This window comes from Leptidea sinapis, chromosome 17 (assembly GCF_905404315.1).
Source record: "Leptidea sinapis chromosome 17, ilLepSina1.1, whole genome shotgun sequence".
Lineage (NCBI taxonomy): Eukaryota > Metazoa > Arthropoda > Insecta > Lepidoptera > Pieridae > Leptidea > Leptidea sinapis.
This window is the reverse complement of record NC_066281.1, coordinates 8,747,233-9,010,803: the sequence shown is the minus strand read 5'-3', so window position 1 is coordinate 9,010,803 and position 263,571 is coordinate 8,747,233. Positions and strand designations below refer to the sequence as shown.

The following is a 263,571-nucleotide window of genomic DNA, read 5'->3' as shown; positions in this document are numbered from 1 at the left end:
CATTTTTAAAATCAACATTTATAGTAATATGTAAAGTGACGAAACAGAAACAATCAAACGTGAAATACACAATTTCTTAAATAAAAAAATAAGAATTTTTTACTACAGTAGATGCAATCCACGCACAATGTTTATAAATTTAAAGGGATTATGTGAGCCTTTTATAAGCAAGGACCAGCCATCACATTCCTCAACCATTAATACAACCTCAAGCAATAAAAATTCACACAATCCAGATTCTAAGTTACAAATATCCTTACAACACGAATTTTATTCTAAGCAACAAACAGTCATACAATCCAAACTCTATATTGCAAAGAAACTCTATTAAAAAAAGATGTCGTGAGAGAGTAAATAAGTCTTACAATAATTAGTATTAATACTAATTAATTGAAATGAAAAAAAATCAAACGAATTATACTATAACAGGGTTTTACGTTTTCGAATACCAGTGGGAGGCTCCTTTGCACAGGATGCCGGCTAGATTATGGGTACAACAACGGCGCCTTTTTCTGCCGTGAAGCAGTAATGTGTAAACATTTCTGTGTTCCGGTCTGAAGTGCGCCGTAACTAGTGAACTGGGCAAATGACTTGATATCTTATGTCTCAAGGTGACGAGCGTAATTGTAGTGCCGCTCAGGATTTTGGGTTTTTCAATAATCTTGAGCGGCACTGCATTGTAATGGGCAGGGTGTATCAATTACCATCAGCTGAAAGTCCTGCTCTCGTCCCTTATTTTCATAAAAAAAAAGGTGTGACATGGTCTATAGACTGTCTGTTCTGCCTCCATACGTGTTCAAAGAAAGCGAGTAGATATGCGGGATTGCACTATGGAAGATAAACGCTGTTTAATTTTTAGTGCCTGGAGATCGAAACGTTTGAGTGAAATTCAGTCCACGATACACGAAGCATTCTTCTTCAGCACCATATTTCCAGAGCGTCTATCTCCTTCTTTTCTACCTCTTGAAATGTGCATGTTTCAGCGTCTTACAAAAAATGGATAAGATTAGAATTTGTGGCTTTTGTGATGTTTCTTACTCTCGATATTTTGCTCATTGTGTCCATTAAAGTCCACCTATCTTGACTTGGAATAAAATGGTCATTTTATAAAATCATGGTTATTGACACGCCCCGCCCATTACAATGCAGTGCCGCTCAGGGCTCTTGAAGAACCCAAAATTCTGATTGGCATTACAATTGCGCTCGTCACCTTGAGATATAAGATATTAAGCCTCATTTGCCCAGTAATTTAGCTACGGTACCCTTTAGACCGAAACACAATAATAAAACACGAAATGTTTACACATTACTGCTTCACGTCAGAAATACGCGCCGTTGTGGTACCCATAACCTGACCGGCCTGGGTGTGCAAATGAGCCTCCCACTGGTGGTGGTATTGTTAATACACGAAGCATCCTTCTACAGCATACAAATGTATGGGTAAGATTGGCGTTCGCATGAACCTGGTCTTTGTAGCTGTCATGATTTTATTTCTCCATATTTTGCTCACTTTGCCCACATAAGCCCACCTATCTTGACTTTGCCAAGATGACAATGCAATTTTAAAACAAAATGCCTCTCCATAAAATTACTTAAAAGCTTTACGAAGTGGAAAAATAATTGATATACTGATTATAAATGATACACGAATCTATCTCCTTCTTTTCAACCTCAAAATGTTAAGACTGAATGGTAAGAAGTCTCCGTGTCCCTTCCATACTCGTAAAAGTATTTAAAAGCATTACAAAGAGGAAAAATAATTGATTTTGCAGCTTACTTCACCTCAACAACCTTACAATTATTGTTGAGGTTGTCATTGAATATTAAATTGCATAATTGAGTTCCACGTCAGCATAATTATGTGTGATAATATAACCAGCGCTGGTCTATCGGGGCCCCAGGTCTGCACCTGCATATCCTTGATAAACATCTGCACGTTTATAAAGGATTGCTAAATAAAAATAAAACAGAAAAATAGAACCAAAAATTACATAGAATTTCGTGACGTCATTTAATCTTAAGAAAAGTAATATTAATAACTAATAAACAGTGTGTATCTTAATAACATTTAATTTAAAATGTAGAAACAATGAAGTTGTAGCGTTTTTTTAGGGAGAGTTCCCTAAAAAATTTAATACAAAGTTACATACACCTTATGTATGAAATCTTTTAAAATGGTAGGCCGGAGCCTTTCGGTAAATATGAATCATATTTACTATATACGCAGTAATTTTGTCAAATTTTAATTTTCTTTTAAATTATTGAATCTATCAAATGTTCGGAAAAAGTTGAGCTCGTGAGAAGAACATACAAGAACCTCAACGGCCACTCTTTTGTCACGATGATTCGTGAACATGATGGTCGTGATTACTGTCACAATTAGTAATTGCATCCAACAAATACAATTCATTCATTAACTATAACAGGTCTGGCACCACAAGCAGCAGTGTCTACGTAATATTTCTGCTCTTTGCTAAAGTGGTTGCATTTAAGAAAGCCACACTATGCAGTTGCACATGTGCAGTTGTCTCACCACATTCCACCACGTGAGTTTCTTGCCTGTTTGCCTCCTCTTATATAAATAAACAAACTGACAAATGTTATATTGCCATATAAAAAAATAGATAAGGACCGATTCTCAGACCTACCAATATCAATAATAAAATTTTAAATCTCATAAGAATCGATCAAGTTGTTTCACAGGTGGATGACAACTAATATTGTGACACGAGAATTTTATAATATACTAGCGGACCCGACAGATGTTGTCCTGTGCAGACGTTTTAAATTTGAAAAAACGTTAGGAGGAGCTCACTAACATACATACAAATGCAGGAGATTTAAATATGTACAGAATTGAGAATCTAAGCCATCCTCGAATCCACTTGAACGCACACAAAAAAAAAACTTTCAAATCGGTCCAGCCGTTTAGGAGGAGTTCACTGTCAACACACGTACAGAAGAATTATATTACATATAAAGATTGTATAGATAATTTTTTTTTTAAATCATGTTTTTCATCCTCTTCTGTGTTTGTACTGTGTAGGTAACGTACATATAATATGTAAAAATATAATATATGTACATGTGTTTATTATATAGGTATTTATCTTTATAAATAAAATCTAAGCCTTTAGGTTATCTGGAAGAGCTATAGGTTAGCTCATTATGCTACTATAACTCTTATTTACTTTAAAATTGAAACATAATTTTTAGTTCAATAAATAATTTACACCTTTATTCGCTCATTTCAAACTGCTGCTGCGAAAAAGGTTTGATTAACAGTTGAAGCGAGTGTTACATTTGCATGCCAATTTCAATGAGTTTAGAAATAAACCACTTGAAAAATACAGGATTCTCATTTAGACCTATAGAAAAATGACATGAAAATTAGATTTACTTAAAAAATATTATATTTAAATTACCGAGCAATTATTTTATATGAATACAAGTAGATGACTTTTTTTGATTGATTAGTAGACGAACTAAAACTTAATTCCTTTTAATTCAGTAGCGCAGTAAAAGGTGCGACTCAAACCGGTTGGGTTGTTTCATTCAGTTGTTACAGCGTTCGCTAGATGGCAGTAGTGACCCGCGTCTAACAGCTACTATCAATATTAAGGCTGGGTTGCACTTACTAACTCTAGCAATAACAAACAAATTAATGTTCAGGTAACGCAAAAAAAATGAGTTGCACCATTTGACAATTTTTAGATGACGTCATAACTTCAACTGTTTACCCTGCCCGTCCGATCTTCGCCGGTTAAAGCTATTGTTAATTTTGAATAGCTTAAGGGCGACCTGTCAAAAGTTTCAAATAAATATTCGGTATTGACTTGATATTTCACTTTTTAACGTAAACTTTAGCGGCCTTACAAATAAAATGCGCATAAAACTATACCTGAGAATAAGCCCAGAATATGTTTACAAATAGACATTTTGCATAAGATTGGCTTACCTATAAGGTTTCCCGCCTTTATTTGCAAGGCTGCTTGACATTCGGAAAACTTCAGATTTATCAGTGTATTGACAGTTTTGTAAGCGATATAGTCAACATTTCGCATATTATTCTTGGTTCATTCTCAGTTATAACTTTATACCAAGTTTATTTGTAAGGCCGTAACTATTCCAAGGAATATGATGGTACATTCCGTAGTCTTTTTTTTATGGAATAGAAGGACAAACGAGCTTACGGGTCACCTGGTGTTAAATGATCACTCTCTTGCAACACCAGAGGAATCACAGGAGCGTTGCCGGCCTTTAAGGAAGGTGTACGCGCTTTTTTTGAAGGTACCCATGTCGTATCGTCCCGGAAACACCCCACAAGGAAGCTAATTCCACAGCTTTTAGTACGAGAAAGAAAGCTCCTTGAAAACCGCACTGTGGAGGACCGCCACACATCCAGATGGTGGGGATGATATCCTAATTTGTGGCGTTTCGTGCGAATTCAGCGGCAGGAATCAGGTTAAACAGCTCTCCGGAACACTCCCCGTGATAAATGCGGTTGAAGCCATTGCCAATTTAGCAGTGCGATTAAACACTGAAATTAGCTTTAAATTTTTAATAATCGGACACATAATATTGTGTATGTATATATTGTTTTAAAAATATCGTTGCCTCAATCCCAAGTTTTAGGACCTGCAGAACATTTTTGTTCCTATTATGAGCAAATTGATTCCAATAAAGGTTTTGCAGTAGTTTCTTGTTTTTGCCGTCCAAACAGTTCAGAATGTTCATCAGCTGTTGGTGCCCTACATCAATGCCTTTGCAAAGTTAAAGAAATATATTTATGTCACTTTTCAGTCAGTGCCCAGTCTCAAACACCTTGATATACAGACATTTACCAAGTTAAGCATTTCTACATACACCCTATCCAGTCCAGCAGCTTTGCCATTCATCATGTAGTCTATATAGTCTTTACTACCTCATATTTTAATATGGAAGGCCCATCTTAAGTCTCTTCAGTACTGTCCCTTTGCAAGATGGGTTATTATCATCACTGTACAAAATCAATGTGAATCCTTGCCAAGTTCTGAATTGTTCCACTTTATCAATTACAAACCTATTGTTCTGATCCACCAGCTTACTAAAAACTTAATTCCTGTTTGTTTATGAAAACTCTTTTACCTTTTTGTGCAATTTAATGTGATCGTGTTTTCTTTTCCTTTTTTTTAGTATCTATTCATCCATGCTTTTTGTAATCTGCGCTTTTATTTGGGTATTCAGTTCTGTATCTTTAATCAGATCTACGTTCTTGCACTGCCTTCTTGTTCATCAAGTCCAATGCTACTTATCATATCCATTATTACCTTTTACTCCTTTTCTTGTAGTCCAAGTCCACCATTGTTATTTTAACTATAAGTTTCTTGCCTAGAAACCAAGTCTCCTCGTAGTTCCCTGGTCCTGAATTCCGTCATCAAAAGCACTACACTTTTGGTTTCGTTATGGGAGAAAAACATAAATCCGATAAAACAACATAATTATCGCGGATTGATCTGCAACCAAATACCAACTACAACCCGTTTTGAGAAATCCGGCAACAGCAGTTAAAACACAATCACAAATTTAATAACTACAAAGTGATAAAATGAATTCAATTAACAGAATTTCCATTGATTTATACATCGGACAAAGCGTGACAGATTGCGAAATTGTAACAAATTAGAGAGACACGACCCGCAATTATGCAAAACGACTATAAAGTTATCTCTAGGAAAACAACGCGTCACCCCACAGAAACTATTCAATTAAAATGAAACACTGCTGAGGCGACATTCGAGTCACATAGAGGAAGGGTCGAATACTCCATCGAATTAGTATTTAGTTCGGCGCGTGGCAGCATTACTGGGACAAATTTCGTGTCCCGAGGGCAAGCTACTAGAGGGATGCAACGCTAATCTAATCTGGATTGTAGCTAATAAATGTTGTAGCGACCGACACGGCTTGCACAAATTTATTGCTTGTAAAACTGTTTCCAATCGTAGAAATTGTTCGGATGACGCCGTACTTTCGATGTGGTTTGATTGAATTTGCCATCTGACTGACTTTCTCATTTCTATGTGACGACTTTACCGGGTGAATTATTGCTTTCTAAAGCTTCATATGCGAAAACAGTCGCCGTTAAGTTAAGATTTATAATTATTGCTTCGATAATTTGCTTCGTATTGGTATTTTGTAGTACGTATAGCATCTAATTAATACCTATCTCAGAATACTTTTTACGAAATCTTTTTATTTGTGGGTCCTTTTCATTGTGGATATCGGTGTGAATATCGTTAGCACCACAAAGCCATAATGTCTTCAACCTATACATTAAAATATTTAATAAAAAAAAAACATGCCCAGAACAGATAATAAAACTCCTGATGAGCTTGTTGGTATCTGATTCAGTTATATTGAAAATTTATTCAGTTCAGTGTTGGTAGGTACATTCTGAAGTACGTAGGCTTAAAATAGTTAATACCTTTGCCAAAGCGGCCATATCTCTCATAATTTCATAAATCTTTGAGATTGAAGACTTTTACTTTGTTGCTCTAAATATTTGAAGTTGGATGTTCATTATGTTTCTAATAAAATAAACTGGCAAATCGATAATATGTACGCTGACGCTACATTGGATGGTTTTGGATTATCGGACTCGTATCTGGTTGTGATCCTGACGTCGGTAGCTCCTGGGAAGGGTCCCGTAATGCCTTGTTATTGGCCACTCCGCTCATAATCCCCATTTAAGTACGGATCCTGGGTCGGAGGACGTGTTCTGAATCTTTATGGCTCGCTTTTTCCGTTTGTGAACATTTGCACTCTTTACTTGTAATGTCGTTTCATCAATGTGCTGAGTTTGTGTAGTATTTTGTATTATATTATATAATTAGATCTTTTATACGTCTAACGGCCGTTCCGTATATTCAGTCTCTCTTACTTGAGATAAAAATCGTAACTATCGTTGACTTTTCTATCCCAATAAACTTATCGACGGTAACTCACCTTACCCGTACACGCTGTCTGTCAATGGGACGACGCATAGCTTACAAGCTATAGAAGTTTGTATGGGAATTGCAATTCACACGTCCCAATATAAGGCGACAAGAATGACTTATCGGGTATATTGGGACAGCTTCAGATTATTGACAGCTAATTACTGACAGTAGAAGGTAGTAATTTTTCTCTATCTGTAGATAGTATATCGGGAACGGCCGTTAGACAGTTGTGAAAACGTCGAAAAATAATGAGCCTAGAACTTAACTCTTTTTGGAGCAATTCACGCACTAACAATAAAAGTATTATTCCGATCGGTTCAGTAGTTCTCGCATTATAACCGAAGAAAAAATCACCTCTCCATTTTTTAGTATAGATTAAAAAAAGCTTATTTCAGATTAGGCATGTTAGTGGAATAAAAATCTTATAGCTCTATTAATAAATCCTAATATTTAGAGACAAGTTTGTTGTCAGTAGGTTGCCATATATGAATGAAAAAAAAATTTATCAAAGAATCATATCACTCTGCTATAGTTTTCAGAATGAGCTGGGTTCAGGCCTTACTCTGCAGGGCAGCAACTCAGATTTATGTCAGATGATGGCAGGGTAACCATCGGATGTGCAGTTATGTCTCACAAAATTTTGACCATCCCATGCAGCTATAGGGAAATCTGAAAATAGCGAATCGGGTATTATACTCAAATCAAAATTTTCAAAATGTTGACATTTTTTTAAATCTAAATATAATACTAAATAAATCGATGAAAGAACTAATTCAATCGATTAAAAAACAAAAGATTTATAAGGATTTCAATTTCTGATTAGAGAGATATAATATGACGTTACATCTTAGTATTTAAGCTATCGTAACTCATACAAATTATTGTTTTGCGAGATATAGAAAAAAGTAGATCATGTGGTTAAATGCATGTAATTATGTAGTTTTTTGTTGGATTTCAATATTGTTTCAGTGTATATAATTATTTTCAACTTAGTTTATATAATAAAATATTTAAAAAATCGACTCAAACACCCAACTCATGCAAAATATAATGTATTTTCTTCAAAACGCGTGCGATATAAGCGCTAAAAAACGACATAACAGTTTAACGGCACATAAGCCAGTGTCGCGATGGTTTTTATGCTTCAGTAGATACTAAACGTGCGAATAAAATTTTATTACGAAGTACGACGTGTCTAGGTACGCAGCGTGCGAGGGGGCCTATGGGGGGTGAAGGGGGGGTAAGTTGGCGCTAATGTCACCGTGAGCACATATCTCCACATTTCTGGAAAACTGCAAACGTAACGGGGCTATAAATTCAGCTTTATCACCGCAAAATACAAGAACTCTTACAACGCCATCTAGTGGAACGAATCGACAACTCAGTTACAAGAAATTATTTATATAATAAGTAAATAGTAGTAGGAGACTTCATGTTTAGTTACTAATTAAGTTAGTTGCTTTTAATAAAAAAAGGTAGGAATTTTATGTAAATTTTGATGTTTACACATATATTCAAATGATTTGAGTTTTCTTTAGTGTTAATTCCGCCAATATTTGTCTTTAAACAATTCGGCACGTGTTTCGCCTCTACACGAGGCATCCTCAGGACATTTTGAGCCAGAAACCGCTCTTTTATTAGGGAATAAACTTATTAAATTACTTCAATAAGTTTACACATTTATTATTTTATCATAACAAACTGGCGTGATATTTTCATAATTAAAAATCAAAAAAGCTTACGTTTTTGCTGTTATAATTATTTCATAAATAATATTTGTATAAATGATAAAAGTTCTACTAACCTTACACAGCTAAAACATTATTTGATTTGCTACAGAAGAAATTGTATCTGGAAACAGACTTTAGCGAGTATCAAAATCGCATATTTAGTTTGTGTTATAAAAATTCTATGTCTGACATTACATTTGTCTGCTTCATATCGAAATCGTTCGATAATATTTGCATTCAGTAACGTAAATGGTCTGACTTTTCCCATTTTTCCTCAATGATTGCCTCCACCAAACCACCCCCTGTTGCGGTGCAAAGTTGAGGGCATTAGCGTGTTATCACAGTAAAGACAGTACCCACCTGAGCCTTCACCATACACCTACATTGTCTACCAATCCTCTAAGCTTAGTGCTATTTCCATCTCCATTGCTAGGCAGAATCTCGCCATTTTGAGTAGCGCGGTAAAGAAACGTCGATGTAGTGAGAACATTAAGGGGCTACAGTGTTATCTATGTAGATTATATCTTTACGTGTTGAGATGTGGATGTAGGAAGCGTGAACGTGTTTTGGAAATTGTGTTCAGCTGCTTTCTGTGTTTTAGTTAATGCGATGGAAATTCGCAGATTTCTGGAAATTTATTTCAAATACCTACTAGTAGGTACTACTACTAAATTAGCACAATTTAAAAATAGAATAAACAAGAGAATTACTGCTACATGATCTAAAATGAAGCTTATAAATTCTGTAGTAATATTCTTTTTTTAATGTTCGTTTTTTAGTAATCGTAAGTTAATTAAACTGTCCTTGTCACATTAGAAACTTTAAATCTTAGCGAGGAATTTCTAGAGAACAATTTTTTTTTTGCATAATATACTATAAGCCACTTATGTACCTAGATTTTAGATAATTGTTCTAATTTTTTTTCTCCAAATAAATATTAAAAAAAAAAATACTATATATATATATACAACTAATTAAATAAATATATTTTACGTACCGTTGATGCTACTATTGAACTCAAAAAAGAATGATGAATGAAGTGGTTAATTAAAATTATAATAATAAGTACATAGTAGATCGAAATTGAAACAAAATTAAAATAATTAAAAAGTAGAGACAATTTTGCTTGCATTACAAAATTATCTTATCATGAAATTAAGTTTTTAGTTCGTTTAGATTAATAAGGCAAATAAATGACAACCTGATTAAATATTGAACTCAAGAAAAGTAGAAGCTAGCGGATTCACGGAACGTACGAGCTAAAAACTCCTTGGTAGCAATGAAAAAAAAATTAGAGAATTTCAGGATGCAATGTAACGCTTACATTGTAAATGTCACTTTTGACATTTACATAATGTTTTATTAGGCAAATGATATGTGATAAAATGGAGGTCTAAACTACATAAAAAAATTTTTGCCCGTAAGCCTAACGAGTGTTTTTCCTGATTTAAAAATTGATTTAAATATTCTTCTTTTATTGTATTCTGGTCTGAGCTGCTTGTTTTTAATCTTATTTTTTCATTTATGTCGATTTACTGCGTTATTTGGCTAGATGTATTGAAGTTATTTGACTCTTGAAGACATTTGAAATTGGAAAACGATATGGACACAATATTAGTAACATTTCTAATCGAATCAATGAAACCGCAGTTGCGAGTGAAACTAGTCGTGGGTGTGAAGTCCCAGAGCGGAGAGAGACCATCGACAGGTTATTGATACAAATAGCCGACCCTCCCCCCCCACCTCGTGGCCCTAGCCCTCCCGGCACACCCGCCCCGATAACACCAATAAAACCTGATTGATATTGTGTAAGTGCGCCAGGAAAATGTGGGAATGCGATTGATGTTACAGCCAAATTCGATTGGAGGAAAATTGAAAAGAATCACGTGCAGACTAAAACGAGCCCTATTTTTAATAACAGAGATACATATTTCGTGTAGCGGTCCGTAATTATGTACTGTTTCTATTTTGGTGCGCGTGAAACTGATAGTGGCTGTAGGCGTCAATTGTGTTGTCTAATGGCGGTGTACACGTGCCACTTAGCTACTACAGTTTGTTGATAAACTAATATCAGATATCGTGGTTGAAGGTTCGCTTTCAATATTGGCCTTAATAATTATTTGCTTTTAAGGCATAGCGTGACAAATACAACATCAAATATTGTATCTATAATCTGTGACGTATTTGCAATCTACAACTACAACAATGTATCGAATCCAACAATTGGTTATTTGACTCATTTTTTTAAAAATATGAATTAAGGTATTATTTTAGTTTACTTCAACTGTTATGTTTATAAGTCGTTAGCCACATCCAGTCCTTTTTATTCCGGATAAATATAAAATATGTTGATGTTCTTTTGTTGATAATTTTTTATCTACCTTCATTTTTTGTAATTGTTCACTTTGTTTGTTTTGCATGCTTATTCATAGAAACCTAAGGTAATATTATATTGTATATTTATGTAAAATTCTCATGTAAGTGATTTTAAGTTAAATCTTATGAGAATAAATGTCTTTAAACCGAATCGAAGATAAGAATGATGAGATAAAATTTGCTTGCGTTTCTTAAAAAGCCTCTGATTTTAAGTAACGCAACCAATTTTTAATCTAAGCCTTCCAGGTTCATCTCAATACAATCACATTTTTTTTTCTAAAATTACTTTAGCGGGAAAATATGGAAATTCAGTGACAAAAACACGTCCAGAGGAATATAAGCTATATTTAACAAATAAAACCTTAATTCCAGAAAACAGCCCTTTAATTCCTTCAGTGTTTTGATGAGGAAGACAGGCTTTGGCCTTCTATTTAATATAAAAAAACTTAGTTAACATTAAATTTCTATAAAAAAAATTGTGGGAAATACTGTAAGCGTATAACATAAATTATTCTGTCCAAATTTGAACAATGATAATAGATAATATATGCTCTAATATATCATAGACATTGACAGAACACGTCGAAAAAATACAGCGACAAACTGTTAACATCTATTTTCAGCAACACACGCACACAAAAATAAAAAGACGTAGCTGTTATGCATACTTACCCAGTGGGAGGCTCCTTTGCACAGGATTCCGGCTAGATTATGGTTACCACAACGGCGCCTATTTCTGCTGTGAAGCAGTTATGTGTAAGCATTACTGTGTTTCGGTCTGAAGGGCGCCGTAGCTAGTGAGATTACTAGAAAAATGAGGCTTAACATCTTATGTCTCAAGATGACGAGCGCAATTGTAGTGCCGCTCATAATTTTTTGGTTTTTTCCAGAATCCTGAGCGGCACTGCATTGTAATGAACAGGGCGTATCAATTACCATCAGCTGAACGTCCAGCCCGTCTTGACCCTTATTGTCATAAAAAGAAGCAAGTAATAAGCCTTTCCTGTTATCAAGAGGCTACATCTAGACGTATGTAAATCATCTAAGAACAGAAACATCAAAGTGGTTTAAATGTGACAATATGTAGTTAAATGTTAATTAATGGAATTTTAAGATGTTAAAACTAAATGCCATTAGGTTAATTTAAACTATGTGATGCAAATAATAATACATTGAAACCATTTTCAAACCGGTAGCGTCTGTCGTTATTTACGAGATACGTCAAATTTGACAAGACGTCATGACTCGCCGCCATTCTGAAATTTTTGACATTGTGTGGGTGGGCATGGCGTCAATTAACAAGTGATTGGTGGTACCGCAACATTCGAATTTCGAATCCTCGTCGTAACTGTATATCTACTGCTATTAGACACTATTAAACAATATTTTATTTATATTTTATTTATAGCGCGATTTTTGCTCATATGAAATTAAAAAAAATGTTTTTTTTATCATTACAATAAAAGATGCTTTAATATGCATGACGATAAGAAATCCCCGCCTATATCTACACTTCTGGAACACCGAGGAATACAACATACAGGAATAACCAATGTACTTAGTAGGTATTTTTCAAGTGGGTGGAAGTCATATACATACTCATTGCAACCTGTTTGGAACAGCTATTTACATTATCAAATATCAGGGGTGTTAAAGTGTAAAATTGCCGATTTGTACTGAAAAATTTATATTCGTTTTTTTTTATAATTTAACATATTTACTTATGAAAATTTATTTAAGTATTACGGAAATCCACAATTATGCGCCAAAATCTGGCACGAGACATCAAGTCCTGAGGCTGCCTCGTGTAGAGGCGAAACACGTGTCGAATTGTTTAAAGACAAATACTGGCGGAATTAACACTAAAGAAAACTCAAATCATTTGTATATCTACTTAAAATAATTTCCATTATTATCTATACATTGCTACCATCTAATAGGAAGGTCATTTATGCCATTGCGATACAACTGTGGTGATATTCGACACACTGTTTGAAAAGATTTTATACTGCCTCCTGAGAAGAAAAATTGGTAGTCCAGTCTAGTGGTAGTTGGTTTGGCGAATACGAAGGGTGACGAATGATTTCTAATTGCAATTGCTGTAGAGTTAAAACGGTTTCTCGTGCTGTATGAGGTCTCGTGTTATCATGGAGTAATAATGGTGAAGATCGATTCTTGAGTCGGGGCTGTTTCAGTGCCAGTTTTGCTATTATTGTTCGGAGTTTGGCACAGTAGACATTTGCCGTTATTGTTTGACCAGATCGGAGAAAGCTGTAGTGAATAACACCATGCTGAGACCAACAAACAGTTACCATTGTCATTTTATTCGTAAGCTTTGCTTTAGGATACTGTTGCGTCGTGTGACCTGAGGTCATCCATTGCATTTTTGGCATACGGTTACCCTGAAGTCCGGTTTACATCGCATGTCACAATTCGACCAAATAATTCTTCATTTCTGTATCGATTCAACAAGGCAACACGCGTTTCTTACTGCAGTTTATGAGGCACCCATACTTTAAATACTTTTTTTATTGATTTGACGCAAATGAATCACTATTATTGGTAAGGTAATGTTAAACCATGCTGCTAATTCCTGGGTAGTTTGGCTCGGATCGGCTTCCACCATCTCTTTCAATTCATTGCTTTTCACCTGTATCCCACGTGGTTCGTTCTTCTAATCAAAGTTTCCATCCAGCGTTTAAACGCTTTTGTGACTAAACCAAAATCAAAATCTAAAAAATTCTTGTCTAAGGCTAGGGTTACTATGGATGCGAGTTCTGACGAAAATTTGTTCTGACGAGTACGTCCGACGTACGACGTCGTGCATGTTCTGACGCGTTCGTCGTTGCCAGTGTAAACACTGTCATTGGATACCAGGCATTTGTTTCTCCTGACGAATCCGTCAGAACTCGTCAGAACAATTTTTCGTCAGAACTCGCATCCATAGTAACCCTAGCCTAAGCTGAATGAAAAAACAACTGAAAGTTGATAATCGAACGTTGCTCATTTTTTTTTAAAGAAGAACTGCATAGGTAACATGTGAAAAAAGTTCCACTCAAAAATCTCAAACCATGAAGGTTAATGTCAATTCAATGTCCTACCTATTACAATAAAATGGTGATTTCATGCTTTAACCCCCTATTATCATGTAGATGGTATGAAATACACTTATTTTGGAGTCTCTATAAAAATTACTTTCGTTGAAATAAATACCCATAAAATAATACTAGATCTAAGTATTAAAATAGTTAATGTTCCAATGATTGAACATTTCTGTTAACATTATACAAGTTAACATTAGGGAGAGCGCTATGCATTTGAAACCAATAAAAATAATCAAAGACTATAACAATAACATGTCAATTCCGTGTAATGGTTATATTATTCCCCGCGCCATGTCCGATGGAGTTACTTACACAGAACAGTAAGTGAGATAAGTGAATAATTGTGCTTAGTAAGCGCTCAGAGAGTAAGGGATATTTATTGGATTCTGATCAGTCGCGCTTTTACGACGCTCCTGAGGGTTCGCGGGTGTGAACGGCCACCCCATTGTGGGAAAGTGTGTATTAAATATTTATGACTTGCCGAATATTACGAATGTTCGCGTGTGTTTTTATTGGGCAATATCGATTATTTTTACGTGTTACCGTTTCATTGCTGATTAGGTTAGGTGGTGTTCTTATCGTTTAGTGCAAACGAAGCGCCGGTCGTGTAAATAATTCCCAGAATAGACAATTACAATTGGCGTATTATTAGGTTCATTTCATGACAAGGTTGTAACGGTCGCAAATATATCCGAATATCTTGGCTAACTTTAATTATGTTTTATTGTACTAAGTGTTATTTTATTTTATCTACACCCATGCTTTAAATCCTCTATTAAAGATTCTAAAACAGTTAGCTTACTGCTAACATTAAAAAAGGCAGTCCTAGTAACAATTACATCATCCAAACAAGTGTTGTAATGTTGTACTGAATTTCATTACAACACTCGTTTGGATGATGTAATGGTTATTAGAACATTGGGTGTTGTAATGTTGGCAATGTAGATAAATAATTAGTTATTAATTAATGTGATACTATTATCACATTCGTGTTTTAATACCCCTTATTACACAACAGTTTCAGAAATAACTATTTCAAACGATTACCTGTATTACAGTTTACCTACGCCTTAATTATTATTAGGATACATTTTATAATTATCTTAGATCATTAATATGTCTAGATAGACTATTACAGCTATGACAAAACTGAGTGTAGAACTAACCTCTACGTTGAGCAATTCAGGCACACTAACACAAAGTGTCATACAAATCGCGAGTGTAAGACGTTGGAAGCTTGTGACGCGCACTAAACTAATATTCCTGGCTTATTATTATCGGTTATCTAACAGCAAGAGATTCTATCTAGACGTATAAATTATCTATGATATTTAGTTTTCCTAACGTAAATCATATCAATACCTCAATTCTAATTGTGTAACAAGACTGAAATTCGGAAAGGTCGAGATAAGTATGAGAAATTGTTCCAAAAACGATAACCTACCATTACCACAGAGAACCAAGTCGGTAATTGAATGCAGTTATAATAATAATAATAATCTTTATTTAATTAAGAAAACAACCATTACCACAGCTTCTCTATACAATTAACTAAACACAATATACCTAATTATTATTCAAAGTTAACTTTCATTATTATAGGCAACTCACCGCCGTTTTCAATAACGTATCTCTAGTTCCGGATACATTGCTGTCACCGTTTAATAACAAGTACTTATCTATCCATAGTTATCTCCAATATAGTTATACGGCCGTTCCCAATATTCAGTCTATCGCTTACTTGAGATAAAAATGGTAACTATTTTTTCTGCCCCAATGAACTTATCAACGATAACTCACCTTATCCGTACACGCTGTCTGTCAATGGGACGGCGTATAGTAAGCTATACGTCGTCCCAAAGCCAGCGATAGAAGTTTTTATGGAAATTTCAATTCACGCGTCCCAATATAAGCCGATAAGAATGACTTATGTGGTATATCGGGACAGCTTCAGATTATTGACAGCTAACACAGCTTCTACTGACAGTAGTAGTAGTAATTTATCTCTATCTGTAGATAGTATATTGGGAACGGCCGTTAGTCCAATGCTTTACTTCGATAGGTTATTGAATTGTAAGTAAGCGTAAAAGGATAGATTTGTCTACCTCTAGTAAGTAAAACTAAGAATAGATAGGTTATTGAAAACGGCTGTTAGTGGCTGTCATTAAACTGATTAGCCCTATCCTTTCGTACTTGTAAATACTGTATCACGAAAGGATAGTATTCCTCGTCCTTAGATCAGCGATACTTTAAGTTAACAGTTAAGTTGTTACTTCCAATATTACTTTATAAGTCCACAGACGAGTTAAAAAAGAAGGTCTCCGCGTCGTGATATTAGCAAGTGAACCAACGTTATGCTAGTGTGTGTGCGGTTATGGGGGATACTAGTTACACAATTTTTTCTCCCTTAAATAATCATATATGGCCACAAATACTTATATAGTATCGTTTCACTTTATCACAACGCACGACGGCATTTTTAAAATATTTTATTGAGATGCAAACTGATCTGTCACAGACGATGACAATTCTCATAATGGCCGCCTATCGGCCTGTAGTAGTGTAAGTGGTCTATGTATTTACACGTTAATCAGCTTGTTTTGGTGCTACACTGTTATGTAAGGTGACACGGAGTCCTTATTTTTTTACTAGTCCCTGCATAAGCCTGGAATATTTTCGTTTCATACCGTAACAATTCAAGTAAAAATCATTAGATGAGCCAAGTCAGTAAAAATGTTCAAAGCGGTCGCAAAAGAACATGAGAGAGATTTAATATTAATAAAAAAAAATCATTTATAAGTATTAAGCCCGATCGTATTTTGATAAACATTAAAGGACGCGTCACATTTTATCGCGTAGAAATCCACGGGGCGGTTCCTTGAGGGCTTAGCGTGATGGATTGGACCAAATCGAGGCTTTCGGGATCGAACAATGGTGGACCTTACGTGGAGATGTTGCTGATATGTAGCCGTAAACTTGCAGCATCATTGTCATCATCTTGATAAAGAATGGCTATTGAAATTGCCATGGTGTGTGATATCACTGACATGACATATGTCATGGACAAATTTCTTGAAAAAAATACATGCTTGGCCACGGCTGTTTGAGTTTTTTTTTACGCAACAATATGGTTGAGGTCTACATGTGCAGTACGTTGGGTGCTGGGTGATATAAGCTCCAAAATTTAGTTTAGTAAGTGCTTATATTCAAAATTCAAATTCGAATATTTTTATTACAAATAGAATATGAAATCACTTAAGGCGAAGAGTAAGCAGAAAACACGCAAACATGGTGTTTTTAGACAAGTATTGTGGCGAAAGTATATCATTTGGAGCTATGAACAGTACTTAATCCTGTTACACATATCCTTAAGTTTTATTTGTAGGTTGCTAATGCTTGCTGTTGGTTATAGCTAACACTGCCGAGCCTTTTTGAACTACCACTTTTCTTTGAAGTTAAACAAGTTTTTTGGCATGGCGTGACGCATTTTTTTGGTACTTCTCTCAGAATCAGTTATTCTTATAGCTTGTACTTTTTTGTGTAGGTTCATTTATTCAGATTAGTAGTGAATAATTTCCACCCAAGAATTTTGAAAATGTTGGCTTTGTTACATAGATGGCGGGCCGGCAGCCGTGAACTCATATCGCTCAAGGTCGCTGACATTTAGTGTCGCCTTAATGAAAGTCAAAAACTACCGGCCTTTCGAAAAATTATGCCTCAGACTTGAGAAGAACGGGCTCACGAAAATTAGCGGGGTTATTTTTTTTATTACAAATGTCGTTACTATGTAATATCGCTAAAATGTATTATTTAATAGCTATGATATAATATAGATACACATTCTTTCTTGTTATTTGTTTGAGTTCAAATGACAGGCTTCGTTACACTCACTGAATTGTCATATTTTGTGGCGAAGTCATGGGGCGGGTCATTGCATTCCTTAAATATAGCCGAGGGAGGCGTTGGTTGGTCCACTGATGAAGCAAGTTTCAAAATTGCAGAAAGCTACAAGGCCAAAGCATAGGCGGCAACATGGGGTGGTTCGATCTCTTTACTAAAATCTGAGATCGATTTATCAGAGAATCGATTATTAAAGTCATAAGATCGATTTCTAATAACGATGCGCAGTTTTGAATCGATCTAGTGAATCGATATTTCGCCCTTGAAAATCACTATTCGATTATTTTGTTTTGGCAAAAACCCAAAAAAATATTTAGTATGAGTAATGTTACGGTGTAAATTACTTAAAAACTCGCTAGATGGCTGTATTTATTCCGTCGACTCCATTTAGTAAAAATAGAGACGTTTATGTAGTATACTGTACAGGCAAGAAGAATAAAACTCTATGTATGACGAATTTCACTCAATACCCATAATGAATAAAGAGTATGGTGGGAATATCTGTTCCTTGTATGCGACTTTTTTGATAGCCGGCAACATTACAAGTGCTGAGAAGAACCGCTTGGATCCGAAAAAACAGGACAAATTCTTATTTTTCAAAAGTTTAGAAATGAGACATTGGGAAATTTATCTTTTTCATGAAATAAGTAAATACATTTTGACAACAAATGACTGATGAAATTAATGTAATGATAATGATGAATAACTTCGTTCATACCTTGTGACTTTGATTTGCTAATAAAAAATATAAATTATTGTTATTAACGAATGCACTCTCCCTGAACTAAAAACAAACTGATTTATTATGGTATTGTCGCGTTGCAACGCTTCGACGTATATGACGAGAGTTGTCAAACGTCATATCGTGCAGCAACGTACATGACGAGAGTTGTCAAACTTCAAGACATTGATAATTTCAACATCTCCGTCAGCAATACTCGTAGCTTTGGCATAAAAGTGTTTTGTTTCAGACGCTGTAGACCCGGGTTCGATACACCTAACAGTGTATGGAATTTTTTGGGTTTTGTAAAGTTAATGGAATTTCTAGTAAGTTCAGGATCAAATCGAACAGAAAAAAAAGGGATGGAAAATGTGTAAGCAGGATAAAAATAGTTAAAAGAATTTTCTAGTATAATTTAAATTTAAAGATGGAATGGGAGAATCATTTTGAAAATGGAACAGATCTGAGGGTATATAAGCCGTACTAAGCGTGGCCTACGGCAGTTCTAGTTCTGACTCGAAAGTGTAAAGAAGAAGAAGAAGAAGAAGAAAAGAAGAAATAGTGAAAAGTGGAAGTGTTCCAAGAAAAAGAAGATAGAAGAGACTAAGTGTTTGGTGCGGTGTGACGCGTTGAAGGTACCGCCGCCCACAAGAGGAACAGCGGCAGACCGGCAAGTGCAAGTTCAGAAAAAAAGTGAACGCAAATCAAGACTCGTTCCTATAAGCGGAGTATTATTTCCAATCCCTGACCCACCCCCGTGTCAGTATGTACCTTTCTTTTTCTTCTTCATAAAATGGATTTATATGAACATTATAAATGCGAACTTCGACAAAAAAATCGATTTTGATGAAATCAGTCTTTTAGACCTTTATTTTTTTATGAATCAATTCATCAGCTTACGATTCGAATCGATTTAAAAATCGATCATTTTTGGAGAGAATCGCCATCCCTACCTAGGAACCATATTAAATTATTAAGACTTTCCTGAGACATTGTAACTATATCTCTGGTCTAAGTCCAACATAATATGGGTCCTATATTTAGTAACACGTCTTTACTTACGGTTTATGGATGTGGGTACCTACTGACTAGTTTTGGACCATTCGGAGGTTATCTCACCCTGATAAAGACAACCAAATGGTCCAAAACTAGTCGGTACCCACACCCATAAACCATGAGTAAAGCCGTATTAGTAAATATAGGACCTCCTCTATGAATGTCACCAACTTTACTTGGCTTGACTTGGACGCCAAACCAAGAGGCACAGTCGTTCCAGCTTAACTTACCGGAATTAAAAGGCATAAAAGGCATTTATTTTTCTCAAAATTGATTCCTTTAGAATTCTTTTTGATGTCATTTCTAATAACTACTAGATACTACTACCGCTTCGGAAACAAATGGCGCTCTGAGAGAGAAGAAGCGGCGCAAGAAACTCTCCCCGCATTGTTTTTTTGCGCTCTTTTCAATAAAAATATACAATATTGTACAGTCATTTCTATCGCTATAAAATAATCACAATCTAGTCCCATTAAAACTAAATATCGTTATTCTATAACATTTTAAATAATAATATAAATTTACCAGTGGGAGGCTCCTTTGCACAGGATTCCGGCTAGATTATGGGTACCACAAACGCACCCATTTCTGCCGTGAAGCAGTAATGTGTAAGCATTATTGTGTTTCGGTCTGAAGGGCGCCGTAGCTAGTGAAATTACTGGGCAAATGATACTTAACATCTTATATCTCAAAGCGAAATTGTAGTACTGCGCAGTTTTTGGGTTTTTCAAGAATCCTGAGCGGCACTGAATTGTAATAGACAGGGCGTATTAATTACCATCAGCTGGACGTCCTGCTCTTCTCGTCCCTTACTGTCATAAAAAAAACCAACAAAAAACAAGTTTAGTGTTTTTGAACTAAGAAACAAAAATAAGAAAAAACATAACATAATTAGAACCTCTTTATTTCGCATTTACTATCAACTGAAAAAGTTTATGGTAGAATAGTTCTAATGATCGTTTTAAAGATAATATTTTATATTTAAAAGCAGCAATTAATTTGTAATTATTGGATTATAATACCAACGAGCAGTTGTGAATATTTGATGCATGACGGCGGTCTTCGCCAATAATACTTCTAATATTATTGGCGAAGACCGGAAGTAGCAATTAACTAGTCACTTTGTATCATAAAGCTTATAAATTAAAAATTCACACTTATTAGCTAAAGAGCTTCGTACAAAGCTATATAATTATAAGCAGTTTATAACTCGTGTACTGACATTCTTTTGACGTTTAAATACAGTAATATGACGTGTAAAAACTTCGGCCATATTGTGAATTTCTGAATTCTCATTTATAATGCCACATTTATGTTTATGTCACCCAATGTTTTTGTAATGAAAATAAGGGACAGGACGCGCTGCACGTTCAGCTGATGGTAATTGATACGCCCTGCCCATTAGAATGCAGTGCCGCTCAGGATTAATGAAAAACCCCAATAATTGTGAATGGCACTAAAACTGCGCCCGTCACCTTGAGACATAAGATGTTAAGTTTCATTTGCCCAGTAATTTCACTAGCTACGGCGCCCTTCAGGTTTAACTAACTGGTTTTCAATGTTAAATCCTTCAATATTCACACACTTTGAATTCTTTAGAACTTTTTTTGACGAATATTTGCGAATTACATTATGTTGAATAACGCTAACACCACCAACCAACCCATTAAAACCGGCTTTCTATATATTCCTCCTACTGGTAAAATCCTCTATAAAACTTATCTCAATAGCTACGAAAAATTCGTATTTTTAGTAAGTAAGTATATCTTTATTTGGAACAAACACTACTTACAAATACAGGTAAACATTTACATAATACTAGTGGACCCAACAGACGTTGTCCTGTACACATGTTTTAAATTTGAAAAATCGGTCCAGCCGTTAGGAGCAGTTCACTAACATACACATGAGCAGGAGAATTATATTATATGGGTGGAATTGAGAATTTAAACCAATCTCAAATTCACTGAAACAAACAAAAAAGTCATCAAAATCAGTCCAGCCGCTTAGGAGGTAGTTTAATTGTGAATCTAAACCATTTTCGTATCCACCTGAAGACACACACCAATCTCAAATTCACTAGAACACACAAAAATATCATCAAAATCGGTCCAGCCGTTTAGGAGGAGTTCAGTGACATACACACGCACACAAGAATTATATATATAAAGATAATGACAAATAATGTGAAAAATTTATTTAACTAATTACGAATATAATATACATGCCTAATCTAATTAAAACTTATATACATCAAGAAATCAAATAAAAAAAAAACTAAAGTAAGGCTTATTCTAGATCAAAATAATAAGCTGGTGTCTATTTACTAATCTTGCCTAAATTATACAAATTTTACTATTACTTCCCTTTTTTTATGAATATAAGGAACAAGACGAGCAGCTGATGGTAATTGATAAGCCCTGCCCATTACAATGTAGTACCGCTGAGGATTATTGAAAAACCCAAAAATTCTGAGCGGCACTACAATTGCGCTCGTCACCTTCAGACATATTACGATGTAAAGTCTCATTTGCCCAGTAATTTCACTAGCTACGGCGCCCTTCACACAGTAATGTTTACACATTACTGCTACACGACAGAAAGAGCCTACAAAAATATTCCGAATATTGTATAAATGTAACAAAATGGGTCGTAAAGTATGAATAATGTGAAATATTTGGTGGAACAATGTAAGTGTGGCATGGCTGAGTGAGTACATACGGCAATCGGCACTTCACATTATTAATATGATACAAAGTAGCTATATGTTAAGCGATAATAACAAAGCTAATTTTAATAATGCGTCACGCTTCGTGTGACTAACGACTTAATAAACATTTCGTTACTATTCTTTGTTGTATACCGGCGAGCAAGAAAAAAAATCTACATCTGAAAATTTTAATGGGTACCAATTTTAGAACTTGAGAAATCAGTACATTATCTAGAAAGAAAGAAAGATTTTTTTTTAAACGCATAAACTTATGTAGTTTTGTACAAATACAAAAGATATCACATAAAAATAAAAATAAACTTAAGTTTGATAACCAGGCAAAAAAACAAAAAGACTGAAACATTCCTATTATATGCGATTCAAAAAATGGTTCCAACTCAACATGTTCGCTGGTTTGAAAACCAACGCTGGTCTTCCGTTGGGCCGTTTTGTGACGTCACGAAAAATATTTTGACAAAATAAAAGCAAAACTTTTTAATGGTAGGAAACTAAATCTGATATAATTAACGATAGATAGAAAGTTCTGCTTGTATACTCAATAGATAATTTGGTCTCTAAGGCATATAGTATGACCCCCTTATTCATAATAGTCTGCTAACTTAAAGCATTGCTAATTCTCACTCTGTCTTCTTCTATTGACCTAAGTCAGAATGAGAAAAAACGCTCCTTAGCGGCTGTTTAAAGTTAGCGGATCATTATGAATAAGGGGGTTAATCTATACTACATTATGCTCAGACTTTACTCAAGAAAAACTTAACTGAGTGTAAGCTTTGCATTATTTTTGATTTGGTTTTTATAGCTATTTTACAGCTAAAATTATGCTGAACTAGCTTAAAAGCTAAGCCCAGTGAAAGGGCTAAGTTCGCGTTTTATTATACTTAGCTAAGTTTAACGTAAGTAAAGTTATATACCAATGGGAGGCTCCTTTGCAGAGAATGCCGGCTAGATTATGGGTACCATAACGGCGACTTTTTCTGCCGTGATGCAGTAATGTGTAAATTATACTATGTTTTGGTCTGAAGGGCGCCGTAGCTAGTGAAATTACTGGGCAAACGAGACTTAACATCTTACGTCTTAAGGTGAGGAGCGCAATTGTTGTGCCTCTCAGAATTGTTGGGGTTTTCAAGAATCCTGAGTGGCACTGCATTGTAATGGGCAGGGCGTATAAATTAGCATCAGCTGAAAGTGCTGCTCGTCTCGTCCCTTATTTTCCTTAAAAAAATATATATAAATACCATCACTACCAATCTAACTTCTTCTTTCCACTTATATGCTGATGATCTTCAAATTTATAGATACTCCACGTTATCTGATTTACAATCTACAGTTCATAGTCGTAATAAGGATCTCACTACCATATGCGAGTGGTGTAAAAATTATGGTCTAATGATAAATCCAGGAAAAACGCAGGCAATTATCATTGGCAGGCAACATCTGATCTTTAAAATTGTCTGGGATGTACTGCTTAGACCTCGCTTAAGTGATGTTTTAATTCCATTTAATAGTAATGTAAAAAATCAAGGCTTATATATAGATTCAATTTATCTTGGCAGAGTCAACTGAATGAAATAATTAAAAAAAAAATCTCCTCATATGGATATAGTGATTAGGTCGCTAGTAATTAAGTTATATTTTGTTAATGTGGTGTCGGAAAAGTGCAATAAATTCAAATAAAATCAGAAGTTTGAGCAAAGTCTAACGACCGTTCCCAATATACTATCTACAGATAGAGATAAATTACTACGTTCTACTGTCAGTAATTAGTGAGCGATGTAACCAAACGTGTTGCGAAGTTGAAATGGGAGTGGGCTGGCCATGTTACCCGCAAGCATGGCTCGTGGTACAAGGCAATGATAGAAATGAGACCGTGGGGTGAGAAACTCCCGAGGAGAAGACCGCAGATGCGTTGGTACGACGATATCAAAAGACTGGCGGGAACAAAGTGGTTGGAAACTACTGCTCAAGACCGGAAAACATGGCATAAACTGAAGGAGGCCTACACCTTAGTGGTTGAGAACGGCTAAATAAGAAGAAGAAGACTGTCCCAATATACCCGTTAAGTCATTCTTATCGCCTTATACTGGGACGCGTAAATTGCAATTTCATACAAACTTCTATCGCTGGTAAGCTAAACGTCCTCTCATTGAGAGACAGCGTGTACGGATATGATGAGTTACCGTCGATAAGTTTATTGGGATAAAGAAGTCAATGATAGTTACGATTTTCTCTCAGTAGGCCACAACCGGTGATAGATAGGTGCCGTAAGTAGACACGTTCTATAGATCTCACCCAAAGTCTCTATGTATGTAAGACTATTTCTTATGGTCGGAGATTTACATTACATTTACCGACTGCGGTTTTTCCAGATACGACTCAGGGACCTTCAAGAAAAAAGCATACTCTCACCTTAAAGGCCGGCAACGCATTTCTTGACACACCTGATGTTGCGGATATCCATGGGCGGTTGCCTCACCTCTCCCCGTCCCGTGAGCCTCTTGCCCGTTTGCCCACTCTTATATAAAAAATAATAACTACCCTAATTAACGATATAAAATCGAATAGGAAGTTATATAGAAACTAGAAGGACATAGAGCGTACGGGTCACCCGATGTGAAGTGATCACCGCCGCCCACATTCTCTTGCAACACCAGAGGAATTACAGGAGTTACCTGGAAGAGATCGCTAAGGTCGCTCAATTGTGCTTTCATAACTCTCATATGATGTCCAAATGTTGTTTTTTTAAGTGTTAATTCCGCCAATATTTGTCTTGAAATAGAGTTTGTCTCGTTAGACTGTGAAAGCTGCGAATACGTCGAAAAATTGAGGTTGACAGTTAACTTCTATTTTCAGCAATGCACGTACACTAACACAAAGTGACAGACAAAACGCGATTTTAAGACGTAGCTTGTCATGCACACTAAAGTAATAACCCTGGCCTGTTTGATCGGTTTTACAGGAGAAAGAGGCTTTATCTATTTGTACAAATTATCTTAGACACATAAGACAGATACTAATAACTAGATGTGTGGCGGTCCTCCACAGTTCGGTTTTCAAGGAGCTTTCTTCCACGTACTACAAAGCTGTGGAATGAACTTCCTTGTGTGGTGTTTCCGGGACGATACGATATCTTCAAAAAAAGCGCGTACACCTTCCTTAATGGCCGCAAACGCTGCTGTGATTCCTCTGGTATTGCAAGAGAATGATCACTTAACACCGAGTGACCCGTACGATCAATCGTCCTGCTTTTCCATAAAAAAAAATATAAGGAAATACGTAAATGTATAGATGTTAAAAAAGAAAAATTCTAAATAAAAGTATTGCGCAATTTCGGAACGTAATTCAACACACAATCTAACAACTTGTTTCCGTTACCTCGAACGCAGTAAAGCTGTAAAATTAATATGCTTATTTTCATTGCGGTTTAAAAACTCGGCACTTGCCTTGCGAGAAAGCCGCGATATAATCGACAGTAAAAGTGAATGACTTTATATCGCTTATATTAACACAGCTTGGATTAAACTTTTAATAATTCAAACCGCAATATTAACAAGCCTATGATTTTTTGCCTTGTCCAATTCTAAGTGTTTTCCTGGTTTAGAAACTTGTTGAATTGTTTTTGACAACTTAGCGTGTGAAGGCTTTTGGGTGTATGTTGAGAGTACCGTATTAGTGATTTTCATTACTATAACACTAGAAAATTTATTGAATTAAGCGTTACTTTGCGGAAATCCATAATTAGAGAGAGTTCGAGTTCGAGACTCTGAAGTCTCGTGCCAGATTTTGGCGGGACAACACGTCCTGAGGATGCCTCGTGTAGAGGCGAAACACGTGTCGAATTGTTTTAAAAACAAATATTGGCGGAATCAACACTAAAGAAAACTTAAATAATTTGTATATAACACTAGAAATAAGGGATTGCTTGTAACTAATTCTAGTGGGCTTCATAAGATACATAATAGCATTATGTAATGATATATTTTAAGTAAACAGGATTAAAATATATATATATTTATATAAAATCTCATTAGGTAACTCTTTTGTTTAAATCTAAAGTAATTTTGTAAATAACTTAGTTTTAAGACACCTAATTTTATATTTCTTTCCTCTTTTTGTATGTACAAATTACTTTAATTAATGTTAAACTTCGTTGTTCATCATGTAAGATACTAGTAACTATAAAATTAACCTGTGGATAACGGTGTGGGTTCTCACTAAAATTAATTTTATATCTACTATACTTTGAAATTGTAAAACGTATTGTGTGAACTGTCCCTGTCCCTAAGAAAAAAAAATAGCTTTAATGGTAAATGTATAGACTTTTATAATAAAGTCCCAGTCACTGTTCAGGCATTATCTATAAATAAATTTAAATGTTTTATAAAAAATGGCTCTGTCGTAAATCCTATTACTCCACTGCTGAATATCTAAGTGATCGGACAGCCTGGGACTAGATTATGATTATTTTATAGCGATAGAAATGACTGTACAATATTGTATACTTTTATTGAAAAGAGGGCAAAAAAAGAATGCTGGGAGAGTTTCTTGCGCCGCTTCTTCTGTCTAAGAGCGCCATTTGTTTCCGAAGCGGTACAAGTATCTAGTATATTAGAAAAGACATCAAAAAGAATTCTAAAGGAATCAATTTTGAGAATATAAATGCCTCTTATGCCATTTAAAATGAAATTTTTTGTTAATCGAGTATGACATAACGATAAATATATGTATGATAACGAATTACGACATAGCAATCAAAGCCCAATAAATCGACATAATATCCATTTTGAAGGTATACTGAAAACTATATATGATTAAGTACTTTTTGAAGTACTCTGGCATTAACAAAATCAAAAATTAAAAAAAAAAGGAAAACAGAGATACACAGAGAATGATGATACATGTGGCACGTCAACGTCACACATTGTTCAAGACATGGTCGAGTACGCCCTCTTGGGCGTAGTATTAGTTGCCGCACTTTGCGACTACTCCTGTGGTATCTAGTTAGAGCGCAGCGGAGATCAATACTTAGTATATAATAATAAGATGTTGAGGGTCAGATTATTAACACATGTCAAAATAACCATAATTTAACGTTGTTATTGAAGATTAAAGAATATTAGGAAGTCAAAAAATTTCTGAAAACATTATAAATTATTAATTTAATAATAAAATAGTAATTAATACACTTGGAGAATTCCAAAAACTATTTCTTAACACTTTGAAACAGTATTTATTAAAATCCATTAAATTTTTAACATTTAAAAAAAAAATTAAATTTATTTTATCTGATGTAAATTACCAGTACTTCCGTCAGAAACTCTACAATGGTCTAGGTCGGCACTTCAATGGTAACAGCATTTACGTTGAATATTATTAAAAGTAAGATAAAATATAATATTTCTTATACACTACAAAACTTGTGCGGTGTTTCCGGGACGATACGACATGAGTACCTTCAAAATATTAGGATTAAGAGATCCAACTCACCTTCTGATGCCATACTAAAGAACAGCGCTTCATCAAAATAACGCAAATGTTATGTGTATTAGGGTCTTTAACCACCTTCCAAAGAATATTAGAGAGATGCCTAAAACATTAATGCATAAAAAATTAAAATTATGGCTAATAGATAAATGCTTTTATAGTTTAAAAGAATTCTTTAGCCAAAAATAATAGTATTCAAATGTAATTTTTGAGAGGTACCTACAAACTAATGTTTATTTTATATTATCTCATTGAATTAAAGCTATGTAATGTGTATTAGTGACGTATAAATATAAAAATTCCAATATTGACAATCAAATATTTGTATACCGATATATTGGCGAATTGTGCTGTACACCAATTAATTGTTAACAACTATGTTACCACGATTCATACAAATAAATCATTTCATTTCATTTCAAAAAAGCGCGTGATTCCTCTGGTGTTGCAAGAGAATATGGCCGGTGGTGATCACTTAACACCTGGTGACCCGTACGCTCATTTGACTTCCAATTCTATAAGAAAAATATCTCCACCAATATTTTATTACATTAATACATTAATATTAATTTAGTTGCTATAACGTGAAGTAGTTTAATATTATTTAACAATAACTTTAACAATAACTTTTATCTAAACATAACATATTGTTTAGATTTACAAGAGCGACATCTCAAGTCAATTTCCTAATATGCAAATATTGGGGTTGAGCAGGTTATCAACTGTAAATTAGATCCTGTAGATGAAGCCACAACCTGAGAGTTGAACAAAGCAAACAGAATTTTATACCGAGGCGGTACTCAAACGGTTAGCTCAGTTGGTTAGAGCACCGGCACGGAACGCCGGAGGTCGTGGGTTCGAATCCCGAATCGTTCATAAAATTTTATTTGTGTATTAATCCTAGAAGTGAGGGTTATCACTTTAATAATATAACATATTGTTAATAACATTAGATTTAGATTTACATAATGTCAGATTATATTACTCTGAAATACTAAATATGTCATTTTATCTAGTGCTTAAATTAATAATGAATTTTGCTGCTAATTATTACTTACAGTAGAGCTTCAACAGTTCGTTGAAATAGAGGCCCCGCCCAAGATCTTATCTTAACAATATCCATTAGCAAGAATCGTACCCAAATAATATTTGCCTCATCACCCGGCTAAGGAAATGTCTGTCATTGTGAATTTTTAAATAGAATAAAATAGAAATATCAATGTAATATAACGCCACACATAATTATATTAATAGAAAAAACATCTTTAAATACAAAATTAAATGAGAAAAAAAATTGTTGAAAAATATGGCTATATTATTGAAAATAATTAGAAAATGTTGCGTGCGTGGTTCATTGTGAAAAGGAGCTGGCTCAGTATTTCGTTCATTTCATTTCATATATTCACTATCACTACATAAAAACAAAGCCTACCGCCGCGTCTGTGTGTCTGTCTGTTCGCGATAAACGCAAAAACTACTGCACCGAATTCCATAATGTTTTCACCAATGGATAGTGTGGTTTTCGAGGAAGGTTTTAGTATATAATTTGCAAAGTTTTTATGTTCTTTTTTGTATACAGTAACGATATTTGTGGGAGGTGTCGGAAAAAACTAAGCCATCTAGGAGCTTTCAACGAAAACGCTACGTAAACCGTTTGAGTTATAACAATATAATGAATGGTGGAATTGGTAATCTTTTATAGGCCTACAGAAAAGTCCGAGATGGCATATTATATAATAATATAATAATATTGATACACTTTTTACACAAATTATCTGGCCCCAAATTAGGCATAGCCTGTGTTATGGGTTGCAAGACAACGATATATTCAATACAATATAATTACTTCAACGTACATAAATATATATATAAACATACATAAATACATATAAACATCCATGACTCGGCAACAAACATCCATATTCATCATATAAATGCTTGCACCTACCGGGATTCGAACCCGGGACCTCTAACTTAGTAGGTTGAACCGCTAACCACTCGGCTATACAGGCATATGTCTATCTCTTAGGGGATAACACACTATATCCACCTTAATACCTACTTTAAAAAAAATCTAAAGCAGTAATGTAAAAGCTGTTCTCACAAATACGATATGAATCCTGATAATTTTAAATAAATTTGATACTGAGTGAGTCTTTCATGCCGTAATTGTTTTGCCTACTACAAACAAGGAACGGTAGGTAGTTGAAGGGTGTTATAATTCGGAAAAACGAATGTTTCATTTTTAACTAATAAAATAAGATTACACATTGCCAATGGCTTTAGACTACATTATTTCCAAGTACCTAACCTCATCATCATCCCCACCATCTGGATATGTGGCGGTCCTCCACAGTGCGCTTTTCAAGGAGCTTTCTTCCTCGTACCACAAAGCTGTGGAATGAGCTTCCCTGTGAGGTGTTTCCAGGACAATACGACATGGGTACCTTCAAAAAAAGCGCGTTATTATTTAAAGGCCTTCAACGCTCCTGTATTTCCTCTGGTGTTGCAAGAGAATGTGGGCGGCGGTGATCACTTAACATCAGGTGATTACGCTCGTTTGTCCTCCTTTTCTATACAAAAAAAATACCGACATAATTGTTTTTCTTTTATAGATGTATCTGTCTGGTCAGCTAGTTAATTATAAATACAAACATTGCTTCTCGATATATAAATTCTACATAATGACATCAAAAAGAATTGTACAGGAATCAATTTTGAGAAAATAAATGCCTTTTATATATTTGTACTTGCCTTGACGACCCATATAGCCCAGTTATTAGATATCCTGCCCATTGAGCTAGAGGTCCCAGGTTCGAATCCAGGTAGATACTAACATTTATATGATGAATATGGATGTTTGTAGTTGAGTCATGAATGTTTATATGTATCTATGTATGTTTAAGTAAGTATATTGTATTAAATATATTGTTATCTTGTACCCATAGTACAGGCTGTGCCTAGTTTGGGGAAAGATAATTTATGTCAAAGTGTGTCAATATTATTATTATTCAACATCATTATTATCAGCCGGAAGACGTCCACTGCTGGACAAAGGCCTCCCCCAAAGATTTCCACGACCATCGGTCCTGCGCTGCACTCATCCAAGGTATTCCGGCGATATAGCACATTCACCTGTATAGCCGAGTGGTTAGCGATCCTACCTACTAAGCTAGAGGTCGCGGGTTCGAATTCCGGTAGGTGCAAGCATTTATATGATGAATATGGATGTTTGTTTCCGAGTCATGGATGTTTAAATGTATTTATGTATGTTTATATGAATGAATATGAATTAATGTATGTTTAAGTAAGTATATTGTTTTAAATATATCGTTGTCTTGTAACCCATAACACAGGCTATATATTTTTTTTTATGGAATAGGAGGACAAACGAGCGTACGGGTCACCTGGTGTTAAGTGATCACCGCCGCCCACATTCTCTTGCAACACCAGAGGAATCACAAGAGCGTTGCCGGCTTTTAAGGAAGGTGTACGCGCTTTTTTTGAATCGTATTATATACCCAGGCTATATATGCTTAACTTGGGACAAGATAATTTGTGTAAAAAGTGTGTCAATATTATTATTATTTTTATCCTGTGAGGGGTCTACCAACACTACGTCTTCCGGTACGTGGTCGCCATTCGAGGACTTTACTGCCCCAACGGCCATCTGTCCGTCGCACTATGTATCCTGTCCACTGCCACTTCATTATTATTAAACTATTACTTATACTTCACATATTATTATTATACACAGTTATAATTATGATTTGATAATTAAAATGTTATTTTTGGTTCAAAAATTTACAGAAATCTTATAACTAATAACAATATGGACATTACAGAACCAAAATAGTGTCTAGTCAGCATTATGTTGGAAATTTTACTTTTCAACGATTCCCAATTATCATTTCATCTTATTCTCTACATTTATAATATACAACAGATTTATAAAAAAAAATAATATTACGTATTCGTAATATTGATTTTTTTATACACAGTATAAATAAAAAAATAGAGTTTTCATTTCGGCATTGGTTCACGACAATTCCGCCGGTGGTTAGGGCGACAGACTGAGGAAATTTCGCACGATGCGTGCCGTTATCAAAATAGCTATCTTTTGTATCTGACCATTAATTGTCATAAAAAAAGTTATTTAGTGCAAGTCAAATGAAGTACCTACAAAAGTAACTTAAATAAATAAAGTTAATAAAGTCTAACAAAATTTAATTATTACTCTCTTACTTACTATAGGCTTAAGACTTAATATAGGCTAAAGAGGATGTAAATACTACGTAATAAGAGGCGGGATTGCCTAAGTAAAAATTGAAATTTAGATTAGTATGAAACGTGCAGTGATTTGACATAAGTTTGAAAAAGTAATTACAAAATATTATGGCGACGAAGTATAATCCGGATAAATTTGAAAGCGAACAGTTGCTTAGAACGTAGTTGATTTCAGCTATTTCCGTTTTTACTTGATTATAGCCGTCCTCTGTCAATCTATCAATGACTGCACGTTTCATGAATGAATAGTTACTCCAAGTTTAAAATTACTTCTAGTGGTCATGAAAATCTATAGTGACAAAGGTAAGATAAAGACATTCGGCCTTAAAAATAAACTTGGTATAAAGTTATAACTGATAAACAAAGAATATGCAAAATGTTTACAATATCGTTGACAACACTGTCAATACAATGATAATTCTGAAGTATTCCGAATGACAAGCTGCCTTGCAAATAAACGCGGGAAACTTTATACGTCCGAACAAACCATTCGTAAGCAAAATGTCTATTTGTAAACCTTTTACATATTCTTGGTTTATTTTTGGTTATAACTTTATGCCAATTTAAGTTTTAAACTTGGAATAACTTAACTTCGAGTTATAAATAAACACAGTTAATGTATATTGGATTGTTTAGAGATTGACGATTCAAAGCTGGTCTTGTGATCTTACTGAATAAAGATATTCTGAAGATGAAACGGAATAATTTGCGTGTTGCAGTCGTTCGGTACGATTATAGCTCGCCTGTGGGACCTAGGGTTGCTAACTTTTATTAGAAGAAATAGAGTATATTATCTGATTTCAAAAGGTTGTAAATAAAGAGTACGGACTTCCAAAAAGAGTATTAATTATTTCATATTTAAAAAATATAAATTTTTTTGTAATTTTTGCAGCATATAAATTTTTTTTATGGTTTTTAAAAGAATTGTGTTAAAAAGATTTAGTATTTTTTTTAATTAAAATATGGGACGAGATGAGCAGGACGTTCAGATGATGGTATGTGATACGCCCTGCCCATTACAATGCAGTGCCACTCAGGATTCTTGAAAAGCCCTAAAATTCTTAGTGGCACTACAATTGCGCTCGTCACCTTGAGACATAAGATGTTAAATCTCATTTGCCCAGTAATTTCTCTAGCTACGGCACCCTTCAGACCAAAACACAGTAATGTTTACACATTACTGCTTCACGGCAGAAATAGACGCAGTTGTGGTGCCCATAATCTAGCCGGCATCCTGTGCAAAGGAGCCTCCCAGTAGTATATATACTCTATTAGTGCTATAGATTAAAAAGTATGCCTACAATGATATATAGCACAATACACTTTTATAGAGTACGGTTGGCAACCCTAGCGGTAGCCTCCGTCAAAAGATCTCTTGTTAGAATGTTATTCAGAGAATGTGAAACCACGTATCATTGCGTCATGCCCTAATGCATTCTTTATCGAACACTCAGTTATGGGTCTGTTTCTTGGAATATCGGATTTTGTTAAAAAAGGTTTAATTGAGTGCAAAAATATATTTTTGAAGCTTCATTTTCACACTTGCATATCTTCGATCGTATTATGTAGATTTTTTACTATGCTGACTATTTTAAGAAGGCATTATGTTGAGTTTTTAAGATAATAATCTTAGGCAAGAACGAGTAAAAAAATAAGGACCCCGTGTCACCTTACATAACATTGAGGCACCAAAACAAGCCGGTAAACGTGTAAATACATATACCCACGCATACACTTACACTAATACAAGCCGATCAGCCACCATTATGAGATTTGCCATTGTCTGTGACAGATCTGTTTGCGTCGCAATAAAATATTTTAAAGTTGCCGTCGTGAGTTGTAAAAAAGTGTAAAAACAATACTATAAAAGTATTTGTGGGTATATGATTATTAAAGGAAGAAAAAATTGTGTAACTGGTATACCCCGTAACCGCACACACACTAGCATAAAGGTGCTTCACTTGCTAATATCACGGCGCGGAGTCCTTCTTTTTGTTACTAGGTTGTTTTTAAGAATATCAAACAAAAATATTGTTTTATTGAAGACTAAACTAATTTCAGAATAAAAAGTGTGCGTTTAGGGACTCCCTATAGAAGTGATAACTTAAACTAATTTAAGTCGAAATATTTAATAATGAAATCGTTTAACTTGAAAAACCTTAGGTTATAACTTTAATTTTATGTACGATAATGTATGGAAAGGTTATTAATTATAAAAAAAAATTGCGTGTGTACAAAGTACACATGTCAGAAGTGAAACCTGCATTGTGCATGAACCTCTAAACTGCATATGTAGTCCTGGTACATGTTGCTAGGATGACACATGATTTCAACAGCTATGAAAGACATTACTAACACCGCTACCATATTTATGTCCTCCTGGTGTCTATGCAGTTACAAGTCGTGCGTATGACATAAGAATATTTTTAGGTATACCTACTCGCGTCATACATAAAAATAGTATGCATATTTCTGTCTCATTCTTTGCCGGCTTCATCGTACATAGTTTTGCATTAGTGTCTCTTACCTGTGTTTTTTTCCGTTGCATCCGGTTTGAAATCACAACGATTCTAAAGAAGTTTCACTTCAAAAATATTTTATTGATTATATAATTTATTTTATTCTTAGTTGCAATTATTTTTAGAATTTTGTGTATAGTACATTATTAGAATTATTTAAACCTATAAAAGTAACAAATGGCTTTTGGTGGCAAATTTCTGAAAACTTTCAAGTATTAAATAATACAAAAGTAGTAAATAAACAAATACACTTGCGTTCTCACAAATAAAATTGGCATAAAGTTATAACTAAGCATAAACCAAGACTATGTAAAATGTTTACAAATAGACATTTTGCTTACGAATGGTTTGTTCGGACGTATAACGTTTCCCGCGTTTATTTGCAAGGCAGCTTGTCATTTGGGAAACCTCAGAATTATCATTGTATTGACAGTGTTGTCAACGATATTGTAATCTTAATATATATAAATCTCGTGTCACAATGTTTGTCCTCAATGGACTCCTAAACTAATGAACGGATTTTAATGGTGATTACTTCATGGAGTGCAGTTTGGTCCAACTTGAGAGATAGGGTAGTTTTTATTTCGATTTGGGACCCATAAATATTTTTATTTTCAATATTTGTTTTGAATGGACATATTTTCTATGAGAGAATTTAGTGACGCACGGTTTGACAGTTCCGCTGTGAAACAATTTCATTCTAACAGGGAGCATATTTACGAAATAATTTTTGATGTTTTGAAATATAAAACAGTTGTTTTTTTAATATCTACAGAACAACGTCTGTCGGGGCAGCTAGTCATTTTGTATTTTCTTTGTTTATCATCAGTTATAACTTTATACCAAGTTGATTTGTAAGGCCGTTGGAGTTTTTCAAAAAATATTACAGAATTATTGAAATTATTTTAAAAAATAAAATTGAAAGCCATTATTAAATTGTAGCGGTTAAAAATTGTTTCAATTGATTATTTTCTGACGGAAGTAATGTCGCAAACGTCAGAAAATTTCTGAAAACTTTTATTTATTATAGAATTAGTAATAAATACACTTGTAGACTTCCAAAAATTATTATTAAGCAATTAAAAAAAAATAACTATTATAAAGCTACAATAAACTATTATAAATTATAACGGTTAAAAATTGTATCAATTTATTATTTTCGGACGAATGTATCGCGTTACGTAACGAAGTGGCATGGCCGTAACATAAGAAGATATCACTTCAAAAATGTAACTAAAACATAAAACTCTTTGTTCTTGCCGCTGCATGTGGACGGCGGTGCCCTGCACTAAAATATGGTCGAGGGAAGCGATGGCTGGTCCATGCGTCATGCTCGTGAACGGGCTTAACTTGTGGTGGCTGGATGATCCTGTTACAAGTAGGTTTGCGTCATGTTTCTATTTGATTATTTTATAATGAAAGTTATTATATATATTACATTTAATAAAATGCCTTTATTTGTTTACGGTATTTGTGGATGTAATCTTGTATTTCTTAATAATTAATTTACTTTTTTTTTACTTAGCTACTCTTGTAAGCTATTTAGTATTTGACGTTTAAGTATTTTTGTTTCATCAAAGTGTTTATATTACTTATTATGCGTAACTTTTAAACATTTCTAAAAAAAATATATCATTCAGCAACCATAAGTAGCGCAAGTTCACATGACCATTGGACCAGCTATCGCTTCCCTCGGTCTTTCGGGCTTAAACCTCGTTGCGAGAGACTGAATGTATGTTTTTTCTTTTCATTTGGTAATTCACTAAAGAAAACTATACTTATGCTTTTTGAAACATTATCTGTATGATATTACGATAAAACCTTTTTATTTTAATATAAGAAAAATCTTGTGACGTTGTTTTTCCGCGATGAGCTCTTTAACTAATGTATCGATTTTAATAAATTTTTGCACAGTGTGTGCAGTTTGATCCAACTTGAGAGATACGATAGTTTTTATTTCGATTCGTAGCCTTTATATTTTTTAATATCATATTTTATATCAGTATGAATGATTCAATGAGATTGACGCACAGCAAGAGTATCTAAATACTATGTAATAAGGCAGGACTGCCTAAGTACAGATAGAAATTTAGTTTAATACGAAACGTGCAGTGAGATTTGATTTAATAGTTTGAAATAGTAATTACAATATGGCGACGAAGTATAATCCGGCTAAGTTTGAAAGCGAACAGTTGCTTGAAACGTAGTGGATTTCGGCTATCCCCGTTTTTTACAAGATTATTGCTGTCACCTGTCAATCTATCAATGACTGCATGTTTCATACAATAGAGTGAATCGCTTTTTTCTTAGAGAGTTTCGCTAGACTGACGCACAGTTTGAGAGTGTTGGTGTGTCTGTATTTCATTACATGAACAGGGAAAAACATTAAACTTCTTTAAATTTCGTAATTATCAAAAAATGTTTAAATTTCGATGCGGAACTGGAACCCGCGGCCTCTCGCGTTCCGTGCGAGCCCTCTTTCCACAGAACCAACAGTTCGAGTGACGTATAATCATTCATAATTTTTTTTTCAAATTTAATATGTTGAAGTAATACCAGATCACTTAAAAATAATAAATTGTTTAAATTTTGTACATCTATATAATTTTGGCATTAGCTAGTTAAATTTATTAAAATCAATAAAAAACAGTTTAAAAAAATAGCTCATATTAGTAGTTATATTTTGTTAATCATATGAAATATACAACCAAGGCTCCTCAGATAAATCGTTAGCTTCATCATAATGCATAATGCCATTGCACTTCCTTCCTCCAGATAGCATTGGCGATATCATCTGAAGGTGCAACCTCACGTCTAATATCTAGGATTTATGTGTTGCATAGGTGCGCGGGCGTCGTGACTGGATCCGGGGGGGTTGGGAGGGGGGAGGGCCTGTCGGTGAGAACAAAGAACGGGTTCAAACAGACCGCGGCGTCTGCTAATAAGCAATAAACAAGAGGGCGTGGCCGGGAGGGCGCACCTGAGGGATCACACCGCGATCTGATGAAGAACGCGCGCTGGTTATGTAAAAATAAATGTATTCTCGATATCATTGTGGTGCGGTACTGATGCGGAGATATTTCTGTGCAGATATACTTACACATACAGGTATCTTATTATCTTTTATAAAAGGCGTATTAGCATAAAAGCAGAATTAGCGCACTGCGCAGTTGATGTGCGATCACTGCGTAGTATGTGTGGGGTGAGACTGATTGATGGAATTACGAATGCGGTAATACAAGCGCGCTGTGGTCTGAACGCATATGTTGTGACAAGGACTGACAAAGTAATGCTGAAGTGGATTGGACACGTGGAGCGAATGAGTGAAGAAATAATGACGAATATGTAAGGCAAGTGTGTGTGGGCAAGTCGGTTGCGGGAGGCCTCGTAGAACATTCGTCGACCAAATTGGGGACGTTTTGAGAAAACGAAAGGTACGGAACACCCGCAACCGGCGAGCATGCATGAAATGAGTAATGAATGTAGAGGAAGCGCGTGATGTTTGTAAGGATAGAAGCAAGTGGCATTGTATTGTCTCTGCCTACCCCGACGGGAACAAGGCGTGAGTTATCTCTGAGAGCGCTTTCGCACTGCGTCCGTTTCGAATCCAATCCGTACCCGTGAAAACACGGTTCGGAGTAGTCGTAGAACTATTTCTATGGTATTTTACGAACTACATCCAGCTTCCGTCAACAGATTTCTTTCCGTCCACAGTAGAAATTGTTCTAAAAGTACTTCGGACCATGTTTTACTGATACGGATCGGACTCTGATCGGAAGTAGTGCGAAAGCGCTCTAGGTTGCATCATATTAGCTGTTATAGTTAAGGTTTATGTCAAATTTAACGTTAACAGTAGCGCTGCCTTTAACATAGGATTGAATGTGTTCCACCAACGTAATCAAATTCAAATATTTTTATTCAAAATAGGATGTGACATCACTTATTTAAAGTCAAAAACTACCACCCATTCTAAAACGAATACCTCAGACCTGAGAAGAATTTTTTTTTCATCAAAAAAATATGATTATTCCTTGGCATAGTTAAAGTTAAGAAGTGAAATATCAAGCCAATATCGAATATTTATTTGAAAGTTTTGATAAGTGGCTATTTAACAATAGCTTTAACATTTTTAATAGTATGAATTATTCTATGAGATTTACGCACAGCTTGACAGTGTTGCTGTGTCATTATTTCATTACATGAACAGGGAAAAACTAAAATAAATATTGTAATGATTAAACTTCTATAAATTTCGTTACGAAATTTTGTATAAATTAAATTCGAAGACAAAACTTATGAACGATGCGCGACTCGAATCCGCGACCTCTCGCGTTCCATGCGAGTGCTCTTCGTAAAGTTCATAAATCTTGATATGTCCTGGGGATTAAGCCACAACCTGAGAGTTGAACACATATCAAGATTTATGAACGGTTGGCACAGTGGAAGAGCGCTCACACGGAACTCTGAGGTCTTAGGTCCGCATCATTAATAAATTTTGTTTTCAAATTAATTTGTGTAATTAATCCCAGAAGTGAGGATTATCACTTTAAAAAAATAACAGATTGCAAAGAATTCTTGTTACAACGGATTTAACAGTTAATACATTAACAGATAAAAGTTTTTTGAAATCACATGGTCACAGTCGAGTTGTGTGTTCAGCGAGCCGTGAGTTAGCTTTCATTACAATTAAAAGGCCATTAAACGAACACACGAGAACCTTATAGATATCCGAATTGTAAACGGAAACTATAAAGTAAAGGTTATGTGCAATTTTTACTAAACGAATATCTATTAAGATTATAGACCGTTACAAAATATATAATACTTTCTGTCTATAATGTTTTATGGTTTCTAAATTATTATTGTCCATAATTTTATTCTTGTTAATATTAGATACTAGCTGACCCGGCAAACGTTGTTTTGCCATATAAATTATTTTTAGAGTTAGACCGTTTCTTGGACATTGCTTTATTTTTCTAAAATAAACGTAGCCTAAGTTACTCCTTATTACATCAGCTACCTGCCAATAAAAATCGCCGGATTAGCCGGAACAAACAGACAGACAGACAGACAATTGTAAAAAATGTTATTTTGGTGTATGTACCCTATATATATATATTCATAATATACATTTAGTAAACAACGGTTATTTCAATATTACAAACAGACACTCCAATTTTATTTAAATGTATTGATAATTCACATAATATTTTTATAAATTATAGCCTATATGTTATTCTGGTGTATTGTAAAGTTTCATCAAAATCCATTCAGTAGTTTTTGCGTTAAAGAAGTTCAAACATACATCCAGACACACAAACTTTTACATTACATTACATACGAATTCCACCTTAGCACGACACGCCACAAGTTAGGATATCATCCTCACCATCTGGATGTGTGGCGGTCCTTCACAGTCTGGTTAACAAGGAGCTTTCTTCCTCGTACTACAAAACTGTGGAATGAACTTCCATGATTGGTATTTCCGGGACGATACGACTTGGGTTTCTTCAAAAAAAGCTCGTACACTTTCCTTAAAGGCCGGCAACGCTACTGTGATTCCTCTGGTGTTGCAAGAGAATGTGGGCGGCGGTGATCATTTAAAACCTAGTGACCCTTACGCTCATTTGTCCTTCTTTTCCTTAAAAAAATGTTGATATAATACGGTACAGGATTAATTTGAATAATAAGTTGCGAGAATGAAGTGGCAGTGGGCAGAGCACATAGTTCGAAGGACAGATAGAAGTCGTTGGGGCAGAAAAGTCTTCGAATGGTGAAAACAAGATGGACCGATGATCTGGACAAGCCTGTGAGCTGGTAGCAATTACAAAAAAGATAACTAAATTATTAAATTTTATATTATTATATTTATGTATATTATTTTATACTTTATTTATTTAATGTATAATTCATATAATATAAAACCATAACTTCCCTATTTTATATTTGATGAAGAATCATCAAAAACGAAAAAAAGAGGAAACAAAAGTTTATGTGTCATCTGTTAACAGTATAATCAACTAATTCGTTGTAATGTTAAATAATTTATTTACTGTAATAAAGGGTAATTTAAGAATAATTTCGTTAATAAATATTTATTAAGTAAATACCACCATCTTATCATGTAACTTAAAAGTTTTAGAAGTATTCGAATGGGTAAATCTTGTCCTATTGAAAATATTAAAAATAAATAAACATATTTTTCAGCCAAGACTCAAGTTTGCGTGTATACCACTAAAAAACCCCATTTGTCGTAACACCGCTCTTCGACAACACTTCCCTTAAAGCCTCGCCTAGTATCGGAATACTGGGTCTCGAAATCTCGAGCGATTACCAATTCCGTGGCCATCTGGAAGGCAAAGCCAAATTGGCTTCGAAGAAACTGGGCGTCATTAATAGAGCACGGCAATACTTCAAGCCGGCCCACATTCTAGCGCTCTACAAAGCGCAGGTCCGGCCACGCATGGAGTATTGCTGTCATCTCTGGTCTGGCGCACCCCAGTATCAAGCACCCGATCCATTTGACCGCGTGCAACGCAGAGCAGCTCGAATTATCAGGGACCCAGTGCACTGTGAACGGCTGGATCACTTGGCGCTTCATAGAGACATCGCTTCATTTTGTGTTGCATTTATCAGGGGAGTGTTCCGATGAGCTGTTTTACCTGATTCTGCCGCCGAATTCCACCTTCGCATGACACGCCACAAGTTAGGATATCATCCCCACTATCTGGATGTGTGGCGGTCCTCCACAGTGCGGTTTTCTAGGAGCTTTCTTCCTCGTACTACAAAGCTGTGGAATGAGCTTCCTTGTGCGATGTTTCCGGGACGATATGACATGGGTACCTTAAAAAATGCGCGTACACCTTTAAGGCCGGCAACGCTCCTATGATTCCTCTGGTGTTACAAGAGAATGTGGGCGGCGGTGATCACTTAACACCAGGTGACCCGTACGCTCGTTTGTCCTCCTATTCCATAAAAAAAACATTCCGTTTAATTACTGTGCTTAGTACAGCGTCGCTGGTGCTCAGCCTAGTTCGACTTTCGAGTGCCTCTCATCCGGGAGGTGTTGCTTCGATTCCCGTCAGCCAATATATCTGTTAGACAACCTTAGACAAGCTTCGACTCGTGTTTTAATATAAGTAATGTTTAGACAATCTTTAGATATTGTTTAACGCTAAACAACAGAAAGTCACATATTTGTAATAGAACTTTTTTAAGACAAATGTTAAACACATGTTTAACTTTTTTGTAATCAAACAGTCCATATCCTAATGGGCTAATTCCAAATATGTCTGACTGTTTACGTCCTGTCAATCAAAAACGTTTACAGTAACAATATATTACTTCATCATCATCATCATCATCAGCCGGAAGACGTCCACTGCTGGACAAAGGCCTCCCCCGAAGATTTCCACGACGATCGGTCCTGCGCTGCCCTTATCCAAAGTATTCCAGCGATCTTGACCAGATCGTCGGTCCATCTAGTGGGGGGGCTATCAACACTGCGTTTCCAGTACGTGGTCGCCATTCGAGGACTTTACTGCCCTAACGGTTACTGTCCGTCGAACTATGAGCCCTGCCCACTGCCTCTTCAGTTTCGTATATTACTTACCTTGCTGTATTTCCGTTAGATATTAACTTGTTTAAGAAAAATAGCGATAGTCATAAGTTTTATACTTGGAATAAAGATAAGCTCGCTGTTACCACTACTAGGCTCCATAAAGTTAATAAATAATTTAAAGGGCAATGTATACACTTTTATAATAAACTCCCAAGTGATATGCTTAAACTGTCAGTTATCAAATTTGCAAATTCAATTAAATGAAAACTTTATAAAAAAGCTTAGTATAAAAGAACGGATTTATTAAAACCTAAAAATTTTAGATATAAAATAAAACAAAACTTTATAATTCTCTAGAGTAATATATTATTTTTGCAAACTACATTATTAATTTATAATAATAATATAATAATAAGAAGCTTTTATTATAATAAGAAACCAAAAAATTGCCGATTTAAAATGAATAAAGATATTTTGACTTTGACTTTGAGATATTCTTCTAGGTATAGTAGTAAATTGTAAGGCTGAGATCTATAGAACGTACTGAGACTTTGCTGAGACTTTACTTACGTAAATCTTTGCTGAGGGTAAGCTTAGCATCATCTTTGATTTCACAAATTAAATTTGAAAACAAGAATGAACGATGCGGGACTCAAACCCGCGACCTCTTGCGATCCGTGCGAGCGCTCTTCCACGGAGATAGCCGATCGATTGACGTCACGTTTATAAATCTTGATAGGTCTTGTTCAATTCTTAGGTTGTGGCTACATCTACAGGATCTACTTTACAGCTGATAACCTGCTCAACCCCATAATTTGCATATTGGGAAATCGACTTGAGATGTCGCGCTTTCAAATCTAAACAATTTGTTATTTTCTTCTCACTTCTGGGATTAATTACGAATGATGCGAGACTCACATCTGCAACCTCTCGCATTCTGTGCGAACACTCTTCCACTGAGCCAGCTGAGAGATGAACAATACATATCTAGTATAATTTATTAATCCCTGAACCCTCACAGTTATCACTTTCATAAAATAACATTCGTTTTTATAGTCATTTGACAGCTGAAATAATATTGAGTTTAAGCTAAGGCAGCATTTTTGCATTGAAAAATCTAATTTGCGTTAACACACAGCTATTTTTTAAGTAAGTAAAGTCTGAGATAAGTCTAAATACGCTCTGTAGATCTCAACGTTAGTTTGTGTTAAATCAGAAACACGGGAAAGGCGTTGATTCAACATCTCATGTTAGGTGGTGAGCAGTTATCGTGTCTAGCGCGGATACCAGCGGTCATTTGCGAGCGTCTTGTGGACTGTATCCATCCTCGCAGACCTCACCAGTCATCACAATACCTGTAATTACGACATCAAATCCCACTAGCATCTCTGGCTTATAATCAACATAATATATATACAAGCTAACACTTTCGTAGGACTATATTTAAGTGTGTATTTTTTACAATTAATACGGCCTTACATTGGTATTAAGTTTTTATGCAAATTATATTTATATTTAAGCAATAATATTTTACCATTGGGAGGCTCGTTTGCACATGATGCCGGCTAGATCATGGGTACCACAACAGATTGAACATTGAAAATCAGTTAATACAACATAAACGTAAAATGTGGCATTATAAATGAGAACTCAGAAATTTACAATATGGCCTAAGTATTTACACGTCATATTACGGTATATAAACCACAGCATTTTACCAGTGGGAGGCTCCTTTGTACAGGATACCGGCTAGATTATGTGTACCACAACGGCGCCTATTTCTGCCGTGAAGCAGTAATGTGTAAACATTACTGTGTTTTGGTCTGATGGGCGCCGTAGCTAGTGAAATTACTGGGCAAATGAGACTTAACATCTTATGTCTCAAAGTGACGAGTGCAATTGTATTGTCACTCAGAATTTTTGGGTTTTTCAGGAATTCTGAGCGGCACTGCATTGTAATGGACAGGGCGTATCCTAATGGATATGGTAATCCATCAGCTCCTGTATCCTGCTCGTCTCGTCGCGTATTTTAATAAAAAAAAGATGCAGAATGTTTACAAATTGACATTTTGTTTATGATTGGTTTATTTGGAGGTATAACGTTTCCCGTTCCCGTTTTTTGCAAGACTGCTTGACATTCGGAAAACTTTCGTTGACAGTGTTGTCAGCGATATAATCAACATTTTCCATTTTCTTGGTTTATTCTCAGGTATTCCTTTATACCAAGTATACCTGTAAGGCGAATAATGTTGAATTTACCTACTTTAACATAATATTTAATTAAAATAAATCTAACAAAAATGTCAGTTACATAATTTCATTCATTAAAATTATGCTTATAATAGAAATTATTATCTACTTTTATTTTGGTGTCCTTCTTGTGTAAGATATTTTTTCTAACTCGTCGTTTCGTCTTAAAACGATAATACACATTTTTTGGCACTAATACACTACCGGGTGTCAGAGATAAAGAAATCGCTTATCCTGAATATCCTGGTAAGAAAAATGGGAAAGATTATATAAATTACTAGCTGACCCGGCAAACGTTGTTTTGCCATATAAAGTATAATTCACGCGATAGTTTTATAAGTAATAAAATATTGCCTATATTATAGCCTGTACATCATTTTGTTGTCAATAGTTTTTGCAGCGCACGCAAAAATAGGTTTTCGATTTTACACCTTGTGTTACAAAATAGCAATTTTATTACGGATCCCTAATTTTGAAAAAAAAAACATAGCTTATAGCCTTCCTTGATAAATGGACTACCCAACACTGAAAGAATCATTCAAATCGGACCAGTAGTACCAGAGATTAGCGCGTTCAAACAAACAAACAAACACTGCAGCTTTATAATATTAGTATAGATTAAAATGACACCATACCTTGCCGAGTGTGCAAAATTTCAAATTTATCCGAGATTTTGGAGGGGTCCGTTACATACAAACATACATACATATAGGTACAAGTTTTAGAATAAAATAAAAAAAGAAAAAGGATTGTGTGGTTTTATGAAACCACGGAAAAAGAGAAACTTTTTTTCACATTATAGACATTTAACAAAAATTTTTGGAATGATATTTCATTAAGGGTATAAAAATCGCTTTATCAATCTTAATTTTACACTTGGAAAATTGGAATGATAATGGGGAAATAATAAAAACAAACAAAATAGCATGGATCACTGCCACAAATGAGTAATAGTCTGTACACTACACGGTCAGCTGCTGCGAACTATAGGCGTCACTCGACCGTCACGCGACAGGCAACACACAGGCGAAAAAGTTTGAGACGATGTAATAAAAGTTTCACTTTGATAATTTGTCTGTAATTGTATTAAAATAATTTAACGATATTTAATAACAGGTTATTTTATTTAATCATACGCTATAATAATATTTTTTTTGGTTGTATTTAATACCTTCTTTATTACAATACTGTGAAGTAGCAGTACTACCGTGTCTAACGTAATATGGTTACCAAACGTGGTCATTAAAGGAAGAGGACGAAAAGAAAATTTCTATATGTCAGTGAAAAATGGAAAGGAGTATTCTTGGGTTAAGGTTAACCGATTAAATTAGTAATGGAAAAATAAGAAGAAAAACAAAAATAGTAGATGCACAGAAATGAATAAGGCTCCTAAAATGGCACTGAGCAGGATATATTTGTAGGATGGACAATAATAGATGGACGAAGCGCTTAACAGAGTGGGTACCACGAGAGGAAAAAAGGAGAAAAGGGAGACCACGTAAGAGATGGAGAGACATCTTCATCAACAGATGTGGATCCCATTGGATGCGGACGGCACGAGAAAGAGATGTTTGGAAGGATTTAGGAGAGGCCTACACTACAGAAGCGACTACTACTTTTAAATACTAATAAAATTAAACTGGTATAATAACATTAAATTAAGGCTATTTTTATTTTATTTATTTATTTATTATTACAATATTGTTCTTTCTACAAGTAAAAAAGCACGAGGATAATCTTTGTAAGGATTTTTCTTTTATTTTGCCAAAGAAGAATAACTTCTTACGTGCACTTTTGTTTTGTATTACCAGTGGGAAGCTCCTTTGCACAGGATGCCGACTAGATTATGGGTGCTATGGCGCCAATTTCTGCCGTGAAGCAGTAATGTGTTAGCGTTATTGTGTTTCAGTCTGAAGGGCGCCGTAGCTAGTGAAATTACTGGGCGAATGAGACTTAACATATTATGTCTCAAGGTGACGAGATTTTGGGTTATTCATGAATCCTGACTGGCACTGCATTGTAATGGGCAGGGCGTATGAATTGCCATCAGCTGAACGTCCTGCTCGTCTCGTCCCTTATTTTCATAAAAGAAAGTAAACAAACTGTTGTGTATCCAAGCCACTACAAAATAAATAATTCGTATTGTACTAAAATCTTTTTCGCAGACATTGACAGACCACCTATCCACAAAGAGGTCTTGTGACGGAGTAATGCGTCGTTTCCCGTGCTAGACGCGACGATTAGCCTTCTCTATTTACTTGTCTATCGCACAGAGCTGACATGGCAGCTGACACCGGACGTGCCTGACAGACGAACACCGTTACAATTGCAACACTGACTTAGAAAAACGTTAGCCACGAAACAGCTTGACCGCGCTAATTCCAGTAAAGTACAGTCGAAGCCAGATTACATTCAAAGATATTTGGACATAGCTATGCAGAAAGGACTCAAACCACGCTTTGGTCAAAATAGAGTTAAGTATAAACAATTTGTTATGTTTTTAAAGTGATAATCCTCACTTCTAGGATTAATACACAATTAAATTTGAAAAACAAAATTTTTATGACCGTTGCTGGACTCAAACCCACGACCTCTGGCGTTCCGTGCCAGTGCTCTAACCAACTGAGCTAACCGTTCGAGTGACGTATCGTCATAAAATCTTGTATGCTTTGTCGAACTCTCAGGTTGTGGCTTCATCTACAGGATCTACTTTACAGTTGATAACCTGCTCAATCCCAATATTTGCATATCAGGAAATTGATTTGAGATGTTGCTCTTGTAAATCTAAACAATTTGTTATGTTTTCAAAGTGATAACCATCACTTCTAGGATTAATACACAAATAAAATTTTAAAAACAAAATTTTATGACCGTTGCGGGACTCGAACCCACGACCTCTGGCGTTCCGTGCCAGTGCTTTAACCAACTGAGCTCCTTACGTCTTTCGAACGGTTATTTATTTGTGTAGAGTTAAATATGCCATCGTACTCCTGAAGATCGCATTTGTCATGCAGTGAAAACCCTATTTTTAAAATGTAGACGGAATCTGTTTTTTTAGATATTCATACTATGGAAGGTTATTTAGAGCTGAAACTTCAAATGCCTATAACTAAAAAGTGCCTTTATGTGGTTTGAGTCCTTTCTGCTTAACTGCGTCCATTTATTTTACATGTAGAACTAAATTACAACTTGCGAATGTCGTTGTGTAACAAAAAAAACCTTAGATGATTTATGCGTCTAGATAGAGTCTCTTGCTATTAGACAACCGATAAAAATATTGCAAGGAATATTAGTTTAGTGTGCGTGACAAGCTACGTCTTACACTCGCGATTTGTATGACACTTTGTGTTAGTATGCGTGAATTGTTCAAAATAGAGGTTAGTTCTAAACTCAAGTTTTTTCGACGTTTTCACAGCTGTCATAGTCTATCTAGACCTATAAATGATCTAACATCGAAACTAACATCTAATGAGTTAACCTATGGCAGTTCATTACTGAATTTCTCCCAAAACAATTTGTAATTCGACACATTTCATTAAATATTTTTTAAGGCGAATTTTGTCCTCATATACGAGTCTTAATGAATTCCAAAATTATTGAATTTATAATTAGTTATAAGCATATTAAAGTATGATCCTATGGGGATCAAACTCTTGCGGAGAGAAAGAACTTTAAAAACCATAAAAAAATCATTGCTCTAAAATCTTTTCTTCTAAAAAAATAAATGACAAATGATTTCCCGCCAATTTTTGTTTTTTTTTTATTACTAAGAAGGTTGCAACGTTTCAAAAAATATAACATTCGAAATTCAAATAGTTCCGATTAGCTACAAGTGCAAAACTTTTAGTGTGCCAAATGTAGGAATAAATTTATAAGACCTCCATATAAAAAAAAGAAATTGGAGATTGTTGTAGTTAATTAGATTATAAGCATTTTTTTAAATGGTAAATAAAGAAACTAGAAATAATTTATTTGGGCTCTTGAACATTTTCAAGAACTTTTGATTTATTACAGCTCGCACATAATAATTGGTTCAGAGGCAAAATGACTGATTTAGAAACGGTATGCTTTGCTCTGGAATTTGTGTAGCTTTTTTTAATAAATAATAGCAGGACAGAATTATTTATCAAGTACGACGACAAATAAAGGTTACATGTTTAATTGGCAATTTTTTAAGAAATACAATATTTGGACACGACTGTACCGCACTTAACTGATTTCCTATTCCTACGGCACTTGATTGAAAATCAGTACTTATAGTAAAACGCCTCGATTTAGCACTGCTGCCAAATTCTACTAGCTTTGTTGTGAAAGAAAGTTTTTGAAGCGCCATTGAGCATTAACTGTCTTAGGATGGGTATAAAATGATAAACTCGCGTCAGGCCACCTGACATGATCAAAAATTCGTAAGACTGTCGTTGAAATTATGGATGTAGGTATTTTATCTGACAGGTAAAATTTTTCGTGTGAAATAATTGCAATAGTTCAGAAGTGTTATTTTTTTATATAATAATATAAGTTGTCATTTATGTGTACGATAGCGCAATAAATAAATATTGTATTTAACCACATAAATCCTAGCACTATAATAGTGATAAATAAAGCAATTCACGCTAAACTATTCCCTCCCTATTCCAAAATATTCAAAAATGAACAACATTAATGTTCAAGTTTTCACTTCTGCCGGCACTCCCGGAGTGCAACCCGGACAGTTCTGCACTAAGTGGGACTCCAAATAAGTCCTTATGTTTATAATGATACAACTAACTTGTAAACATAATATACTTAGCGTAATCGAGATTTTCATGTGTTTGTTGCAAGAATTTGTTATGCAAATAAATTTGGAAATATTTGTCATAAGAGCCAACACATTTAATAGTATACCAGTATTATTAATTTACTAGCTGACCCGACAGACGTTGTTCTGTGTATAATAAATAAATAATAATATGAAAAAAAAAAAACCCACTTTTTATTTTCACTTCTTTCGCCCGTTTTACTCAGGTCTGAGGCATTTTTTCGAATGTGTTAGTTTTTTACTTACAATAAGTGGTATTAAGATGTACAGGACATGTCCTATTTTGAGCAAAAATTGAATAAAATACTTTTATGAAAAAAAAAGCTCACTTTTTATTTTCATTTCTTTCGCCTGTTTTTCTCAGGTCTGAGACATTTTTTTTCTAATGGGTGTTGGTTTTTTACTTACAATAAGTGGTATTAAGATGTCCAGGACATGTCCTATTTTGAGCAAAAATTGAATAAAATACTTTTATGAAAAAAAAAGCTCACTTTTTATTTTCATTTCTTTCGCCCGTTTTTCTCAAGTCTGAGAGAAGTCTTTTCGAATGGCTGGTAGTTTTTTACTTACAATATGAGATATTATGATAACAATATAGTATATGTCCTATTTTGATTAAATTATTTGAATTTGAATATAATTCCTCCAAACATTAAAAATATAGTATCAAGGTAGGAATGTTTCTCATAAGAAATATTGTGTAGATACAATCTAAAGGTCGCGACCCACTAAGTATCGAACTTAGGACCGCATATCGCATTGAATCACTGATAATCTCCAACGAACATGAACAATACCTCATAACCTCTAATAAATGAATGCAATTAATGCTATCCTAGGATAGTATGCCAGCTGCTATTGGTAAGTAACTCAAGTGAAGCGATCGTGAATTCCGACAATTGGGGCGATTTCATCGAACGTCAAATCTATTTCCTTTTAGAAATTCTGATTAATTTTTAATATTTTGAAGTAAACTTTCTTTAGGCACGAGTTGCGGGTAACTCAGTTTTTTTCTGACGGAAGTAACGCTCAGTACAAAAGTCAATTGAAAGAATTTTTTAAGCCGTTATAATTTAATGGTTTAAAAAAAATTTCAAATTACTACGTAATATTTTAAAAAATCTCCAAGTTTATTCTAATTATTATTATATTTACTCTATTTATTCTAATTATTATATTTATTCTAATTACTATTATCTATTGTTTATTTATTTATACTATTGCAATAAATAATATATAAGTTTTCAGAAATTTATACAGCCATATTTGTTAATATTTAATAACAACGTCATATTTATATGCCCTAATTATAATATAACCTTCAATTTCTTATTATCAATTATTTTATGAATGAGTGAAAATTTTAAAATGTGCGAATAGACAATAAACTGAATTATAAATAGAATATATAATGAAAATAATTATAAGTCAAATAAAATGGCGGAATCCCAGGAACATTTTACTCTTTCATCAATAAATAAGAATAAAAGAGAAAATCAAGACCTGACCTGTAAAAAGTGTAAGTGTTTATATTCTGATGAATAATAATATCAAATATAACATTATATCATTCTTTGTAAAATATATAAAATCTCACTTGATAAAATAATATTAATTATGTTATTATAAAGGCATTTTTTTATTTTAGGTAGAGAAAATACCAACTTTGCTCAAAAGATGAAGTTATATCGTCAGCTTTTCCCAGAAAAAAAATTGCATAAAATCTAACAATGCTCCTAGCTCTTCAGTAATACGTGAGTGCTTAGTTAGTAACATGGCTTTATTTAATGTAAATTCAATTTAATATATAAATGCATCTGTTAATTATTCCTAAAGTTAATTAATATTAAGTTTTACTTCAATCGCGCGTAAAGATTACATACACACACTTTTTTCTTCTTCTTTGATTATGGGTACCACAAACAACGGCGCCTGTTTCTGCCGTGAAGCAGTAATGTGTAAACATTACTGTGTTTCGATCTGAAGGGCGCTGTAGCGAGTGAAATTACTGGGCAAATGAGACGAAATTCTTGTCTCATCCCTTATTTATAATATAATATTATAACTTAAAAATAATATTATATAATATGTTATATCTCTCCGTATATTATATGTATACCAGTTACAATCATACTAGTAAAGTTCATTAAAGTAATGAAAGTAAATATAAACACGTCTCGAAGTACAATGCACCACTGACTCGCACGGGACATTAAATTACCGGGATCTTTCCTCGGACTAGTGTTTCCGTCGAAAACTAATCAACGAGAACCATTATGAGATCACAGCTGGTCTTAACGTCCACTAATAACTCTTGGCACACCTCGAGCTCATGAGGTATTAGCTCCGACAACACCACAATAGTCCATAATTATGAAATGTGTTGTGATCCCAAAAGGATAGCAATTTTTCTCTGGCCCCGAACAATGCTGGCTAGTAATGAAAGGAGTCAATCAGTGTATGTCTGGTGCATAAGCTTCGGTTAATTTATGCGCTTTGCAGACGTCCCTGTGTTTGTAGTAAACTGTATTTTTAAATAAACCTACAGCGATTTACGGATTTTATTGTCTCTCTTTTGAATTGGGCAGAAATCCATAATTATCCAAATGAAGCGAGTTTTCTTAAGTACCTCCGCTACGATTTGTCTTCAATCAATTCGACACGTGTTTCGCCTCTACACGAGGCATCCTCACGAGATGTTGATTCGCCAAATTCTGACACGAGACTGTCTTGAATTGACACTCAATAAAACTCACAATATTTGGTTTTGTTGTCGCTAAACAGCAAATTGCACAGTTATTTAGCTAGAGGTCCCGGGTTCGAATACGCAGGTGCATTCATTTATATGATGAATATGGAAGTTTTTTTTCCGAGTCATGGATGTTTATATGTTTTTATGTATGTTAAAGTAAGTATATTGTATTAAAGACATCTTTGGGGCAAAAGCCCAATTTATAAAGCCAAAATTATTGGCCAAAAGGTTTGGGGCAAGATAATTTTTGTAAGAGTGTGTCAATATTATATTTATTTATTTTTGGATGCATAAAAATTTTGAGAATTCTAAAATAATGGGTAAATTGAATTTATATTTGAAGTTCATCGAAATAATTTATAATGTTAAAATAATTTAAAGAAATAAACATCTTAACTGTTGCTTCGAAATGTATTCTTGATAATGTTATATATGTGCATAGGCACATAAGTGAATTTAAACAAGTTAAAAAAGTTAAACTTATAATGCCTACTACTCGGCTAAGTCGAGATAGCAAGTGTTTTGTGGGGCGATGTATATGCTTTTACAACAAGATCCCAGAAAATGTTCAAAACAAATATATTACGAAATTCAAAGGAATTGTTAAAAACGTTTGTGTGGTGAAGGTTACTATAACATAAATGACTTTCTTAATGATACCACAGATTGGCAATGGAGCGACCGCCCTCAAGCTATTACATGATAAGTTTTATTGAACGGTATTACATTGTTATAATATTTTTAATGAAAACAAAGAAGCCCACTGAGTTTCATGGGCCCGTTCTTCTCAGGTGTGAGGTATACCTTTTCGAATGGGTGGTACTTTTATACTTTCGTTATGTGATATCATATCCTATTTTGAATAAAATATTTAAATTTGAATAGTAAAGTTTTATTTCTATGCAAACATATTACATTACTTTATATGATTTATATTAAGCATTTATATGATGAATATGGATGTTTGTTTCCAAGTCATGGATGTTTAAATATATTTATGTATGTTTAAGTAAGTATATTGTATTAAATATATCATTGTCTTGTAACCCATAACACAGGCTATATATATGCTTAACTTGGGGCTGATAATTTGTGTAAAAAGTGTGTCAATATTATATTATATATATTATATTGTGTCAATATTATATTACTTACAATAAAATTATTTATATCTTAATCTACGAGTATTTTTAGTAAAAGCCTCGTTCAAAGAATTCCATTCAGTTCTGTTTATTGCTGTCTCTTACCAAATTAGTCCCGAATGAAAACGTAATCTCCTTTTTTTATAATTTGGTTTAAAGCTAGCACGTAGTCTCATAAATTTTTAACTCTTTTGAATCCATCACATAGGAGGCCAAAATTGCATTTACAATGCAGTTGTTAAACATAGCGTACATTCAGAGGCTTTAACTATGATTCAAAAATTAACCCTCTTATTCATAATAGTCTGCTAACTTAAAGCATTGATAATTCTCACTCTGTCTTCTTCTATTGACCTAAGTCAGAATGAGAAAAAACACTCCTAAGCGGCTGTTTACAGTTCTTTTACGAGTTCGATCATAACCTTTAGAGTTTAGAATATTTTTGTCATCATTTTTTTTAATCATTTATTTCAGATACAAAATGACATAGCGAAATATTATTCTGAAAAATGGCAAAACAGTTTGTCGGCAGTAATTCTCGTGTTTCGCATGTTATCAAACCAATGATATGTTCTTTTGTGTGACAATATAATAGTCCCTACAAATATTTAGTCCTTAGTATATTTATTATGGACATTGTGCTAAGTACAACTTTCGCAATAAGTTCTTTACCTGATTTTTTGTTTTACAATTCGACAATTGTGACTTTAACATCATCATCAGTAGGCAAAGGCCTCCCCCAAAGATTTCCGCGACGATCGGTTCTGCGCTGCCCTCATCCAACGTATTCCAGCGATCTTGACCAGATCGTCAGTCCATCTTTTGGGGGCCTACCAACACTGCGTCTTCCGGTACGTGGTCGCAATTCGAGGACTTTACTGCCCCACCAGCCATCTGTCCGGCGCAATTAACAGCGGTCTTTTTTAAAACTTCGTTACAACATAATATGTTATATCGTAAAGTAAAATGTATAATTAAATACCCCCATAGGACGGTCGTTCGACTCCCAATCTGTGGTATCGTTAAGAAAATCATTTATGTTATAGTAAAATTTACCACACAAACGTCTTTTAACAGTTCTTTTGAATTTGGTAATACTTTTTTTGTACATTTTTTGCGATCGTGTTGTAAAAGCATAAAAATCGCCCAATAAAAGGCTTACTAACTCAACTTAACCGAGTAGTAGGCATAACAAGTTGTTGTTTATTCCTCGTGTTAACATTATGATTGTCGCAGTTTCTAGCAAATTTCTCAAGAATATATTAAGATGCAATATTTTTTTTTTCTCTTAATGATTCCTTAAGACCTAGGTTGTAAATAGCGCGAATAACCTTCTTCTGCAGCACAAAGATTGTATTAATATCAGCTGCACTGCCCCATCGTTAATTTTTGATTTAACCCAAAATTCTAAGCGGCATTACAATTACGCTCATCAGTAACAGAACAACAACAGTAACAGAATAATGCACATTACTGCTTCACCGCAAAATCCTTAACCAGTGGGAGGCTCCTCTGCACAGGATGCCAGCTAGGTTATGGGTACCACAACGGCGCTTTTTTCTGTCGCGAAAGTGAAATTACTGGGCAATTGAGACTTAACATCTTATGTCTCAAGGTGACGAGCGCAATTATAGTGCCGCTCAGAATTTTTGGGGTTTTTCATGAATCCTGAGCGGCACTGTAATAGGCAGGAACATCCTGCTGATCTTGTCCTTATTGTCGTAAAAAAAAACGTCACTCTAGAACCCACCTACAATTTATCGAGTGCAATAAAGCCTACCAAAGAGGTTGTGCGAAGTAAGAGATCTCCGTTCTTCTGTTTCTAGATAAAAAATAAAACAACAGAACTACTTTAAATTTTCTTATTTATTAACACTTAGGGATGTACCCTGATATGTTTGCTACCACGCGATTTGCCCTTAAACAAAAACAAAACATAATACAAAATAAAATAGAATTGTTTTTAATTTTAGTTTTCAGAAGTAATTGTGGTTCGGACCTAACATAAATTGACATTTCTTGGAAAGATCTAAATATAACGTTTCGTAAACCGTTATATTATAATTAACTATTCGTTTAGTATTTACATAATAAATTAATGTTGTAACATATTTTTAATCATAAAATATTGTATGTGCTTACAGTTTACATCTTTATTTAATCATACAGTTTATTCAATATTTTGCATATTTTTAACTTTGTCATAAAACTATGTTTAAGTACATTTTAATTGTTAATACAGGATGTTTTACAAATCATACGGGTTTTTAAACTTTTCGTTATCAACAATAACGATTTGACCAACAATACTAATAACATAGACAATACCAAAGAAAACGCAACCAAAAAGTATCCGAGCCTTGTTGCATACAATTAGTATAGTTATTAAATTGGTAACGTAAAATGATCCACTCTATTTTAGGCTCTATATCTTGTGAGCTAAAGTGCAATGTCGCACGCACGCTCGTGGTATTGGCGGGATATTACTACTCATGAATCAATATGTCATAACAAGGCTAACTAACTTTTGCCACTCCACGACTTGTGGAACACATTTTTATCTCGGACACTTTTTGTGCGTGATGGGGGGGATTGGGGGGGAGTCGATTCTATTGTATTGTACGTCAATAAATGTATATTACTTCTGTATAGTATAACCTGTTATTTTTAGATAATTACATATTATCTCATCGAAGTTGTTATCGGTAAGTAAAACAAACGATGGTTAAAAAATATAGTTTTAGAAATACATTTTCTTGCAAAATATATGTTAGTGTTGAATAAAATATGTTAAAAGCTTAGATTAAGGATTGGTCTCCTGAACTAGATAACGCAAGTGGGCGTACTCGAGCCAGTCTCGAACAATGTGTGACGTTGACGTACCACATTATATGTTAAGCTTTGCTGATAATTGAAACTAAAAAGTTGCTTAGTAAAACTTTGTAAAAATAATATTTCAAAAAATAAGAAAGACACTGGGATCACATATCATCAGTAAGTATTTATATTTTATTAATTTCAATGTAAAATAACACGAAGTGTATGTTTCAAAATTTGAAAGATGCCATTGAGTGTCAAGATGCCACGCACTATTATTCTTAAATAATACGGTGACTAGTTGGAGCGCAGCGGAGACCAATCCTTAATCTAATGTTAGAAGTTAGAAAATTATCTCTCATGTCATTCGTCGAAGTTTTATATAAAATATTCATAGGACACGAGCTAAACCGCGACAACGGACTAAAGTTAATTTATTAAATTATCCAATAGATTTTCTACGAGGCCCTCTATTATCTATTTACAATACTTAGTCTAAAAATAATTTAATCACTTACTATACATAGGTACAATGATTATAAATATTATAATTTAATATTATAATACACACTTATAAACTAGCGTCATATTTATCACTGGTGTTTGATACTAATAAAATATACATTTTAAATAATAAAATAATATAAAATAGTTCTATTCACAAAACATTTTCAAAATTATTCACGATGTGAGAACTTCCTAATAAATATTCATGTTATTTTCATAGTTTAACACAATTATTAACTTTACAATTTGTATGAAAGAGAATCTACTTAATACAGAATACATTTACTATTTATAAGAATCTATGTGCTATCTATTATTCTGGAATAAATACTCTTGGAATGTTATATTTAAAGTCATAAATATTTGGTTTGACAAAAATGAAGTGGTGTTTTTTTCTATTAATTTTATTTTATAGTAACATTGGGTGAAACTAAAACTTTCACAAAAGTCAGTTTAGTCCAAAATGCGTTTTAATCTCCATGGTTTCAGTCCGACTTAGAGCGATTTCACACGCTTCGAGCGTTTTTCATGTGTTCAATGTCTTTAATGAAATCTCTTACTATTCTGCCCATAACAACGTCACACGTAAAGCAATTCTTACAAATCTTTGGTTAATCATTTTCAGTGACTTAAATACTGTCATTTGTGTATATTAGGAGATTTTAGAAGCAAATTTTCATGACGTATCAACGTATCACACATCAAATATAAACGCAATATGGAGATACCGGGTAGGAACATTCTTATATTAACATTTTATCGTAAATCTAAATCATCTAGATGTATACGACGTCGTAATCTCGTCTGACAAGTCTATTTTGTTATAAAACAAGGGTGAGTTCACATGGGATGTCGTTGTGAGGGGCTGTGATCGGGGCGCGAGGATTGCGCTGAGGGGGGTGGATATGGGCAGTATCGCAGTGGTGTCGGAGGTTTCTGGAGCCACAGGTCTGGTGGTAGCCCCAAGGGTTGAGGCCACGCTGAGGGCCAGGCTCGTCCTCCGAGGGCTAGCAGTTGCAATGCTGGCGGAGTTCTCGCCCAGGCCGCTCGTTTCTCCGCCTCTTCTTCTCCTGTCGTAGTCCCTCCGGCGTAAAGTCGTAATGGTGAGCGTAGAAGTTGCTGTTCCATCAGCATCAGTTCCATTGGATCCCTGGAAACAAGAGAGAGTGATTTAAATCAAACCATCCTTTTTAAAAAGTAAGAAAAATGGGATCAACGCAGGACTAAATTTATTTGCTTGCTTTGCCTATGATACGTTTGAATATTAAAAAGGCATATACGCTTTTACATTTATTAAACCATAAGACATAAGCTCAACTAAAAAACATGGTCATTAAAAGGCATAAAAGGCATTTATTTTCTCAAAATTGATTCCTTTAGAATTCTTTTTGATGTCATTTCTTATAACCACTAGATACTACTACCGCTTCGGAAACAAATGGCGCTCTGAGAGAGAAGAAGCGGCGCAAGAAACTCTCCCAGCATTCTTTTTTTGCACTCTTTTCAATAAAAATATACAATATTGTACAGTCATTTCTATCGCTATAAAATAATCACAATCTAGTCCCAGGCTGTGCGATCATTTAGATATTCAGCAGTGGAGTAATAGGATTTACGACAGAGCCATTTTTCTATAAAACATTTAAATTTATTTATAGATAATGCCTGAACAGTGGCTGGGACTTTATTATAGAAGTGTATACATTTACCCTTAAAGCTATTATGTATCTTATTATTAATATTCTTAAACACTTTAAAATAGCCATTTTTACCTCGCTCTTTTAGCATTATATACTAAATCAACTATGTAAATACTCTTAAAAGGAGAAAATAATTGACGTTATCCTTATACGAACAACAGAACCGTGGCCACCCAGAGGTCGTTGACCATTATTCAATATTTTTTAATATCAAAGATGAGATTACATATTTATTGCATTTCTCTCAAAATCATTCCATCTGTTCACATAATATTAGCCAGATAAAACAATATAAAAAATAATGAATCCTGCTCTGAAAGCCATGTAGTCCGGTCAATTTAGACATCCGAAGATACATAAAGTCCCAACAAGCTGAAAATCAGTGAAATTGTTCAAAACATAATTATAAACAATGTTTAGAAGTTCCCCATCATTCCCGTGTATGGAAAATTTTTTATTCGAGGTCTAAGGTCATAAAATGAGTTTTTCGCGATTTTCAGCAAAACGGTAAGTTCTATCATAAAAGTACCTCGGACAAAATTGTAGATCACAAAATTATCTATAAAAATGTATCAATACTTTTTTTCTTACAAGCCACCGTTTCTCAGATATAACGATTCAAAAAGTTATAAAAGTTGTTATCGTCATAATATGCACACGTTTCCACGCCACTTATGAGGTAGTGTACTTAGCGCGTTTTCTTTGACCTTGAATAAAAAAAAATCCATACACGGGTATGATGGGGAACATTTAAACATTGTTTATAATTGTTTTAAACAATTTCACTGATTTTCAGCTTGTTGGGACTTTATGTAACTTCACTCTCATTTTTTGGTCTAAATTGACCGGACTAATGTTAACTGACAAACAGAATCTTCAATTTTTTTGATATAGTTAATAATATATTGATAATTTTATTTTACTTTTAGCATATTAAACAACTCCTTATAAAATGTTTAGTGAGTAAAGCATAATAAAATATAATGTGAATATTAATATTCAGTAAATTTATTGAAAGTTTATCACTGATTCGGAAAAATGGAAATTCGGAAGACCGGGCCCACACATAACGAATTCGGCAAAGTGAATAAAGGGGATCAATCGATTCAAATTCAAATATTTTTATTTCAAATAGGATATTATGAAATCGCTTTTCATTGTCAAAAACTACCACCCATTCAGAAACGAATAGAACGGAAAGAAGAGCGGGCCCAAGAAGCTCAGCGGACTTTTTCTTTTTTTGAATTGGTAGTTCTAACTTATTTATAAAAACCCAGCGCGACATTTTAAGACGTAACTTATTTTCAATAGTGTTAAATTATAAATAAATAAATATTCACAGAAATAATGGAAAATTTATTGAAGTAGGCGTTACTTTGCGGAAATCCATAATTATACAAATGATTTAAGATTTCTTTAGTGTTAATTCCGCCAATATTTATTTTTAAATAATTCGACTCGTGTTTCGCCTCTACACCTCGTCTCGTGCCAGATTTTGGCGAGAAAACATGTCCTGAGGATGCCTCGTGTAGAGGCGAAACACGTGTCGAATTGCTTAAAAACAAATATTGGCGGAATTAACACTAAAGACAACTTAAATCATTTGTATAGAAATAATGGAGGAAATGGAAGTAAGTTGGAAAGCATTAGCGAATTAAGAGTAAATTTATAACTAGATAAATTCCCCGAAGGAGTTATATCGCAACAGTGCTGTGTCCGTTAGCTTTCAGCAGCCCGTAGACCATAAAACAGTTTCTTCGAATATGGCGCGCGGGCGGTCACCGACGGCCACATGTTTTCGCAACTCATAAAACTATATTACGTTAAATCGTTAAGTAGTATCATGTACCTTCTAATAAATTCCAAAATTCTGAGAATACATTCTGTAATTCTGCTACCGTGAATATAGTTGCAAGCCGTACTCTAAAATTAAGTATTATACTTTATAATATGTTCTAATATGGTATTCATCTCTCTCTTTTCTTCTCACTCTCCTTTTACTGTAAAACTATATTACATCTAATCGTTAAGCACCTAGTATATGTACCTTCAAATAAATTCCAAAATTCTGAGAATACATTCAGTAATTCTGCTACCGTGAATATGCTAACGATAGGGTTGTCGAAAGGATTGAGGATTTAGGCATTACACAAATAAAATTTAAAAATAAAATTTTATGAACGATGCGGGACTCGAACCCATGAGTAGATTTGCAAGAGCAACTTCTCAAGTCAATTTCCTGATATGTAAATATTGGGGTTGAACAGATTATCAACTGTAAAGTAGATCCTGTAGATGAAGCCACAACCTGAGTGTTGAACAAAGCATACAAGATTTTATGACGATACTTTACTTGTGCGGCTGGCTCAGTTGGAAGAGCGCTCACACGGAACCCGAGAGGTTCTAGGTTCGAGTCCGTTCATAAATTTTGTTTACAAATTTTATTTGTGTAATTAATCCCAGAAGTGAGTCACTTTAAAAAATAACCAATTATTGTTTATGTTATTTTGTGAAACAAAATAGTTTCTTTTATGAAATTATGCCACACAATTTATTTTAATCATTATTCCTAAAATAAGTAAGTTGTTGAAGATATAAGCATTCCGTACAGTGAATGGTTTAGCCGAAGTAAGTTTACGAGAGCATCGAGTTGCTAAGTTAACGAAGCATTGGATAGTCTCGACAGCCAAGTGCGGAGACCGTCGCAACCGGTAACGGTTTATGGCTGGTCGGTTTATCGGTTCTTGGACGCAGACCGCCGCGGCCGCCTCACATTTCACACTAACTGCGCTATTTTCGCAGCTCTACGAACCGTTATTGGTACCAATGAGGTACAAATGATACAATTGGAACTATTATTTGATGTCGATATTATGTAGTAGTTACAACTTTTACCTGTACTTCGCTAAAACGATATAGTCAACTCTCCCAGCATTCTTTTATTGCACTCTTTTCAATAAAAATATACAATATTGTACAGTCATTTCTATCGCTATAAAATAATCACAATCTAGTCCCAGGCTGTCCGATCATTTAGATATTCAGCGATGGAGTAATAGGATTTACGACAAAGCCATTTTTTTATAAAACATTTAAATTTTTTTACCCTTAAAGCTATTATGTATCTTATGAAGCCTACTAGAATTAGTTACAAGCAATCCCTTATTTCTAGTGTTATAATAATGAAAATCACTATTAAGAACTATTACTTAGTGAAAGTCGAATAAACTTTATACAATTAGACTTAAACTGAGCCATTTTGAATCATCGCTATAAATATTTCTTATAAATTACTGACTCTACCATATGTTCGGAAAAAGTAGAGCTCGTGAGAAGAACATACAAGATACTCAACGGCCACTCTATTCAATCAAATAGATTATTTTACAATGGCTGTAATATACATAACAAATTTAGAATTTTACGTCTCAATAAAAATAGAGAACTATTAAAAAATACTCATTAGATTTTTCATCTCGATCATAATATTTTCTTATCTATCTATCTATATATATAAAAATTAATTACTGTTTGTTAGTCTCGCTAAAACTCGTGAACGGCTGGACCGATTTGGCTAATTTTGGTCTTGAATTATTTGTGGAAGTCCAGGGATGGTTTAAAAGGTGAATAAATAGGAAAATGCTGCTAAATTAAATAAAAACAACATTTTTTTTTCCTTTCATGTGTCCATACATAATTTCTATGAGAGAATTTATTGACGCACGGTTTGACAGTTCTGCTGTGAAACAATTTCATTACGACAGCAGGGCGTATATTTTACGAAGTAATTTTTGATATTATGATATATTATTGACAAATTCATATAAAAACATTATTTTATTAATTATATACAGAACATTGTCGGTCGGGTCAGCTAGTTTTAAATAATTTCATTTGAATAAATAACTATTAGTTGTCCAAATCTTGATATCAGCCAATAAAGTATGTAATACTCAACGCATAGATCATTTATACGTCTAGATAGACGGTGACAAGTGTTAAGGCGACACTAAATGCCGGCGACCTTGAGCGATATAAGTTCAAGGCTCCTATGTAACAAAGCCAATATTTTCAAAATTCTTGCGTCGAAAATTTAACATTTTCACAGGCGCAAACAGTTTAATTGCTTACAATCCTCATTATTGATTACTAATCTTAATAAATGTACCAACACAAAAAACTAAAAGCTATAAGAACAACTTTTATGAGAGCAGTATACTAAACAAATGCATCATGCCGAAAAAAAACTTGTTTAACTGCAAACAAAACTGGTAATTCATAATAGCTCTGAAGTGTTAAGTTTAACTAACAGCAAGCATTAGCAACCTACAAATTAGACTCAAGGGTATGTGTAACATGATAAAATAGTGTTCATAGCTCCAAATGCTACATATTCACCACAAAACTTGTCTGAAAACACCGTGTTTGCGTGTTTTCTGCTTAGTCTTCGCCTTAAAACGTCAAAAATTGTGGTTGATAGTTAATCTCTATTTTGAACAATGCACGAACAGTAACACAAAGTGTCATACAAATCGCGAGTGTAAGACGTAGCTAGTCACGCACACTAAAGTAATCAACCTGGCCTGTTTTCATATGTTGTGAAGTAGCAAGAGGCTCTATTTAGACGTATTATTTAATGAAAATAAGGGACGAGACGAGCAGGACGTTCAGCTGATGGTAATTGATACCCTGCCCATAACAATGCAGCACCGCTCAAGATTATTGTAATACCCAAAAATTCTGACTTGAAAACAGATTGAAATTTGAAAAACAACACAAAATTTTATGAACGATGCGGGACTCGAACCCACGACCTCCGGTGTTCCGTGCCGGTGCTCTAACCAACTGAGGCAACCGTTCGATTACCGTCTCGTTATAAAATTCTGTTTGCTTTGTTCAACTCTCAGGTTGTGGCTTCATCTACACGATCTACTTTACAGTTGATAACCTGCTCAACCCCAATATTTGTATATTAGGAAATTGACTTGAGATGTCGCTCTTGTAAATCTATGTTATGTTTTTAAAGTAATAACGTGACAATTTTATTTGTGTATTAATCCTAGAAGTGAGGGTTATCAATATAAAAACATAACATATTGTTTAAAATCACTCAAATCACATTTGTTTGATAAACGACGATATTACAAGATGGACCGTTAAAATGGCGTGTCGGTGCAGGTTTCAAGGAGATGGAACGCGGTATGAAATCGGCGTGACGTCACGAAGACCCGTGACGAATATAATCTATCACCGACGAGCCGGAGGCGCCTCGACCGTCCATAATAACAGGCCCTTTGCCTTTTTTACTATGATAAAAAGAAATAGATGCTGTCGTAGGATCTGAACACTGTAAGTTATTGTTCACGCGTTATAATACGATCTCAATAATTGATTTATTAATATTCAGTAGTGTTTAAGCGAAACTAATGTATAAATTGTTTTTAAAACGATTCATCACTTTAATGAATATTATCTACGGGTACTGCTGTTTAAAACTGTAGGCTCCGTCTATATTTACAATAAATTACGAGTGCTCATAGCCAATGACGTTCAATACATACATAAGGACATAATATCATTCTCGCAGTCTGATAGCGGAACGGCAAATGTATGATTAAGGCGGCACTAAATGCCGGCGACCTTGAGCGATATGAGTTCACGGCTCCTATGTAAGAAAGCCAATATTTTAAAAATTCTTGTGTCGAAAATGTAACATTTTAACAGGCGCAAACAGTTTAATTGCTTACAATCCTCATTATTGATTACTAAACTACACAAAAAACTAAAAGCTATAAAAACAACTTCTATGAGAGCAGTATACTAAACAAATGCATCATGCCGAAAAAAAACTTGTTTAACTGCAAACAAAACTGGTAATTCATAATAGCTCTGAAGTGTTAAGTTTAACTAACAGTAAGCATTAGCAACCTACAAATTAGACTCAAGGGTATGTGTAACATGATAAAATAGTGTTCATAGCTCCAAATGCTACATATTCACCACAAAACTTGAAAACACCGTGTTTGCGTGTTTTCTGTCTACCCTTCACCTTAAAGACACTGTAAGCACACTTCTACTTAGTCGTGTTTCAACTGTCACTGTTCGAGTCAAAACCGAACTGAAGAAATGTTTTACATTGCTGCTTATTGACCAAGAATTTTTAAACAACTGGAGTAAACGCGATAATGTATAGATGTAGCAGTCTTCTAGTAATTCGTGGCATTTCGGATAGACCATCATTGCTCATTGCATATATTATATTACCTAGCCCATCCCGCCCGCTTCGCTGCGCAAATTTTAAAAGGAAATAAATTATTAATGAAGGAACGTTGTATTTCTAAAAATAAGTAGCTATAAACCATCTAGGCATGGTTTAGGCGTGATTGAGCCTCAAACAAATACCATTTTCATTTATATATATAGAGATATTACAAGTACTACTTGTATAGTGGTAATACCATATATTTAAAATAGCTGTGCCCCGCGGTTTCACCCGCGTTTTTCTCGTTTCCGTGGAAATACCGAGATAAAATATTGCCTATATTATAGCCTGTACATCATTTTGTTCTATTGTCAATAGTTTTTGCAGCGCACGCAAAAATAGGTTTTCGATTTTACACCTTGTGTTACAGAATAGCAATTTTATTACGGATCCCTAATTTTGAAAAAAAAAAACATAGTTATAGCCTTCCTCGATAAATGGACTACCCAACAATGAAGGAATCATTCAAATCGGACCAGTAGTACCAGAGATTAGCGCGTTCAAACAAACAAACACTGCAGCTTTATAATATTAGTATAGATAAGAACGTAAAGTGTAACCCCCTTATTCATAATAGTCTGTTAACTTAAAGCATTGCCAATTCTCACTCTGTCTTCTTCTATTGACCTAAGTCAGAATGAGAAAAAGCACTCCTAAGCGGCTGTTTAAAGTTAGCGGACCATTATGGATAAGGGGGTAAGTGCCTTAGGTAGGGTTAAGGTATATTTGTCTGTGGACGAACAATCCTTGATCAATTCTAGACGAGAATCGTACCTAACTCAGATTGCCACTTAAACTGTAATGCTGACAAAGTTATGAGATAGGTATGTATGTATTAACGTTTGAATTTTATATTTCGGGTTATCAGAGCGTTGATGATATATTTATGATGATACCAGCATCACTGACTTTGGGTATTTATACCAACTCGCCGACAAATTACAGGGCGGCGACTCTTAGAAGTGAAGGGGCGAATCGAATGAAGTTATCGATACATCGAAGTGTGATACGATTTTATGATTTGCAACAATCGATAGTGTAAATTGAACGTTAGTCGATTGTTATCTAACTTTTCAGTTTTTTTTAAATTAAAGGTATACTGTTTTCTTGTTCTCTGTTTTTAATGTTCATAGTGTTATAATGACGTTCAAAGGATCAAAACGGAATGTAATATGCTTTACGGAATTGAATACTAAAATTTTATTACCTATATATTTTATCTGCAGTCATTTTTAAAAAGATCATTTCAAGATTATGTTGTGTGTTTATGTAGAGCCTATGAATTATTTGCCATTGCATTAAATAATGAATTGTTGTATCTATAATAATTTATAAACATAGCTATAACAAATATAGAGGACTATCCTCGGAGTTTCCTCCGAGTTCGAATCAGAAATAAGGAAATCCGTAGGAGAAGCAAAGTTACCGTCATAGCCCAAATGATTGCGAATCATAAGTGGCAATTGGCGCGGTTCATAGCTCGAAGGGCAGATGGCCGTATGGGCAGTAAAGTCCTCGAATGGCGATCACACACTGGAAGACGCAGTGTTGGTAGGAACCCATAAGATGGACTGATGATCTGGTCAAAATCGCCGGAATACGAAGGATCAGGGCAGCGCAGGAGCGATCGTCGTGCAGATCTTTGGGGAAGGCCTTTGTCCAGGTGTGGACGTCTTCCGGCTGAGATGATGATGATAAATAAAGCCAACCAATGGACCAGAATCAAACAAATTTCAGTATAATTGTACAAGTTGTTATAGAATAATTTCTTTCTAATTGTAGGACCGATCATCGTCGTGAATGATGAAATATATTTGTACCTCAATAAATAAAGCTGAGAAAAGCATAATAATGGGCAGTATAATTTTGAAATTAAAACACGGTAACCCTAAAATACAAGCAAACAAAAACGTTGATGCTGTCATATGAAATGAGAGAAACGAATTAAGAGCAGTGGCAATCTACGAAGAGATAGCATCGAAGTGCGTTCAAGTGAATTATATGTTAAGTTACTGCCACTTACATCGCACAGTAGCTGCGGACATTGATCTCAGAGTATGAACATTCATTATTCTACTTTCTAAGGCACAGGAGCGACTAGGTGAGACTTAACAACTGCTCTTAATATTACTTGATTATTGGCTACGCTGGTTTATAATGCTTTAATTCATTACCAGCTTTTATTGGCGATTTAATATGCGTCGACGCTTAAGTTATTAAGGAATTATATGTCAGAAAATGTATTAGTTACAATGTTTCTCATGAACTATACAAATATAATACAGTGCAAAAATCATTATGTACAAAAGGATTTAAAATAAGGCTTACAGTGGACCCTACACTACAGCAAATTGTATCGCGGGCTTGATAAACTTTATAAACAAACACGATTGCATCTTTGGTGGCACGAGTGGATTTCAAACATTAAAATTACAAATGTATTAGAGAAATAAATATAAATAAATAATTGAAACTGATAAGAGTTATATTTTAATATTAAAGAGTTATAGATCACTTTTATGAAACTTAAAAGTGTCGTTTTGTGTGTTGTTGTGTTTGTGAATTTACTTTATATTATTATTATTATTGTTGAGATATGATGGATTCAGCACTTTTATAATATGTAGCTTACAAGACGGATGTTATTTTGTTTTAAACGGAAAAGATGGGGGAACGAGATAAATTCAACAGAAGGAACCACCTGGATTAGATAAACCAGGAACCGAAAATATTAATGAAGCCTTTGCCAGAGGGCAAACAGACGAAGTTATCGTGATCGTTATTAAAGTATCATGTAATTTGTCTAAATAAAGAGCTTAAAAGTTAAACTGAAGTAAGTGAACCCCACGCTGAGGTAAAAGAAACAAAAACAATCGGAGCTCAAGCAATCGGTAGCGAGCCAAGAATGTGGTAATTGCGTTGATAGCATCTCGAACACGCCGTCAATCAGTCGAGTGGTGAAGTATCAACGCGGCGGCCGAACTGTGCTGTATCAATTAATACAAATCGGTAGCCGGGTACTGACGTGCACTGAGATTAGATTATTAAAAGGTCCACTAACCCCACTGATTACTATCTGCTTGTACGATGCGTGAACGCCCTCGATATTCGATATTCTTCTACACGTAGTTTTTTTTATCGGATGAAGAGAAAATCTGTGGTAAGTTCTCAACACATTTGTGGAGAACATTGAAGTTCTTTGATTGCTTGTATCAATCTCCAAGGACTACTTGTGTCCGAGAAATCAGAAGGCAAGAGACGATAAGATTATACGCCAGATATTACTTTATATGAGAGCAACCTTCTAAAATTTTTGTAGGCTATGGATTTTGGCCTCCTAAAGGAAATAGGACTCTGGGAGTGGATCTGGACTCATTCCAGAGATGCGCTATTGAAAAGACGTTCAATTATACATGCACATTTTCTATTTACACCTCCTAGAGGAGATTAAGTCATAATCATCTTGTGTAAAGAATCAGACACACTGCAACATGTTTTTATATAAAAAAAGGGACAAGAAGAGCAAAACCTTCACATAGTGGTAAGTGATGAGGAATGATAATGAAATTTGACTGTACTTAGTACAGGATCTGGCGCATTCTTCTACCGCAAGTGCAAACACTGCTTGTGATTCAGCTTAAATAACACGACACAAGGTTTACTCTCTTGCTGACGATGGCAATTGAGATGTCGATCAGAATTTTGGGATATTTCAAGAATCCTTATTGGCACTACATTGTAATGGGTAGGGCGTGTAACTTACCACCAGGTTGACTCGCTTTAGCACCTCTCGTTATTGGTTACCATTTAAAATTACACTAAATATTCCACAGTTTATGAAAACTTGAAATTTACTAAGATTACAATTTCTGCTTGTGTTGGTTGCGGTAAATCAGTTTGCCCCAAATATTACGGTGAACTAAAATCATGCTATACTGTATAAAAATATTGCAAAACATTTATGCCCCGTACGTACCAGAGGAACCGGTCAGCCGTGTATTGCCCCGACGATGGGCAGTTAATAGAAACGCGCTTTAATTTGTCGTTTAGGGCATAATGAGCAGTGTGCCCTGTGATTACGGGCACCGCCGCCGCGGGCCGCCGTTGACGTGTTGCTCGATTTCTTTACATAACTACGAGTTCTCGAACATATTTATCGAAAGTAACATTTATACTGTCGTTTTTTTTGTAATAAATCATACGCTTCAGAACACCACTTTAACGGGTAATTTTAACACTGGGATTTTAATATCAAATTGTATTTAGGGTTCCATCTGAAATCGAATTTTTTCGAGTTTTTACTTCGATTATAGCTCTGTCACCCACGTCCGTATTTTCATTCTAGGACCCTCCAAAGATTTTTAACGCTATATATATATATTTGTAACTTTTTGACTTAACTTATTTGAATGTGTTTTTGTCCCGCATGGTATCCGATTTACTTGAAAATTTGCATCTTTCTCAAGAACCGATGACAATACAATATTTTCACACAAGTGAAGATTTTTTGGGTTTATGGGGCAGTGTGTATCAATTACGAAACGATGAACGTTCTACTCGTTTCGTTCCTTATTTTCATAAAAAAACGTACAATCTAAAAAGAACTCGATGCGTTTGATTATAAGTGCTTACTACTAGTAAGTTTTAAGGCGATTAACCTGAAATAAGGGGATGAATTTATTGCTTATTTTATTAGTACTAAATTGTTTCCTAAATGTCTTAAGGCATTCTCTTGGCAAGTGTCGTAAAAATAATTTTTGGTCTCACCACGCGTGTACAGAATTTAAGTTGTAGTTGAACGATCGAGTTTTCATAGTATGGTATGAAGGCATGGGAACGCCTGGTTTGGTCTGCCTCCGGCCAATTCTCGCTCTCACACCGGTGTCGGTCACCGGTACTGGTTGCCGATTGCCGGACGATACAACTTAACATAATTAGTCGAAATCGAAACATGAAACATACAGCAATTATATTTATAATATCTTAGTATCGGGGAAAGTGTAGGAAAATATTGATCTGGGCCATCGATCCTATACCGCAGTAGATTATTGATACCTAAATATTCGCATTGCAAACAATTTAGTCAAACAACTAAGGTGAGCGGGTGGGGGTTCTGAACGCTCATTGGTCAGCTTATAATCACAACATATCGCAAGCAGTCGCAATTGGCTACTTTAGATTTTAATGTGGTTTTCAAAGCGTTAGCCCTTTATTAACAAAAATTTAGGTCTATGAAGTACATAGTATGAGAAAAATATATTTTTTAACGTAAATCGTATTTCGTGTATTATTTTCTATGCATCAAAAATACCTAAAATTATTTCATGTTGACACGATGCTATGTTGACCTCCTGAAGACTGTTCAAAATAGTAATTACCGTAAGCGGTCTGATCGTATTTTGTTTTATAACAAGCAGCTATTTTTATAATTGGTCTTGAACGGTTTTAGGAGCTCGAGGACTGTTGCAATTTATGACGCATCGCCAATTCACTCTCAAATTAGAATAAAAATGAATGGAGACGAATTATAATAAAAATAAAATATCATTAATTTTGATAACTTCCATCGCTCCGATAAATTAAAAAGTTTAGAATAAATTGCAATACACTCTTTGCCAGTGTATTAAATAATCAAATTATATAATTTCAGTAGCTTACACATTATTATTATTGTAATAGTAATATGTTTATTAAGTGATGGGAAATACACAGAACTTTTGTTCTTAAATTATATTTTTTTATTTATTACTCTTTTTGACACTATATAAACAAAATACAACTTAAAAACAAACATACTAATATCATATGATATTACTGATCTCTTCTAGGCAACCTTACTATGACATTGTAAAAATGGGTGTTTTCATTTGTTCAAAGTAAAAGTTTGGTTGTAAAACTAGCTCTGTCTATTATCTATTACTTTTGTAAAGCTAAACGAATCTGTTAATAAATTTGTTAAAAAAACCCTGAGGTAATATGAAAATTGAAGTGTACCCTAGGAAGCATGGTTTAACTAAATGGTTATGCACTATACGCTTACAATAATATATTTGCGTATAGACGAACGTGCGAGAGAAGAACGTCTCTAACGAAGATATAGCTAGATAGAAAAATAATGAGAATCTATTGATACTGTAACCTATTTTTATTAACTAGTCGTAAGCAGTCAGCCACACTTAGCGCTAAAGTATATTGAATATGAAAACACTACCGCATTTATCACGGGTAGTGCTCAGAGGAGCTGTTCGGGTTGATACCAGCGGCTGAATTTCACCAACGGACATTACGTGCAAAGTACCATCCGCATCACGTTGACGTCTGGCATTCCATAACCGCGCGTTTTGCTAGAAATTTCTTGCCTCACATAGCCACTTTGTGGAATCAATTGCCAGCTGCGGTTTTCACGAACAGAGACCTTCAAGAAAAGAGCATACCACCTTAAAGGCCGGCAGCGCTTGACCTGATGTCCATGGGCGGTTGCCTCACCTCTCCCCATCCCATGAGCCTCTTGCCCGTTTGCCCCCTCTTATATAAAAAAAACTATGTAACGCACAAATCAAAATTGGTCACACATTATCGGCCTGTCATAGTATGCATAATATGATCGAAGTCGTAGCATAAGATAGTTAAACGGACTCTTTAGAACATTAAATAAAACTTGTTATACTTCTTAAAACTTTAAACAAAAATTTAGTTTTATGAAGTACATAAAATTAGATTTTTTTTAACTAGATATAAATATGTACGTACTAAATAAAACATCGAAGCAATATTTTTAAATTAACAGTATTCTTTTATGTTCAAAAAAAATCTGAATGTGACTCCATTTTAATTTTTTAATGTCGAGCTAATTCCATACTGGATAATAATTTTGGAATATAATTTATGCCATTGTATTGAAAATTTAGTTTTTAGACACAAAAACAAAAACTATCTAATTGACCATACAACTGCGTTCGATTGCTTAGTGCCGCCCGCTATGTGAAACGAAATTGTATTTTGTCTTGCCATATGAATCCTCTTAATAAATAAATATCACATCGCATCTATTTCGTTCGATATAGATGATGCGATGCAAATTGCGAGATAGCCGACCGGCGCGGCGTTTAGCATCGTATCTGCCGCAATCAACGAAGCCACTTTTAATCTCTGTGATGTCGATATTTCGCCCGTCGCTCGCCGCCCGCCGCTCAAATTGCAGGGCAACCAACCTAATGCCTTTCAACTGTTGCTAATAACCTGCCAATTTATCAAAACCGCCTCGGGCGCACCGATCCGGAGATGTTTTGATGTTACTTTGACTGACAATGTATAAAAGGTGCCAATTACTCAGCATACCAGCTATTAATGCCGAAAGGTTTAATTGTGAAGGAGTTTTAAGAATAAAGATTTATTTTAAACTAGCTGACCCGACAGACGCTGTCAATAGAAAAATAAATGAATGATTCAATAATATTTAGTATTAAAATGAAATAGATTAATATCGTATCTATATTGTATTGAGATTTTAGTGAAGTATTAAAATGGAAATAGTATGTTATCCTTAAGAGATAGACATATGCCAACCGGGACTTTTTTGTAGCACTATATAAGATACACTATTCTACAATACATTACTTTGTTATATCTCAAAGGGTTTCGACAGTGGTTTCATTGAAAGCTCCCCAGATGGTTTATTTTTTTCCGACACCTCCAACAAATATCATAATTGTTCCAAAAATGTACGAAAAACGTAACAAAATCATATATTTAAACCTTTCTCGGGAATCACGCTATCCATTGATGAAAACAGCATGAAAATCGGTGCAGTAGTTTTTGAGTTTATCGCGAACAGACAGACAGACAGGCGCGGCGGAGTATTTTGTTTTATAATATAATTTAAATTTAAATTAGTTTTATTTAAGCTACTAAATTAATGAACAATATGTTTTTAAATAAATCAATGATAACTTTCGAAATAGTTGTTTAAATAATATTTGTTCATTTTTAAATATATAGTTGTTATTCAGATTACTGTTATGGTTTGTCAATCGGCTTCAGTAAGGTTCAGTGACAACAACACGACCAATGTGATCTATTGTAAAAGCCATTGTTAACTATAGCTCACTGCTAAGATTGATTCTTTTCATGAATCTTATTATCTTTTACAGTGAGCTGACGTATTTCAAGTAGTTGAAGAATTTGACTTACCAAAGAGATGCCACGTTTACGCATTAAAGGACCACATTCAGAGAGAATATGTAACGGGGTTTCATCTGCACTATTACAGAATTTACTCACTCTGCTATCTTTCATACCTTAGCTTGAGAGGTGTTTGCTTAAGCTTTCTATTTTATTCAGATTGATGTAATTGCTAATACATTTCGCATCATCTAATTCACTTTTCATCGTGTTATCTTGTATTTATTTTAAATTTTGTACATGCTTACAAAATGATAATTTTATTATCATTCACTGTTAAGTCTCTAATTTTACGAACTAGTAGTTTTTGTTAACTTAGGCTAATATTGTATATACTATCCATATCCTAGAATAGTTCAGAATTATCAAATAAATTAACCGTTTTAATTTTAGTTACAAGCAAATTTTGTCCTGGTTGTCTGCTATGTTCAAAATCCGTTATTCGTGAACCAAAGACGATAATTCCTTGACAAGTTGAACTAATAAGTTTTGAAATCTTACCTGTCAAAATCAGTCAATCTTGATGAATCCCTAAAACCTTTAGCGAACGGGTTGGAGTCAATCTTCAGTTTTGTGATGAGCTGGTTCTGGTAGGCTGTGACGGCAGTAAATACTGTCTCAGGGAAGACGAAGGTGCGGTGCTGTTCTCGAGAGAGGTCCGTGATGGGGCCGCTACCCTCGCGAATCTTCACCAAGTGGATACGTGGCTGATACCGATGCATTGAGTTAAGCACGATCTGTGGAAAGACAAGAAATATTCAATATCTTTGCCTAATTATGCAACGTTCTTCTCTGTTCTGAGGCATTAATGTCAGAATGGGTGGTGGTGGTTTGTTTGTTACGCTTTTACGCCGGAGCTACTGAACCGATTATTATGAAATTTGGTACAGCGATAAACTCGTGCGTGGGAAAGGACATAGGCTATATTGTATCCCGGAAAAATCCATGGTTTTCGCATGATTTATGAAAAACAGAAATACACGTCGATAACTTATAACAATAATTAATTACTTATTCGATCGATATGAACGATTAAAATCGTTTCATTACAAACCCAAGTAAATTTTGTAGGTATGTTTTGCGTACATATTTATCGGGATAGGATTAACTTCAAACCTACAATTTATTAGCAAGTGTTACTATAAGAATTATGGCTTCATTCAATATATACCAAAAAACCACGAAATCGAGACTACTTGAAACGGGGTAGAGAAAGAGTCAGAAAGGCCACATAATAAATTTCTAGATACAAAATAATATATATCGATTACTGTTATACAAGGATTCACGGAGCACGTGTTTTTAGAAATATAGAAACTTAAGCTTCCTTGATAAAGAAGATTTGCTTTAGTATAGAAGATTGTATAGACGACCGATATAGCCGAATGGTTACTGACCCTGACTACTAAGCTAGAGGTCCCGGGTTCGAATCCCGGTAGGTGCAATCATTTATATGATGAATATGGATGTTTGTTTCCGAGTCATGGATGTTTATAAGTATTTATATATGTTTATGTAAGTATATTGTATTAAATATGTAATTGTCTTGTACCCATAGTACAGGCTATGCCTAGTTTGGGGCAAGATAATTTGTGTAAGAGTGTGTCAATTTTATTATTATATAGAAGATACTACATGGTTCTTGACTGGTTTTGTCCCCATATGAAAGCCTCTTTACGAACTGACGTAGCTTCATAACGTATACCAAGTGTATTTTAAATATATTACGTTATTGCCACTCCCCTATATAAAAATATATTTCTATTCTTTTCTTGTTAAAGTTAGTTGCTAAAAAAAATCGGTTTCTGAACTCACAATCAGGTGCACGCAAGTCTGCCCGGCTTCGCTGTAAAACCATTCAGGGCTATCAGCATAGAGGAAGTTTTTAGTCGGTAGGGGGTGTTTACACCCAAGCCCGACATATGGGCCCCGTTTTGGGGGTCTTCAATACGTAAATGTAATTTACTCCTCTCGAAAAAAAAAACGCAAGTGTGCTAAAAATATTTCGATTATTATTTAGATCCTATCCTTTACTTAGTCAGTAAGCCTTTTGTTCAGAGAAGTATACAGCGAAGTGCTTTTACAACAGGATCCCGAAAAATTTACGAAATACTTGCATTGCGAAATTTAAAAGAATGAAATAAATTACTTTCTTAATGACAGCAACGTGGGAATCAAGCGACAGGATTTTCAACAAACAATGCAATGTCCAAGAAACTGTCTAACTCTAAAAATAATTTACATGGTAAAACAACGTTTGCCGGGTCAGCTAATCTATACATCTATACATATAAATAAAATTGGAGTGTCTTTTTGTAATATTGAAATAAAAGTTTTTTACTGCATGTATATGAATACATCAAAATAATATTTTTTATAATTTTGTCTGTCTGTTTATTCTGGCTGATCTCTGAAATGGCTGGACTTATTTTGACGGGACTTTTATTGGCAGGTAGCTGATGTAATAAGGAGTAACTTAGGCTACGTTTATTTTAGAAAAATTCTTTTATGTTAGAAAAATAAAGTTATGTTGCAATGTCAAAGAGAAAGTTTAACTCTAAAAATAATTTACATGGCATAACAACGTTTGCCGGGTCAGCTAGTTTACATACAAACCTGCTACTCGTATCTACATCTAGATGACTTAAACCATAGGTTTACAAATTGCAATATACCTACCAGCGTAGAGAAAAACAAAGCGAAAAAAGAACATCCTAACGGAGATACGGCAATATAGAAAAGATAAGCGAATTAATTCTTACTGTAACCAATTTTCATTGTCAGCCACGTTTGAGATTTGTTCCTCAGTATTTATTACGGTAAGTTAAGGTAAGGTTAGAATTAGGAATTACACTTAGATTAAGAATTGGTCTCCACTGCGCTCCAACTATTAGATGCTTGTGTCCCGAAACTCAATGGCATCTTTCAAATTTTGTAACATACGCTTCGTGTTATTTTAAATTGAAAATTGAGTAAAGTCTAAGTTACGCTGTTTAAACTTCAGCCTCAGTCTCATTATCTCAAGTTTCTCTCCAGTGGGAGGCTTCTTTGCACAGGATGCTGGCTACATTATGGGTACCACAACGGCGCCTGTTTCTGTCCTGAAGCAGTAATGCGTAAACATTGTTGTGTTTCGGTCTGAAAGGCACCGTAGCTAGTGAAATTACTCGGCAAATGAGACTTAACATCTTATGTCTCAAAGAAACTAGCGCAATTGAAGTACCACTCAGAATTTATGGGTTTTTCAAGAATCCTGAGCGGCACTACATTGTAATGGGCAGGGCGTATCAATTACCATCTCGTTCCTTATTGTCATAATAAAAAACGAAATACACCATCGTAACGAATAATTAAATAAATTTGAAACTTCCAAATTGGTTGAGTCGAAAATGTGTATAAATTAATTAACGACGGTTAATTATCTCATCAGAGGCAATAAGTCGGAGTAATTTGCCGACACGAGGTCTATCTCGCCGTCAAATCGCCACCGAACATAGCCGGCTCTAGTGGCCGACAAATTAATTACGTACAATGTAACTTGATGAGAAATCGCCGACACTATCATTATATTAGATAACGCACGCGGTTTTAATTAACTAATTAACAAGAAAGTTGCATTTGACTTACACATTGGCCCTTAAGGCCCTTCTGTAACTATTGCGTGAAATGTTTTAGCAACTCATTCTTAATTAACATAATTACGACTTGGTAAAAGTAGTTAAGAACTGCTAATGTAAAATTAAATCATTATTTTTTGATATTTAAGAGTTTTTAAACAAAGATTGAAAATAATTATTATAACTATGTGTACATAATGTACAAAACAAATGTGTAAAGAAATTTAAATGAATTGTTAAAAAACATTTTTTTTATGAGACCACAGACTGGGAGTGGAGCGATCACTCTCAGGCTTTTTAACTATACATTTTTTTGTACTACATATATTGTAATCCATATTTTTTTATAAAAAAGCCCATTGAGTTTCTTGCATCCGTTCCTCTCATATCTGAGGCACACTATTTCAAATCTGTAGTAGTTTTTGACGTTCAATAATTGATTTTAAATCATATTTTGAATAAATATATTTGAATATGAATATGGTGGTTTTTAATATCATTAAAGTTTTATCGCATTTTGTATATAATGTTCTATATTGCTAGTAGTAAGTTTGTGTAAGGAAACACTCAACTATTAAGTATTAGAATAAGTATAAAATGATGGATTTATTTATGAAGAGGAAGATTTTTTGTATGGAAAAGGGCGCCAAACGAGCCTACGGTGCTAAGTGATCACCGCCGCCCACATTATTTTGCAACACGTGAGGAATCACAGGAGCTTTGCTGGCCTTTAAGGTATGGGTACGCGCCACACATCCAGATGGTGAAATCACATATGTGTGGCGTTCTTACACAATGCGGTTTTCAAAGAATTTTCACGTACAATCAAACTATTGAATGATCTTCCTTGTGCGGTGTTTCCAGGACGATACGACATGGGCTCCTGCAATCCCTTTCAGGTCAGGTGACCCGTACGACAGTTAATTCAGACGGATTAACTGGCGTACCTACAGTTTGATTGTACGTGAAAGTTCCTTGAAAACCGCACTGTGAAGGAACACCTTAACATTTTAAGACTCAAGGTGACAAGGACAGTTGTAGTGCCACTCAGAATTTTTGGGGTTTTTCAATAACCCTGAGCTGCACTGCATTTTAATGGGCAGAGCGTATCAATTACCATCAGCTGAACGTCCTGCTCGTCTCGTCCCTTATTGTCATAAAAAAAAGTGAAAAACCATCATCGTACAGTTAGTAATATGACCAATACAAGCGAACTGTTACTCCTACTAATTAGTAGGGTCGATAACATCAATATTGTTATTTATAATGATTGCGGTCTCTATTTTGAGTTAGCATTTACCTCACGCTCTCATAATTAAGCCATAATTGTAATAATGCTACTTAGACGTGTAAGGTTTCGATAGCCGTTGGGATCGTATACAACCATAAAATACAATGTAACTATGGTATACACAGTCTGACGTCATTTAATTACTCCATTTGCATATTATGTGTTGTAGTTTACTATGTGCGTAATATCATCGTCTGTATTGTTTTAAGGCGAAGAGTAAGCAGAAAACACGCAAACAAGGTGTTTTTAGATAAGTTTTTTGGTGAAAATATAGCATTTCGAGCTATGAACACTACTGAATCCTGTTACACATATCCTTAAGTCTTATTTGTAGGTTGCTAATGCTTGCTGTTGGTTATAGTTAACACTCCAGAGCCTTTTTGAACTACCACTTTTCCTTGCAAAGAACTTTTAGTACAACTCTCAGAAAAGTTATTCTTATAGCTTGTACTTTTTTTTGTAGGTATATTTATTCAGATTAGTAATGAATAACGAGGATCGTAAGCATATAAACTGTTTTCCACGCAAGAATTTTGAAAATATTGTCTTTGTTACATAGATGGAGGGCCGGAAGCCATGAACTCATATCGCTCAAGGTCGCTGGCATTTAGCGTCGCCTTAAATTTTAATACTTATACTCAGAATAGGATTTTCGCTTATTAAAATTCAGAATTTAACAGCGATTTGAAATCTGCTTCAGAATTTAGATTCTTAATCTTAAAGTAAATCTACCGCATAGAAAATGAAATACTGTAGGCCTTAAATGTTTTATGCGTGTTTAGAGATGAATTAGAAATCTCCTGTATGAGTCACAGCTTTGATGATAAGTCCGAGAAAAGTAAAAGTCTTTGCCGGCTGTAAAAATGATATATTGATAAAAAGATAAAATAAACTGATAGATTCTAAAATGATATGTTTATGAGTTAGCACGGCCTGATTGATTGCCGATGACGAACTGACTGTCTAAATGACCTAAGTTAATGCATGTGGCGTAAAAGTGCTGAAATAATAAATGTACGTGCGTTGGCCCGTACACCTCCATTTATTTGTATTTAGGTGCTTTATATTAACTACAGACTAAGGAACTAACTTGGTGGTCCATTGTAAGACAGAAATTTCGTTAAATGATCCCTCATTACTATAAGGTTAAGAACCACAGATTTAGAAATAGACTAGCACAGATTTGGAGCTAGACTTTTTTTGCTGATAATTGAATTAGAATTAAATTTGTTTGATGCAACTTAAATTTATTTTTCTAACTTAAAAGATTTTTTCTAAAATAAACGTAGCCTAAGTTACTCCTTATTACATCAGCTACCTGCCAATAAAAGTCCCGTAAAATCGGTTCAGCCATTTCAGAGCCGTAACAAACAAACAGACAGACAGAAAAAAATAGTAAATAATGTTATTTTGGTATATGTACTGTATTCATATACATGTAGTAAAAAACTGTTATTTCAATATTACAAACAGACACTCCAATTTTATTTATATATGTATAGATGTACAGATTAGCTGACCCGGCAAACGTTGTTTTGCCATGTAAATTATTTTTAAAATTAGACCGATTCTTGGACGTTGCAACATTACTTTATTTTTCTAAAATAAATGATTTTTTCTAAATAAATGTAGCCTTAGTTACTTCTTATTACATCAGCTACCTGCCAATAAAACTCCCGTCAAATCGGTCCAGCCATTTCAGAGATCAGCCGGAACAAACAGACAGACAGACAGACAAAAATTATAAAAAATATTATTTTGATGTATTCATATACATGCAGTAAACAACTGTTATTTAAATATTACAAACAGACACTCCAATTTTATTTATATGTATAGATGTATAGATTAGACCTAAATTTGCCAAATCGGTCCAGCCGTTCTCGAGTTTTAGCGAGACTAACGAACAGCAATTCATTTTTATATATATAGATAGATAATTCAAAGTCGTGGTGTTCGGTGAAGTCAAAGATTCATAGGCGTGGTTCAAGTCATTAGTGGGCCTCTAATATTCACACCTGCGTTAATGAATACCCTCCCGGGAAAAAGCCATCCCAATACCGCGCTCATGTAATTACCGCGTTCAGATATGATGATAACAATTAATTACACTTTATCTATTAACTAACATGGGCCACGGATTTCATTACGTTGTTTCGACTTTTTATTTATACGTTTAGTAAATATTACGTGTGTTTTAAATTGTTTACCATAATTTACTAACAATCTAACAGCCAGCTAGATTATGGGTACTAAAACGGCGCCTATTTCTGCCGTGAAGCAGTAATGTGTTAATATTACTGTTTTTCGGTCCGAATGGCGTCATTACTGGGCAAATGAGACTTAACATCTTAAGGTCACGAGCGCAATTGTAGTGCCACTCAGATTTTTTTAAATTAAAATTATAATAATATAATATTTACACACGTATTACACAAATTATCTTGCCCCAAATTTGGCATATATCATATAGCCTGTAATATGGGTTACAACGATATATTTAATACAATACAACTTACACACATAAAAACATACGTATAAACTTTCATCATATAAATGCTTGCACCTACCGGGATTCGAACCCAGGACTTCTGCGTCCCTTATTTTCATAAAAGAAAGCTTAATACAAAATTAAGAGGATGTAAATACTATGGAATGAGAAGCGGGACTGCCTAAGTATAAATTTAAATTTAGTTCAGTATGAATCGTGCGGTGATTTGACATAAGCTTGTAATATTAGTAATTACAGAATGGCAATTGGCGGCGAAGTATAATCCGGCTAAGTTGGAAAGCGAACAGTTGCTTAAAACGTTGTGGATTTCGGCTAACTCCGTTTTTTTACAAGATTGTAGCCGTCATCTGTCAATCTATCAATGACTGCACGTTTCAGACAATAGAGTGAATCGCTTTTTTTTTGTTAGAGTTTCGCTAGGCTGTACAAAATAGGCTGCAATTTCACTGAGGTATCTAAGCATGCTGTTTTTTTTACAAGAAATATGAGTTTAAAATATAATATCTATGACGACCCCTATAGCCCCAGTGGGTAGTGACCCTGCCCACTGAAGTCCAGGGTTCGAATCCCGGTAGGTGCAAACATTACTATGAAAATGAAATGAAATGAAATGAAATGAAATGAAATGAAATGAAATGAAATGAAATGAAATGAAATGAAATGAAATGAAATGAAATGAAATGAAATGAAATGAAATGAAATGAAATGAAATGAAATGAAATGAAATGAAATGAAATGAAATGAAATGAAATGAAATGAAATGAAATGAAATGAAATGAAATGAAATGAAATGAAATGAAATGAAATGAAATGAAATGAAATGAAATGAAATGAAATGAAATGAAATGAAATGAAATGAAATGAAATGAAATGAAATGAAATGAAATGAAATGAAATGAAATGAAATGAAATGAAATGAAATGAAATGAAATGAAATGAAATGAAATGAAATGAAATGAAATGAAATGAAATGAAATGAAATGAAATGAAATGAAATGAAATGAAATGAAATGAAATGAAATGAAATGAAATGAAATGAAATGAAATGAAATGAAATGAAATGAAATGAAATGAAATGAAATGAAATGAAATGAAATGAAATGAAATGAAATGAAATGAAATGAAATGAAATGAAATGAAATGAAATGAAATGAAATGAAATGAAATGAAATGAAATGAAATGAAATGAAATGAAATGAAATGAAATGAAATGAAATGAAATGAAATGAAATGAAATGAAATGAAATGAAATGAAATGAAATGAAATGAAATGAAATGAAATGAAATGAAATGAAATGAAATGAAATGAAATGAAATGAAATGAAATGAAATGAAATGAAATGAAATGAAATGAAATGAAATGAAATGAAATGAAATGAAATGAAATGAAATGAAATGAAATGAAATGAAATGAAATGAAATGAAATGAAATGAAATGAAATGAAATGAAATGAAATGAAATGAAATGAAATGAAATGAAATGAAATGAAATGAAATGAAATGAAATGAAATGAAATGAAATGAAATGAAATGAAAATGAATTTATTTCGGAAGAAAAACTGACACATTCACACAAAAAAGTTAAAGAGAACAAAATATATGCCTAATCTAATACTTAACTTACTTAATACAAAAGAAACAAAAACAAAACTTAATGTGGCAGTGGTCTTCCAAAACTGGAGTCCACTCAGTTATAGTTGTGTCCATACACTATGAGCACAACACTGATTTTCAGTGACCCCATTGTGTGAAGTTTGAAAGAAACTAATGTTAATGATTTTTGTATCCGAATCATGAATGTCTATAATTATATTGTTTGTATGTTTAAGCATAATATATATCGCATTATGTAGGTATATCGTTGTCTTGCCCCGTTACCCGTAGTAGAAGCAAATTTCGCATTTGTGTGGGGCAAGATAAATATTGTGTCAATCTAATATCTAGATTAGGTTAACTGCTTAGTTGCTGATAAGACTTATATTAAAAATATATGTGAGTACCTACTCAATAAGTAAGTACTCAGAAGCAATTAAGAAAAAAAATTATTATTAACATTAACTTATCCATAAATTAAATATAAAAACAATTTTGTGTCAGTTTATCGGGTGGCTTAAATATCCGACTACCAATCAACGGGTTGTAAATACTTTTTTTTAATGAAAATAAGGGACGGGACTAGTAGGACGTTCAGTTGATGGTATTTGATAAGCCCTGTCCATAACAATGCAGTGCCGCTCAGGATTCATGAAAACAACAAAAAAATTTGAGCGGCAAAACAACAGCGCTCGTCACCTCAAGACAAGATGTTAAGTCTATCTTTACGCCCTTCAGACCGAAACACAGTAATGCTTACACATTACTGCTTCACGGTAGAAATAGGCGCCGTTTTGGTACCCATAATCTAGCCGGCATCCTGTGCAAAGGAGCCTAAAATAAAAAATGTCTAAAATAAACAGATTAAAAAGTGTACAAGAAAAATAATCGACTACAGCGCCCCCTAAACCGGATCTAGTCAAACAACACCATCTAGCGAGCCACATAAGCAAACACAAACCTTCATAAAATCAACCAACAGATAATAACTTCTCCCTTTTGTAATGATATGTTTGCATAAACGGCCATTAAAGTTAATTTTATTCTTCAATAGCACATAAATAAAACAAGAAAAGACAACAAAACAAATATTGTAAATATTACGTGACGACCGGAGACCAGACACCTACTTAATTAACTCTCAGCTTACCATTCGCCGTTTATTTATTACCGACAATGATAATTTACACCAGTTGTATTTTTATTTGTGTACTTCGATTGCGAATTAACTTGAAGTTATATTGTCACCATGGCAACGTGTTTCTGTCAGGTCTTTATTTTTTTTAATTTGTTTTACGGCAGTTTTCAATAACCTATCTATCCTTAGTTTAACTTACTAGACGTAGTCAAATCTATTCTTTTTACGCTTACTTACATTTCAATAACCTATTGACAGATAGCATTGGACTATATTGGACATAACGTGACATAACTATGGATAGATAAGATCTTGTCATTAAACGGTGACAGCAATGTATCCGTAAGTTAAACTAAGGGTAGATAGGTTATTTGAATGCGGCCGTTAATCAGCTATACCGAGGTATTTTGTATAAGGTACCAAGGAACTTTGTTGGTAATATTTTGAGGGCGAATCCAGATTTAACGAATGACGTCGAGAGAAGGCTAAGATATGAAAGAGAAAGAGTATGTTGTGAGGCGAGTGAAAGAAAGGAGATAGCTTTCATTTGTTCACTGTGTCTGGGCATGGCTTAAAAAGTTCGAATACTGAAGGTTAGGGTAGGATAGGAGAGAAAAACTACCACCCATTCGTAAAAGTATGCCTCAGACCTGAGAAGAACGGGCGCAAGAAACTCAGCGGACTTCTTTTTTTTTCGATAAAAATATGGTTAAAATGTAATATAGTACAATAAAACTTTCTATTTAATAGCTTGAGGGCGGTCGCTTCATTTCCATTCTGTGGTATCATTAAAAACTTAAAACATTTATGTTACAGTAACATTTATCACACAAACGTTTTTAAGCAATTCTTTTGAATTTCGTAATACATTTGAACATTACCATTTTGTCTGTTCCTGATCTTAACAAAATGGTTATGTTTAACAATTAGTTTCTAGAAAATTCACTTATGATGTGCCTATGTACAAACTTACATAACACTATCAAGAATATATTGAGAAGAACATAGCACGTGCAACCGGACATCCCTAACGGCCGTTCCCAATATACTATCTGCAGATAGAGAAATTACTACCTACTTCTACTGTCAGTAATTACCCGCCAATAATCTGAAGCTGTCCCAATATATCCGGTAAGTCATTCTTATCGCCTTATACTGGGACGCGTGAATTGCAATTTCTACGAGTATACAAACTCCTATCGCTGGTAAGCTATACGTCGTCCCATTGACAGACTGAGTGTACGGATAAATTGAGTTTCGGTAGAAAAGTTTATTGGGACAGAAAATTCAACGAAAGTTATGATTTTTATCTCAAGTAAGAGATAGACTGAATATTGGAATAATCAATCAAACTTACATTATATCATCATATAGACAAACAAACCATGCGATTTATGGAATAAGAAACAATACATTTGGATGTTTTGGAGACAAAGAGGCAAAAAGACACTTAGAGAACTCTATTAGGCACTAAATTTGTTACATTTTTAAGAGTTCCAACAAAAATATAGTTCTATGAAGTACATAAAATGCATTTTTTTTTTTTTCAAAACAAGATAATTTTTTATACTGCTTTTTTATAATACAGTATTTTTTTATGGTAACAAAAAAATCTGATTGCGACTCTATCTAAATTTCTTATATCGAGCTCATAACTATTTTGGAATAATATTTACGTAATTTTATAAGGAATTATATTTTTAATTAATTAATTTAAAAAAAAAAAAAACAAAATTTAATAATTTTTAAACAAAAAAAACTATAAAATCCTCCAAAAACTGCGCTCGAAAGCTCAGTGCCGTGCGCTATATGAAACGAAATTGAATTTTTGTTTTATCATAAGAATCCTCTTAATTAATTAGTAATAATAATAATATTGACACACTCTTACTTAAATTATTTTGTCCCAAACTAGGCAAAGCCTGTAACTATGGGTAAAAGTCAACGATATATTTAATACAATATACTTACTTAAACATACATAAATACAAATAAACATCCATGACTCGGAAACAAACATTCATATTCATCATATAAATGATTGCACCAACCGGGATTCAAACCCGGGACCTCTAGCTCAGTAGGCAGGGTCACTAACCACTGATCTATAGGGATCGTCATAATAATTAGCTAATTATAATACCAACTCGGTTCCTTAATATTACCGTGTCTTGGTAGGTACTTGTACACAGCCGATGACACGTATCGACTGAAACGCACGTAAACCTCACCCTTCGTTAACAAGCGTGCGATATTAATCTTTAATATCTCTGAGTTAAGATTATTTATCGCGTGGTGGCGAAGTAGTATGAGTGGTATTTGCGGTGGAGGGCGTTGGGAGGGGTTTGGGGAGGGGCAATATGGCGGCCGGAGGGGGACAGTGTGCTCCCGACCGTTGTATGAAGCGCACGTCTTATGAATGTAATTATGTTACTAGCAGCTCGGTATTATGGCCGTTTTGACCTCACCATATAATGTTACAATTACGTGAATGACAAAAGCGTGTGGTTGCTTACGGCCTTTCCCAATATTCAGTCAATCTCCGGTTGTGGCCTACCTGAGATAAAAATCATAACTATCGTTGACTTTGCTGTCCCAGTAAACTTATCCACGGTAACCTCATCTTATCCGTACATGCTCTCCGTCAATGGGAGGACGTATACTTTACCAGCGATAGAAGTTTGTATGGAAATTGCAATTGACTCGTCCCAATATAAGGCGATAAGAATGACTTACCGGGTATATGACAGCTTCAGATTATGGACAGCTATTTACTGACAATAGAAGGTAGTAATTTATCTCTATCTATAGATAGTATATTGGGAACGGCCGTTAGTGAAACACAAAGAGAAATACATACTGTCACAATAACATAATAAGTAAAGTTGTTTATCTACACCCATGCTATAAATCCTCCATTCAAGATTCTGAAACAGTTAGCTTATTGCCAACATTAAAACACCCAATGTTCTAATAACCATTACATCACCCAAAAGAGTGTTGTAATGTTGTACTTAATTTCATAACAACAGTCCTATTTTTTTTTCATTCCCTTCATGCTCAAAGAGTTTTAACAGACAGCCACATTCTTATTGCTCGATGCAAGGCATCTGTATGAATTTCAAAAAAAGAACATTTTGGTTTACGCGCTTTCCACACCACTAGATCGTCGCGCGCCGTAAAAAAAAGTATTTCATTCGAATTCCCGCCATTTTTCTTCGATGTTTTTATTGTGTTGTTTACAAAAAATGAGCGATTTATTTCCAAAGAACATAATATTCAAATGAATTTTAATTATTGCACTATACAAAATGTAAATGACTACTAAAATAAATAATTCTTTCATTAATACTTAGTTTATTTGTATATAATCAATAATGGATGATATTAGGTTACTACTAGGACTGGCTGTTTTAATGTTAACAGTAAGCTAACTGTTTCAGAATCTTTTAGAGGATTCATATTCTGGGTGTAGATAAAGTCTTGTATGCAACTATTGATAATTAGGTATTAAAACACTCATGTGATACTATTATCATTACTAGTTTCATAAATAACTATTACAACTTTTGACCCGTATTGCAAGTGTTTCTAAATACCCAAGTGCTGAATAAATAATATGACTGCTTCATATCGCTAAACAGCCACATATACTGAGTTGAGCGTCCGTAGGGATTTTTTTCTAGCAGCATATGTGGTGAAGTTGTTGCGCGGGAAAGAGCACAACCCAGGAGTTCTGTGCTGCTTGAGTCTTCGTGCGCCGGACCGGTACGTGTGGAGGCGTCTCCATCCGCCACTACTATCCATTCCGATGACGAGAACAAATATGTTGGCAAAGTCGCGTTTAACTAGAGCCCTTCGCCATATAAATGAACTCCACAACAAAGTGGACATTTTTGAGTGTACGTGGAGTGAACTCGCAAGGGTATTGTTATATGTAGTATGTTATGGTAAATAGTAGTATGTTTAAGTTTTTTCTATTTTCTGGTGTGATATATTATTTGTAATGTAATGGTTGATCGTATGTTTTAGTTTGATTTGTTTGTTGTTTGCTATTCTTGTCTGTGTGTTACTGTCGCATTAGGTAATACCTGTAATGATAGTTGCTATGTGTGTGATAAATAAATAAATAAAATAAATAAATATTTAGGTATCTTATTCACCAGCAACAATGGACCTTAAATGATTCATAGGGAACACGATATTTTTTTTTTTATATAAAAGTCCGTCAAGTTAGAAGCTAACTCCTTATGTTTTATTTTTCTTAATTTTTTTAACTAAGCATACATCCCTTATTAATAAAGAATTACAGAAAGAGTCCTTGTAATATAAGCAATATGTTATGTTTTTAAAGTGATAACCCTCACTTCTAGGATTAAAACACAAATAAAATTTAAAAAACAAAATTTTATGAACGATGCGGGAAACATAAAATTATTTTTTTCAAATTTTATTTGTGTATTAATCGTAGAAGTGGGGGTTATCGCTTTAAAAACATAACATATTGTTTAGATTTACAAGAGCGACATCTCAAGTCAATTTTCTAATATGTAAATATTGAGGTTGAGCAGGTTATCAACTGTAAAGTAGATCCTGTAGATGAAGCCACAACCTGTGAGTTGAACAAAGCAAACAGAATTCTATAGCGAGGCGGTACTGGAACGGTTAGCTCAGTTGGTAAGAGCACCGGCACGGAACGCCGGAGGTCGTGGGTTCGATTCCCGCATCGTTCATAAAACTTTGTTTTTCAAATTTTCTCAATGCTTATATGACCATCTTGAGCTTATATGAATTATATTATATGTATAGATATGGCATAGTACCATTTTATAATAAAGATAAATACTTTACAAATGAGCGGCAAAGCCTCGTGCTGTTCAGAAAGCTTCAACGCTTGGCAGTGACTGTTCAAAATACTGTACATCGTGTGTGTAAGCCTTGTCGATATTTCGATTAGCACGCGAGACCTCGGATTACGTCGGATTGTCGCCTCGCGTCGCCTCTGCCCGATAAATTGGCTCATTTGTAAATGTTTGTCTCTGCAAACCTGCCAGATACCTACCGCACACTTTACTACCTCTTTATCAACTTATTTGTGTCGGAAAAGGATAATCTCTTTACTTCGATAGGGTTATACAAATTTGTGAACGATGCGGAACTCGAACTTGCGAACTCTCGCGTTCCGTCCGAATGCTCAGTCAATAGTTCGAGTACGCATGGGTCGTAAATCTTGGTATATCTAATGAATCTCTCAGATTGTGGCTTTATCTATGAGCGAGGTAAACTTAGACTGTGTACAAATACTGATGCTTATAGATCATGAACATTCGAAAATCGGCTCAATTTTTAAATAAATATAAATTTTAAATAGTATAAAACAAAGTCGCTTTCTCTGTCCCTATATCCCTATGTATGCTTAAATCTGAAGCTACGCAACAGATTTTGATGCGGTTCTTTTAATAGATAGAGTGATTGAAGAGGAAGGTTTATATGTATAATAATATCCATTGAATAATGGATAAATACTGTTAATTTTGAGGTTTTTAATGTGATGTCGTAAATAATTAAATTTTTTCCGCTTACATTGCAAACGAAGTCTGAACCCTACGAGATTTAAAAAAATAATGTACTAAGTATTGTACACATTGAAAAGGTCTACAGAAAACCCGCTATGGTATAGGTCTATCTCTTACGGATATCCCACAATAACATTTTTTGTCATTTACTTTTTACGACATATAGTGGCTAATTTTCGAAGCGATTTTAACCAATACAGCATTAATTCTAATTCAAATATTTTTATTCAAAATAGGATTCAAAATCACTTATTGAACGTCAAAAAATACCACCCATTCAAAAGAGACTGCCTCAGACCTGAGAAGAATGGGCGCAAGAAACTCAGCGGGCTTTTTTTAAATATAAAAATATGGATTACAATGTGATAAAGTACAATAAATATTTATTATTAAAGAGCCTGATGGTGTTTGCTTTATTCCCAGTCCGTAGTGTCATTAAGAAAAACGTTTATGCTATAGTAACCTTTCCCACATAAACGTTTTTTAGCAATTCTTTTAAATTTCGTAACACATTTAGAGGGTTTAATATTTAATATAGATCTATATGGTCCTTCACAGAGTATGATTTAAATGAATATTTTCGAAGATATTACAGATTTAATAGTACCTACTTTGAATTTAGCAGCGATCAGACGCATTCTGGACCGACTTTTCAAATTTAACTCGAGTGTACAGAACAACGTCTGTCGGGTCCGCTAGTTTAGAATAATCTGTAAATCATGTTTGTTTTTAATTATAGGTAATAATTGAATCAAGTCGAAATTCAAAATTCTATCTCGACAATAACCTACAAAATTTCGAAAGCTTTATAGAAATTTTTTTTTTAAATCAGTCCAGAAATGGCCGAGAAACAATTTAACACAGAAATCAATTGGAGTCACCCGGTGGGAGCTCCACTCAGCTTCGATTCGCTTCACTCAATTATCCAAGAAATTCGTCACATAAATGTCAACCTACCAGCATTCGAATTCTACCTTCACCTTTCCTTCAGCTCATTTCTAGTTCTTATCATGACAACTACTAAAAGAAATGGAATCGATTCGTTAAACTGTGCGTTATATATACCACGGAATACAAATGCCCATAAAGTGGTCGTATTTTTATCAAACTGTCAGTTAAAGTGTAATATTAATGGATTCATATATGCAAACACTGCGCATATGCAGACACTTCATAACACGTCAACAGAACGCGAGAGCGTAGGCGACGAGGCGACGAGAGTCGGATCAACTAATGTGTTTATTATTAATAATTTCATGTGATATTTATTTAAAATAGCCAATAATATGATGCAGTCTACTACACAGCTGAGCGGTCTAATGTTGTAATTAACAGCGGGTGATCTAAGGCGCTGCACAGACGGTCGACAATTGCGACAGGTTTGTACGCTGCGACAAAATACATTATTTGTTCTGTTCTTAATCACAGAAAGTACAGTGTTGGTTGTATAAATAATATTTGACGCACTTTCAAATTAACTGTCGAGATATTATTCAGACAGTGATACTTAAATATACTTAAAATGAGTTACATGACATTATAACTAATAAATACCAAACAGTATACTAGGACTTATTGAGCACAAATTTAAGAAAAATATTAAAGATTCTTTGGCAAAGAAGACTTACTATAGTAAAGAAGATAATGATGCATGGTTTATGACTGGTTCTTCGCAGGCCACATAAAATTATACATTAACTAGCTAACCCGACAGACGTTGTTCTGTACATAATAAATAAAATCATGTTTTTTATGAATATGTCAATAATATTTCATAACATCAAGAATTATTTCGTAAAATATGCTCCCTGTTGTTAAAATGAAATTGTTTCACAGCCGAGAACAAATATCAAGTTGTACTAGTACATTCGAAGGCATCGGATAACGAAAACCTGAAGTTGATGGGAGATGGGCTTAGTGACCACGTCTCACACCCATACGTATGGGTGTTAGGTCTCTATAGTGCATAAAATAATAATAAGAATAAAACATTCATAAATATAATATGTATAAGCGTCCCGTACTCGGACAGAAGTACGTATCATACAAACGTTTGCACCTACCGAGATTCGAACCTGGGACCTCAATCTCAGTAGAGAGGGTCACTAACTAACGGGGCTATATGGTGGGTCTATATGAATGTTTAATTATTCTTCTCTCTCAAAGTGTGTGAAAATTTCGTGACATAATTAGACACAGCTGATGTTCAAATAAAATTTGAAAAACAAAATTTTATGAACGATGCGGGATTCGGGATGAGAGTTGATCAAAGCAAACAGAATTTTATAACGAGGCGGTACTAGAACGGTTAGATCAGATGGTTAGAGCACCGGCACGGAACGCCGGAGGTCGTGGGTTCGAATCCCGCATCGTTCATACAATTTTGTTTTTCAAATTTTATTTGTGTATTAATCCTAGAAGTGAGGGTTATCACTTTAAAAACATAACATATTGTTTACAGCTGATGTTAATAGAAAGCGAAGGAAAAGGATTATCTGGTATAATTAATTTGATTTGATTTTGGTGCCAAAAATAGGGAGTTTATTTATTACAATGATTAGGTTAAGTAAAACCAGAAGACTATGCTAAGGGAAATACTAATAAAAGTATAGGACAAATAGTTAGTACTTGGCACGTCTCGGCTCTACAACGAGGCCAAGTCAACAGAAATCTTATACCATGATATACGACGTATTAAAATATCTTTAATCTTGTCCTTATATACAGCACCTATACATTCATTAGTGTTCATCGATTTTATTCGATGTTTATTTAACAAGTGTTTTACATTGCTGCTTATTGACCAAGAATTTTTTAAACTACTATAGTAAATGTGGCAATGCATGGTGATTGAAATATGGTGTAATTTGTGGCATGTTCCATACTTTGGCATTGTTTTTATATGACTTGATTTGTCTATATGTTTAGAACGTCATTGAATAGATGCCCTTAAATCTGTATAATCAAGGCATTTATTAAAAATAGTCATATTTAACATGTAAATAATATAGGATGATGGAAATAATATTTATCGAATTGATTTTTAATGTCAAGGTGCTTATCGTATGCTTATTTGAATAGACGTTAGACGGTTCATTTATTGAAAAATATTGTATTAATTATCATTATTCTATGACTTAATTGAACAGTATGTATTTTAATATTTTTTCAAATAACTATTTACAAATATGAATACAAATGATTTAAGTTTTCTTTAGTGTTAATTCCGCCAATATTTGTTTTTAAACAATTCGACACGTGTATCGCCTCTACACGAGGCATCCTCAGGACGTGTTGTCTCGCCAAAATCTGGCACGAGACTCAAGATCTTGAGTCTATAATTATGGATTTTCGCAAAGTAACGCCTACTTCAATATTTTTTTACAAATATGAAGTAAAATGTGATATGTAGAATAAATGCAGTAATGTATTCAAAGAAATGTGTGATATATCTTTTTTTATTGAAGAGGAGGACAGCATCGCATCGTTCATAAGATTTTATTTTCAAATTTTATTTATGTATTAATCCTAGCAGTAAGGGTTATAACTTTAAAAACATAACAAATTGTTTCTTTTCATAGTCATTTGACAGATGATATTATTCTGAGGTTTTTTTTATGGAATAGGAGGACAAACTAGCGTACGGGTCACCTGTTGCTAAGTGATCACCGCCGCCCACAATCCCTTGCAACACCAGAGAAATCACAGGAGCGTTGCCGGCCTTTAAGGAATGACTACGCGCTTTTTTTGAAGGTACCCATGGCGTATCGTCCCGGAAACACCGCAGAAGGAAGTTCATTCCACAGCTTTGTAGTACGTGGAAGAAAGCTCCTTGAAAACCACACTGTGGAGGACCGCCACACATCCAGATGGTGGGGATGATATCCTAACTTAAGCTAAGACAGACCAATGCAAAAGTCAAGTTCGAGTTTTATCACAATCAGCTAAGTTTTACGTAAAGTCTAAGGCTCTATAGATCTCAGCATAATTATTGATCCAAAACCCGCTATTTTGCTTGCGATCTCATATCATTACATTATTTGATTAATACTGTCCTCCTTATCAGTGACATAATGTCATAACCTCGCTCGGAAGCCATAACTCTGCTAAATGTGCTGCCCGAGTATTTGCAGAGACTATTTGCAGAGACTATTTGCATACAATACCGAGCTCAAAAACCGCATTCCTAGCTATTTCTGCCGTGATGCAGTAATGTTTAAACATTACTGTGTTTCGGTCTGAAGGGCGCCGTAGCTAATTACTGGGCAAATGAGACTTAACATCTTATGCATCATTTTACATTTTACATATTATATTGTAATTGAAATGATCTGTAAATCTTGATATAAAAGAGTGGCAATGAGTTTCTTGCTACTTCTTCTCATTAGCTCAACCCTTTACGAAGTAGCGGTAGATTCAATAAGATTTTTTTTTGACATTCATAAGTGTCATTTTCGTGACCTACTTGAATAAACTGATTTTGATTTGATTTGATATGTCATATGGTGACGAACACAATTGTAGTGCCGCTCAGAATTTTTGGGCTTTTCAAGAATTCTGAGCGGCACTGCATTGTAATAATAATAATAAAAATAATAAATGTCTATTTCAGACACACATCCATATTGCATAATTTTACAAAATCACAATTACAATCAGTCAAAATTATTAAGAATTTCAATTATTTATGAATATTAAGATTTTAATTTGAAATTAAATTAAGAAAAAAAAACATTCGATACCTACAGCTATTTATGGTAGTTACTATAATGCATGCACATAGAACCAATATTTTTTTTTATGAAAATAGCGGACAAGACGAGCAGGACGTTTAGCTGTTGGTAATTGATACGTCCTGCCCATTACAATGCAGTGCCGCTCAGGATTCTTGAAACCCTAAAAATTCTGAGCGGCACTACAACTGCGCTCGTCACCTTGAGACAAGATAATAAGTCTCCTTTGCCCAGTAATTTCACTAGCTACGGCGCCCTTCAGACCGCAACACAGTAATGCTTACAGATTACTGCTTCACGGCAGAAATAGGCGCCGTTGTGGTACCCATAATCTAGCCGGCATCCTGTGCAAAGGCGCCTCTCACTGATATAATATTTAAGAATAGGATTGTTTAAGTATTCAGACAAAGTAGAAATAATTTTGTTGCTAGAGGAGCGTATACTCGACCAAAAGGATGCTATCATTAATTTAATAATTGCGAAGAAATCATTAATGCCATCCGCGTCGTCTGCAAACATGCTGGTCGCGCTCAGTACCTAGGTAATCTCATTAGGGTGCGATATGCATCATTCAAATTCAAATTCAAATATTTGTATTCAAAATAGGATTTAAAATCACTTATCGGACGTCAAAAACTACCACCCATTCAAAAAAGACTGCCTCAGACCTGAGAAGAATGGGCGCAAGAAACTCAGCGGGCTTTTTTTTTAATATAAAATATGGATTACAATGTGATATCCTACAATAAACATTTATAATTAAAGAGCCTGAGGGTGTTTGCTTTATTCCCAATTCGTGGTGTCATTAAGAAAATCGTTTATGCTATAATAACCTTTAACACACAAACGTTTTTTAACAATTCTTTCAAATTTCGTAACACATTTGTTTTGTACATTTTCTGGGATCATATTGTAGAAGCATATACATCGCCCAACAAAAGAATTACTAACTAATTTTAAACTTAAATTTTAAACTTTTTTAACTTTTATTTTAAACTTATTAACTAACTTCAGCTGAAAGTCCTGCTCGTCTCATTCCGTTTTCATAAAAAAAATATCGAGAGCTAAAATAAAATCTAACGCAAGTACTATATATAAATATTGATTGAGTGTGATAAGTCGTTTGCAATAAACAAGATAGGACAATACGCCATAACATCGTCCAACATTCAATGCGGGCAATCGGCGAGGTAATTACCTCGGCTCGTAAAAATACATACGCGATTTCTGAAGCGGTTGTGTTTGCTTAGGAACAAATTCTATTGGCGGTAATTACCAGGTCGGAGTGATTTGTGACCGAGCTGTTAGTTGCGAACTTAAAAGACAATGATTTTCCTCTTGACCTTCATAAAGTAGTGGGTTTATTGAACGTAGCAAGCCGAATAGGTGACTACAGATTGCATCGTAAACAAATGCACCTACGTCTTATAAACAAACAAACAAATATTGTGTAAAGAACACAATATTTGTTTTTCAATTTTAAACTAGCTGTTCCCGCCCGCTTCGCTGGACGAATTTTAAAAGGAAATAAATAAATGAAGGAATGATGAAATTGTAGTAAATCTAGGATAAATTTCGCATCGAATGGTGGTAGTTTCATGTCGATACGATCAGTGGTGTAGGCGTGAAAGAGCCTCAAACAAAGACCATTTTCAAATTCCCGCCCGCTTCGTAGGGCGAATTTTCATTATGCATATATAGAGAAAGAATTTGAGGTCAGCATATACTGTTTCCGGGATGATACGACACGTGTGTCTTGTGTTATTAATTCTTCATAAAGGCCGGCCACGCTCCTGTGATTACTCTAGTGTTTGAAGAGAATATGGGCGGAGGTGATCACTTAACACCAATTGACCCTTACGCTGTTTGTCCTGCTCTTCATTAAAAAAAAAGGATTACATGCTAATGTTTCCTATATTTTTTTCCCAAACGCTCTACATGACGTGTAACTTCAGAAAAATTTAAAAATCCTACTTAAGCTAACTCATGGCAATAAAATGCTTTCAAATCTGTATCTCTATAACTTAGGTATTGCTTAAGATTACAGAAACTTGCGCTAAGTGTACAGTTTTAGCAATGTCATAAAACAGAATGGACACAAATAAGTATACTCCACTCAGTCTATATCGCCTAGAATTTTAGCTTGATGCATATTATGCGTTATTAGACACCACTCTATGGTGAATCATTGCTATAGTCTTGTTCCTCAAATATTATATTACTTACTTATTACTCATCAATGTTACGACCAAGTAACTCGTTAATTCTTTAAGTACTCATAATTTGATGTTAGCGAGTGCTTACATCATAAGTCATTTTGTATTGCTTTTACAAGGCATGAGTCAAACTAAATACTTCAAGGAAAATAAAAGGTATTAAGCAAAAACCATAACCTTTAGGAAGTGGAAGTGGGTGGGCCATATTTTTCGTAGGTCCGATGGAAGATGGGGTAAAAAGTTGTTGGAGTGGAGACCACGAAAGGGGTTCAGGAATGTTGGGAGACAGCCAGCAAGATGGACGGACGACTTGATGCGAGCGGCTGGGAAGGACTGGATGCGGAAAACTCTGGACTGCACAAAATGGTTTAAAATGGAAGACACCCTTACTCAGCATTGGGTAGATTAAGGTTGAAAAAGAAGAAGAAGATATATTTCTGTATAATATAACCTTCCGAAAGCAGTGCCCCAGGGTACTAGATGTTTCAGATATACCAAACGCCCTACTACCTCACCAAGTTTTTACCCTTATTTTGTTTATAAGATAGTTTAATTTGCATGGTCTTATAGCTTGTTTCAATAGCTTTCTGATACATTCTTTCAAATCATCCTAATTATAACCAATCTATTAATACACGTAAAACACTACGCATTGGCAGAACGCTGATGACCCCAAAATCACGCCGATCTGAGGCGTACCGCGTGAAGGGATTTTATCGAAACAGAAACTACCAAAACGATTTAACTACCAGAATTCCATAAAAAGGACCGTAATTGGAGTTTAAAGTTAGAGAACATTAAGAGTCAGACAAAATTCAAAACCGCACACAAGATGTGTCAAAAGCTAAAGTGAATATGGTCTGGACACAACCTGAGGAAAATAATCAGAAATGAACAAATACCGGTACAGAATGGTATCCAAGAGACGAAGATTAGAAGGTGGGAGGACGGTCTTAAAAGGATAGCAGGACCAGACTGAATGAGAGTAGCTGGAGACCGAATGAAGTGGAAGACTTTGTCGAACGACAAATTACTAGTTACGGTAATTTAAGTTTTATTTATAAAAATAATTAAGTTAGTAGTAATAATAAAGTACTTATTAGTTTATTTTTTACCTTTTATAAATATTATTTCTCTTACTTCTGGAATTGTGAATTAAACACTTCTTAAGGGCATTAAATGAAGAATATTATATTTTTTTTAATTTCAAACAATAATTTAGTTCTGTTATGTACGTTATATGAATGCGTAAAAATGCTTGACCAATTTTGATTATTCAATATGTGCCTAAAATTTATATATTGATTTATTTATGTTATTATTATTATGCATAACCCGGACATTCCCACATATATGTATTTCAAAACGTGTCCGTCGAACTATGTGCCCTGCCCACTGCCACTTCAGTTTCGCAAACAAAGTAACCGACATAGCCGAAATATTTTTTTATTTAATTTAAATAAATTCAAAGACGCGGACTTATGATTAAAAAACAATAAAACTTAAAGGTAGCACTTAATTAAGTTTGTTAATAGCCCGAAGTACTTATAATTGATTTATTTGTTATAGTTCAGGTTGAAATAATTAAACAGCTTTGATTCTTTGCACCTGTTGATTAGTTGGTTATGATTTATGGAGGCTCGCATGGCCCTACCGCCTGCTCACTTATAACATGTCATCTATATCATTTTATAACTCTGAATTATGACAGACAGACGGAATATATAATCAAACTTTTGACTTTCATTTATATTAAGTGACCTATTTTGAACACGCAAGTATGTTTAAAGTAATAGGTCTTATAATTTGTGATAAATATATGGATTTTATTGCAATGTTAAATAGCAGATAAGACAAAATTGGACTATATCAGCGTGGATATAAAATCGACTATGTTTTTCAAAATGAGTTGTGGAAAGTAAAAGAATGTTCTAACAAGAGGAGAGTTTAGCCCAATATTAATTCTTCAGGAGGAGAGGGGGTTCTATGGAAAATGTTAACATCGGTTATCTATGGATTTTGAATGAAACTGAAAGAGATATTTCATTTTGTAAACATATGTAGGTACTTCAATTTAACGCAACACTTTAAAGTAAACATAAAATTTCGGACATATAGAATGATTTCATTGGTATGTTACGGCTAAATATATATTAACTTTTTTATATAAGTGGGGGCAAAGGGCAAGAACCTCGCGTAATAGTTAGTGTTGAGACAACCGCCCTTGGACATCCGAAACAACAGGCGTCAAGAGATGCGTTGCCAGCCTTTAAGGTGCCGTGTTCTTAAGTAGGTCGCCCTTAATCGTATTGGTTCGGGAATACAGCAGCCGATAATTGATTCCACAAAGTTTAAACATCTCCAGTTCGAGGCTCCTTTGCACAGGATGCCGGCTAGATTATGGGTACCAGAACGGCGCCGTATTTCTGCCGTGAAGCAGTAATGTAAGCATTACTGTATTTCGGCCTGAAAGGCGCTGTAGCTAGTGAAATTACTGGGCAAATGAGACGTAACATCTTATGTCTCAAGGTGTTGTAGTGCCGCTCAGAATTTTTAGAGTGTTTCAAGAATCCTGAGCGGCACTGCATTGTAATGGGCAGGGCGTATCCATTACCATCAGCTGAACGTCCTGCTCGTCTGATAAAAAAGTGTCTGTGCGAGGCAAGAAACTTCTTGCAAAACGCGCGATTGTAGAATGCCAGATGTCAACATAATGGGGGTGGAATTTAGCATTTTGACGTGATATCCGGTTATTGAATTTCGCTGCTAATATCAACCCAAACAACTCCACTGAATACTCCCCTTAATAAATGCGGTAGAAGATGTAGAGAGAACCCACATCTCTACACAACGCCAAAGAATCAAGCCGATCTATAAACTAAAGTTTATCTTCGACGAGATGAGAATGTTAGTTTTTTCAATCAATATTTAAAACCATAAACCTAATATAACTTACTTAATTATTTATTAATAGTTGTACGTTTACAAAATCAAATCTTTTGTCAAAATAATTTACAGTAATCTTTAAAACAATACTTGAACTTAAACTTATTTATGTATTTTAATAAAGGTACTATCGAATTTAATCTGGTTCTCAAAGATTTAAATACAACTAACTTCTCTCAAATTTATTTCCACATCTATATTTCTCCAATTTAATAAATACTTATATAAATATGTTGCAGAAATTTTAATGTTTGCATACTTCCTATCTTTTACATTTAAGAGTTAAAAAGTTATAAAATACATTAATTTTCTCAAAATTTATTGACACTGAATCATAGACTTGATAATGGCGCTCTGAGAGAGAAAAAGCGGCGCAAGAAACTCTCCCAGCATTTTTTTTCTCCGCTCGTTTTAATAAAATATACGACATTGTACTGTCATTGCTATTGCTTTAGAATAATCATAATCTAGTCCCAGGCTGTTCGATCACTTAGATATTAATCTGTGGAGTAGTAGGACATTTATAAAACATTTAATTTTATTTATAATTAATGCCTGAACAGAACTGAATGCTGGGACATTGTTATAAAAGTGTACACATACATTTACCCTTAAAGCTATTATGTATCTTATGAAGCCTACCAGAATTAGTTACAAGCAATCCCTTATTTCTAGTGTTATAATAATGAAAGGTGACGATATTTGTGATCGTATATAAATCGCCTTAAATCTGTATTGATAAGATATTATGTTTAATAACAAACGTTAAAAGCAAGCGATGATTTACAGTCAAATAAAGTAGTTTGGTTGCTGCTAAGAACACTTAATTGATGTAGGGATATCGACTGTTGCCCAGCGGGGTTCCACCTCACGCCATAATGTTATAATTTATAAAACACATTTTATGTTTGCATACAGAAATCACCTGTCTCCGCTTTCGTACACTTTGTATCTGTGGAAGTTAATGACGTGAAAATATAAACAGTGTATATTACTGCAGCTTACGTCATTAGTTTTAGCTCACATTTAAGTTTTTGACGGTATTTTTAAATTATTGTTATTATGATAGAAGGTTTACGAGTCCTTGGAGGATTGAGCTGATATTTATAAACCACCTATATCACTAGTGTTAGGCTCCTTTGCACAGAATGCCGGCTAGATTATGGGTACCACAACGGCGCCTATTTTTGCCGTGAAGCAGTAATGTGTAAGCATTACTGTAGGTCTGAAGGGCACCGTAGCTAGTGAAATTACTGGGCGAATGAGACTAAACATATTATGTCTCAAGGTGACAAGCGCAGTTGTAGTGCTGCTCAGAATTTTAGGAGTTTTTCAAGAATCCTGAGCGGCACTGCATTGTAATGAGCAGGGCGCATCAATTACCATCAGGTGAACGTCCTGCTCGTCTCGTCCCTTATTTTCATTAAAAAAAATCTAAACCTAAACCTATTCTGTCTTATTAAGGCTGGGAACCGAACCAACGGCCTTGAGTAGGCTCGGTCTAGGCCTCGGTTACTTCTCTCGCACAAGATCGCCATAGTTTTAATTCAGAATTAGAAGCGTTTTTGATTTATTACAAACATAATACCATTTTCTTTACAAATAGTATTGGTGAACAGTTAATAATTTCTCATACAATTTTTATCTAGATTGAACCATTAGCATGGCTCCAACTGTAAGAGTTAGGGGGTACTTTGCTGATTTTTTTTTCGCAATGTCTATTAAAGATAGGAATGTAAAGAAAAAATTTTTTTTTTCTCATACTCTGTAGACATATAATATTTTTTTGTAAAAATAAAAGCTTTATACAAACCGTTAAGAAATAGTTTTAACTATGCGCTTTTTTGGTGATATTTCGGGATAGTGTTCTCAATAAACGCGATATAAAGTTACTCCAAGATTAAAATTACTTATGCCTGTCATGTAATAAATTTGGAATAACTTTACTTCGTGTTTATTAACAACACAGCTTTGGATTAGTATCTACAGATTTACTCCTTTTGCGAGGAATAAATATGTAACTGTTCTCATATGTACAGATTTCGTTTTCTATTAACTATATCTAATATGGTTTGATGAGAAGGGAAGGCGGTTGTTTCCGCGAATAGACTTTTTAACCCATTTCGTGCACGGTTTGCATAAATATGCTCAGCTCCTACCAGATACTCATAACCTTTCTAAATCCACAGAATGCTTGGAGCGAGTGTTGCCCACACACACACACACACACACAAAACAACACACGCACAAATACCTACCACGTCTTATTATAAATCTTGTAAATCCATTATTAGATGTTAGTTCTACAATAGTATTATTATAACCTAACTTAAGTTATGTGGATTTTGTGATGCATTAAATAAATAAATAAGCTAATTTTATGACCAGGCAACTTTAAAATAAACGGCTTTACAAGTAGCTGTTTTTCATGCGTTCATTTGCCTCTTAGTGGAAAAAAAAAAATATAAATATAACAGAGAGAAAACGCGGTTTGATAATAGAACCACCCACCTTCGCAAGACACGCCAAGTTAGGATATCATCCTCACCATCTGGATGTGTGGCGGTCCTCCACAGTGCGGTTTTCAAGGAGCTTTCTTCCACTTACTACAAAGCTATGGAATGAGCTTCCTTTTGCGATGTTTCCGGGACGATACGACATGGGTACCTTCAAAAAAAGTGCTTACACCTTCCTTTAAGGGCCGTCAACGCTCCTGTGATTCCTCTGGTTTTGCAAGAGATTGTGGGCGGCGGTGATCACTTAACAACAGGTGACGTACGCTCGTTTGTCCTCCTATTCCATAAAAAAAAAATAGAAAAGACGAATTTGAAATTATGATGACGCATGTTGTACTTTTTATGCCGGTCGGAATCATAATTAGCTACCACGAAATAATTGAAAAACGTGAATTACGCAACAAAATAAAAAAGGCTCTCATAAATCATTAAAAACATGTCATTAATCCGTCATTAACTGATACGCGTCTACAGTGCCATAAACCAACAAATTAACATAAAATCATTAATAATTATGAAGCCTTACTATGACTATTCGTCGAGTAGCAGGAAAATTAATTAAATTTAAATATTCATACAGAATATAAGTGGCAGCATTTGAGGTTATATTACCATTATGTTTTCATAATACTCGTTTATACAATAATATGTTTGATTAAAATTGTGGATTTCAATTTATTAAAGTAAATTAAATTCTAATAAATTATTGTTTGAAATAACTAAGAAAACACGTCTTTTTGTCGACTGAGATATTGAGCTCTATATCGCCATAAAATCTAAGCTTATTTCAAAATTATTTCTCTTTTTAAGTGTGAGTGACGACAGTGTTATGAACGAACGCTAGCGTTACGCGAACGGTGATTTCTTGACTTGTGGAGTAAGGTGGTGAATATATGACGAGAGTGTTATGGAAGAATGCTGTTACGCGAGCGGTGAATTCGTTATTGAACAATTTTATGAATTGATATATTGTTTTACTTCCGCCGTGTGTTCTAAAGAACACTCATTTCTTTAAATAAACATATACATTATATTATTGTGTTTCGGTGTAAAGGTCATCTTACCTAGTGAAATAGCAGGCTAATGAAACAACATTCTAAATCTCGAAGTGGCGAGCACAGTTGCGAGCCACTCAGAATATGGGGTTCAATCACTGTAATGGGCAGGCGTATAACTTTACTTAGTTTTTCTAAAGAAATGTCATTCTAAGATAATTTATAGGTTTAGATAGTCTCTTGCTGTTAGACAACCGATAAAAACAAGCCAGGAATATTAGTTTAGTGTGCGTGATAAGCTATGTCTTACAGATTGTGGCTTCATCTACAGGATCTACTTTACAGTTGATAACCTGCTCAACCCCAATATTTGCATATTATTAAATTGTCTTGAGATGTTGCTCTGGCTAAGCGAAATAATTTGTTATGTATTAAAGTGATAACCCTCACTTCTGGGATTAATTACAGAAATAAAACTGAAAACAACATTTTATTAACGATGCGGGATTCGAACCCACGATCTTTCGCATTCAACCAACCGTACAAGTGACGTATCGTTAATAAAATCTTGTATGCTTTGTTGTTTGATCTAAGGTTGCATTGCATTTATCATAAATTTACACTGTTTTCTTAAATAATTATAAAAATAAGACCGCATGCCAACATTCAGTTTGTGGTCAATGCATTGTTGTAAATTACCAAACGGCCCATGCCAGTTCCGGGTTTTATAATTTATTGCTAATTACGCGTTCTCAAATAAATTCGTAAACTTAACGTACACCGTTCAAATTAAGATTCGTAAACAGAAACAAAGAATTCATATTTGAATTTTAATAGTTCCCATTGGTGTGTTCACGTAAGTTTTTAATTTGTTTATAACTCATTGTACAAAGCTCTGGTATTTCAATTAAGTAAATTTAATTTGTTATATTGTATGTACGCTACGATGGATATCAACTTGAGGGCTAATTAGGGCTAGTTTCGTTTTTCGTCAGAAGAACTCCATCTATCACGGAACCACGCCCTTTTCGTTACATTTCACTGCCCTTATGTTTTATGTTTCGAGTAATTAAAGTTTACTTCACTACTAGGTTATTACTCGTACAAAGAAAGAAAATGAAAGAGTCCATGAGATAGTCAGATAAAATATGAAGCTAATGTTAATTTAAAATGTTATAAATAAGTCGAGAGCTTGTGCTAGCGTTTGGCGAGGCAACAGCTCCAGAAGATGCCTCGTGTAGATGTGAAATATGATGTGTTTTATTGAAACTTAATTAAGTTATATTAAGTTCTCAATTTGAATGGTATTTTTTTATGTATGTACACCAATCACGCTGAGATTTATGATTCGATTTTTGTGATTCTCTTTAATTTTGCTGCGGAATGTTTTCCATTTGGTCCCATACCAAATTTGACATAGTTTGGTCTAGTAGTTTTTATTTTATGAACATTTTTGTTTACGTGGATGATGTTACTATAGTTTATGAACTGGTTTTCTAGGAGTTTTCATTTAGTTTGATTGTAAATTATTATTAACCCGTTTGCTGAAAAGGGGGTCTTAGTCTACCTCAAACCTATCAATAGGTAGCATATAGAAATAATAGTATTTTATTAATATTAAAGGTATAAGATATGCATAAGAGGGTATTAAATTACATCTCTATTGAGTTATTTTATTCGATAGGATTTCCGCAGAAAAATGCCAAATTAATTTTGGGTTCGGATCACTGACCTGTATAAATAAATACCACTGGACAGACTGTTCCATATGTTTGTCAGCAAATTTGTGGTGCCTATCTGAAGCGCCACACGCGAGCGTCCAGAGAACTAATTTTGACGTATTATACAAATGGCTGCGAAAGAATTAAGTAAGAATTGAAGTATTAGTGCATTTTGAAATAATTACGGTCGCTTTCCGTGTTACTGTCTGTTTATCACATTATCAAACTATTTAACCAAAAACATGTCAGTTTGACTTACAAATCACTTAAGTTGTACAAACGATAGCATCGCATCGGCTTGTCGATAAGTGTAATGAACCTAGTGCTATAAGCCAGCGAAAAGCAAACTCGAATCTGAAAGATTGTGAGTGTGATCAAAGGCCTAGCTAGAGTGGTTGGTTGTGACATTTGCATCACACACCGGCAGCTGTAGTGGCCGTGAGTTAGCCGTATGTCGTAGAGCGACATGTGCTACCAATTTGTTCGATGCACTCATTACATTGTCCACGATGCCAGAGGTGTCGCATACACCGGCAATTTTAACCATAATTCTATAAAATTGCCACACACGTGACATTTCATGGAACCACTTTGAGGTCGTGTTTTTGCCCCGACTCGTGGCGCGATTAAAAAACATAACACGATGCTTTTTAAGGATTTTAATGTACTAGAAGTGTATCTGAATTTAATCAGAAAAATGAGGAATACATTATACTATCTACTTTAAAGGATGAGTTCGAAAGCTAAAAATTTATTGAACGTAGATTATGGTTTGATGAGGATGTCATGTTTTTTTTTGTTATGAGAAAAATATATATTGTGATATTCATTATATATTCATCGCTTGATTGTGTGTCTCCTATCACATTTGTCACGGAGAGTCTTCCGAAAACTGTTTCACTTGATTCTTGCCGCCGGATTCGACCTCCGGATGTGTGGCGGTCCTCCACAGTGCGGTTTTCACGGAGCTTTCTTCCTCGTACTACTAAGCTGTGGAATGAGCTTCCTTGTGCGGTGTTTCCGGGACGATACGACATGGGTACCTTCAAAAAAAGCGCGTTCACCTTCCTTAAAGGCCGGCAACGCTCCTGTGATTCCACTGCAGTTGCAAGAGAATGTGGGTGGCGCCGATCACTTAACACCAGGTAACCCGTACGCTCGTTTGTTCTCCTTTTCCATAACAAAATACAAAATAAATAAAAACTGTAACTAACCTGTCCGTTCTTGTCCATCTCGTTGTTGGTGAGCTTGACCTTCTCGAAGGAGACGACCTGCTTACGCAGCTGGTCCCCGGAGAAGGGCGAGTCGGGGTGCGGGTAGAGCCGCGCGGGGGCGGGCGGGTCCGCCTTGCCGGCCACGAGCCACGAGGAGCGGTGGTACGCGTAGCGGTAGCGCTTGCCGTCCACCGGCACCACGTCCAGGAGCACCGCGTAGCGCGCCTCCGAGCGGCAGCCCGCGAACGAAACGCGCACCGTCGGGAACATGCGTCTGAGAACGACATTCGTGATACAGGTGGGAGTAGCGAGGTGGCGATATTGGTAGTGCATTTGATAAAGTACGCGAACAACACGCGCACCGTCGGGAACATGCGTCTGAGAACGACAGTCGAGATACAGGTGGGAGTAGCGAGGTGGCGATATTGGTAGTGCATTTGATAAAGTACGCGAACAACACGCGCACTGTCGGGAACATGCGTTTGAGAACGACAGTCGAGATACAGGTGGGAGTAGCGAGGTGGCGATATTGGTAGTGCATTTGATAAAGTACGCGAACAACACGCGGACCGTCGGGAACATGCGTCTGAGAACGAAAGTCGAGATACAGGTGGGAGTAGCGAGGTGGCGATATTGGTAGTGCATTTGATAAAGTACGCGAACAACACGCGCACCGTCGGGAACATGCGTCTGAGAACGACAGTGGAGATACAGGTGGGAGTAGCGAGGTGGCGATATTGGTAGTGCATTTGATAAAGTACGCGAACGACACGCGCACCGTCGGGAACATGCGTCTGAGAACGACATTCGAGATACAGGTGGGAATAGCAAGGTGGCTTAGTTAACAGAGATTTTGGTAGTTCTTTTGATAAAGTCGATCATAATTTGTACTTTATTTTTAGCTTTTCAACTATAGACTATATCCTATGACACGCGGACCGTCGGGAACATTCGTCTGCGAGGAACGACATTCTTGATGCAAATAAGAATAGCAAGATGGCTTAATTAACAGAGATTTTGGTAGTGCATTTGATAAAGTCAATCATTATTTACGGGAACGTTGGGAACATTCGTCTACGAGGAACGTCATTCTTGATACATATAGGATCATCACCCCAAAGAAATATATCACAACATAACTCCCGCGCTTTGGTACAAGGGCAACAACTTTACTTATGACTTAATATAATATATAACTTGCATATAACTTGCATTTCTCAGTCAACAAGAAATGCAAGCTGATGTAATTTTCATAGATTTGGGTAGCGCATTTGATAAAATCGATCATATTTTACTCTTTATTTTTAAATTTTCAGCTATAGCATATCTAATCCACTATTATCTTGCAGAGCAAGTCAAACCTACTTAAGTGATTGGTCGCATAAGGGTCATCACCAAATGGGTACTCCTACTTCCAAGTATTAAATTACATTTTATAATGTTCCCCAAGGATCTCTTCTAGGACTTGTTTCTATTTTTATTGGTGACGTTGTTTCATTGTGGATCATACAAAGTGCTACTTTGTACTGATACTATGGCAATGTTGAGGTAAAAAAAGCTCTATCAGGTAAAAAGAGGTTTTTAGTTATATTATTATTATATATACCATTTCATTACAAATCATCAAGAATACGTATCATCGAATGCTATTGGTGATACATCACACGTGTCGCAATGAGCATATCAGCATGTAGAATCTCTATTCTCTGTCAATTATAACGTAAACATTGTTTTAACGTTAGTTAAACTTTAAATATGTTATACAAATACAGTAGAACCGCAAAGGTACCAAAACGCGTAATAACATTAACGATTCCTGCCACTTTATTAAGCGCATAAAATCTACCTTCGTCATTGCGTTCAATGCTAAATAATCACTTTAGTTTTTAGTTAAGTAATATATTCGCTAACAAAAAAATGATTAATGCATCTCAACGAAAACCCGAGATCCGGCCACGGCCGGTGACTTGTATAATTACAGGTTAAAACGCGATCTAGGAAATCAAACAAATATGATGTATTCGATTTTAATGCACCCCTAAATAGGACGGACCGCTTCCTGTAGCTCCATGACGATAACATCATGCCGCTCTTCCCGTGCCGCTTTCCGACAATTTTTTATTCTAAACGGTGCTCTCGTAATTTTGAAGGTTAAACAAGCAATCATAGATAAGATAACGTCAAGTAATTTGTTCCTCGGCTAACAGGGGCTAACAGATGTTTGAATTATCGAATCGATCTATTACAGAATTTATTTCAGTTAATAAAACAATAAAACCGTGAGTACATCATAAAAATCGAAGAGAAAGAAAGAAATATATACCATAAACTTGGATGCTGTGTCAACCTTCCAATAAATGTAATAATAAATGCGAGAGAGCTATAAAACGCTCACAGGCAAAGCTTAACGCGTCGATAAGGCACGCTGTATTGTTGGTATAGCTTGAACCGGAGCCATAAATAAATCATATAATGGAGTATTTTGAATGGTGATCTGTATCGTTGTCGATCTCTCGTCGGCTCCGACAATACGTTGTCATGCGCGCTTGTGAGAGAACGTCGTTAAGGAGTTGTCGTGGTTTAGTGAGCTATGCTCGCCACCCAACGCGGTTGCCTAATGAGGTTCATCCATCAAGATCAGCAGATCGATCGCGATTCTACGCAGGAACTTAATCACGATAAAACAGAACGCATTCTACAATGACCACGTAACAAGTAAATACATTAACATTACTACATTATTTTTAATTACTGCGCTTTGTTTCAACCTCGTCATCGAATTAAGATGTTATTTAAGAAAATAATGCAACATTGTTTCTTACGCACTGTTTATTACGGTATTATTAGCCTTTAGGAAGCAATTAATTGAGTCATTATTACGTTCGTATTTCCTATAATGTAATTTTGTAAGCTCCTAGTTTCTTTATCTATTATACGTACTTTTGTATCCTCTTTTTTGTACATTGCCTGTATTTTGTATAGAACTACTTTAAATGTTACTTGTCACAGTTCAATGGTTATTACTCTTTTGAAAAACTCAGTTAGCAAAATGTTTGTATCATGAGGGCATTTTCTTTCGTCTTTATATCAGCTATTATAAGTTTCTATGAGTGAAAACACAAATCAAGAGTTTGTTGTCTAGGAACACACTATAAGTTGAAACTATTAGTTGGTGACATAAAACCGGAATGCCAGCTCGCTTTGATTCGCTAAGGTTGAATTTGAAACTCAAATAGGTTGCGTCATGTGACTGTTCATTAACACAATAGATATAATATGAACTCGATCTTTATATTGATATTAACTTAGCGGCTAGTGATGGGTCGTCGACGTATTTAGTGTGAACGAAACTAGACTGTTCATTTGCTTTCGTCGACTAGTAGATGGACTAGTTCAAATCATGATCTGTAGTTCACCTTCGACGGTACCTATTGTAGACGCTAGGCAAGACAGTATATTACAAGTTAACGTTGCGATACGAGACGGAATGACCAAATCGACTGTATGGGCTCGTCGCGACTCTCGTCGCGACCGCCGTGGTTTAAGAATAGACTGTGCTAATTCGTAATAGTGACATTAATTTATACCGAATAAATTTGTAATATTATTTTTTTTAATAATATTGACTCACTTTTACACAAATTATCTTGCCCCAAACTAGGCATAGCCTGTACTATGGGTACAAGACAACGATATATTTAATTCTTACTTAAACATACATAAGAACAAATAAACATCCATGACTCGGAAACATACATCCATATTCATCATATAAATGATTACCTACGCACTTACCGGGATTCGAACCCGGGACCCCTAGCTTAGTATTCAGGGTCACTAACCATTCGGCATATCAGTTGTAATAATTGTTATAGCAAATGAGGATTCAACTTGCTAAATTACATAAAAGCATTATTACAAACATACCAAATCATATTGCATCATGTAAATTATAACCCAAAATTTGTGAACGGCAACAAGCTACAAATGCGCTAGTACTTTTACTGTTTCACGGCAGAAATAGGTGCAGTTGTGGTACCCATAATATAGCCGGCATTCTGATTAAAGGAGCCTCCCACTTATAGGTAGGTAATTGGCAAATGGTTGATCAAGATAATCGACACACACAATAAAATGAAGTTAATAAAAATCATTCGAGTGTAACACTTGGTTAATAATTACTGCAGTTAAAAACTCCATGATTAATAATTACGTTAACGGCCAACAAGTTACATAAATATGAATAATAATTGCATTCAATAAGCATTGAAATAAACAAATGGAAATTAATTATTGTGTTTGTATTTGAAAGCGAATAATACAAGCAGAAACCACAATGTGACATTAAGAAAATACGAATTGTGTTGTTTAAATTGTTGCCAATTATGGCGAGCCACTTCCGTTGGAAGGCGCGAAATTGGCGCACATTCGACAGAATATTTTAAAATGGGGTAAGCCGTTTCTCTTTATTGGTAAATAATCGTTTAACTCAGCCGTTTCTTTAGTTAAGAGGATTCATATGGCAAAAGTAATTGTAATTTCATTTGATATGGATGAGCGTGTGGTAGTAAGCACCATCACCACCACCACCTGGCTCCCTTGCACAGGATGCCAGCAAGATTATGGGTACCACAACGGCACCTATTTCTGCCATGTAGCAGTAATGTGTAAGCATTGCTGTGTTTCGGTCTGAAGGGTGCCGTAGCTAGTGAAATTACTGGGCAAATGAGACTTGACAACTCATATCTCAAGGTGATAAGCGCAGTTGTAGTGCCGCTCAGAATTATTGGGGTTTTTCAAGGAATCTTGAGCGACAGTGCGTATCAATTACCAACAGCTGAACGTCCTGCTCGTCTCATCCCTTATTTTCTTAAAAAAATACTTTTAAAACAAGTCTCGAACATTGTAATAATTATGGGATAAAATAACATGTTTATATAAACAGTTGCTTAACTTTGTTTCCATTGAATTGGCGACACTGACAAAAGACAGCCATTAAGAGCACCGTGTTCAACATACGCTTCATGAATAACAATCAATACAGGACTTGAAGGTATATCGGGAGTAATTTCAACAGTGGGTCTTTGAGTATTTAACGCCTAGGAGACGCCGTGCCAAAAAGCTCAAGACAATAAAGTCTCACTTTAATAGGAGTTACAGGAATGCTATATGCTAAGCAATCACTGCAATTATCTTTCCTTTAATACCCCGTTTCATTAGTGTTACATAATATCAACTTTGAAAAAAAGAAGACAAATGGCGGGAAATCAGTAAAGTTTCTAAACACGTTCCAAATTTCAATTCTATAAATAAGAAGATTAGAAGTTTATAAATTATAATAATATTCATCATTATACAATGAGCTTTCATGTGCGGTACTTCCAGGACGATACGACCTTTAAAAAAAACCCGTATGCTTTTTGTAAAGGCTGGCAACGCTCCTGTGATTTTTCGGGTGTTGCAAGACAATATGAGTAAAGGTGGTCACTTAATATCAGTTGACACATCTCGCTCTCGCTCATTTTAGATTCTTCTTCCATAAAAAAACAGTATGCACAGTCCATGAGAGGTACTGGTCAAACACAAAAGAAATTTATTCTATCCGAAAATGTGTCTACTTTTAGCAAGAAGTTATATTTCGATTTTGGCCTAACTAAGCAAAAATCATTAAAATGATTTATTACTCGTGCAATTCTATGTTTTTAGAAAGAACAATTTTGTAAAAATCCTGCAAAGATGGCTTTGAGAATTAATTATTAAATAATGAATAAAAAAATGATGTGGTGTCGTGGGACACCAGGTAGGAACGAAGTTCCTTCTTCTAATGTAGAATCGACACAAATTGCAAAAAAAATCGTGCTCAATTAGGTATTATACACTACTCGCTTGTGTATGCGACTGTCGCGCCTGCGCACGTCTCATTTAACGGTTTTATTCCACGCACTTTTTTCCACGGATTTTTTCTTACGGTTTTACTATCACATTTTTTTCAGTTCGGTCGCGCAGCAAAATCCCTACCCCCTCCAAGCCTGCCGTAAGGAACTTCGTTCCAATACGACTGTATGGGCTTGAACCCTTTGCCTGTCCTTATAATGGTCGAAGAAACCAAAAAAAAATGACGAATGACGCAAACGTCAGAAAATTTTAGGAACCAAGTTCAACCTGGTACTTTTGTGTTACGAGTATAGTGATGCGCGCGCATCTTAAAATTTCACTCTCATATTTTTTTCATAACGCGCCTAAGAAGTATAACTTCAAAAATAATGTAACTCTTACCACTGTCGTCTCCATTTGTTTTATTAGTCAAAGCCCCATCAACGATGACACAGTGAAGTAACATCGGCTATTATAATTATTAGAAGCGTGACTGGTTAACATGAAATGTCATCAGTTGGAGAACTCGCACGCAACTCGATAGCAGATACTACTGTTTACGAGTGACCATTTACACTTATAATATTCAAATGATTGTACCTGACCTTTAGCCGTTCACAATTACACTTTTATAGTTCCTCCATATAAATTATAGTATCGAAAGCAAGCTAAAAGTTAATTATTTTATTGCAAAGGCTATTTCTGTCCTGTAATAGAACCGCTACCCCTAACAATCAATGATTATTGTGAAGTAGTTTTTACTCGGTCTTTAGTTTGAAGGTCAAGTGCATGTTGGTTATAGCTATATATATGTATATATATAGGCTATATTTTGTATACAATATGTTACCGTTTTTAGGGTTCCGTAGCCAAATGGCCAAACCGGAACCCTTATAGATTCGTCATATCTGTCTGTCTGTCCGTGTATGTCACAGCCACTTTTTTCCAAAACTATAAGAGCTATAATGTTGAAACTGGGTAAATTGGTGCATTCTGTGAACCGCATTAAGATTTTCACATAAAAATAGAAAAAAAAAACAATAAATTTTGGGGGTTCCCTATACTTAGAACTGAAACTCAACAATTTTTTTTCATCGAACCTATACACGTATAGGTTCGATGATAGGGGATATGGGATATCTATGGATAGATCTTCAAAAATGATGTGGTATCTAAATATTTTTATCTAAACTGAATAGTTTGCGCGAGATACACTTCCAAAGTGGTAAAATGTGTGTCCTCCCACCCCTTGTAACTTCTAAAATAAGAGAATGATAAATCTATATCATGGGCAAGCCCGACTCGCACTTGGCTTTTTATTTACTTTGACGGCGATCTAATAAGAGAAATGTGTTTCTATAAATTATATAATCTATGCATAAAGGTCTCTGCCCACTACACCGTATCATACCATGACCGTGCTAGGAATGTATCAGGCAAATAAATATTATTTGTATTGAAAAGTATGACACTGTTCCCAGTAGACCGTTCCATCATCGACCAACACCGTCGCGTGCCAATCCGTTCAGTGGGCATAGTAGAGCGTATCGTGTTACTTTTCGTGCCTTATACGCTCCTAGAACGGTCATGGTATGATACGGTGTAGTGGGCAGAGACCTTAACAGTTCAAAACTGTATAGTAGGTAGGTAGGTAGGATTAAGAATATACCTGGATGTGACAAGCAAATATTAATAAAATATAAACAACACAACAAACGAAAACTGATAAGGTAAATGGAATAAAAAAGATGAAAACAATAGTGTGTGTCTTTGTTAAGGTTCCTGTTTTGTTTGATTTGCGATCAACACGTCGGTTGTGAACATGATTTATATGTGAATATTGCGTCATTGGCAATATTTTAAGTGGTAATTGACTTCTGTTTAATATAACTTTGTTACGTATCTTATATAATCTTATATAATACTTTACAAATGGATTCGACAACATTAGGAATAACGGGTAAATGTTAATAATTTTCTCCATAATCAGTATATAGTCAGTTCAAATGATCATTATCGCAACAAAAGCCGAGCTTGCGTCCTCCTATTCAACTGCATTTTAATTTTTTTTATGAAAATAAGGGACGAGACGAGCAGGACGTTCAGCTGATGATAATTGATATGCCCTACGCATTACAATGCAGTGCCGCTTAGGATTCTTGAGCGGCAGTACAATTATTGCGCTCGTCACCTTGAGACATAAGGTGTTAAGTCTCATTTGCCCAGTAATTTCACGAGCTACGGCGCCTTTCGGACCAAAACACAGTAATGTTTTACAGCTTCACGGCAGAATTAGAGGCCGTTGTGGTACCTTTAATCTAGCCGGCTTCCTGTGAAAAGGAGCCTCCCATTGGTATCCATTTGCCTGTGTTAGATATAGGATTGTTTGTCACTTTTGGGTATACACGCCTGGCAATTCCAGTTGATACTTTATCCTATGACAATCCTACTATTAATATTCGGTTTACTTTGAAATATTTCACTATTTACGTGGTAAATTATATAATATTATAATTTTAGTCCTAAAGTTAAATATTGAATAAATGAATGATTGATAAAAAACTCGCCTGCCAATTGATTTAAGCTACATATTTATCCCAAACTTTTGAACTATAATTGCAGAGAACTTTATGAGAGTATTAGTATTAAATCAAAATCTAGTTTATTGACAATTATTAGACGAAAAAATACATAAACAACTTATATTATACTTGTAACTAGCAGCTGACCCGGTATTACTTAACCCCACTTAGTAAGTAGTGTGATAAATGTGGGACTGAGCCTAGTGTCAAATAATGGCACGTGTCACGTGATGGGTGTCAATCCCCAGTCTCGTTAGCTCGGTAGACACCACGCGCCAATACTGCTAATCTCTTTATTCAGAATAATGTATCACATTTCTGATACCCTATTAAAACTATACTTACATTGACCGCGGTAAACTTTATACGTTTTTATATTGTAGGTTATAAGACAGTAGTACCTACATTATTAATTTAATATTCAAATGGTGGTTATCCAATCATTATACTTTTTGGATTAATATTTAAAATGCTTTTGGCGCGTTAGAGAAATATTTACACACCGGCACACAAATTCGACATCCTGACGTCAGTTGGACATCATCATCATCATCAGCCGGAAGAAGTCCACTGTTGGCGAAAAGTTTAGTGACCATGTCTCTTCTTTATACGAAGCGGTGGAACCATTCAGACTAAAAGGTAGCCAATTTCTACGTAAAAACACAAGTTGAATAATAAATCCGTTAAAAGTTTATATTAAAATATATTAAATGCAAAATTATTTGTCGAGCCAACGTCACGCGATCCGTCCAACCGTCATTTAGCGCGGCTTAATTCCACAAATTGGCGTTTGATACTCGTCTCGCGGGTAATCGTGCGAAAAAGACCCGCCATCTTGTTTAAACATTTGCGGGCTCACAAATCAACTTGGAATAAAGTTATACCTGAGAATAATCCAAGAATATACTAAATGTGTGCAAATAGACATTTTGCTTAAGATTGGTTTTTTCGGACGTATAATTTTTCCCGCGTTTATTTGCAAGGCTGTATGACATTCGGAAAACTTCAGAATTATCATTGTATTGACAGTGTTATCAGCGATAAATCGAAGATGTAGGTATGTTTGGTGCGAACTCTCCTATTCCAAGGCTGTGCAAGATGGTAAACACATAATATTGTTATTACATCGATATTAATTCCGCGTCTTCTGTCCATACAGTTTGTAAATTATTTGTATGTAAGTTTAGTGAATAAAATAATAATTTTATACCAAATCATTTAACCATTATTACTTGTTAGCATATATGTTTTTTTTCTACAATATTGACACACTTTTTACACAAATTATCTTGCCCCAAATTAAGCATATATAGCCTGTGTTATGGGTTGCAAGACAACGATATATTTAATACAATATACTTACTTAAACATACATAAATACATATTATAAATATACATAAATACATTTAAACATCCATGACTCGGAAACAAACATCCATATTCATCATATAAATGCTTGCACCTACCGGGATTCGAACCCGGGACCTCTAGCTAAGTAGGTAGCATCGCTAACCACTCGGCTATACAGGTCGTCTATTAAACTAATGTTTACTTTGTGAAAATTATTAAATCATGTGACAATTGTAAGCAAGCATACCTGTAATTGCAAACAATTATTGATTGAATGTAACAAATTACATTATATTTATTCTGTGTTATAAATAAATAATGCATCAATATAAACAAAATATTTCTTAATAAATAAATAAACATATTCTTGGTTTATTATCAGGTATAACTTTATACCAAGTTTGTTTGTAAGGACGCTAAGGATTCTCATAATGAGTTACGTTCGTACCTTTACAAAGATTTGTTTAAAGCAAATGATTATAAAATTTAAAGTTATATCCAATAAACATTTTTATTGATTGAGCTACAGACAGGCGATTAATAACTGTTAGTTATAAGTGTGCACAACCTGAGATTGAATCGTTCATTCGTTACTTCGTCAGCGAATATTATTTTTCAATATCGTGATAAGGACATGAAGAATAATGGAGACACATATATTTTGTAAGATGACGTGTCGTTAAAGGTTAGCGAATAATTCTTAAATAATAGACATTAAGTCGTATACATGTTTTGCTAAAATAAATCAAAACTTCTGTATTGCTATTAATAATTGATATTCTTGTAATCGTAATTTAATCCAGTCTATGTTTGACGATTGGCTTTGACTATCAAAGGTGTGTATATGGTATATATAGAACTTAAGTCAAATGTCGTGGTTGTTCACACTTGACGTAAGGTGGCTTCGTCCTTTTTCTGGTTTTAGTTTAAACGGAGACTCTTAAACTAAAGACAACTCCAACGATGAGGGAAATGCGAATCATCAGTTTTTCTTCAATTGCCCATTTAGAAATTTGCTTTATACAATTTTATACATCCTAAAGTTCCTCGCCCAAGTTCCCTTAATTTATTCATCTCCTAAGTCTTCACTCCTTTTGTAAAAAATATGTGTAAAATATATAAAAGTAACGAAGAAATAAACTTTAGCAATTTAAATTCATTTGTTTGTGTATTATAGTCTGACAGCATATACGTATATTTATTCAGCGACATAATATCTAAAGTTTAAGAATAGTATTCACGTGTATTTGAAGTAGCGACACAGCGGGGTATCGCAGGCCACTCAACAGGGAATGCCAACGCCTGCGTATTTAAAAATTCCTCTTTGTTTTCTAGATCGTTGTGTGCAAGTTATGTTTTATTAGTGCCCGTGCTAATATACAGGCCGGTAATGGTATATTAAAAACCTAAGCAATCGCCTTCAACACTTATTATTTATTGTATATTTAACTGTGAAACCGTGTTTATTTGCTCGATTCCTTTCGCGATAATGTGAAAATTGAAAGGAATGTGGAATTCATTTTCCTTTTATTGCTTAACTTGCACACATGATCCTATCTTTTACTATGGTTTATATTTAATACAAAAACTCCTTAAAAAGAGTCTTGAGTATGTCACTTGTCCCCTTGTTAGTTCTAGTAGTTTTATTTTTATTCTCTAGATATAGAATCTGGTCGAATATGTTAAGTTACTTCCATACTTTGTTTATGGTGAACCTTTCAACTGAGATTTTACCAGGTCGTTATGACAATCGCAAAAACTGGTATACCCAGATTGTGACATTAACATTTTTTGGATTGTCTCCCACCGTTGAGACGATAAAAGATTGATAAACATACATACATACACTCACGCCTTGTTCCCGTCGGGGTAGGCAGAGACAATAGAATGCCACTTGCTTCTATCCTTACAAACCTCAAGCGCTTCCTCTACATTCATTACTCTTTTCATACATGCTCGCCGGTTGCGGGTGCTTCGGACCTTTCCTTTTCTCAAAACGTCCCCAATTTGGTCTAATGTTCTACGAGGTCTCCCGCGACCGACTTTTTCGACCAAAGACGATTCCATGATATTTTTCAATTACTATTAGCTATTACTGTCATTCGTTTATTTAGAAATCAGTGTCTGAATTGATCATTAAAAGGGTACACTAGTCGACCAGTTGACCTCTTTGTTACGAACGGCTGGAACGCATGTTATCACATCGAAAATCATGTGCGAAAGAGATACACGCTATAAAGAGTAGTAAGAAGCTGGTGTGGTCATGCAAACACTTCTGATATAGTGAACGAATGATTTATAATGAAAATGAGCGAGTAAAATTTTATAAACAGGCCCTTGGGCATGTGGGTATTTTGATAAAACTATTTAATGCCCCTGTTCATAATATAATTATTTGAATTTTTAGCTAACTAATCTATCCTTGTATTGGAAAAGTTTTTCCATATTCAAATTTCATGAGTTGTTTATTTATGTCTAGATGTTCCGCAATTATTTCTTTTCTTGTAATTTGGTTATGGCCAATTTAAAGTGGAGATGATTTCCTGTACATAGAAAAATACCATAGACAACAGACTCATTGTCATCTAAGAGACAACTGTCACTATGTTAATATATTAACCTCTTAGATCCGGCTCGAAGGACCAAATTAGTTAGATGACAATAAGTCTGTTATCCATGGTATTTCTCTATCTAAAGGAAATTACCAATTTACAATTTAACCAAATTAGAAGAGAAGAAATAATTCCGGCGCATTCAACGCCCAAAGATGCTATAAATTACTATTGCACTATGGAAGTTTCGATGCCTATAACTTTCAACATTTTTTTTTTAATTTGTTGTTTCCAAACAAGGCTAGATAGTAATGAGAAAATAAATGTACACCGTCCATCAGGGTAGTAATCGCCATACTACCGTTTGTATTGAAGACTGACCGTCTAGCTCAACATAAATCCAAGATAAGAAATTTAAATACAAACTCCGCTCGTAATTTTCACAAACGGTTCCCGGGGTGTGACGTCAATTAGTTAGTATACATGTAAGAAGGTATTTACGAGTGTGTTCATTTAGTGAGAATTTACAGAACTAGCTGTGACTTACGCGAAACTGGATTTCTCTAGGCTCTACACAAGATTAATGATGGTGACTTGTTATTTCACAACTCCTTGTGTCTCAATACGACAAACATATAAATTACTCTGAACGAAACAAATCTGCTTGCGCATGAGTCATGATTTTATTAAAATTTTTGCCTGAATTCCAAATTTAATTTATGTGAATTTCATATCCAGTAAATTATCGATAACTTAAACATTGATTTCAAATTTGAAAAACTTATTATATGGAATTGTAATTGGTAATTGCACTTAAATGAGAACCTTTGACGAATTATAATACTATCTGATACCCCGCGACTTTGTCCACGTACACATAGAACTGAAAACGCGATATTTATTTTTTTTTTAAATAACAGTACACAGGATCTACTTTACAGTTGATGACCTGCTCATCTCCAATAACTGCAAATTAGGAAATTGACTTGAGATATTGCTAATCTAAATAATTTGTTATCTTAAAGTGACATCCCTCAATTCAGGGATATACCAAGATTTACGATCTATGCGTCACTCGAACTATTAGCTCAGTTGGTAAGAGCGTTGGGACGGAACCCGAGAGGTGCGGGTTTGAGTCCCGCATCGTTCATAGATTATGGTTAAAAATTTAATTTATGTGTGAAGTTCAATTACAGTGGGAGGCTCCTTTGCACAGGATGCCGGCTAGATTATGGGTACCACAACGGCGACTATTTCTGCCGTGAAGCAGTAATGTGAAAGCATTACTGTGTTTCTGTCTGAAGGGCGCCGTAGTTAGTAAAATTACTGGGCAAATGAGGCTTAACATCTTGTCTCAAGGTGACGAGCGCAGTTGTAGTGCCGCTCTGTAGGCTCTGCATTATAATGGGCAGGGCGTATCAATTTCATTCAGCTGAACGTCCTGCTCGTCTTGTCCCTTATTTTCATTAAAAAATTCGTGATGATCCCTCCTTACAAATAGATCACACCTAAATATTTAGCAAGTCCAACTTTACCAATAGACCCAAATGTTATGATTTTTTGTGTTTGTTAATTCCGATAAGTCATTTCGACAGGTATATCGCCTCTACACGAGGAATCCTCAGGAGATGTTTATATGATAATTATGAATTTCCACAATATGACGCCTGATTGAATAAATTTTCTAGTAATGGAACTTTACAAGGACTTCAAGCATGTTAAATGAATAATCGATAGTGCATAACTAAAACTAATTTACATTTAATAATTAAATATAAGTCAGATATTAACAATAACATGGCTGTAAGGGCCCGACCGTTGCCGGAAATGTCATAAAAGTGAACTCATCGCGAGATTTGCCGATAAAGTTTAAAGAGCACCTTGTTAATTTTAACTGTTTTATGATGGCTGCTTAACGTTAATTAGTATCGGAAACCTTTTTATAACCACGAGTGCACTTCGATTACTGTCGGTTACTTTGTTCTGTATTGTATCTACTTTGTAACACATTTTAATTGGGTTACGTCAAATTGCGTTTTTGAACCGTCGCTATAAATATTTCTTTTAAAATACTGTATCTACTATATGTTTTATTTTTTTATATGAGAGGGGGCAAACGGGCAAGAGGCTCACGGGATGGGAGAGGTGAGGCAACCACCCATGGACATCCGCAACATCAGGTGTGTCAAGAAATGCGTTGCCGGCCTTTAAGGTGGTATGCTTTTTTCATGAAGATCCCTTAGTCGTATCTGTTCGGGAAGACCGTTGCCGGTAGTTGATTGATCTACTATATGTTCGGAAAAAGTAGAGCTCGTGAGAAGAACATACAAAAAACTCAATGGACATTCTTTTCAATCAATAGAATATTTTACAAAATTTATCTTTCTTAGTCTGTAACAAGATCTCTCAAATCTAATTATGTTATAACAAAATTTTTGTTACAGAAATAATACATTCTTAAGTACGCAGTTAATTTAAACTTCAACATAAAATTTTAAATCATTATGTTTTAAGCTTAACCAAAAATATCATGAACTGTAATTAACTGTTTTACGCTCCGTATTACTTTAAAGTTTCATTTCGTTAATGACCGCATATCTCTGTCTCTTTCACTCGTTCTTAGATAAAGCTAATATAAAATATGCTCATCCCTTCTAATATTATAAATATGAATGTAAGTTTGTTTGTTATGCTTTTGGCGAGAGACTAGAGCTTGGAAAAGGACATAGGCTACATTTTATCCTGGAAAAATCTACTTTCTTCCCGCGGGATTTGAGAAACACTGAAATTCACGTCAATGAGCTATAAACTATACCAATAGTAGGTTTAGTTTGCCATAGCAGTCTTCCTCGAAATAAGTTTCATATAATATGTTGGGAACAGGAGCGAAAACGGGAACCGGAACTCGAATAGGACATGAGATAATCTTAAATTCCAAACTTGCTTATTATTTTTAAAACTCTTCATCTACACGGACGAAGTCGCTGAAATCAGCTAGTAACGAATATTTTTGCTATGTACTCAATGCGGCAGTAGTGAATCAAACAGAACAGAAACCCATACTGAAAGAATTGTCGATCGAGATGTATGTTATGACAATTTTTTTTATTATATTGCAAAAGTCAATTGTTCATTCATTCGTTTATACCAGAGACCAGGTCTTGTTGTTATTTATGAAGTGTAAACATCTTAGCCGCGTTGGGCACTTTATTAAATATTTAAAAAATAATATAGTCAGACATTTTTTGGATGGGTGAAATCACGTGATTTCGCGTCACCGAAATGCTTATATAAGTATATCTGTAGCTATACAGCTGACGTATTGTGCAACATAAGTACTGGGTATATATTATAAGTGAAATTGAACGGATTTAGTTCAATAAGTATATAAACCGTGAATTATTGAAATAGTGTTTTTTTGATAAATATAATATGGAAAATAAGTTTTAAAAATAAATTGAATTTAATAATTTAATTGTTTTCAAACATGATGAATTTTCAAATTTTCATACCCAAAGTTCTCAGTTTTTACTTCTATCGACAGTCTCTACAATTGCCAATTTTTTTAAATTAACTACCACATTATACATATATACATACCAACGATCATATAGACCGAAAGCAGTTGCAATTCTCACAAAGCAACGTAAATGAGTATTTTAATAAGCTTTTCGTAAAGGCAACACGTGTACAAAAATTACATCACGAATTCATTAAGATTAAGGAAGCGGCGTGTATAATTTAGTTGCGAAAACCTGAATGTGAGCACATTATCTGGCTCGCTGTCGACACTTCAATTATCCTATCAACTTAATGTACTGCTCGCTATAACAATATCACGCACAATTATAACTGCATTAGCGTCAACATTTATTGCACAATTATTAGCTGAATCGTATGCTTTTTCACTTTGCACTTGCTACGGCAGATGCTTTTAGCTGAGTGTTATTAATAACTGCTGTTGATTATTTTACTGATATGCACCGGATTTTATAACTGTTATTTTTATAGATGTTATTTTTATATAATACTTGCTGACCCGACAGACGTCGTTCTGTATATAATAAATAAAATAATGTTTCTATATGAATTTGTCAATTATATATCATAACATCAAAAATTACTTCGTAAAATATGCACATTGCTGTCGTAATGAAATTGTTTCACAGCAGAACTGTCAAACCGTGCGTCAATAAATTCTCTCATAGAAATTATGTATGGGCACATCAAAGGAAAACCAAATTTGTTGTTGTTGTTTTTTATTTAATTTAGCAGCATTTTCCTATTTATTCACCTTTTAAACCTTCTCTGGAGTTCCACAAATAATTCAAGACCAAAATAAGCCAAATCGGTCTAGCCGTTCTCGAGCTTTAGCGAGACTAACGAACAGCAATTGATTCAATCGTTATTTTTATATATGCTATTTTTATAGATATTATTTTTATAGATGCTATTTTCATAATTGCTATTTTTATAGATGTTAAATGTTATTTTTAACGGACTTCAAAAAGGAGGAGGTTCTCAATTCAATTGGTATTTTTGTTATGTATGATTACGCTGATGTTTATGATCCGATTCTTGTGATTCTTCTTTAGTATGATGCGGAATGTTTGCCATTTGGTAGACTTAAGCCCTATCAATAGCTAGCACATACAATTATTGATAGTAGGTATTTTATTAATATTAAAGGATAGGTTTGCATAGGAAGTGTATTAAATTAAATCTTTATTATGTTATTTTATACTTTTTAATTTTTGAAGTCGGTTTTTTATAGGTGTTAGTTTAATAGTTGTTATTTTTATAGGTATTACTTTTAAAGATGTTATTTTTATGAGAAAATTAACGTTCATCTGATGGTAAGTGATACGTTATTACTTTTTCAATACAGTTCCGCTGTGGATTCTTGAAAACACGAAATTCTGAGCGCATTCCTCTATAAATTAGCATTTAATAAAATATTAAAAGCTGGTACACTTTTGTAAATGATTATATAAATACATCAAGTAAATTATGTTTACAAAGCTTATTAAGTCGCGTTATAGATGTCATTTCTAGAGGAAAAGTGGAATTCGTCACAATATTAGTCCTGTTTATGTCAAAAGAACTACACAGAGACATGAACGGTTGTCAACTGAATGATGAATCGAAGGCCGAACAAGGTGAGGCTAGGGCTGCCAACACAATATTATATATTTATATATTGAATTTATTCCAAATAATATAACCTACATAATCATTTTAGCGATTTTATCACCATAATCAATAATACACCGCTTATTTGTAGCTATTATGAGTGTCTTTCAACCATCTTCAAAAATCAGATTCAGTTCGAGTGAACGTTTGTTTTGTTTAGGTTTACCTACCATACAAAAAAAACATTTATTCGAATTGGTATCTTTATCTGATCTGTTGTAATGTAATGAACATACATAAAAACTATTATTCGTTTTAGTTGAATAAAACCAGCCGCCCATACATATCTGCAGTACCAGGAATCAAGAGATGCGTTGCCAGCCCTTCATTTGAGAATAATATGCTTTTAGCTTGCAGTAAAGACGGTGGAAGAATACTTTAATATCGCGAAGTGAGTGAAAGAGTAGAAAAACCTTTACCGGGCTTTCGATTGCCTGCATATTGAAAGACCTCAAGCAATTTTGAGTTTTAAATGTTTTTAAACGAGTTACAAAAAGCCATCGGTGACAACCCTAATGTTGGTAGCGCCGAGTCATTGGCTGGAGAGCGGAGCTGGTCGTTAGTGTGTTGGTGGCCATTACTGATGATGGATCACCGCAGACGTCGACTGCGGCGCCGTGCCGAGACATCCGACAAATTTAATTTAGACCGCTAATGTTGTATCGGCTTCAGATTGAGAGTTCATGTTTTATACACCGCGAAATCTACTTTAAATTGCATGTTTATTTATAGGTTACGTATCTATACATAAAACTGAAGTGTTTCTTTGTATGTGATATATTTTTACATGGATATAGGTGCTCGAGGGCACAATGAAGAGATTCCGGAGTTGGCTAGGTTTTGAAAACCTGTTCAAAAAAGATCATGGAACTTTTTACTACCGTAAAAATACAATAAAATATATTTCACAATTCGTTAAGTGGTTATGTGTATGGAATATTTAATAGGAATTTTCAAATGGAGGCGCCATTATCCCGAACTCCATTTTATGTTAAAATTATGTTCTAATATGATATGAACCTAAAATTCGAGTTTTTTTTAAGAGTGGGCAAACGGGCAAGAGGCTCACGAGATGGAGATAGGTAAGGCAACCGCCCGTGGACTTCCGCAACAACAGGTGTCAAGAGATGCGTTGCCTGCATTTAAGGTGGGAGTATGCTTTTTTCTTGAAGGTCCCTAGGTCGTATCGGTTCGGTAAAACCGGAGCCGGTATTTGATTCTACAAAGTGGCAAGAAATTTCTTGCAAAACACGCGGTTGTGGAATGCCAGACGTAAACGCGATGCGGGTGGTACTTTGCACGTAATGTCCGGTGGTGGAATTCGGCCGCTGGAATCAACCGAGATGAAGAAAAGTACGCTATTGATGAAATTTTATAATTTACATTGAAATGATGACAGTTCCTAGCCAAAAAGCTCGGTAAAGTTAATTGAAATAGCAAATACATACATATATATAGCTTTTCGTGTGGTGTACAAGACCTAACCTAGATAATAGGGGCACAGAAACGTCCCTTTTAAATTGTTTATTTGCCTGTGTGTCTTATCCAGTAAATGTCCGAACATAATATATATATTATAAGAGAAACTTGGCTCCTTTTGTGGCAGTTAATAAATTTAGGTTTGAATAAAAAAATATGAATATGTACAAAACTGATTCGATTCTATATTCGATATGTATAACTAACTAAATACGTATAGTGTGATGTACAACAGCCTTTACATTTGTGAACGGTATTGATGTGTCTCGTTGGAATTATAAATAAAATGTTTCTACTAACCGCAATATACTCTAACATACAACATTGAAGCCGCAACTTGTTACTAGATAGCTTATCGTACAATCATCACAGTTTTTTTTTACTACAACCTCATTATCCGTGTATATAACTAGGATCAAGTATCAACTAGATGTGCCATGTACGTACACCCGAGGACACCGATCATATCATCATCATCATGATGGTCATATCATATAACCATATAACCCGGCCAAATTAAAAAGCAGTTGAATATAGTGAATAGGTTGGCCTTTATTCCAATAATGATTATTTGAACTTTCTTGGTACTGATAATGGTGAAAATAATTAACACTTATACACATTATTTCGTACATATTTACACATAGTTGTGGAATTCTTTATCGCGTCTAATAAAAACAACTGCTCTTATATATCAATTCAACAAATCAGGAAATATATTTACAAAAAAATCGTATGTACGTATTGTGCTGTCAGATTTCCGCCCAACATAGTTTTCGCAGCTAATTATATAACATACATCATGTTTTTAAAATGAGTCATATTACACCACTTAAATCAAGATCCCAACCATCGTGTTGCGAAGGTTCATTATTTTCATTAAGGTAATCTTCATTTGCGATCAATAAATTAAAATAGAAACTCTGACAATGACACAAAATATTCCTTCGCACATCCAAAAGGTATAAATTCCTAACAGTTTTAATACGTAATCTTGTTCATTCACGTTAATATTATTTGCTTGTCGCATCCAGTTATATTTTTCATCCTAGGTATAGAACCTTCTTGCTACGCCGATGACGTCAGTCTCGCTTGTCAACTGTCACGTCATGTCACATCACCTTTCAACAGCACGTGTCGGTGTCTTCTAGGCCGAGTCGGGAGTCAAGATCGAAACACGCAACCACATTCCATCGTATACGGTTTCACAGAGCATGCTATTGGAACCAGACTCTAACACAAATATTCATTATTTAAGTAGAATTTTACGTTTTATCTTTCAATCGTCAGATATTACCGTATCAAAACTTTAATCGTTTTTAAATACTTTTAGAAAAATAAGCTTGATATATGAATTGAACATAATGTACTTAAAATGTTTTAAAAAGATTTGTTTTTGGTGCTAAGTTAAACCCTTAAAATACTCATTTGCTGTTTTAAAAGTTTTTACAGGTGCTGATTCTCGATGGCAAAGTTGCCAAAATAATTAAAAATGGCGGGCCTGTGTCAGATCGGTGACATTCACGGACTTTTTTGAATTTAAAATTTAAATCACAATTGTTGAATAAAATAAGTACCTAATGCCTACATAAAAAAACCTTTTGTTGAATAACCGACTTGAAATACACACAGATAGAATAGATAAAAGAACCTCCTCTTTTTTTGAAGTCGGTTAACAATAGGACTAATTCTGCCTGGTATATGATGCCTTCCTAACTTAAGTTAGGCTTACCAAAAACCTTACGCAAAAAGCTAACGTTAAATCCGCCAACCAGAAGACATATGGGTTTCTATGTATATAAATAGTTAATTTTGTTCTGGTGGCAGTTTGTTTATTTATTAACATCGTCTACAGCGTCACAATTTATATACAATACTAGCTGACCCAGCAAACGTTGTATTGCACGATATTAAAATCGCGATACAAAAGTAACTGTTGATCGTAGATGGGTGAAAATTTGAAGTTGTATTTTTTAATGCTGACTCATAATCAGACAAATTAAAAAAAAAATGTCATTAAATTAAAAAAAAAAATAGTGTGTACCACCCTTAACATATAGGGGGATGAAAAATAGATGTTGTCCGATTCTCGGACCTACCCAATATGCACTCAAAATTTCATGAGAATCAGTCAAGCCGTTTCGGAGGAGTTCAATGTTTAACACCATGACACGAGAATTTTATATATTAGAGAGATATAAAGTAGAAAAATAAGTCCAAAACTGGTTACAGTACATAGGTATTAAACAAAAGAAGTAATATTTTATGATTTAACACGCCAGAAAAAGGTAACAAATTTACAATTACTATACAAGCTACTTAGAATATAAACTTAACAATACAAGGTTACATTTGTGTGTGTAGTGTATTTGAGGGTGTATGCAGGGTGTGTGTTTGTGAGTGTGTATGTGTATGTGTGTATGTGTATGTGTGTATGTATAATCATTGAAGTAGCTGTATAATTCTTATTTTTTTTTAGCTGTACTTTGAACAAGTTTTTCAAGGAGTTTTCTTCCACGTACTACAAAGCTGTGGAATGAGCTTCCTTGTGCGGTGTTTCCGGGACCATACGACATGGGTACCTTCAGGCGGCGGTGATCACTTAACATCAGGTGACCCGTTTGTCCTCCTATTCCATAAAAAAAAAGTAAAACAGACCTTATCTTAAGTATCTGCTCCCATAAAAGCTAATATCAATAATCTTCTCTCAATTGTTTTTATTCTTTCTTTAAATCTTTATCTCGCTCGTCATTCAAATCCAGCTCAAACACAGTAATTACTGTGTGTATAAAGCATCATTTCGTTAAATCTTTAGGCACGTTAACGGTGCCATGTAGAAACATAAAATTTACAACGTAATTCAAATTTAATGACCAGAATAACATTTACAGGTCGCTCGAACTGACGTAAACAGCTTTATTTGCACCCGAACGGCTACTTACCTGCGATCAACATCCTCCATCAGAATAAACAACTAACACCAGATTTACTTGTTGTTAATTATTTTTGTGTTTCCAATCAATGACTTGCCTTGCGCGGGCTTCTTAGCTTTTTTCATGGAAGAGTATAACCAAACGAGATACGAGTACGGTGCAACACAAGAAGAATCATAGGAGCGCTGCTGGCCTTTTAGAAAGGCTTAATCTCTCCAAGTGAAAAATAAATTATAAATTAAAAAAAAAATCAAATATCGAAAGATTTATAATCATGATTTGGACTTCAAAAACCACCACCCATTCGAAATAGTGTGCCACAGATCTGAGAGGAACGGGCGCAAGAAACTCAGTGGGTTTTTTTTTTAATATAGTAACTATATAATAGGTAGTATCATATTATAATAAAATGTTTAATTAAATTGCCTCACAGCGTTGGCTCCATTTCAAGTCTATGGTATTATTAAGAAAATCATTTATGTTGTAGTTAGTTAGTTACATTTACCACACAAACGTTTTTTAAATATTAAGCGGGTGTTATTGTATTTTCGCTTTTAGACTAGATTGTCGCGTAAATGTTATATATTTAATATTACTTTAGTTAAGCCGACGTTTCAAGACCTTTCCAGATCTCGTTTTCAGGGGGACTATCCCCTGTCTTTATTTATATTTATTTTTTCTATGTTTTAATTTAACAGCGTATCCTGTGACACATGGGCTTCCTACAGTTTCTTCCATATTTTCCTGTTGTTTCCTGTTCTAGTCCATATAGCACTAATTTTCTTTATACCATCTTGCCATCTCATGACTTGTCTGCCCTGTTTCCTTATTTTTGACCATTTTTTCTTCTGTCTTTGGTCATATGTCCTGCCCATAGCCATTTGAGCTGTCTTCCACTTTGGTTGTTAGGCTTATTTCCTCATCTAAACTTGTTCTACAGTACTTGGAAATATGGAGCGCATTTGGAAATATGGAAAATGCTTCCAGACAGCTTGTAGATGTATGACGTGGGTGGTGGTGGTAAATGCATTCGGTCGGGGCGATAACACGCGGGAGGGAGGAGGGGCGTAGGTCGCGAGGGGGAGGGGGGAGGGGGGGGTGGTTGTCGAGGGTGCCGGGTCGACGTCGTCGAGGAGCGGAGGCTGCGATCGATGACGCGCGGACACGCCTTGCGCACCAGATACCGCAACCCACACCGCACCGACTCACCCGCTAAGCCTTATTCTGCAATGCCTCTTATACACTAACAGCCTGTTCGTAACTACTCATGTTACTTCTATATACATATAAGTACATATCATTCGCAGTCTGATAGTGGAAGGGCAAAAGTGTGCTTAAATACAATGTAAGCACACTATTCTCCTTAGTCGGGTGCCAACTGTCACTGTCCAAATAAAACCTGAATGAAATAAATGATTTACCATACATAATTTATATGTCTTGCTGTTAGACAACCGATAAACAACAGGCCAGCTGTAATACGTACTTAAGTTGACGTGACAAGCTACGTCTTACACTCTCAATTTGTATGACAATTTGTGGTAGTGTGTGTGCATTGCTCAAAATAGAGGTTAACTCTTAATTAAATTTTTTTCGAAGTTTTCAGAGCTGATGATCTAAATGTTTAATATTGCTGCTTAGTGACTAAGAATATATTTAAAACAACTGAATTAAATTCGGCAATGTATAAATATAGCAGTTATAAGCTCATTATAGTGTAATTTGTGGCATGTTTCATATATCGGCCTTGTTTTTATACGACGTGATTGGTCTATGTGTATAGAACGTCCATTGGTTACTTACAATCTATACACATATAAGGACATATAATTTGCAGTCTGATATCGGAACTGCAAAAGTCTGCTTAAAGACAATGTAAGCAAACTATTCTCCTTAGTCGTGTGTTAATTTCGAATCGGTTTCTAATTCAACATACGAAAGCTGAACTGAGTAAATGTTTTACATTGCTGCATATTGACCAAGAAATTTTAAACAACTGGAGTTAATGCGGCAATGTATAGATAAAAAATTCTTTATTTTTATGGAATAGGAGGACAAACGAGCGTACGGGTCACCTAGTGTTAAGTGATCACCGCCGCCTACATTCTCTTGCAACACCAGAGGAATCACAAGAGCGTTGCCGCCTTTAAGGAAGGTGTACGCGCTTTTTTTGAAGGTACCCATGTCGTATCGTCCCGGAAACACCGCACAAGGAAGCTCATTCCACAGCTTTGTAGTACGTGGAAGAAAGCTCCTTGAAAACCGCCCTGTGGAGGACCGCCACACATCCAGATGGTGGGGATGATATCCTAATTTGTGGCGTGTCGTGCGACGGTGGAATTCTAAGCTTATCATGGTAAAACTTGTTGTTTGTCCATACGTGTACAATGTTACGTATTAAAATGAAAACATAACTTGAGATTCACAACTATACCGTGATCCCTAGACACGAGCTGTCAAGTGGCATGTAAGTGACAAGCGAAGTAAACGCGCGTATTGTACCGCGCTGTCGGTGATAGAGCGGTACCTTTGGCGTTGTGGCGGTCTTCTCCCAAAACAGACAGGGCTTAACGTTCAAACTCGAAACGTACGAGGAATTCTAATCTGACATACATCCATCGTCACACCACTTTATTGTATCACGCTCGAAATGTTTACACAGATCTATTTATTATGGAAAGCGTCGCTGTAATACACAAAAAGAATACAATAAGTACCTAGTCTGGCCATAAACACTGTTACAATAAAAAATAAACAAAATATTACATTTGAATTTGGAACCTGTCAATTTTATATGATTGTTCATTGAGTTTTCTTATTTTGGCGCCAATACATTGTACAATATTTTTGCGACATTAAAATGGAGTGGTCAGTTTTAGAGAGTACGATTGGCTGTAAAACTATGTAAATATTTTATGTGGCAAACATTTCGCATCAAACTAGAGATGTATCATGTAAATCGGATCATAAATCTCAGCGTAATCGACGTACATACATAAAAAAATACCGATCGAATTGAGAACCTTCTCCTGTTTGAAGTAGGTTAAAAATAAAAACAATCTATTTAAAATTTAATAGCATTTGGCGCTATTTTGCGGAACTCCGTTGCTAGCTCCGTTGATGACCTTTATAGCCGAGTGGTTAGCGATCCTACCTACTATGCTAGAGGTCCCGGGTTCGAATCCCGGTAGGTGCAAGAATTTATATGATGAATATGGATGTTTGTTTCCGAGTCATGGATGTTTAAAGGTATTTATGTATGTTTATATAAATTTATGTATGTTTAAGTAAGTATATTGTATTAAATATATCATTGTCTTGTAACCCATAACACAGGCTATATATGCTTAACTTGGGGCAAGATAATTTGTGTAATAAGTGTGTCAATATTATATATATTATATTTAAATTGTTAATACTGCTTCTACGGGCATCTTCGGGAACTACTACTATTTCTACGTGTCGAACTTATAATTGTGAAACGTAGCATAAAAGTTAAGTAAAATATATTTCTTTATTTCATGTTATAATATTTTATTATTAAAATTTCATTATTGAATACCAATTTTGGCAAAATGAATTAAACATTGTAATTAAAACTGTATATCTTAAGCTGTATAGTTAGTACAGTATATATAAATATAGTTTTATATGAAGACTAGCTGATACCCCGCGACGTCGTTCGCGTCCGTTTAACACCTTGGGTTACATTACTGGACTTTTAGTAGGGATCCCTAATTTTTTGAAACTTTAATATAGCCTATAACACCCGGGGATAATGTAGCTTCCCAACAGTGAAAGAATTATTCAAATCGGTTCAATAGTTGCGGAGCCTATTCAATGCAAACAAACAATCAAATCATTCTTCTTTTTATTATTAGTATAGATACACAGCCTGTGTACATAACTATTTTGTACTTAAAAATAATCATCATTTTATTTTTTTTTTTATTTCTTCACATATTTGTAGTCATGGGTAATGGTAATTCACAATAAAAATTTCCATTCCTTGCCCGCATGCTATGGCGTACAAATAATAATTAATAACAAGTTAAAGAAATATATATATAATATACACAATATCAGTAAATTAATATCTAAATTATTGGAATTGGGAAAAAATTGTCAGTAAGTATCTACCTAATTAAATTAAGTAAAATGATATTTTAAAATCTCAATTGAGTGAAGCATCTAAAAAGAAGTATTTTAAAGAATAGTACGATTTTGTCAGAAGGAGATTAAATATTTTCATTTTAAAACTAAAATATAAGCATATATCTCGTATAAGCTACGAGGAAACACGATACTAAGTGGCAATAAGTTATCGATAGAAATTGTGAAAGCAATATTTCTCATTCCGTACCAAGCCTTTCAAACTTTTATTACAGATAGAAAGATGTTCTTTAAAATTCTTATCAGTCGATCTTAAACTTTGTCAAAACGGTTAGCTAAGACCTCGATAAGTCGACAGGGACAAAACGACCAACACATCTTTCAAACATTGAATGCAACGGGCATGATAAACTGGAAATAACCTTTCGATTAATGGTAATACGGCCTAAAATAGCTTGTATTACAAGATTTATTTCATGACAAGCAATTGGAATTCCAAATAATTTTTAAGTAACAGATCTCTCGCCGATAACGTCCTAGAAGCGCTTGGTGACAGCTCAGATGCCCACTTGTAACCTGACACATGATACATCTTAATTTATGACTTTAATATTATTGCATCAATAAAATCATTCGATACTCTGTCCCACGAACCAATGTAAGCCAGAAATAACTGGTTATGTATTGCATTGCATTGGGGGTTCACAAATCGGGCCAAATAAATACAATATTTGGCGGTTTTTAGTTTGTAGATCCCGTCAGAAGTCTTTACCATATAAAAAAATTTCCTTGCCGATGTTAAGTAAGAAGTGCGTTTATAATTCTTGTGTCTTATGTACTCACGTAAATACAAGATAAAAGATATATATTTATAAATACCAAAACTTTAGTTTAAAAATAATACCACGTGTTGTGTAAAATTAATGTAGATTTCAAGCTTCTATGGTAGTCTGACGTCATGGTTACGTTGTGCTCTATGTGTTACCTAATATTTATATGAACCTACCATAACTATCCTAGAGTTATTTGTCTGTGGCACCAAAAAGCTTACTTATCGGTGAAATAATTTAAGCAATGCTTTTTTTAGGACATAGAGTATAGATATTTTCAAAGTCTCAATAAAGTATGTACATAAATTAGTGATCGTGGCTGTACAAAAATGACGGCTAAAGGCAGAGGAGTAGAAAAAGTTAATTAAGCTCCCCCAATGCTGTCAAAACATAGTTTCGTTAGATTTTGCATAAATAATGTAGATTGTGGTAGTTTAAATGTTTATCTAAATACTTTTATCTCACTCTTACATAATTTATAATCACAAAGTCATAACCACAAAAGTTAAACAGATTAATAGGCGCCTGTCGTAATTACCGCACCATAACACTACTAATGAAAGTATAACATTTCGGGGTCGATAAAACCTCTTGGAAGTAAATTATCTTAAATGGGATTTTAAGGCAGTTCGTTTGTAAGGTTTTTTAATATATACCGAACTACTTGCAAATATACAGTTTTGTTTTATTAAAATTTATATTTAGCGTGACTTAACTTAACGTGTTGGTTTTCACACCAGCAAACATGGTGAGTTGGGATCTACTACCATTTTGGTAGCATATAGGTATTATTTCAGATTTTGTTTGTTTTTTTTGTCTCCTTTAGTTTATTGTTTTATTTTAAGTTTTTTGTATATTTACGTGTACTATACGTTTCAAAATATTTTTTTTTTCATTTCATTTCATTTGAAAGACGAATTATGCTCGAAACGCATAACAATGATTATCCTAACTTAAATCTATTTTTTTTTGTCGAAATTTTAACTAAAATCTAAAATAAAATGCACAGAATAAAATAAACACACACACACACACACACATCACAACAACAACAACGGCCTGAAGGTATCCGCTCCTATCCCAGTCTGTGGTAAAATAAAGAAAATCATTTATATTATTAACCTTTCCCACACAAACGTTCTTAACAATTCTTTTAAATTTCGTGAAATATATATATGTACATTATCTGGGATTATATAGTAATAGCATATACTTCAATAGAACCAATAGAAGACGTTCTAACTCGACTTAACCGACTAGTAGGCATAGCAAGTTTATGTTTGTTCCCCGTGTTAACATTATGATTGTCGCAGTTTCTAGCAAATTCCTCAATGTGCTTATGAACATATAGAACATTATTAAGAATATATCGAGAAGCAACAGTTAAAAAGTGTTTATTTCTTTAAATTTTTCTCTTAATGATTATTTAGGACCTAGGTTATAAATAGCGCGAATAGCCCTCTTCTGCAGCACAAAGATAGTATTAATATCGGCTAGACTACCCCTTAACAATATACCATAGGACATAATACTATGAAAATAGCTAAGGTGAACTAGTCGCGCCGTATCTATATCAGTTAACTGTCTATTTTTTTTAACCGCATATCAGCACAACTAATCCTATTTGCCAATCCTTCAATATGAGGGCCCCATTGCAACTTGTAATCAAGAGTAATGGCAAGAAATATATCATATTTCACTGGTTTTACCACCTCTCAGTTTAATAAAATATGCCCGACTGGTGCAGCCACATGCCATATCACAAAAATTGAATAAAATATTCGCGTCTATATTTTTGACATTAGGCGTCTTTACCATTTGAATATATTTCATTTTATGATTATTTAACAATAAAATATTAGCCACACGATGTCAGATAAAGCATTGTTTAATTAACAAATAATCAATTTCGAAGGATTGGAGTTTGATTACGTTATTCTATTACTTCGGATGATATGCATCGAATAGTCGAGGTTAGATTGGTCGTAGCAACCTGCATGCATAATGGGTTTCATAGCAATTTGCTCGAAGCCAATCAGCGGGCTTATGACCGATGGCGTTAATTAAAACGGATCAGCTTACCAAATCAATAAGCAACTGCGATAAGGTAATTAATTGCACGATCGCCTGCCTCCGAGCTCTGAACTGGACCGGACTATAAATACGACATGAATGTTACTCATTTTCCGTCACACATAATAGAAACCAATACCCAAAATTTTCCACTTGAATAAAAACTAGATAACGTTTCGAAAATTATGAAATGAAATGAAATAAAAATTTTATTTGCAAGAAACATTGTACTCAAGATGTTAACATAATATTATTAATCACCAAATATTATGTTTCGTCCATTGACATGCAAAATATGTTAAATAGAGTTGTCTAAGTACCAACAGACTACTGTTATATTATTATATTCAAGATTGAAAAAAAATATTTAGTAATTTGAATTACTGAATCTACTATTTGTTCAAAAAAAGTAGAGCTCGTGAGAAGAACATACAAGAAACTCTTAAATCAAAGAGTATTTGCGCTGGTGTGGGACCCTACTTGCGTCGACACTCTGGCTCCTTTTCATGTCCAAGTTACGTCAGTTGGTGCTGGGGCTGCTGCTTCGACTGCCGAAGACAGCAAACGTCGTAAATATGTCGGTCTCAGTAAGTCTTACATCTTTGTGCCGTTTGGTGTCGAGACCCGTGGGGCCTAGAGGCTCAGAGAATGTACAAAGTACTATCTACGCGCCTCTATAAGGCTACTGGAAACCCAAACCCTGGCTGCTATTTCGGTTAATGGATCAGCCTATCTATCCTACACAAAAATGCTGCCAGTATACTTGGTACGCTTCCCCGTAATGATAGTTTTAATTTAATGTAATCATAGTATTGCCTATAAAGTTATAAAATTTGTTTTGTTTGAATAAATATACGAGTATTTAATGTAAATCTCAAATTAGTTTGTAAGGTGCTGAATCCAATAAATAAAAAGAAATATCAAAGTCAGATTTTAAGCATTCACTGTATATATTTCTGACGCTATAGGTGGGCTTCTAGGAAAGCTCTTGTTGGTTCCATTACTTATTGTTATGCCACACAGCCTTATTGTCATCTTTTTACCCACGCAGCAAATAAAATGTAACTTAGAATAGTCCTTAGTTTATGTATGGTCATATAAATTCTTTTTCCTTGACCTACCTACATGCATAAAGTGATTTTGATTTGATTTGATTTGATAAATTGCAGCAACTAAAACACGTAGCAATAAAATTGAAGTTAAGAAGAAGACCATAATAAATTGTACAATCCTATCTAAAAACTACTTTTATTAACAAAAACCGCTCCAGTAAAAAGTAAAAATTACATTTAATTTTAACATGTTTTAGCGATAATTATTATGAAGTGTCAAAAGTGCTATAATTATGAGTTAATTATAGTTTTAATGACTTGCAATTCGCGAACACGGAACGAGTTTCGCAATAATTGTGGCAGGGGTTTCGAACCTTTGCACCTTGTGGAAGATAAATCATACTTTGAGGGATTTTTACATTAGAGTGTCACCTGTTTTCGCAAGTGTGGGTGGTATTGGTTACAATGGTGTTTGGGTTGGCATTCGTCACGGGGCGTCTCCCTTGCTGCGCCGTGGCAGAGATTGATGACTCACGGCTTCACAACAGATAAATTTATTACATGTTACCTTACGCTATTTCGACTTTCTTATAGACATTCAACAAGAAAACATTTCATTAGGGAACATTAAATAATATTATTAACATTATGTTAACTTTCATAATTATATACAACCTCATTTAAATAATATAATTAGTTTTACACAAACCTACGATTTATGAGAACTAACTTTCTGTTTTTTTTTACATTTGTAATAGTTTAATGAATAAATTGCGATCTTTTTCGTATCTTATAGTATTTCGGTACTATTGGATGCGTTATGATAGTTTGCAATAACTAAAAATTAAAAAAATATATTATTCTGATGCATATACTTTTAGCATATCATATTTTTTATGACATTAAGGGACAAGATGAGCAGGACGTTCAGCCGATTGTAATTGATACGCCCTGCCCATTACAATGCATTGCCGCTCAGGATTCTCGAAAAACCCAAAAAATTCTGAGCGGCACTGCTATTGCGCTCGTCTCCTTGAGACAAGATGTTAAGGCTCAATTGCCGAGTAATATTACTAGCTACGGCGCCCTTCAGACCGAAACACAATAATGCTTACACATTTAACTGCTCCACGGCAAAAATAGGCGCTGTTGTGTTACCCATAATCTAGCCGACATCCTGTGCAAAGGAGCCTCCCACTGGTATAATATAGTTGTATATATTAAATAGTTTTGATAAAATATGTGTCTCATATGATTCTGTATGTACTTCATAGAACAAAAATTTTGTGAGTAGTTTTAAAACTTATAACAATTTTCTTATAAAAATGTAATTACGTAAATGCTAATTGGCTTAAACCAAGTAAAATCCGATGAGTCAGATCCTTAAGTGAGCCAGCGAAGTGAACTTAAATTCAATTTATCACCACGCTTGTCCCTTCGATATATAACGAAACATTATTAGACTAGAGATATTGTAACAATATATCATAAGAAATGAAACTTACTCTCGCGCGTAAATTATTGATGTTCACAGGGAACACGTAATATAATACGCGGTTCGATCTCGATGAAGCGATAGTGCAGTGGAATATTCATAATCCCCGGAGGGCTGCGTAAATAAAAATTATTTCATAATGTTGGTAGTGGACAGGTGAGTAGCGCGCGTCGGGTTTCTACGCGATGTCTTGTGGACATTCCACACGGATAGCGGCGCGTGTTGACGTCACCGGCGTGGAAGTAGCCACGACTAGTTCATTGTAACATAAGTTGGTGTTCCAATGCTGCCACGTGCATCAAAACAATCATATCTCTCTCATCGTTAAGGCATGGTTCGTGAGAAAGATTTTCATTCGACTGTATTTTCTTCGACTTTGCAGATCTGACTACCACGATCAAGTCTTTTCGTTTATCGGGTTAACATAAAGCCTTTGACAAATCATGTGACTTTTTATTGGTATTTAACAGAATCGTCAAAATCGGTTCAGTAGATTCTAAGATTAACCCCACAACGTCACAAACTTAACTTCTTTATAATATTAGTATAAATGTGGCAGGCATTATATATATTACGTCATCGATATAATGTAGTGACTATATTTTTAATGCAATAAAAGATGGCGTGATGGATGGAGATCACGTGAAGCTTGAAAGGGGTTATACGGGGAATATTTAACAGTGTGAAAGAAAAAATATTTGCGACTCTTTTCTTTAGCACTAGTTCCTAAAATACACGTAGAGTTGTTTAGTGGGGGGTTAAACATCAAATATTATTACATAGTGCATTACATAACAAATGATACGTTTTACAGCATTACCGAAGGTGTAGCGTACCGCAGTATGAGCTCGATCACATCTGAGACTTAAATATGGTCACTGCTACATTTATAAAAACTCCGGCACTATCACTTTTAATACCCGAAATACAAATAAATATGGTGGCAGTACTGCCCGTACGAACACTGCGCATATAATTAAATTTACTGCTAAAGCTTGAAGCTTACATTTGAATTTGAACTGGACATGTTCATTAAACACTGTCCAATAAACTGATGAACTCTATGCGGTGATATAAACGCTGCGTGACAATCGACTGTCTGTCCGGACCTTTACTTTGACCATTTGACCAACTGTTTGTTTCAAAATGATGTTACTAAATAATATATAATGCTAAATATCGATAAACAACCCCATTCTACCCGCGTACGTCAAATTTCGATACAGTTTAACCTTTACAAATTATCTAACACCAAATTAGGGATAGCCTACAATGGGTTCCAACTTCCAAATGTATTTGATACAATATATATAATTAAACCTCAGGGTAATCGGGGTTCATACATAAGAAAATACCAATTAAATTGAGAACCTCCGCTTTTTCGAAGTCGGTTAAAAATATAAGAACAGAATCAACACCGCTATAGTTTGGAGTGTACAAGGAAGCACCAAGAACGGTAAACCCAAAAATCACTACGAGGTACTTTACGACAGGATCTGTCGAGAAGAAGCTTCAGGAAAAGTTGGGTAAAAGTGAAACAGGTACAGATCAAGAACCTAGATTATAACTCAAACAACTAGTTAGGAAATAAAAAAAAACAAATCTGATTTATTAATCATGGCAATATCCCAAGGAATTTAAGAAGTAATTTGTTGCCAGTTTTTGGAATTTAATTGCTTTAAGACCTTCGTCAATTTGTACCAATATATTCACCGTTACCGGATTCAACGGACCATCATTACGTTTATATTTTAGGCTACTGTTACGCAACATAAAACGCCATTTAATTTATAAGCGCTCGTTATATTTTTTGCGTTTTAATTTATGTTCGTCGGCTGTAAAAAGTGTGTTAATCCGAATAATCAGAATTTTGAAGGTTTATCATGATAAGGATAAATGCGCGGGAATAATCGTAAATTTTTTAATGTTTTGTGAGTAACGAGCGTGTGGATAATTAGCTGGTGTAACCTCGGATGGCATCATTGATATTTTAGCTGTGGCTGAATACATTCAACCCTTTGCCATATTATCATAACAACTCTAACGGTGTTACAGCAAGATAGAAAAGGAAATCGAATATATATTGTTACTGGAACAGATTTTTGACTGTTTGGCAATAGCTCCACACGGTGTTAATACAAAAAATAATTTAAACATGGCTTAGACACGTGTCATGTTAAACAGTAACGTAACTATAACAACGTCAGTGACCTAACCATAACGATGTCTAAAATAGAATTTATCTTTGTCTATTATAAAGCACAACATATACTGAAGTGTACACTAATATTTAAAGGAACGGAATGCAATTTTTGACAGCTGTCATCTATCTGTCATCAAATAATCTAAATTAACTATAAGTATAAGTATTATGATCTATCCGATAGACACACCTTAGACAAGCTACGTGTTTAAATATAGGGAATGTCTAAAGAATGTTGAATCCTAAACAACAGAAACACACAGATTTGTAATAGATTTTTTTAAACAAGTGTTCAACACATGTTTAACTTTTTTGTAATAACACAGTGTTTTGAATGTTAAGCCACTCGCTAACGCACACATTGATAAATATATTGGTTACACATTATTGGGCTGTAAGGTCTAATTTTATTCTAGTTGTGTTAAAACGCGAACTTTATTAGCTTAAACTTAAGCATAATTTCAGCTGTCAAATGACTAACGGCCGTTCTCAATATTCAGTCTATCTCTTACTTGAGAAAATTGTAACTATCGTTGACTTTTCTGTCCCAATAAACCTATCGACGGTAACTCACCTTATCCGAACACGCTGTCTGTCAATAGGACGACGTATAGCTTACCAGCGATAGAAGTTTGTATGGAAATTTCAATTCACGCGTCCCAATATAAGGCGATAAGAATGACTTATCGGGTACATTGGGACAGCTTCAGATTATTGACAGCTAATTACTGACAGTAGAAAGTAGTAATTTATCTCTCTAATTTAATTCTATAAATTTAGCTAAGTTTTAAATAAGGAGAGACTGAGTAAAGTCTAATGCGGTTATTACACTTGACTGAATTTAGTCATCTAAATTCAGAAGCAAATTTAGAAACACATTAGTAGCTTTTACACTTTCCTAAATAATTCAGTCATTCAGAAACCATCCTTACTTCTGAATTTAGGAAGCTAGGTTGCTGAATGCGACTATACTTGTCTAAATTCAGTTAAATGTAATAAGCGCTTAATTGCGCTATATTGAGAGAGCCAGCCTTAGTTTATGGGTTTGCCTTGCTGTTTGAAATAAATCAATATGTAAAGTACAACACGACATGAAGATATTAAGTAATGCTTAGGTAAGTTGACAGTAATGATTATTATCGCCCATTATAAATAGATTTGTCGGAGTGGCAATAAAGATAATATAATATGATAGAGACGAGTGCCCGAGGGCGTTGAAACCCTCAGCAGATTAACTCCTAAACGACAAATAGACAAACTCGCTTCTCGAATCCCTCTTGCTCCGGAGAATAAGCCGCAACTTCCGCTAATTATTCGAGTGTAACTACACGTACAATATCGCCATCCCCCTCGCACCCCGAGACGTGATGCATCTCTTCGAATCTCTCTGAAAACCAAATTTTCCCCGTTACAGGGGTGGCAATATTTCTTCCCTTTCACTCCCACTAAACAGGCCGTAAACGCTTTCCTTTTTTCACGCCCTCGCTCTAATAGAAAGGCAAATTACGAGCTTACGTCCGCGGACGGCGACGATGTACGAAACCGCCGGCCGCGGAGGTCTCCCCGTCCCTTTCCTTCCCGCCACCCGTCGTATTTCCTCACCGCTCACGAAAACAGGGGTCGAATATGTGAACTTTCACAATATCATGTACTATCCACCATGTATACCTACGCAGCTGTTTCAGACAAAGAACAAAATCGCATTCATATTTAACTATGACGCTTACTACAAAACATCCTAACGTACACTATAAATATAATGATGTCTATGCTTCTCGTGTGGTCTTTCATAATAAGTATAATGAGTGGTAGGTACTTGTCCCTAGACAGTAAAAAGTTGATGAGTTATTCGCGTGACTGCATGTTGATTTTATTTCACCTGGAGAGTGTATCATGTTCTGTAGCAAGTGGTAGCACGGTCAATTGAACTACCACAATCATGACTTATTAGCTACACCATACTATTGGTACAAAGAACATTATTATATTTATTTAATTAAAAATGATAACAGATGCAATTCCTATATGAACCTATTCTTCAATTCTTCTGCAATTACGAGGAAACATTACCCGCGAATCTTCAATAATATCGTTTTCGATTGTATTCTCTTTGGTTTTTAAACTGAGACAAATATATTTTTAAGTTACATCTTAATCAAAACGAAATTTGCCATGTAGTTATTGTATCCGATTACAGTCTGATTTGTTTCGTTATGGTACTATCAAGGAATAGTACCATTCATTCTTTCAAAACCATAACAAATAATTGGGACAGTTATCTATTCTTTGGGCGTACTAAATTTACATGAAACGGAATAAGAGAGTAATCCAATTCCTATTTACAAAGAATAGTACAATTTCAGATTATCTCTGGAAAAATGAATTTGACATTGTCATCTGTCAAAGAAACGGACACGTCAGTTCAGTTTGAGAGTTTAGTCTCGTGTTTATTGTATGGCGTGTTATAAGCAAATCTTTAATTAAATACAAACGAAGTGGGAGGCTCCTTTGCACAGGATGCCGACTAGATTATGGGTACCACAACGGCGACTATTTCTGCCGTGAAGCAGTAAAGTAAGAGGGGCGATGTAGCTAGTGAAATTACTGGGCAAATGAGACTTGACATCTTATGTCTCAAGCTGACGACCGCAGTTGTAGTGCCGCTCAGAATTTTTGGGTTTTTCAATAACCTTGAGCTGCACTGCATTGTAATGGCCAGGGAATATCAATTACCGTCAGCTAAACGTGCTTCTAGTCTCGTCCCTTATTTTCATAAAAAAAAAATAAAGATATATATTTTGGAAGACAATAAATCAAAGGAGTCGCCCCTTATGAATTGAAAATAAAACATTACAAGAGTGTATGATTTAGTAATGAAGTTTACGTAGATCCCTGCTACTTTGTATGATTACCCGTCATTTTCGAGTTATCGGCTTGACGCCGCGGAAATGGAAAATAATGACTTCATTGTTGGGTGGTGCCGGGTAACAAATATAATTTGGTCGCATTAAGCGTCATTTGTAGAAAAAGTTATAACACATATGGCAGTTACGAGTTAATGTTACTTTATCACAAAACATAATAATTTGTGCCATTCTTTTACAACAAATGAAGTTTGGCAACTAGGCTTACACTTTGAATTCAAATTCAAATACAAATTCAAATTTAAATATTTTTATTCAAAATAGGATTTAAAATCACTTATTAAACGTCAAAAACTACCACCCATTCAAAAGAGACTGCCACAGACCTGAGAAGAATGGGCGCAAGAAACTCAGCGAGCTTTTTTTTTATTATAAAATATGGATTACAATGTGATATATATAAAATATGGATTACAATAAACATTTATAATTAAAGAGCCTGAGGGTGTTCGCTTTATTCCCAGTCCGTGGTGTCATTAAGAAAATCGTTTATGCTATAATAACTTTTCCCACACAAACGTTTTTTAACAATTCTTTTAAATTTCGTAACACATTTGTTTCGCCCAACAAAAGACTTACTAACTCGACCCAACCGAGTAGTAGGCATAACAAGTTTATGTTTGTTCCTCGTGTTAACATTAGGAATGTAAAATAGTAAGTAGATATGAATTTTTAATAGATAGGTTATCACTTTTGACCATTTATATGTCTCGTCCAACCTAAATACAGACAAGTAGCACAAACTATGTAAATCTTTCCTATCGTCTGCTCTAGATATCTCTTTCGATAGTTTAAACAGGTAACAAAAAATATTTTCTTAATAGCTTCATCATGCCGATTAATAAATAATATAATGATACTATCTGACCCAGCAAACGTGGCTCATCAAACTTAGCCGCTCAAAAAAAATTTTTTTTCTATTTTTGAATTTTCAATATCGCATATCGTTAGTTCGTAGTTTGTTCTTAATTGTTCGCTATAAATAATTGTTTGTTCTTTTGTTGTTTATTTAAAAACAATTAATTAAAAATGGGGGGAAACGCCTACTATTTGGTTCTGGCACTCGCCGGCCGCTGCCGCGGCACGCTACGCTCGGCTCGTGCATTGTTTTAACTTTTTTTACATAACCTAACTTCACCAATTTTAATGAATTGCAAATTTAAAAAAAAAATCGATTACAAACAAATGTTTATAGAGAACAATCAAGAACAAATGGCGAACTAACGATGTAATAAAAAAAAATAAAAATAAAAAATCTGGGGGGCTAACTATCTTGAGCTAGCAAACGTTGTATTGCCGATATTAAAATCGCGATACAAAACTAACTGTTGATCGTAGATGGGTGAAAATTTGAAGTTGTATGTATTGTTATGCTGACTCATAATCAAACAAATTTTAAAAAAATGTCAAAAAAATTAAAAAAAAATCCTGCGGACTACCCTTAACATTTAGGGAGATTACAAATAGATGTTGTCCGATTCTCAGACCAACCCAATATGCATTCAAAATTTCATGAGAATCGGTCAACCGCTTCGGAGGAGTTCAATGTTTAACACCATGACACGAGAATTTTATATATAAGAAGATTTTCTTAAAAGTTAAACTTAGCTACATAAAAGTGATAGACAACAACAGTGAGTTAATTATCAACAAAGAAATGAAATACAAACGAAACAATGTTTATAAAATACAATGAAATCGATTAATTTTATTAATGTAATTAGAATCCACTGTTTCATTAAATTATAATCAAGCAACAAATTTCAAATTACAGGTTATATACATCTGCCGACCATTCGATAACTTAACTGCGTTTAAACAACCCTTACTTCCGCGGAGTGTTACGTTTTGTAACAAAGTGTATCGCCCACCCGCACCGAAATAAACATAATTTATCCTAGACGGAGGGTAGCTGTGAAAATTTAACACAAGTCAAAAAAAACATGACAAAATCTAAGCCGCTTTACGAGACCCATTTAGAGCGAACTTGACGACTGTTTTTTACGAAGCCGAGCGAGCATGATATAATTTATGATTTTCACGGTGCAACTGCTTCCGTTAATATCACTGGAATAATTATTACATATCCTAATTAGTTTTGACTTATGACAAAAGTCATGGAACGAGCTAATACCGAATAGACATGCATCATAATTATACCACAGAACTTCAATTAGCTTAACAAATAATCTCGACTAGTATTTTCGTTCTTAATGACGCTCGCAGTCAAATCAAATCACTGTGAGTAAGTAGTATTGCCGATATCGCGCACTCTTTCACACTTTCCGATTATTGTTTAAACAAATGTTTCTGTTCAAGTAATTATAATACATATTGTACGATTTTTTTTTCGTTTTTCGCCCATTATTAGGACAGGCAAAGGCAAAGCCCATACAGCCGTATCCGTTATTTAATAATTAATTGTCAAAGCCATCTTTGCAAGATTTTTATAATATTGTTCTTTTTACAAACGTAGAATAGCACGAGGAATAAATAATTTTAAGCATTTTAGCTTAGTTACGCCAAAGAAGTCATTCACTTTAGGGATATATATATATTCCTTACCCATGGGAATGCGTCGCAATAAATAATTGATGTAATTTCGAAATAGTAGGCAGTTATTCAGCTCAGTAGTTCCATACAAAAAAAACACCGGCAAATATATCGATTATATTGATAAGTATAATATTTCGCTATTTTTATTAATAACACCTGGCCGTTGTCAATCCACATCAAAGATACTATTGTGATTGACACATCATGATATGAGCTAGTTTGAGTAACGGTAACTCCGGGAAAGGGCCAGGGGTCGGCAGGGCGCTGGGATCGGTAACGAGGGGTCTTGGGTCGCTGGTTGACAATGCTTCGTTTGGCCACAAAGCCGCCCCCTCTCTACCCACCTACTTCATTACGCAGGTATTGTGTTCTATTATGGACACGCCACACACGCCACAAAACACGCAACTTATCTGAATGACGTTAGTGCCCGGCTATGTTCCGGACTATATTGCTTTTCTAGTGAATATTTGCATAACTGTATAACCCAGTGGGTAGTCAGCCTGCCTACTGAGCTAGAGGTCCCGGGTTCGAATCCCGGTAGGTGCAATCATTTATATGATGAATATGAATGTTTGCTTCCGAGTCATGGATGTTTATTTGTATTTATGTATGTTTAAGTAAGTATATTGTATTAAATATATCGTTGTCTTGCACCCATAGTACAAGGCTATGCGGTATGCCTAATTTGGGGGAAGATAATTTGTGTAAGAGTGTGTCAATATTATTATTATTTGCAGGTACCCAATGTTTTAGTATTTCTTTCTCGTAATGTTTTATGTGATTTCTAGTCAATATAAATGTAAATAAATAAATAAACTATATCTTGGTTGTAATGTAAGCAATAGCTATCAAATAACTATTTGACGGATAATACTATAAATAAGTTTTGTTTATTCTTTGGATCAAGTCTTACAATTAGTGAAGTTTTAGCTTTTTATAGGTAAGTTTTTTCGCGATTTTTATATATCGTTGTGTGAATTGCTCAAAATAGAGGCTAACTGTCAACGTCATTTTTTTCTCTATTATCTAGACGTAAAAATGATCTTATCTGATTCTTCGGAATAGATCATTGTCCTTAAAAGACATTTGTAACTTAAAGAAAAAACTAAGCAATTGAATTGTCTGCACTATCGAGTAAAAGGCTAGTTTGTATGTAAAAAAATGTGGTGATAATTAGATGAATTCCATTGTCCTCTGCTGCAGTAATTTCTCTTAATGGAGCGGGTGGTCTCTTATAATTACGTATGATCAATTAAAATGAATGTAATTATACAAATTCCAAGTTGAAGTGTAGTGGAAAAATTCACTGAACACTCAATTACTTTTTGCAACAATTACTTAACGCGCGCGCTAAAAATTCCACGATCGAAAGGTTGCCACGCGCCTTAACCCTATTACGGCCGTTCCCAATATACTATCTACAGATAGAGATAAATTACTACCTTCTACTGTCAATAATCTGAAGCTGTCCCAATATACCCGATAACTCATTCTTATCGCCTTATATTGGGACGCGTGAATTGCAATTTTCATACAAACTTCTGTCGCTGGTAAGCTATACATCGTCCCATTGACAGACAGCGTGTACGGATAAGGTGAGTTACCGTCGATATGTTTATTGGGACAGAAAATTCAACGATAGTTACGATTTTCATCTCAAGTAGGCCACAACCGGAGAGAGACTGAATATTGGGTACGGCCGTTAGAATTTGGCCCTTATTCAAAAGAATTGTTAAAAAACGTTTGTGTGGTAAAGGTTACTATAAAATAAATGACTTTCTTAATGATACCACAGATAGGGAATGGAGTGACCGCCCTCAGGCTATTAAATAATAAGTTTAATAATTGTACAATATTAGTTTGTAAACATATTTATCCGATGAAAAAAAAAGCCCGCTGAGTTTGTTGCGCCCATTCTCCTCAGGTCTGAGGCATTCATTTTGGAATGGGTGGTAGTTTTTTTGACTTTCAATAAGTGATGTCACATCCTATTTTGAATAAAAATATTTGAATTTGAATTCCAATTAACTTTATTTTTGAACTTGTACTTTTGTTGTTAGGTACAAACTATCGACTAGTGAATTTTACGATGCGCGCGCACACCGTCACGCAAATTCGACACCGTGACGTTATTTAGTCAACTAGACCATTTGTATCATACTTCAGCTACCATAGGCCTCTTGTAACTCATTTGTCTACTAAACCACTATATAATATTTCTTGTTACATAAAAAAAATATGCATTATATAATAAATATAACCAGTGGGAGGCTCCTTTGCACCGGATGCCGGCTAGATTATGGGTACCACAACGGCCGCGGCGCCTATTTCTGCCGTGAAGCAGTAATGTGTAATCATTAATGTGTTTCGGTCTGAGGGGCGCCGCAGCTAGTGTAATTACTGGGCAAATGAGACTTAACATCTTATGTCTCAAGGAGATGAGCGCAGTTGTAGTGCCGCTCAGGATTTTTGGGTTTCTCAAAGCAGGGCGTATAAATAACCATCAGCTGAACGTCCTGCTCGTCTCGTCCCTTATTGTCATAAAAAAAATATGTAACTAATTTATGCGGCATAAAAATATGTCCATTGATTATATTCAATACCTTAATTAGTACAATATAGTTCTTTGTAAAAACGGAAAATGCACGAAGCACGAAGTATAAAAAAAGAAGAATAACTTCTAGCGTGTATTCTTAATATGTACATACACTCTTTTTTTAATGTGTCGATTGATATGAAACAGACTACAATAGCTACCATACATCAGTTTAAATCGTTTCAAAACAGACAAATACTACTTTTTGGCAGTATCTTTATTCAACGTGTATTAATTTTTTTCGACGCGGCACGAGTAAGAAAGATTTTGTAATAAATACCTATATATTTATATTTTTTTGAAGTTAAACTTCTTTAAGCGCATTATGAAAAATAATAGGAGTGAAATATAAAGATGCGCGCGCAACACTGTCGCACAAAAGTAACAGGGTGAAGTTGGTTCCTAAAATTTTCTGACGTTTGTGACATTCGTAATTTTTCTTTTTGGTTACGTCGTCCATTATTAGGATAGGCAAGGGGTTCAAGCCCGTACAGCCGTATTCGTTATTTTATAATTAATTGTCAAAGCCTTCGTAGCAAGATTTTTACAATATTATTCTTTCTACAAAAGTAGAATAGCACGAGATAATTTTTAGGATTTTTGCTGTGTTAGGCCAAAGAAGTATAATTAAGTAAAAAAAACTGACACTGACACCTGTAATTAAACGTTCCCCACACCTATATAACATAAGCCAAAGTGTTATTTATAAACAATAACACATCATTTAACATTAAATCAAATCTTGAACCACGGGTCAAATAGATCAGATAACAATTAACGATGAAAATAACTGAATAACTGTACTGAGTTACGCACAAATAACGTCTATTAAATGATCAAACACGATCAGTCATGCTAATCACTGCGGAGTCATTAAGTAAGGATAGAATGGAGATAATATCTCATTGGTAGCTGTAATGATCTTGTGGTTGAGATACCTCATTGTGGAAGTACAATAGCCGTAGGTGTATACACACCTCAACGTTGTGTGCGATACAAACACTGGGCACAATAAAGGCTAATTGTACGCCGACAGCGACACACTACTCTTTGTTGCGCCAACGAGATACACGACACTAATTGAATTAGCAGTCTATCTGTTACTCTATAGGTCTGAGCTTACGTCGTCTGCTGTTCTAGGTTCTAGAGATATGTTGTAATCACAACATAATTATGTTATGCTCTAAGGTATCCGCGAAGAGTTTTGTAGTCTATGTCCTATGTCGCTTCCTGTCACATGAAGAAAAAAGTGTAGGTTAAATTGTAAGGGCGTGTTGAGTAAATTGTTAAAAGTACAGTGTTTTTTTATTCAATATAATATTTAATTGACAATCAGACTTTTCCCACACGATTCTACAACCAGCCACTCTCTATTCATCGAACGTCAAACAAGATACGAAAAAAGTCTTGCAGACGCGGCGCTGCAGTCATGCAAGAAATATTGCAAGCCTTGTGATTATATGTATACTCTTTGGATTCTACAGATTTTTATACATTCACCACAAATGTTTTTTGCAACGATTTAAATATAAATTAGCTGTTTATACGCGTTGTTTCGGAAAACTTACCTATTTATGTTTAAATTTAAAAAGCTTAAACTTATCTAAGAACAAGGCTCGATACAAAGAATTAGAGCCCTAAACAAAAATAAATTTATAGAACTACCGTCAAAAAAAAGGTCGAAAAAAATTGTGTTTAGAACTAGCCTCTATTTTGAGCAATGCACCAACATAAAGTGTCATACAAATCGCGAGTGTTAGACGTAGCTTGTCACTCACACTAAACTAATATACCTGGCTTGTTTTTATCGGTTCTCTAACAGCAAGAGACTATCTAGACGTATAAATTATTTAGGTAAACCCTGATTTGAAAACAAACTTAATAATTCGACGAGTTATGGTCGAATATCGACCTCTAGGCGACTAGTAAAGAGAAATTGTCAGATCAAGTATGTATATGGTTTGTCGGAGGTTACAAGAAGGTCAGCTGAATACGGGCCGTTCGTTAGCGTCCACATAAATGGGCGCATCATACCTCCTCAGAAGACGTCAACGAGCCGTGAGATGGATGATGATTGCCCAGTGCCCTCTATGAGATTACCGAAATTATCTGATGTCCATGACTCGGTAATCAATCTTCATCAGCCGCTGGCGATACTCTTTCAACAGGCGCGGCTCCATCACTCTCGGACGTTGTTCAAAGCCTTTTTACACCTTTTTCGTAATTATTTCAAGTTTTTATTACATTTATGTGATAATGTTCCTTAGGGTTCTGAACTGATATATTTTTTTTATGAAAATAAGGGACGAGAGCAGGACGTTCAGCTGATGGTAATTCATACTCCCCGCTCATTACAATGCAGTGCCGCTCAGGATTCTTGAAAAACCCCAAAAATTCTCAACGGCACTGCAATTGCGCTGGTCACCTTGAGACGATGTAAAGTCTCATTTGCCCAGTAATTTCACTATCTACGGTGCTCTTCAGACCGATACACAATAATGTTTACACATTACTGCTTCACAGCAGAAATAGGCGCTGTTCTAGTACCCATAACCTAGCCGGCATCCTGTGTATGCCTCCCACTGGTATGAAATACAATTCAGTAACACAGATTAATCTATCACTCACACTGAACAGAAAACAGATAGGTAATTTTTAAACGTATTTTTATTATTAGTAAAACTACCAGCAGTATTGGCACAAGGCGTAGATAAATCTATTCTATCACTTAGAAATAGAATTTTTACATTAATAAAACATGTACAAATAAACTTATATAGAGTTGTACCTGAAAATAAACCAAATTGTTGACTTTATCGCTGACAACACAGTCAATAGGTACAATGATAATTCTAAAGTTTTTTGAAAGTCAAGCCTTCCAAATAAGCACGAAAAACTTCCGAATAAGCCAAATATAAGCAAAATGTCAATTTGTAAAATTTTTGCATATTCTTGGTTTATTCTCAGTTACAACTTTATACCGAGTTTATTAATTGTAAAGCCAACCAAACAACAAACATTGTCATAAAAAAAGGATATTTATTACTCAAAACAAGCACACCTAAATAAGATCATATTAAGAGCATAGTCGTTCGTATCATAAGCTAGAAAATATAGCTTTAATATGAACAGTAAAGTGAGTAACAAGATAAAGAGACGGTAAATCGCAGAGGGCGTGGGCGAATCTGCATTGTACTCGGCGGTCGGCAACGCACTCCATTCTCTATTGAATTAAACCCATAACCAGTAGCGACACCTCACAACATTAATCATATCTTTAAATGGTCATTGAATCACGAATCGAAATTGAATTCGCCTTGTTAATTCCCACATAAACGAGACAATGGATCTCAAATGATGATAGTGAATATCTCTGTAATTTGTATTGTCAATCATTTATTTAAGATATTGTTTGATTTACGATCAACGCCTTAATCTTTCATGACAGATTCATCAATTCAATACCTAACTTCCATTTTGGAAATGGTAAGTAATATGTAATCCGTGATGAAGTGTGTTTTATACACATAACTGTACACATATTGGCAACTTAACTGTGTAAAAGATATACGGCCTTACAAATAAACTTGGTATAAAGTTATTCTAAGGTTAACAAATATTTTATTGAATTAGGCGTTACTTTGCGGAAATCCATAATTATACAAATGATTTAAGTTTTTACGAGACTCTTTACTTTACTCTTTAGTCTCGTGCCAGATTTTGGCGAGACAACACATCCTGAGGATGCCTCGTGTAGAGGCGAAACAAGTGTCGAATTGTTTTAAAAACAAATATTGGCGGAATTAACAATAAAGAAAACTTAAATCATTTGTATAGTTAACAAATATGTTGACAAAAAGAAAACGGAAAACTTCAGAATTATCATTGTATTGACAGTGTTCTCAGCAATATAGTCAACTTTTTGCATATTTTTTGATTTATTCCCAGGTATAATTATATATAATTTTTATATGGTAGTTTTTGACTTTCAATAAGTGATGCCATATCCTATTTTGAATAAAAACATTCGAATTTGAATTTGAATACCAAGTTTATTTGTAAGGCCGATAGAATTTTTAAAACGGTCGCGGTCGGTGGCCTAATTGGTAGAACTGTAGAAACTCACCACGGCGCACCCGGATCGATCCTCGCTGGCCCGGTACCAATGTTTTAAGTTTTATAATTAATATCTTCGTTTATTTGGCGTTTTATAAGGTTATCAAATCTATTGTGATTTCTCTGTTACTTATTGATCTGTGATCACATAACATCAGATTACCTTTGACCCTAACGATATATATATAACGGCCGTTTTTTCTAAATATTACCCTTTATAAGGTCAATAAGAGGTACACAGTTTGTATGTTCTGCAGTTCTTGCAGTCTAATTAAGTTCGTAAAACGGCCAAGTAAGTAAGTCTGTAAAAAAAAAACAATCGTTTGACATTCATCAATCGACGTAATTCGAGAAAAAACGTTCCTAACCACAATCATGCAAAATTGAGTTAAGAACACAAAACTGGTCACGTGATTCATATTAACAGACTGACAAAAAATGGTAGCCCTACTGTCACTCTTTTAATGACATCATGACTTAGTAGCCCAGCCTACATATATAGAATACACTAATATATATTAAACTTTAAACATGAATTCTTTTAAATGTGATGTTTGTTGCTTGGAACGTTTTTTCAGGAACTACGTCTAAATATCATTAGACCTACATGAATATAGTGATTTTGAATTGATTTGATTTGTAACAACCGTTGGCTTGATAAAAGATAGATAAGTTATATTTGAAGTTCATGGTATGAGTTAGTGCCTTTCATCAACATTTTCCAAGCACTATCGATCGACAATAATAGCTATGCCACAGTTTGGCCGCTTTCGTACTTTCAAAACGTTTTTAGCAATTAAAGATCGTTAACGGTTATAGAGCAGTATTATTTGTACCCTCAGTCTTAAATTCAATTTAACCATCTCATCAACGCTTCACAGAATTGCCTTTTCGTTTATTAAATCTATTAAAGTGCACGGTTTAGAAATAACGAGAAGTAACTCTACAGGAGTCCACGAAGATTGAGCAATTTACACAGAGAGAGAGAGATTTCGTATTGAGAATTAATAGGACATGGCTTCATTTACATTAATGATTTGGAGATATATTCAAATTAAATTATCAGATATACCCAAATCTTATAACTATATTGACAATACTATGATTACATTAAATTAAAACTATTGATATACAAGGATACTGGCAGCAATTCCGCGTTGGATAGCTAGGTTGATCCGTTGACCGAAATAGCTGCCAGCGCTTGGGTTACCAGTAGCCCTATTGAGGCGCGAAGATAGTACTTTGTACATTCTCCGCGAATCTGGGCCAAATATTTTGACACCAAAACGCACAACGATGTAATACTCACTGAGACCAACAACTTTTTTTTTATGATAATAAGGGACGAGACGAGCAGGACGTTCAGCTGATGGTTATTGATACGCGATTCCCATTACAATGCAGTGTCGCTCGGGATTCTTGAAAAATTCTGAGCGGCACTACAATTGCGCTCGTCACCTTGAGACATAAGATGTTAAGTCTCATTTGTCCACCTATTCCACTAGCTACGGCGCCCTGCAGACCGAAACACAGTAATGCTTACACGTTACTGCTTCATAGCAGAAATAGGCGCCTTTGTGGTACCCATGATCTAGCCGGCATCCTGTGCAAAGGAGCCTACGGTAAACTAAATAATTGATACAGTGAATTTGTATTTCGTACGGCTCCGGTTGCGAACTTGTCAGGTTGAAAGGTGCATTAGCGGGAAATAACACGTAGCCACGAAAATTTCAATTAAGTTTAATGCACATGTCGGACTCCCCCCCCCCCCTTACCTCCATCACACACCGTCTCCCGATTTATTAAAACCGATTACGGCTAAGCCGACGCCTGCCTGACTTTCGGAGTGCTTTATCGCGGTTGCGTTTTATTAGCCAAAATATGAGCGCGGTGATAATGCACCTTTACTGCATTGCAAGCTCAGGTGGTACCGATAATATAAATAACATTTTTAATTTATAAAACAATTAACATGCCCATGTTGATACATTTAATTGAATCATTATACTTAATATTATTCACGTAACCATTCAGTGACAGCTTTCGATTGCAAGAATTTATTTATTCTCATAATTTTTTTAAACCAACTATCAGCTCATAGCATTTAATAATTCTATATTCAGCGAATGTAATTATATTAACATATAATATTGGTTACTGGTTAATAGGTATATTAACCATATTAGTAACATTATTAACCACTTTTTTAGTGTCAATGTATTGCATATCGTGATCCAACGCAACGCTACAAGCACCTTGTACGGTTTTATTGTAAAAAAAAAAGTATAAAAACCTATATTAATCGTCAGTAATCATTGGCCACAATAACTGTCAAAAGAGCTCTAAATATTGTTTGTTAAATGCCATGCTTCTTTTTTTATTGCGATCAACACCTTTACAACGGTGGATAAAGGTATGCAGGCCATAATGCCAGGTGATTCGTGTAAATTTTTAAATGATGTTCTTGATATAATTTTCAATCAAATATCAGTGTTATGAAGGAAGTAATAATAATAAATAGTGACTCTATATTCTCGAATGTTCTTTGAATAATGCCGAATGGCGGTGTAATTATGTTTCGTGTAGAGTTTAATAAATATAATTTTAGATTTATAAATCAATCCTCATTTACGATCGCCTTTTTATAAAGAAAGCGAAATGAACACTAATTAATATCACTTTACTGTTTTAACTTTTTTTGTTAAAGAACCAACGGGTTACCTGATGGTATGTGATCACTCTCTTGTAACACTAGTGGAATCACAGGAGCGTTGCCGACCTTATAAAGAGTCGTATAATCGTACGCATGGATTCGAAAACCGAAAATTTTTTGTGGGCGAGGATGGAGCCGAGGGCATGTATTGTGCCACCGACACTAATTAATATTTTGCATCTTTTCATTTTTTGTACTTTGTAAAATTTTAAGTTTTAAGACACAAGTGTGAGACGTGAAAAAAAATGTTTAACATTCAAATTAAAATTCAAACATTCTTATTCAAAATGGGATATAAAATCTCTTATTGAAAGTCAAAAACTACCACCCATTCCAATACCTAATACTAAATGGAGGCTTGAGAAAATATTTTAAAAATTTAAGACTTCTAAAACAACATATCGTCGCGCTAATTCGGTTGAGACAATCAAAAGTACGATAAGGACAACTAGTTTACCAGTGGGAGGCTCCTTTGCACAGGAAGCCGACTAGATTATGGGTACCACAACAACGCCTATTTCTGCCGTGAAGCAGTAATGTGTAAACATTACTGTGTTTCGGTCTAAAGGGCGCCGTAGCTAGTGAAATTACTGGGCAAATGAGACTTAACATCTTATGTCTCAAGGTGACGAGCGCAATTGTAGTGCTGCTCAGGATTTTTGGGTTTTTCAAGAATCCTGAGCGGAACACTGAATTGTAATGGGTAGGGCGTATCAATTACCATGAACTTAACGTCCTGCTCGTCTAGTCCCTTATTTACATAAAAAAATACTTGTGCAATTATTGAAAACAATTTTATCACGTCTTTACGAGAATAGCGTTTAAAAATTCCGTTACTTAATTGTTACAGATCAATGATGCATAAAAATATAGGTGTAAATAAACATAAGTATAATTTTAATATAACTCCAGACAAAACAGTCATAGAAACATCACTTTTTTATCGATGTTCACTAAAAACTCGATGAATTATTCGAAAACGTTGACGGTAGCCGTATCATTGGCATCGACAACTATATTATTAACATTTTATAAGTGATCTTAATAAATATGTATGGGTCATAAAAGTATTCACATGTCCGACACGTCTGCTATCACCGGTTGATAATTGTCGCAAATTAACCGGTGATAAAAAGCATTAATGCGATGCACTATCGAACAAGAGTTTTACATGAATAATATTGCAACGTAATTTGAGTTCGATCGAGACTAGAATGAAGAAGTTGTGAGTTTTTATAGTAATATTAGTAATTATATATGTCCTTAAAGTTGATATTATTCATATTACAATACTCCAAGCTTGGTCTATAGCAACAAAACTTGGGAAGCCCAACAAAAGTGATAACTTAAGCTAATCTAAGTTGAACTATTTCATATTGAAATTGTTTAACTTGAGAAAAACTTAGGTTATTACTTAAACTTTATGTATTTTAATATGTTAATGTAAGGTAATGTTATTTATTATTAAAATATTTGAATATATTTTATTCTTAGTTACAATTTTTGAAATGTAAATTAGAATATTTTGTATGTACATTATTAGTATCATTTTTTAATCCTATAAAAGAAACAATTGGTTAGAGTGAGACAGGAGAAGCCTGTCTAACGCTGCCGTATGCGTGAGAGAAAGGGAAGCCAGACAGACTGGCGCCGTAACGCGTTACGTTACAAAGCGGTTTACCCTTCCATGGTTTATTTTTGGTGGAGGAGATAGTCAGTTAGCCTAACGGTATGTTGTTAAATAAGTCTTAAATTTAAAGAACACTACCATCAACCACCAGATAATTTTTCCTCAAGTCTCCTTTTAGAAGAAGTAATATCAACATTCAAAAGTGCTGTAGACCTTAAAACACTGCGAAAACAATTTTATAGTGTTAGTAACATTTAATATTAAAACTACTAGAACATAACTATATTTTTGTAATCATAAATCCTTCCATTTGTTTTTAATTTAAGCAAAATGATATATTTTTTACATTACACCAAACGCATCAATTCTCGAAACGAAGAATGATATATATGAGTTTTTGCAACGGTTCTTCTCAAGTCTGAGACATAGGTACTATTTAGAATGGGTTGTAGTAATAGTAGTAGTTTTTGACTTTCAATTAGTGATTTTAAATCCTATTTTGAATAAAAATATTTGAATTAAAGAAAGTATTAGTATTCGATTCTAAAATTCTCATTTTAATTTAGTTAGTGCAAGTTAACTCAGTACCTTTCTAGCTGTAACGCATACTTTATATTATAACTGTTAATATAATTTTGTTTGTTACACTTTTACGCCGGAGCTACCGAACCGATTCCGATAAAATTTGGTACAGCGATAGACTAGACCTTGGAAAAGCACATAGACTACATTTTATCCTGGAAAAATCCATGGTTCCCGCGGGATTTGTAAAAAACTGAAATTCACGTCGATGAGCTATAACTATACCAATGGTAGGTTTAGTTTGCCATAACAATCTTCCTCAAAATAAGATTCGGATAATATGTTGGGACTGGGAGCGAAAACGGGAACCGGAACTGGAATAGGACATGAGATAATCTTCAATTACAAACTAACTTATTATTTTTTAAATCACTTTATCTCGCGAGCATCAGCTAGTAACAAATAAAATTGAATTTGATATACTGGGTGGCCGAGAAGTTGCCGTCCAAAGCTAATATTTGAATTTATTGGCCAATGTTCTGGGATTTTTTTTAAATAGTTAAACGGATAAAAGGGGAAAAAATTATTATCCCCTAAGCTACGCAAAATCGTAGAACATACATAGGGGTGATTCGGATACTCATCACCACTTCCAAATTTTAGCTTTGGACGTCAACTTCTCGGCCATCCTGTATATATATATTGATGATATATTTCTAGCTGTCCAACGCGGAAATGCTGCCAGTATTCTTGGTACACTTCCACGTAATGATAGTTTTAATTTTATGTAGTTATAGTATTGTAAATAAGATTTGTTTTGTTTGAATAAATGTTAGATTTGATATATTTTGTAATATTCAAATGAAGCACTTTCTTACATTTAGATTTATGAGTGACATACAAGCATATTTCAACCAAACAAACTTGTTAACACCAAAATAAAAAGAACGTAAAAGAAGACGAAATATTCTGAGCCCTCTTTGTCCTGATATACAATGTGTGCCCACAATATTTGGACACATAAAACCCTTACCTGTTTAGCTTCTAACGAACTTTACAATCTTACCGCGTATAAATCACAGCGAGAAACGAAAAATATTGGACAAAACGTCGATTTTATGTTCGGAGGAACTTGATTTGAACGTCAAGAGCATCGTAACTTAAATATTTACCTTACAAATAAAGCCCTTTTGGGAGTTAATCACTATTTTAGCCCTAATCTGAGTATCGTCATTGTCATAAAACTGAAATGGGAGTATAATCTAGATCTTTTTTTGTGGAAAAGGACCGTTCGAGTCATCTGGTGTTAAGTGATCAACACCGCGCACATTCTCTTGCAACACCAGAGGAACCACAGGAGCGTTGCCGGATTTTAATGAAGGTGTACGCGTGTCGGTTCGGGAATAATGAGATAGCCCCAAAAAGAGGCTGTGCGTGGCAAAAGACAGCTAGTGTTATTCGCAATTGTAGAATACCAGAATTCCACTTTACCGTGATGCTGGTAGAAGATCGATTCTGATGTAATGTGTGGTGGTGGTGTAATCCGAAAAAAAAAGAGTTAACAAAAACTAAAAAACTCACTACTACTGGAGGTGCTTGACAAGTTTAACAAAAAATGATTATAAAATAAATTGGATCCCTCCGAACATTCCATGTTCTCAGCGTCCAAACACTAACTAATTAATAAAACTCACAACACTTGTTGTTTAGTATTGGCATTAGAAGTTAAAAAAGTATTTTTCATCTTAATAAGTGACATAAACTTTTAAATAAGCCGATAGTTGTGAAATATCTCTCTATGAAATATCTTGCGATTATAAATGTATGGAAGTACGAAACATTTAATTATGGAATAGATCTAGTTTTAAATATCAATCAACAGTAATCAGTTTTTCGATTTTTCATTTCAGTTTTGTTTCCACGCCATATAAATGTACCTTTGCAATAAGTCCGCTTACCACTTAAGATCTATGGCGGACCCTGGACCAAGGGCTATTCTGCATATTTTTCTGGTACATATTTAGTGTGCTTTGGAAATATTTACCTAAAGTATTTCGTCAAAAATGTCCCCTTCATTTTTGTATTCAGATTATTTCCAACAGCAGGGATCGTATCTCGAATTAATAGCCGATATTATAGATACATTGTAGAGCAATTTAAAAACACGCTCCACCGCCCCCTCAGATAAAATTTGTCCCTTATATCCCGTTTTGATTGGACGGGTTGATTTATGTGTTGTTTAGACATCACAACTGCATTTGAGACGTTTTGATACTTGCATATATTAATTTCTGCATTGCTTGAAATATAGGTAGGTATACAATATTAACAAGAGTCTAGAGTTAAGAGCTATCTATAAATATTGCATCAATTATTTATTGATCAAACAATAAATTATCGATGTTTGTTTTATGGCAACTTATTGGCATTAGATTTAACTCAGTTACATACGAACGCCACTTAGATTGAACACAAAACCACAGTACAAGTCGACTGTCTGATCATATAACGGCAAAAGCTTCAGAATTCAAGCTATTTGTTATGTATGTTAATATGTGGGGCGTACTGTAGTTTACTAGCTATGGTTATGCCAAGAAACACTGTGGAATATACAAATTCCAGAGTTTTGGAATCTAGTATTACCTTGACCACTGTTTGTTGCACATTTGGTTGTAGAAATCTAATACAACTATTATAGTTAGTGTTATAACGCGTTTCTGTTATATGTAATGTTATAATGCCTACTACTCGGTCGAGTCGAGTTAGCAAGTCTTTTGTGGGGCGATGTTATATGCTTTTACAACAGGATCCCAGAAAATGTTCAAAACAAAACTATTACGTTGTTCAAAAGAATTGTTAAAAAACGTTTGTGTGGTAAAGGTTATAACATAAATGACTTTCTTAATGATACCACAAATTGGAAAAGGAGCGACCGCCCTCAGGTTAAATAATAAGTTTAATTGTACAATGTTACTTTGTCAACATATTTTTTGCTGAAAAATAAAGCCCGCTGAGTTTGATGCTCCCGTTCTTCTCAGGCCTGGAGGCATTCATTTTGGAATGGGTGGTAGTTTTTGACTATCAATAAGTGATGTTAAATGCTATTTTGAATAAAAATATTTGAATTTGATTTTGCAAGACTTCCTGCTACTTGATATAACTTTTTCCCTTCGAAATGATGGTAACGTGTATATCAGTATATCATCAAGGGGTGTCTATGTGAATAGATAGTATAATAAGAATTTTAAATGAAAACTGATCAAACTGAGTCGATCACAGTATACGTGCGATAACAATAGAGACATCTCCCGAGAGATCAAAATCCTACCAGCCCATAGAGAGCGGTGATTTCACTAACTGCACTTGTTGCGATTGATACAGCAATTATGAGACACATTACATTTACACTTTACATCTTGTTTCTCTTCATTACGATAATTTCAATCGGATTTGACGGCCTGTATAGCCGAGTGGCGTTCCTACATGCTAAGCTAGAGGTCCCGGGTTCGAATTCCGGTAGGTGCAAGCAATTTATATGATGAATATGGATGTTTGTTTCCGAGTCATGGATTTTTATTTGTATTTATGTATGTTTAAGTAGGTATACTGTATTAAATATATCGTTGGACGCAGGCTATATATGCCTAATTTGGGGCAAGATATATTGTGTAAAAAGTGTGTGTCAGTGTGTCAATTTTTGGGAAAGGCCAATTTAAAATTTAATTATTATCATTTAAGGCTGTGTCCACACATATTAATATGTTTCATTTGATTGCGTATTTAAAAGGTTTTTACAATTTCTTGTATTAGTTCTAAACACCTGGGTTGAATTTTAATCAAATAATTTTTAAAAGGAAAAACGCATTTAATTGTATGTAATTAAATTATAAAATTAATTATTCGCAAACATCGCGATGAATTATTAGTGTTAATGTTTATTTCGCTATGTAAGTTGTTATTGAGTAACGCTCACAGTTTTGGCGACATAACATAGAAAAATCAACAAATTGTTTATAAAAAGTGATTAAAAAATAAGACATCCGATTTAGATGTAAAAATACTTTAAACGTCAGATTGCAACAAGGGCGCCGGGGGCCACAATAGCAATTTTACGCTCAACGCCACCGAGTAGACAATTATTTAGATAAACCTCGGCGTGACTATAAAAATACCTTCCCCTCCTCAGCCAGTGTTGTCTTTGGGGCTTTGTGAATTTATAGCCGGGCGTTACGACGCGGCCGGTCAGGATAAAAATGTACTTTTAATTTATCTAGTTAAAGGGTTGAGGGACGACTGGATTCGCGAAGTAATTATTCCGGAATTGGCCACTTTAGCTGATGAATCCATTCCGAACCCTCTGTTTAACGTGAAGTTTTCATTTAGATCCGAGTGCGATTCGTGAAGTGAAAGATTGTATTACATTGATGAGGCAAGCAATTATGTTGGAGGAAGTTATTTGGTAATTATAAACTCATTTTGTCTCTGAACTTAATGCGGAGAGAGTTGATGACGCGTATTAGATATAATTTGAACTTTGAAATTATGTCTGTTGTTTTGAAATTAGTATTTGATAAACCGAAAACAATATAACTAACACCAGTGGCTCCTTTGCACAGGATGCCGGCTAGATTATGGGTACCACAACGGCGCCTATTTCTGCCGTGAAGCAGTAATATGTAAGCATTACTGTGTTTTGGTCTGAAGGGCGACGTAGCTAGTGAAATTACTGGGCAAATGAGTCTTAACATCTTATGTCTCAAGGTGACGAGCGCAGTTTTAGGGCCGCTCAGAATTTTTGGGGTTTTTCAAGAATATTGAGCGACACTGAATTGTTATGGGCAGGGCGTATCAATTACCATCAGCTGAACGTTCTGCTCGTCTCGTCCCTTATTATCATAAAAAAAAACTTGCTGGCGGAGTTTCCATGACTCTCGAGAACACTATAAGATATTTACAGTATCTTTGTACTGTTATATTGTTGCGACCCCTATAGCCCAGTGGCTAGTGACCGTACCTACTGAGCTAGAGGTTCCGGGTTCGAATCCCGATAGGTGCAATCATTTATATAATGAATATGAATGTTTGTTTCCGAGTCATGGATGTTTATATGTGTTTAAGTAAGTATATTGTATTAAATATATCGTTGTCTTGCATCCATAGTACATGCTATGTATAGTTTGGGGCAAGATAATTTGTGTATAAGTGTGTTTCGGTTTATTTATAAATGTGTAGTATCAAGTGTACAACTTATATGAGTAGAAACTTACCGTCCCGTTTTTGTGATGATCATTTCAGTGCCGAGGTCATGGAACTTGTCCCATAGCTCCTTAGTCTCCAGCTGACAGTCAACTGACAGGAGCTCCTCGCAGTTGCATGACGTCACAGGAGTGGTGAGGGGCCTCGCTGGTGACGGCGTGTCTCTCTCACCCAGCTCTGATACCAAAATTGACATTACAAGAAGAATTAATGTTAGTATGCTGCCTATTTGGGAGATTACTTGATTATAAAAAGGGCCCCAGTTTGATCCTCGCCCGCTACGTACTAATTACTATTATAATACATTTTCGCTTATTATACGCTTACAAGAGTGCATGCCGCGGTGATAAAATACCATCATTTGACCTGTATGTTTGTCCTCCTCAGCCATAAAAAATATATCCTTAAAGTCATAAGTACCTCGGAGATCTTTATGTAAGGGTGGTTTCTGTCGTTGAAGATTAGAGGATTTCAATATAATTAGTGTCATATCTAGATATCAAGATCTTCCCTTCCTTATACCTTCACGACTGTCTTCCAGAGAAGTAGGGTAAGTTTGAGGGTTTCTCACAAAAAGAACAGAAAAAACGAAACGATTTACGCATCCTTTAACATCAACAACACAACTTCTAGCAACAACAGGACTGAACCTCGAGTTCAAGAGGCAACAAAGGTATGTTTCAAATCGGCAAAGTGCGAAAGTCTAATCGATTAGTGTGCGACCCTAAGAATGCTGTCATCGAGTTCCTGATTTCTTCCACTCATATAAATACCTAAAACTCATATCACCTAAAATTGTGTTTATTTATTAAGTAAGCTTAGCAATTTTTGTTATTCTAGAATTTGAAAGAGGTAGTTTTCTTATCAGTTCTTCTCCCCATGTCAAAGCCCCTTTTCCAACTGACGTTCACCAAGTGTTGTTGCAGTATGTTACAATATTGTCACTCCCTGTCGTGGATCAATATATTTCTTTTCTATTTCATCTTTATCTCTTTTCTATTGTAGTTAAGTCCTATTTTACAGATCATCTACAGATGTTTTATGACCATTATCCCATTCACTTTTATCTGGGGTCAAAGGGAGTACCACGTTTTTGGAATATATGCCTATCAACAATCAGTAATACAATTTATTTTTATCACGTATCACTTATAAGATCACTAACTTAATTCACAGATAAATTTTCCGATCATAACTTGGTTATTCCTGATCGCATGCCGTTATGAAAGTCGCGTTGAATTAGCTTGTCAGTCTTGTTTCCAACTAACACGACAATTGTGACTGAAACAAAATGATTTATGTTGGTGGCACATGCAATCGTGTCGCCGGTACCAACAACTATCATTATACGCGTGCTTCTAGCTTCAACAGTGGAAGATTTTCCATGCAATATATTTATATTCGCCCTGTATAACTGCGTTGAAAATGAAAAATAAAAATTGTTACTATGGGTTCTTGAAGTGAAAACTTTTTGACATGGGCTGAGAGCTTTATTTTGTAAGTATGAATGAGGTTAAACTGTCACGCTCGCTTCTGTAATGGTCGTTCGGGTGAAGACGGCTGAAATCAACTACGGGAGTGCTTTCATCCAGAGCAAATTTACAGGAGTAATTTATACACATCTAGGTGACCCGACAGACATTGTTCTGTGCATAATAGGAGACACCTATCAAATTTGGAGTTGATAGGAGCTATAGTTTAAGAACTGGAATTTTCCATTGTTAACGCAACCCCCTTGTTGTTGGAGTTTCGTAAATTCTAAGCTGACTTCTACTTGGCGAAAGGAATATTCCTACCAAACAAATCTCTACGCCTTATGGTTCCAGAGATATCGTGATGAGTCAATATATAGGTGGAAATCTCTTTTATATAATATTTATACACAGTTATATTTATGTGTGTTGTAAATTATTGCTTTGTGAATCTCTTGCGTTATCACCAACATCATTTCAACCGAATGACGTCCACGGCTGGACAAAGGCGTCCCCCAAATCATCACTCCGGCCGGCGATTATGACAAGATCATCGGTCCATCTAGTGGGAGGCCTACCAACACAGTGATTTTGATATAATATGGGCCAATATTTAATTTTATGGTAAGAAGTGAAATCCCATTGGAATTTTGACTTAAGACACGAAATAAAAAACTCATATTCTACCGTATTACTCTTCTGTACATAACCAAACTAAAGTCGTTAGATTCTGTTAAGATACAGTTATAAAATTTAGCTTATCATCAAACCAATAAAACTCTTGAGTCATTTAACAGGCTTAACATACCTAAATCAATTCAAAACTCAGTGAAACTCAAGTTGAAAAATAATCACAAAATGAGATCTTGGAGTATACATCAAAATTATAAGCCCTTATTACAAGCCTTAAGTGCGATTAACTTTAATTTATTCATACACATTAATGTAATATACTTTATCTGGATATAACAATCGTTTGAAGCACAGTGGCTGACTGGCTGTTTAGTTTTAAAAGTATAAAATGCATGTTGATAATTACATACACTTTGACAGACAATAGCCAACAATGCCTCGTGAAACAAAAAAATGAATTACGCTTAGCAATTCTTGTAATACAACAAATAATATTCTCTCATGCTCACATTGTGGGTTCTTTCTCACACTATTATGTATCAATATTATTACATATGACTCGCCCGGACACATTTCTCTGTGACTCAATCTTATAGTATAAGGAAAAAGTAAATCGCCTGTTACCATTCCACGATAAATACGCATAAAACGGTCATTAATTACGACGTTTTCCGGCTGATTTGATATTTTTTTTATGAAAATAAGGTACGAGATGAGCAGGACGGTCAGATAATGGTAATTGAAACGACCTCCCAATACAATGCAGTGCCGCTCAGGATTCTTGAAAATCCCCCAATTGCGCTCGTCACCTTGAGACATAAGATGTCAAATCTCATTTGCCTAATAATTTCACTATCTACGGCGCCCTTCCGCCCAAAACACAATCATGTTTACACATTACTACTTCACGGCAGAAATAGACGCAAGATATAACTATGATGATTGTATCAAAAACCATTTCAAGATTAGTATTACCTGACGAGGGAGCGGGTGATGGTATGGCATGGTCGGAGGCGTCTCGTTCTCCATCCGAGCACTGTTCCACGTCCACCTCGACATCTTCATCAAGCACAGGAGACCTGCTTGAAGCAGCTGAGCTGATCGATGCTGGTGAACTCTGGCGGGAAACTGGATCTGAATCATACGATACATATCAAACTCTATTTTTAACCGACTTCAAAAAAGGAGGAGTCGGTGTCAGCCAAGGTAGGTTTGTAACATTATACATAGTTATAGAATAGATGTGCTTGAGTGGCACGCGCAAAGTGACGAGGCGAGAGGCGTAAACGGGGCCGCGGCGGGAGGACACCGAATCCAAAAATAACAATAATCGTTACTAGAATTAGATTGTATAAAAATACGCAATTATTTTCATACTTTATAGAGCATATTATATCAATTGTTTTGGAATAGTGTTTTTGTAGTCGGTTGTTTTTTTTTTTAATTTTTTTTTATCAGCTATAGTTGATTTTGGCGCGAGATTCCTGTTTGGAATTTTAGTTTTAGAAAACCTTCCGCCGAGATAGTGTTTACTCAAAAAGACATAGCTAGGTTAATGACGTACAATAAAAAGCTAAACTCCCAATGGCCTATTTAAAGGTCGTGAAAAAAATTCCGAGAGGCGTTGTATATACGTATATATTAACTAGTACAGATAGCATTAAAACATTCCACTACATCACGCGCGAGACGGACGCGAACACGAGGCATTAACATTTTGTTTAAGCAATCGTAATGTAATTATTTAGTAAAATGTTTAAAACCTTCAAGTTAATCACATAATTTTGTTAATTTAAAGAGGCACTTAGTTGAAATACGACACTTCATTCTTTTTAAGTTTTGATATGCTGTTATTTGGACAGTTCTTCACTGAACTTTGTCATTGCGTGGCGTTGTATTCAAAGCGCGGTCAAAACACAACTAAATGAAAACTCTGCCTAATAGACGCGTAGACAGTTTTACTTCAGACTTTTTTTGAGCGTGACTGTGATTCTAGTTGTTTGTTATACGGTAATGAGATAGGTATACTTGGATTACTAAGGATTGAAGGCATGACCTCTGAATCCTTATGACTAGATTTCCAGTTGTATTATGATTACAAAAAAGATACATTGGCTACAGAATACACAGTTTTTTTTAAGATTTTTTTTTCATTCGATAGTCAGTGTAATTCGCCTTGTCAATTATGTTTACTCTGACCACAGAGCTCCGGGTTCGATTCTCGTCCACCCAGTTCCAAACCAAACAAAAAAATTTTTACTACATGGCGTTAAAAATATATAATATGTTACCCGACTATTTAAAAGACATAAACAATATGGCTAATAATTAATTGCTTTTATTGAAATAAATGACTACTTAAATTTAAGAAAAATTGACATATAAATTTGTTGGCTTCAGAAAAACTAATTTGTTCTAAAATCGGTTTTGGCCGATAGCATATACAATGAGTTTATTATAAGCAATTTACTATGAGCATTTTATGGTTTCGTAGAGCCTTAGACTTCGGGTAATAATTCGCTTATTGTGCCCCAAAACGAATAAGGATCGTAAAACTTAACTTAGTGGCCTACTTGACCTTTTGCGATCGCATAAACCTTTATTAACATTATTTTAGACGATGACCTATTCTGGATAAATTACATATTGTTATGTTCGTCGTCATTTAGCTAAGTAAATTACTTAGCTTACTCGCTCTCGCAAAGATTTCGGATTCATATTTGTCGGAAGACTATAAATTGTATATTAACTTTGGTCTTAACATCAATATCGTTGTGTTACGTCGTTTAAAGCTAAGAAATGTTTATTAAATTATATTGTAATCACGACCATCATGAAGCATCCTTACAAAAACAATGAAATCAAGTTTTAAAGGACGATGCATCCAATATACGATAATTTATATTTTTATACTTAATTCTTTATTACTTTTTATGAAATAATTTATATTATTTTAACACGACTCATATATTTGATGCAGCACCTTACAAACTAATTTGTTACGTATATTACAGTTATTGTAAAATACTTAACTTGATTCAAAAGAGTGGCCGTTGAGTTTCTTGTAAGTTCTTCTCACGAGCTCTACTTTTTCCGAACATATGGTAAATTCAGTAATTTTAAAGAAATATTTATAGTGAATATTCAAAAGTGCTTTAAGCCTAATTGAATAAAGTTTGTTTGACTTTGACTTTATTGGTTTCAAATATACCTTTATTTTATGTAAATAAGGGACGAGACGAGCAGGCTGTTCAGCTGATGGTAATTGAAACACCCTACCCATTACAATGCAGTGCCGCTCAGAATTCTTGAAAAACCCAAATATTCTGAGCTGCACTACAATTGCGCTGGTTGCGACAGTAATACCAGTGATAGTCTCCTTTGCGCAGGATGCCGGCTACCTATTTCTGCCGTGAAGAAGTAATGTGTAAACATTACTGTGTTTCGGTCTGAAGGGCGCCGTAGCTAGTGAAATTACTGGGCAAATGAGACTTAACATCTTATCGTCGCAACCAGCGTTGATCTTCCAGTGGGACCAGTAAGTTTTGTAATATTTTCATTTAAAACAATAAAATTGTAACCGTAATGAATGGTGGTCCAACATTGGTCATTACTACATAATAGGTGCGGCAGTAAAATAAATTTGATGTGGGGAGTGTTGGCCAGTCGAAGTGACGTCGACGGTGATCGGTTCCGGGCGGTTAATTCTAAATAATGAAGTTACCGCAACACGACTCCTGTCGCATGCGCCTGCGCAACAAGACCAATAAACTGTGCCTGAGTGATATTATTTTTTTTTGAAGTTATACATCTTTAGGTGCGTTATGAAAAAATGATGAGAGTGAAATTTTAAGATTCGCGCGCATGTAACACAAAAATAACAGGTTGAAGTTGGTTCAAAAAAAAAAATAAAAATTTCTAAAATTAAAAAAATTTAAAAAAAAATTCTGACGTTTGCGTCATTCGTTTTTTTTTTATTTGGTTTCCTCGTCCGTTATTCGGACAGGCAAAGGGTTCAAGTCCGTACAGCCGTATTTATCATATATCATTAATTTTCAAAGCCATCTTTACAAGTTTTTTACAAAATTGTTCTTTCTAAAAACGTAGAATAGCACGAGGAATAAATCATTTTAATAATTTTTGCTTCGTTAGACCAAAGAAGTACAACTTCTTGCGTGCATACATAAGTATGTACACACATACTATATAATATATAGTTAAACAACCGATAAAAACAGCCCAGGAATATTAGCTTAATGTGCGTGACAAGGTACGTCTTAGACTCGAGATTTGTATCACACTGTGTCAGAGTGGATGCATTGCTCAAAATAGAGGTCAGTTCTAAAGTCTATCTAGACATATAAATGATCTAAGGATGCTATATATATGAGTTTGTTGTGTAGTGCTACGCAGGCCTCGGAACACTCCCCGTGTCAGATGTTTTATAATTAATCACCTTATAAGTATCAAAATTTTATTTGTACTAAAATACTCCGCATCGTTATCGAGGTATATCGCTTAAAAATATCAAACTGTTTACCTAAATTATTTCTTAGCGGTAGAATTGTGCGGTTTTCCGTGCTAGGAGGCATCTACCGGTAGATCTACCGTCTTGTGGGCCCCATGAACGATCTGTTACATTGTGTACTGTGTCTTTCTGTATAGACGTGTGTATAGCCCAGATGTTTGCACAACAGAAGTGGCAGTGGGCAGTGCACATAGATGGACAGATGGCCGCTGGGGTAGTAAAGTCCTCGAATGGTGACCAAGACGTAGTGTTGGTAAGCCTAGTAAGATATTGACACACTTTTTACACAAATTATCTTGCCCCAAGTTAAGCATATATAGCCTGTGTTATGGGTTACAAGACAATGATATATTTAATACAAATATAATTACTTAAACATACATAAATTCATATAAACATACATATATACATTTAAATATCCATGACTCGGAAACAAACATCCATATTCATCATAAAAATGCTTGTACCTACCGGGATTCGAACCCGGGACCTCTAGCTTAGTAGGTAGGATCGCTAACCACTCGGCTATACAGGTCGTATAAGATGGACCGACGATCTGGTCAAGATCGCTGGAATACGTTGGACGAGGGCAGCACAGGACCGATCGTCATGGCAATCTTTGGGGGAGGCCTTTGTCCAGCAGTGAACGTCGTTGAAATAATGACGTTGTATGGCAGGGTTAGATCTACCGGCTTGGCTTTATAAGTACAACTATCCTAAAATTGTGTTTTTTTTTAATAACATGGTAGCCTTAACCTTACAGTTCGTTGATAAGTTGTAAGTACACAATCTATAATTTAAACACATAAACCTTAGTAACCTTCGCATGTCTTCAGAATTACGTAAAAATATGTCGTTAAGCCATGCAATTTACAGGGATTAAAAATTTGTTTAATACGTTAATTAATTAGACTTAATTCCTCTGGTGTTACAAGAGAGTAGAGGTTGCAGTGATCATTTACCATCAGATGACCCGTTGCCTCATTTGTTCTACTCTTACATTAAAAAAATATTAATATAGTGCATACTATTTATGTGAGAAACCTCATCCAAATCCGCTCATTTGTAATAACATAATTTTATACAAACACACTTTTACACACTTTATCTTGTTGCAAATAAGTTTAAGCTGTACTATGGGTGAACAGCGATATAAATATCTAATATATAAAATTCTCATGTCGCGGTGTTTGTAGTTAAATTCCTTCGAAACGGCCTGACCGATTCTCATGAAATTTTAAGTGCATATTGGGTCGTCGCATAGTAGGTCAACACGATTTTTTTTTTTTTTTTAATTTGTTTGATTATGAGTCAGCATTAAAAAATACATGCAACTTCAAATTTTCACCCATCTACGATCAACAGTTACTTTTGTATCGCGATTTTAATATCGGCAATACAACGTTTGCTGGGACAGCTAGTATTTTGTAAAAAAATTACATTAGTTGGTTTGTTAGTAATATTAAATTAACCATTCGGCTATAGGTTACGACAAATATACTACACAAATATTAGAGATATAATATAATCATTAGATAGGTACGTTAGATACTTATAAGCTAAATCTAACAACGAATTTCCACGGATAAAGAAAATTCATTCAGGTGTGTATAATCAGATATAGTTAGTAGTTTACTAACGTAAAACAGGTTAAAAACCGGGTTCGAATTCCGGTAAGTGCAATCATTTATATGAAGAATATGAATGTTTGTTTCCGAGGCATGGATGTTTTGATTATGTACTAGCTGACCCGACAGACGTTGTTATGTATATAATAAATAAAATAATGTTTTTATATGAATTTGTTAATAATATATCATAACATCAAAAATTACTTCGTAAAATATGCACCCTGCTGTCGTAATGAAATTGTTTCACAGCAGAACTGTCAAACCGTGCGTCAATAAATTCTCTCATAGAAATTATGTATGGACACATCGAAGGAAAAACAAATTTGTTGTTTTTATTTAATATAGCAGCATTTTCCTATTTATTCACCTTTTGAACCATCTCTGGACTTCAATACCAAAATTAGCCAAATCGGTCTAGCCGTTCTCGAGTTTTAGCGAGACTAACGAACAGCAATTAATTTTTATATATATAGACTAGTGGACCCAACAGACGTTTTCCTGTACACATGTTTTAAATTTGAAAAATCGGTCCAGCCGTTAGGAGCAGTTCACTAACATACACATGAGCAGGAGAATTATATTATATGGGCAGAATTGAGAATCTAAACCAATCTCAAATTCACTGAAAGAAACAAAAAAGTCATCAAAATCAGTCCAGCCGATTAGGAGGTAGTTTAATTATGAATCCACCTGAAGACACACACCAATCTCAAATTCACTGGAACACACAAAAATATCATCAAAATCGGTCCAGCCGGTTAGGAGGTAGTTCAATTGTGAATCTAAACCATTCTCAAATCCACCTGAATACACACAGAAAGTTTCATTAGAATCGGTCCAGCCGTCTAGGAGGAGTTCAGTGACATACACACGCACACAAGAATTATATATATATAAAGATATAGATTTATGCAAGTTTAAGTAGGTGGGAGGTTCCTTAGCACAGGATGCCGACTAGATTATGGGTACCACGGCGCCTATTTCTGCCGTGAAGCAGTAATGTTACATTACTGTGTTTCGCCCTTTAGGGCGCTGTAGCTAGTGAAATTATTGGGCAAATGAGACTTAACATCTTATGTCTCAAGGTGACGAGCGCAATTGTAGTGCTGTTCGGGATTTTTGGGTTTTTCAAGAATCCTGAGCGGCTAGTGCCGCTTTTTGTTACTATTTATTAGCAAAATGTAGTCATTGTGTTAATAAATCGTTGTCTTGTACCCACAATACAGGCTATGCCTAGTTTGGGGCAAGATAATTAGTGTAAGAGTGTGTCAAATTCAAATATTTTTATTCAAAATAGGATGTGACATCACTTATTGAAAGTCAAAAAACTACCACCCATTCCAAAATGAATGCCTCAGACCTGAGAAGAATGGGCGCATCAAACTCGGCGGGCTTTTTTTTTTCATCGAATAAATATGTTTACAAAGTAATATTGTACAATTAAACTTATTATTTAATAGCCTGTGGTATCATTAAGAAAGGCATTTATGTCTTTACTAGACAAAAGTTTTTTAACAATTCTTTTGAATAACGTAATACTTTTGCTTTGAACATTTTCTGGGACCCTGTTGTATAAGCATATACATCGCCCCACAAAAGACTTACTAACTCGACTTAGCCGAGTATTAGGCATCATAAGTTTATGTCTGTTCCTGGTGTTAACATTATGGTTATGACAGTTTCTGGCAAATTCACTTATGTGCCTATGTAAATATTATTATTATTATTTAATACGATATACATACTTTGAACACACTCAAACTCCATGACTCAGATAAAATACCATTTTCATCATAAAATGTTTGCAGCTACTGGGATTCGAACCCTTTACCGCTATCTCAATAGTCATGGTCAATGAACACTGAGGAAAAGGTAACCTTATACGTTTTGTACAGTAATTGCCAATAAGATCAAACTATCTACTATATCCTTTAACAGCATAAATGTAACTTGTATTTATATTAAGTAGCTGACCCAACAGACCTTGACAGAAACATAATAAATAAAATTCCTATTGTTTTTTATGAATTTTTTATAAAATAAAGAATTATTTCGTTAAACAATCTCCCTATAGTGGAATTATTTCACAGCAAAACTGACAGACCATGCGTCAATAAATTCTCCCATATAAATTATGTACATACAAAACAAATATTGGAAATAAAAATAATTACAAGTCTTAAAACCGAAATAAAAACTATCCTATCCCTCAAGTTGGACTTAACTGCACTCCATGAAGTAATCCCCATTAAAATCCGTTCATTAGTTTAGGAGATCACTGGAAACAAACATCAGAACACTGGATTTTTATATATTAAGATGTATGGATGTTAAAATATATCGTAAATTATGTAAAATAATTATTGCCTTATGCCAAGTTATAAATATAATCACCTACACCTTTAGGTTACCTGGAAGAGATCGCTGAATAGCGATAATGTCACCTAATTGTGCTTCCATAACTGTTAGGTACATACAAAGTTTTTAGTGGAATTAAGTATTTTCATACATTTATTCTCATACTGTATTTCTACATACATGACAAACTCTTACTTGCCGCGACATTACACACAATTAATGCTTAATATATAAATAAAATACATTTCAAAAGCAGTCTGTCACCAATACAATTTTAAACTTTTAATGTGTGAAATTTTAACATAAGATGAATATATGTTTGTATGTATGCCTTATGCCAAAGTTATCAAAAATATAATATCTGAATTAAGTATTAAGGCCGTATTAGGAAAAACGTATAAATTTAGTTTTAAGGTAGGTAGGTTTTAAAGAGTCGGTTCCTACTCAACTTATAAGCCTTTTGTAGAGATTAATCCCCCGTCGCATTCTTTATATATTACTGATTATAAATAATAGAAGCTATTTTATAGTCTTTAATTTAATAATAATAAATCCAATTTTTTTACACGCTTTTTATTAGCTTCACCTGTATGTATGTTTGTTTGTAACCGACTCATTTGGGCGCGATTTTGACCCACTTTAAACGGCCAGATTTCATTCAAACTTCGTAGATTTATCGAGGACCGATGACAGTACATTAATATGATAAAATCATTCCATTTTTTAATTTGCAAAATAAGATTTTTGTTAATTTATGTAATTTTTTTCATCTACCGTCAATAAGGAATTGATATTCATTTTAAATTTCAATCAAAGCGTGTTTTTAAATTTTTTATTCTATTTTTATTACTTCATTATCACTAATGCTATTTATAAATAATATATAATTTATACGTCTAAGCGTTTAGGCTTTTTGCAAGCTAAAAAATATCTCTTAATATTAAACATGAAGTAAAAATAAAAAAGAATAACTATTTCATAAGCGCTGTATATAATCCTTTAGTTATGTACTTTTTGCATATATCTTTGCTAAATAAGTTAAGGTAAGTAAGATAATATTATATAATGACTAATAGTAGAGTTCCTAGGACTTGGTAAGTAAATTTCTAAGACAAGAGTGATTTTTACCTTTCCAAAAGTTTTTATAATTAATTTAACATCACAAATTAACATTAAACAGAGTAAGTTATAACGCACTGTTTCTGTATAAATTTTACGAAGAAATAAATCAAAATTGTTATTTGACTAGATGTTACATTCATATTTTAATTAGGTTTCAAATTCAGGTTTACTTTTAAAAAACTGCCAATTATATTTAATAAACACACTTGATTGAATTTCCTTTATCCGTGGATATTCCTTGTTAGATTTAGCTTAAAATTATCGTAGGTACCTACCTAATAATTATGTTATATCTCTAATATTTGTTTATATGAAAATAACCTACAGCCGAATGGTTAATTTAATATTATCAACAAGCCAACTCTAGTAAATATATTTATAATCACAGATCAAGTTTCATTGATTTGCGAATTCTAATTTAAGGTGTTACCTACCTATTCTATCGGCTAAGTAGAGTTTGTAAGGCTCTTGTGGGGCAATGAATATGTTTTTACAACAAGATCCCAGAAAATGTTCAAAACAAATATATTATGAAATTCAAAAGAACTTTTAAAAAACGTTTGTGTGGTAAAAGGTTACTATAACATAAATGACCGCTCTCAGGCTATTACTAAATAAATGGTATTGTACAATAAAACATTGTAACCAAATTTTTATAGAAAAAAGAAGCCCACTGAGTTTCTCGCGGCCGTTCTTCTCCGGTCCGAGGTATTTTTATTTCTCTTCTATTTTCAATAACATTATTTGAATTTAAATTCTGGAGACCATAGATAAGTCAATTGTAGAGTTTAGATGTTACCTATAAAAGTAGGCGATCTGGCTGTTGGCAGCGGGCTACGGGGCTGCTCGCCGCTGCGAGCCATGATGGCAGCGATGGAGAAGTCCGTGGCACGCGTCTTGCCCTCCTCCGACACCATCTTCGCCGAGGACCAGGCTTCCACATCCATCAACAGTTCCACCTTCAGCAATCGACACTAGCACCGGATCGTCCGACACATCGTCACACTAGAAGCGCGCACATCGTTCCGCTATCGACCGGTTCGCTATCGACGAGATCGAGCGGTTGCGTAGCCGAGCCCGCACTGAGCGCGCGTGAACGGCTAAGCTAGCGGGGCGGGGCAAGGGGGCGGAGCCTCCCTACGTACACCGCGGCGCCCCTTCGTCAACCCACTCATAACATTATAATTTAATTCGCGTTTTGTATCAGTTACGCTTACGGTAACCATCCGTTCTACAATCACTCGTCATTATATTAAGTCTCAGAAAGCAGTCGTATTTTCTTAATAATTTTTTCTATCAAACCAAACTAGAGATACTAAATAAATACCTAACAATATATTAATAGGTGGTAGAGAAAAGACGCGGGCGCAAATTCAATATTGGCGTTACAAGCCGCCCTGTTAACACTGTTAGAGTGAGACAGAGCGATATATTACTGACATCGTAAACGGTATAATGAAAGAGACGGTATCAATTTGAACTGAGCTGCTTCAAAATAATACGTGACTACAAGAACCATAGATTATAAAAAACTTTCTAATTTTCAAGTTACTTATTTCGTAAGATTAAAAATAAGTAATGATTACATTAAACAGAAGTTGCTTCTTTCTCAAATTGATATCCATTTGTAAGTTACCAACTTTTAATGCATTAAATAATATAATTTACTACGAATCATCTAATGGTAGGTATATATACCCAATATCAAATTAATGTAAGTATTACTTTCTGTACCTATTACGTTCTCAAAGTAGCATTTTTTATATTTTTTTTTAATTAATCTTAGTAAAATTGAACTATTCAATCAATAGGTAAAGACAATTTGGGAGCCTTGTAAAATCATTAAATAAGGTATTTATACCTTACTGGCAACGAACTCGAAGTCTCGAAGCAATAGAATTTACTAACATAGTAATTATAAGATCTATGTTTCTACTAACATACCTACTATATTATATAGATGATAAGAAATTATTTGAAATAAACTTTATTTTATTTTATTACCTACCTACCTTACCTACCTTAGCCCATTTCACAATACGTCTTTTAATATTATGCCTAATGTCGTGTCTGTACATCAAAGTTTTCGTAACGTTGGTTACAAAAGCCTTCCACTCCTTTCGGTCCACGGCTTTCCTTATTGTGGTCGTAAATGGTAGGCCAGTGAGTGTCATGATCTGGTCCGACCAGCGTCTAGTTGATCGTCCGCGTGGACTTATGCCCTCCACCTTGCCTATGACTATCAGTTTGTCTGAATTACTGGGAAGGAGTCGGGCATTGTGGCCAAAATACCTCAAGATCTTTTGATAGCAGATTGTGGACAACCTATTGGCAGTAGGTTGCGAAGTTGCTCCAGGATAAACGCCCGAAAAGGCATTTATTTTCACAAAATTGATTCCTTTACAATTATTTTTGATATAATTTCTAATAACTAGGTACTAGATACTACTACCGCTTCGGAAACAAATGGCGCTCTGAGAGAGTAGAAGCGGCGCAAGAAACTCTCCCAGAATTCTTTTTTTGCGCTCTTTTCAATAAAAATATACAATATTGTACAATCATTTCTATCGCTATAAAAAAAACACAATCTAGTCCCAAGCTGTCCGATCTTTTAGATATTCAGCGGTAGAGTACCTAATAGGATTTACGACAGAGCCATTTTTTTATAAAACATTTAAATTTATTTTTACATAATGCCTGAACAGTGGCTGATAGACTTGTTTGTTCTCTTACCCGGGTATGATAAGCATCCTTCTCCAACACCACATCTCAAACGCGTCAATCTTCTTCCTCTCTGCCGTTCGGATCGTCCACGCTTCAGATCTATAGCGGAAGATGAGAAGACTTAGGTATTCACGAGTATCTTTTTGGATCAAATTACTGATCACCTAAGAAGCTATAGCGGTAATAAAATGGTTAAGGCTATAGGTTCTTTCCTTATGAAATAGCAGCGCATACAAATGATTGTATATTGAGTTAAGTGATCACTTCCACCTATAAATTTGCAACTGTCGATTTAAGTAGGACTAGGTACCGCACACTTATCACAATAACCTACCATCCTTGCAATCTATTTACCTTTCTCAGGATAGGACATGAAATCAATTGTATGCCTCAGACCTGGGAATAACGGGCGCAAGTAACGCAGCGGACTTCTTCGGTTTTTGATAAAATGTCGTTACAAACAAATTTATAATTTAAATAGTCCGAGAGCGATCGCTCCATTCAATGAGTGATATTAAAAAAGTCATTGATGTCATAGAAATATTTACCACATTAACATCTTTTAGCAATTCTTTTGAATTTCGTAATATTAGTTTTTAATTCAAACAAAACAAATCTTATAACTATATTTACAATACTATGACTACATGAAATTAAAACTATCATTACGTGGAAGCGTATATAAAATACTGGCAGCATTTCCACGTTGGATAGCTAGGCTGATCCGTTGACCGATATAGCTGCCAGCGCTTGGGTTTCCAGTAGCCTTATTGAGGAGCGAAGATAGTATTTAGACCTACGCGCTTCTGGGCCCTATAACATAATTATTTTAAACATTTTCTGGGATCATATTGCATATACATCACCCCACATAAGACTTCTCGACTCGAGTAGTAGGAGGAATAACAAGCTTATGTATGTTCCTGGTGTCAACATTACAAGTATGAGACTGTAGAAAATTCGCTTAAGTAGGTACCTATCTTTTCAAAGAACTTTCTTAACGTATAATTATGGTATTATTGACGTCTATACTATCTATCTATATTGCCAACAAATACTTACCTTTCTACAGTCACCTAAAATAAGAAGGGATAGTAGGTAAGTAATTTTTCTATGCCAAATAACTATAAATTATTTTTTTTTATTTGCAAATTTAGTACTTCTCTTAAACAAAGGCAGTACATTATCTCACTTAGGTATATTTCAAAACAATAAAACATTATCTTCCCCACGTTAAACAATATTTTCAAATTGTTGAAAGACCATGGGGTCTTTGGTCTTTGTATGGACAAATCATAGGTATTTATTTAACTTAAAGTCTCAACGAAGGCTATAATTTATCACGATAAGTATAAACGTATATTATACATAAAATCTTTCAAAATACATCTAAATACTTTTAAACATGTGAAATACAAAAAAAATATTTACAAGCATAGGAGTTATAACTTATAACTCCGACTCATCCAAAATGGCTACTTAAAATGCAATGTTTTGAAATGCACGTTGAAACAGGCCATACCTAACGCTTTCCAATTTTACTAAACTGTCCAGTAAGTGCTTCGCTTTACGACTAGCAACTTAGAGACAATAATATAATATTTAAGAGTACCTTACCTAAGTATTATATGCAATACGTAAGTTTATAGACAGCATTGCTTTTTAACGAGAAGGGATACTTAAAATACAAGAGTTTTAATATTATGTTGTGAATTTTGTCCAACTCTATAAAATTTAATTTTATTATACAATGTGAATGAACGAAAGTTTCATGACTCAAACCTAATCCAGTGGTTAGTGACATTTATATGTTGAATATGAATGTTTATTTATATTCATCATATAAATGCTTGCACCTGACGGGATTCGAACGCGAGACCTCTAGCTTAGTAGGTAGGATCGCTAACCACTCGGCTATACACGTCGTCAAACAACCTATACACCTACCACATCAATTTTGAAAATAGATTGCTTAAATTTAAAAAGTGCAATTGTTGTTATAAAATAGAAAGCCTTTTTTTTCAGTAGATATTAATATTACTGATCTTTTCATTGAAAATATATCTACGTCGACCCTTAGCTCCATTATAATAATCTAATATATAAAATTCTCATGTCGCGGTGTTTGTAGTTAAACTTCTTTGAAACGGCTTGACCGATTCTCATGAAATTTTGAGTGCATATTGGGTAGGTCTGAGAATCGGACAACATCTATTTTTCATCCCCTTAAATGTTAAGGGTGGTCCACACGATTTTTTTTTTTAATTTTTATCACATTTTTTTAAATTTGTTTGATTATGAATCAGCATTAAAAAATACAGACAACTTCTAATTTTCACCCATCTACGATCAACAGTTACTTTTCTATCGCGATTTTAATATAATATAGGCAATACAACATTTGCTGGGTCAGCTAGTTTTATTATAAAAGCGTGGGATTGACATCATGCTTGCTTTAGCCTGTCTAAATTATGATAAGTTTTACACCATTAATTATCTGTGAACTTTAAGTTCACTTTGTTTTTGGATCATATACAGTAGGTAAGAGAACAGCACTTAACTTCAAACTAGAGCGCCCGAATCGACGCACGCACACATACATACGATTTACACGGCCGCTAAGCAGTCTTGAGGAGACAAAACTATTGAGTGACACTGCCCACGTCGTACGCCGCCGAGACTGGTCGCTGTTTGAGTTAAATTAGCTGCGCCTGTTCCTCTACGTCAATCTTTATTTTAATGTACCAACCCTATCGCTTCACCCAGACGTAGGTATAAATATCAACAAGAGCGCTGAGTTACGCTACTGTTCAACAACTTATACTGTGCCTACGATGATATTTTAGCACCATACCAACTATGACTACAACGTACAATAACTATAGTGTACGTTGTGTAATATACTTTACCAGTGGGAGGCTCCTTTGCACAGTATGCCGGCTAGATTATGGGCAGCATAGCGGCGCCTATTTCTGCCGTGAAGCAGTAATGTGTAAGCATTACTGTGTTTCGGTCTGAAGGGCGCCGTAAGTAGTGAATTTACTGGGCAAATGAGACTCAACATATTCTTGGTGACGAGCGCAGTTGTAGTGCCGCTCAGATTTTTTGGGGATTTTCAATAATCCTGAGCGGCACTGCATTGTAATGGGGTGGGCGTATCAATTACCATCAGCTGAACGTCCTGCTCGTCTCGTCCCTTATTTTCATATTAATAAAATAGTGGTTTAGGTGATTTCAACACATTGACAGTTGTTAAAGAAAAACAACTGTATTGTCCGGCTTCTCGATACGTCGGCATTTCTATCTAATCCTGTAAAACCAGTCAAAACATCGTTCTACATGCCGGAAATCATAACTCTCTTTTAAAATCAACAAGAGCATAAAGTATCGGAAATAGTGTAAGAATGGATGTCGTACCAGTGATATACAATAGCATGTATTGTGCTAGCGCCGCGGGCAAATTCGACCAAAGGATCACTGACAACCGATAAAAAGTTACTAGATGTGGCATTGGAAATAATCTTTAGATTTTAACATAAATACATAGATACAATGGTGACTGTCTCCCAGATTGCTAGACAGAGATTACTTTCACTTGACACAGTTCTGGCATACATCCCTGATTTTTCCAAGTAGCAGAATTATATTGCAGTTGAACTACAAGCAGGTCGAGGGACAAGAAAACTAGTAATGTCAAGTCACTTTAAATACACCAACCAAAGTAATATTTGCAAACTGTCGACTGCGTACTGACGTTACTTAGGTAGACATTAATATTATGATTCTGTTACGTCCATAGACCAAGTATAGTAACTAGACACTCACACGAGAAAAATAAAAACTTATGCGGGTTTTATATCGGTCGGAAATGAGAGTGATTAGATTTTTTGTTTCGCCATGGTCACGGTCAATCACCACACCCGGTGTGCTAAAAAACAGACAGCGCTGCACGGAAAACTTGTGAAACGTGTGAAATACCCACTATTTATTCAACATCAGTGACAATTTTAAGTAGAATCGAAGGAAATATGGTGCGATGTTGTGTTTTACGATGTAAAAGTGATACTGAAAGAAAACTTGTGTTATATTATGTACCTATTGTACCTATATACATAGGATATTATATGTCTCATGTTGGGCACGCCAAACCGATGTCTAGTTACTATACTTGGTCTATGGTTACGTCCAACCCGCTGGGGTCATTACAGTATTAAGTGTCGTCCTGGGTAGATGTGTACAGCCACCATTGAAGTGAAGCTCTAAGCTAGTATTTATTTCAGTAGCGTGTTCTATGACACTTATAAGTAATTTGCATCAAATACCATCTGTTTTGGATTGAAATATAAAAAAAGATTAGACTAGACAGATATAGTCAAAGTGTTTTGCTTTGTAATTATTAGCAGCTAAAGATAGTCTAGAATAGAAGACGAAAGAAAGGTGTGGATACATAAAAAATTAATGAGTATATAAGCGCCTTCTAGTTTTATAATTCTTGGTAGCATTACAAGATCGGCGCCCGCTTTTTCAAAACTTCATTCAGGCTTCGAAATCGCAACCAAATATTTGTTTGGAACACACATGGAGAGGGGCCACACAGAATGCCATTTTGTTCATTATGCAATAGAAAAAGCTAACTTTTTGCTCAACACAGACGCAATCAATGAAACATTGGTCACATCACAAGCGTGAAATGAACTTACGGTTCCGTTTGTGTTCGATCGATTAGATGCAAATTATAATTTCATTATGGAAACTTTCCACGTTGCTGTAATAATATGAGATGACTTTTTTTATTAAAAACTGATGAATATCACGGACTAGTAAAAAAAGAAGGACTCCGCGCCGTGATATTAGCAAGTAAAGCACCTTTATGGTAGTGTGTGTGCGGTTACGGGGTATACCAGATACATAAATTTTTTCTCCCTTAAATAATCATATATCCACAAATACTTTTATGATATTGTTTTTACACTTTTCACAACGCAGGACGGCATTTTTAAAATATTTGATTGCGACGCAAACTGATCTGTCCCAGACGATGGCAAATCTCATAATGGCGGCCGATCTGTATTTACACGTTTACCAGCTTGTTTTGGTGCCTCGCTGATATGTAAGGTGACAGGGAGTCCTTCTTATTTTACTCATCCGTGATGAATATGCTATTTTTGCTGTTATACCTCTTTAGGCGCGTTATGAAAAATTATGAGGGTGAAATTTTAAGATTAGGAGGAACGAGGAGGAAAGAGTACCAACATCACCCTGTTAAGTAACAGGGTGATGTTTTTTTTTTGGTATCTTCGTCCATTATTAGGACAGACGAAGGGTTCAAGCCCATACAGCCGTATTCGTTATTTAATAATTAATTGTCAAAGGCATCTTTGTAAGATTTTAACAATATTGTTCTTTCTACAAACGTAGAATAGCACGAGGAATAAATAATTTTAAGGATGTTTGCTTTGTTAGGCGAAAGAAGTATAATTTCTTGCGTACATACATAAGTTCACATATACTTTTTTTATTATAGAAAGTAATAAATAATAAACTGTATAAATAAATCTAGCCCAGCTAACGAACGCGGAAATGCTGCCAGTATTCTTGGTACGCATCCACGTAATGATAGTTTTAATTTTATATAGTCATAGTATTGTAAATATAGTTATAAGATTTGTTTTGTTTGAATTAATTAAACAATATATATTTATATTCGAATTAAATACGCATACTATCTTCTATATAAAATTCTCATGTCGCGGTGATTTTAGTTAAACTCCTTCGGCGGCTGGCCGATTCTCATGAAATTTTGAGTGAATATTGGATAGGTCTGAGAATCGAACATCTATTTTTTATCCCCCTAAATGTTAAGGATGGTCTACGCCATTTTTTTTTAATTTGTTTGATTATGAGTTAGCATTAAAAAATACATACATATAAAATTTACACCCATCTACGATCAACAGTTACTTTTGTATCGCGATTTTAATATCGGCAATACCACGTTTGCTGGGTCAGCTAGTAATACATATATATAAATATTATCCTGTATTGGATCCTTTAGAGCTTGAATTCATTGAAGTTGTAAGCTTATTCGGAGTATAAGTATTCGGAGCGAGGTATTGATATCACGGAGGCAGACGTGAAGGGCAAAGGGCGCTCTATTTCGGTAGAGAACGGAAAGAAAGCTGAAACAGATCCGAAACGCGGGTGGTCGTGGCTCACACCGAACCCGACACCAAAAACCATAACATTTGTCATGTATAATACAAGCGATTTGTACACACTTTTTATGTTTCACTTATATTTATTCAAATATTCACAATCTTTAGGGCATGTCTTTTCGCAAAATTTATGTGTGCGGACGAGATAAATAGCCGGCATTACACGCGGTTATGATGTTTATTTGTTTTGCTTGCTTTTTTTTTTTTCATTACATATAGCGCATGGTTTGTTTTACTCGATTCCTTTTGGCTTAGAGAAATGATTTTTGTACATGCTTTTTATTAGCTTCACCTGTATGTGTGTTCGTAAACGCGATTTTGACCCACTTTAAACGGCTAGATTTTGTTCAAACTACGTAGATTTAACGAGGAGAGAAATTATTCCATTTTTACATACATACATAAAATCACGCCTCTTTCCCGTAGGGGTAGGCAGAGACCACTTCTTTCCACTTGCTACGATCCTTACATACTTGTTTCGCTTCGTCCTTTTTTCATTATTCCTTTCATACATGCTCTCCGGTTTAGGGTACTCTTGACCTGGCTTTTTTTCAAGACGTCCCTGATTTGATCTTGAAACGTCCGCCTAGGTCTACCCCTTACAACACTTTCTTCGTCAATCGTTCTTCATTCATTTTCTCGACATGTCCATCCGTATTCCATTTTTCAATTTTGTATAATGAAATTTTTGTTAATTTATAGATATAACTTTTACTTTGATCAATTTTATAGTTCGGGTTTCTAGAAAAAGCGTGTTTTTTAGTTTTTTTTTACTATTATTTATTATTAGCTGTATTTATTATTCGTGACCTTAAGGTGGTTTTTGTGGTAATTTTTTTTTATAAAGTATATGGAAGCTCATTAGCTAAGACCTCACCATCATGTTGAGGCTATCCAGCTCCTTGACAACACAAACCTAGTGAAAAGACTCAAAATAACTAAACCTTTTGAGTTAGTGTAGTGACAAGCTAGTGTATTAAAGTGAAACTAACATGTACTAAGTGTAAAGAACACAAGAACATAGTGTCTTCCCCTTAAAAGAGACAATAATACACAAATAAAATATGAAAAACAACAAAATTTTATGAACGATGCGGGACTCGAACCCACGACCTCCGTTCCGTGCAGGAGCTCTAACCAACTGAGCTAACCGTTCGAGTGACGTTTCGTTATAAAATCTTGTATGATTTGTTCAACTCTCAGGTTGTGGCTTCATCTACAGGATCTACTTAACAGTTGATAACCTGCTCAACCCCAATATTTGCATATTAGGAAATAGACTTGAGATGTCGCGTTAGCTTAGACGAGAGTCTCGTCCCAGATTTAGGCGAGACAACACGTCCTGAGGATGCCTCGTGTAGAGGCGAAACACGTGTCGAATTGTTTAAAGACAAATATTGGCGGAATTAACACCAAAGAAAACTCAAAACATTTAGATAATTATGGATTTCCACAAAGTAACGATTACTTCAATATTTTTTTTATCATGTGTCTTGTCATCACGTGTCACGTGCATTGACTGCGGTGGCATCGTGTGCCGGGTCGTCTCTTTCCCTCAAATATGTGCGAAAGGAACCATGTCTGGTCCATGCGTCAACTCGTGGACGGGTGCTGCTTTTGGTGCCAGGTCAACCTGTTATAGTTCATATTTCATTTTATTTATTGGATTTATTATGAGAATAATCACGACCATCATGTTCACGAAGCATTCTTACACAGACAATGAATTCAAGCTCTAAAGGTTGATGCATCCAATATCCGATAATTTATATTTATACATTTAATTGTTTATTACTTTTTGTTAAATATTTGATATTTAAAACGGTTTTAATTTTGAACACGATTCCTATATTGGATGCAGCACCTTACAAACTAGTTTGTTATGTATATTACAGCCATCTTCCACAGTGCGGTTTTCAAGGAGCTTTCTTCCTCGTTCTACAAAGCTGTGGAAATAAGCTTACACCTTCCTTAAAGGCCGGCAACGCTCTTGTGAATACTCTGGTGTTGCAAGAGAATGTGGGCCACCAGGTGACCCGTACGCTCGTTTGTCCTACTATTCCAAAAAATTGTAAAATAATATATTTGACTGAAAAGAGTAGGTACCTAGCCGTTGAGTTATTGTATGTTCTTCTCACGAGCTCTACTTTTATCGAACATATGGTAGATTCAGTAATTTAAAAGAAATATTTACAGCGACGATTGAGAAGCGCTTAATTTAAGCCTAATTAAATAAAGTTTATTTGATTTTGACTTTGACTTTACATATTTTGCAATCCCGGCTTATATTGCGAGACAATTATACCTAAGAGTTAGAAGGCTACTGAAATGGCTGCGAGGATAAGTCTAATACTTGATTTATGATTTGCATTAAGGCTGTATCGCTTCCGTCTATGTAGGCCGGACTAACCACCCACTATGCTACATAAAATCATAAATGGCCCGCATTTCCTGCCAATAAACGAATCCAGAATTGCTATCGTAAAAATGTTTAACATCGATTGCAATACAATCCCTGCACAATTGTTTAATTCTTGCAAATTGGAGTAAACTGCTTTCAAGTGATTGGTCGATTGCTCGTTCTCATAAAGTCATGGAAAAATATCGATAAGTATTTACACGAAAATGTAATAGGTATATATACCTACTTACCTAAGAAACGCGTCTAAACTTCTTAATGCTCTATATTTTATTGTGGCTTGAATCTTTGCAAGATGTTGACACCATAAACAATATAACATATATTTTTTAAAATCAGATATCTATGCCCCACTACATTACAAAACCAATATTTACACGCATATTATGTTATATCTAAAAAACGCATTTACACTTCTTTTTATGCCTATAGTTCATTGTGTAGCTTGTATTGTTGTGAGTTGTTGATACTATAGGTACAATAATATTACGTACATATTTTTTAAATTCAAATATCTATGCCCTAGTTTATTATAAAAAAATATATACACGCATATTACGATAAATTTTAAAAAACGCAGCAACACTTTCATATACTTGCCCATATTTCATTACGTAGCTTGAAATTTTGTGAGACGTTGACACCCATACAATAATATTAAATACATATTTTTTAAATTCAAATATCTAGTACCTTATACAAAAATATTTACTCGCCTAATATGTTGTACCTAAAAAACGCAGCTACACTTTTTTATACCCATATTTTATTGTGTAACTTGAATTTTTGTGAGATGTTGACAACATACAATAATATTATGTACATACTTTAGTTATAAGTCGTATGTTTGTACCCCAATTACAGTATAATAAATATTTACACGCATTTTATGTTATATTTAAAAAAGCATCTACACTTTTATATGACCATATTTCATTGTGTAGTTTAAATTTTTGTGCGATGTTGACACAAATGTTAAATCATCATTCATTTAAAGTCAGATATATATGCCTCATTGCATTAATTTAATAAAAATAAATTTATTATGTTCATGACTTAATCGACGCTTGGGATTAGCTCCTTAGTATTTTGAATATACTACCCGGTTATAATATAATCTCTAGACCGGACGTCGATGACGTCAAATTGTCGCTTTGGTACGGTGTGCATAACAAGCATCACTAGGATATTATTATTAATAAATAAACAATGGTTTATTTTTTCTGTATTATTGATTGATGTTAAGGTTTTGTGTTGTGATGCTGATAACTATAATTATAATGATAAAAAATCAATGAAAGCATCTAGTTTAAGTACAAAGAGTACTTATTTATTTTTCTGGCAGTACAATTGTAGCGACACAGTACAACAGAAACTACAGAACTATTAACAACAAAAGTCAAGACGTAATAATGAAAGCTTTTAAAACAAAGCACCGATAGCACGAAAATATACGACATGTAACTGTAGGTAATGAAAATACAAACCGTACTGACGCAACAGGACGAGTGCGAGGGGGTGAATATGGAACAGGAGGGGGCATTACATTCCAGCGAGTTACAGAGATAATGTGGCCGTGAAGTAAATGGACACATTGACAAATCAAAATTGGACACTCATCATCGGGCTGTCAAGTTGTTTATCCGCTAGTAAAATGTAAGCAGTGAATGCATATTATGTTTTGTATGCGTTCACTGAGTCTAAATCTATTATGGCTTAACCTATTACTTTTGATTAGTTCTCATTACCTTTGAATAAAAGAAAATTAACTTAATTGACACTTATTTTAAAGTTATCTATTTAATAGAGGCATTAAAAACAATTTCGACATTTTCAACTCTCATGACATTCAAGAAATGACTACTTAAATCCATTAAATAACGTCCATTCGTGGGGAATTCGAGCTTTTATCAAGTTAAGAGCATAAATCTGTGCGCGGGCGCATAATCCCCGCTCGATCTCGGCTTGCGCATGCGCACAGAAGTCAACGTGTCGCTCTTATAAATTGTGTGCTTAACTATTGTACCGCCCGCCACAATAATGAAGTTAGCTCCTCCAAGAAGAATTAAACAGCCACGTGGGTGGGCGATGCGGTTCGAATAAATCCTAATAGATTGCTCGTTATGTTTGGCTGATTTTTTGCTGTCGCCTGTTGACACGAGAGGTCGCGCACACGGCGAAAGGTCCCCTGAAAAAACAAACTGTCACATCACACATTGTGCGGAGGTGTCGGGTTGCCAGCTCTGCTTTATGGTCTCCACAACGATCTCGCGGCGGTCACGATATGCATGAGGAACTATAAATCATCCGAGATTGTTGGCAGCGTTTAAAGCCACGTAGATCGATAAAAATTTGACCATTTCGATTTAAAACCGACATCGTGACTTACAACAACTAATTTATTACTTTATAGATATGTTATAAGCGTTAACATATGTTTTTCAAATTCAAATAGCATGTAAAATAGTTTGATATAGCTGTCAGTTCAAATATAAAATCGATAATCGCATAAAATTGTAACAATCTAAAGATTGTAAATTGATTTTTTTTTAAATAAAACTTTTGTAAAAATCTGGTGAATGCGTGAGAAAAGCGTTACGAAACCACGCTAGCGTTACGCTAACGGTGATTTCTTGATTAGGAATAGGGATTATGTTGAGATTTCGTGATTACATTCGTGGGCTCAGTTGTTAAGAGCTCGGACAGATTCCGAGAGGTGCGGGTTGGAGTACTGTATCGTTCTTAAGTATTGGTACAAAACAAATTTCCATATAATCTCAGAAGTGAGTGTATCACATAAAAATAACCAACTGTATTTTAATTGTTTCTTATTGAATGAAGAGAACGACAAATGAGCACGCATACAGATCATCTGATGATAAGTGATCACCTCGGCACATACCCTCATGTAACACCAGACGCTTCACAGAAGCGAAACACCTTATTAAGAGTCGAATAAACTTATTAACATAATATTTATGAAGTCGAAAACCGTAAACAAGTTAGTACGTAGCTGGCAAGGATCAACCTACGTAAGAAGTACCTACCTACTATCCCTACTAATATTATAAATGTGAATGTATGTTTGTTTGTTACGCTTTTACGCCGGAGCTACTGAACCGATTTTGATACAATTTGGTACAGAGCGATACAACAGGCTAGAGTTTTGTCGTTGAGCAATAACTATACATATAGTAGGTTTATTTTGCCATAGAAATCTTTCTCGAAATAAGATTCATATGATATGTGTTGGGAACAGGAGCAAATGAGATAATCTTCAATTCCAAACTTTTAAAAATACTTATACAAAATTATTAAAAATATCAGCATCAGCTAGTAACTCATAAATGCATTTAGAAGGAAATAAAGAACAAAAAATAATTTATTTACTTAGGTCGAAATGACACTGTGATAACTCTGGTGTTGCGGGAGATTGTGGGCGGCGGTGATCACTTAACACCAGGTGACCCGTACGCTCGTTTGTCCTCCTATTCCATAAAAAAAAATAAAAAAAAAATACTGTTAATCATTTACAGAAAGAATCTTAAAAGCTAACATAGTCCCGCAAAACTGTTTGGACAGTTTGTCTGCAGGATCAAGTCTCTTGTAATAGATACATTAATGCTTATTAGAACATTGATTTTATACAAGTGTAATTAACAAATATTGATAAAAAATATAATAAAAAATCTTATTTTAATTTTAAGGCAGTGTTGACAATAAATATTTCTTAAGTTTAGTTTTTTTTTACTTAGATTTTATCAGCACTTCGTAAAAGTTGAGCTTTACTGAGAAAAATTGGCAAGAAACTCATTGCCACTATTTTTAAACTATATTTAAAGTTGCAATATTTTAAATTATGGTTAAAATAATGTATGTAAAGTGATGCACCAAAGCACAAAGTGATACTTCAAATTTAAATTGGAGACCCTTAAAATTAGCAGCTTCCTCAAAGGCCGGCAACGCTCTTGTGATTCCTCTGGTGTTGCAAGAGATTGTAGGCGGCGGTGATCACTTAACACCAGGTGACCCATACGCTCGTTTGTCCTCCTATTCCATAAAAAAAATCTTAATTTTAATTTTAATTCATTACTAGCTGACTCAGCAAACGTTGTATTGGCGATATTAAAATGGCGATACAAAAGTAACTGTTGATCGTAGATGGGTGAAAATTTGAAGTTGTATCTATTTTTTGCTGACTCATAATCAAACAAATTAAAAAAAAAATTGGCGTGGACCACCCTTAACATTTAGGGGGATGAATAATAGATGTTGTCCGATTCTCAGACTTACCCAATATGCACTCAAAATTTCATGAGAATCGGTCAAGCCGTTTCGAAGGAGTTTAACTACAAACACCGCGACATGAGAATATTATAATATATTAGATTAATTATTCTACATTTTTGACGCACAGTTTGATTGTTCTGCTGTGATATTATTTCATTACAAGAACAGGGAAATACGAAATAATTAGTGTACTGATTAAACTTCTATGTTAAGAAGAAAAAAGATTTTGATATGAAATTGGACACCACATTTACACAGTATATAAAGTATTTGTTTAGGTGAAGTAAAGCACCGGTCACCATCTTGTTATCTGCACGTAAGTCGCACTTATAACAAATGCGAATGGAGCGACCGCCCACAGGAAATAATAAGTTTAATTATACAATATTAATTTGTAGACATATTTTTTGATGAAAAAAAACCCCGCTGAGTTTGTTGCGCCTATTCTTCTCAGACCTGAGAGATTTGTTTTGCACTAGGTGGTGGTAGTTTTAAACAAAAATATGTGAATTTGAATTTGAATTCAATCATTTACCATCTTAAGATTTCTTTGCGCTTAACAAATTATTATTGTTGCTTGTAGATAACATAACATGATCGAAATGATATTTTAACAACTTCAATTATTATGTTATTAAAAATATTCATTTATAGCAAATATAAAAGACATACTCAACTCTTAGCCGTTAAGTTATTAAACGAATCGATACAACGCCTCACTTCAACAAACAAACAGCTAAAGACATTAAAAACTGATATATTTCACCATACTTTTTATATCCGCTCCGAGTTGAATATATTTCTTTAGCACCTTTTGTATATTTTAGTGCGTTGTCCACATTTTATGGACGCAGCGCGGTTCGTAAATCATTGTAGTGGAATTGTCATAGAGTATTGAACAATGCGTGTCCCACAGGCGAACCTCCTTGACGGTCAGAACCAATAACACTGACTAATGATTCCCAGGACCATATTTTATATTCAATCATAGATAGAATTAGGTGTGAAAGTGAAATTACTGGGCAAATGAGACTTAACAACTTATGTCTCAAGGTGACGAGCGCAGTTGTAGTGCCGCTCAGAATTTTTTGGGTCTTTGAAGAATCCTGAGCGGCACTGCATTGTTATGGGCAGGGCGTACCTATCAATTACCATCTGAACGGCCGGCTCGTATCGTCCCTTATTTTCATTAAAAAAAAATCTCGACTAAGGAGAAATATGTGCTTACATTGGCTTTAAGCATAGTTTTGCCAATTAAAAACCAACAATATGCAAATGTTGACTACATCGCTGACAACACTGTCAATATAATGATAATTCTGATGTTTCAACCTTGCAAAAAAAAGCTGGAAATGTTATACGTCCGAAAAACCCAATCATAACCTAAATGTCTATTTGTAAACATTTGGATATTCTTGGTTTATTCTTAGTCATAACTTTATACCCAGTTTATTAAGAAAGCCGTTACTGTTTTGCATTTTAAAAAATCTGTAGAATAAGGTATGATGACATGCAAATTATCGCAAAAAAGAATGACAGAAACACGCAAATTGAAAATGGACATTCATTAGCGTCAACAACGAAGCCGAGAGAACATCGAGTTATAAAAAGCTTAATGTTATATCAACAAAGAAAACAATTTTCACGTTGAAACTGAATGTGGACACAACATTACCGATAACAGTTAATCCGAGACGCGCCAACGTTGTAAATTAAACTTTATATCATTTTTAACGACCGCTTCGAATTGTGTTTTGATTGCTTTGGACTGGAGGCGTCGACAACCCGACACGATGATAAGATGACATTTACCGCGCGACACAAAAAACGCGCGTTTAACGCCCAAAAAAGCTTCTCGCAGCGCTTGTAGCGATCTACATCCACGTTCCTCTCACCAAAAGGAGATTTTATGTGGATTCCTACACCACAAAACACTTCAACTTTACGACCTATATACCCTCAACTTGACATTATGGGCTATCATCAATAATTTTTAAGTATCCAACTAATAGCCCTGGTTAGCGATAAAGAGTTCTACGCAGTCATATCTCGAGTGAACGATCATAAAACTAGTATCCAAATCACTTGCGGCCTTACAAATTAATTGGTATGAAGTTATACCTGAGATTAAACCAAAAATATGCCATATTTATCCGTCTAAATAGATTGTGACAGCTTAGAGGTTGACATACATTTCGCAAGTGTAGGACTAAAGTAATAAGCCTGTCATGCGCACTAAAGTAATAAACATGGCCTGTTTTCATCGGCTGTCTAGCAGCAAGAGGCTCTTTATAGACGTATAAATTATCTACGTGCAAAATGCCGACTATATCGCTGACAACACTGTCAATACAATGATAATTCTGAAGGTCTACGAATGTTAAACAGCCTTACTAATAAACGCGGGAAAAGTTATATAAGAATAAACCAATCATAAGCAAAAAGTGTGAAACTGAAGTGGCAGTGGGCAGGGCACATAGTTCGACGGACAGATGACCGGTGGGGCAGAAAAGTCCTCGAATGGCGACCACGTACCGAAAGGCGCCGTGTTGGTAGGCCACCCACAAGATGGACCGAAGATCTGGTCAAGATCGCCGGTGTAGGTTGGATGAGGGCAGCGCAGGACCAATCGTCATGGCGATCTGTGGGGGAGACTTTTGTCCAGCAGTGAACGACTTCTTTTTATTCTCTATTTCTTCGGGCACGTATCGCGACATGGAAGCGATAGAACGCTTAATAGTGCTGGATAAAGTCGAGGGCACTAGACCACGAGGCAGGTCCCCGATGAGGTGGACGGACCAAGTCAGGCAAGCTGTCGACGGTACTCTCCATGAATGCACGAGAAGATCGGCAGTTCGCAACGAGTGGCGTCGCATTGTGAAACAGGCCACTAACCTCGACGTGACGACCACGACCACTCTGACAAGAGTGTAACGCCCAAGAAAAAGAACGTCTTCCGGCTGATGATGATGAAGCAAAATGTCTATTTGTAAACAATTTGTATATTCTCGGTTTATTCACAGGTATAACTTTACAGCAACTTAATTTGTAAGGCCATGCAACTATCACAGTAAAAACTAAGTTTTCAAAGTACGATCTATTGTTTTCCTTTTAACGAAAATTAGTCGGTTATTAATGTTCATTGATATATTTAACCAGCTCAATAAGCCGTGAAACGAGACTACAAAACATGTAAAGAGCATCGAATGATAACAAAAGGGTGTCATTAATCTCTTATTGTGAGATGTTGGCGCTATGTCCCGTTCTGTTTGCGGGCTCGATCATTCAAACATTGCCAGTTTACTCCGCCATTGTCCTAAACGATCGGGTGTGACGCACAAAGACCGTTACAAATGGGGCGAGAAATATCTTCTATACATCATACTTATGTACACAAATCGTAAATTCTGCTCCAACAACACACTGCTGTGTAAATCAGGTTTTTATTTCTGGTTTAATACATATTTAAGTAAATACTTAAAAAGGTTATCTGTAGAATCTATCCTCGATTACTCCACAGCTGAATATCTAAGTGATCGGACAGCTTGGGACTGGATTATGATTATTTTGTGGAATCAACTACCGGCAGCAGTCTTCCCGAACAGATACGACTTAGGGACCTTCAAGAAAAAAGCATACTCCCACCTTAAAGGCCGGCAGCGCATTTCTTGACACACCTGTTGTTGCGGATGTCCATGGGCGGTTGCCTCACCTCTCCCCATCCCGTGAGCCTCTTGCCCGTTTGCCCCCTCTCACATAAATAAAAAAAATTATAGAGATAACAATGACAGTACAATATTGTATTAAAAAAAGCGCAAAAAAGAATGCTTGGAGAGTTTCTTGTGCCGCTTCCTCTCTCTCAGAACACCATTTATTTCTGAAGCGGTAGTATTAGAAATGACATGACACAATGACAAAAATAGTTCTAAAGGTAATATTTTTTATAATAGGTAAAGTCAATACCAAGTCTATAAGATATTTAGTTATTTTCGGTTTTTTTTTACTTGTCATCCAAATAAAAACGGTTCATCTTTTTTTCAAAAAAATTATTCAAAAGTTTCAGTAGCATGCTAAAATCATTAATAATCTATGTAAAATATCTCAAGAGACCGATCGCTCATTCACAGTTAAAAATGTATTAAATGTTCGGTCTATGCCTTTGTGAACATCAGAGTTGTTGAACGGGTCCCGCGGGATTGCGGCTGACAGCTTGTGACATGTGACGGCCATTGTCATGTTGACATGTTGACACTGTCAAACTTAACTTCTGTCCGGATTCCGCATGTAAATACGGAAATATTACCCTCGCGGTAACCGTCGATCACAATAACAGTACAATTTTTTTTAATGTACACATACAGGCTACAGCTGCTCTTCTATTGAGCCATGAAAATCTTATTGCGAATTTACTACACAGAATTGTAATTGTAAAAAGCTTAAATAATTTATACCTCTAGATAGCGCCTCTTGCTGTTAGACAACCGATGAAAACAGGCCAAGTTTATTAATTTAGTGCGCATGAACAAGCTATACGTCTTACACTCGCGATACGTATGTCACATTGTTTTAGTGTGCGTGTGTTGCTGAAAATAGAGGTTTAAAGTTCACCGCAATTTTTTACGTGTTCACAGTTGTCACACTCTATCTAGACGTATAAATTATCTAAGGTAAAAGGCTTACACTCTCAGAGATTATTGTTTGTTTATTTAGAACCCTATCTACTCCGATCGAGCGTTACATTGCCTATGGTGATAGCCCAATCTCATTCAGTATACAAAGTGCTAAGCGCACTTAATTAAGTTTTCACTTCTATAATCATAATTTGAGAAGTAGGTTTCAAATCTATCTGGTAGTGTCAGAGTTTAGTGTTTAAAAAAAAAAAAAAAACGGAATGTGTTATATAGTAGAACTGAATTGATTTTAGTAATTAATTAATTAATCTAATTTAACAGTTAATTAACAATCTTTGTTATATATCATTTGATTTATATATCCTATATTCTTAATAAAACTTTTTGCTCTTAATAGTGATTTTCATTATTATAACACTAGAAATAAGGGATTGCTTGTAACTAATTGTAGTAGGCTTCATAAGATACATAATAGCTTTAAGGGTAAATGTATACACTTCTACAATAAAGTCCCAGCCACTGTTCAGGCATTACCTATAAATAAATTTAAATGTTTTATAAAAAAATTGGCTCTGTCGTAAATCCTATTACTCCACTGCTGAATATCTAAATGATCGGCCAGCCTGGGACTAGGTTGTGATTATTTTATAGCGATAGAAATGACTGTACAATATTGTATATTTTTATTGAAAAGAGCGCAAAAAAAGAATGCTGGGAGAGTTTCTTGCGCAGCTTCTTCTCTCTCAGAGCGCCATTTGTTTCCGAAGCAGTAGTAGTATCTGGTAGTTATTAGAAATGACATCAAAAAGAATTCTAAAGGAATCAGTTTTGAGAAAATAAATGCCTTTATGCCTTTTTAAAAAAAAAGTATTCTTCATAATAAATCTTCTTTAATTTAACATCGATGCACATTACTTATGGTAAGAACTTCGAATACAACAGAAACGCCACGCAGTGACAGTAATAAAGGAACAAAAAACAAAATGCGATCATATTTAATTTAACATATATTATTAATTATTAAGTAAATATCACATTAATATTATAAAGGCGAAAGTGTGTGAAAGCGTGTATGTTTGTTAATTGTTCACGCAAAAACTACTGATGGAATTTTGATGATAAACTAACACAAACACCCACTAACTACATCATTTTGACAAATATTTGAATAGTTACGACGATGACGATAAACAACCGAGTGCGCGATACTTAGGTGCGGTACAACTTATAGATTTAACTCAAATTTATAAGTTTGTCACGCTAGAAGCAGAAATATAATATATACATGTTTGCTGGTTCAAGGCGTCCATTATATCATAATCTCACAACGCGATATATTGTCTAACCCTTACATCATTTATACGTCTAGATAGACTATGACAGCTGTGAAAACGTTGAACAAAATTGTGTTTAGAAATAACCTCTATTTTGCTGAATGCACGTACACTGACACAAAGTTTTATACAAATCGCGAGTGTAAGACGTAGCTTGTCACGCACACTAAAGTATTATTCCTGGCCTGTTTTTATCGGTTGTCTAACAGCAAGATACTCTATCTAGACGCTAATATTAGTAATATAAGATCTAACCCCTCCGAGGCCGTAACGCTTTTTCATTGATAGAAAAAATCCTAATATCCCCAGTCTATATAGAAATTTGACTTCAATAAGAACGTGAGACAATACTAATACACAAAACAACTATTGTCTCTCCGTTACACTGCAAGAATATGTTGACACTTATCCTGCACACTACAGGAAACATTAAAACAATTCCGTGGTACTTGCGACCCCTACAGATACCCCCCGGGACGCCAGACCAGCCCCGGCTCACGCAGAGACTCTGTCCACTTACATGGTGACAAAGTGACAATTCAAACATTCTTCCCTAATGTTGTTTAGAAATATTCAAGGTGACACAAAGCGCTTTATTTATGGTTCTGTTGGGCGGTCACAATGATCGTCGTCGAGAAATGTGTGTACGCTTTTTAAACTGTGTATTTATTTCCGGAGATTAGAAGACCATAGAAAAGGCACAGTCCGCATTTAGTTTTAATTTTCTATAATTATATTTTACTTATAATTATAGAAAATTACACTACCTAGTTACGGCCTTACAAATAAACTTGGTAGGTATAAAGTTATACCTGAGAATAAACTAAGAATATGCAAAATGTTCGCAAATAGACATTTTGATGTGATGTCATCAATTTAGTCAACATTTCTCAAATTCTAGGTTTATTCTTAGGTATAATTTTAAATCTATCAAGTTTCTTTGTAAAGCCTTTTCGATATACATACACAATCTAACCAGCAACGATATAATATGTAACATTCTCTTTAATTTTTATTCATTACTGGCCTATTTTGGATTTAAATATGATATCTCTATTTATGCTCATCAAAATTACTATTTTATAAAATATATTTTGACAATATCATTTGCATTCTAATGACCGCATTGGCTAAAACTGTATGAAACGTATCAAATAATTTGAAATACCTACTTAAATACTTAATTATGAAAAAAATGTGTGTATACCAGAGTATACACGTAAGAAGTGAAAGTCATTTAAGACTTATCATTTTTCTACTATATAAGTACAACTTCACAGAAATTGGGTAGATAAGGCTTAAGAAAAAAAAAATCTTATTAATTTAAAGCTTTTTAATTAATATTATTACTTTCAAAGTATTATATTATCCTTTACGTCACTTTAATGAACATTGATAAAAACAACATGGCGCGTAACCGAAAATCGTGACGGTTTACTATAAAATTTCTCTCATACGTCGATAAAGGAGTATCACTGCAATAAACTTTACAGCCTATGTTCATATTAGTTAGACAAAACATCTGGTAGCTGCTGTTCACCGAACATAACGCAACCCTCAAACTTAGCCCCGTTAGAAGATAAAAAGAAACTTTCTTGTAATCCCTATAGTCTCAGTTTAGGGTTGGGGATCCCGCCCCAACTATTAGCTTATTTTATCTGTGTCCCCGTGCCCCTTCCCCCCACCCTCCAGCCACTAATCCGGCGGGGAAGTGTCTAAATATCTTGAGCAAATAAACATTTTGATTGTTGTATTGTCAAGGGTAGAAGCTGTTGCGAATTGGATTATGTGGCGTGTGTTGGCTATCTCCCTTCCTCTAATTAAAAGTAAGATTTATTTTATGTTCCAGAACGAAAGTGATTATTTACATCTAATTGCATCTTATCCGAGCATTGATCGCGTGAAATGCAATCGCTATTCAGATAATCCTAAATTGTTTGTATTGATCAATGTTTGCTCTTATATTCTGAGCTGTTTGCTTAATCCCTCATTTATATTGGCTTAGAAAAGGTTAATAAAGAGATGCATTATCTATGGTTCTTCTTATCCAACCTATACCTTTTTAGATGTCTGTTTTTTAATAAGTTATTCAAGTTTGTTAAGAAATCCTAATCGTAGTAATGTTATTTTTAATAGTACATTGTAATAAAAGGGTTGAAAGAAGGTTATTGCAAAGGAGTCATTAACAACCAATTTTAGTGTCACAGGTTTGTACACCTACATAGGCGTGTTTCACACGACGTTTTGGAAATAGTTAAAAACAAATCAAAGGATTAAATATGTTTATTTCAACATTACCTTAGATAATTTATACCTACGTCTAGATAGTCTTGATGTGTGTGCGTGACAAGCTACACTTTGTGTTAGTGTGTGTGCAATTCTCACAATAGAGGTTAGTTCTTAATTCACTTTATTTCAAATGTTTTAAGTTTTCCTTAGTGTAACACAATTCGACACGTGTTTCGCCTCTACACGAGGCATCCTCAGGACATGTTGACTCGAAATCACACTTCGCGAAACATTTAATTGACACCGGTACAATAATAGTTTTAATATTTTACATACATGTGAATAAGGATTTCGCTTGAATGTGTTGTGAATAAGGCGCCGTTGTGGTAGCCGTAATTTAGCTGGCATCCTGTGCAAAGGAGCCTCCCACTGGTTGGGCGCGACAAAAGGTATTTAGAGAACTGCTTTGTGTTGACTTTCTTCATTGAGCTCGATTACGTTTGCAGTTTACTTTTAAATATAAAAGTCAACGATTTTAGTGATCTTCAACCCGCGCACAACAGTCTCAATTTCACCAAACTCTACTAATTCGTAGAATTTTACTCTTAATTTTCAGAATTATGTATTTGTTTGTTTTTTTCTACTTAGGTACCTATATTATAGGTATCTAAGATACTTATGTATATTATACGTAAGTGTCTTAGATCATTTATACGCCTAGATAGACTATGACAGCTGTGAAAATGTCGAAAAAAAAATAGACTTTAGAACTAACCTCTATTTTACTATTTAGTTACGCACACTAACACAAAGTGTCATACAAATCGCGAGTGTAAGACGTAGCTTGTCACGCACACTAATATTTCTGGCCTGTTTTTATCGATTGTGTAACAGCAAGAGACTTTATCTAGATGTATTAATTATCTAAGTCATACTCGAATAAGTTAAAAAAATGTAAATCAATAATAAAACACAATAGTTTAATGAGTACAGTAGATTCATCAATTTACACACTGAAAATTAATAAAAGTATGTGTGTGTGTGTGTATGTTATTTATGCACGCAAGAAGTAAAACTTCTTTGGCCTAACAAAGCAAAAATCCTTAAAATTATTTATTTCTCGTGCTATATTACGTTTGTAGAAAGAACAATATTGTAAAAATCTTACAACGATAGTTTTGACAATTATCTATTAAAAAACGTATACGGCTGTACGGGGTCGAACCCTTTGCCTATCCTAATAATGGACGAAGAAGCCAAAAAAAATTACGAATGTCGCAAACGTCAGAAATTTTTAGGAACCAACTTCATCCTGATACTTTTCTTTTGCCTAAAGAAGTATAACTTCAAAAAGTATTTTAATTATGAAAGCATTATATTTACATTATTATTATATAGATACTAACTCACGCTTAACCCTAAAAAGGCAACAAAAGTATTCCATTCAAATAAAAAGACCTGACAATTTAACACGCGGGTTATTGTCGAGATGGTCGCTGTGGCATTCCACTACCGTAAACAAATACCAGTTTATAACTCGAAATCAATTTACATAAGCAAACACCACTAATATCTACTGTCAGTTAAAACACTCCGCCCACTGGCAAACTACAACTCTTGAACTAATATATTTTAATAAATATTTAACGTCTATACAATTTTTTTTTGCAAGTACCCTCCCACAGAAATTTTAATTCATAGTTTAGGTATTCTATTTGGTGAATTGACAGTTAACTGTGCTTTAAAACACCTTCATAGAGACTATAATAACTATAATTTTTGTATTTTTTGTTTTATGACGGCATACAGGAACAAATTGATTAACTGCTGAACTGAACTACCTATTAATGCCATTTGCGGTTGAAAATCATCCATTAATTATTTGTATTAGATTAAACAAGGTATTTCTTCTGGTGTTGCAAGAGAATGTGGGCGGCGGTGATCACTTAACACCAGGTGACCCGTACGCTCGTTTGTCCTCCTGGTTTGTAAGACACGTTAACAAATCATAAGAGAAGAAAAAAATAATAGCTTTATAACCTATTTACTTAAAATTCTCCTTTTCAAAGTGAAGTTTATCTTGAAGTGCAAGCGAGATAACGATATCGGCAATACCGCTCCCACGTTTTAATACTGCCCGCGCTAGCTTTATACATTGATTATATTTGTTCATTGAAACGGACGTATACGGACGTAAGAATATATCTAGTCATTTAAATTGACTAGTTTTAAGATTCTACACAAAGATATTCATTCACGATTCCGATGGGAGTGTAACACTCGGTAATATATTAGCATAAATTGAGCTGAATGGTAATATTGGATGACGGAGCACATTGCACGGAAGGCCGAGACTTGCAGCCAGCTCGCAGCCGCATGCTTATTCATAAGGCCCCGGCTGTTCGGGCCTCAACCCTCGATCTTGACTCCCGCATTTAAATAAATACAATTAACTTGTTTGCTTTTCTCGCCCCGTTACGCCTGCCAACCCTGCCTTCCGGCGACAAATTCCTTCGCTAACACACATTATGTATAAAGATATACGCCTTATTTTAAGGGATTTTCGACTTATAATACTAATTTTATTTATATTTTGGTACATTGAATGTATATGTACATCACTAGGATGGTTGTTGTATGCCAATGTTCTACTAGGGCCTAAAAATTTTAAATATCAACGTTTTGTCGCATAAAATCGTATATAACAATTAATATAATAGTTATGTATAAAAATTGTGCATTTAAATGATATAAAAAGCGCATCGTCAGACAGAAAAATGATTGTTGAACTTAAATTAATTGCCATTTTTACATAATAAAATGCTTTAGTGTCTTAGGTATGGATTTATATAGTCCACATGGCGAGGTTAACACGATTACTTCTAAAAGAAATTTAACTCTATAGATTTTTTGTTAATTTTTGATTACGCGATATGTTATGTTTGCAAACACTCTCATCTAATATAATGCGTTTCATTTATTTATAAAACCTAACAAAAGTACTTGATTTCAACAGATATTTCCTGATCTAGGAATGATTCAAAGCCTATTTATGAATAAGGAGTAAAAATACTGCAATTAGTTGTTACTTTGCATTGTTTGTTATCAATTATAAAAGGTACATTATGCATTACAACTATGCTTTAGACAGTTATCAACCGATAATCATGGGTATCTTTCGATTTAACAATTCCTTACAATAGGTGTTCACTTACCGTCGAGAGACTCGTCGATCGCTTTTTTTTATGGAATAGGAGGACAAACCAGCGTACGGGTCACCTGTTGTAAAGTGATCACCGCCGCCCACAATCTCTTGCAACACCAGAGGAACCACATGTTTTTGAAGGTACCCATGTCGTATCGTCCCGGAAACACCACACAAAGAAGTTCATTCCAAAGCTTTGTAGTACGTGGAAGAGAGCTCCTTGAAAACCGCACTGTGGAGGACCGCCATACATCCAGATGGTGGGGATGATATCCTAACTTGTGGTGTATCGTGCGAAGGTGGAATTCGGTGGCAGGATTCAGGTTAAACAGCTCTTCGGAACACTCGCTTACCTGTAGAATTTTCAAAATCGGTTCAGTTGAACAAAAGATTACCCCCTACAACCTCACAAACTTCAAAAAGCTCTTTATAATATTAGAATAGTTACGATTTTTAACTTCTGCATATCATCATCAAAATAATTTCTGCCGGAAGACGACCACTGCTGGACAAAGACCTTCGCAGAGATTGCCATGACGATCGGTCCTGTGCTGCCCTCATCGAACCTACTCCGGCGATCTTGACCAGATCGTCGGTCCATCTTGTGGGGGGCCTACCAACACTACGTCTTCGGGTACGTGGTCGCCATTCAAAGAATTTACTGCCCCAACAGCCATCTGTCCATCAAGCTATGTGCCCTACCCACTGCCACTTTAGTTTCGCAACTATCTGAGCTGTCAGTGACTTTTCTTCTCCTGCGGATCTCCTCATATAGTGTTGGTAGTTAAATAAATATATTCTCACGCATTAATTAAGACATACCTTGTATATCATTAGGTACTATTAATTATAAATTAGCAATTCGTAATCAAAAAACAGTATTGTGAAATACATCGGCGGCGTGAATTCAAAAGCGCTCGGAATCGCAACTGCTGGTCTGTCATTATCTTAACACTATCTCACCTCACCTAAACCATTCCTTTTTGCCAGACCCTTGCATCTCACTCATTCCTTTATAAATCGAGCAGGACCTCAAGTCGTTTTACTCTAAACTCGTCTGGAGGGCGTTCCCGTGACGATTTATCATTTAGCGTGGCCTGCAGACATTATTTGAAACGCATTAAAATCGCGGTTGTGTAAAATTTGTCGGCATCGAAATTAGTACTCTCGCTGGCCATAATTTATCGCTCGGATTTCATCCGGTTCGGGTTGTGATGTTCCTAATTAGAAATTCATTGACGTTAATAATCTTCATATAGTTTACTAACTGTTCGTCTAAGGGTGAGATTTATAAAGCGTACTAAGACTTAACTTACAGAAAATTAAGTTTTTTTTATGAAAATAAGGGACGAGACGTGCAGGACATGCAGCTGATAGTAATACGCCCTGCCCATTACAATGCAGTGCCGCTCAGGATTCTTGAAAAACTCAAAAATTCTGAGCGGTAGTACAATTGCGCTTGTCACCTTGAGACATAAGATGTTAAGTTTCATTTGCCCAGTAATTAATAATAATAATAATAATATTGACACACTCTCACACGAATTATTATCTTGCCCCAAACTAGGCATAGCATGTACTATGGGTACCTACAAGACAACGATATATTTAATACAATATACTTACTTAAACATATAAACATCCATAAATCGGAAACAAACATCCATATTCATCATCATCATTCACGTTATATCACAGTCAGCTAAGTTTTACATAAGTAAAGTCTGAGTAAAGACTGAGTAAAGTTTAAGTACACTCTATAGATCTCAGCCTTAGTCTTATAAAACTATTTGGATAGATAGATTTTTACCAGTGGGAGACTCCTTTTGCACAGGATGCCGGCTAGATTATGGGTACCACAATGGCGCCTATTTCTGCCGTGAAACAGTAATGTATAAGTATAACTGTGTTTTGGTCTGAGGGGATTATCTAGTGAAATTACTGGAAAAATGAGATTTGACATCTTATGTCAAAAGGTGACGAGCGCAATTATAGGGCGGCTCAGAATTTTTGGGTTTTTCATTATTTTTGAGCAGCACTGCATTCTAATGGGCAGGGCGTATCAATTACCATCAGCTGAACGTCCTGCTCGTCTTGTCCCTTTTTTCATAAAATAAAACTAGTGGTAGCATTTGTTGGTTATACCATAAATGTAATCTATGGGCTATGGGTTGCATCAAGTTATTAAAGTACTGATTAAGCATAAAATGTGTTGTACCATTTGACAATTTAATATAGATGACGTCATAACTTTAACTGCTAACCATAACCGTCCAATCTTCGCCGGTTGAAGCTATTGTTAATGTTTAATAGCTAAATAGCGACTTATCAAATCTTTCCAGTAAAATTTATTCGATATTGACTTATTATTTCAAATTTTAACTTTAACTTTAATTATGCCACACGATGGTGCAACACATTCCGCAGTCTATGTTAAATCAACGTTTCTGTTAACGTTAAATTTGACTTCAACAGTCTTATAATATAAGAACCGGGTGTCAGACTGTTGAAAGACTCTGGTGCGTTCTAAAAATGTCTTTCAGAATACTTAACATAATAATAACAATGGGGTGGACTCGAAAATAAAATTTCGTCTTCGTTTTACAATGGGGAGACGCCCCTACTCACCCCGTTTTATTAAACTTTCTCGAATTCATCGCACGAGTTTTTGATATATATATATATATATATATCCAATGAGACGAGCAGAACATCAGGTGATGGTAATGGATACGTCCTCCCCAGGATTCTTAAAAAAACCAAAAAATTCTGAGCGGCAATACAATTGCGTTCGCCACTTTGAAACATAAGATGTTAAGTCTTATTTTCCCAGTAATTTCACTAGCTACAGCGCCCTTCGCTCGAATACACAGCCCGCGCGCCGAGCGAGCCAAGCGAAGGTTCTTTTCCTTCAATAATCACACTATAAAGTGCATTCAATCTTCAAACCTCTCTGTACTGAATCCCTATTTCCCTTGGTCACGCCATCACGCGTCAACGGCTGGACCGATTTCGCAAATTCTTGTTTTGTTGTGTTTGTTATTGTCAGGAGGAGGTTCATATAATAAATAATTAAGAAAATTGCGCGGATTACTTTTTTAATGTAACCTAATAACATTTGACATTGACCTAACCTTGTAGAAAAAAAACACAAGGTGGTATTGTTTGCGGATGACACTTCACTTATATTCAAAGTGAAACGAAGCCAAGTTTTATATGACGAAGTAAACAATGCTCTATCTGACATCGTGTACTGGTTTAGCGCCAATAACTTATTGTTAAATAATCATAAAACCAAATACATATATTAAATTCACCGCGCCAAATGTCAAAAATGTAGATGCGAATATTTTATTAAATGGAGAGGTGGTAAAACCAGTGGAATCTGCTATATTTCTTGGCATTACTCTTGATTCCAAATTGCAGTGGGGCCCCCATATTGAAGGATTGGCGAATAGGCTTAGTTCTGCAGCATATGCGGTTAAGAAAATCAGACGGTTAACTGACATAAATACGGCGAGATTAGTATACTTTAGTTATTTTCATAGTATTATGTCCTATGGGGCAGTGCGGCCGATATTAATAATCTTTGTGCTGCAGAAGAGGGCTATTTGCGCGATTTATAACCTAGGTCCTAAAGAATCATTAAGAGAAAAATTTAAAGAAATAAACATTTTGACTGTTGCTTCTCAATACATTTTTGATAATGTTTTGTATGTTCATAAGCACATTGAGGAATTTTCTAGAAATGTGACATTCATAATGTTAACACGAGGAACAAACATAAACTTTTTATGCCTACTACTCGGTTGGGTCGAGTTAGTAAGTCTTTTGTTGGGCGATGTATATGCTTCTACAATATGATCCCAGAAAATGTATAAAACAAATGTGTTACGAAATTTAAAAGAATTGTTAAAAAACGTTTGTGTGGAAAAGGTTATTATAGCATAAACGATGTTCTTAATGACACCACGGACTGGGATTAAAGCGAACACCCTCAGGCTCTTTAATTATAAATGTTTATTGTACGATATTACATTGTAATCCATATTTTATATAAAAAAAAAAGCCCGCTGAGTTTCTTGCGCCCATTCTTCTCAGGTCTGAGGCAGTCTCTTTTGAATGGGTGGTAGATTTTGACGTTCAATAAGTGATTATAAATCCTATTTTGAATAAAAATATTTGAATTTGAATTTGAATTTGACATAGAATTGACAGAAGGCGTGCTGCAAATATCGTCGAAGAGAATGTAAAAAGACTGAATCATCGTTTAAAGCCACTGACCTGTATAAGTACCACTGGACAGACTTTTCCATATGTTTGACAGCAAATTTTTTGTGCCTATTTGAAGCCCACTCGCGAGCGGCCAGTGAACTAATTTTGACGTATAATACAAATGGAACGTGCAATGAAGTATTTTTGCATTTTGAATTAATTTCGTTCGTTTTCCGTGCTATTTATACTTCAGAAATCAACGTAATAAAGTACAAATTTTTTTGTTAATAGTTTTCCTATCGATGTTTGCTGAGGTTGGCATCACTAGTTTTAGTACCGCAGACTCTCGCTACATCAGCGCCAAAATGGCGAATATCAAACAGGCGCGAAAGCACTTTGACAGCCGCCAGTCAAGTGGTAAATAGTAGATGTCAGTGTTTAAAACAGTTGCTCGAACCTCAGCTGAATGTCTTATCAAATCAAGCGAACACATGGAAGAAGCTACCATAATAGAATTGTATATCCTGATGGCCTGAGGAAGCAGTTAAGCTCTTAGCGATCACGTGATGAATGTATATCGGCAGGGGCGCGCGGTGCCCTGTAATTTGAGACTCGCCGGTAATTATGTACGTGAGAATGCCTCGCCCGTCCTTCAGACTTCGGCGAGACGAATTGTTGATTGCGACCGCGACGTAGTGTCTGGTGCCGGTGCAGTCTGCGATATAGAGCTTGACTAATGCAATTGTTTCGCCAGTTCTCTTGGCACGATCCAGTTACAAAGCAGTTAAGTACTTCCTTTTTATGAGGGTTCATTGTTAGCCATATTATTTCTTATTATCATTGGGAGGGAGTTACCAGTAGGAGGCTCCTTTGTACAGGATGCCGGCTAGATTATGGGTACCGCAGCGGCGCCTATTTCTGCCTTGAAGCAGTAATGTGTAAACATTAGTGTGTTTAGGTCTGAAGGGCGCCGTAGCTAGTGAAATTACTGGGCAACTGAGACTTTACATCTATCGTCCCAAGGTGACGAGCGCAACTGTAGAGCCGCTCAAAATTTTTGAGTTTTTTAAAAATACTGAGCGGCATTGCTTTGTAATGGGCAGGGCGTATCTATTACCATCAGCTGAACGTCCTGTTCGTCTCGTCCCTTATTATAATAAAAAAAAATAGTATCATTCGGAGTCTTTTCCGCTCTTGGTTCTTCTGTTAGTGGGATGTAACTCACCTTCTCTCAGTGGGCTGCCCCCTTAGATTTGTCTACGCTGCGCTTCAACTAGATACCGCAGACGTAGTCGCAAAGTGCGGCAACTAAAACTACGCCCAAGTGGGCGTACTCGAGCCAGTCTCGAACAATGTGTGACGTTGACGTGCCACATGTTCTGTTAAACTTTGCTAATAATTGAGACTAAAATTTGATTGCGTAGTGAAACTTTGTAAAAATAATTCTACAAGATTTATATCTTGTAGAATTATTTGATTCCAGTGTCTTTCTTATGAAAGACACTGGAATCACATATCACTAGTAAGTATTTTGTATTTTATTAATTTCAATGAAAAATAACACGAAGCGTATGTTACGAAATTTAAAAGATGCCGTTGAGTGTCAAGATGCCACGCACACAAGCATCTAATAGTTGCCGTAATAAAAAAACTATTGTTCTTAGGTAGTGCGGTATCTAGTTAGAGCGTGGCGGAGACCAATCCTTAATCTAAGGCTGTACCATAACCCATGTGTCGATATTACTAGAATAGTTTAGTTAATTATCTCAGTAAGTGAATTTTATATTTATTTATTTTTTGAGATAAGTAAAGTTTCTTAAACCTCTAATTAGATGTAATTATGGAAAATCGACAATAACCTTGGAGGGAGCTCAGATATAATATACCAACTTACCCTCGCAAATAAGAAATGCTAAAACATTGACTTCTTTTAAGGCATCTTTAAAAGCATTTACTCAATAATTACAAAACGTTTCAATAACTTAATAAGGCTGTTTTATGTCTTACCTATTCGCCTAAAATTGTATACCTACCAAAATCATTGTTTGTAAGTAGGGGAACCTGTCCTACCCGGGACAGTTTTATAGATTTCAATTTTTTTTTTTATTTGACGAACTATACTCAAACCATTTTTAACCGACTTCAAAAAAGGTGGAGGTTCTCAATTCGTCGGTATGTTTTTTTTATGTTTGTTACCTCAGAACTTTCGACCGATAATGATCATTCTTATTTTGCATCTTTTGCAAGTTCAATTATTTGAGTATTCACCACCAAAATATCAAAAATGTATATTTCATACAATCATATATGCTTTAATAATTAAAACGATAAAATGGATTTATGGCCAAGGAACACTATAGTACTATGGTGTACCTAGGGAACATCAAGGAATTGGGAGTAACTTATTTTTTACGTCGTTAAAACTTTTTTACGTCGATAACACACAACGACTACTTCCACGTTGAATAGTCAGTAGTGACGCACAGAATACACTAGACAAGAGAATTTAATACGTCTGTTAATATTTATGAAACCAGCCTAATGGACTAGGCACACATAGTGCCAAGTTACAACAGGTTCCCCTACCTACTTTAATTGTTAAAACATTAATTTCTGATGTAACTGACAATAGGTCTTTATGAGAATAAAGTTTATTTAACCCGAAAATATTTAATAATGCAAAACCCCGCCAAAAACAATCATCTTCATTTTTGGATATTAATTTTAAAGTTCGACATGACACTAAGAAGTTGCAATTTTACACCCGGGCAGCTTTACAAATAAATAAACGTAAAAATACACATAAATCGCATCTCATTATTACGGTAATTTAGCAGGGATTAAAACAAGTCGGAACGACTGTTTTTTTTTATGTTCGGTTTCGTGATCCCCGCGAGACGCCGTGATGGTGTGTTGAAGACGGTTGTTTTGACTGATAGTGGCATTTGCGTGTAACATGTATCTGATCACGTCAAAACTGGATTCTTTATTTTACAGAGACTTATAAAAAGACGAGTTCAGAACTCTGCGAAATATAATACTTAGATCGATTAGAGATTTATATGTCTTGCTATCAATGGCTCTATAGCCACTTGCTGCTAGACAACCGATGAAAACAGGCCAGGTTTGTAACTTTAATTTGCGTGACACGCTACGTCTTATGCTCGCGATTTGTATGTCACATTGTAGTGTTGTGCGTGCATTGCTCAAAATAGAGGTTAACTGTCAACCTAAATTTTTTTCGAAGGTCAGACCAATCAGATATACAGTTCTATCATGGTGGCTTTTTCTATCTGTCCACTTTTTTTAAGGAATTCATAAAAATAAACATTTTAGTGCTTATAAAGGTTCAAGTTTCTCTATATTCTGTAAACGTTAGGCATATTTGAAGCAACTAGCTATTTGTATTTATCCAATAAACAAAAATCTTATTTACAATTTTTGTCATGATACTTTTATTGATAGTAAAAATAGTATCATGAAATAGAAGATATATAAGATAAAATAAGGTATATAGAATTAAATCATTATATAATAAAGTTTTTTTTTTTTCAATTAATTGATGGCACTTCATTCTGGTCCATAGACCATAAAATTAACATTGGACATGACACGTTGCTAGTTCAGTCGCTGTGGTAAAAATCCTTTATTTTAACAAATACCTATCTCAAACAAATAATTATTGATAGCTAGCTATCAATAATTATTTGTTGGCGTTCTAGAACCAGAAAAGATTTCAGTAATATTATTTTATATTCATTAAACTGTGTTTTAATTTGTTTTTACCGGCAGAGTGTATTCGGACAATACACCTAGCGCCATCTATTGGCAGTGTTAGGAAACATCATTGTTTTGTAAGGCTTGTTTTGTAATTTTTTTTAACAAAATTTGTTTATGTATTAGTATTTGAGTTAGTTTTAGTTTTATAAAGAAGAATATTTAAATATTTTTACAATATAATATTATGTACTCGATTACAAGAACAACCCCCGCAAAAAAAGGTGTGGACCTCCATTTTAAGACTTATTAGTTTATTTGATTTGCACTAATTCTTATATTATTAATAGACATATAATTTTCATTAGCTATTTTTAACAATAACAGTTTTGTTTTAAGGACATAGTTCTTGCCATAATATCGTACAAACGTGAAATCAATCTCTCTCAAGGCTGGGATTTACTGATATACCTACTTGCCTGATTGCTTGTAGAAATGTCAAACCTTTCATTGTCATCGAAATGAATCTGTTTTATTGTCTATGGCATCTCTAAATTTATAAATGCTTAAATATACTTAATACAAAGATAACGAAAAACATTTAAAACATGTGAAGCTAAGAAACAATCTAAATTTCAATAAAGTTAAAAATTGTGTTTGTTTAACCAACAAAATGTTAAATGGGCACCTTTCAATAAGTGGGCACATCGCGGGTTCATTTTTAAGCAACAAATATAATTCGAATACTGTTATGACACTTAAAACCAGTGTGTTATAGTCTAGAGTTGCTTGTTGTAGTTATTATGTTAAATGCGTTGAGTTTGTGCCCGTAGTTGGGTGGGACACCCCGTGGAGTGAGTTCCCCAAAAACACACAGACTGCGGGGCGCCTCGGCCTAACCGCGTCTTTTACTAATAACACGGTCTTTCCCTTATGTCATGCCTTATTTCATCTTTACGTTTTTTTCCGTGTCTTCGTTTTTTCTACAATAACAATAAAACGAATCCCTGATGACGGTAATCCCTCAGCTTCATTGTCTTTTGGCAGTTTCGTGGAATAAAATATGTTATGCTCTCGAGATGTGATACCTGTACGTCAAGTTATAAATGGCGTCATTTAAAATATTTTAATACGGCGTACAGCTTACAGGAGGGCGATATTAATTTAGTACGGTCGAGTTGCGATGAGTGTGGCTTGGTGCCACCGCCGGAATGTAACATGACGGATTACTGAACGCCGAGATCGGCAGATAAACTGATCGAGCGGTTTGCTTCGTGCCCTTCGATTGCTACTAATATAATTTAATCTATTACCTATTTTTTCTTTACAATAAATTTATACTTGAATATAAATCTGTGTTCCTTTAGGTTGGACTTAGTTAAGTTCGGTTAGTGATGCTTTTCCCCGAGGTTCTCCGGTGAGATGCCCTACAAAGATTCCGGAGAACCTCAAAAAAGGGAAACTCTATGATTTTGGGGAGGTTTTAGTGAGTATTATCCAACTTGGCCAACTTCTAAGAGGAAGACAGTCTAAGTGGTTGAGTCCCACACTCCCTGTGCCAAATGGTTCGCTGGGGTAGTGTGTTATTGTATTTCCTCCTCGTTAAAAAAAGGTTAGTGATGCTTCGGTGTCATCACAGCGATGAGGATGATACTGCTGACCATACCCTCCAGGAGTGCGTGGCGTGGGAGAGGAGACGCTAGAACCTCATATTATAATAATAGGTCCGGGCCTATCCCTGCCAAACATGATAAGGAGCATACTCGGCAGTTAAGAGTCCTAGAATGAATTTTGCCAGTACGTGGTTATTGAGAACGCCGGGTCAGAGAGAGAGCTGCACTTACTCTTCAGAAAGGAGGTAGATGGTGCAAGAGGATGAGAAAATCCCGTGAGAACCCAATCCCAGCCCCATAACAGAAGTCATTTATAGCTTTCCTCGAGGTTCTCTGATGAAAGGCGCCGTAATGATCCCAGAGGATAATAAAAGGAACTCGGCGAGATTTCTTGGTGGTTTTAGTGGATATTAGCACTACTTTCCATTTCCATTTATACTTAAGTAGAAGAGAGCCCAAAGTGGCTTGTGTTCCACACTCCCAGTGCTATTTACTACGCAAGAGTCCTACATAAATGTATTTTCTCCTTGTTACAAAACGTGAAACTTACATGGATGTCGCGTCGCTTAAATGAGAGATTTTGGCTGAGATCGTACCTAACCTTTGATCAGACTTTACTTACGAAAATCTTAGCTGAGTGTTATACGCGAAATTAACTTTTGCATTGGGCTGTCTTACGGCCGTTCCCAATATTCAGTCTATCTCCTACTTGAGATAACGATCGTTGACTTTTCTGTCCCAGTAAACTAATCAATGGTAACAAACCTTATCCGTACACGCTGTCTGTCAATGAGATGACGTATAGCTTATGTGCAATAGAAGTTTTTATGGAAATTGCAATTCACGCGTCCCAATATAAGGCGATAAGAATGACTTATCGGATATATTGGGACAGCTTCAGATTATTGACTGATAATTACTGACAGTAGAAGGTAGTAATTTATCTCTATCTGTAGATAGTATATTAGGAACGGCCGTTAGCCTAATCTCAGTATAATTTCAGCCGTCAAGCAAAGAGGGTTCATGTGAATAAATAAAAACGATATTTCGTTCCACATAGAAGAGCGCGCGCCACTGAGCTGTCGAGCGCAGTCATATAGCGAATTTTGTGTTTGATATTTGTTTACAAAGTATTAGATTTTTTTTTTAATAATGCTGCTTTAGTATGTAGAAAATGAAATGCCCTACAAAGTTTATTCCACAATAATCCAGTATGGAGCTAACTGGCCATAAGAAATTAAAATAGAAAAAGTACTATTTGTTTAAAAGTCCTACCTCAGTGCGTACAACATACTATCTTGTATTGAAAAAAAAAATTGTTCATATGATGCAGTGGGAGTGTTATACACTTACCCCCTTATTCATAATGGTCCGCTAACTTAAAACAGCCGCTAAGGAGTGTTTTTTCTCATTCTGACTTAGGTCAATAGAAGAAGACAGTGAGAATTAGCAATGCTTTAAGCTAGCAGACTATTATGAATAGGGGAGTAACAATAATAAATTGCTCCATGTATTGCCCTACTTCTACAAAACGAACTGACTACTTTGTGTTCTCTAAAACTAAACTGGAGCTGATGACTTTTACGCCAATGTTAAATGTTAAAAATCCTACCTCAGTGCTTAAAACATACTATCTTGTTTATAAAAAAAATTACGTAATATGTATTTTATATAACTATATTTCAGTTTGAACTTTTAAAAATATAATAATTTCCGTTTAATATCCTATAGAGTCCTATTAACGTCTACGGCAGTCCTCAATATGTAAACAGAACTTTTTCTGTTTCACATATTCTTATAGGCTATATAAATATTACTTTACGTCATAAATATGTCATTTTTAATTGCAGCAAAACTTATGACCGGTGTCTGTAAGTATATGAGGGAGTTTGGCATCAATTATTATTCCAAGCAAAACAGCGGTATAAGCTATAGGTATCTGTATAACTATAATAGAAACTTAAAACACGTATAAACACTGACAGCAATTTTTTGTGCCTATTTGAAGCGCCACTGGCGAGCGTCCAGAGAGCTAATTTTGACGTATTATACAAATGGCTGCGAAGGAACATACAATACTCTGAAGTATTTTTACATTTTGAATTAATTTCGTTTGTTTTCCGTGTTATTTTTACTTCAAGAATCAACGTAATAAAGTACACATTTTTTTTGTAAATAGTATCCCACCATCTATGTTGTCAACTAGGTTGTAATTACTAGTTTTAGTACCGCAGACTCTCGCTATATGGCTAACAGCGCCAAAATGGCGAATATCAAACAGGAACAAAAGCACTTTAATAACCGCCAGCCCTGTGGTCTATAGTAGAGGTCAGTGCGTATAACAATAATCATAGACAAAAATCGCCTGTCATAGATAAATAAATCAACTAAGTACCGAATTGACAGTGTAGCAAAGAGAATTTAAACACTACGTCAGTTTAATGAAATTGCCATGGAAACCAGCATATCGATAATACTGTATAAACACTGCTTGACGACTGTTTAAAAAATAAATTATATTCAAATACTACGAGAATTATTTGAATGCAAATTAAGTATTATATCCAGTAACTCATAATCATGGTTCAAATAACAGTAGACATGGTCCGAAAAAAGGCAGAGCACCACGAATGTCTGTTGGCTCCTTTGGAGGAGATTGCACTTCACCAGGAAAACATTGAGAAGATTGAACACCTTCAAGACTGGTGCCCTAAGCTCAAAATATTACTAATGCAAAACAATCTCATCGCCAAAATTGAAAATTTAAATAAATTAAAATTTCTGAAGTATCTCAATTTAGCTCTGAACAATATTGAAGTAATTGAAAACCTAGAGAGATGTGAATCACTACAAAAATTAGATCTGACACTGAATTTTATTGGAGAAATTGTAAGTGTTGAATCTCTGACTGATAATTATAATTTGGAAAATCTTTATCTAACTGGAAATCCCTGTACTGATTATGAAAACTATAGAGATTTTGTAATTGGTACTCTACCACAACTAACCAGCCTCGATGGCAAAGACATTGAACGATCAGAACGAATAAAAGCATTGCAAAATCTACCAATCATACGATCGGATATTATATTTGAACAAGAAAATTATCGAGGTCAAAGAAGAGCACAAAAATTAAGATTGGAAAGAGATATACGAAATAAATGGGAAAATGATTATAAGGACTTGGATCTTGATGAACGAAACAAAAGATTTTGGGCTGAGAAATGTGAACATGCACCTGAAGTACGTTATGAAATAGAGAAAATGAGACAATTGAAAATAAAAGGCAATGAAACTGAAGTGAAATGTGAAGAAAAACGTGAGTTCAAGCTATTTGCACCTGATGGTCGTCCTTTCAACATAAATCAGGCAAAAATCGGTTTTAAATTCAAAGACAATGAACCTGATAAATACATTTTGGATTTGGCAATTTATAGATATTTAGATACAAGCTTAGTTGATATAGATGTCCAGCCCAATTACGTCCGAGTGACATTAAAGGGGAAGATTTTCCAACTACATCTACCTGAAGAAGTTGACATCACCAATTCTACAGCAATAAGGTCGCAGATAACTGGACGCTTACTTGTAACAATGCCGAAAGCAAATGCAATGATACAAACGAAAAAAATAAAGAAAAATGGGGAATATGACTCTCCCCATTGCCCTGACCAAGAGTGCAGTGTAATAGTGGAACAAACAAAGAGAGAGTACTTAGAAATTGGACCCGCCGACCGGGTTTTGGACTTCACTAAAATGACTCAAGCCCAGAATAAATCGCCATATTATGTAGATCCACGAATGAAGATGGACGAAAAAGTACCATCACCTGGTTTTATAGATAATCCAGAAGTACCCGAACTTGCATGAAGTGTTGAATTGTAAACAATCCCTACTAATACTTGAAATGTGAAAGTAAGTTTTTTGTTACACATTCATGCCTAAACCATTTAACAGATTCTAATGAATATTGGTACAGAGATAGACTAGAGCTTGGAAAAGTACATAACGGGTTGAAATAAGGGATGAAAGACTACACGGGAATTCTCCATTTTCGGAGATAAAACCATGAAACTTTGTATTTAAGCACTTGATAAGAAATAATTTATAAAAATATGTTAGATTTCCGAAATTTTGACCTACATTTGGATAAAATGGTAGATTAAAATTCGCAGTGAACTACTATTAAAGATTCTGTCCACAGCGACATAGAAGAGCTCCGCCAGTAGCGAAAAAAGAACAGTTTGTATGTATTCTTTATTTGAAAAGTAAACTAAAAAAATGCTGCCCAAATTAAGTATTCCACACGGACGAAGCCGCCAGTAAAAGCTAGTTTTCAATAAAGGTAAATTAAATGCAGAAATTTTATTTAGTAATGTTTAATAAACACTTAAAAACTTACTAGTATATAATGTTAAAGCTGCTGTTTCTCGTTTCATACAAGTATGAGTAGTATTTACATGATAGCGATCTAATGAGGCAGGGCTGTAATCACTAAATCAATATTTCACAGTAATTAATATTTTTTTACATATACTCGTATACGCACGGTTTTACATTTCTCATACTGTACATAAAATAGTTGAAATCTCATTAAAAAAATATCTTTAAAGCATAGTTTTGAAGATAATTTCTCACCTATATGTATTTTTATACATAAATATCCTACCTCTAAAAAGTAAAAATGTAGTTATATATACGTTTGTGTATCTTTACGAAGATTATGAAGAAATTGAAAAAAATCATTCACTTATCTGATATAATTATTTTGGTTTTATGTTTAATTGCTCTTTTTTTAGTAGTTAATCATTTAAATGGCTTAGACAAAGCAAGTACTTATAGCGCGCGGTAAGCAGAACATCGTCTCTGCTAGCATTGATTCATGCAGGAGAAGCGTGTATATTGCATCTGCGAACAATGTTCTTTGCTGGTAACTCCCCAAAGTATCAAATTTATAATAAAATACACACGAAAAATTCTGCGACTTTTTATTATCCATTTATCAGAAAGTCACATACCTAATTTAATGTTAACATGAACAGGTACACATATACAGCAGGAAATAATAAAAATAAAATAAATAATGTTTAATTTATTTATGTTGGCAGATTAAATCAAAATTATCTTATAGATCTTATAGAATTCTTACCTTCTTTGCCTCAGAAGTATTCTGCTTAACGTCGGACATTTTCGTGGCAAATTCTTATGACTAGCTTTGATACATGATTGGAAATATACATGCTTAGTCAGCAATTTTATGATAACGATTGATAAAATATGTGAGTGTTTTTTGGCTCTAAAAAATTACCTATTATATTAAAATCCCTCTTATATTTCACTCCCAGACAGACACTATGACATAGTTTAAATAATTGATCATAATGGACTGAAAAGTTATTTGTATATCGATTTATTTGTGTATCACATACAGCGTAGTCAATAAAAATTAAACATAAAATAAAACCACGTCTGCTACTTAGCCATAATCATAAATATTATATTAAAAAAAATAAACGAACACATTCACGTACATAATTAAATTTTATATGATATCATTTTGGAACATACGAGCTACCGTACCGTGCACTGACACCTACTTCATGACTACGTCTTGTGCGACCACGTAAGCCGTAAGGATGATTATAATTTTAAATATTAAATACATATTATATATTTCGTTTGTTTATAAATTTCAATTATTTATCTACACCCATGCTTTAAATCCTCTATTAAAGATTCTGAAACAGTTAGCTTATTGCCAACATTAAAACACCCAATGTTCTAATAACCATTACATCACCCAAAAGAGTGTTGTAATGTTGTACTGAATTTCATAACAACACTCCTACGTTTTTTTTTTATCCCTTCATGCGCAAAGAGTTTCAACATACAGCCACATTCTTATTGCTCGATGCGTGGTATCTGTATGAATTTCAAAAAAACATTTTCGTTTACGCGCGCTCCACACTCCCAGAACGTCGCGCGCCGTAAAAAAAAAGTAGGTTATTCGAATCCCCGCCATTTTTCTTCGTTTTTTTTATTGTTTTGTTTACAAAAAATGAGCGATTCATTTTAAACGCTGCAAAAGAACATTATATTCGAGTGAATTTTAATTATTGCACTATACAAAATGTAAATTACTACTAAAATAAATAATTGTTTCATTAATACTTATTTTATTTGTATATAATCAGTAACGAATGATATTAGGTTACTACTAGACTGGTGTTTTAATGTTAGCAGTAAGCTAACTGTTCCAGAATCTTTTAGAGGATTCATATTCTGGGTGTAGATAAAGTCTTGTATGCAACTGTTGATAATTAGGTATTAAAACACTCATGTGATACTATTATCACACTCGGCTTCGCCTCGTGAGATAAATCCGCATTCGTGTTTTAATACCCCTTATTACACAACAGTTGCATAAATAACTATTACAGTTTTATTATGACTGTTTAAGTAGCTGTCTAGTGTTTATTAACACCACGCTGTATTATTATAATACACTACAATATGTTAATATAAATACAAAAATATATTATGCCTCAAGCCTCTAGATATAATAATTTTATTGGTTCAGCCAATAATTCTTCATTGATTTGGAACACCTAACACATCAAATCAATTTATATACAATTTTATTCCGTCAGGCAAATTATCATATCTGTCTTGTTTCAACGCCATCTATCGGCAGTATTCCATTCGACTCTGGCATGGCAACAAGGAAGGACAAAAAACCATCAACGTCATGCATTTCTTTGGAAGTAAATTTAGCTGATATTTGGTGTTTGCCGGCCCAAGGCGGAGTTAACTTAAACTCTGCAGTCGCGAATTCACCGGGTTGGACATTCTGAAAGAAATACACATATTTATAAGGGCAGCATTATTAAAAACTTATACTTAAAAAAACTTATTTTACATTTTACACAGTAAATAAAAAGTAATACCAGTTCAGGCAAAGTGTCGGTAGAGCAATGAAAAAATGATATTTATTCAGCACTTGGGTATAAACTTGTACTCGTCAAATTTATAAACAAAAAATCTATTTCAAATGATTATGTCATTGTGACAGACTGCATCTCTCCCTGCTCTTCGCCAAGCAACCACGTGTATTCGTCATTTAGGCAATCATTTACATCAATAGGTAGAATTGACTCTTACTCTAAGTTAACCTATTAGCAAAAGCGATGGCGAAGTACTGAGAGCCCATTGGTCAGGTAATAATCACAATATATCATAAACAATCGCTATTGGCTACTGTCAATTTATTTAATGAACTCGTATATAATAGTATGATAATAACTGATATGAATATTTTTATTAGCTAGCGACTTCGAATTGTAGTTATTGTATTTGACAGATAGAAACGAAAAAAAAAATTAAAAATATAACGCCTTGAAGTATTTAAGCAGCAAAGTTTAGTAGATGAAAATGAACTCCACGCTTTCTGCCTGTCGTTTTTTGATGAAAATATTAACGATGCATAAACTATAATATTAAGATTACATTTGTCAGACTACTATTTGGGTTATTGTTAAATATTAATCAAAAATATTTTTAAAACAGGATGAAGTTGGTACCTACTACAAAGCAGTTTACAAACATACAAACTTGCCGTCTTTCTAGTTCTAGTACAGACTGACAATAATACTTACATTATCCAGTTCGATCTTCAATTGTTTCTCGAGTCCTACACCTTGGATGTAGAACTTTCCATTCTTCAGCGGAATGGGCAGTGGATTCTCAACCTTAACAGTGACTGTAATCTCTTTTTTGGAGACGGGTTTGCCTTCAATTGTTATTTTAATATCAGGATTGCGTACTCGGAAGTCATCTTGAGCGAAGTAATCAAAGTTTTTGTCGACTATGGTGGCAAGGCATGCAATGTTGAATGACGCCTGAAATAAATTTATTAGCAATACAGTTTCGATGCAAATAATAGAAAAACTGGGAGGGTTTTAATGCTCTAACTAGATGATTTTACACATTTAAAAGCGAGTATGATAGAATCGCAATTCCAAACACACATTCCATACAACCAAACTGTGGAATGAGGTTCCTTATGGGGTGTTTCCCGGACGATACGACATGGGTTACTTCAAAAAAGCGCGTACACCTTAAGGCCAGCAGCGCTCCTGTTATTCCTCTGGTGTTGCAAGAGAATGGCGGGCGGCGGTGATAACCTAGCATCAGGTGACCGTTATGAGTAGTTCCTGTATGTGTGAAGATCCACTACCTAGAAGAAATATTAATAGACTGGTATAAATATTGGTTTAACCCGTGGGCTGATGATGTAATAGAAATTGAGAAAGACTGGATAATCACATGATACAAGTAAGGAAACGTGGGAGAAGATGCGGAGGCCTTTACCCAATACGTGGCCTATTTTAACAATAATACTAACATTTAAGTTTTAGCCACAGAGCCTTAATATCATTATAGTGTAGGTATATGATGCATCAATATTCACATCCAGTTATATTTGGTATACACTTTGTAATGGACACAAGAAATGAACTCTGCCACCTAGGTATGTGGAAACCCGTGTTGTTGAACCTTCTAAAATCGTCACGCTCTTATAAACAAAATAAGAGCCAGAACTTGGTGAGGGAATGGTGCCGAACGGCACTTTCGATTTTGGTGTATCTGAAAACTCTTGTTCTCTGAGGCACTTGCCGGCTTCGGAAGGTGAATGCATCTCGGAAAAAGACATAGTGTCAATGATTATAATATCGTGGATATCGTCAGCGAGTTCAGACCTAAGGTGCTTTGCACCGCCAGTGCTCCCCGCGCCCCCCACCTTGATAAGCAGCGCGTTGTGAGCGCAAATTTGCAGGGCTAGACGGGGCGAGACCGCGAACTCACAACAGTCACCTTCGATTGGTCCGACACTAGTCGGTATGAGTTAACTGAAATAAATAAAAACACTTAGTAATAAGTACCTGGTCGACAAGTTTTTTATAATAGTCATCAAATTTGACGAGCAGGCTGATTCTGTCCTTCGCCTCGGGTGCAAGCACGCGGTCGAACTCTTCTCTCTTGACTCCATCGCCCGTGACGCCGGTGTAGGTAACAGTATCGACCCTGAGCACGCCCTTCACATTGTGCTGGTTTATTGTTGATCGGTTCTTCATGTGAAGAATCTGGAAATATTGTGATGGCGATAAAAAAAAATTAAATCAGAAGGGGCAATTGCGCTCACGGTTCCGCTTATGGATGGCTGATCGTATGTTAATACTAGCGGGAATAGGATGCCAGTAGTTGAGTACCACAGCGGCGCTTTTTCCTAGCATAAAGCAATACCGCGCAAGCCAATGCCGGATTTAGAGGTCTGGACACGACACTTAAATATTTATAATAATATGATCTTATCACTTTAAAATAAAATACAGACTCACACTTATATCATTAAATAAAATTATATCAGAAAATTTATTAAATTAGGCGTTACTTTGCGGAAATCCATAATTATACAAATGATTTAAGTTTTCTTTAGTGTTAATTCCGCCAATATTTGTTTAAGAGACTAAGAGAGTCTCGTGCCAGATTTTGGCGAGACAACACGTCCTGAGGATGCATCGTGTAGAGAGATGCCTCGAAACACGTGTCGAATTGTTTTTAAAAACAAATATTGGTGGAATTAACACTAAAGAAAACTTAAATCATTTGTATAAAATTATATCTTAAATTGGTCCATCAGTTTAGGAGTTATGATACACACACATACACACGAAAACCTTTTCCTTCTCTTGGCGTCTTTTGCGTCTGGTACTAAAACTATATAAATTATAATAATACCTAGCTTTATATCTTTCCGCTTGCCCTCTTCGGAAGGCTAGCCAAGCGACTACCCCCCGGGGCCAAATTATTTTCCAAATAAAATAGAAACTTTTTTTCAGTCGAGTTTTGCGATAATTAATTTATTGTGAAACCAAGTATAGATGCCTATTATTAATTAAAAAAATACATATAAATAAACATATAATAAACTTGTTTTGCATTTTTGGTTTAGTTAAGTACCTACTAGTATTTACTAAACTGAGTTTGAATTTTTTCTCAGAAGTCTCTGTTTGAAGTCTGTATTGTGGGGGCCCTTCTTTAGTGGAGGCCCCGGGTTTGTAGCCCCGGTTGTTCTCCTTTAAATCCGAATAGATATTTTAGTGACACCTGGGGGGCACATGGAGCTAATGGTAGGTGATCACCTTATTAATAGTGCGCCGCCAATCGAGTATTTAATCTAACATCGAGTACTAATTAAATTCACAAACAAATATCGAATGCACTAACCGGACTTCATGGCCCTTATATGCTTAAGAACTTTAAATAGATTTCCCGTATTAATTAATTTATAATCCTTTTTACATTATAATAAAATGATAAATGACCCCTTTTTATTTGACTAATTTATCCCACGGGACAACGTACCAAGTGTTTTTGTACCTTTTGGCTTTCGGGAATTCTGGAATTAAAAATATAAATAATTTTCTAGTATTATGATAATTATTGGACATCCAAATGTTATTTTTACTAATATTTATAAACTATGCGGTATTCTATATATATATATATATATTCTATATGTTTGTTAAACTCTCCAGTTGTGGTGCCACCTACAGGACCTACCTTTCACCCAACTTCAATAATTGGAAATTATAAAAATTTATAACCAAAATTTATGAATAATGCTCGACGTCCGAGCGCTCTTTCCAAGTGAGCCAACCGTTCGAGTACACATGAATCGTAAATCTTTGTGTTACATATTGTTAAACTCTTAGGCAGTGGCTACATCTACCGTATCTAACAGTTGATAACCTGCTCAACCCCAATAATTGCTTATTAGGAAATTGACTCGAGATGTCGCTCTTTCAAACGTAAACAATTGAGCGCTCGGACGGAACCCGAGAGGTGGCGGGTTAGAGTCCCGCATCGTTCATAAATTTTGGTTACATATACATATTAATATACATATCTGGTATAAATTATACAATATATACACATTTGTATAATTTATACCAGAAGTGAGGGTTATCACTTTAAAAATAACAATTTATTGGGAAATTACCTTGAGATGTCGCTCTTTGAAATCTAAACAAATTGAACCCCTAAATAAATATACAAAATATTTTTTTAAATAAACTTTGTGTTAAATTATATTAAATATATTGAGAAAACCGTGAAAACACCACTAAACGAACTAATCCCACAGCTGGGTTATACGTGGAAGAAAGATCCTTGAAAACCGGACTGTTTAGGAACGCCACACATATATACAGATGGTGGGGAAGATATATTAATTTGTGGCGTGTCGTATGAAAGTGGAATTAGGCGTTAGGAATCAGGTCTATCAGCTAATATGATCAATTCTTCTTTTGTTCTCGCAGCACTCCTCTACTGCTTCATTTAAGAATAAGTTAAAACAACTATTATGATCTTATAATCTTTCTTAACCATTATATCTACTAATAATATGTCAGTCGTTTTCTTGAGTTATATAATAATGTGTATTCGCCTTAATATTCTATTATTTAGTACTTATCTTAACGTTCTGTTGTCATGTCTGTATATTTGTATTCTTTTGTGTTATCAATGAAACTATTCAATGATATATCCATTACAATTGTAATTGCAATATTTTATTTAACTTCATTTTAACCTGTAGTGATGTATCTGTATGTTTCCTTAACAAACAAGTTAATTTTATACTTACAACGTTAAAATCTTGTCCAATCTTGATGTCATCCCTGAGTTCGAAGTCAAACACGATTTCATTGAACGCATCATTCAAATAATATCTTGCGAATATACTCTCCGATTTTCTGAGAGCTTTTTCCATTGTAAGTCGCTCTTCCCGCGTGCTTTCCGGATACTTGTATAGATCCGTTATATCCTTAAATAAAACAGAGAGTTAATCAAACAAAGCCGAAAGTATTTTAAATGGCTGATGCGAGAAGGAGTGGCTAGGTATGTTTGACAGGCCTAAGAGAAAGAAGATTAAAGGCCGTTCCCAATATTCAGTCTATCTCTTACTTGAGATAAAAACGTAACTAAAAACGTTGACTTTTCTGTCCCAATAATCATATCGACGGTAACTCATCCGTGCAATGTGCATGTCATCACCTTATCCGTGCACGCTGTATGTTAATGGGACGACGTATAGCTTACCAGCGATATAAAGTTTGTATAGAAATTGCAATTCACGCGTCCCAATATAAGGCGATAAGAATGACGGGTATATTGGGACAGCTTCAGATTATTGACACCTAATTACTGACAGTAGAAGGTAGTAATTTAACTCTATCTGTAGATAGTATATTGGGAACGGCTGTAAGAAAAATTCTTATTAGATAGACATAAGTCAGGAAATGTTTAGTTATATAAATGCTTTTTAAAATTTTTGTTTACATTGGACAATTTCGTCGAGGTCGTATTTTGCAGCGATAAGCGAGTGTGGTAAGTGACCCCCAGTGTCAGGATCAATACATTTTTTAAAATTTTAGTATTTATTGAATTTGTGACAGACACTCTAACATGTAATTATTTTGTTTATATATTTTGTTCTATTTTATTATGTGTCTTGTATTTGTTGCAAGTAAATATATTCCTATTTATATTAAAGCATTTTTATTGCAAGCAAATTAATTAGAATAATATTATGATAATATATTTAAGTACTGGTATAAGTTTATGTTTGAAATGATTGTAAAGTTAATAATAAACTAATAAACTACATTCTCGAATATTTTAACGAAAGAGTTTAAAATATTTCATCATCATTATCATCAGCCGAAAGACGTCCACTGCTGGATAAAAGGCCTCCCCCAAAGGTTTCCACAACGATCGGTCCTGCGCTGCCCTCATCGAACCTACTCCGGCGATCTTGACCAGATCGTCAGTCCATCATGTGGGGGGCTTACCAACACTGCATCTTCCGGTACGTAAAATGTAAAATATTTACAGGCCGGTAATTTGTGCAGCCAAAACCTTATCATGTTATCTATACAGCTTAAATTATTGTTCTTTTTCAGTTATAAAAATTATAAATTTACCTCTCTTTCCATTTTACCAATTGATTTAGTTGATATATTTTGACCAATTGAAGTCGTGTCGCGGGCTATTAATTTTAGCGGTTGGATTTCACCCGAATACTTCCATAGAACCTGAAACAGGATAACGAGGATATTTTACTGTTTTAAAAAACTTAAGGTTTCTTGAAACTAACGTTATTCATTCATCTCATTAATGTTTTACCAGTGGGAGGCTCCTTTGCACAGGAAGCCAGCTAGATTATGGGTACGACAACGGCGCCTATTTCTGCCGTGAAGCAGTAATGTGTAAACATTACTGTGTTTCGGTCTGAAGGGCGCCGTAACTAGTGAAATTACTGGGCAAATGAGACTTAACATTTTATGTCTCAAGGTGACGACCGCAATTGTAGTGCCGCTCAGAATTATTGGATTTCCAGAAGAATCCTGAGCGGCACTATATTGTAATGGGCGTATCAATTATCATCACCTGAACGTCCTGCTCATCTCTGCCCTTATTTTCATAAAAAAGAACCTCATATACTTTTAGTGGTTCGTTTGTAGATGCACTGTGTCAAATTTAAAGTTAAAACTGTAGGAAATTGGTTTCGATAAACTCTTACATAATTAATACATCTAGAATCTAGATAGAGCCTCTTGCTTCTAGACAGACGATGAAAACAGGCCAGATTTATTACTTTAATGTGCATGAAAAGCTACGTCTTACACTCGCGATTTGTATATCACTATGTGTAAGTGTGCGTGCATTGCCCAAAATAGAGGTTAACTGTCAACCTAAGTTTTTTTCGACATTTTCACAGCTATATAAGGATAAACCATAGCGAAATACAAAAAATTTAAGTTTGTTAAGTAACTTGTATGTTTAATATGCAATTTATATACAGCACACGTTATTTTTAATATTTTTTGCTGGTTTTCACAGAAACTGCTAGAACGTAACACCATTAGATTTTTTTTCATCAAGTTTCCATTTCAAACTGTAAAATGCGTAGAGTTGTCGCCTTCCAACAAATCTCAACCGGTTTAAGATAAATTATTTTCTGATGGTAAGTAACAGTCCCCTAACTTAGACTTCAACTTCCCCATGGACTTACTTTGTCAGCATTAACTTGGGCGAAAACATATCCAGCATCATATGGTCTTTGAAGCTCTCCATCCCGCACCGCTCGCAGGGAGGCGGGGCCACATCGGAACATATCTTCAGAGGTCTCTTGAGGAGTAGAGTCAATCGCCTGCCAGCCTCCATATTCGGGCCCCAAGTCCGGTCTCTCCATCCAAACCTTTGGATAACACCAAAATGTAAGAACGAATTTGATAGCTCTTCGGAATACTCCTCATGAGAGATGCGTCATAAAGTTAAAGGGTTGTGACAAAGAATCGAGTTATTAAATCTTCATTTAAGTGTATACTGCAACTTTAATGATAGGAGTATTTTTTTTAGAAATTAAGATGTGTCTCGACGGCTATAAAAATGGAGGCATTTTGCTTTAAAACGCCATCTTGTAAGTGATTGCGGTAACTTCATTGTTACCATAGAAATTTGATTGCAAAGCAAAAACTCTAGTTGCATATCTTAAAAGTTCGTGATGAATCAAAGAGATGGCGTTGTTATGTAAAGTGATTATTAAATGCCACCGGAGAACAGGGAACACAGAATAACGGTTAGAATACTAATTTCACGCACTCATTGTCACGGAACTTGACAGCGTGATACTGACGCGGCGGGAAACGTATGTAGTCTTATGGCCGTTTCCAATATACTATCTACAGATAGAGATAAATTACTACCTTCTACTGTCAGTAATTAGCAGTCAATAATCTGATGCTGTCCCAATATACCCATTACCCGATAAGTCATTCTTATCGCCTTATATTGGGACGCGTGAATTGAAATTTCTATACATATTCTATCGCTGGTAGCTATACGTCGTCCCATTGACAGACAGCGTGTACGGATATGGTGAGTTACCGTCGATATGTTTATTGGGACAGAAAAGTCAACGATAGTTAGATACTATTTTTATCTCAAGTAAGAGAAAGACTGAATATTGGGAACGGCCGTTAAAAGACTACATTGAAACTGCTTCATTTCGCTTGGGCCCACTCACGTTCGAAGCGTTAAGGGAACAGAAATAACCGTAGCATATAAGACAAACAGACCGTGCCTGACAAAAGAACAGAAATACAGCAAGATAGAAAAACAAAGTGAATCAATTATTACTGTTACTGATTTTGATTGACAAGGCGTAAACAGTCAGCCACCCTTGGCATTAGCTCTATAATGCTAGCGCACACAATATTTACTAATTAAAATTGGTCACGCATGCTCTGGCTGTCAGATCGTCTATACATTAGAATATAAGTATAATATACTTATATGTATATGTAAGTCCATGACTATCTACCACCTACTACCTATCCATAAAAGATACAGATATAAGTAGGTACAAAATATATCTCTTCTCTTACCTCACTCCACACGTGATAATTCCAAACAGAGTCCCTCGTGAACTCCTCTAAAGTATTCCCTTCCTCATCCTTTATGATGTCGATGGTGAGGCTGCCCTGGCTATCATGAGCTGCATCATACCCAGTGACCGGCCGACATGGGATACCCAGGGCCCGACATACTGGAAATATTTGTAATAATCGGATGAGAATCGTCCTCACTGAATACCACTAATCATTTAACTAATTAGTTACCTACCGCTTGGAGGCAGTTACAAACTGAGGCCGTAATGCTCAAATTATACTTAACACGAATTAAGTTTTTATCAACTTGCCAGTATTTTCTTTATCAAAACAAACACTGTATATTATTTACTTTATATTTTTTATAATACCTACTTTAATAAATTTATTAAAGTTTTTATGGAGAAAAAATTTTCATATAATATACTTTTCATGTAAATGCCTTATAAATACATTAAATTAATCTATATATATATAAAAGAGAATGTATGTTTGTATGTTCCCTAATAACTCCTAAACTATTCGACCGATCTCAATGAAATCTTTTGTAATAGATTCGTTGAAGCTCAAGGAAAAACAACGTTTGCCAGGTCAGCTGGTTATTAAAATAAATATTACACACTACTTCTTGAATGACACACAACATACACATACATTATTTATAAAGATATTAACAAAAAAGACTTATAAAGTTCAAACTTAAAAATAAATTGAATTAAGTTCGAATTTCGACCTTTGGGCGACCACTAGTTAATAATTATGAATATGCGATAAAATTTTAATCCCTATTTGAATGTCGCAGGGCTCGGTGAATTGTGAGTTTCGGCGTAGTGGATGTTAACATGGAGAAAAAGTGCAGAAAGCAAAGATAAATAAATGAGATTTAATAATTCAATCTATTTTGTGTCTTTTACACAATGTTACAAACAAGAGACAAAATAGCAGATGACGGACGCTATAATTCAGTGGGTAACGTTGATAGGTTTCTATATTTGCTGTTGGTGTATAAATAATATTATATCTTGAAATTTTTTCAACTATGGTAATACTATTTACCAAGTGAAATCTATACTCTGTGGTATGGTATAATCGAGCTAATTTCGGCAACTCGACAACTGCGCGCCTATTTTGCGTGTGTGAGAATATATTTATTATTCCTGCCACCCCAATTCCTCCAGAAAACTTTAGCAACCTACTCTCCTTCCTAAATACTTCTGGGAGTATGTTCTACACCTGGACAATGCAGAAGTACATATGCAGCGGTTTCCTCTGCCACCTGCAGGCCCTGCACAGGGGCTGTCAGCAATGCCCATATTAAATAGATGTTTATTATAAGGGCCGTGCCCGATTAGTGCCGCCGTTATCTAAGGCGATTTATACTCTGTGGTAATTCGAACTATATATGAACTGGACTTGTTGAACTACTTACCCGTAGTCAAAACACCCGCGTAAACCCAACACTGCGCAAATTTGACCGGTTTCTTCTTCTCGTAATAGCTCTGTAGGATGGCGAGCGAGCCGACCCACTTCAGCGGATGGGATCCCCCGCTGTAGTCGCTCAACTCCTTGCCCCACCTTCCCATCAGGACTCCGTTGTCGTCCTGGACGTTCACCGCAGCCGACAGCGCTCGAGCAGTTCGTATTGGGTCACTTCGGGCACGACCTTTTACCTAAACAAAGCCTTACCTTTTATTAATCCGATTATATTATATACTAGCTGCCCGGACAGATTTCGTTCTGTCAAAAGTAGTAAAAAATAAATATAACGAAAGTATTTCTGAGTGATGCCGTTATTTATGTTTTAAAATGCATTATAAATCTTTAATATTTTCGAAGATATTCATTATAATTAGATGCTGTAAAGGGATTTTTTATTGTGAAAATAAGGGACGAGACGAGCTGGACGTTCAGCTGATGGTAATTGATACGCCCTGCCCATTACAATGCAGTGCCGTTCAGGATTCTTGAAAAACCCAAAATAATCTGAGAGGCTCTACAATTGCGCTCGTTACCTTGAGACATACGATGTTAAGTCTCATTTGCCCAGTAATTTCACTAGCTACTACACAATAATGTTTACAGATTACTGTTTTTAGTAAAATTTTTGAAAAACTTTTGCTTCAACAGCTACAAATGCATTTTTGTAAATTAATGAACAATAATCAATTTGGTTTCACTAGGGGCTTATCAACAATTCACATTCAATCACATCTTTGACGCCTGGGAAGAGTCACAGGATGCATTGGGCATTTTTTGTGATTTGTCCAAAGCATTTGACTGCGTCCACCATGAAACTTTATTCCTAAAACTAAAGCATTATGGAGTGAAAAATAGAGCCCTAAATCTGTTAAAATCATATTTAAGCGAAAGTACAGATAGTCGATGTAAATGGCAAACGGTTTCGGGTAAACCTGTGGGAGTAGGTGTTCCACAGGCTTCTATTCTCGGTCCTTTCTTGTTTCTTATATATATTAACGATCTACCGTTTGTGGTAGATGATAGCCATGAGATTGTATTGTTTGCTGATGATACTTCACTTATTCTTAAAGTGAAGCGACGTGTAGATATTGATGACGAGGTAAACAATGCACTCTGAAAGATAGTGCGTTGGTTTGAGACGAATAATCTGCACGTAAACAGTAAAAAACAAAGAGTTTACGGTTCGTTACACCAAACGCAGCGGAGGTACAACCAACGTACTTATAAATGACCAGAGATTGGAACTTGTGGACACTACGGTCTTCTTGGGTATCACGTTAGATAAAAAGCTTCAGTGGGGTCCACATATTGCCCATCTAGCAGATAGACTCAGCTCTGCGGCATATGCAGTTAGAAAGATTAGAGAGTACACAAATGTTGCGACCGCTAGATTAGTGTACTTCAGTTATTTTCACAGCATAATGACGTACGGTATTTTACTATGGGGTCATGCTGCTGACATTGATATAGTGTTTGCTCTGCAAAAGAGAGCTGTTCGTGCTATATATCAGCTTGGTTATAGACAGTCTCTCAAAGAAAAATTTATAGAAATAAAGATTATGACTGTTCATTGTCAGTACATTTATGAAAATTTAATATACGTTCACAAAAATCGTCACCCTTTTGCTCTAAATAGTGATTTTCATTATTATAACACTAGAAATAAGGGATTGCTTCTAACTAATTCTAGTAGGCTTCATAAGATACATAATAGCTTTAAGGGTAAATGTATACACTTCTATAATAAAGTCCCAGCCACTGTTCAGGCATTATCTATAAATAAATTTAAATGTTGTACAAAAAATGGCTTTGTCGTAAATCCTATTACTCCACTGCTGAATATCTAAATGATCGGACAGCCTGGGACTAGATTGTGATTATTTTACAGCGATAGATATGACTGTACAATATTGTATATTTTTATTGAAAAGAGCGCAAAAAAGAATGCTGGGAGAGTTTCTTGCGCCGCTTCTTCTCTCTCAGAGCGCCATTTGTGTCCGAAGCGGTAGTAGTATCCAGTAGTTATTAGAAATGACATCAAAATTAATTCTAAAGGAATCAATTTTGAGAAAATAAATGACTTTTATGCCTTTTACTGCTTCACGGCAGATATAGGCGCCCTTCATGCACAGTACATTTAAGGTACGTAATTGGATAAAGAAATCGCTTCGTAAATTAGCCATTATTTCTTGTAAAAAGGATAAAAATAGTTCTTGTGGACTATTCGTAAGAGATATATCATCCCCGTCTTTTGTAGGACTTTTTAAGGTGTACGATACTGTATTCAGCCGCCGTCGTGTCGGGATCAGCCAGCGTTTGCAATGTAAGCACAAAAAATGTGTTCATTTATAACATCACATTAGACAACTCTAAAATTCTCAGTGTTTCTCTATTATAACATGCATGTTTTATACATATAAACCTTCATGAATCACTCTATCTATAAACGAAACTGCATCAAAATCCGTTGCCTAGTTTTAAAGATCTAAGCAAACGTGATGTGTTAGCGTCAAAACCCGATTTTTGGATAAATTAGTTTTTCTTAGGTGGTCAAATCAGTTCTTTAGGCGATACGATAAACCGGTACAGAATAGGTTAAACTAGTTTCTCCTATGGGTCTTTGGACAAACCCGTTTAGTATTGATAATTTATGTCAGGATCAACTGGTTTATTTATTTATACTTTTAATCATTTACAGATACAATCTTAAGCTAATATAGCCGCGCAAAACTGTTTCGACAGTTTGTCTGCAAGATCAAGTATCTTTTAATACGTTGTTGTATAAATGAACATTGAATGTATACGAGTGTAATCAATAAAATAAATTAATGAATAATCTAATTTTAAGGCAGTATTGATGCTAAATATTTCTTAAATTTAGTTTTAACTTTTCTCTTACTGGTTTCTAGTTGCCCTCAGGAAAACTGTTATATAAATACAGTATGCGTTTTTTCAAAGTTCTATCGCCGTAGTTGTTGTTAATTCTATACCTCGGTACCTCGAATTTGCCAGCGGAAATCGACGAAGTATCATGATTATGCAAAATTGGTTAATATCTTCATGATTGCGAGTTTTAAGCTTACTGGCAATACAAGTTACATAATATGTATGGCAATATTTTATATTTGGCCTCGTCTATACTAATTTAGCCTTGCCAACGGGCTACTTTGTACTAAAATCGGAATTAAAATAAAATTATTTTTATATAAAGTCTGCAATCACCATAATTAGTGGGCGTATTAGGTAATACATTAATGGAACTTCGAATATCACTCAAGTAAACACATGCATCTCTAAAGTAAACAGTCGAGACAACAATTTTGCATTCTCAAGTTCTAATGTTTGTTTGAACACAGAGAGCTTTTCACCTTTTCCGCACTACAAAGTATAGCGGAACTAGTATAGTTTAATAATAATATTGACACACTATTTACACATATTATCTTGCCCCAAATTAAGCATAAATAGCCTGTGTTATGGGTTGCAAGACAACGATATATTTAATACAATATACTTAAACATACATAAATACATATAAACATACCGAAATACCTTTAAACATCCATGACTCGGAAATAAACATCCATATTCATCATATAAATGCTTGCACCTACCGGGATTCGAACCCGGGACCTCTAGCTTAGTAGGTAGGATCGCTAACCACTCGGCTATACAGTTCGTCGTTTATATCAGGGGTGCTCAAACGGTCGATCGCGATCGACCTGTCGATTGCTTTCTGAGTCGATCTCCAGAAAAAAAATCCGATATAGAACTATTCACAGATTTTGTTTTAGGTAACTAAGATCGGTAATTACGTACCATCTTATCAAAAGTATGCTCAGGACATGCAGTGTCATGCTGATTCAACATCCAAAGTCACTCTTTAGTTAAGTAAACTAAAGTTCTAAAGAACTTTAGATACTAGAACGTGTTTGTTTTGTAAGAACCAATAAACTCGCAATTTTGAATAATTTTGAGTTTTTTCATTGACATTTGAGAGCAGACCTACAATAACCTTGACTAAAACAATGCATATTATTGTGCGCAAAACTAATATCTATGCCATCGTGACACTCTACCTAGACGACAATCCTTCATCACACATTTTTTCCTCTTTAAGCCTCTCAGAATCGATCGATCGTAGTCTAGCAGCTATTGAATTAGATCGCCAGCAGTTCAAGCTTGAGCACCCCTGGACTCTACATTAAATACAAACTTAATAGCGTACCAAATTCGATCATGTGTTTAATAAAACACAATCGGCCTTACAAATAAAATTGACATAAAGTTATAACTAAGCATAAACCAAGAATATGTAAAATGTTTACAAATAGACATTTTGCTTACGATTGGTTTGTTCGGACGTATAACGTTTCCCGCGTTTATTTGCAAGGCAGCTTGTCATTCGGTAAACTTCAGAATTATCATTGTATTGACAGTGTTGTCAACGATACTATAAACATTTTGGATTTTCTTTGTTTATCATCAGTTATAACTTTATACTAAGTTTATTTGGAAGGCCGAATAGCTGTAGCGACAAGACTAACAGTTTTATTTCATAGCAGCACGTGGTTACAAAACATAGACAAGTCCATAAATAATCAATCTACTACTGTTCAATTACATTATGATATTGTCTATATTATATATTTTCATAATATTCTAACAGTGTTTAGGCTTAAGAACACATAAAATCGAGAACAAAATAATAAAAAAAAAAACATTTCAAAGATTAGATTGCCAGAACGTAACGTACGCAGTCACAATAGACCGCCACCACTCGTTGTAAAAAAAGGTCGTTGACCGATACATTCATAATAGTATGATTACAGTGCACAATAATTAATTGAATATTGGCATTTGATCCTAGATAAGAATATTTTGATGTGAATAATATGCGATGAATTGCAAGTCTCAAAATAACGTAGATATCATAGGGCAATGATATGACTAGGAATTACGCTCACAAATATATTTATTACTAGCTGATGCCCGCTACTTTATCCGTACAAATACGACTGAGCTAGCAGTGCTAATAAAAATCGTTGTTTCTTAAAACTTTATATTAAATAAAAAAATCGCAATAATTTTTGGATACGCCCGTTCCAAACATACTATCTACAGATAGAGATAAATTACTACCTTCTACCTACTGTCAGTAATTAGCTGTCAATAATCTGAGGCTGTCCCAATATACCCGATAAGTCATTCTTATCGCCTTATATTAGGACGCGTGAAGTGCAATTTCCATACAAACTTCTATTACTGGTAAGCTATACGTCGTCCCATTGACAGACAGCGTGTAAGGATAAGGTGAGTTACCGTCGATAAGTTTAATGGGATAGAAAAGTCAACGAGAGTTACGATTTTTATCTCAAGTAAGAGATAGACTGAATATTGGAAACGGCCGTAAAGGAATAAAGATAAGAAGACGCAATTGAAATCTATCCTTAAGGGACGAGACGAGCAGGACGTTCAGCTGATGGTAATTGATACGCCCTACCCATTGCACTCAGGATTCTTGAAAAACCCCAAACCCCTGAGCGGCACTGCAATTGCGCTCGTCACCTTGAAACATAAGATGTTAAGTCTCATTTGCCCAGTAATTTCACTAGCTACGGCGCCCTAACCGAAACACAGTAATGTTTACACATTACTGTTTCACGGCAGAAATAGGCGCCGTTGTGGTACTCATAAACAAGCCGGAATCCTGTGCAAAGGAGCCAGATGTGTATTTTTAATCGACGTAAATGAAGTGTTTTTTTATGCATTAGTATAAGCTACTACCACAAAAATTATGATAAATAATTTTCATTAAATGTGCTATTATTGTACGTAAAAAATAATGCATATTATTTTACATCAAAACATTGGCAATCTATTGCGTAAATTTAGAAAAACATAATATGTAATTACTTACTTATACAGGCTGATATCGTTAAGTGCTATTATTCCGTAACTATTATCAAAAAACTTTAAACGGTTTTCAAGGAGCTTTCTTCCACGTTCTAGAAAGGTCTGGAAGAAACTTCCTTGTGCGGTGTTTCCGGGACAACACGACATGGGTACCTTCAAAAAAAGCGCGTACACCTTCCTTAAAGGCCGGCAACGCTCCTGTGATTCCTCTGGTGTTGCAAGAGTATGTGGGCGGCGGTGATCACTTAACATCAGGTTCAGGTACGCTCGTTTGTCCTCCTTTTCCATAAAAAAAAAAGTTTTTTCGGAATATCGCCTGGTCACACTTTACCGGTTACAGTTTATTATTCCCTTTAAAAAAAAATCCCAGCCCATAAACAAGTTTTCACTTCAACAAAAACAACTCAATGATTACACCTAAATGTACTAGGAGACCATAGCTTTTGAGGAATAAATTGATTTGAAATTGTACCTTTCCGATTTCTCTGACTAGATAAAGTGCGCAATCCAAAATATCTTTCTCATGTTGCGCATAATTCCATGGCGTAGGTTTAATTCTATTGTACACGCCTCTGAACATCAACCCACCATCTTCTTGAACATACTCCTCGCGATGACTGTGACCTATAAATGATATGAATAAAATTACATGGTGCCATTATTCTTATATTTATTAATCATACTAGCTGACCCGGCGAACTTCGATCCGCCTAAAAGTCGGTTCTTTAAATAAACGTAGCCTAAGTTACTCCTTATTACATCAGCTACCTGCCAATAAAAGTCCCGTCAAAATCTGTCCAGCCATTTCAGAGATTAGCCGGAACGAACAGACAGAAATTGTAAAAAATGTTATTTTAGTGTAACGTATATATATTCATATACATGTAGTAAAAAACGGTTATTTAAATATTACAAACATACACTCCAATTTTATTAATATGTATAGATTATAAAATCACGTACCACAGTACATTTTTGTAACTAACCTAAGCCATTAGAACATAAACGCTTTTTTTAATGACAATAAGGGACGAGATGAGCAGGACGTTCAGCTGATGGTAATTGGTACGCCCTGCCCTTAACAATGTAGTGCCGATCAGGATTATTGAAAAACCCAAAAAATCTGAGCGGCACTACAATTGCGCTCGTCACCTTGGGACATGTCTCATTTGCCTAGTAATCTCACTAGCTACGACGCCCTTCAGACCGAAACACGATAATGCTTACACATTACTGCTTCAAGGCAGAAAAAGGCGCCGTTGTGGCACCCATAATCTAGCCAGCATCTTGTACAAAGAAACCTCCCACTAGTATTTACTAGTCGCCTCTTACGACACAATCAATTAATTATTAATCCAATAAATTCTCATTTTTTTTTAAACTTAATTCGTGGTTGGAATTCAGCCGCAACTAAAAATTTTTTTTTTTTTGTTTTTATGGAATAGGAGGACAAACGAGCGTACGCGTCACCTGGTGTTAAGTGATCACCGCCGCCCACATTCTCTTGCAATACCAAAGGAATCACAAGAGAGTTGCCGGCCTTTAAGGAAGGTGTACGCGCTTTTTTTGAAGGTACCCGTAAGGTATGTCGTATCGTCCCGGAAACACCGGACAAGGAAGTTCATTCCACAGCTTTGTAGTACGTGGAAGAAAGCTCCTTGTAAACCGCACTGTGGAGGACCGCCACACATACAGATGGTGGGGATGATATCCTAACTTGTGGCGTGTCGTGCGAAGGTGGAATTCGGCGGCAGGAATCATGTTAAACAGCTCTTCGGAACATTCCCCGTGATGAATGATGAATGCGGTAGAAGACACTCATTGTTAGATTTAATCTTCACATTTATTGCCGATTTTTGATGGGTAAAAAGTACAAAACGTTACCTGGCATATAAACGCTGTCATTCAAACACCAGGGATTGAAGAGCACGTAGATAGGCTGCGGGTGAGTGTAACTCAGTGAGCTGCCTCCGTTCAGTCTGGTGTCAACATCCAACCGCCAGGAAGCCACAATGCAGTCAGCAGAAGGAGTGACAGCCACCATCAGATGAGAGTCAACTTGACCTTCGTACACGGCGTTCCATGATCCGAGCGTCTCCGAACCCTTCTCTAGCATAGGCACGGCAGCAGATGTATCGTCAGACGGTCCACGTTTCTCCACATCTGTTCAAAATATGCCCACAGATTAAGAATAGCCGCTGTCCAGATTGAATGAAACATAATATACACTGCGTTATTTGAAGTTAAACTTATTTTGGCGCGTCAGGGAAAAATTATCAGAGTGAATTTTTTCGATGCGCTCCAACACCGTCACGTAAATCCGACACCGTGACGTTAGCTGGTCCACTAGACCATTTGTATCATACTTCAGACTAAATTAACTAAATTATGCAGAATATTAATATTTTAATTGGTTGTATTTAATAGACCAGCGCTGAAACCATTGAAAAAATATAAGGATGAAACCCATTGGAATATGAAGAGAATATAACAAACATGAAAGGAAATATAATTTATGGGTGATCTGAGGTCGGGAAGTGGAAGGGCGTGAGTTTTTAAGGGTTTATCTAAATTTTCAGGAAAATTACAAGTCCTATGGAAACAAGTTAAGTAGCAAAGTAGTTAAGTAGCAACTTTTGTATTTTGATGCTCGTTTTTGGCGGGAAACTAGTGAAATGCAACCATTGTGCATTTAATTGTCCAGCATTCAGTGTACAAGGACTAATTTTAGTAAGTGAAATAGACACGATTTATAAACCTATTTATAATTTTATTTGTAGCACTGTAGAGAAGCTGTAAATATTTATAATTTTAATCATACTCTTATATTAATTAATTTCATGTTTGGCTTAAAGGACTTGTGTCCAAAGCCGATAGTAAATTAAAAAAAAAGCTTATTACAAAGTAGAACATTACCTGATACGTAAAATATGAAAGAAACAGCATCTCTGTTTGCATCGTACGGTCTGTTTAAAAGGATATCCAGTTTGAAAGGCTGGCCTCGTCTTACAACAAGACACCTGTCCACATCTCTTGTCATGAGGTTAAATTTATTTGTGTGGTGATTTTCTCCGTTTGTTTCTATGCAGAAGTCGATTCCTTGCACGGCGAGTACGCCTTGTCTTGTCCCGTCGATGACATCTGAAGTAAAATAATACCAATTACGTAATTTATAGGTCTAGATTAATTTATGAAAATAAGTGGCCCAGTATAAATAACTTCCCAGGCGTCAAAGATGTGCTCAATGAGTCTAGTACCCGCATTAATTGTTGAGAAGACCCTAGTGAAACCAAATTGATTTTTGTTCATTAATTTACAAAAATGCATTTGTAGCTGTTGAAGCAAAAATTGTACTAGAAACAGGCAGGACTGAAATAGGTCTGAAATTAGCAGGGTCAAAAGAACTGCCCGATTCAAACAAAGGTATAACTTTGCTGTATTTCACGAGGTCAGGGAACACACCCTCATCTATGCATTCATTAAATATTATTCCTAATTCAGGTGCTATAATGTCAAGTATATATTTTACAATATTAGTCGAATGGGGATAGGTCTTTTGTATTTTTTAGGTTAATTATTTTGAAGATTTTTATTATATGGCTACCAGTAACATACTTAAATAAGATGTTAAGTATCATTTGCCTGGTAATTTCACTAGCTACGGTGCCCTTCAGACTGAAAGACAATAATATTTACTCATAACTGGTACCCATAATCTAACATCCTGTGCAAAGGAGCCTCCCACTGGTAGGTAGAGCCCTTAATGCTACAACCTATGAAAACTGACCAGGTTTATTAGTGTGCGTGACTATATGACTAGCTATGTTTCCCACTCGCGATTTTATTTCACTTGTGTTAGTGTGCGTGCATTGCTCAAAATAGAGGTTAACAGTCCACCTGTCTATCTAGACGCATAAATGATCTAAGATTAGATCATTAGACTATGACAGTTGTGAAAACGTCGAAAAAATTTTCTAACCTCTATTTTGAGCCATGCACGCACATTAAGCTAATATTCCTGGCTTGTTTTTATCGGTTGTCTAGCAAGAGACTCTACCTAGACGTATAAGTTGTCTAGTGATCTAAGCATAATACATGTAAATTAATATTGCAATTCCTTGTGTGAGTCTCCGTGTTATTGGTGCGTTACGAAATAATTCATTCAGTGAAGCGATCTGTAACGAGTATGAGGAAAGACGTAACTATAACAAGTTCATCGATTTTTTTAACCAATAGCTAGGTTATACATGATATACGGGATGTCCCACGGCTATGCCACATGGAACAGACATAAACTTATAATGCCTACTACTCGGCTAAGTCGAGTTAGTAAGTCTTATTGGGGGCGATGTATATGCTTTTACAACAAGATCCCAGAAAATGTTCAAAACAAAAGTATTACGTTATTCAAAAGAATTGTTAAAAAACGTTTATGTGGTAATGATTACTATAACATAAATGACTTTCTTAATGATACCACAGATTGGGAATGGAGTGACCGCCCTCAGGCTATTAAATAATAAGTTTAATTGTAAAATATTACTTTGTAAACATATTTTTTCGATGAAAAAAAAGCCCGCTGAGTTTGTTGCGCCCGTTCTTCTCAGGTCTGAGGCATTCATGTTGGAATGGGTGGTAGTTTTTGACTTTCAATAAGTGATGTCACATCCTATTTTGAATAAAAATATTTGAATTTGGAGTATTAAATATTGTAGATGGTAAGAGAACTGTCATTTACGTAATACCAGATAACATTAACGGATTGCCCAAAGAGCTGCAAGAAATGTACATAAATACCACGAAAATCAAAACTCGCTTTAAAAGATACATCCTGAAAAATGAAAAGAAAATTGAAAATTGAAAATAAATTGAATGGCTCTAGGTTCCCAGAGAAACCCGTGAGGTTTTCGTGGTACTTATTTCATAAAAATGTTATGTATTTGTTCTGTATTGGCCAATAAACTAAATAAAATAAATATTTTACTGAAAGAAGACATTATTTTAATTTAAAAAACAATTTAATTTACATTCACAGATTTTTAAATAATTGCCTGATTGAACCGGGAAGAAAGAATGATAATGTTAGTCGTATATCTTTACGACAATCAACAATGTCAGCTTTTTAATTATCCTAACCCGTCAGTGGCCAAGCTGCCACAAAGCGCGTGGCGCCCATGGCAGTCTTAAGCCGCCGCGCGTTACCGACGCCAAGGTTAACGGGCTCGGGTTACAATAAAATTTATTGATTTTGAAGTGTTTCGGCTTGTTTATAAAAACGAACGTAAATGCTTTTGTTATTAAACAAGCTAGCGCTTTGATATTACATCAATTGTTAAAATTCTTTCTCCTTCTATTTCTAAATCTTCCTTTTATTTCTGATGCTATGCTATTTAGCAAAAATTATAAGCCTTATGATGAAGCCTTTCGATCGGTAGGATAAAGCTACAAAGTATTTTTTTTCTCGTATAGCAGGTTCGATTCCCGGTTCCATTAGGCAATTATATTAAATTTATAAACGCAGTTTTAATTGTTTATTAAATTAAAATAAAGTTTTTTTTTTTCAGTAAAATGTTGCAATATCTAAGGTACTAACTGTCTGTGTGGCATAGCCGTGGGACACCATAAACATTTATAAGCTAGGTTATACACCATACGAAATATATTTAAAAGTAAGAGAAAAGATAATTAATATATTCTCACATATTTCTACAAACACAATCTCACACGAACTTTTGATAGAATATTTGAAACTTATGTAACGATATCTACAATTTTATTGTAATGTAGGTAGTATACTTCAAGCGGCAAATAGCATATTTTTTTTTAATTACAATTAGAGATAGTTTGAGTTTTCTATAACCTAGTTACGATTTAGGTAATATATACTAAGATATAAAAAATCTATGTAAGTGCCTACTTTATTTCGTATAAATGAGCACCTGTTATTGGCTTTTTGTTTTTCAGATTATAATCACTTATGACAAAATTAAATAACTCTAGTGTTTCTAATTATTTTTATTTTTTTACTTACTCGGGTAGGGCATTGAATATTTGACGTTTGAGTATTTTTGTTGAATCATCTACCAAAATATATTGTATTTCAAATAATTGGTAAAAAGGTGAAGCGTTTCTTGCCACTTCTTCTCATTGAAGATAAACCTGTTTCCGAAGTGGCAGTAAATGTTAAAAGAAAAGAACAAAATGACTTGCTTGAGTGTCATTTACTTGACCTAGACAAATAAAGTGATTTTGATTTAATTTGATTTAAATAAGTCAGTTGGTATTTTATGGATCAAAAGCAATAAATAAATCAGGTATCGAATATTACGTAATATTTACGTTTAAGACGATTTCGTCCCATATTTAATTAACACAATTTAGTAGGCATGGTGCGATCTTATAGACATATCGAATACGCGAAGGATTACTAAACCGAAGTAATTTTGGATACTTGCCAAATCATTAATAATTTATAGATTTATGTGTCTGCTAAATTTGTTCAATATTTTTTTTAATAATATAAGGGCCGAGACCAGCAGGACGTTCAGCTGATGGTAATTGATAAACCCTGCCCATTACAATGCAGGTCTACTCAGGATTCTTGAAAAACCGCGCTCGTCACCTTGAGACATAAGATATAAAGTCTCATTTACCCAGTAATTTCACTAGCTACGGTGCCCTTCAGACCTAAACACAGTAATGCTCACACATTACTGCTTCACGGCAGAAATAGAATATTTTAATTGAATACAATTCACTGTTTCAAACATACCTGGCACGAAAGGCACTATGATGTACTTCTGGCGGCGTCCAAAATAATGCCTCCAAAGGCTTTTTATGTACTCCATAATGTACACAACACAAGTATAATGTTACAGTATATTAACTATGTTTCGATACAGTAGCGTAACACATAGCAAACATTTTCGAGGCTCGCTAATTGATCAACAAACGTTGTGTGTCTTGCGTATGCCGTCATGCACTGTGGACTCCCGTATTGTACTCCACCTATAATACTCCAACAACGATGATGTCATAGAACACGAGAAAAGCTTACAAAGATTCTGTAACAGATCGACGATGCCTTGAACACATCATCTACTTCCTGCAAAAATGTGACTCCAAGTTACTTTGGTACATAATAGACATCCGGTTTGCCCATTTTATTCTTAGAAATATGACGTGTTTGCAACGAAGGATTTTTTCATATCGACAAACATACGACATACATAAGAACATCTATACAACACAAGATAGATAAGAGGAACACCAGTGGGAGGCTCCTTTGCACAGGATACTGAAGCACTAATGTGTAAGCATTACTGTGTTTCGGTCTGAAGGGCGCCGTAACTAGTGAAATCACTGAGCAATTGAGACTTGAACATCATGTCTCAATATGACGACCGCAATTGTAGTGCCGCTTAGAATTTTTGGGTTTTTCAATAATCCTGAGCGACACTGCATTGTAATGAGCAGGGCGTATCAATTACTATCAGCTGGACGTCCTGATCGTCTCGTCCCTTATTCTCATTAAAAAATATCCAACGATGATACAGTAAGATAGAAAAGGAAAGCGGATCTATTGTAGTAACAGATTTTGATAGACAAGTCGTAAACAGTCAGCCTTGACGCCGTTGAAACGCCTCTTCATCTCTTCTGCGATGCTGTTTGTAATACTCACGTCAAGTAGATACTGCGGTTAGTAAAAGCAGTGCTTGACGACGAGTACACACCTCAAAAAAATCTAAGCAACATGAATGATATTACAAATTTACCATTTATATTAATTAATTTCTAAGTCTTTATTCACTCAAAGTGCATAGGTACGTTAACTTTTATGTTATTGATAACATACTGGCTTGTTGTAAAAAAAAAATCGATTATGTTTTGTTTTTTTTTTTTTCATAAAATTAATTGAAAGGGAATTTGAATTTAAGTGCGTCTTTATTGCAACGTTTAGTCTTGGTTTTATAATTTTACCAACCATTTAAATAAAGTAAGCGACAAAATTGAATTGTTAGACATTCTTTACGTCATGGAGCGACGTCATTTGAAGGCAAAGTACATGTTGCTTAGACTTTTTTGATGTGTGTATAAGTTTGAGTGGCGAACACAATAGTTCAATTCTGAAGGCTGTGTTACTAGGACTCATTAGAACCAGACAAACAGCCACCCTCAATAAATAAAATTAATTAATTAGCTTGGTAATAGACAGTCTCTCAAAGAAAAATTTAAAGAAATAAATATTATGACTGTTCATTCTCAGTACATTTATGAAAATTTAATATATGTTCACAAAAATCGTCGCCTTTTTGCTCTCAATAGTGATTTTCATTATTATAACACTTGAAATAAGGGATTGCTTGTAACTAATTCTAGTAGGCTTCATAAGATACATAATAGCTTTAAGGGTAAATGTATACACTTCTATTATAAAGTCCCAAAAACTGTTCAGGCATTATCTATAAATAAATTTAAATGTTTTATATAAAAAATGTCTCTGTCGTAAATCCTATAACTCCACTGCTGAATATCTAAATGATCGGACAGCCTGGGACTAGATTGTGATTATTTTATAGCGATAGAAATAACTGTACAATATTGTATATTTTTATTGAAAAGAGCGCAAAAAAAAAATGCTGGGAGAGTTTCTTGCTCCGCTTCTTCTCTCTCAGAGCGCCATTTGTTTCCGAAGCGGTAGTAGTATCTAGTAGTTATTAGAAATGACATCAAAAATAATTCTAAAGGAATCAATTTTGAGAAAATAAATGACTTTTTATGATTTTAATAAAAAGCGGCCGAGCGAATAAAAGTGCGGGTCGGACTCGCCCATGAAGGGTTCCGTAGCAGTACATAATAACATAATATAAAAGTTCTTGTAGTTCGTTGTAACGTTTTATAACCTATTCAAAAAAAAACTACTTACTAGATCTCGTTAAAACTATTATCGGTGGAAGTTTGCATGGTAATGTACATCATATATTTTTAGTTTTATCATTCGCTTATTTTAGAAGATACAGGGTGGGGGCACACATTTTAAGTATCTGTCGCGCAAAGTATTCCGTTTGGAAAAAAATTATAAAAGAAACCATTATTTTGAATATTGAAAACCCAGTCAAAGCACACATTGATAAATCAAAAATGATGACATCAATGATTATCGGGTAGTCTCTAGAAGCTAGTTTATTCGCGCCTCTCAGGTTTCTTCCGAGCGCTCTTACCGACTGAGCTAACCGTCCGAGTGACGCATCGACCGAAATTTTGCTGTGACCTGTTTAACACTCAGGTTTTGGCTTCAAATGACTTGCAAATCTAATTGTTAACATTTGAAACAGCGACATCTCAATTCAATTTTCTAATATGCAATTATTGGGATTGAGCAGGCAACTGTAAAGTAAATCCTGTTGATGGAGCCACAACCTGGGAGTTGAAAATTCATACCAAGATTTAGGTCGATGAGTCACTCGGACGGTTGGCCCAGTTGGTAAGAGTGCTCGGACCATGAATTTTGGTACAAATTGAATTTGTATATTTAATCCCAGATGTGAGGAGTATCACTTAAAAATAACAAATTATTTAACTCTCTTATTGACCTGTATAGCCGAGTGGTTAGCGATCCTACCTACTAAGCTAGAGGTCCCGGGTTCAAATCCCGGTAGGTGCAAGCATTTATATGATGAATATAGATGTTTGTTTCCGAGTCATGGATGTTTAAATGTATTTATGTATGTTTAAGTAAGTATATTGTATTAAATTTAGGCAACCAAATACACTCAAAATTCTTTACAACGCTTTCATCCGCAGTATCCTCGAGTTTGCTTGCGTTATTTGGAACCCTCAGTACGAGGTTCATATCGTTGGTATTGAAGGTATACAAAATAAGTTCTTAAGATCATTGGAATCTCGGACTGGGCATATTTTTATCGATTATGCCACTGCGTTACAAAGGCACAGAATATCCCCACTAATTAACAGAAGAAATTATGTCGATCAAATTTTTCTATTTAAAATTGTTAACAGTAAGCTTGACTCAGCATCCTTGTTAAATCTAATTAAATTTATAACACCGCGAATCTCCTCTCGTTCTGAGATTACATTTTATGAATCACCTTATAAAAGCAATTATGCAGGAAATACATTTGTGAGGCGCTCTTGTAGTTTGTACAATAAACATCTTACTGAAATTGATATATTTTCATTAAATATACAAAAATATAAGAAAATAGTAGGTGATATTATACTCAATTTAATTAATTAATAACTCTAAATAATAAAATCATTGTTGTTATGTCCTGTTCTTAACTTTACTCTTATAACTGTTTAAATTTTCGTTTTGTACATTGTAATTTTGTAGTTTTTACTTTTGGTTTAAAATATCTATGTTGTTTGTTGTTTTTTGTTTTGCATTATTGTCCATTGTAAAAATAATTAGTATTTAATTTATGGAACTGTTTTGTCTTCTAGCATATGTATATTTGTAACTCACTATTGTAAAAGACTGTTTTGTTCCTGAATAAATAAATAAATAAATAAAAATATATCATTGTCTTGTAACCCATAACACAGGCTATATATGCTTAACTTGGGGCAAGATAATTTGTGTGAAAAGTGTGTCAATATTATTATTATTGATAACCAATAACGAGATGATTGTGAGATCACCGAAATGAATATATTCTGTCACGGTTAAGCCTTAATACAATCAACAACCTAACGTCCTAGATATGAATAATTAATGGCACGCTTTGACCTTATGTAATTGTCGCGTAATGGATTTAAATTGTCCTAACACATAATCATTGGCCGAATGGCAGCCGTAGCGAAGTCTATCGGCTAAATTACTAGAATTAATTCAATTCGACATTATTCAATGTGCGAAGGTAACGTTGGTTGTCGTCAACGTCAACGTTGAACGTCCACTCGTGAACGGGTGCTGCATGTGGTGCCAGGTCGACCTGTTATTTATTGGATGCAATTACTAATTGTGACAGTAATCACGACCATCATATTCACGAAGTATCCTTACACAAACAATGGGTTCAAGCTCTAAAGGTTGATGCATCTAATATACGATAATTTATATTTTTACAGTTAATTCTTTATTACTTTTAATGAAATCTATATATATAAAAATGAAATGCTGTTAGTTAGTCTCGCTAAAACTCGAGAACGGCTGGACCGATTTGACCAATTTTGGTCTTGAATTACTTGTGGAAGTCCAGAGAAGGTTTAAAAGGTGAATAAATAGGAAAATGATGCTAAATTAAATAAAAACAACAAATTTGTTTTTCCTTTGTTGTGTCCTTACATAATTTCTATGAGAGAATTTATTGACGCACGGTTTGATAGTTCTGCTGTGAAACAATTTCATTACGACAGCAGGGTGCATATTTTACGAAGTAATGTTTGATGTTATGATATATTATTGACAAATTCATATAAAACATTATTTTATTTATTATATACAGAACAACGTCTGTCGGGTCAGCTAGTAATTTATATTATTTAAACATGATTCATATCTTAAACTTATTTGCTATGTTTATTACAGCCATTGTAAATGACTCTATTTAATTGAAAAGAGTGGTTTCTTGCATGTTCTTCTCACGAGTCCAATTTTTTACGAACATACACGTAAATTCATCCTATATCCTATAATATAATAGAAATATTTGTAGTGACGATTCAATAGCGCTTAGTTGAATAATGTTTGTTTGACTTTGACTCAAATTATTCATTAAAATAGAGTGCTCTACATTGTTAAGGTCCTTTTCCATTAAACTTAATATAGAAACCGAGGAAAAGGTATCTTGAAAGACAAACAGATATCTTATGAATATCAAATACGGGGTGTAGGCAGTCAACCTCCGAATACGGAAGCGTTCTGTAGGGCTCCTTATTCTAAATCATAGATCTTCATGTGCAATTGTGTCATATACATGTCCCTAAATTCAATAATCTTCGCACACGAAAATATAAACATTTTGTGGTACCGCTTCATCGCACCATCGCATTACCCGAGCCATGGCAGCTATACCGCGTTCATTGGCATCCTTCAACTCGCTCTATGACAGGAATGCTCAATGAGATCCATTCAATTTTTTTTATCATTTATTTTAAATTAAATAAGTACACTTAACTTACTGATATATCTTGCCAAACTTTAACAGTTGTTGGCAAGTTAATGCGCTACAAAATATATAATTATGTGTACCTACATACTTAACTACTACTTACTTTAAACTAAAGTATTAGGACTTAAAAGTACTAAATGATGGGTGGACTTCCCTAGTTTCTGAAATACTAAGGTACGTGGAGAGCATTGAAATTGTATAATTAATTCAATTAATATCACTTTTTTGTTTGTAATTTTCCTTTTTGTGTTTCGTCTATTTACCCCCTTATTCATAATGGTCCGCTAACTTAAAACAGCCGCTAAGGAGTGTTTTTTCTCATTCTGACTTAGGTCAATTGAAGAAGACAGAGGGAGAATCAGCAATGCTTTAAGTTAGCAGACTATCATGAATAAGGGGGTTAGTGTAAGTGGCACTGCCGTTCTAATTGGAAAATAAATAAATAAATAGCTATTGGCATTATAGGAAGAAAGTTCTGTAGTTGCAGAAAAATTTTTGTAGACTTTTTTAGCCAGTATTGTAATGCAATGTACAGTACATTTATAATAATGGTCAATGACACTTGTACAATGTTTCTAATATGGCAGCTTTTGGGGTGAAATGCATTTCAGATTTTTGTTTTTCTTTTAATTTTAGGGACTATTAATAAAGACAATTATATATTGTGACTAGCTGACCCGGCAAACGTTGTTTTGCCATATAAAGTACTCACGCGATAGTTTTATAAGTAATAAAATATTGCCTTTATTATAGCCTGTACATCATTTTGTTCTATTGTCAATAGTTTTTGCAGCGCACGCAAAAATAGGTTTTCGATTTTACACCTTGTGTTACAAAATAGCAATTTTATTACGGATCCCTAATTTTGAAAAAAAAACATAGCCTATAGCCTTCCTCGATAAATGGACTACCCAACACTGAAAGAATCATGCAAATCGGACCAGTAGTACCAGAGATTAGCGCGTTCAAACAAACAAACAAACACTGCAGCTTGATATATTAGTATAGATTTAAAATGGATTGCATTGCACTTTTCCTCTATAATAAATAATCCGCACCTCATCTTTTTTATTTTATCTTTTTTCAGTGCCAATATATTGAAAATCATGGTTAGAATCATTGCAACCCCTCACTTTTAGGGTGTAATTGCAATATCCTGTATAATCTTATAACTATATTATATTTTATTCAAAATAGGACTTTAGAATTGAACGTTAAAATGTTTTTTTTCCTCTTTAACTAAGTATCTACAAATCCTTTTTCCAATGTGATTTAGTATTCTAAGATGTAATTTATAGATAAAATTTGTGTGTGGCGTTATAATTATTGCAAATAAGATTTTTCTAATCTATTCTATTCTAAGAGTACACTCGAATATATATGGCTCAGTCCTGAGAAGACAGGCGCAAGAAACACAACACTCCTTTTTAAACAAATTACGTTCGAATTAAATTTATTTATTGAATAGGTCCGGGTCGATTGCCCCAGTTCCAAGCTTTAGGCCTGTACCATATATATGCCAACGAATTGTAATGGAATAATCCTGTAAAACATATACATCACCCCACAAAATACTTGGTATTGCCTCAGTTGTGTCCATTTTGCATGCAGCAAGAGCTGGGCTGTTGGAGAGACTGGTGTTGACCAGTTACTCCAACCAGCCCAGCTCTTTCCAGAAGTTCAGAACACTCCTGTTCGTAGACTTCTGGGAGAGACCTCGTATTCACTAAGGTTTTTTGCCCAGTGGTTGGCAATCCCTGCACATTCTAGGATTACATGAGTGGCCGTTTCGTCCTGTGCCAGGCAGCCACTGCACTACGACTGTCCATTACGACGACCCCACAAAATACTCACTAAATCGACCTAACCGAGTAGTACCTACGCATAACAAATTTATGTTTATTTCTGGTGTTGTACTATTCTGAACAATTCTTTTATTCAAACAGCGAATTTCAATAAGCGTATAATGAATTGGATTAAAGTATTTTGAGATATCCATACTTAGCATACATATTGTGCAATTTAATATTTCTATATATACATATTCGACATATATGACTATATAATGGTTCGTGTAGGAGAGATGAACAGACCTTATCGGGTCACGCCACATAAACTGCGTAGGATTTTCTTAATAACTTCACAATTTATATTCATTTTGTATTACAATAAATGTTAGAACACGCAAAACTATAAATCATTTTATCTTATGTGTGTCATTAAGTTCCTTCGTTCCTTCAATAACTATTATAGAAAACGGTGGAAGGTTATTAGGTTCATTGCAATCACTCACTCGGCACATAACTGGCTTATCGTTTCATCTTGGACACATTTAAATGATTCGATTATACAGGTTTGACAAATAAACAGTAACATTATTTGTTATTCATAGCATTCATTCAAAATAATTATTATTAACGAACAATTTCGAATCAACTTTCAATTATTTCTTGTCCAATGTTTGATGCTAACGGCGAAAAGATTTACGTAAATAGAGCTGTGATTGTCGATTTTTTCCGCTATACAGGGTGTCCCGTAATCAGTGGACCAACGGGATACCCGTGATAGGGGTGGTCATCATCTATCGAAAACACCAAATTTTACTGTTCTAGGGCCAGTAGTTCAAAAGATATGATTTTTTAAGCATTATTTTGAAAATTCTACCCTTATCAACACAAAAGTTGAAAAAAAATATTTTTTATTTTTATTTTGCCCTGTTTCTTAACTTAAGGTGGCTGAGGAAACATGTGTCTTCACAATTAAATCCATTTTTGTGAATAAATATTGCCAAATTAAAAATTAAAAACCAAAACATGCGCAAATATCAAATAACTAAATTTGCAACGTGATGTTTGAAGCAAGCTAGTGCAAAAAAAATGTATGACAGCCTTGCGGACCATTATTTAAAAAACATCTGCAGTTCATACTGATTCCAAAAAGGTATAACAATATTACATTTTACAAAAAAAATAACTTAATAACCAATTTTAGACTCCAATTGCGAGAAACATTTAAGCGCTATCTATTCTGAGAATTATTTTGTTATCGAGAGAGAGATAACACAATATGCTATCTCTTTCTCGCTCAGGTACCTTTTTCGTTTACGGGGTCCTATTGGCCGACGCCTATGATCCCCACACCCTAATTTTTCAAATTATTCTTAGTTTCATCAGAGACTTGCTCATAGCTCGTAGCTGCACACGTGTTTTTTACTTCGCTACCATTACGACTCTTTTTTTTGGTGACTGACGCTTGAATTGGACCTTGTTTGTCTTTGTGATTTGGATACTGTTTGCCCGGATTTTATAAAATGCCTAATACCTATACTCCTCGTGAATATGCTGAGATGTATTTTATTTACGGTCTGTGTAATGCAAACGCTCGGCAAGCAGCCCGTACGTATCGTGAGCGCTATCCTAATCGCGACCGCTATCCGGATCATCGAATTTTTCTCCGTGTAAATAACGCGTATTTAGAAGGCAGAATTCCCGGAGCTGCAAACAACGTGGGAAGACCTAGAAGAGTCGATGAACTTCAAATACTGGCCGAAGTGACAGAAGAACCTTCTACGAGTGTTCGTCGTATTTCAAGACGTACTGGTATAGCAAAAACAACAGTACATCGCATTTTAAAAAGAAACAGTTTATACCCTTATCATATTCAACGAGTGCAGGCACTATTACCTGCTGATTATCAACGGAGGATAGATTTTTGTGCAGAGATGCTTCGCCGATGCCGACAAGATCCACTATTTTTCAATTCAATATTATGGAGCGATGAATCGTGTTTTAAAAGAGTTGGAGTGTTTAACATTCATAATTTACATGAATGGGCTGTTGTGAATCCACGTATTGTACGAGAAGATAGATTCCAGCACCAGTTTGGAGTCAATTTGTGGGCTGGAATCTTAGATGGTAAACTTATTGGTCCATTTGAGCTCCCACCGAGGCTTAATGGTGCTCGGTACTTGCAATTTTTAAGAAATGACTTAAGTAATTTATTAGCAAATGTACCACAGGAGGTATGTGAGAGGATGTGGTTACAGCATGATGGCGCACCCGCTCATTATTGCAGACAAGTGAGGGAATATTTAAACGAGTCTTACCCAAGTAGGTGGATTGGACGAGGAGGTACAATCCCATGGCCAGCTCGATCACCTGATCTTAATCCATTGGATTATTTTTTATGGGGATATTTTAAAGAATCCGTATATGAAACCGTTAACGATAACGAAAGACAGCTAAGACAAAAACTGAATGTGGTGAGTGAAAAAGTCAAAAATAATGAAAGGGCGTTAAAAAGTTTAAAAAGAAATTTTATAAGAAGATGCCGGCTATGCCTTAGAGTAAGAGGAAGACATTTCGAACATTTATTATAAGAAATAAATAAAAAAATTCTAACTATTTACTTTTGTTTTATTGTAAATTCCGCCAAGAAATTGCTATCTAATGTTGATTTAAAATAATTATTGTCTTTTATTGTTTCACAATAATGATTAATTATACCTTTTTGGAATCAGTATGAACTGCAGATGTTTTTTAAATAATGGTCCGCAAGGCTGTCATACATTTTTTTTGCACTAGCTTGCTTCAAACATCACGTTGCAAATTTAGTTATTTGATATTTGCGCATGTTTTGGTTTTTAATTTTTAATTTGGCAATATTTATTCACAAAAATGGATTTAATTGTGAAGACACATGTTTCCTCAGCCACCTTAAGTTAAGAAACAGGGCAAAATAAAAATAAAAAATATTTTTTTTCAACTTTTGTGTTGATAAGGGTAGAATTTTCAAAATAATGCTTAAAAAATCATATCTTTTGAACTACTGGCCCTAGAACAGTAAAATTTGGTGTTTTCGATAGATGATGACCACCCCTATCACGGGTATCCCGTTGGTCCACTGATTACGGGACACCCTGTATATATTATGTAACGCAAAACTTACTCAATCCGACAACTTATGACGTTGTCGGATTGAGTAAGCTTATTATTTTAGTGTTATACCCAGTAGCACAGTTTCTCGGGCTACCTCTACATTCTCATCTTAAATTTTTACAAATGTTTTTACCTCTCTCGCATCCAATAATAAATGGTTTACGCTAAACCTATGGACAGCTTTAGAAAGAGCACAGCTTACATCGTCAACAAATACTTTAAGTCTTAGTCTAACTTTAAAGACCAAAAAAGTTTCCTCTGTAAACAGTACTATTTTATGATTATTTTCTTTTTTAGTATCTATTTTCTACAATTTAGAACATTAATATAGATAAGAACCAGGAATGGCTCTAATATTGAGCCCTGTGGCACCCCATTGTCACAAGTGACCTAGATGATAATTTACCTAGTTGGTATCAACTTTGTGAATTCTATCACATAGGCAGGATGTTATAAAATTCATAGCGATACCACGGATTCAGTATTGGTATAGTTTGCTGGGTCACGTCTAATGCTAGACGTAATCAAAAGCCCTAGATAAGTCACAAAAAACACCATAAGCGTCATGTCAGAGGAATCATAGTTGTTATACCACAGCTACGCGGAATAGGTCGTCTACTCGTCTCGAAAGCATCAAACCCAGTCACGGAAAAACATGCAATGAACCAAGAAAGAGGTAAAGAAAATTAAAAAAAAGTGAAAAAATATTCATTACTGTAATTCGTATCTTGGCGGTTGTTTGCCTCAATAAACACATCCAATTTACTGGTTGCTAATTGCTTTTTTAATCAAAATATCATTAATGTCAACACGTATGTCGCATGACATATTATTAGGACATTTTGAAAATTACTTAATTGGTTAATATAATCTTTATATTTTAATAAATCATTCAATAAGTAAGATTATTCCGATACGCATAAATACCATTACAATACTCATGTTCTCGAACAGTACACTGGAACTTGCATTTATTTGTATTTACGATGTAGGAAGCTGGTTTGCCTTGATTTATGCGAACGCCTACTGTGTCATTTGGGTATACATACATCAATCCGTAGCGGTTTAATTCGAATAACTTTAGCATCAATTCATAATTTTTTGCAAATCAAGGTCAATCACCTATTTTTTAAAGGATTGATCTGTTAGTTTAGTTTCAAGCTACATTCAATCTTTAATATGATGTTTTGTTAATAATTGAAAAACTTGAAATTATTACTGGATTATGTATAATTGTTGTTGTTATATCTATAACATATCTCTTCTTAATTATTAAATTCCATTTTACAATTAACATGCTTTTTATATGCATAATACTCTATATTGTCGTCTTCTAAAACGTATTCTCAACAATGTATATACTAAGATTCAGTAATAATACTCACTTTTTATAATATTGTTTCCTTTAAGAAAAAAATGATATAATCAGTTAAAGATCTCAAATACTTAAGCTGCGATCATGTGTGAATATTCCCATAAGCAGATCGTAATAAGAGTCCCGTTTTGGAAAATTAACATTACTTATTTACTTGGAATATCAATACATAAATCAAGAAACTGACTGACAGACTGTCAATATACACTACATTTGGTCGGTATCAAGTAATGGTCTTAAGTTTTTATTATATATGCTTTTCTAATGGTATTTTATTTTTATATGAGAGGGGGCAAACGGGCAAGAGGCTCACGGGATGGGCAGAGGTGAGGCAACCGCCCGTGGACATCCGCAACAACAGGTGTGTCAAGAAACGCGTTGCCGGCCTTTAAGGTGGGAGTATGCTTTTTTCTTGAAGGTCCCTAAGTCGTATCTGTTCGGGAAGACCGCTGCCGGTAGTTGATTCCACAAAGTGGCTGTGCGAGGCAAGAAATTTCGAACAAAACGCGTGGTTGTGGAATGCCAGACGTCTACGTGATGTGGATGGTACTTTGCACGTAATGTCCGATGGTGGAATTCGGCCGCTGGAATCAACCCGAACAGCTCCTCTGAGCACTCCCCGTGATAAATGCGGTAGAAGATGCAGAGAGAACCCACATCTCTACGCAATGCTAGAGAATCAAGCCGATTGGAGATGACTTGATCGTCGATGATTCGAGCCGCTCTTCGTTGGTATTGCTTACTGTACAACTCGCTGGCTACATATAAGATTTTCTTGCCAAAGATTTATGAGTGGAGAAGACATAGAGTAGGTATGAATGAATGAGAACACTTTATTGCACTAGAGAATGAAAATGATAAAATTTGTACATAAAAGTTATGGTAGCACAATTATGCGACCTTATCGCTATTCGGCGATCTCTTCCAGGTAACCTTAAGGTGTTGAAGACTTTGTTTTTAACTTGATAAATGGCAATAAATTATCATACTATAGGATATACATATATATACATACAACTTGCATTTATACTGTTAAATATACGCACAAAAGAGAAGATAAAATTTTAGATTTATTGACTACATAAATAATAATTAATGAATACATCATACTATTTGCTTTATTATAAACCTAAGGATCACGATTTTGCCGTTTAATTTTAAAGAAACTATTTGATCATTGAGATACAATATTATTATTGGCTATTTTAACTCTAACTCACATATTGTCACTATTATGTCATCGTTTTATTTAAACAAAGTGTCTTTATATCAAGTATCTATTATATTCAGGTTCTACGTCAATAACTTGCTTCCGAACGGTATTCATATAATTCCATTATATCGCAGTATTGTTGAAGAATTCTTACTTTCTTATTAATACGTGAGTGTGTATCTCCTACTGTAGGTACCTAGGTACTGCGAGAAACTTTTGCTTCATCATAATCATCGTCATCAGCCGGAAGATAATTAATAACTTTTGGTTACTTACTCATAATTGGACATAATTCCAGAAAAACGTTCCAAGACACAATCATGACGAAATTGAGTTAATAACACAAAACTGGTCACGTGATTCATATTAACGGACTGAAAAAAATGGCAGCCCTACTGTCAAACTTTAAATGACATATTGACTTTGTAGCCCAACCCACATGTATGGAATACACTAATATTTATAAAACTTTTAACACGAATTACTTAAAACGTGATTTTGTGGCTTGGAACGTTTTTCGGAAACTACGTCCAATTAACAAAAAGAGTATCAAAATGTTTTGAGTGTTAATTCCGCCAAAAGTTGTCTTCAAACAATTCTACACTGTTTCGCCTCTACACGAGGCATCCTCAGGAGATGTTGACTCATGTTAACTCGCAGTCTGGTGCCAGAGTTTGCCATTTTTTTATAAAACATTTAAATTTATTTATAGATAATGCCTGAACAGTGGCTGGGACTTTATTATAGAAGTGTATACATTTACCCTTAGAGCTATTATGTATCTTATGAAGCCTACTACAATTAGTTACAAGCAATCGCTTATTTCTAGTGTTATAATAATGAAAATCACTATTAAGAGCAAACAGGTGACGATTTTTGTGAACGTATATTAAATTTCCATAAATATACTGACAATGAACAGTCATAATATTTATTTCTTATATTTTGAATTTTTTTTTCTTCTTTTTAAATTTTTTTTTGTTCTTATATAAAAGATAGACGATATGTTGTCGCGGGCTTTTTTGTAGGACTATTTAAGATAAACATTTCCAGTATATACGTGTAACTCCAACGGTTTTTGAGCACGCCAGAATAGCTCGCAGATGGCAGACTTTTTTCGTAGTTACTAGTCATTTATTGTTATATTTTGGATAATACACATTATAGTCTTTATTAACACGTATGTGGATCTAGATGCACGTCCGTTTATGTATTAAATTTATATATATCTATATATATACTAGTATCGCAATTCTTATATAAACTAACTAAACTTACTAACCATGTCGCTAGATTAGATTTTCTTATCATCAATTTATTTATATTAATCTAGTAATATTAATTTTGTAATTAGCTAGTAAAAATCTGTGAAAACTTGTTTTTAGCTGTTTGTTTTCCAATTATAATAATATAAAAAAATAAAATAAAATATTTTTATAAACTACTAGCTGACCCAGCAAACGTTGTATTGCCGATATTAAAATCGCGATACAAAAGTAACTAACTGTTGATCGTAGATGGGTGAAAATTTGAAGTTAATGCTGACTAATCAAACAAATTTAAAAAAAAATGTAAAAAAAAAAATTGGCGTGGACCACCCTTAACATTTAGGGGGATGAAAAATAGATGTTGTCCGATTCTCAGACCTTTCCAATATGCACTCAAAAGTTCATCCGGTCAAGCCGTTTCGAAGGAGTTTAACTACAAACACCGCGACATGAAAATTTTATATATCAGATAGGCAGTGTGTTATTCTGATGTGTAGCTATATAATTGTAAAGTTTCATCATAATCCATACAAACTTTCGCGTTTATAATATTCAGTAGGATTATTAAGAGTATTAATCATTAAATGTGTCAGAATTGTTCAGTGATGAATAGGTAACCTCGACATTTAAACTCCTCCATACATTCCGAAACTGAATACATTGGTTGAAATAACCTTACTTTTCCTACTATGATTGCTATATGTCCTTGCTGAAATGAAAAATGCAAACCAGCAAATAGTGAGATAAAATTTCATGGACTTCAGATGGCGAAAAATATGGGGCTGATGAGACGATGTCGATAGCTATAAAGCGAACTTTGCTCAGACTTTACTTACGTAAAACTTAGCTGAGTGCAAACTTAGAATTTGTTTTTGAAGTTATTTGCTAGACATCCCAATGCAAAAGTTCTTGTTTAATCACACCCAGCTAAATACCCAGCTAAGTGATCATCGCCGCCTACATTCTATTGCAATACTAGAGGGAACACAGGAGCGTTGCCACTCTTTTAGAAAAATTTACGCGCTTTATTTTAAGGTACCCATGTGGTATCGCCATGGAAACACTGCACAAGGAATTTCATCGTTCTTCATTATCAGGTCAATCAGCTCTTCGGATCTCTCTGATAAATGCGGTAGAAGACACACAATGAAGCGACGCGCAACGCCAAGTGATCTAGCCGTTCACAGAGCACTGGATCCCCGATATTTCGAGCTGCTCTGCGGTACATATGGTCAAATGAATCGAGCTGATACTGGGGTGCGCCAGACCGGAGATGACAGCAATACTCCATATTCAGACCTGCGCTTTGTACATCGCTTGTATGTGGGCCGGCTTGAAGTATTGCCGTGCTCTATTTATGACGCCCAGCTTCTTCGAAGCCAATTTGGCTTTGCCCTCCAGATAACCGCATTGTTTGATTATGTTATATATTTTCTTTTGTGTTTAATAGCATTTGATGACTTCAATTTAAGATTATCTGTCTCCCAACTGCAATAATTTATGTTTATAAAATAAATAGGTACTATAATTGCTTATTAGCAATATGCTGATTTTATGTTACTATAATCAAAAGTTTAATGAAATACTTATATAATTTAATATACACCCTGCATATGAATTTGACGTTATAGTAGATATTCAATATTTTAGCATATTCTTAAAGTCGACTATCTTTATTATTAATAGTATTTTTTTTGTACAAATAGTCAAAGTTTAGGCATTATAAGTACCTTTATTTACACCCATGCTTGAAATCCTCTATTAAAGATTCTGAAACAGTTAGCTTACTGCCAACATTAAAACATCCAATGTTCTAATAACCATTACATCACCCAAAAGAGTGTTGTAATGTTGTACTGAATTTCATAACAACACTCTTATGTTTTTTTTTATCCCTTCATGCGCAAAGAGTTTCAACATACAGCCACATTCTTATTGCTCGATGCGTGGTATCTGTATGAATTTCAAAATAGGAAAATATTCGTTTACGCGCGCTCCACACTCCCAGAACGTCGCGCGCCGTAAAAAAAAAAGTAGGTTATTCGAATCCCCGCCATTTTTCTTCGATTTTTTTATTGTTTTGTTTACAAAAAATGAGCGATTCATTTTAAACGCTGCAAAAGAACATTATATTCGAGTGAATTTTAATTATTGCACTATACAAAATGTAAATTACTTCTAAAATAAGTAATTGTTTCATTAATACTTATTTTATTTGTATAAAATCAGTAACGAATGATATTAGGTTACTACTAGGACTGGTGTTTTAATGTTAGCAGTAAGCTAACTGTTCCAGAATCTTCTAGAGGATTCATATTCTTTGTGTAGATAAAGTCTTGTATGCAACTGTTGATAATTAGGTATTAAAACACTCATGTGATACTATTATCACACTCGGCTTCGCCTCGTGAGATAAATCCACATTCGTGTTTTAATACCCCTTATTACACAACAGTTGCATAAATAACTATTAAAGCACATTTAGCGATGATATTTACTTATTTTTCTTTCAAAGGCATTTGTTTTTGTTTTGTTTGATTTCTCAACAAGTAGTTTGACTTCTTACTTGCTTTACTTTCGAGGCCGCAACAGTATTAAAACTTACAAACAATTCAAAACTGTAGCCACAGTACCGTGAAGTATATTTTTTTAATTTTCAATGGTTGTTACTGTGTGTAGAACACTGATATTTCTACTGGGTTATCTTAAGAGGACCTTTCTCCCTATTCAGAATTCAACCTCGCCAGGTTATCGTTACGTTTTGGGAAATCCTGTATAAGTATTTTCGGCGCTTGGGAGTTGATGATTGAAAAGTAATATGACCAGGCAAATATATTCCTGCCGCCGAATTCCACCTTCGCACGACACGCCACAAGTTAGGATTTCATCCCCACCATCTGGATGTGTGGCGGTCCTCTAAAGTGCGGTTTTCAAGGAGCTTTCTCCCTCGTACTACAAAGCTATGGAATGAGCTTCCTTGTGCGGTGTTTCCGGGACAATACGACATGGGTACCTTCAAAAAAAAGCGCGTACACCTTCCTTAAGGGCCGGCAACGCTCTTGTGATTCCTCTGGTGTTGCAAGAGAATGTGAGCGGCGGTGATCACTTAACACCAGGTGACCCGTACGTTCGTTTGTCCTCCTATTCCATAAAAAAAAAATAGTGTAATGGTATACGTGGCAAACATAACTTATGTTTTGATAAAACATTAATTTTAAAATATTCACATATTTTTCGTTATTCCTATTACCTTAATTACGTAAATAAAACAATAAATAGAAATAAAATAGAAATAAAATAGAAATATTAAAAAAAAGTTCATACAGACAAAAAATCTAATTTGAGAATACTTAGATATTTTATTCTTCTAGAATCTAGATAGAGTCCTTTGCTGCGAGACAACTGATGAAAACAGGCCAGATTTATTAGTTTAGTGTGCGTGACAGTCTACGTCATATACTCGCGATTTTTAAATCACTTTGTGTTAGTGTGCATGCATTGCTGAAAATAGAGGTTAACTATCCACCTCAATTTTGTCGACGTTTTCGCAGCTGTCGCAGTAGTAAGGATATATCAAAGTTTTAATATACCTTCGAAGATCAACATCATAAATTCGTTTTATAGCCATTAAAGTTATGACTTCTCTCGTATATAAGTCGGTTTATAAATGAAACTCAAGGTTTAAATATTTGAGAACACTGTAAAGCATGTAACCACTACAATGGAGTCGTAAAATACATTATAATGGAACAAATAAAAGTTTTTTTTTGTTCTTCAAAAGCTCTACTAAAATATATTGTATGTGAAATGACTCAACATTGACGTTTATGAGTCATTAGATATTGTATTCGGATTGGTTAGAAGCTTTTTAATCAGTTGTAGAAAAACTATTTTTAAAGCTGACCAGTTAGTTAAAATGTTTTCTTTTATTTCGCGCTAGAAATAGTTTGAACATAGAAGGAAATAGTCCTTAAAACAAAATACTTCCTTCAACTGCAGATGTACATTATTGTTTCGTCGAAAAAATTCATGTCATATTTAATTTTTTTGTGGTGTACAATAAAGATATATTTCAACTCATTTTTATTTCATGTGTTCACTATCAGGGACACCTTCATTCTTTTAAGTTCCCGGTATATTGTCGCTCGGGATTCTTGATTATCCCAAACATTCAGATCGGCACTACAAAACAAGATGTTAAGTCTCGTTTTCCCAGTAATTTCACTAGCTACGGCGCCCTTCAGACCGAAACACAATAATGCTTAAATATTGCTGCAGAAATAGGCTCCGTTGTGGTATCCATAATCTAGCCGGCATCCTGTGCAAAGGAGCCTCCCACTGATAAATGTGATGTGCAGTGCACTACAGTGCGTTTTCCAATGAAATGTTGACACGTTCAATCAAACTAAGGAATGTGCTTCCTTGAGTATGTCCAGGACGATACGACATGGTTCTTACTTTCCAAAATAGGAGAGTATACTATCGTAAAACGCTGTCAACGCACTTGGGATTCCTCTGGTGTGACTAAAGAAGGGTGGCGGTGATTATTTACTGACATAACCCGTACGCTACGTAAAAAAGTTATAAATATAATAGAATAGAAAATATAAATCTCTAGAATCTCTGTGACATTCATAATGTTAACACGAGGAACAAACATAAACTTGTTATGCCTACTACTCGGTTGGGTCGAGTTAGTAAGTCTTTTGTTGGGCGATGTATATGCTTCTACAATATGATCGCAGAAAATGTACAAAACAAATGTGTTACGAAATTTAAAATAATTGTTAAAAAACGTTTGTATGGGAAAGGTTATTATAGCATAAACGATTTCCTTAATGACACCACGGACTGGGAATAAAGCGAACACCCTCAGGCTCTTTAATTATAAATGTTTATTGTACGATATCATATTGTAATCCAAAAAAAAGCCCGCTGAGTTTCTTGCGCCCATTCTTCTCAGGTCTGAGGCAGTCTCTTTCGAATGGGTGGTAGTTTTTGATGTTCAATAAGTGATTTTAAATCCTATTTTGAATAAAAATATTTGAATTTGAATTTGAATTTGAATAGCAATATCAGTAAGTTCACAATAGATAGATCTTGACGAGAGCTTGCGATCATCATGAACAAGAATCGCCTCCAAAAGTACCTGCTTAAGTTTTAGTAACAGCTGCCAACTGGAGCCCTATTACGAAAATCGAAATACGAAGTTTCGGTTGACAGATCGTACATTTTCCTATTACGAAAGTGTTTCGGATCCGAAATTTGATACGAAGTTCGCTATTAGACATTTTGTCTTTCGTTTACCTTATTCCCAAATTCATTTGACATTTACTTTTTCGTTGTTGAACGTTATTATGATCGTAACTACAACTTCACTTTTTATGGTTATATCTATGGTTTCGATACGAAATGGAAGCACGTTGGTAATACTAATATACATGGAGATGTCTCTGAATTAAATAAATAAATAGGACTTAATTCGAAGTTCGTCGTTCTTTCGTTTCGGACCGAAACTTCGGATTTCGATTTTGGTAATAGCCCTCCAGAACTACTCCAAGTTTTTCGTTCTACGTAAGTAAAAAAAATGAAAACAGGCGGTATATAAATACCAAATGGTGACTGTAGGTATTAAAATGAATACCATGTGGCAGAGTTACCGATTACAAGATCATCCAGCCACCACACGCAGCTCCTGTTCACAACCATGACACATGGACCAGCGATCGCTTCCCTCGACCATATAACAGGCAAGGAAACGACCACGACGCGGTTAGTTCAATAAGTCTTTATGAATATAGTCAACTTTGATTCATTCAGTTTATTTGCCTCGGCAACTAACAATAATGTTCGAAATAGACTTCAAGGCTTTGAAACATGGATGTATGCGTCCAGTTATTTAGAAATCCTTCAAAGCTGTGCGAGTGCTAATACATAACTCTATAGCTCTGAGTAATATTAGAATAAATTATAATAAATTCTACATACTATTTTCTATGATTAACGAGAGTTTTACTAATTAAACAAAACACTTTTAAAGGATTAAAACATGTGTAAATGTAACTGTTTTTACATTAGATGTTGCGTAAAAGTTACTTTTTTATTTTAGTTAACCTTTTAAGACCTTTCCAGATCTCGTTTTCAGCGGGACTGCAGCTAAAATGAGTCAAAGACAGTATTTGTCATCTGTGTACAGCAAATACCACCTCCGAGGAAATAAATGGCGCTAAACTTCATAATGACAACTATGTCCACCTCAAAAAGACTCTAGAGGAGGTGAAAAGTGTGCAAACTAGTTTATGGACTTTCAAGAGGAGGCTTCTCGCTGCTAATATAATATTTAGTCTTCGACCAGGGCCTTGCCCCTACATTACACCGCGAGCATAGACTTAGCTTCGCTCGAAATTGTGCGACGTGGACTCAAGAGGACTGGGGTAGAGTATTATTCTCGGATGAAGCCAGAATATCAGTATATGGTGAGCACTGACGTCAGCGAGTACTGCGAAGGCAAGGGGAACGTTTCGCAGAAATTTGTTCTAAAGAAATAACCCTTTATGGTGGAGGCTCAGTTATGTTTTGGGCAGCGAGTAATGGACCGTAGGGCACTTTGAATGCACATCGGTATATACAAGAGGTCCTAATTCCTTACGTACAATCCGCATTAACGCTTTTTGGAGAAAATTTGATTTTTATGGATGATAACGCTCGCGCTCACCGTTCTGGCGATGTGGAAGCGTATATTAAAGACGTAGAGATTTGTCTTTTGAATTGGCACATTTGGGATGTTCTAAAACGAAGAGGAAGATCGGTGCAGCCCGCTCCGCAAAACATCAGGGAGCTAAGGAATGTAATTACTTACTGCGCAGTGGGAGCTTATTCCACAAGAAACAATAATTATTAAGAATAGTATCGATACATGACAGGACGAATACAAGCTGTCATTTTAGCAAGAAGGTGCCACACTCGATATTAAACTTTTACTTTTATGTTATAAAAATATATATAAAAATTAAAAGTCATTTTTGTCTATAGTAATTTCTTTGATTAACGCGAGTGTTAAACATTTAAATAAAATACTTTTTTATGGATGTATGCTCGTGTTGTAACTATATTTTTACATTAGATTTTGCGTAAGTTACATTTTTGGCATGATTTACTGACAGTGTCAAACCGTCAGCAATCTTTATGTCACAGTCACACACCTCCGAGGCAATAAATGGCGCTAAACTTCACAACTATGACAAATACTATCTCGACTCCTGTCAACAGCAGTCCCTCTGAAAACGTGGTCTGCAAAGGTGAATAAACGTCAGGTTAAATAAAATATTATTAAAAATGTAACTTATACGCAAAAAAAACCTATTCGAAAAATACAGATACAATAACACGCATTTTATTCCTTTAAAAAGAAGCTTATTTAAAGATTTTTGTCTATTTAAAATGTTAAATTAATTCATGGAATCTTACACGAATGTTATAAAGTAAATATCTGTTTTAACTTATGAATAACAACGCACACATGCTTCGTTTAAAATATGTTTGTTTATTTAAAGTATATGTAATATGTTTAATCTCTGTATACAATATCGCACATCCATTATTTATATTTGTATTCCAAAATCTCAATGTAACAAATCCATATTTACTCACTCTATTTATGCCCAGAATTTGGTGGTCTGCCGTACTCTTAGTTGCTATAATAAACATTTCTTAACAACAGATATATTCGTCCATACTAAAAACTCTTTCAAAAAGGAAATCATTTTAAGTATACTGTCATCGAGGAGTTGATAACGACTAAAGACATACGCACATACACTCATACACACATACATGCATACACTCATACACACGAAATCTTTATATTTATAAGTTAAATTTTTTATTTTGATTTATACATAGTTTAATTAGAGCATTAAATGTTGTACCATAAATAGTGTGTACCTGTAATTGGCAGTCGGCCATCGCGTAATATTCTTGTAGTTAGTTTAATTTTTGTGTGCTGTTGGTTCAATAACAATAATAAAATAATGAGAAAAATCAGCACAAATATCTTCCATAGAACCTTTCAAATATGTCTTTGTATCTGACATTGAGATCACAAGTCTAAGCCCAAGAAGGCATTGCTGCTATGCATGTAAATTAAGATAGAAAATGACATTGACATCAGCCCAAGAAGGCTTGCTATTATACATGTAAATAAAGTTGGAAAATAACCTTGACATACCGTTGGATATATCCAGCCGCGGTGGGCGAGGCAAGTCTTTGAGATCATATGAATCAGCATATCTCAAACCACAGCATCCACACTTCGTGTTGCAACATCTCTCAATTTTACTTTTCACCGCACCCATGACTTCACACTTAAATTTATAACCAGACACTGAGATAATCGATTTACATTTGTATTTTAAAACGTCGATCAATTGCGGTTTGCCAAATTTAAACCGTTGGCCGCGTACAACAATGTAAACAAATCTGTATTTAGTTCATAACTACTCTATGATCCACTTAAAAATGTTTAACAGAAATATCGGTGCGTGCGTGTCCTACGAACAAACCGATACATCTGCGTTGATACAACGCTAAGCTTAAGGCTGCCTGACCTCTTATCAATTACAAAATAGAGATGCCCAGTCTTCAATGAGGGTTTTCCAATTAAAATGACTCATTGTATTCGTCAGGTCGACTCGAAGAAATGTGTGTCACTCAAAAGTAGGATTTAGACCACAAAGTACAAGTAAGTCAAGAGTACGCATATAATTCCCTTAAACTTATGAAAAGGCATAAAACAGGCATTTATTTTCTCAAAATTGATTCCTTTAGAATTCTAATATACTAGACACTACTACTGCTTCGGAAACAAATGGCGCTCTGAGAGAGTTGAAGCGGTGCAAGAAACTCTCCCAGCATTATTTTTTTGCGCTCTTTTAAATAAAATATTGTAACTATATGTAATAATAATACAATATTGTACTCTCATTGCTATTGCTATAAAATAATCATAATCTAGTCCTAGGCTGTCCGATCACTTAGATATTCAGCTGTGGAATAGTAGGATTTACTTACGACAGAGCCATTTTTTTTATGAAACATTTTATTTATAGGTAATGCTTAAACAGTGGCTGGGACTTTATTATAAAAGTTCATACATTTACCCTTAAAGCTATTATGTATTTTATGAAGCCTAGAATTGGTTACAAGCAATCCCTTATTTCTAATATAATAATGAAAATGACTATTAAGATCAAAAAGGTGACAATTTTTATATGAACGTATATTAGATTATCATAAATGCACTGACAATATATTTAATGCATCTGATATTTTTTTATCTAAGAGGTGGACAAACGAGCATACATTATTGTGCCAATAGAGGTATCATAAAAGCGATACTGATTTTATAAGATGTCGAATAAACGTAGAAGATAAATATGAATACGAAAACCGAGAACACGGTTTGTTGGTATGTGAGGTCGGGTGAGGATCGAACCGGAGACTTCGTGATGAGAATCAACGGTTCACAAAATTATCTGACAGAGGCACGTGCCAGACCTTGGGTCACCTCTCAAATCGGTTCAAACCATCATCTTCACCCCATAGCCAACAAACATATCCTTATATATTTTACCCGTGAGAGACTCCTTTGCACAGGATGCCGGCTAGATTATGGGTATCACAACGGCGCCTATTTCTGTCATGAAGCAGTACTGTGTAAGCATTAATGTGTTTCGGTCTGAAGGGCGCCGCAGCTAGTGAAATTACTGGGCAAATGAGACTTAGCATCTTATGTCTCAAGGTGACGAGCACAGTTGTAGAGCAGAATTTTGGGGGTTTTTCAAGAAAACTGAGCGGCACTGCATTGTAATGGGCAAGGCGTATTAGTTACCATCAGCTGAACGTCCTACTCGTCTTGTCCCTTATTTTCATAAAAAACCCCCGGAATACGTTGGATGGAGGGCAGCGCAGGACCGATCGTCGTGGCGATCTTTGGGGGAGGCCTTTGTCCAGCAGTGGACGTCTTCCGGCTGATGATGATTAATTAATGTCTGTATAGTTTAAAGTACCATCAACAAAATTGATTCGTAACCCATTCTGCTGATAATTCCTATAAACCTTTAAAAAATCTTTAACCACCACATGTGCTAAAGCCCCAAAAATGTATGGTTTGCCTAAAATTCATAAAAAAACCAATACATTAAGACCAATACCAAATTGACTCACATACTTACAAACTAGCCCAACACATTGCTAAACTACTGACACCTCTTAAAGTAAACACCAATACTCATGTGAAGGACTCTTACCACTTTGTTGAAACCTTGAGAGACCTCAAATTATCAAGCAACGAAAGTATGGTAAGCTTTGATGTTGAGTCACTTTTCAACAACCTGCCTTTACTAGAGACTACCAATATAATAAAACAAAAATTG

At 34.8% G+C, this 263,571-nt stretch overlaps 3 protein-coding genes across 5 annotated transcripts; 1 reads left to right on the top strand and 2 right to left on the bottom strand.

Moving 5' to 3' along the window:
• Positions 1-55,233: 55,233 nt before the first annotated feature.
• On the bottom strand, positions 55,234-173,780 carry LOC126968950 (T-box transcription factor TBX20-like). 2 transcript variants are annotated; one of them, XM_050814190.1, is made up of 6 exons: positions 173,509-173,780; positions 164,046-164,204; positions 160,977-161,142; positions 104,921-105,194; positions 73,354-73,589; positions 55,234-57,859 (listed from the first exon to the last, which is right to left on the bottom strand). In XM_050814190.1, exons 1-6 carry the CDS (start codon positions 173,654-173,656, stop codon positions 57,550-57,552), a joined length of 1,293 nt encoding a protein of 430 aa, XP_050670147.1. In that variant the 5' UTR covers positions 173,657-173,780; the 3' UTR covers positions 55,234-57,549. The 2 variants fall into 2 exon arrangements, with proteins under 2 accessions (XP_050670147.1, XP_050670148.1); XM_050814191.1 differs by lacking the exon at positions 55,234-57,859 and having other exon boundaries at positions 73,350-73,589.
• Positions 173,781-211,814: 38,034 nt separating this feature from the next.
• LOC126968951 (protein tilB) lies at positions 211,815-213,645 on the top strand. The gene is made up of 2 exons (XM_050814192.1): positions 211,815-213,216; positions 213,506-213,645. The coding sequence occupies exon 1, from the start codon at positions 211,882-211,884 to the stop codon at positions 213,169-213,171; it is 1,290 nt and encodes a 429-aa protein (XP_050670149.1). The 5' UTR covers positions 211,815-211,881; the 3' UTR covers positions 213,172-213,216; positions 213,506-213,645.
• Positions 213,646-214,378: 733 nt separating this feature from the next.
• LOC126968910 (annulin) lies at positions 214,379-261,697 on the bottom strand. Of its 2 annotated transcripts, none has more exons than XM_050814103.1 (12): positions 261,366-261,697; positions 235,128-235,352; positions 234,096-234,374; positions 232,684-232,835; positions 226,246-226,486; positions 224,814-224,974; positions 223,439-223,624; positions 222,348-222,458; positions 221,009-221,188; positions 218,244-218,444; positions 216,957-217,199; positions 214,379-216,151 (listed from the first exon to the last, which is right to left on the bottom strand). In XM_050814103.1, the coding sequence occupies exons 1-12, from the start codon at positions 261,490-261,492 to the stop codon at positions 215,960-215,962; spliced, it is 2,298 nt and encodes a 765-aa protein (XP_050670060.1). In that variant the 5' UTR covers positions 261,493-261,697; the 3' UTR covers positions 214,379-215,959. The 2 variants fall into 2 exon arrangements, with proteins under 2 accessions (XP_050670060.1, XP_050670061.1); XM_050814104.1 differs by lacking the exon at positions 261,366-261,697 and adding an exon at positions 238,984-239,204.
• Between the last annotated feature and the right edge of the window lie 1,874 nt (positions 261,698-263,571).

Coding starts and splice junctions, on each gene's coding strand:
- LOC126968951 (XM_050814192.1), top strand. CDS start 211,882: ATGGTTCAAATAACAGTAGACATGGTCCGAAAAAAGGCAGAGCACCAC.
- LOC126968950 (XM_050814190.1), bottom strand. CDS start 173,656: ATGGATGTGGAAGCCTGGTCCTCGGCGAAGATGGTGTCGGAGGAGGGC. Junction 164,205..173,508: donor CAGATCGCCTACTTTTATAG/GTAACATCTAAA, acceptor CGTATGATTCAG/ATCCAGTTTCCCGCCAGAGT. Junction 57,860..73,353: donor AGATTGACTGATTTTGACAG/GTAAGATTTCAA, acceptor TCTTGTTTCCAG/GGATCCAATGGAACTGATGC.
- LOC126968910 (XM_050814103.1), bottom strand. CDS start 261,492: ATGGGTGCGGTGAAAAGTAAAATTGAGAGATGTTGCAACACGAAGTGT. Junction 222,459..223,438: donor CCCAAGTTAATGCTGACAAA/GTAAGTCCATGG, acceptor ATCCTGTTTCAG/GTTCTATGGAAGTATTCGGG. Junction 218,445..221,008: donor TTGGACAAGATTTTAACGTT/GTAAGTATAAAA, acceptor CAATATTTCCAG/ATTCTTCACATGAAGAACCG.